Here is a 288,358-nt window from a genome sequence, read left to right on the forward strand (position 1 = left end):
TCAGGAATTACAGTTACAGTTTCAGCAGTTCATTCAATTTACATATATTTGTTGTCAAACAGATATAATCATTGTTCAACATTAACTCGCCAAAGTGTTAACACAAACTAGTAGAATGCAACACAAAGCTAAATCAATCTAAATATGGTTTCATTCCTTGTATGGAAAAAATGGGCGTTTCTGAAGGACAGATTTGAAAAGTTACAGAAAGTACTCGAGAGCAACAGCCGTAGATGACAGCTGGATTCTCAACCATTTTCCTGTCTTACCAGCAGGCAACACTGAAACCAGAAACACTGCGACCAGGTGTTTCATTCCCATGGCTGGGCAATAACCTTGACGTTAGTACCGAGTTTCCTAACCTTCTCATGAATTACCAATGAACTACATATACCACTACACTCTTGATTAGTATAACTGACAGCAAAATAAACCAATAGCTTGATTGAAAATTACATGCAAATAATGTGAAATAAAATTTTTTTGAAATTACTCAATAATTCCAGATTTTTTATTTAAGTGAAGTGAAGTCACATTTATTTTTACAGCGCTTTATACAATACAGACTGTATAAAAGCAACTTTAACAACAGTGTTAATGTTGCAAAATGGATAAATTATTAAACTAATTCAATTTCAGCTGTAAAGCAGCTCTACAGAAAACAATAGTGTGATTATATTAACTCAAGCCAATTTAGTGTTGATTCAGTTCAGTTCAAATGTTGCAAAGTTCATCAGTGGACCCTTGTCACATTTCAGGGGTTCTCAGAAGCAGAAGTCGTCATAGTTTGGTAAACTTAATAATGGTGAATGGAAAATACAATAAATATAATTTTCAAGTTCCCATTTGAAAAAAAAAAAGAGTAAAAAAAAATAAAGGTAAAGAAAGATGTCATATTTGCCCATTAGTCGTTGTATTAGAAACACTCACAGCAGTGAGGTAAAGGGTTATTTTACCCAAAATTGAAAATTCTGTCATTAATTACTCATGCTGATGTCGTTCCAAACCCAAAAGACTTTCATTCATCTTTGAAACCCAAATGAAGATCTTTTAGATAAAATCTGAGAGCTTTCTGTCCCTCCATAAACTACCACTTTGACATTTCAAAAACATGAGAATAAACCTCATTGGTTCTTGCAGACGCTCAACTGTGGTTCTTAACACAAGAATGAACCTCATTTGTTCTTGAGGAAGCTCAAACGTGCTGCGTAACACGAGAATTAACCTCATTTGTTTTTGATAAAGCTCAAACGTGCTGCGTAACACATTAGAATGAACCTCATTAGTTCTTGAAAAAAGCTCAAATGAGCTGAGTAACACACGACAATGAACCTCATTGGTTCTTGCGGAAGCTCAAATGTGCTGCGTAACACACACAAATTTACCTCATTGGTTCTTACTGAAGCTCAAACGTGCCGCGTAACACGAGAATGAACCATATTGGTTCTTGCGGAAGCTCAAATGTGCTGCATAACACATGAGAATGAACCTCATTGGTTCTTGCGGAAGCTCAAACGTGCTGCGTAACACATGAGAATAAACGTCATTGATTCTTGCAGAAGCTCAAATATGCTGTGTAACACACGAGAATGAACCTCATTGGCTCTTGCGGAAGCTCAAACATGCTGCGCAACACATGAGAATGAACCTCATTGGTTCTTGCGGAAGCTCAAATGTGCTGCGTAGCACAATAATGAACCTCATTGGTTTTTGCGGAAGCTCAAATGTGCTGTGTAAAACACGAGAATGAACCTCATTGATTCTTGCGGAAGATCAAATGAGCTGCGTAACACAAGAATGAACCTCATTGCTTCAAGTGGAGGCTCAAACGTGCCGTGTAACACGAGAATGAACCTCATTGTTTCTTGCTGAAGCTCAAACGTTTTGCGTAACAAGAGAATGAATCTCATTGGTTCGAGCTGAAAATCAAACGTCCTGTGTAATTCATGAGAATGAACCTCATTGGTTCTTGCTGAAGAACCAATGTGCTGCGTAACACGAGAATGAACCTCATTGGTTTTTGCTGAAGCTCAAACGTGCTGCATTACACGAGAATGAACCTCATTGTTTCTTGTCAGGGGGGGCAGTGGCTCAGTGGTTCATGTAGGTTGTCTACAAACAGAAAGGTTGGTGGTTCAATCCTCGGTTCCACCTGACCAAGTGTCCAGGTGCCCATGAGCAAGACACCTAACCCCAGCTGCTCCTGACGAGCTGGATGGCGCCTTGCATGGCTGACACCGCCATCGGTGTATGAATCAGTGTATGAATGGGTTTATGTGAGGCAATATGTAAAGCGCTTTGGATGAGTCTGTTGAAAGCACTATATAAATGCAGTACATTTACCATTTGTGAAAGTGCAAACGTGTTGCGCAATACGAGAATGAACCTCATTGGTTCTCGTGGAAGCTCAAACATGCGGGCATTACACATGAGAATGAACCTCATTGGTTCAAGTGGAAGCTCAAACGTGCTGCGTAACAAGAATGAACCTCATTGGTTCTCGTGGAAGCTCAAACATGCTGTGTAAAACAAGAATGAAACTCATTGGTTCTTGTGGAAGCTCAAACGTGCTGCTTAACACAAGAATGAACCTCATTGGTTCTCGTGGAAGCTCAAACATGCTGCGTAACACAAGAATGAAACTCATTGGTTCTTGCTGAAGCTCAAACGTGCTGCATAACATGAGAATGAACCTCATTGGTTCTCGTGGAAGCTCAAATATGCTGCATAACACATGAGAATGAACCTCATTGGTTCTTGTGGAAGCTCAAACGTGCTGCGTAACATGAGAATTAATCTCATTGGTTCAAGTTGAAGCTCAAACGTGCTGCGTAACACGAGAATGAACCTCATTGGTTCTTGTGGAAGCTCAAACGTGCTGCGTAACACGAGAATGAACCTCATTGGTTCTTGTGGAAGCTCAAACGTGCTGCGTAACACGAGAATGAACCTCATTGGTTCTTGTGGAAGCTCAAACGTGCTGCGTAACACGAGAATGAACCTCATTGGTTCTTGTGGAAGCTCAAACGTGCTGCTTAACACAAGAATGAACCTCATTGGTTCTCGTGGAAGCTCAAACATGCTGCATAATACAAGAATGAACCTCATTGGTTCTTGTGGAAGCTCACACGTGCTGCGTAACACAAGAATGAACCTCATTTGTTCTCGTGGAAGCTCAAACATGCTGCGTAACACAAGAATGAACCTCATTGGTTCTTGTGGAAGCTCAAACGTGCTGCGTAACACACAAGAATGAACCTCATTGGTTCTTGGGGAACCTCAAACGTGCTGCATAACACACGAGAATGAATCTCATTGGTTCAAGTGGAAGCCCAAACATTGGTCACATGAACATGCTTGAGCTTCCACAACTGCTGAGTGAGTTGATACATGTTTATATGTGAATTAAAGCCCAAATTCTGTTCATCATATACAACGATCTAGTCTAGTCAAGTTCTTGCTGAAGCTCAAACATGCTGCGTAACACAAGAATGAACCTCATTGGTTCTTGTGGAAGCTCAAACATGCTGCGTAACACACGAGAATGAATCTCATTGGTTCAAGTGGAAGCTCAAACATGCCGCGTAACACAAGAATGAACCTCATTGGATCTTTGCTGAAGCTCAAACGTGCTGTGTAGCATGAGAGCATGAGAACTTTACTAGATTTACAATATTAATAACTGTGGAAAATAAAGTGGAAGTGTTCATTATGAAACTAACTCAATTCAGCTATAAACATCTACAGAAGACAATAGTATCATTATTCAGCCCAATTCAGTTAAAACAAACTTTATATTATTATTCATAATTATAATTAGTCAACGTCTATCATTCCACCTATATATATATCATTCATTTAATGACTGAAGTGACAGGCTAAATATGTTAACCTCAGCTCTACATAATATTCTCCCACTTGAAACATTCAGTTGTTAAATTTTTAGAAGATAGTCCGTACAAGGTCTCTTTACACAAAAAGAAAACAAAGAGCCTTTAGACAAGAACGAAAACAAGACTGCATCTGTCAGGTGTTGCGCGCCAAACGCCAGCAACCTTGAAGGGAGTCGACCGGAATGCAGGGGCATTATCTCTCGCAGAAGAAGTAAAACTTAAAGCCAACTTTTCTTATTTTCTTCTCTCTTAGGGTGAGAGAATGGGTAGAGTAGAAATCAATATTCCAGAGTCCATCCATTTTTTTTCCTCTTCTTTTTTGTGGACATATGTGAAACTTGCAGAGTGACCCCTGACAGAAGTTAATGGCTAACTGTGTTATCTCTCTTTTCAGCCCGGGGTTGAACCCCAAATCAATAGATGATGCACAAATATTCCAGCGCTCAGCATTGTTCATGCTCTCACCACATTTTACACCGTAGAATTCTACTGTTTAAGAAATTCGACTATGATTATGCTGCAATAGAGTGGTGGGGATGACGTCAAAACCAAGGAGAATAATTGGGAGAGATTATGTGGTTTTATAAATAGGTTTTTCAATTTATGAGGAAAAGAAGGTCTGTGAAAAAACATGACTTGATTCGTAAACATTTTGTTCACAATGTAAATTACACACAATCACACAAACCCAAACATTAAAATACATATTAAAAAAATATCAGCTTAATAATTTGCACAAGTATCGTCATATTACTTTTACCACAGACCTTATTTTAGGGGCCGTTTACACAACAATGTTTTCAACTAAAAATAGAAAACTTGTATGCACTCTAAACCCTAACGCTCAAAATAATGAATTGGTTTGAGTAGTCAACTCAAATTAAACAAATGAGTTCAATCAAATGAACTTTTATGAGTATTTAGAACTTTCTCTTTCTTTTGAGTTCTCAAAACTGACACATTTAAAGTAATCTCAACTGTTTCATTGTTTTGAGTTTTATGAACTTGTTTCTTTTCATGAAACTGGGCTGGGGTTTCTATTCCTAGCATGCTTTGCCTGACACTCAAAAGGGACAGTAAATACCCAAATTAAATGTTATATTATGTTTTTTTGAGTGCAAGATTCATGTTAAAGGGTTAGCACTTTAGCACCATTTTGAGCACTATGTCAAGAAAGACCTAAAGCACAATCAATGTAGAATTCAATGTATACATATGAGAACGCCGGCTCTACATCATATTCTCGCGCATGCGTCGTGGTGTTTCGTGAGTTCACATCAGTCTACAAGAGTCCCAGGCAAAAACATAAAGGAAAACAAAGGAAAATCGTTTCCGTTTTTAGTACATTGTTGTTGTGTAAACGTGCCATTACTAATCCATTGCGAGAAAAAAAACAATTATAAAACCCCACAGGAAAATCTTGAGGGAACCAGTGGCGCATTAGACTTCTGTGTTTTGACGTCATCCCTGCAGCACTCAATTAACATTTCACTTTTACTAAATTTTTCACTAGATAAAATAAAATAGGGAAAATATGATGTCTACACAAATTAAATCTACCGTGGCCGAGGAGTACAAAACAAATCACAAGTATGAAAACAAAACAACAAATTCAAAAACAAAACAACAAATTATAAACACAATGCCAAGTCTACAAACAAAATAACGTCAGAAAACACAACGACAAGTCAGACAAAACAGAAAAGGCAGGTATATTTTGCGATTGGAATACTTACTGCTTATTGGACAAGACATCTGTCAATCAAGACATGAAGAAAGTACAGCAGGCTGTGGAAGTAGAAAGTCGAAAATGTAATTAACAATATTAACTTGTTTATTGAACTGTATAAAATCAATATCACATACACTCAAGCTGATATTCAGGAAAAAATCAGCACTCTTGCTTGTGTGCTTAACTATACACTATATTGCCAAAAGTTTTGGGACGCCTGCCTTTACATTCACATGAACTTTAATGACATCCCATTCTTAATCCGTTGGGTTTAAAATGGAGTTGGCCCATCCTGCAGCTATAACAGCTTTAACTCTTCTGGCAAGGCTTTACACAAGGTTTAGGAGTGTGTTTATGGGAATTTTTGACACAAATTTGAAACAAATTTGTGAGGTCAGGCACTGATGTTGGCTCGCAGTCTCTGCTCTAATTCATCCCAAAGGTGTTCTTTCGGGTTGAGGTCAGGCCAGTCAAGTTGCTCCATACCAAACTGGCTCATCCATGTCTTTATGGACCTTGCTTTGTGCACTGGTGCGCAGTCATGTTGAAACAGGATGGGGCCATCCCCAAACTGTTCCCACAAAATTGGGAGCATGAAATGTCTTGGTATGCTGAAGCATTAACCCCATTAAGCCCAACCTCTGAAAAATAACCCCCACACCATAACCCCCCCCCCCCCCTCCACCAAACTTTACACTTGGCACAATGCAGTCAGGAAAGTACCGTTCTCCTGCCAACCGCCAAACCCAGACTCGTCCATCGGATTTCCAGACAGAGAAGCGTGATTCATTACCCCAGAGAACACGTCTCCACTGCTCTAGAGTCCAGTGACGGTGTGCTTTACACCACTGCATCCGACTCTTTGCATGGCCATGGAAACCCATTCCATGAAGCTCTCTACACACTGTTCTTGAGCTAATCTGAAGACCACACAAAGTTTGGAGGTCTGTAGCTATTGACTCTGCAGAAAGCTGGTAACTTCTGCACACTGTGCGCCTCAGCATGCGCTGACCCTGCTCTGTGATTTTACGTGGCCTACCACTTCGTGGCTGAGTTGCTGTTGTTCCCAATTGTTTCCATTTTGTTATAATACCACTAACAGTTAACCGGAGAATATTTAGTAGCGAGGAAATTTCGAATGGACTTGAATTCACAGTACCACGCTTGAATTCACTGAGCTCCTGAGAGCGACCCATTCTTTCACAAATGTTTGTAGAAGCAGTCTGCATGCATAGGTGCTTGATTTTATACACCTGTGGCCATGGAAGTGATTGGAACACCTGAATTCAATGATTTGGAGGGGTGTCCCAATACTTTTGGCAATATAGTGTACCATATATTATAACTATAAGACAAAACATGGGCGATTTGCCCACATTTCTGTTATTTTAGGGGCATTATAACTGCATTCTAATAGGCTACATCATGTGTTTTAGTTTTTTTGCAAAGTGAGTGACGAACTCAACGTCAGCTCACACATCGTGAAGACAACAATTATTATCATAGACGATATAGCTGTAATATTTACACATGAACACGTGAAACAACTTTCTACTGCCGCAGCCTGCTGTACTTGATTGACCGATGTCTTGTCCAATCAGCAGCAAGTATCCTATTTGCAAAACATACCTACCTTTTCCGTTTTGTCTAACTTTTCGTTGTGTTTTTTGACTTACTATTTTTAGTTTTTAGACTTGCCATTGAGTTTATAATTTGTTGTTTTGTTTTTGGATTTGTTATTTGTTTTTTTTAATAATTGTGATTTGTTTTGTACTTCTCAACCACGATATAAATCCCTTAATAAAATCAAATAAATATGGAAAGGCCATCCCATCCCATCCCAACCTCAAATCCATAAATACCGAAGTCTGTGAGATGTGTTTAAGCATTTGCTAGTGCACAGAGCATGTGATTTACGCTAAATATATCTTATTGAGTCACTACTATCACAGCTTATCACTAACTAAAGTATCGTCTCATGATTACAGTATGTACATGGAGCCGAAAAATAGAGGAGAGTTGAGAGGAAGTTTTGATGAATCACATGCTTCACGGTGAACAAACAAGTATCGTCTTCAATCTTGAAATCAAAAGTACTTCCACCAGTTTACTACCCAGTCAAAGGTTGAGCTCAAGGAGGTTTTATAGAATTATTAAGTAAGCAATTATGATAACCCAGCGTTTTAAAGATAATAGAATGATAAGATTCTGCTAGAGGTGCATTATCGCTCACCCCCTCGCGTCAGAAGTCAATATGTTGTTCTTGTTTTGCTTTAGTTTTTCCTTTTTTCTTCCATCAAATCAGCGAATGTTATGTCTGCCGGGCAAATTTGTCTTTATTTGTGGCGAACATCAGAAGCTCATGGGGACCACAGAGGAACTGAGGAAGGGTTAGCATGACCCTGCTAAGCTAGTGGTATTTTTTTTATCAAAGCTCATAAACCTTGAATGACTATATATTGATAAAGACTGTTTAAAGTGTCACTGGAACGATAACATTTGCACTGTAAATGTAGCCCGGAGGCTCCAGCTCCAGTCGAGGCCTATTGATAAGCACACTGCTTGATTCCTCACGGAATCCCCGGCGACAACAACATCCAAACCTCTACCCGAGCTAATCTACAAAGTTCAATCTGTGATTCTGCCATTGCAGGGATGCTCATTTATACTGCCATATTGGCACCAATATTTTTTGTGGGTGAGAAATAGCGCTTTTAAAGTGTTTGAAAACATAATAAAATAAAATAAATTTTGTGTGCGTGCAGAGGCTATGGGTGTGGGGAGTGACTCATTTTTTGCAAACAAATACTTATGAGACAGAGGAAAAGTCATTTGAAAATGTTGTAAATAATTGAGTAGTGTTCATTTGTAAGCTTTCTGGCTTGCTTTCAGTCTTGTAATATTCCACAGAAACAAAGAACTATGCAACATACTCCCACAGACCTCAAAAGTAGGCAGAATTTGTGAATGTGCCGGATGAACGAACACTACTTCACCTTACCTCCCTCAACAACTCACAGCTATTGAACTGAATCTTCAGATGAAATAGGGACAACATTGGGGCCAATTTAAACTGATTCAGCTAGAGTAATACCAAATATTTTTAAATTCCCGATTTTACTTACTGAGGTAAAAGAAAGCATGCCTTATCAAAATACTTTTCTGAACAGGTTGATTCAAACTCTTAGAAAAACTTTGATGAGCTAAAACAGTCATTGTTCCATGTGGTCCCTATCTAAATAATTTTTAACCAAATTATTAATTTACAGATCTTGGAGAAAAAAAGATAAATATTGTTTCTAAAAAAACATATTTTTACAAGTGAAAAAGAAATTGCAGTTTGTCTACTTACCAGTAAAATATGCACAACAGTAAGATACTAAAATATTAACATTATGCTGACAATCCCTCCCATTAAAACCTAGTGAATTATTTGGGTCAAGCGAGCATTGCATCAAAATGCAAATGCAAAAAAAAAACTTTCAAAAAAACAACAACAACAACAAATACATTGGTCTTGTAGACATTTTTCACTTTGCCTTTTTACCTGAAAAAAAGATGCAAAACAGTAACATGCTTAAATATTACCATTGTTTACAAAAAAAAACACCAAGTAAATTATTTAGTTAAAGACAGCAAGCACTGCATAAAAAAAACATTCGCCTTAATGACATACTTCAGTTTGCCTTTTTACCTGAAAAAAAGTGCAAACAGTATGTACTAAAAAAGTACACTTTGAAAGGAATTTTGGACAAATTCAGGGTAGTCGTCCTTCCTGAAACTTTGGCACGAGCGCATCTGTTGAAGGTGTTTGTTGTGTATGTGGGTGAAAGCGAGGTGCTTGCGAAATCCTGTGATCAAACTGTGAATGGGGAACATAAACTGCTTAGACTAGTCTTACAAGTTAGTCTTCTAATTCTTTTCTTCAAGACTGGTCATAACTTTTTAAAATCAGTTGCATAAAAAGTAGATTGTCTATAGAATTCAAAAAGTTAGACTGATTAGCCAAAATTGCCATAATTAACTGCTTGTTGGTCAGACTAGTTCTCAAGACAGTCTTAAGTTAGCGGCGATATGCAACTTGGCCTAGGTCAGCAGTGCTGCGATACAGCTTGTTTATCTCTGACTGTTTAATCTTTTTCGGCAGCGTGTCTTGAGCAGAGGTGAGGCAGACACTTTTGTCCGACCTGCACCTAAACAACAAATGGCAGAATCAGAGACCTGAGATGGCGAAGGGAAGAGAAAACATGGCCTCTTTATGACTTAACAGTGAGGGGTTGGGTGGCGTCTGTAGGGTCCGAACTCCAGAGCCCTGTGGCCTACACGTTCTCAGCACTCCCAGAAGAGCTTGTCCAGACCTAACGGCCTTTGCCCGTGCCTGTCATTAACGCCAGGCCATAAATATCCCCTGCTGCCATGAGCGAGGTGACGTGTGAGGACCTTCAGACACAAGGATCAATGTCTTCCAACTCACAGGCACAAAATGCTGCCTGAAGCAGGTGTGGCATCTGAAACGTGTGCTTGATGTGTTCTCAGGTAGATGAGTTTATTGGCAGCTGATGTATTGGATTGTTCAGTCCAAATAAGGATCGTTTTATAAACTTTTGTTTCTCTATCAGGAATTCAACTTTTTTAAGTATCGACCTACATGCTATGGACCTATATTAGAAATTATTACAATTGCTATAATATTCTAATTTATATAATATATAGACACATAAAAATAAAGGGATGCCATAAAAGAGCCATTTGGTCTCCCAAAAGAAAGTTTTTTTCCACTATAAAGAACCTTTTGTCCAGAGGAAAGGCTGGATGTTAAAGGTTTCATCATGGAACGATTGATGCTGAAAAATAACCTTTATTTTTAAAAGTCTACATTACGTCCAAAAGTTTGGGGTCAGTACATTTTTATTCAAATAATCAAAAGTAACAGCGAAGACATTTTTAACGTTTCAAACAAATTCTTTCTATTCATCAAAGAATCCTGAAAAAGAGGCCATCAGTTTTCACAAAAATATTTAGCAGCACAACAGTTTTCAACATAGTAACAAATGTTTCTTGAGCACCAAATCATCATATTAGGTGGCTGAAATAAAGGTTTTCAACTTGAAGTTGAATCAAACTATGGATGCATCCGAAATCGCATACTTCACTACTACATAGTAGGTTAAAATGGTATGTGACAAATGAAGTATGTTTGAATTCACAGTACTCATAACAGAGTAGGCGAAAAGTACCCGGAAGACCTCCTTCCCGCAAGATTTTGAAGTGTGCATACAATCTTTACTATCCCATGAGGCCATGGGAAAGGATTTGTGAGTGGTGCAGGCATGACATCACTTTGTAGGCCAAAAAGCGGAAACGAGTTAGCATTTTAGCATTCCCAGTTCCATCTTCCCGAAGTCAATGGTTTTTTTTAATGGGATTTTGGTCAAATGGCTGAAATAAGGTCTGTGGTGAACACAAGCTCAAGACACTTTCATGTTTTATTCTACAAACTAAAATACATCAGTATTAGCCCACTCGTGATTTTTTGAAGCTGTTATGTGTCTTGAAACGACGGTTGCTAAGAAGTGGCTAAATGGAACTACACAGGCTGTTGAGGAGATTAAACGTCCGTTTCCGAGCAAGTAAGCTCAGTCCGCTTTTACAGCCTCGTTATGTTTATAATTGTGCTCTTATAAACTAGTCTAAATTTTTGAGATAAAAACTGAAAGAGTTGTCGGAAGCTTACTGGTGGTGACATTGAAGTTGTGGAACCGTGGTGTTGTTGTTTATAGCTAGTCTTGCGTAGACTTTATCGCAGCTTTCATTGGCCAAGGACTGCCCAAGAGGACTTTGGACTGACATGTAACGCAACCAATCACAGTTCTTTTTTTTCCCAGTTTATGTTTAGGGATGTGAAAATGTAAAGTCGATGTCTCTGCAATAACAGACCGGCGTGCATCTATAAATTATTCATTCAAGAATGTTGTGCAAGTTTACTGCAACAATGGAGCCGCGAACCTCACATACTTTTAAAAATACAGCGTTTATTTGAGCCTGGTAAGCGGTCATTGTCACAGTTGTAAAACACGATGGCGTTCTTCTTCCACAAGGGGGTTTGGCGTCACGGCATTTGTTTCCAGACGGACCGTTAAAGAACGCAACATACATGTCTCGCAAATATCCTGTAAAATTCAACCAATCAGATGACGACTTCAAACTGCTGAAGTGTTTCCAGAAAAGTGTGCCATATGCATCAGACGTTCAGCCATCGGTCCGTGGGCGTGATGTCTGAGACTAGTTTATAGCCTACCTTTTGCTTTTTACTTCTGTCAACTGCAGTTCTGAATAAAAATTCATAAAAGTTTTGTTCATCTGTGAACATTAGCGTTTAATTTATAAACGCTAAATTATCTAAACTGACAGCGTGTGTTGAAGATATTAAATACTGGATGACGTGTAATTTTCTGCTATTAAATTCAGATAAAACGGAGGTGTTACTTATTGGTCCAAAAAACTGCCCACAAAACCTCTCGCAATACAATTTTACCTTGGAAGGATGTCCTGTCACTTTATCCACTACAGTAAAAGACCTGGGTGTTATATTAGACCGCAACCTGACATTCGAAAATCATATTTCATATGTTACAAGAACGGCATTTTTCCATCTTAGAAACATTGCTAAGCTACGTAACATGTTATCTATTTCTGATGCAGAAAAGTTAGTTCATGCATCCATGACCTCGAGATTAGATTACTGTAATGCTTTATTGGCTGGTTGTCCTGCATCCTCAATAAACAAACTACAGTTAGTCCAAAACGCGGCTGCTAGAGTTCTTACTAGGTCAAGAAAATATGATCATATAACACCAATTTTATCATCTCTACACTGGTTACCTGTGAAGTTCCGTATCAATTACAAACTATTGCTACTAACCTATAAAGCCCTAAATGGTTTAGCTCCAGTGTATCTAACGGATCTTCTATCGCCCTACAATCCATCGCGCTCTTTAAGATCACTAAACTCGAGGCTTCTGGTCATTCCTAGGATATCTAAGTCCACTAAAGGAGGGAGGGCATTTTCACATTTAGCTCCTAAACTCTGGAATAGTCTTCCTGATATTGTTCGAGGTTCAGACTCGCTGTCCCAGTTTAAAACTAGATTAAAGACGCATCTCTTTAGCCAAGCATTCACATTATAATTATCTTTTTATACTACAGTTAAATCGGATCAAAAGCATTAATATAATATTCTGAACAGCAGCTACGCTAATCATTTCCCATCTGCTTTTCTGTTGTTATCTCGGGACACTAGTCCCGAGGTAAATAGTTCATCAGCTCCAGTTTGTATCCAGCCTCTCATGGAGACTTCGGATGCCCCGACACCTGTGATGAGACGACTCCACGCCTGTGAAGAGACGACTCAACGCCAGCGTTGTTATGGCCTAAATTAATACACGATTGATTAACTTTTTCGAACATTATTCTTTAACATTGTCTTTCTAACATTTTTACTGTACATCTATGAAATGCACTTTCTGTAAAGCTGCTTTGAAACAATGTGTATTGTGAAAAGCGCTATACAAATAAATTTGAATTGAATTGAATTGAATTGAACATTATCTTGATGGACAAAACGTGCAAGTTTATTAAACTTTTGTTGATCACAGAGCTTGTTTTTTTTTTACTATATACAAAAGGTGAATTGGGTTTTTGTTGAGGGAACCAGTGTGATGCTAACTGCCGATTGGCCTACAAAGTGACATCATACCTGCACCACTCTATGGAGGTGAACAGATGCTGGTAGGCCACATGATAATGACAACATGGCGAATCTAGTACGTCCGGATTACATTCAACATACTATTTTAGCGGTCGTGAAGTAATTACTTATTCACAATAATAACTATTCAAGAGAGTATTTCAGACGCAGCCCAAATGCTCTGATGTGTGTCAAGAGCAGGCACTGCCCTCTTGTGGAGGTTTCTGATACTTTTACTTTGAGATCACAATCAATCACACCAACACCTCTCTCTGTAATAGCTGTCTATTGCAGGCAGCCGAGCAGAGGTGTGATCTCTGCAAAGATAAAGCGAGGGGCTCGATTCCCCCCTGAAGCCGTTAGTCATCTATCTGGCTCTCGTACCCCACAGTCTGGTGTCAGTCACTCTCAGCGGGAGACTCTGTCTGTGTCTGATACCCGAGGAGAGAGTGACGGGTCCCAGTGTTCACTCCGTCTCCTTCAGTCACTCTTCCACAAACTGAAGGCCTGTAACTGCTGAGAAGATAATTGCTTCCATCTCCTAATCTACACTGTCTCTACTAACACACAACCCTGAAATGTAGGGACAATGTGTGCCGCCCACTTAATCTGAGGAAACTTTACATAATACCCATGTATTCAGAATGGGGGCATCACAAAAAGTGGTCTGTGATTGAGAGACGCACATGAGAAAATCGGGAAATATTGTTTTTTATCAAAGTCTACCAAACACATGTTGATGGATTGATGATGTACACTACCAGTTAAAAGTTTGGATAATGTTTTTGAAAGAAGTCTCTTTTACTCACCAATTATTTGATCAAAAATATAAAAGAGTAATATTGTGAAATATTAAAATAACTGTTTTCTTGTTGAATATATTTGTAATTAATTCCTTCATCATTACTCAGGACAGTCTTCACTGTCACATGATCCGTCAGAAATCATTCTAATATGACGATTTGCTGCTCAAGTAGCATTTCTTTTTATTAACAATGTTGAAAACAATTTCTGGTGCTTGATATTTTTGTGTAAATAGTGATGCACTACCATTCAAAAGTCTAAAATAATATCAATACTAATAATACTTTCATTTGGCAAAGATGCAATAAATTGATCAAAAGTTTACGATAAAAAAAAATCTATTTCAAGTAAATACTATTCATTGAACTGTCTATTTATCAAATAATCCAGATTTTTTTTTAAATCTTGGTTTACACAAAAATATTAAGTGTCAAAAACAATGATTTTAACACTGACAAGAACCATTATTATAAATTGAGCACCAACAATAAATGATTAATCCCAAATTATCATATTATAATGATTTCTGAAGGATCAAGTGACGCTTAAGACTGGAGTAATGATGCTGAAAATTCAGCTTTGCATCACAGAAATAAATAGCATTTTAAAATATATTCAAATAGAAAAGTTATTTTAAAATTGTAATAATATATCGCAATATTTCTGTTTTTACTGTATTTTCATCAAATAAATGCAGCCTTGGTGAGCATAAGAGGCTTCTTTTTAGAAACATTAAAGGTCCTGTTTTTCGTGTTTTTTTGAAGCTTTGATTGTGTTTACAGTGTGCAATATAACGTGTTCATGTTTCATGTGTAAAAAAACAGTATTTTTCACACAATTTACTTATCTGTATACTGCTGTTTTCACTGTCCTCAAAACAGCCTGAGAATTTCCTCGTTCTATGAAGTCCCTCCTTCAGAAATACGTAACGAGTTCTGATTGTGCCAGCGGTTCCCGTGTTGTGATTCGACAGCAGCTTACACACGTTGCCCGGAAAGATCACGCCTCTTACCATAACAGAGAGATGAACGCGCTCAAACTACAGCCCCTGAAGGCCAAACAAAGGTGATTTGACTCCGGGATGAAAATAACAGCGTCTGAACGACATGGCGACAAACGCAACCGAACCGAACCGAACGCAACACTTCCTCTTCTCCACGAGGGAGCAACAAGACCACGCCCCCTTTTTCCCGTATGCTTGTGGGTATAGATTAGTCAACAAACTGCTCTACTGACGTAATTAAAGCAAGGTGTACATGGATGTAGTCCAAACCGGCCGGTCGCTGTAGGCTTTGAAAGGGAACTTCTGTTAAATAAAATAGCTCGCTTGGCATTGAACTTTGAGCTTTATAATTTTACAGGTATTATTTATGCTCTAACAGCAACATTACACACTAACTAAAGTTTGAAAAATGGGATCACGAAGAACAGGACCTTTAAAGAATCTTTTTGTCCAAACTTTTGTACATTAGTGTTTGATCAGATTAAATACCGCCTCAATACAATTCCACATCCAACATATAACAGACACAACTCTGTGGTGCAGTGTTGCAGGCTTGGAGATTTAGTCAGGATGACAGATGGCCAACTAAATGTCAGCAGATCCCACCAAGGCCTGTTTCTCTAATCAGCCCCATTAAAGGGTTATTCACCCAAAAATGAAAATTCTGTCATTAATTATTCACCCTCTTGTCCTGTAAGACTCATTCATCTTCGGAACACAAATTAAGATATTTTTGATAAAATCTGAGAGATTTCTGTCCCTCCAACTACCGCTTTGACGCTTAAAAAAGTTCTTAAAGAGATCGCAAAACTAATCTTGAGTGGTTTAATCCAAATTTTCTGAAAATACACGATTGTTTTATTTAAGGAACAGATTTAATTTAGTTTTTTTTCCATATAAAAATTCATCAACACACATCAATTGTGGTAAATGAAAGCTCATGTATTTTCGCTTGATGTGTGAGAACCAATGAGGTTCATTCTCGTATTTTACGTAGCACGTTTGAGCTTCTGCAAGAACCAATGAGGTTCATTCTCATGTTTTACGCAGCACGTTTGAGCTTCTGCAAGAACCAATGAGGTTTATTAACTGCTTAATTCATTTTAATTAGTTTTACGATCTTTTACGACGTTTTTAAAGTGGCAGTTGCGTAGCTGTCAATGGAGGGGCATAAAGCTCTCAGATTCCATCAAAAAGGTGAACGAAAACAAAAGTCTTATGGGTTTGGAAGGACATGAGGGTGAGTAAATAATTACAGAATTTTCATTTTTGGGTGAACTAACCCTTTTACGATCTTTTCTCAGTCCAAAACACGATTTGTTCACTGATGCAGCTCAAAACATTTGTGCTTAGAGCTAAGAAGGAAATTTCAGATGTAATAAATCACCAATACTGAGCCAGAATCAAGGATCCACAGTTTTTTGGAAGAAAGATCAGAGCTAGCTGAGTGTCTTTAGGATGTTCCTCAGGCCGCTCTGTCATCAGAAGACAAGGTTATGAATGATTTGGTCGATATAGGCAGAATGTAAAAGCACTCAGTAATGACCATTTCAAGGCTCAAGAGATGTGTCATGCTGCCTTTTCCCATTTCATCTTTCTCCATGGATGAGTTAAGTTTAACCTTCTAAAGTTTTCAATCGTGACCATACCCGGCCTACATGGATCCTTTTGTCTAATTGGATTATTTCAAATGCACAAAACCCAAGTCAATCCATCCACACAACAGACTACCCGACATTTTTATATTGGTGAAGGATCGTCTCTGGGAATTGTAATAATATTTAATTAAGAAAATCCAACATTAAAAGGTACACCATGTAACTTTTGGTCCTCTAGCAGTTGAAAAAACAAAACTCCATGCATTTTGCGAAAACGTTGTTTTGGTTGTGCTTCGGCTCTGCGTGACTGCGGATGAATATGATTTCGCAGGAAATTGATGGGAATCCAAAAATTATGTCATCTGAGCATGTAAGTGCAATAATTTATGCTGTTGTTATGACTAATTGGAAACACTGTATTTTTAAATTAGTGATTAGTTTAATTAGTTTTAATTATCCTCCTGCTCATAAAACATTCACTACTGGGCTTAAGATATATAACCAGTTTAGATGGAAAGGATCTCAAGCTGAATGGCTGAAGACGTTACTGTTTTACCCAATAATAGACAGGGTAGGCTACTTCCTTGAAAATAAATTGCAGCACAGCGCGAAAACCATAATGAAATGACCCTTCACAATAGATACTTTATAAATTAAAGTGTTATTGCAAATCAAGTGTTATTTTATGTGTTTTTGAGTGAAGGGAAAGCCCTGTTAATGTTTAATGTTGAGTTATATTTAGTTCAGTTGTTTAATTTTTTATGGTTACAATTGTACCAAACCTTATGCACTCAAAATAAAATCTTGTCTAAACATAAGATTTATGTATTTTAATTGCATATCAATTTTCCATGCATTTGGATTACCTAATTTTAACATAAACAAATTAATACATTTAATGTGATTCTTATATGTAAGTCATACATAAATGTGACAGGTAAGATTTATGTAATTGTATTGATAAACTGAATGTGATTCATATATGCCAGTTTTACGTAAATGAAACAGCTAAGAATTATGTAAAAGTGCACAGAAAAACGCCCATGTTAAATTACCAACATCACTTGATAATATTTTCTCTTGGATTCCTTTGAAATAACAAATGTGCTTTATGAACACACAGTTAAAGGAGCCAGAGAAATGCTAAAGTTAAAGAGTTGAGGGTCAAGAGCCCAACTAAAGCAGGCACTGATCTCCAGCATGGTGACTTCCAACGAAACTACTATTTTCATTAAAAAAGAAATGACAAAAATAAAGTCAGTCTGGTTAGTAATGCGTGATGCTGGTAATGCGGTTTGTGGAGTTGTTTAATCCTCATCTGCTGAGATCTTCAGAGATTGAATGTCTTCTTTTATTTTCAGTTGATTTCATCTAAGGCTGTGGCTGAAGTCAGTTGTAGTTATGAGGTGTGTCCCAATATGGGAGCTGCATCCTTCAAAGGCCGCATTTGAAGGCCGATTGCGTCACCGCAGCGCGACGAAGGCTGTCCCAATTCGAAGGGGTCTTCAAATGCAGCCTGCCGTCCGTGTTGCCAAGTCCGCGTTTTTTCAGCCCAATTAGACTACTTTTAAGTTGTTGCAGCGGGTAAAAAAAATTTTCCGCGGGTTTGTTTCTACCCCATAAGTATAATTTCGCTGCTCCAACACCCCCAAACGTACAACTCCATTGGAGAATTCAGCCGCTCGATGGAGAAAATCGCATTGGGAGTTTTGGACTACTTTTGTTGCAGAGACCTGGCAACCCTACCCACCGTCCGTCTCCCCGGCCGCGAAGGATAGAACCAAGCCTGTAGTGCTTCAGTCAGAAATTGAAGCTTTCGCGCCTCGATCGCCCCCCGGTGGCCGGTCCCAGTATAGCTCCTAAACCCCGCCTCTCCATGTATTAGAATGGGCGCGAGACACACTAAACAATTTAATTACACTTCAAATAATTGTTTCCTAAAGATGGTTTCTGTCATTTTAGGCAGTTTTTATTACAATCATTTCATTTCAAGTGTTCGTTTTTTAAATAAGTTTAGTTTTAGTGAGTTATTTGATGCTATAAAAACGAGGGGTGTGACGTCATGATTGACAGCTGAGATTGACGGCTTCTCTGAATGAACTTGTCACTGAGGCACTAACGGACTTTTTTCTGGATTTTTGGGAGGAGATTGGAGCTTTAGCTTTAATTTCTACACTTCCATAACTGTTTATTTCACACCAACATAATGAAGTGTTCTGCATCTGCGAGAGTGTGGGCGGGCTTTTGATAATCGCGCCTCTACTTCCTGCTCTCTACTGCGCAACTCCGGTCCCGAGATCGCTACTGCGCAGACTCGGTCCCAAGATGTCAGCGCCGTGAGCGGGCCTATGAAAGCTTCAACTTTGGTCAGCGGAAGTCAATGAAGTCGCGTCGTCCATATTTTTTTACGGTCTATGGATAGAACCAACCAGAACAAGTGGATCCTTCGCAGTGTATTCCTCTGCCCATCCCGCGGCCGAGGAATACACTTATAAATCGAATTTACTCAAATAACCAACGAAACGTTTTAAAAGCCGGTGGTCTTTATTTCTGTGTTACCACTTGCACGGCGCACGGCTTTATTCGTTCGGTGATCTGATGTAATATTTCGTTTTGTTTTGTGGATCAAGTAAATTTTAGCAGCTTTATTAAAATGAGGGCAGCAAATGAGTATTTATTTACCGGGCCGAAAAAAATCGAGAATATAGAATTTGAGTATCTATAAATATGATTTCTGGAGTATTTTGTATGTTTGTAGGCTACTGATGCATCATATTTTTAAATTTTCTTAATATTGCACCCCTGCCTTGCAGGTAAAAAAAATAAACTTTTTACAACTTAAAAAAAAAAAAAAAGTATGCAAGTTCATAGACACATCTTTACTGAAATGTATTGTGCTGTTGTGTTTGTTGCAAACATGTTTATTATCTCTGCCTTAGGATTGAAAGTGTCCTGGGACAGGTGAGGGAGTGGGAAACTTGGCCATGGTTTGTCTTCATGAATGAGGTGTTGGTACAACCCCACTGTCCTCATTGCCTCCATCCCTGAGGACACACCAAGATGAGGAGCAACTCCAGCCAAGAGGAAACGAGACAGAGAGGATGAGCTGATGGAGATACTGAGGGAGGACATGAAGTTTCAGCGAGAGACAGAGGAGAGCAGGGAGAGAATGGACTGATTGTTTTCTCTTCTTGAGAGATTATTGAGAACGAAAGTTTTGTAAATTAAAACGTGTAAATGAAATATTACCGTTCTACACATTATTTTTGTTATGCAAGTTATAATTTGTAAATGAAATAAATAATTCTGTACATTTATTTTTGTCATGTCAATTAATTTGTAAATGAAACAATAAATTGTTCTATATTTTTATTTACAGTACTTTTTACAACTATTTACATAAGTTACGTTTAAGATTAGAAAAACAAAATAAATTTTAAAATTAACAGTACATAACAGATGGAAGAAAATGTTTTTATGTTGTCTTTTATTGAAGCCTCTGTCAACGGGACATCATCAAGGATCAGTGCATTTCCCACTGTCTACCAACAGGTTTGCAGTGCTGACTTATTCGACGGCTGCCATGTCGCTAAGATGTTTTCAGAAAGAGGGAAGAATAAATTAAATTAACTCACATCCTCAAATCAAGCCATAAAATATTTTAACATGCATAACTGTTCTATGAGCTGAACTCTGCAGGACAGTGGTCCTCCAAGACCAACGGTGCCTATCCCTAATCTATAAGACATATTTCTAGTGTATTTTATTTTTAGATTCTTTTTCAAATGATAACTAATATCAAAATGTACAACCCCAAATTAGAAAAAGTTGGGACAGTATGGAAAACGCAAAAAAAAAAAAAAAAGAAGTGATTTCTAAATTTACTTTGACTTGTATTTCATTGCAGACAATATGAACAAAAATATTTAATGTTTTGTCTGGTCAACTTCATGTAATTTGTAAATATGCATCCTTTCCTGTCATTCAGACCTGCAACACATTTCAAAAAAAGTTGGGACAGTAAAGCATTTACCACTTTGTAATGTTGCCATTCCTTTTCACAACACTTAAAAGACGTTTAGGGACTGAAGACACCAAGTGATGAAGTGTTTCAGGTGTAATTTTGTCCCATTCTTCCTGCAAACAAGTCTTAAGGTGGGCAACAGTACGGGGTCTTCGTTGTCGCATTTTGTGCTTCAAAATGCGCCACACATTCTCTATTGGAGACAGGTCGGGACTGCAGGCAGGCCAGTCAAGTACCCGTACCCTCTTCCTCCGCAGCCAGGACTTTGAAATGTGTGCAGAATGTGGTTTTGCATTGTCTTGTTGAAATATGCATGGACGTCCCTGGAAAAGATGTCTTCTTGAAGGCAGCATATTATGCTCCAAAATCTCTATGTACTTTTCAGCATTAATGGTGCCTTCACAGAAGTGCAAGTTACATTTGCCAAGGGCACTGACACAACCCCATACCATGACAGACCCTGGCTTTCGGACTTGTTGCTGGTAACAGTCTTGATGATCCTTTTCTTCTTAGGTCCGGAGCACACGGCGTCCATTCCTCCCAAAAAATACCTGAAATACTGATTCATCTGACCACAGAACACGTTTCCACTGTGTGATGGTCCATCCCAGATGCCTCCGAGCCCAGAGAAGTCGACGGCGCTTCTGGACACTGTTAACATAGGGCTTCCTTTTGGCACAGTATAGTTTTAACTGGCAAAAAGTAGTCCTGAGCCCATGTGGTGATATCGCTTATAGATGAATGACGATTCTTGATGCAGTGCCGCCTGAGGAATCGGAGATCACGGTTGTTCAGCTTAGGCTTGCGCCCTTGTCCTTTATGCACTGAAATTCCTCCAGATTCCTTGAATCTTTTAATTATGTTATGCACTGTTGAATGTGAAATAATCCAAATCTCTTCCTATCTTTCTTTGAGGAACATTGATTTTAAACATTTCAATAATTTTCTCACATATTTGTTGGCAAACTGGCGATCCTCTGCCCATCTTTGCTCCTAAAGGATTAGACCTTTCTTGGATGCTGCTTTTGTACCAAATCATAATTACAATCACCTGTTGACATCACCTGTTTCAAATCACATCATTATTTAACCATTTTACCTCATTACTAGCCCTAAATTGCTCCTGTCCCAACTTTTTTTGTAATGTGTTGCAGGTCTGAATGACAGGAAAGGATGCATATTTACAAATGACATGAAGTTGACCAGACAAAACATGAAATATTTTGTGTTCATATTGTCTGCAATGAAATACAAGTCAAAGTAAATTTAGAAATCACTTTTTTTTTCTTTTCTTTTTTGCGTTTTCCATACTGTCCCAACTTTTTCTGATTTGGGGTTGTAATATCCATGTGTAAAAAGTCAATATTTGCCTCTGAGATGAAGTTGAATAAAAATCTGAGGTACTTCACAATTATACTCAAATATAGAGTAAATGCATTTCGTTACATTATTTGTAATATTTAGCAACTGTTGACAGCTGCCATTGAAGAGAACTGAAAAGAACATTTATACTAGACTTTAAAGTTATATTCAACTGCCTAAAAACAAAACAACTAAAGATGTTTACCTCGGTCCATTTATGTAAAGAGTATAAACTATATAAAATCGTATGTTGGTAACATATTAGTCAACATTTTATTTTTATCAGTAAATACATTAGATTATTTGAGTAAATTGAAACCCAATACTTGCATTTAAAAGTGTAATCTGGCAATTTCTCTTCAAAAATCTGACGTCGCGGCACGCAATGAATTCTGGGTTAGGCAAGGCTGCGAAGCATCCATCCGAGTATCCTTCATTTCATGGGAAAAGAAGGATGCATTTGCAGGCCGTATTTTGAAGGAGCCTTCGAAGGACCTACGAATTGGGACAGCCTTCGTCTCGCCGCGGTGACGCAATCCGCTATACCTTCCATTGTAAACGAGTCTCGGTGCGTCCTTTGAAGGCTGCGTCGGCCGCGCACTTCAAAGGACACGGCCTTCAAAGGATGCAGCCCTTGAATTGGGACACAGCTCTTGTGTTTCTCTTTCCTTCAGTGATTCTGCTCATTATAATCAAGTGTTCATCATTAATGCTCAATCTTCACTCAATTATCTCATTAACTTTAACACTGCTTCAATGGTACTTTAACCCAGTAGTGATCACACACATGAACACTAGGAAGTGTTAATTTAACATGGGCGTTTTTCTGTGTGCTATTACATAAATCTTACCTGTTTCATTCACATATAACTGTCTTATATGAATGTTTATGTTAAAATTATGTAATCCAAATGCATGGAAAATTTATATGCAATTAAAATACATAAATCTTATGTTTAGACATTTTTAGATTTTAGAGTTTAGATTTTATTTTTGAGTGTGGGTAGGTTGTGGGTGGCTGCATGTATTTGAACAAAGATTATGGTATATGAGGCTGAGCAATAGCTGTGCTAAAGCCAGTGCAGTAAGTATCTTTGTACTTTGTGTCGTCTTTGGCTTGATTGGCTTACTCAGTTGGGGACACTAAATTTTCAACTAAATATCCAAATAAATTTAATTACTAAACTAAATACATCAACTAAATTACTGATCTGCCCACATTGTCACTGTATGATAAATTAAATGAGCTGATGACATCACCGTTTTCTCTAGAGCGGCTGTACAGCTGAATCAAATTCTGTTGCATTATTTTCCTGTTTAACACCGTGAAGCTGCTTTGAAACAATCTGCATTGTAAAAAGCGCTATTTAAATAAAGTTGACTTGACTTGACTACTTGTGTTGTGCTACAACATAACTGAATGTGAAATACAAACAGGTCTTTTCCATTTACTCAAAATCACAGACTTGAATATATTGGAATGTACTCAATATATGTGAACTTAAAATATTTTTATTTAAATTTAACTGAAAATATGTTTAAAATTAAGATAAATTAATTTAGTGTAAACACTTGCTTTAAAAAATTGAGTAAAATCAAAGCTGTTTTTTTTTTTGAGTAATAAAAATGCTGTTGCTTTTACGTTTCAAATCCTTTGGTTCACGCCATATCCAAAAAGCCAAGGCAATGTTGATTCTTGTTTTATTACGAGCTGTCGTGTTGTCTTTTCGCCAGCAGATTCTACTCTGTTGAGCTTTTTGTTTTTTTAAACGGGTTCGAGATTTAGCTGCTCCATGACAACCTTTCTCACTCATTGAGACAACTAATCTATGCCACTCCCACATCATACACGTGTCAAAATAGCAACTTTTGAGATGCATCGATCAGGAATAACATTATGCTTTGTGGCAGGGCGCATTATACTGAAAGAGGCCACAGCCACCAGGTAATACAGCTTCCATGAAAGGGTGTACATGGTCTGCAACAATGCTTAGTTAGGTGGCACATGTCAAAGTAACATCCACATGGATGGCAGCACCCAAGGTTTCCCAGCAGAACATTGCTCAAAGCATCACACTGTCCTCGCCGGCTTGCCTTCTTCCCATACTGCATCCTGGTGCCATGTGTTCCCCAGGTAAGCGATGCACACGCATCCATTGCTCCGTGGTCCAGTTCTGATGCTCACGTGCCCACTGTTGGCACTTACGGCGGTGGACAGGGGTCAGCATGGCCACCCTGACTGGTCTGTGGCTATGCAGCCCCAAACACAACAAACTGCGATGCACTGTGTATTCTGACACCTCTATCAGAACCAGCATTAACTTGAGCAATTTGTGCTACAGTAGACACGGGCCAGCCTTCGATCCCCACATGCATCAATGAGCCTTTGCCGCCCATGACCCTGTCAACGGTTTATCCCTGTTCCTTTCTTGGACCACTTTTGATAGATACTGTCCACTGCAGACCAGGAACACACCACATGAGCTGCAGTTTTGGAGAAGCTCTGAACCAATTGTCTAGCCGTCACAATTTGGCCCTTGTCAAAATTTGCTCAAATCCTTACGCTTGCCAATTTTTCCTGCTCTTAACACATCAACTTTGAGGGCAAAATGTTCACTTGCTGCCTAATATATCCCACCCACTAACAGGTGCTTTGAAGAAGAGATAATCAGCGTTATTAATTTCACCTCTCAGAGGTCATAATTTTATGCCTGATGCATGGGCGAGTGACACATGCATGCAATTTCCAGTGAAAACCATCCTGACAGTTCTAAAATATAAACGCTTGTAATAGGCTTACCATAATAAATCAGGGTAAGACGACAACGTTTTGGAAGAAGGCTTGATGAGGGTTTTAAGTTTTGAACAAAAAAATTTGTGTACCTTTAAATTGGTTTTGTTTTTTCCCATTATGATCATTTGATGGTGACATCTGAAGTGACTTTTAGAGTGGTGTGGAAGTCAAAATGAAAGATGAAAGCGCAATATGTTTGCGAAGTACTGTGCTCCATTTTGTTAGATCTTTATTCGGCAATGCATATTCAAAGCAAATTTCAATACAGGGCAAAAGGAATTTCTCCTATGATAAATGTTGTACATCATACATCAAACATTCATTCATTCATTCAAAACAAAAGTATCAACGTTTTTCTTAAACCAGGGCAGTTTTTTGTGTACTGAAAATAATGTACAAAACAGATTGTTTGAGTAACCATGACGATATAATTCTACCATTAAGGTATATTAGTGCATCTAGATTTTAATGTTAAAATGACACAAAAAAAAATGATCACAAAAGATGTTAAAACTCTTTAAAAGGTAAAGTATGAAACTACTTTTGCTTCCAGTAAAAATGTTGAGTCACACAAATGAAACATGCCATCAAACAACTGTAGAAGTAACTTTAGACCTCCTCCATGATGGGAACAGGCCACAGGGGGAAAAATACAGGTCAATGCATTTTGACAAGAAAAGAAAGATGCCAAATTGTTAATGAAAGAGTATTTTGATGAAGTCCTCAGCTACAAATTCTTTTTGGTCAGGCTTTCTTGTGGCCTAATTAAAGTAAGGCCCCATTTAACAAATATAGCTTACAGGTGTAGATATACATGTATATATATATATATATATCATCCAATATATAATCCAAGTCATTCAAATTCAGTTGAAAAAGGTAAAAATACATAAATTAACTAGTAAGGAAATTGTTAAACAGCATCTTATTCCCAAAAGGTAATGAAATGTTTTAATGTTTTTGGAACAATGGCACAAGACCAGCAGTTTTTCTATTCAAATCCTTTTTGTATTAAATATCTGGACAAGACAATATGGTGCATAAAGGAGGACTGCTGGAGAGCAATCCAATAATGATGTTTGTTGAGTAAATGAATATCCTTTTAAAGACAACAGGGATCAGTTGCATGGAGAGCATGCACTTTCCAGCATTGATCAGATGATGAGCCAATCACCACCATGGCTATGACAATAATACTCTGTGTATATACTGTAGTACAGCAGCAATTCAAGAGAGGAACATGCAATCTTATACTAACAGTACTGCTAAAAGGTGAATGTTTTTTATTTCACTGTTTGGACAGGACAAACTTTAGTCAGCCAGTAAATGCAGATGCTTTACATTTACACATTATTTGGAACTGAACGCTACGTCACACGAAATGAGATTTCAAAGTGAATTTCCAAAGCTTCAGTGGGACTCTTTTAGGAGTTCAGTCATGTCCTAAATTCACCATGCTGTATCATGACCTACACAGATACTGTAGATACAACATCAGGATATACAAGCATAATACACTGACATAATAAAATATGAAACATTAGCAGACTCTGAAAGTGTCAGTTCATGTCTTGTAGGTGGTGCTGAACTACTCGCGGCAGAAAAAAGTGGGCACCTGCATGAATAAAATGGCAAGATGGAGTAGTTAAGCAAGTTTCTTCCTCCTTGCGGTGAACATAATCCAAGCAAACAGAAAACTGAAGTTAAGCGGACAAATATTGAGCCTAGAAGATCAAATAAAGATGGATGGCGTAACACTGATGAGCATGAGACACGGAGAGCCTTGCGGATACAGGAAAGGTGCTTATGAGAGCAGCAGCACAGACTGTGGCTGAAAAACAGGGAGGTTGCGATGGCCTGGCGCTCTAGTAAAGCAGGATGCGACGTTCGATGGCCTTGCGGCAGATGGGGCACTCGCTCATTCGGTCTCCGCAGAGCTGACAAGTGCCGTGACCGCACATGAAGATCATGTTTTTTAGGCGATCCAGACACACGGGGCACATGGTCTGAGTGGAAGGCAAACATGTTAAATTAGTTATTTTTTTCTGGGAAAAAGTTTATCAGAAAATAAAACGTTGTAACTTTAGATGCCAGTGAAATTTTACAATTGACATTGAATCAAATGCAAAATAAAACCATGCATAGTCTTCACTGTATTAATTAAACTTACATTGATTATTAAAGCTACAATAGTTATTCAGTAAAGAGCAGTGATTCGGTTTTTCTGTTGTTGTTTGATTAACATTAAGAACATGGACAGTAGCAGGTACATTAGGCTGCTGTCACTTTAAGACCTAACACATGTTTACGCTCACTTAAGACATAACAGACTGTGTTAACGTGAAAACTTGTCAAGGCGGATTTTTGCCAATTCTGTGCGTATTAGAGCATGAACGACGCCAATGAGTCTCACTAATTTAATGTTCATATATTTTAAAACACTGAATGACACCCAATTGCGATTCATTAAATTTGTGCATTTTAAACAATTAAAAAATTGAATGTTTTACATCAAGAAAACAAGTGAATCGCAACAAAATGCCACGCTCACCTGCTCTTTGATATCCTGCAGTTGCTGCTGTAACTTCTGTACATCAGCATTGACATTAGTGTTGTCTTTGTCCCTCTGCAAGGCTGGGATATTTCCACTGGCTGAAAAGCAAAGCAGAGGCCATTGAGAAAAATTTCAGCGAGTCAACAGCCAATCATTCATTTTGTGAAAGTGGACCCTTTGGCCTCAGCATTTGCAGGCCGCAGAGTCTTCTAACTTGGTCAATTTTACAGAGGAATAACTTGATTCTAGAAGTTTTGTGCCTGTTCTGATACTTTACATGGCTTATATGGGGCACTTTGGTGCAAAATCAACCCATAGCACTGAATCGCAGTAGGCCGCAAGCAGGCTTATGGTACCACTTGACGGCCTCCTCTATTCGTAAAGTGTAGGCCAGAGAGTATGACGTATGCTGGGGTGGAGATAGGGAGTTTGAGCCCAAAGGAGCAGGAAGAAGTTGAGGCAGGAAGAACTTGGGGTGATGAATAGAATACTTACACCAACTTAGTGCCAGATTGTTGGGCTGGAGAAGATCCTGCGACCCCCCTGCCAATGAGTTAGAGCTCCCTGCTGAGAAGCAACCAGTCACATTGTTATGTAATGCACGTACCCCTGCTGTTGGCTCAGGGGCCAATTCAGTCTGGCCTGTGGTATACGCTGGTTATTCATTAGAGGGAGCAAAGGGAAGAGCAAGTTAACGCAAGTATTTGACACATGGGAGGCCTTATTATGGCTGCAGGACTATTCTCCACAGCAGTTCTGCAGTGACGAAAGTCACTATCATAAAAGAAAGGTTTTAAGTAGGGATGCACTGATATTAAAATTCTGACTGATATTGATTGAGTCCATAATTACATCCATGTTAAAAGGATACTCCACCAAACAAAATGTAATTCTCTTACTTACCCTCATGCTATCCCAGATGTATGACTTTCATTACACAAATGAATACAAATATTTTTTTTGAAAATAATCGGATAAAAGGGACAGTCAAAATGCTTAGAAAACAATATCGAATCCATACGACACTAGTGGATGAATCAGTGCTTTCAAAAATAAAACGATAGTGTAATAGACAATTCTAATAGTTTAAACTTTAAACCATCAGAGAACAGTTGGCCGGAAGCAATGGTTTATGCTTTAAAATATTAATATTAGTATTTTTCTCACGCCCACCTGTCGTTTTACTTCAGAAGACATTTATTCACCCACTGGGGTCCTATGGGTTACCATTGTGTTTTTGTTGTAGTTTTTAAAGTGTCAACATTGAGGGTCCTATCCACTTGCAACCAACCCTAAACCAACCCATAATCCTAAGTAGATGTAGTTAATTATTATTACACAGTACTTAAATGCATAATTACACTGTAACAAACACATTAATATAAAGTGTAACCAAATAAAGTGTAACCAAACTGTATTTAGGGAAGGATCAACATTGTAATTATAGATGTAATTGCAGAAATGAATTACAGATGTAATTGCATGGTTATTTTTTAAAATTTAAGTACAATGTAAAAACATGCATTTACACATTAAGTGCATTGGATCAAATTATTCATTTAAATGTTAGCACATTGTGAATAACAAATGTTAGTAGTTAAAGGCACTTAATAAAAAGTAGGATCAATCTTGTGTCGCATACACCTGGGACTGCAAGAGGGTGAGAGAATTTTCCTCAAGATCCAATAATAATCATTAAATGGAAAAATTCTACACCAGTGGTTCAGTCCTGGTCCTGGCGCTCTGCACATTTCGCATGTCTCCCTTATCTGACACACTCAGTTCAGTTCATGGAGCTCTCACCTAATGAGCTGATGATCTGAATCAGGTGTGTTAAATATTCATTTATAGATTTGCTGAAGATTAAGCTATTTTAAGCAAGATTATATGATGGCAAAGGTAATTTAAATGTAAAAATAGGGGAAATGAGCATGCACTTTTAAATGTCTAATATTGTCAGAGACAACAATATTGAACATTTCTAATAACAGCCAATAAGTAATATGGTATCGTGCATCCTTAATTTTATGGTTTTCATTCAGTGGAAAAAACATTTATAGCAAAGGTTTTAAAGACCATGGGTGTTGAGAGGCCTGAAAGGGACATTTTTATGATGGATTAGTGTGAAAGAAGACAGACTGGTTAATTTTGAGCCCGACAAGTTGGAAAAAATTAGATGGATATTCACTAAATGGGAAATTAATGGTGGCATATTGAGAAACATTTCTTGGCTTCAGGGGTCGGCTAACAACACTGGATCATTTCCATTGGGCTATTTCACAGTCCCCCACTCTTATTTTCCAAAAAATGATGTAGAATCTGTCTAACAGCATGATTAGTGGATGTTTCCTGTGTTCATATTCAAGTTCTCAGAACGTGATTGGCCACAGCCTTCAGATGCTGGTTTATCACGTCCTCTTTTAGAGCGAGGAGCCTCTTGTATGTGGGGTCTGAAGTGCTTTAGTCTTCAAAGTGACTGAAGCAGGAGAGAATCCCATCTATGGTGGCATTTCTCTCTCATTGCTTCGTCTACATGAAGAGGGGGGGCGGACTTTGTTAGGTCTATGAGATGCTGCTTCGGTTTTGTGTGTGGGGAAAAGTGGCGCCTTACAACAAACAGAGCTCAGGCACTAAAGACAGACCAAGATAAGAGCTAAAGGCTACATTCCTCTGTTGACTGGACTGTGTGCGAGTGTGTGCGTGTTTCTGTGGATCAGCATGTCTGAGGGTCAGCAGAGATGTCAGCGTGGATGGATGTGTTGGACATCTAAGCGAGGATAAAAAGAAACAGATCCTCCTCTCTATAAATAAACACTGTAAAAAAGTGAACTTACACCAGTATCCCTTTGAACTCAAACTAAACCAACATAAAAAAAAAAAAACATGGGCAGTGTCATGATTACATACAAAGGAATGATGTCGTAACAAATAGTAGTGAATCACAACTTAAAAAAAATGAGACTAAAATAAATCTTGCATAGCCCCTTTGGCGTGTCCAATTATAGAAATATTCAATGTTTTCTGTGAAAAATGAATTCGGGGGATGCTTTTTCAGCCTTCTGCTTGGAGTGGCTTCCTAAAAATCATTAAAACTTTATCGTGCATGTTACGAAGACATTCCAGAGCAGTTACAAAGCTCATTCCAGGGTGTTGATATTATGCATTAAGAGGAGGGGCTACACGTCTGATTTGAGTCATGAAAACACATTTGGGAAATAACAGATTAGTCATAACAATGGAGAGAGAAATGAGTGTGGGCAATAGAAACAAGAGAAGCAGCAACCAAAGCCAACGTAAATATCAAACATGAGAGACATGAGAACGAAGGAAGAGAGAGAGGAAAGAGAAATAAAAAACGGGAACGTGTGGAAGTTCACTCACTAAGGTCCTCATCATCAGTGGCATCCTCCATACCTTTCCCTCCACAGCACAGAGCGAAGGGAGTGCGGCGCTCCACCACGGCCCGACACTGTACACACTTTTTCATCAGGCTGGCACAGTCTGTGGGAACACACACAAATGCACAAACACACACAAAGTACGCTGCGTTATCTTCTTAATCCTATAAAGCCTACTGTATCATTGATAGTTGAGCTTTAAGCATGTAGTACGATTCTAAAATGTCCCCCTACAGGTCCTCGTACACGCGTCTTTCTGCTGTGAAATCTTTAAACATAAGAATAACTTTTATATTTTTAGTAATACTTCAAGATGGACACCTACTGGACTGAAGCAACTTTTTTTCCATCCTTGATTTTCCAAACAATATTTTTTAGCAAAATCAAGTAAAAATTGAGTATCAATTCATCATTTCTGCAGTACCGTGTCCGGGTATATTCACTGATAAATGCCGCTTTCAAACGCTCTTGTTCGTGTTTGAGCACTCTAAGCATCAAAGGTTTATATTTACAGCACGTTTTTACAAGTGCTTTACAAGAACTGCTTTATAGATGAAATTAACAAATTTAATAATTGATGATCTTTACAATGGAACTGAATCAACACTGAACTAACTTCAGCTGAACAATGACACTTTTCTTTTAGAGCTGCTGTTCAGCCGAAATGAACTGTTTGCAATAATTTTCCTGCTATCGCTGTAAAGCTGCTTTGAAACAATCCGCATAGTATAAAGCTCTATATAAAAGGTGACTTGACTTAAAGCCAATCAAATCTGTTGAGCGTGTGAACACAATGGCCTATCAGATGTGCTAGTCAGTTAGTCAGAATCCGCTAACCGCTAAAAATGCACTAGGTTTGGTTTTTTTCAAAGCTAGCTGCATGCTCGCAAATCCTTTCATTATAACCAAAGTGTAAACATAATGTAAATAAGAGATTTACAATCTCTAGGACACATTTCTCAATAGTTAGGTCACCTTTTCATAGTGAACACAACAGCAGTTTATGAGGGATAAACTGTGGATAATTTATCATTGCTTTGGCACAAAATGCTTTCAATGACTACTACTTTCAGTTTACATGAATACATTTCTCACAAACACTACCAAAATTCTATGTAGCTAAAAGCAGATTTTCACGTTTACATACCTTTACAAAACTGTTAAAGTTAAGTTCAAAACCTAACATAATACAAAACTGAATAAGAGAGCAATTTGCTATATTTCTACCGTAAGACCATATTGAAATATATTCTAAATATAAAAACTGAAAAACAATCAAAGCAATTAGATGTAGCAGAACACCTACACAAGTGTTTCAGTCTTTCAATTGCATTACCATCTATACAAAAGGGGAAACTTAGGAATTATGTTGCACTGTAATGTAATCATGGACCATGCAACATACTGCTGTGAATTATAAACAATAGAGAATTGTCATTCTTGTTTTGTAAAGAAACTTTACAAAAGAAAGCTGTGTTGTTAGTGTTTTATGAGTGAGAAAGTGTGCTGGGTGAAAACCTATGCTAGTGTTATAGAAGAACGACTTGATTTGAGACATTTATGAAGTGTTTCGATAGATTTAGTGCATTCTGAATGTGAAATGAGCTGCTGTGCCAAGTTGAAATTTGGTTAGGAGAACGGTGCAAAAATTTTGAAAATGTGACTTAAATATTGAGAAATGTGTCCTAGTGATTGTAAAACCTGTAAGTGTAGAATTCAGTTAGCTTGCGCTTAAAAGATTGACAGCTTTAATGATTATAAGGAAGGGATCTTTTCTTGCTTTCTGTTTAACACAAAGCAAGAGAATACAGAATCACAATCTGAATACAAGTTTAGTTTTTCACGCTGATAAGTACACTGCAAAGATTCTGGATTGACAAACGCATTTAAACGTACAATTTAATCAGAAACCGCTATCATTGACAGCGATGACCAACGGACAAGACAAATTTCATTTTGTTTTTCCTCTGTACCAAAATTAGTACAGAGAACAACTTTTTTTACTGGTATTACTATTGGTATCGACTACTGAAATGTTGGTACTGTGACAATCTATTGCATTATATGAAAACTAGATGAAAACTACACACTTTTTATCATAAAACTAATGATATGAGAACTGATATTTATATGCCTTTTATGAAAGTAGTCTGTTATATGCTTGTATATCATAGTAAGATGTAATCCTACTTTTTGGCAATAAAAATATTAGCAAATACACAATGTTGAATATTTTTGCTCAGTTTGGGACACTGACTAAAACATTTTTTTTTCTCCTCAAGGTCCATTTTAGTATATGAGCCATAAAAGCTTGATGTATCAAAAATTTAACTTGTCAATAAATAGGTTTCTGTCTATTATTTCATGTCAGGCTTTACAATATTAAGCTAGATTGTCAACCTTCAGAAAGTAAAGTAAATGCCCATAGAACAGAAGGCTGTAACTTTAGGTTAAGGAAGAAAAAGTGGCAAAAAAACCCAACAAAACCCTGAAATAAAAGTAATAAGTAAATAAACTTAAATAATTAAGTAATAAAACTGCATTGCAGTAATGATAATTTTGGGGGGTATTGTGTTTAAATGCCATAAAATATTGTCACATTTAATAAAATGGCCCAAAAATCCTGATTTTCATCAGATTTTGGAAAAATGACCAGGATAATTTCAAGAAAATGTTTGCGATATTCACCCATATCTTATGCTCATCCTGTGTGTGCACACCTAGATGCCTTTATCTGTATCATAGTCATGTTATGTGTGATGTTCTGACAAGTCAAATGACAGAATGAGCTTTTTTGGCTAGATGAGAGACAAACCACATGGGGTGATGAAAGAAGGGGTGTGGTGTGGGAGGAGAGAGAAAGCTGACTTACTCTCACAGGCGCACATGTGACCACAGGGCTGGAAGAGCACGGCTGCCTTTTTATCAGAGCAAACCACACACTCCTCAATCTGTGGGTGAAGAAAAGAACATCTTCACTATGGCACACAATAGCACATGCATGCACACGAGAAATTATATACTATACCTTGGTTCTGGACTGGACCTGTTCTTTGCAAATGAGACACTTCTTGACACGGGGCGAGCAGAGAGAGCAGGTGGCGATATGACCGCAGGGGCCAAAAAGCGTGTCCCTTTTCATATCCGAGCACACCATGCATTCCTCAAGAGTCTCATTATTACTGTTTAGAGATGGGCTACGGGAGCCAACCTGCCCACTGAGGGCAAGAGAGTAAGTGGGAGAGAGGACAAAAACATTGATTGAGATATACAGAGACATAAAGTGCAGATGGAGAAAAGCTGTTAATGCATAGCAGGGAACACATCATGGAGCCAAATTCAACAGTTCCCTTACTGGTTGGAAATAGACGTGCATACCTGGTCTTCTCTTTGTGGCATTTAGCTAGAGCCTTGCAGAGGCTGGGGTCAGGGCACAGGTCAAGAGGAGACTGGCCTTTCTTGTTACGGATGGTGAGGTCAGCTCCGTTAGCCGCCAAAAAGCAAGCAATAGAAGCCGCGCTCTTCTTCTCAGCCCCCTGAGTCCCCAGTCCCATGATTAACTGTGAAGATACACCACAGAGTCAAATGCTATAGATTAATATAGGTTATCTATTAAAGAAACTCATAATTAACAATGTTGAAGTTTAAATAATTACACTATGCTTTTAAAATGAGAACAGTGCAGAGAAACCATTTTCCTTTCATCACTTCCCTATATCATTTTAAGGAATAATATACTCAAAAATGAAAATTGTCAATTTACTCACCCTTATGTCGTTGCAAACCTATAAGACTTCAGTTAATCTTCCCTTAATTCTGAAAGAAACCTGAGAGATTTCTGTTCCTCCATTGAAAGCCCATGCAACCAAAACTTAGATGCTTCAAAAAGTTACTAAAGACACAGTAAGCATGTGATCTGTATGAATTGAGTGGTGTAATCCAAGTCTTCTGAAGAAGCACAATTGCTTTATATGATGAACAGATCTAATTTAGACTTTTATTCACATATAAACATTGATCAACGCACACCGAATATGGTAAACAGAAGCAAAACCACACTTCTCAACACTTCAGCAGCTCAGACAAGCTTGCGAAATACGAGGACAAACCTAATTGGTTCTTGTGTGTCAAGCAGGCATGTTTGAGCGTTCAAGCTCAAAAGCCATTCAGTCATTTTAGAAGACCTGTATTAAACAGCTCAATTCACACTTTATTAAGTTTTGGTTGTGTGGACTTTCAATGAAGGGACAGAAATCATTCAAGGTTCCATTAAAAATATCTTCATTTTTGTTTTGAACAAAAGTATCATGGATTTGAAACAAAATGAGGGTGATTAAATTGAAGACAATTTTCATTTTTGGGTAAGCTAACACTTCAAGGCAAACAAAGTTAGGTTTTATTCCTAATACCAGAGAAGAACATATCAGTAGACTCCCTCATTCTCCTTGATGATTTAGTGCATTTAGCACTTATATAAAAGTGCCAAATAGGAGTTAGTTATAGTTTTGATGAAATGTTATTTTGTGGGTGGGTTGGAGGGTGTAGCGACAGCAAACTTTTTTGGGCGTTTTTTTTCTTTTCTTAAAGGGTTAGTTCACCCAAAAATGAAAATAATGTCATTTATTACTCACCCTAATGGCGTTCCACACCCGTAAGACCTCCGTTCATCTTCGGAACACAAATTAAGATATTTTTGTTGAAATCCGACGGCTCAATGAGCCTGCATAGCCAGGAATGACATTTCCTCTCTCAAGACCCACAAACTGCTACAATCACGTGACTTTGGCGCTCCGAACCGCTGATTCGATACGCTCCGAAGCCTCATGAAGCAGTGTTTTGAAATCGGTTATCACTATACAAGTCGTTATTTCGGGGTTTTTTGGCGCACCAAAAATATTCTCGTCGCTTTATAATATTAATATTGAACCACTGTACTCACATGAACTGATTTAAATATGTTTTTTGTACATTAATGGATCTTGAGAGAGGAAATGTCATTGCTGGCTATGCAGGCGTCACTGAGCCATCGGATTTCAACAAAAATATCTTAATTTGTGTTCCGAAGAATAACGAAAGTCTTACGGGCGTGGAACGGCATCAGGGTGAGTAATAAATTATATTTTTTTCATTTTTGGGTGAACTAACCCTTTAAGAGATGTTGCTATACAATTGTTTGGAGTTGTTTCTTATTGGCTAGGTCAAGTGTCAACACCCAAGTTACTATATATGGCTCTTCAATGCAAGATTTTGTCCATTTTATCATTCAACAGGTGAAAAAAAAAATCACTTAAAGGAATAGTTCACCCAAAAAGGAAAACTACACCATGATGTACTCACCCTCAAGCCAACCTAGGTGTAGAAGATATTTTTCTTTCAGACGAATACAATCGGAGTTATATTAAAAAAATGTGCTTGCTAATCCAAGCATTATAATGGCATTGAATGGCAGCACAAAATTCGAAGCCCAAGAAAATGCATCCATCCATTATAAAAGTAATCCATACTGCTCCGGAAAGTTAATAAAGGCCTTCTGAAGCGAATCGATGGGTATTTGTAAGTAAAATATCCAACTTCCGTATTCAACCTCCGACGTCATCGCGCCAGTTACGCCTTTTTACACAATATCCGATGTCATCAACGCGCCAGTTACTCTTTTTCCGTGATGACGTCCGATATAGTGTTAAAAAGCGTAACTGGCGCGATGATGACATCGGATGAGAGGTGCTACACTTTCTTCGGGAGTTGAATATGGAAGGCGGTCTGCCGGAAGCTAAATATTTTACTTTAGAATTACGTTAAATATGGATATTTTTCAAAAACCCCATCAACTCAGAAGGCCTTTATAAACCCCTGGAGCCATGTGGAGTACTTTTATAATGGATGGATGCACTTTTTTTGGTCTTCAAATTTGGGGTTCCTATTCACTGCCATTATAAAGCTTGGAAGAGCCAGGACATTTTTTTTATATAACTCTTGATTGTATTTGTCTAAAAGAAGAATGTCATATACACCTAGGATGGCTTGAGGGTGAGTAAATTATGGGACAATTTAAATTTTTGGGTGAACTATCCCTTTAACTGACACCACTGTTAAGCAATATAAGCAACACTAACAGTGATGCTTGTCTTAAACACCATTAAAAGATCAGTAATTGACTTTTGCATAAAGAAACACAAGAGTCCCACTCATGTCCATGAAGTAATGTTGGTATAACAAATTCAACTGAAGTGATGAAATGAAATGCTAAGGACCATATTGAGATGAAAGTGGGCAGAGCTCTGCACACTGATGGCTTCAGTGGAGTGTTTTAAATGGATGGCTCGACTCTCCATCTGCTACATGTGGTAAGTGTGATGGTTTGATAGGGAGAGAGATTTGTCACTCTGTTTGTGTTAATAAATGGCAGATTGCTGGCCTGGAAGCAGCCTCCTGTCACACAACGCTTGATTTACGGCAGTCATGGAGAGGCGATGATGTGAACTGGCAGGGCTGGGGTCAGGCGTAAGAAGAGCTACAAAGGCTGTAACAGATAGGGTGCACGGGACCGGGATCGTCAGTCTGTCTGGTGTCAGACGTTATGGTGAGACTTTCTGACAGTTGATCCAGTGTGCATTGATATCATAATGTGTTAATGAAGATAAAGAAATGCTGCGGGATGGGAGGTCACCGATAAGTGCTGTGGGATGCCTAAGAAACAATGGCACTGATGGGAGAATTAAAGTCTAACAGCAGCAGCACTAGAGAGAAAAACATGTAGATCAGTTGTTGTGATGTGATCTATCAGCTATACCCTGTTTGCAGAGTTTACAAATATGTCCCATCCTCTTTTTAATGGTCTTTTGTTATGCATACAACCAAAATTTCTTCCTTAAAACACAAAAAGGGGATTTTGAATATAATCAGTTGTTGGTTGACAGTGTGACATCACGTCAAGACTAGCCCCATCATGGCTGTATGAAGTGCTCACTCTCTATTACTGTGTCACATTTAGGACCATTTACCTGAAAACACAGTATTCATTGCATTTTAAATCTGCTGAGATAGAGCTCCTAGGCTTGGTAATTTGATTGCCGTCATTGTGCCAATGCATTACGGAAAGTGAGCATATAGTATATGTTTTGATTAGGCTGCTGTCTGCCAAAGCGGTCTTCTTTCTGCTTTCTCTCCTCCCACTCAATTTCCCACAAATATATGCAATCCCACAGAAGGGGAAGGGATAATCAGGGGAGAATGTCTCACCTGAAGGATTGTGTAATGAACAGGATGTTGCACAGCAGTGGAACTGTGGCTCATTGGGCCAGTTACTCATGTGACAGCAGGGAAATGGCTCTTATAGCAGAGTACGATCTATCCTTGTTAACACAAGGAAAATCCTGAGAGCAGCCCTTACAGTTGCGGAGTATCTACACCGCCTCAGTGTTTAGTACTGATCTTAGGGCTCTTTTTAAGTCTTGATATAAGAGTTCAGTTCGTTTGCATGGAATGAAAGTAGGTTCCCACATTTGGAAATTGTGGTGCAAGGTAATTTTGGATATGGTAAATGCTCCTGCTATTATAAAGCTTTGAAGAGCCCGGACATTTTTAATTTAACTCTGTCTTTTATTCGTCTGAAAGAAGAATATCATATACACCTAGGATGACTTGAGGGTGAGCCAAAATCATGGTCTAATTTTCATTTTTGGGTGAACTAACCCTTTAATTTTGAACCACTGGAGTCACATGGACAATTTTAACGATGTCTTTCCTACCTTTCTGGGCCTTGAAAGTGTTAATTACATTGCTGTCTATGGAGGGGTCAGAGAGCGCTCGGATTTCATCGAAAAATTTGTGTTCCAAAGATGAACGAAGGTCTTGCGGGTTTGGAACGACATGAGGGAGTAATTAATGACAGAATTTTAATTTTTGGGTGAACTATCCCTTTAAAGTGTAAAAAATGCTACCAGTATTTAAATACGAAGTCTGTATGTTCGGTTTGACATGCTTTTTGATGACTAAAATCGAATTTAACCATTAAAACGGAAAATCCAGAAAATTTTGGAAAATATAAAACAGATTTTATAGGGCTCTATATCTGTAATCGTTAATCTATGCTTTTTTAATACAAATAATTCATTTAAAATTCCAATTATTTCTTGTAGATCAATTCAGAATGAAAAAAAAACTGAAAACGTGTACAACACGTTCTGTTAAACGAACGCTTTTATTGAGAACACCTGTACTGTTTATATACGTCTCTGTACATACTGTGTTTTTTGAGGGCTCCCAGGGTTCCACTTTGCTGACGTCCTGCATGTCCTGAAGTTGGCGCAGCTGGGACAGAGTGTGGTGACGCAGGGCCTCGTGCAGTGGCGTGTCTCCGTCCTTGTCTTGCACATCTAACTTTGCCTCGGCTCGCACCAAGAGCTGGACACAAACATGGGGACTGAATTTAACCAGTGTGTTCTCAGTAGTGTTAGATTTAATTATACTCATGTTCCTTGACGTAAACAAACAAGACAATAATGACATCTCAAGCACAGGTGTCAAATTTCATTATGTACATGATAATAAGGCATCAAATTGTTCATCAAAGTGTAATGCTTGAGGCAAAAAGCACATTTATGTTTGGTTATTAATTGAGAGTATTTCTCAACTGACCATGCCATTACAGACTTTTCGAAAAGAGAAGAGTTGTACTGCCTTAATATGACCACATGATGGCGCTTTGGATTCTATTGATTTCTCTTTTCCACCCCCGCTCCCTGTACCTCTCCTAGAGCAGTCCAGATTGCTCAGGACTAAATGAATTCAATTGAAGGGGATAAATCTGCAGCAGAACTCCCTGCATTTAAATCTTAAGCCGGGGCACTTAGCTACATTGCTTCATCAATGCGTTAGTGTTGAGTAGGAAGCCAGATCGCTGGGTGAGGGGTGCAGACATCAAACATTGAAGGGGAAATGAAGAGAACAGAACAGAAGACAGAGCTACTTACTCGCACAATCTGGGTGTGCTGACGCTCGACAGCAAGGTGCAATGCCGTCTGCTGGTTAACGTTCTGTATGTCCAAATTAGCATTTCCCTTTGGAGAGAGCAACACAGAGAAAGAACAAATCAATGTGTTGACCTCTGAGAAACATAAATGGTTTAAACTTTAACCATTATGATATATGCATTTATATAGATACAATTACATAAGACGCCTTACAAAAGGAAAACAAAGTGGTCGTAGGTATTTGTTCATTTACATTCCACAATTTTCCCCCCACTGATGTTCAGTAATAGTCCATATCACTTCTCAACTACTGAAGATAAATCGCTGCTCATGAGCATGCTTCGAGTCCCATAGGTTGTGTTAGGAAATGTGAGCTAATGGTGATTTGTATTCAGATATTCCCTGACTGAACCCCCATAGCAACATCTCTCTGCATTACTGCAGTGCAGCTCTACTGTGGTTCGTAGGCTGAGGCTTAAGTCACTGGTGTGAACCTTTTCTTTGTCTCTCCCTCTCTTCCGTCATGGCAGGTAGTTGACAAAGAGCTGCACTGAGCCAGCACAGCAGTCTCATAACACTGCCGGAATGTTGCAATAACGTTGTTCCTGTGTCGCGGCATAACGCTGAACCACGGTTTCAAGCTGTACTGTGGCGTGGGAGGTAAGGAGCTATGCCCGTTTGGCCAAAATCACACATGCAGAACAGGAGAATCCTGCATTTTTAAGACGCTGATGCAAGTTTAGGCACAGGTCAACTTGAGACCACTGTGTTCTTTAATTATAGTTTAAAAGCATTCGATTCTTTTCATTAATAACTTCAAAATCTACATCTGATGATTTAGCCTGCAAAGATTTTACAGGGTTTAAAGGGCAACCTGCCACATGAGATCAGCAATAGCAAATGGGCAACATTCCAATCAATTCCCGATGGACAAAATTAAGTGTTCGAGAAGCTGTTTCAACTCATATATATACACGTTACAATAAGGATGAAAAGTCTATCCCAACTATAACACTGGTCAACCAGCCATAAAATGGAACCGGACAGTTTTTGCTATAAACGCTCAATCAGCAACCAGTTTGTTTTTGTTTTGTTTTGGCAGATCTTCATTTTGGACTTCCACACAATCAGTTTTAAATCTTGAAATGAAACAATCTAATTCAAATCACGCCTGTAATAGAGAATATCATATCATATATCGGAACCTGTATCGGAATCGGCCCATTTGCTTGTGAAAAATTACATTAACTCAGGGCTCCAGACTAACTGGTTTTACTAGGAGCACTGTAGCCCCTAACTGAACATTTTTAGAAGCACAAGCAAAAAATGTAGGGGCACACCTTAAATCAACCTGCAATGCAGTGATTCACATTTTCCCACATTTTGACTGCATTACTGACAAATGCCTTGGTAATAAATAGATTTAACATACAGAAATTACAATGTGCAGTTTTATTCGTTAATTAGTTCATTTTAACTAACATTTGAGGGCAGCAGCACCAGAGTCACTAAGTTCTACAGAAAGTATTTGGTAGCACTGGGAGCCTGACAATAAAACACTGAGCTCGAGTTGAGGTGTAGATACAATTTTTAAATTGTATGAGTTAAAAATGATTTTTTAATAAGTGTGAGTTTTCCTACATCTTGAAACTTTTAGTTTTATAAATGGGGACAATCTTTGAAGGATGAACTAATAATGTTTTGGTCATCACGTTAAAAATAACATTTAAATATTATAATATTATAGTTTTGAAGTGCTGAGTACAGGGTCTCCAGGATGGGTACTTTCGTATAGTGCAATGTGTGAGTCTGTGTGTTAGAACTGCTGACCTGGTGGACTAGAAGCTCTGCCACCTCCACGTGGTTGTTGAGGGCAGCCAGGTGAAGAGCAGTGTAACCATCATCCTTTTTCTCATCCACTATCCATGGCCGTGGCAGTTTGGACAGCAGCACACGCATAGCACTGCAAAACAAAGATGAGAATACAAATTTATAGCACTTGAAAAGAACTAATAAACATGTAATTAGTGCGAAGACTTCTGTGGATGTGGTGAGACTGAAGGTCACAAAGAGCACTAAACTCAGAAACATAACCCAATCAGGGCCATAACAATAAAAACAAACCACAAATCAACAGGGAACAACAAACAGTTTTCTACCAGCTGCTCAGATCCACAGAGCAAAACAAGGGGCGAGATTTCAGATCAGCAATTAAGAGCACATCATATATCCATAACACAGAGGTGAAAACAGGAAGCTGTTCAAGAATAGATGCCGTACCAACAATAAAAAACTGTCAGAAAACAAGTGAACTAGAAAACGAGCAAAACCCTTGTTTTGCTCTATGGATCAGAAAACAAGTGAACTAGAAAAGAGAGAATTAGCGAAGAGAATCTATGACCACCATAGACTAGCTGAAATACAGGCAGAATGATGACAGCGTGTGAGAAAAGAGGAAGGGGCAGTAATTGGTTGCAGTAATAAACTACTAAATAAAGGTAATAAGGGGTAATGGCAACAATGGGTACATAGTGCAATGATTATTATGAGGAATAATATCATGATATTTGTATTTAGTGATACTTAAATATGTAAATAGTAGAAACAGACATAGGTACTTGGAAGTTACAGTAAAGATCCATCATGAAAACAACAGAGTGAGTGCCTTTTCAACTTAACATTTGATCGAGGCAAACTCTTTAAAAGTCTAAAAAATAAATGAAGTACATTGATCAATGTGCTACAATGTCTGATTTATCCGTCCAGTACTTGAATAGCTAAAATGACCAAAATGTACATCTCTAATAAATGTAAAATAAAGGGAATCAAATGTGTAAAACAGATAAAACAGCCATTATAGGGGTCATGCCAACCCATCCTACCCTATCAAACCTCTGGGAGACTGACATACAAGCAACCTCATCAGTTCATGACGAATGAAGGAAAGTGCAAATCACTTTATGCATTGCTCATCTGGTTATTCACTGTACTCAAGAAGAAATGCGGGGTTAGTTTTCTCAAATGTCTTTGAGCGTTAAGGGTGTTCTTAAGGTATCATTGGTGGGATGTCATGAGCAGAAATAAATGAAGAGGTGTCTAAAATAAGAGAAAAGGGAAGGAAAAAAAAGAAATTGATGAATGTAATTTCAGAGATGAGGTGGATTTGTGGAAGCCTCTGGAGTGCTGCTTTTTGCTGCAGGGTGGATTCTGGTAAACCCAAAGCCAGTATCTAGTTTCTTAGGTAGTGCGGAGAGAGAGAGCATCAGCTCTGTACACATTTGGAGCGCTGTGCAGCAAAGCAGCTGTACTGCAGTGTACACAGCATGCACATACGCACAGCCCAGTAACATCTTTACACATCTGCAATGCTCACGGAGGCTTGGAGTCTATGGACATACCCCCTTAAGCTACTGACTGCTGATCATCTAATGCATACGTTCAAGTAAATTTGATCGTCAACACAGTGAGGAAAGTCAGGAAAATGTTCACACAAAAGAAAACCAAGGTCTCTGTACATCCACAAACAGCCATGAACCTCTTTTGAGTGCGTTATGACGTACAACAATAGATGCAACCTGGGGCAAGATAAGAATTGGTGACGGACTACACCAGTAGAAGCAACGCTTTCAGGAAGGTAGTAGCCAGCACAGAAAATGGCCTGGCACTGGTGCACTCTTGTGGATTGGTGCCAGTAAGGTGCTGGCATTGTGAGTGGTGAGCAGATGCAGCATAGATTGACAGGCTGCCTGCCATGGTGGTGCAAATGGGCAGGCATTAATATTAATGCAGCTTGCTGGCACTACTGCATTGCAGTCAACTTTTTTTGTTGAGGAGTTCAAAGAACACTAAAAATATGCAGTCTATGGCACAAACCCCTTGTAATTCCTTCCTGGAGATGATTTGCTCTACTGTGAGCAAAGGAAAATGCAGATGATGAATAGATTGTTATTGGTGGTAAACCTTTATAGGATATTTTGATATCGACCTGAGGTAGGTAAACCGTTCCCATTTAAGAGGTAAAGATCAAGGCTCAGAGGACACAGTGGCAGTCTGAACACCAAAATGAACATGGGGGCATATGTAGAAGTGAAAGAAAGTGAAAAAGGCAGGAGAAGTAAGGTGAAGGAAAAGCACGATGGAACTGGGTCATCCTGTGAGATACGAAGATCCCTCAGGAGTACGCCAACGAGGCCTGTTGTCTCCAGTAGCCACATGGTAATTTGTCATAGACCTAGAGCTCACTGTTTCTAGGAAGGGAAACGGCTAACGCTACCCTACTGTAGTACAGTGGTTCTCAACCCTGATCCCCCCTCCCCAACTATATGAGAGGCCTGGATAAAATGAACCAGTTAACTCTGGTTACACAGGAATTTGCACCACTTTGTATGATCAAGACCTCAATTCTGTAAAGTTGTGATGGTTTGCTGGAACCATCTCTTGGCATACACTGTGAGTGAGAAATCTGACACTAAATTCATACAAATGAGCACTTTGCACACACAAAAATGGTGAGTGCTGTGCCAATGGAGTGGTACCTTTTTTTTTCTTCATCATGTTTTTGTAAGCCATGTGAAGCACCAGATCATAAATAACAGCCCAACACCTATATTAATGCTCAAAAGAATAAAGAGAAAGAACAATGACTAAAATTAGACAAATTGAAACAATTAAGAATAAATCAAGAGGGAAAGTGGATCTGCATCTCAGAATGTCTGCTGAGTTTGTTATTAAGTGCAGCTTGCATAATGCCTTCTTTAAAGTGACTTCCTTCTTTATTGGACATATGGCTGTGCACTTGTAATAAAACCCATTAGCTTAAAAAGTGTGGTCAATAACTGAATGTCTACACTGGTTGTTACTGAAGACTCTGATATAGTAAAACAGTTTGTGAAAATGTTTGAAGAAGGTATTGCACAGCATTACAAACCTTCATTCGCTTACTCTTACAGATATGTCTCTCTCGCACAAATTATCTGAGTCAACGAGGGACCCAACGGCACAGTAATATCCATGACCTAATTATCTATACTGTTTCTTGAGGCATACAAAAAAAAAAAACGACTTTCAATTCCGAAATATTGCAGCGCTCACATGGCAACAAATACCATGATTTGCATGCAACAATACGGAATATGGTATCTCAAAGTGAAATGTATATTTCACTTACACTATGCATATATGATATGCTACATAGGTGTTACACATCAAAAAACATTAAATTAGAAATACTTCTAAGTTCTCCAATGATCTTAAAAGCATAATAAATACAAATTAATGGATGCACGATTGATTTAAACACTTTTCCTAGATTGGAGGAAAGATTTTGAGATTTGACTGAGTTAACGCTGAGAATTATTTTCTTTGTGTAATGATTGAAAAGTCTTTGATTGGCGGCTGACTCGCTTAGGGGAGTGGTACACATCAGTGCTATAAATCTTAAGCTTAAAATCACTCCAACCCCAAACTGTTTATTATAGGTGGGAAAATTCAATCCACCAAAGAAGCTCAGCTGGTGTTCAAGCTCCTTAGATACAAGTAGCAAAGAAACACTATACTAACAAGCAAGCAGACAGACGTCTAATAAGTTTGTATTAAGGATACAGTTGGGTGTACTTGAAGTCAGATGCCCATTAACAGCAGTATGATGCATTGCTGGCAGGTTGATTTAATGATCCGCATTGGGGTTCTGTTTACAGCTTGCTCATGCATTACAGTCACAAAATGCATTTATAATACATGTTTTGGTCTTGCCAAGGAATATTATAAGCAACAAGTCGGCAGTATGACCAAAACCTTATCACACTATGAATGATTTTAGATTACCAGAACTGTATTTAGTCAGACCTGTATTTAGCAAATACAGTTTGCTAAATACAGTTACCATATATATATATATATATATATATATAATATTATATTATATTATATATGTTAGTTCACGGTGCATTAACTAATGTTAAGTATTAGTAAATGTTGAAATTAACATTAACAAAGATAAATAAATGCTTTATAAAGTCATCTTGAGTCAACTGAGTGGATGATGGAACATACCATGAATAGAAATTATTTCTTTTTGGACACAAAGTGCAGATGATGGCTGAATCATGAACTTCTCCATCATTCTCTTACATGTCAGTTTGAGTTAAGTATATACAGTGACCTCCAAGTGACCATATGGGTTTCTATGGCAACCATATATGAATAATTCAACACTTGAGCTTAGGTCAGTTATTAACATGGGTCAGTATGCAAACTGTAAATGTAAACGTTACAGATGTAGTTCAGGTTGGATCACAGTTTAGGTGAAGTCTTTTCAATTTGAGCTCCAATAAAATGTTAATTCATGAATGCAAGGAGTTTGAAGCTATTGAAAGTGCTATTGAAGCATCATAAAAAGATAAATCCTTGTTTAACAGGGCTATAAGCTACTTTAAGAAATACAATGGTTCTTGTTGCAATGACATGTGATAAGCACAACAAAGTCAAACTAATTTAAGTATTACTAATTATTCCAGTGCTTCACTTACTTTCTGTACCCACCTCCCTCACTGCAACTCATGATTTCATCCACAGTCATATCTCTTACCATTACGACACTTACTGCGACAACTATTGGCTCAGAATCACGACTTGGCCAACCCCCAGAACAAGAACAAGCACTTTGATTGGGCAAAAGGCAGTTTGGCTTGTGTCAGTTTGTCCTTGGATAGTCTGGTTTGATTGATTACAGTCCTTTACCCCAGTGGAGGTGGACATATGCATGTGGGGGAAAGGTTGAAATGTGCATTGTCCAAATAGTTTTCCGTTTTTGGTTGCAATGACACCAGCAGAACATCTTGTTGGTGATTTGTGGAAATGTGAAATATACGATTTAGACATTTTGAAACCCACCCAGACATTAAAGTTATCAATATGGGAAAGCAAGCTACCACTCTTGTTTTAATTACCAATGATGCAGTCATTGTTCCTGGTCTATATACCACTCCAAGCTTGTGATTGTTATGATGTACACAACTAAAAATTGACTGTTTGTGTTATTCAAAGTCTTCTAAAGTCACAGAACAGCTTTGCGTGAGAAACAGACATGTAGGTAGTTGTTCAACTTTCGCTATAATAGGTGGATTTTCAATTTGTTTATAGGTGTGACTTAACTACGCAAAATGAATGATGTGAAACTGACATTCCCTGCAAGATCCAACCCAACTGTTTAAATTACAGTGGTGGCCAAATTTTTTTAGAACACTTAGCATCCGGGAGTCGTCTTATTGGGCCTGGATTTATTTTCCAAGAGGACAATGGCCCGAAACATACTTCAAATTATTGCCAGAACTACCTGCGATGGAAGGAATCTGCTGGAACATTAAAAATTATGGACTGGCCCCCTCAAAGTCCGGACCTCAACCCTATTGAGCACATTTTGGGAGAGTTGGAAAATAAACTGGACAGATCTATTGTACATTCAAAGGATTCAGTTGCAGAAGGTATGGGATAACATTAGTGTTGAAGTTGTCAGAGGAAATATATAAACTATGCCAGAGAGATGCGCTGCTGTAATTACTGCAAAAGGTGGACATACCAAATATTAGTTAAAATAAAAGTTAAAAGTGAATAAAAACAGTACGACTCCCTTCATCTAATATTTGATGGTCAGACCAATTTCATGAACATTATGAAATTAAATCATGTTTTGGAGGCAAAAAAGGTCAACATTTTCAGATTTGTCAGGTGTTCTAATAATTTTGGCCACCACTGTATGAATACTTATTATTAGGTTTTTTGCCTTTTTGCCAGGACAGTCAGAAAATGGAGAGGAAGCAAAGTGGGAGAGGGGGGGGGGGGGGGGGGGGGGGCACGAACCAGGATTCGAACACTGTTCGCCCAGAGTGCGACCACACTACATGTGGAAGAAGTGCTATAAGGGTATCAGCTACGATAAATAGATTATTTTTCTACTAGATCAATTGATTCACCTAAAAAAATTAAATCTTGGTTTCGGACTGGTAACTATTCTCAGACCCAATGCTGCTCATGTTGTGCTGTGTTTCTACTGTTGGGTCTTACAGTGGAGCAGTGGTACAGCCGCAGTGGGGCTGAGTGGAACAATGGTGAGGAGCTGAGAGACCGGCTGCCACAGGCTTCCCCCGACAGCACTCAGGTCGGCCCTCCATAAATCACTTTTATGCCGTCTGCCGCTCAGCAGCTTTACCCGCTCCATGATGGAATGCTTAAAGGACTGAGGAATGAGGGAGAAAGAGAGAAAAAAAACAGGGTGGAGGATAGTGTTTTAAGTACACTGAATATGGAAGGCGTGTTTAGGCAGAAGCATAAGATGATACAGCGAGGTGAAGGTATCTTTGATCCTGAAAGAATAAAACCAAATGTCTTGACTCATCTGGCTACCTTTTAGTTGCTGTACAATGCCAAATACGAACTCAAGTTTTGCTCCCCAGACAGGTCTGTTGTTTGTAATCAGTTGAATCTAAACTTAAGAGCTGTGGCAAAATTAATCAGACAAATAACATTAAAAAAGTAATTTGTCTTTTTGTGCAGACCCCAAGGCCCATAGTAATTAAAACCCCTACTTAACTCAATACTTATCACCATTCAGCCAGTCAGGTACTAGTGTGATTGATGAGATCTCTTGTTACAGGGGTACCTGGACTCAGCACTTACGGGACAGCTTTCAAAACTACAGAGAATTACCCATGGGTGGTGCACCCAGTCAAAGCACTGATTGTCAGAGTGAGGCTGAGTCAAGATCGTGGCTGGAAATCTTAGCTGTGCAGCATTTGCAGTGAACTGTAGCAGATGTAAGCACGTCAAACATTGCAGTACGGCATTCAATTTTAATGGGTTTAACAAAAAGGTTCTCATTTCTCAAGGTTCTCAATTATAATTTATATAATTACATTTTTAGGAAATTTCAAAATGAATATAATTTTTAGACATACTTTACCTTAGTCTAAATTCACATCTAGCAATTAAAATGACAACTTATTTAGGCCACCTTTCCTAAATAAATAGGCTTAACTGGGTGAAAATATGAGCTTCACTCAATTAATATATCTACATTTTCATAGCTTCCACAACTAGAACTATAATCCAGACTGTTGAGCCAGGATCTCTACATTGGGTACAGGCACAGTAGTTTTTTTCCACCATTTGTCTTAAACTGCAGAATAGAAGTAGAATACAAGAAGTCATCAATTAGTGGCCCTACTTTCTCAAATCGACAACCTGTTCAACAAAATTTTCACAATTTATGACCGAAAGAAGGAAATTAGATGGCACACATTTGTACAGTATATGCATGCTTCCTCTATCCTAGAGTGAGTGGAATTTTACTCGAGAATATTGACTTGGAAAAAAGCTGACTAGACCAATAGATCACCTCACTGATGGAGGCATTAGGCCTAGGATGAATATCCTTATGCCTGTCACTGTCAACCTCTCACTATTGAAACTTAAAGGGATAGTTCACCCAAAAATTAAAATTAGCCCATGATTTACTCACCCTTAAGTCATCCTAGGAGTATATGACATTCTTCATTCTTCTTTCAGATGAATAAAATGAAGTTATATTACAAAAGTCCAGGCTTTTCCAAGCTTTATAATGGCAGTGACTGTTGCTCTGTTTTTGAAGTCCATAAAATTATGCATCCGTCCGTCCAATAACTTGCTCAACGCGGCTCTGGGGGGTTAATAAAGGCCTTCTGAAGTGAATCGATGCATTTGCGTAAGAAAAATATCCATATTTAAAACTTTATAAAGTAAAGTTCCAGCCGATCGCCTTCCGTGGAAAAGTGCCTTCTCACAATTCAAGATGCGTACGAGTCGTCTGACGAGCGTACCTGGTAACGTAAGCCTTTGATCGGCAGAGGCACTTTCAACACTTTTTCCATAAATTGAATACGGAAGGCGATCGGCCGAAAATTTACTTGATAAAGTTTTAAATATTGATATTTTTCTTATACAAACTTATCGATTCGCTTCAGAAGGCCTTTTTTAACCTCCCGGAGCCACGTGGAGCACGTTATTTGAAGGACAGATGCATTTTTTTATGGACTTCAAAAACAGAGCAACAATTACTGCTATTATAAAGCTTGGATTAGCCAGGACTTTTGTAATATAACTCCAATATTATTTTTCTGAAAGAAGAATGTCATGTACACCTAGGATGACTTGAGGGTGAGTAAATCATGGGCTAATTTTCATTTTTCACTATCCCTTTAAGCTAAATAAATTTTTTCTGATGGCATTTCAGTGAGGGGTGGCTTTCTCTGAATATTTATTTTCTGAGGTCCCATATTCTGGGTTATGCTTTTAAATTTTCTTGAATTAGTGGTTCCCTGACTGCTAGCAGTCTCATGAACTATAAATTGTCTTTTTCAATAGTGCTGTTTGGCTGAGGGTTGGGCCTCAAGCTGATGCATTACTCAGAGTGCATTACACCCGGCAAATAGTCAATTTCCGTAACACCCATAAATACAGACAGCATTTGAATGTCAATACGTTAGACTGAGAATTAATTGAATAGTACTTCACAATTAAAAAAAGACTTGATTAAGGAAAGGTTCTGCAAGCATTACACAATCTTGAGGATTGATTTTTTTTTTACTTTTTATCCAGAGATATGTTTTTAGTGATTTAATGAATGTTAGAAACTGTTATCCTCAAAGACTTGCCCAACACTGCTATAAGCTATGGAAGGTGGGAGAGGAGAAGCCCCAGGACAATTTCCGTCTTTAACAGCGACATTAAACTAAACATTATTTTGAGAGGTGGCTTTTGAAAATGAATAAAAATAAAACAATAAAAACTTAAACCCTTGGGGAAATCCTGACATGTCCCAGAACCAAGATAAATATGCTCACTACACGTTCGACAGCTGCAGATAAGCTAGTGTACTTTGAAACGCCGTAACAGGTTTCATCCAAATTACACTTTAGTTCTCTATAGACTTTTCATAAACCTTCTTCTCTCACACCTAACTGCGTATGTTACTAATTATAGTGTCGAGGAGAGGCAAAATCTACCATATGCAGCATGTTCCGGCACTATTTAAAAGAGAACCGAGAGTACGAAGGGGGTGTTTAGATGGAGAGAGTAAGGGGTGGAGAGGCTGGGTGTTAGAAAAGCAGGGGAGGGGAAAGGAGTGAGGGAAATAGAAGTGGAACCATGAGAGACCACTTTATTTGGTGCTACTAAAAATAACACAGCGAATAGCAGGCCAGCAAGCCAGTGCTGCGCTAACGCAGGCTAGCTACTCGCCTTGCTGTATGCACAATCGATAGGTGGAACGCTGGATGGGATACTTCCCAGAGCTTGTAGGGGGACAGCTGCCTTGGTGCAAGGGGGGGGGGTTATTTTTTGCACTGGTTGACTAAATATGGTCACAGGGAGATGAACAAGACACTAAAGAGGAGCTGGTTTTCAAATGCTACCCATGGTAAAAAGTGCTAATGATTTAGATCTTCAAGATGCAACAGCTAGCTCCTTTTGTGACTAGTGGCTCTTCGATCACCTTCAAGAACATCATGGAAAGTCTCTGAAAGCAAAATAATCACCTCTAGTCACCTTAGATAATATATGACAAGAAAAGGGTAAAAATGGTTTACAATTAAAAAAGGTATCTGTAAGCTTTAGAGAAGCAACAATCTGCATAATTGCTTGATTGTTGATATACATTTGTTTCCAAATTAGAACAGCTACTTTTCCACTTCATAAATTTGCTTATAAAAAGAAAAAGGCATTATAGAAGAAAGTGGGTTGAGTATAAAACTGCTGTTTTAAAATGTAGTGCGGAACTAAACTAGCCAAAACACTAAAGCGCTAGAGAGAGCTCCAACAGTCATGCACATCTTCACAGAATTCACTGAGAATGCACATGCTAGAGATGGGAGGGAGGAGGGGGTGAAAGTGCTGCAGTTTTTTTTTCTGCCCGTTTTTAGAGCAGCAGCGACAGCTCCTCGTGTCAGCATGATGTCTATCCCTGCCTAAATGTAAGCCGTGAGTATGCTTTCCTCACCCGGCTCCACCCCTCCCGCTTTACCACTCGTTTCTTCTCCACAACACACGTTCAGTATCCCCCCACCCCCCCGTCAGAGAAGCTGAATCAGCGAGTCAGGCATGCGATGGCTGCAGCAGCTGGAGAACTCCGGAGGTCATTATGGCTCTTCACACACAGAAGAGAAGAAAGAGGGAGGAGCAGAGAGCAGAGGAAACTGAGCTGACAGGTAATATATGCTCCCTGTGCCTTCCTCCCTCCGGACGGGTGTTCACCCCCCCATGCCGGCTGGTCCGCACTGACGTCTCTGTTTTTTCTTCTCGGTCTCGGATGCACTGGGGGTTAAGCGCATGGCCGGTCAGCCGCGGTGTGCAGCGTGGTCGGGAGAGGGAGTGGAATTTACAGCTCTGCAGCAGCATGAGGAAAAACTACTTCTCTGGGAACACCAAACACAGCAGGACATGTAAGTGCTACCCCTCTTCACAAGGAAAACTGCAGGGATGTGTGAAACAGCCCGACAGACAGGTGTAGGTGGAACGGGGGAAAGTTGCTGTCCTCTGCATGGATTTGCTTGCTTGCTCGCTTGCTTGAATACTGTCACTTGCTCACTCGTTCGCTCTCGTGCCCTACCTCACTCTCTCCGTGTCTCTTGCTTTTCCAGTACTGGTCAGGTAGCAGGCTGCTGCAGCACAACACTCTCTGGTTCATTACCTCCTCGTGGCTGCAGCACAGAAGACATCTAAAAGACGGACCCAGTAACTGAAACTCACTGCTCCTGAAACAAGCAACATTTATCTTGGATCTTTTCACTCTGAGGCACTTCCGTATGGAATACGACTCGGGATGGTTACACACTTTGCCAACACAAATTTTTCCACTGGTCAGCTCAAACTACTGGAACCATGTTTGGTGATTCAAGACAGTTTCTGTAACAACAGGGGGACAGGTGTACGCTAGCCATGAAGGGACATTGGTGTCACGGTGAGACGCGAGATTCAGGCCAGGTAGGGGGAGGGGGTCGGTGGGGTGAATCGGATTGATGGAAAAACAGATGTGCTGGCATATTAATTCTCCAGGGAGGGCTGCTGATATGTGTGTCAGTGAGTGAACCCACAACACCCAGGGTAGTAACCCAGTTTCTCTCTGCATGCTTTCCAATCATTAGGCAGGGGTAGGGCTGTAGTGCTGCAGTGCCATCTCCCCATCTCCCCCTCTCAACACACTCATCCCTAAATCTTTACTAACACTGTGGCGCCACAAGAGTCCAGCCATACCTCGCCATCATATCTAACCCCGTCAAGCACCAAACTCACCCAGGATTTCCATCCCTGCTCAGAATAGCCCGTCTAAGTGTTCTGTTATATTTCCACCCATGCGCCTCTCCTTTTGGCCTGGTATTGGATAGGCTCCTGAGAGGGGGGGATGAGACAGGGCGGTGTTGACTTGTGGAATGTGTGGAGCTGGAGCAAAGATTCATTAGAGAGCTACTGAACATTTCATGCTGCCATGCAAACAGTTATTGATCTCTAGCATTAGAGCTCTAGAGAAGCTTCTAGAATAAACAGACCCAGGTCAACTCAGGGGGAAAAAAGGTATGGGGGGGGGGGGCTCTTTTTAAGAAGAGGTTAAAAAGAGAAGAAAAATAAAAAAGGTAAGAGAAGAATCAGCACACTATTCCAAATCACTATTGCTGAGTGGGCATTAGCTCTTGCATGTGACCTCTGGCCTGGTCTGTGTGGCTAAAGCCCAAATCCTGCTCACAATAGCTTCCTGTTCCACTTGGATCAACCTCATTTTTGGACCTCAGCAACCAGTCTGACATACAACTGAGAATGTGGCTAAAGAACGGACAACCGGATGGAAAACATGCAGAAGGGAGATCCATAGTGTTCAGGACAGTGTTACATTAGAAATACGACTTTAAGGTGTCCTTTGAACTTTTAAGGACAACAAAAAATCCACGCCAAGGATGGAAGAGGACACGCTCTCTTATTTTAAGACAACAATTTTACAAATTACAGAACAGACTAAACTTTTTTTTCCCAACAAACCTATGGGACTGTTCTTTTCCAACTTCCCTACGGATACCCCACACTCTCAGCAAGGACAGCAAGGTCAACAAAAGACAATACTGTGTGAACCCCAATATGTGAAATGCATACTGGTAACACAGTGTTGGGATGAGGCAAAAGAAAGTGAAAGTGACCTTACGTATAATGCAAATCCACTGCATTCTACAGAATGGTCAGAGTACTGATCTACCGTCGGTGATTAAACATGCGTTTGGTTTATATAAGGGATACGGTAACCAAACACAGAAGGTAAGGAAACTCAGCTGTGTATGGGGCTGCCTACTTGGTGTACATACTTCTTTATGTGCCCATATGAACATATAACAGCTATGGAATGTAAAGAAGTATGTATTCTTGGTCAGGCACTGATCCTCAGTTTATAAACTTTGCCATGATTCTCTGCATCACTGAATTTTGGTACATGGAGACAGTGTGATGAATTTTGTAACTGGGGTGCAGAAACTTACTGCAGCAGTGGATTCTGAGAGAAGTCGCTGCTCTTTCAGTGACTTCACCAGCAATCCACACCGCCCCTCCCTAATACAGCAATTGACACACTAGATGTCATTCATTCTGGCATGCTGAAGGTAGATTAACATTAAAATAATGGTGTGTAGGGCCCACCTTCTTGGTGACAGAATGAGATCAGTCACTGCAACCTAAAAGATCCAATAATGGCCTGAGATATCGCCATAGGAACAGGAGCTCCTTTCATTATTGGAGTTTGCTGCATTCTAGGCTTTGAATTGTGGCCAGCTGCAACTAATATCCTGTTCCTGCAGAAGCGGCACACGCCAGAACCATTAATACCTTAATCTTTTCAAACATGTCTAGAGAGGGTAAGTTTGGGACAACTTCACTTTTTTGAATCTTGGAAATTGAATCTTGCTACAAGGAAGCTGCTGAGGTAACCGTTCCATAAAGGTGAGCAGCGCTCAGCTATTAAAAGGAAGCTTCTTTCACATTGCTGGATAGTACGGTGGTCTGTTTCACCCTGCCACCCGTTCCTGTCCCCATTGTTCATGTTTGCTAGGGTTGCCAAATGCTTTGCTGGACCAGAGTAGTCAGATTAGAGCATGGAAAAATGACAATGCAGGATCATAGGGGGTCTGCCTGTCAGCTGATTCCAATTGTCCTTTACAAAATGTTGACGGAGGCCTTCAGAAGAGGACATCTAAGCATGTTCTCTTTCAATTTTAGTCTATTGGTGTGCAGCAGGTTACACTAACAATCACAGAGTAGAACAAATGTATTACACAATGCTGAACTTTTAAGCTTATCAACCGGTGATGAAAACAGTTGTGTGAGGGGATAAGGTCATCAAGGACAGTTGTACTTAAGGGTTTGAATGCTTCAAGCCTACTCCAAGCATTTGCCAGTGCACAAGGTCATCTATTTGTTGGGGTAATATTTGATTTGTGCTGATGACTAAGGTCAGAGCGCACCTGCAACTTCTTGCACAGCATCCGAATAAAACTTCTGTTTTAAACCTCTCACTCAATCCACGTTACAGGACAAGAAAAATGTAATGGACGCATTGTGTGGAAGGGTTTTTGGTCATGACTGGAGCCTGGGAGAGCTTGTGGCCCATTTTTCTGAATGTCAGACACTCCCGTCTGTCCTCTGTAGGGCTGTGCTCTTTCCATTTTTGTGCACCGCTTGCTGTATGGTTCTCTCCTGTCAGTCGTATGGCTGTGTTCCCTCTTTCTCGCCCTCAACCCCAGCCTGAGTGACACTCACAGCAGACGCTGACATTATCAAATGTTCAGCTGCTATCCCTGGCTTTTGCCCTCTTATGGCCAGTGTATTTGGGGGCCGAACTTTGCCCAGAATGCCGCAAGCAAGTGTCTGTGTAATGAAGGGAGGGGGATCTGTGGAGTAAATAGCACTTTACTGACCCCTGTTTAATGAACGCCATATTTAGCAGCAATGACCCCTTGCTTACACTCTCAGCTGGCCACCTGCTAAGGAGCTAAAGAGCTACATTTTGGCCGCCTCAAAGCTGATGGACAGTCGACTGCGTGTTACGAAACAACGCTTTGGCTTGACCTCACCGAGGTGATGCGTCACCGAATTGTCTTGTGGAGCTACATCTGCCTCGGATTGTGACTGACATGTGGTACAAATATCTGTATTAGTCATTTCAACATTACCACACGGGCAGTCTCAGAAGCACTCCAACCACACTCCTTTATTGGATTAAGTAGACAAATTAGCCCTGCAATGTAGCAGATATGACTGAATCTTTTCAAATTTTAGAAAGTGACAGAAACTACAAAAACCAGCACATGCTGACATCTTGATCGCCCAAGCGACACTCTGCCCTCGGCAGGCTTAATCCATCAGCAGCTGTTATTGCTACAAGACTCGCGGACACTCGATTTGAGTGCACCATGATGGATTATTATCTTTTTCACTGAGCACATTTCTCTCTCTTTTTTTTAATAACGAGAAAGAAAACCTCTGGAGTGCAGTGAAATGTATTATTTGATAGGTGTAGAGAAACAGACTGAAATGAGCCCATGCGACATTGCTTGTCATGTTCCACAAAGTTTAACTGCTTAAGGTCATAAAACAGGGTCACATAAGCTGATTCTTATCAGTCTCATTAACATCAAACCACAATGCTTTGCTAAAGCTGGTAAAATGGAACCAAATCACCTCTTCAATGGATTTGGTCCCCTTCAACCAGCTGTAGCTATGCTTTGATGACAACATGAATTGTTTCTATCTTGCCCTTTTTGCTTCCGCAGGAAACAGAGACGATAGATTTCATGAATTAATTTCAGTTTGAAAAAGCTTATTTTAATAAATGTTAATACAATGTATTGTGACTGCCTTTTCTACAAGCTGAAAATTTCTCCACTGAAATGTTTTTAAAATAAATAAAAAATTTAAAGCATTGGGTTTTACAAGTTTGTGTTTTTAAAAAGTGGCTTAAAATATAAATGCATCAGTCACCATTAGAAAGCAGACAAGTTCTGAAAACAAGGTACTGTGACGCAAAGTTGGGCTAAGCAGAGGACTGCAAAAGAAAGTCAGGGGAAAGGGGAGGAGAGCAGTTGCAGCACATGCTCACTGCGACACATGCAGGAACGGTAGCCTGCGTGCCTCTCGGTAACCCTTCTCTGCCTGCAGACGGGAGTGGGGATGAAAGCCAGATGCTTCTAAGTGTGGGGGGTTGTACACACAAATCATACACAGAGAGAGTCCACCAATTATGGCCCCCTGGCACACTGACGCAGCACAGGCATGCGGTGTGAACCTCCCTCTCCTCTGCATCAGAGCAGCATCCTTCCCTCAGTCACATGGATGGCAACGCTGCATCATAATTTCACCCATAATTACGCTGATCTGCCACCATACCATGCTGAACCTGCTCTGCACCTCCATCCATATCCATTACATACAGAGGTAGTTAAGAAATAAAAAATTTTTTTATTATAGGTTAAAATGTATATGTAATGACATGTGTTTTAAGTGTTGTAGCTGGGCACAATTAATTTTAGGATTTTTAAAAATAAAATGTTTAGCTTTTATTCTTATATAAATCCTAAATCCTGAGTGAGACAAATGAAATGAGCTCATAAAAAATAAGTGGGCACAATGAAGAAAAGGTGAATTCAATCTTCTAAAAAAATCTAGTTTAAAACTATGTCAAGTTCATGTTGGTATCCTGTTTTTTTTTTTGGAAAAAAAAAACAATTCTACCAAGTCTACATTAAAAATGTGGTGCATCTAAACATTTTCCTTACACCTTGAATACATGTGTACACATTTTCAAAAAGGTTTTTAAATATATTTTTTTAAAGTGTGTAAGGGGTGGGAATCTTTAGGCAATCCGATCAGATTAGAAGAGTCACGATCCGATTCCAAAACTATTTTAAATCTACTTTATCTTATAAATTAATTAGTTAGGACTTGAAAATCTTAAAATCTTTTTTTTTTTATTAAATGACAAGTGTAATAAGCACTTTTTTAAAATAATTACAAATTAAGAAATTAAATTAAAACAATTGTATGAATAAAAAAAAAATTGTGTGAATGTCCTTGTAATTCGCTTCAACTTTTCCAAATTGTATGAAAGATTATTTTATGGTAGGTTTGAGTGGTTGGTGTGTGTGTGTGTGTGTGTGTGTGTGTGTGTGTGTGTGTGTGTGTGTGTGTGTGTGTGTGTGTGTGTGTGTGTGTGTGTGTGTGTGTGTGTGTGTGTGTGTGTGTGTGTGTGTGTGTGTGTGTGTAACTGGAAGCAAGCTGAATACGGGTGTTTCTAAAACACACTCAGAACCATCGCACATCTATGTTTAAAAACTAAGCTCAGAGTCGATTATGAAATTCTCATAATTGATGCAGAATCATTGGAGAATCACTGTGTATCAATGCATCAATTTTTTCTACCACTCCTAATATATATTTTAAAAAAATTACAAATATGAATGGATTAATTCACATCAATAAATGAGTCACATTACTGACATTGCTATGTCAGTTATGTCTGCAAGGCTCCCCTCTACTACTTCCTTTTTTAATGTCTGTCTTATGTTTTTTTTTTTTTCTGCATATGGTCACACCATATAACTTTGCTTTATCAGAATTTTTTCCAAATGTCAGTTAGTACAGTTTTGTCCCTAAAAACAAAAACAAAAACAAGATTTATTATCCGGCATGTGATCAGAAAAGGACAAAAATAGAAGGAAAACACAAACCTAATAGTAATAATATTATTAATAAAAATAATTCAAATGTATATTTTATTTTAGAGAACAACTGTAAAGTTACTAATAATTATGGCTGTCTTAATTTCTTTGTTTTTTAAACTGTAAAAGCACAGAGCTTTTACTGTTGGAAAACTGCAGGGTAAGGCTGCTTAACTATGGCAAAAATCACAATCAATTATTTTGGTCAATATTGTAATCGTGATTATTTAACACTAACTAGGGGTGGGCGAGTAATTTTATCGTAATTTTTTCACGATAGCGAGATCAGTCCGTAATCCAAAAAGAAAAACAGATGCATATGAGTCCACCATATTAAGTTTTTCATGTACAAATAAATCATTGTATATGGCATTTTAATGTATTTTTGAAGAAATAAAAAGCCCTGTCGCTTTCCAAAAAACTGCATGTATAATAAGTATTAGAGAAAATACTGTTATAATTAAATATTGCAGTCAGAAAAAAGAAAACAACTATGACCCAGGTCTCTATAAATAAATCCTGATTGACAGCAATGCACCTGACAATGTGACTACAGCAGAGGCACAAATAGCCTATAATAATCTATGCTGATCATTGGCTTTCATATTCCACATTTTCTCTAGGGACATATAAAACACCTCATTGACCAATAATTTTCATTAGTGCCAAACTCTGTTCCTATCATACCGGGTTCCACTGGCAGCATTAGAGGAGACTATTGGCTAAGGCTTGAACTAAGCAGCTGTAATAGAGCCAGTACAAGGCAGTGCGTTTGAGGGTGGGACTCCATGTAGCGGTTAACAAACAGGTTGGCCCATTTGTACAGTAGTAATGGGTGCTGTGCAGTGGCTGCCTCTGCATGGCCTGTTTGTGGACTGTGTTATGAGTCATGGGCTATTAATCATACTGTTTACAGTGCTGGAGGACAACTGCCTTCCAGCAGCCATCCAGAGAGCCACTGAGAGGAACCAGTCCAGCTCTTAGCCTGGGACTGTCATAAGCACATAAGGAGGAGGGGAAAAAAATGTATGAACACTTACGACAATCCACAGGGTGCAAAACTCACATTGTACAGATATAGAGAATATTTAATGAATATTCAATAAAAGTTTAAAAAAGTGCAACATAGAAAAAGCCACAGAGTTATGCAAAGTTGAGCTTCACAAAGTTATGATAATTGTCTAAGTCGTGCAGATTTGAGGAAAGCACAGGCATACCAAGACAGTGTGTTTTTGACAGTCCAACAGGCTTGTGTGATTTGTCTGGATGTTTAAAATTCCTGTTTGAAGGTTATAACTGTAGTTTCACCCAGCCATCATTAAAGCCCACCAAGGCTACAACAATTGAGAAAGCAGAGATTGATGTACATCAGTGTGTTAAAGGGATAGTTCGCCCAAAAATGAATATTCTGTCATTAATTACTCACCCTCATGTTGTTCCAAACTCTTCAGAGCACAAATTAATATTTTATTTTTGATGAAATCTAAAAACTTTCTGTCCCTCCATTGGCAGCTACGTAACTACCACTTTGATGCTTCAAAAAGTTCATAAAGAGATCGTAAAACTAATCCATATGAATTGAGCGGTTTAGTCCAAATCTTCTGAAGATACGAAGATATCGCTTGGTTTGATAAACAGACTGAATTTAGGAATCTCTCAGATTTCATTAAAAAGAATTGTGTTCCGAAGATGAACAAAAGTCTTATTTTTGCAACGACATTAGAGTGAGTAATTAATAACAGAAGAATTGTAATTTTTTGGGGGGTGAACAGCTGGTTAAAATGGTGCAAGAGGAGACAGGCTACTACCTACTGGTTTTAAATATTTACCGGGTTACTTAAAATATTAACAGAAATATTATGAAACAGTGGACAGTACTGAATTGCAGGAGAAAAAGACAGTCTCAGGTAAGAATCTTCTTTGAATTAATTTAAATGATGATTATTATTATTACTCCATGTACACATGTCTCCAATTAGACAAGACCTGAGAAATACATGTGGATTCAAAAGGAAATTAAATATTTAAAAAAAAATATTTAATAACTTTTACAATTTTATAAATAAATAAATGCAAGTCTTCAGACCTAGTAATCAGCTCTATGCTACATGATTGGACTAAAAGTAGCTTTGGCACAAGAAAGAGTGCTGGCTCAGAGAAGACCGCAGCGGTGGGAGCTCATGCAAGAAATACAAGTAAATGGTGAGCTGGAGGAGAGCTATATATCTCTAGGACTTTCTGATGGTGAAGGGACAGGTTCTGCTCCCAAGCAAGGCTCTACTGTACAAGCGACCCATAAATACTAACCCCAGGCAGTTCTTCATCCACACAGTCAATAAAAAAGGATCCCAATGTTGCCATGGGGAGATTGAAGCCAAGATTGATCATTTCACTGAGGGATTTGTAACTAAACTGTACAGCAATTTTGTATTGCACAAAGGTGCACCAAATCAATTCCCATTTTGTTTGAAATGAACACATAAAAGGCCATTTCACAGTTAACTAAATAATAATATATACTATAGAAGCCTTATTATATAGAGTAGATGCTTCACAACAATATTTTTAAGATGGTTATTTACATACTATTTATATAATTATATAGAGTACATAATTTCCTTTAGTGTAACCAATCCATTTGTAAATATTGTAATAATCCAGATTTTTATATCAGACAGAAAGTTTGGATCTGATCTCACCATCGAGTCTGGAATTACATGAAGAGACCGAAGCAACTGAGCTGTGTAAATTTATAGAAGAACTGTGGCAAATTCTGCAAGATGCTTGCAAATGTTAGAATATGTTGTAGCACATGTTCATGCAAAAATCTCACTGGATTAATACAATTAGGGCTGTCACTAATGATTATTGTGGTAATCAGTCGATTATTTTGATGATTAATCAATTGTGGTAATAAAAATAGGCCTTTTGTTGGTGAACAATAGCCTTTAAAATGACTTAAAATACATAGGTATAATAACAATGAGGCAATAATAATTGGGCCAGATAAAGTATCAAAAGCATGTAATATGGTTTTATTGAACAACACTGTTAAAATACATAATGTAATATACATAATATAAACAGTCAACTTATGTACATTACATATTATAACCAATGCCTGCAGAGGGTGCCAACAGCGGTGATTGTTGTTGTTACACTTTACAGCATATATCAAATCCTTGTTTAGTATTATCCAAACAACATTAATTAAAATTAATTAACTTAATTTTGAATATTTAGTCACTTCTTCACAATAGAAATGCTACAGCCATAATGCGGTTCATGGATTTTTTCATGGAAATTTTGCTGGTTAATTGACATGGGTAGATTTCAATCGAGGAGCGTTTTTCTCTTTTTTTTAAAATATAAATCAAGCACTCAAATTTCATTGAGGAATTGTGACAGCCCTAATTACAATATTTGCAAAAGGAATGTTTAAAAATCGAAATGTTTGGCACACTAAAGCAAAAGATAGAAATAACGTCTTTAAACAAATGTTTTTGTAAAGCCTCTAACGTGTTTTTTTTTCTCAAATCCAGAATGTTATATATTAAAAAAGCATAATTTGCAGCTCGGAGTTCAACAAGTTTGAAACACCACCTAGAAAGAATTGCTCAGCCATTCCATAAAAAAGCAAGAAAGAAAAGCGGAGAAGTTTGCAACTGATCCAGGAAATGACATGCATGAAAAGAGTTAATACAACATGAGGCATAATTTGACTGCTTGATCTGGACATTCAGGCTGCAATCAGAGAAATGTGTTGCGATGAGGATGATGACGGTAGTGTCCTAAATCCAACACATTCTGCACCAAATCATCTACAACTACTAGGAAAATTGAACATAAGGATGCAATCACAGTGCCTGCTGTAGTTTGTATGCGAGTGGGCATCACCACTTGTGAAGCTACAATGGTAAATGTGCTGCAGTAAAGATTAAATGATTTATTTTGTGTTCAGACACCTCAACTTTGTCCTGTACAGGCCCCAGATATGAGCTGAAATCATTTAATAAATTCAGAGCTACATAATTCTCATTGAACAGAAGCCTCATTTCAGCCCAAGTTATGACACATCTGAAGTCATACCTGGGGTTCCCTCGCAGAGCTGCGTGGTGAAGCGCATTGAATCCGTTATTGTTGGTAATTGTGACATCTGCACCTGCTTCCAGGAGCACAGAGAGCATGTCATCCCTCTTCTTGCTGATGGCATCATGCAACGGTGTGTCTCCCTCCGAGTCCTGCAGGAGGCAGCATCAAGTTACACACGCTTTAGTATATAAAATGAATGCTAATAGATGCCTAGCAGGTTCATTTAAGTTTCTTTACAGACAGACAGCGAATAAAAGAGGCTGATGTACGGTTACTACAGAACAGACAGAAATATGCTAACATGATCATAAATGCTGGCATTCCACTGCAATATTTAGTGACAGCATTTCCTTAGCTCTTGAAATGCAGCCAAACAAAACGGTGCTGAATCATGGTAAAACTGCAATATACTGTTTCACTGCAGACATGTTCTCCTCTATTCAGCAGAGTGTCAATCACCTGGGAAAGCACCATCTCTATCATCTATTTGTCTAATCTGCAGTATAAACAACATATTAATCAAACAACAGTTTCAAAATTGTGGCAATAGCTTATGAATAGCTTATGGGGGCAGTCGTGGCCTAATGGTAAGAAAGTCAGACTGGTAACACGAAGGTTGCGGGTTCAATTCTAAAATCTGCCAATGGCCTTTATCAAATATAAATCATCAAGAATATATTTTATGTTTTTGAAAGTAGTCTCTTATACTCACCAAGGATGCATTTATATGATCAAAATGCAGTCAACTGTTTTCAAAATGTAATTTATTAATAAAAGTGTAATTGAATTTTCAGCAGCCTTTACTCCAGTCATCAGTCACATGATCCCACAGAAATCATATGTACATTTTGGTGCTCTCAATTCTTATTATTATTATCCATGTTGAAGAAAGTTTTGATGTTTGCATGAAAACCATGACATACTACCATTTAAAAGTCTGGGGTAGGCAAGATTAAAAAAAAGAAAGTAAAAAAAATTATCCTCAGCAAGGACGCATTAAATTTATCATAAGTGACAGTAAAGACAATGTTACAAAAACACAAAATTGTAATTATTCCAAACTTTCGACCGATAGTGTACCAGCACTACAAGAAGCTCCTGACTAACTATCAGCTTTAGCTCAGATGGCGAGACTGAAACAGTCACAAAAAGACAAAGCAAGGAATAAAGTTGACTCTCTAAACGGAGCGGTACTGAGACATCAGGGGCTAAAAATACTAGCACAGATAGTTCACCTGCAGACTGGGGTGGCAGCCAAAGTCAAGCAAAGTCTTCACCACCTGTAGGTGGCCCTTGTTGACAGCGATGTGCAGGGGCGTCTGTCTGCGTTTGTTTCTGGCATTCAGGTCGGCCCCGCCTCGATGCAGCACCTCAATGACGGAACCCTCGTCTCCGAAGGCTGCGTGATGGACAGCTCGGTCTCCATCCTTATCCTGAAAGAGTCACACATCAATCACTGTCAGCATCCCCATTTAAACACGTCAGACTTTGATTCCAGCGTCTGACTCTAACGCTTGTATAACTTGAACTGGCCTAGAAAAGTAAAAACGCTGAGGAATGTTTATAGGGGAAAAACATCATTACTGAAGCAACTGCCTTACAATCATGCAAATCTTCTGGCTAGTTAATTTGAGGTTAAAAGTGATTTGCAGTCATAAATTAGACTTTGTCTAATAATCGATTCATTCCTCCAACTGACTGTAGCAAGAAGTCCAAACTGCTTTTTCTCCACTGGATCACAATATTAAAGTACTCCAATATGTGTAACTAACAGAAAATCAAACATCCTTTAAACCATATGACATCCTCAGGACTAGGATTTCTTTTTTTTTTTAAAAATCATTGTTTTTGAGAAGTAAAATTAAAAATATGAAAAATCCTTTAGAATATATATATGTGTATCATATATATATATAAAAAGAAGCACAAAACTACTAAAAATAATCAAATCTAATTAAAATATAATAAATCTTATAATAGTATAGAAATAACTAAAAAAAACAGGGAGAGAATGAGAGAACAACCCCAACGTTTAAGTGACAGTTATAACTGAACGACTTTGCAAATTTTTAACAGTGCCTCAATTGGCATGTTTCGTAATATAAAATTTGTATACTTTAAATTCTCACACTTTCATGACATTTTAAAAAATCTTTTTGCTGCCATTCACAATTCATAACAGACAACCAAACAAAACCAGTGAAATGGGGGGGGGGGGTGATTTGTGGAAGTTTGCAATCAAAGCTAACAACATTCACAACAGCATGTATGATCTTTTTCAAAGCAACAAGCTCTTTTCTGCCCCTGGACATCACCAGAAAATAAATATTCGGGCTTGATTGTGATCAGAGAACCCTTCACGTGGCTTGAATAACAATATAAGTGTTCCCAGTGTCCTGTTTTTTTTTTCACACCATGTACATAAACAAACAGTAGATGTGTTGACTGCATGCTAATGCTAACGCTAACTTGTCCTCATAATACGGGAATCAGGGGGTTCAGTAACTTCATCTTAGTATGCCTCTGAGTCTGAAGTACCTTGTCTATATAAATATAAATATACTTATTTCACTTCGTATTTCTATTATAAAAATAAAGTGAGCCTAAAACTTAATTTCATTAGTGCAAATTAATAAGATCACTCCATGGATTAAAACACTCCTCTCTGAATATCATCTCTCTCTCTGTGTGTGTGTTTGTGTTTGTGTGTGTGTGTGTGTGTGTGTGTGTGTGTGTGTGTGTGTGTGTGTGTGTGTGTGTGTGTGTGTGTGTGTGTGTGTGTGTAATAATAAAAATAATATACTTTTTTCCCCCTACAGAGCAAGGTTATCTGTAAAAGATAAGCTGTTACATAACTATATATACACACAGTAATATTACATTTTAAAAAACAACAAGAGATATGATAAGCTGTTGAACAGCAGAATTGATTTCTATTATGATGCATGTTTGCGATGCTTGCATACAATGCTAAAAATAGTACAGTTTTAATAGAGACCATGTCTACACTTTTTTTCGTGGAAATGCAAATGGCTGATGTATAGCAGTCTCTATATCAAACTGGAATATGAGAGTGTTTTAGCATTTAGTTTTGTGGCTATACTGTTGAAACAGTATTTAACATTTATCTTGGCGCATAAAAGAGACACACAAGGGAACATTTCACTCAATCCAACAAGTCACACTGCCAGAAGAAGTGGTATATGAAAAACTATATGCTGGTTAAAGGTGCAGTAAGCGATTTCTGAGAAACTTCATAGCGTTTATACAATACAGATTTAAAGCAGCTTTACAGTGATCAACAGAAGTTTCATTCGTTTCATTTTTTGAAGCGGTTACGTGTCTTGAAAAAGGCACATTTATTCGTATATCGCTTTTCACAATACATATAGTTTCAAAGCAGCTTAACAGAAAATGCATGCATCTACATTAAAATTTAAAGTGATTTGTTATCAGAGGAGACTGTGTCCAAGTTATGCATTTCAGAAATGTACATACACAAAGCACACAGTTAGCTAACAGCGTATTGTTAATAAATGTAAAAAAAAATAATTAAGGCATTAATTAAGTGAAATAAGAATACATGTTGTTAACAATGATCAGGGTATATAGAAAATTGAGCATGGTGAATTTTTTTTTAGAAAGTTGAGAAAGGCCTGTGCTATTCATTCACACAGACACACGCAGGATTCATTTTTAAATAGTCTTTTTACAGACACTAGTCTATATCACTATTGCGTTCTCAGGTACCGAAATTTGGCACCGATTGATTTAAATGTGAATCGGTACTTGGTAGTACCGACGTAATTCGGTCAGTGCCCTTAAAAGTAGTGATCGACCGATATTGACTTTTTATAACTGATACCGATTATTTGCTGTTCTATAGTTTCTGTTCCTGATAACTGATATAAATAGAACCGATATTTATTTATTGTTATTTCTGTTTTTCACAATTATTAGCAACTGCACTGAACAAACGGTTTTATTTAACACATTTTAAACACGGTAATATTTGCAATTTCACTTCTTACATATAAAACAAAACACTTCTACAGCAATAAAAAGAGTGAGAGTCTGAAAGAGACAAAAAAATACAGTGCAATGTCACTAAAGTGACTTTTTAACATTACTGCTGGTGTATCTTTTCATTTATAACAACAGCATATTAACAACAGGCAAAATAAATTTACAAAGTCTAAGGTTTTCAAATGGAGAACATAAATAAATGACAGGTGAGGTAAATATAAACCTTTTAAAAGTGTAGTTTAATTTAACTGTTGTTTAATTGACTAAGGAGTGAGAAAGGAACGCGCTGGAATATTCTCTGGAATGCGCAAGCATTGTCCGAAAAATAAACAAAACAGTGAATACATCATCGCTATTACAGAGACCATCTCATCTGGCACGATATCAGAATTATTAATCATGTTTTTGTCGGTCTAGATTATGAAATACTGATGACAGAGCGCTGTTTTCATCTATGCGTTTACACAGAACGTCTCTCGCGGAGATGGGCCTAATAATGATTCATTTCCACAGAGCTGTAATTATTTAAATGTTTATTATATAAATGTTATATAGCAGACGTTAATATAATTTAAGGAGTTTTAAACGAGTGGGTCTTTTTAAGTTACATACGGTGGCCATGCTGGAGCAACAGCAGTGAGTGAACGAACACAACATCACGAGATGAGCATAAACAGAGAGAGAAAAAAAACCAACGCTTTTATTCCCAACATGCTCTCATTCATGGCTGTTTTATTTAATTCATGTAAAGTTACGTCTTTATTGAGACATGACGGATTACATGACTCTGTGAGTTTGTCTCTATTTTTAGTGCCAAGTTTAAACTACATAACATGCACAAATAAGATATTTGTACATCTCATTTGTGGATTACTGACTAATACAATTTATTCATTAAGGGATGCAAGTTATTTGACCTTTGAACACCGTTGTTGACTCATCTCCCCTCAGACGCAGTGCTATAATGGCGGGCTTGCATGCAATTCTCAAAACATCCACAAGACGGCACCATTTATCGGTGAATCCGATATTACAAAACCGATACCTGATTATGGGAAAAAATTTAAATATTGGGTAAAAATATCAGGAAACCGATATATCGGTTGATCACTACTTCAAAGTACAGAGTTCGGTACCCAACCCTAATAGTACTGTGCATGACGCAATGGTGTAGAAATATGTATAAAATGGCGTATGACGGGCAGAACTAACTGTTCTTCCTGTTGAATAAAGTGTCAATAAAATGATAGTCCTGTCATTCTGAAATTCTCTTTCCACTCATCTTCTGTGAAGTGGAGCAGGACAACGTCACACCAGTCCGTGTTTTGGACTCTTATCCTCAGACGCATTGTTTTGGGCACGGGAATGCCGTTTTTACTGTTTGATAAATATAAACAGCATGGCATAACGGTTCATATGCTTGTCGCCGCCTAATTAGGACCCGAAATAGAAAAATATTAAGTCTGCTTTTTAAAACAAAGAAAAGGAGGATGGATGGTTAGTATGCAACAACAGCAGGAACCTCTGTATATTCATGCAGTGTGCACATGTCAAAACATTAAATCCGATCAGAAGCTTGTGACATAAACACGCAAATCAACCAGATCATTATATATAGTGTTCATGTAAACACTCCGTTCGGATTCATCAATTGGAATGAATTATTCAGATTGAAGCAAAAAATGTCAATGTAAACATAGTTTGTGTTTCTCAGAAATCACTTACTGCACCTTTAACTAGCTCCATGAGGTCTACTTTCAACAAGAACACCGCAGTTCAAACACCGCTAGCAGTTCTAAGTGGGTTAAGGTCACCAGTCAAATGACAGCGTATTATGGTTCGGCCTGTTCTAAACGCAATAATGTTTAGGGGAAAAAACGGCCAACAGTGAGCAGAGTTGGTTCAGGATGCCGTATACATAAAGAAGCAAGAACAAACCTCAGCCTCCAGGTCTACATTATGTTTCAGCAGCAGTTTGAGGACGTCCACATGGCCATTTTGGCTGGCTGCCTGCATGGCAGTGTGTCCTGCGCACTGCCCATTCACCTGGAACAAAAAGACACAGTTGATCAAATCATACTATGTGCATCTCTGATTACATGTTTGTCATTCTTTAAATGGTGTATGTGAGCTCATGTGTATGAGTGTTTACATGAGTCTAATTGTGATCTGCAGCGTTGCGGTAAGCTAAACCAGTGTGCAAAGGCATGAATATTAATACTGGAGCCCCTGGTGTATTTGCAGGACATGTCTTGTCCTGCCGAGCATATAATTTGGCAAGTCACCCAAGCCAATCTGACTTCTCTTCCCGTCCCTCCCTCTGCTCAAAGCAATTACTTGAGTTAGGGGCGGCAGAGCACAGAGACAGCACTGGCACCAGAATAAACCAAAAAGGTGTAAGAAAAGACTAAAGTATAAATACTTTCCCCACCATTGTGAGGGTATTAAAAATAAAAAAGGGGATTCTGCCCCTTAACAGAACAACAGGGTTGGTTTTAGGATTTCTCAGATAATGGTCTTCTAAAACATTCCACATTTCATATTCAAATAAAACATTCATATGCTAATCCAAATGTATCAAATATATTGAAATAATTTTAGCAGGCAAATAGACAAGCAAATCTATACATAGAAACTGGATAGATAGACATATATAATTCATGATAATTAGATTACACAAACAATTACTACAATTATATCAAATAAACATATAATGTGTGATCTAGAACCGATGATGCTTCTCCATACCACAAAAACTGTGTCCTCGTTGTTCTTTAGATGCATATTTATGTTAGGTTTTGTTGTTTTATTTTCTGGTATTAGAAGAGTGGGCATAACCTCTAGGGAAGTGCACACCTTGGTGTGACGGGAATGCTCATTTTAACTTATGTTTTTCTCTTCCCTGTAGATTGCATTTATTAATTGATTTTAAACTCCTGAACTCCGGTGAAAAATGAACCTAGGGGTAATTAACACATGGTTACCGAGTAGATCGTTCTCTGGGATGCGTTTTCATGAAAATCGAATGTTAAGAGTTTTATCTCTAAAAACAGATTAGCTTATAACGCTAGTATATGGGGCATAGAATAGGTAAAATTAAATTGCTAGTTAATACCACTAACAAGGCTCAAAATAGCCTCACACTAACACGGTAGCATAATGAGGGTCCCTACATGCAAACCGAAGCAATGAGAACTTTGTAAGTGTACAAACAGTTTAATAAGAAGATACTTTATAAAAGATAGTACATTACGCGTATACAGACAGGAGCCATCTTGGAAAACAGTCTCGCCTGTTATGATATGTTTGATGAAATCCGAGAGCTCTCTGACCCCTCCATAGACAGCTTTCAAGGCCCAGAAAGGAAGGAAAGACATCGATAAAATAGTCCATGTGACTCCAGTGGTTCAACCTCAATGTTATAAAGTGTTGAGAATACATTTTGTGTACAAAAAACAACCAAAAATAACTTTATTCAACAATTTCTTCACATCTGTGTCAGTGTCCTATGCTGTTACAACGCAAAGTGCGTAATTTACTGCGTACATTTTTGTGTTTTTTGTGCACAAAAATAATTATTGTCGCTTCATAAAATTAAGGTTGAACCACTGGAGTCACATGGACTATTTTAACAATGTTTTTCCTACCTTTCTGGGCCTTGAAAGTGTTAATTAAATAGCTATGGAGGGGTCAGAGAGCTCTCAGATTTCATCAAAAATATCTTAATTTGTGTTCTTAAGATGACCGAAGGTCTTACGGGTTTGTAATGACATGAGGGTGAGTAATAAATGACAGACATTTCATTTTTTTTTTATTCCCTGGCATTTCAGGTCTTCAAAGACCATGGGAATTCTGCTAATACCACACACTCACACAAAAAAAAGTTTCAAGGATCATTGCCCCATCACATGTTCTTTGTGGAATGTATTCGTGTCTAGTCTCACTATTCCAAACAAAACTCGAATTGACTTCCCCCTCATTTACTTGTAATAAACATGCTGTGCAATCTTTGGCACGATCATATTATTCTTGTGGTGATTAGAGTTCCCCATTATTATTGTGGTGAGACCAAGAGCTTTGAGACATTTCTAGAAAGTGGTCAATTGATTTTCATTTTGAAATTAACACAAGCACCGCCAGAATCTCTTCGAGACCAACCGACAGTCTTTCTCCATGGCCTCAACGAACTCCGCCCAGGCCCGATTTTTTTGCCTCCACGACTACCCGGGCTGCAGTCCGCTTGGCCTGCCGGTACCTGTCAGCTGCCTCCGGAGTCCCACAAGCCAGCCAGGCCCGATAGGACTCCTCCTTCAGCTTGACGGCATCCCTTACTTCCGGTGTCCACCACCGGGTTCGGGGATTGCCGCCTCGACCTTACGGCCACATCTCCGAGCGGCCGCATCGACAATGGAGGTGGAGAACATGGTCCACTCGGACTCAATATCTCCAGACTCCCTCGGGATCCAGTCGAAGCTCCGCCGGAGGTGGGAGTTGAAGATCTTTCTGACAGGGGGCTCTGCCAAACGTTCCGAACAGACCCTCACAGTACGTTTGGGTCTGCCGAGTCTGTTCAGCTTCCTCCCCCGCCATCGGATCCAACTCACCACCAGGTGGTGATCAGTTGACAGCTCCGCCCCTCTCTTCACCCGAGTGTCCAAGACATATGGCCGAAGGTCTGATGACACGACCACAAAGTCGATCATTGACCTCCGGTCTAGGGTGTCCTGGTGCCACGTGCTCTTATGAACACCTCTAAAGCTAGAACATGGTGTTCGTTATGGACAAACCGTAGCTAGCACAGAAATCCAATAACAGAACACCGATCGGGTTAAGATCAGGGGGGCCGTTCGTCCCAATCACGCCCCTCCAGGTGTCACTGCCCACGTGGGCGTTGAAGTCCCCCAGTAGAACGACGGAGTCTCCAGTCGGAGCACTTTCCAGCACCCCTCCCAGAGACTCCAAGAGGGCCGGGTACTCCGCACTGCCGTTCGGCCCGTAGGCACACACGACAGTGAGAGACCTATCCCTGAATCGAAGGCGCAGGGAAGCGACCCTCTCGTTCACCGGGGTGAACTCCAACACATGGTGGCTGAGTTGGGGGGCTATAAGCAAACCCACTCCAGCCCTCCGCCTCCCACCATGGGCAACTCCAGAGAGGTAGAGAGTCCAGCCTCTCTCAAGAAGTGTGGTTCCAGAGCCCAAGCTGTGTGTGGAGGTGAGGCCGACTATCTCTAGTCGGTTCCTCTCAACCTCCCGCACAAGCTCCGGCTCCTTCCCCGCCAACGAGGTGACATTCTACGTCCCTAAAGCCAGATTCCGTGTCCAGAGATCGGGCCGTCTGGGGCCTCGCCCTTGACTGTCGCCCGATCCACTATGCACTTGCCCCTTACGCTCCCTCCTGCAGGTGGTGAGCCCACAGGAGGGCGGCCCCATGTCACTCATTCGGGCTGCGCCATGCCGGGCGACGTCTCGGTCCTTGATGTCATTGTAGTCATAAAGGGTTTGTGAACTGTTCTTAGTCTGGAAGAGATTCTGGCAAACCGTTCAACGCCTCAGGAGGGGGAAGCAGTGCCCTACCAACACTGTTTACAGTGGAGATGGGCACCTGTTGACCTCAACTGGGGATATCGTCGGGCAGTGGAAGGAATACTTCGACCATCTCCTCAATCCCACCGACATGTCTTCCATTGATGAAGCAGTGGCTGAGGACTCGGAGGTAGACTCGCCCATCACCCGGGCTGAAGTCATCGAGGTGGTTAAAAAGCTCCTCGGTGGCAAGGCACCGGGGGTGGATGAGATCCGCCATGAGTACCTCAAGTCTCTGGATGTTGTGGGGCTGTCTTGGCTGACACGCCTCTGCAACATCGCATGGCGGTTGGGGACAGTACCTCTGGACTGGCAGACCGGGGTGGTGGTCCGTCTTTTCAAGAAGGGGGACCGGAGAGTGTGTTCCAACTATAGGTGGATCACACTTCTCAGCCTCCCCAGGAAAGTCTATGCCAGGGTACTGGGTACCAGGGTACTACGCCTCGGGGTTCCCCCTGAAGAGCTGGAGGAAGTGGCTAGGGAGAGGGAAGTCTGAGCGTCTCTGCTTAGTCTGTTGCCCCCACGGATGGATGGATGGATGGATGGATGGATGGATGGATGGATGGATGGATGGATGGATGGATGGATGGATGGATGGATGGATGGATGGATGGATGGATGGATGGATGGATGGATGGATGGATGGATGGATGGATGGATGGATGGATGGATGGATGGATGGATGGATGGATGGATGGATGGATGGATGGATGGATGGATGGATGGATGGATGGATGGATGGATGGATGGATGGATGGATGGATGGATGGATGGATGGATGGATGGATGGATGGATGGATGGATGGATGGATGGATGGATGGATGGATGGATGGATGGATGGATGGATGGATGGATGGATGGATGGATGGATGGATGGATGGATGGATGGATGGATGGATGGATGGATGGATGGATGGATGGATGGATGGATGGATGGATGGATGGATGGATGGATGGATGGATGGATGGATGGATGGATGGATGGATGGATGGATGGATGGATGGATGGATGGATGAGCAACGCTCTTCAACGGTTCACAAAACATGAAACCATGGTTTTAGGACTATGTACAGATGGCACAGGAGAAGGCACACTTCCTTTCCTTCCTGATTGTTTTGTTCAGTCTCATTTAAAGCAATTAAAGGTCCATAATAATAATAATAATAATAATTTGTTACATTTATACAGCGCTTTTCTAGACACAACCCTCTACGCACACCTTGGCACTAGAATCGCCATTGGCTAGTAAACTTTTTTGTTTAGTCGCCAGACTGATATACTTTATTATATTATACTTATACCTATACTTGTATACATACACCGGTATAATATAATATATAAATTCCACCAAATTTATCAATATCTTTGTAAAATGGCACAGCTTTTTAAATTTCTGAACGTACATGCTGAACATCAGTCAATCAAGCATTAGACTATGTTAGGATATTATGATAATCAAGCACCATTTAATGATAGAACTTTAGTAATTAGAACTAAAACTGTTGGTAACCATGTATGAATGCATATTTGTCATTTAACTGAACTTTGGACTGGTGGTGGTGGTGGTGCTTAATATATTGTTGGTGTTTCTGTAAAAAAATAGATAATAGTAATTATATTATTTTATTAAACGATAATAATAATAATAATAATAATTCTACTACTAATAACAATATAGAATGCACTAAGGATTGATGAACTGCTGGGTTCATGAATAATAGTCACATTGACATCATTAGCTGATTTGCTGAAATCGAAACAGGGACAGTAATAGATGAGTGCCAGCCAATGAGATTGCCGTTAGTGCATTAGTTCCGCCCACTACCGGGAAAAAACGGCATATCTTCTGCTTGTTCTTAAAAGCTGAATAATTCCAAATTAACTCCGTTATTTTGACAGGAAAATACAACAAAGAATATTGTTAACCTGTAGCGCGTCGATTGTGCGTGGTATGCAAGTCTCTCTCTCTCTCGCTTGTGCGCGCCCTTGCCCGTGTGTGTGTGTGTGTGTGTGAGAGAAATGCGCTCAAAGCGACGGAGTTCTTCACACACACTAGAGTTTACGGTACGTCAGATGGGCTGATCTGAAATCGTATAAGTTAGATCGCTTGATGAGAGAGAAACTCTCAAGCGCTCATTCAGAGCGTTCAGCGAGTAAAAATAAATATGCTAAACTTATTCTTAGCATCTAACACACACACACAGGTGAGTAAAATCTGAGAATTTATTAGCCAATGGCTATTGATAGATACTATTTAATCGCCCAGAGTGACGATTTACTCGCATATGCGAGTGTTTTACTCGCATTGTAGAGGGTTGAGACACTCAAAGCGCTTTACATGGAAGGGGGGAATCTCCTCAACCACCACCAATGTGTAGCATCCACCTGGATGATGCGACGGCAGCCATATTGCGCCAGAACGCCCACCACACATCAGCTGATTGGTGGAGAGGAGAGGACGCATGCGCGAGAATATGACGCAGATCCGGCGTTCGGACACATGACCCAGAAGCGATTTATATATTTATATATAATATATATATATATATATATATCCCCGGCGCTACGTCATTCTCGCGCATGCGTCGTGGAGGCACACACGGAAGACAAGAACAAGTTGGATAAAGGTGTTATTTTGATTTTTTTTTTTTCGCACAAAAACTATTGTCGTCACATCGTAAAATTATTGTAGAGCCACTGTGGTGAGATGGACTTTGTAACGACGTTTCAAGTGCCTTTTATGGGTCTTGGGAGTGTAAATGTACTGAATGCCAATGGAGGCCTATCTGAAGCCTTTCTCAGCCATCAGCTTTCAACAAAAATATCTTCATTTGTGTTCCGAATATGAACGGAGGTCTTACGGGTGTCAAATGACATGAGGGTGAGTAATTAATGACAGAATTTTCATTTTTGGGTGAACTAACCCTTTAATGACAGGCATCATCAGTGCTCCTGTCACTTTAAGAACAGCCGCGGATCTCATGCGCTGTCCTGCGCATCTCATTTCCTCACAACTCTTTAAGTTCATTTAAGACGTTATTTAACTAATTTAAGACTCCTAATATGAGAATACTCAAAATCCTCTGTGTTATTGTTTGTTCAAGAGCAAAAGAGAACTCGATGTGAGCAGGAAACTGACGCGAGTCTATCTATGCACACACACACACACACACACACACAGACAGACAGGACACTGGCATACAGCGCGCTCTCGTGTCTTGTCGCGCTTGGAAGCATTTACATGAATAGGAGCGTGGTGATCATGTAACGCTAAGCAAAAATGGATATAAAAACGGACGCTGCGTTATTTGCGTTAAATATTTTTAATGCGTTAAGCTGAAAATATAAATATATGAGGATGATTAGGAGGCCATGATGGACAGAGGCCAATGGGCAAATTTGGCCAGGATGCCAGGGTTACACCCCTACTCTTTTTTTGAAGGACATCCTGGGATTATTAATGACCACAGAGAGTCAGGACCTCGGTTTAAAGTCTCATCTGCAGGACGGTGCTTGTTACAGTATAGTGTCCCCATCACTATTCTGGGGCATTGGGACCCACACAGACCACAGGGTGAGCGCCCCCTGCTGGCCTCACTAACACCTCTACCAGCAGCTACCTAGTTTTCCCAGTTGGTCTCCCATCCAGGTACTGACCGGGCTCAGCCCTGCTTAGCTTCAGAGGGAAAACCAGTCTTGGGCTACAGGGTGATATGGCTGCTGGCATCATATGAAGACATGGTCCATGTCTTCATACGAACTACTGTTGAATACTTTCAGCACATTAGGAAGTCTTTTTTAGCTCCATGTTTCACAAACGAAGTTTCAGGCTCATAGGAGTTACAAAAAGAGCAAAGGAAATCTCATGCATATAAGAGCAGCCATCATTCTTTGATTGTGCATTTGATCTGATCTGAGAGATTTCAGTAAAAACTAAATGTGCAGCAGTTCTAAGAAAATGGTCACACTACAAATAAGAAGTATGCTGCTCACTCAAAAAACTACTTTCTGCGCAAGTTTCACACTAAGGATCACACTAAGGGCCCAATTTACTAAACAGGGCAAACTGGCGTGAGAGCAATTCCAAAAAAGGGCTGATCTGAGTGGAAAGTTCTGCGTATGATCTACAGACAATGTGAAGACAATGTAAAGACACAGACACTGCCGGATCATTTCCATAATGACCAACGCAATTAATCAGTTAGCATCTGGTTTAAGATGTGCTTTTTTTAGACGGTGAATAGCACAAACACCAGTAAATTGACAAGCGCAAACCTTAGTAAATGACCTTGCATGATTCATTTGAATACTCTCCTCCCATAAATTTTCCATCTGAAAACTCCTACAAATGCATAAGCAATAAGATCCGCCGTAAAAAATAACCCTGTTCACACTTTTTTGCACTAATTTTGTCACTGTGTGTCTTTAGTAAATCCTGACAGTAGTTTTTTTAAATGCCAAAAGAGGGTTTGTGCTGGAGCAAGCTGTTAGCAAATCTTTAACTCCTCTTGTAAATGAATTTGCAACGGTGTGTTAAATTGAGATGAGAATACCTCACTCATACTGACAGTTAAAAGCATTAACACCACCAAAAATATTAAACAAACATGCATGATTGCTTTTTGTGGGCGGGCAAATTTAGGCATTGTCATGACTAATTAGCAAATACAGTTAAGTAGGGTGACAAACGTCCTGTTTTCCCAGGACATGTCCTGTTTTCAAGTCCTGTCCTGGCCCTAATATAACAATTTTCTATTCATACAGAGGGGGCATACTTTACATGTATTGAAATGAATAAGGAATCTTTGAGTAATCTTCAAGTATCATTTGAGTATCTCATTGCAGGGCCGAGTGTCCTGGTTTTCGGTAATCAAAATATGGTCACCCTAAATTAAGAAGCCTGTGGAATATAAAGTCAACAAAAACAGAAAGAGCTAAAATGTCTGTGTGTATGTGTTAGTTATGGTAGAACTCTTACGTCTACATCAGGTCTCTTCAAGATGTCCTCTACTTTGGCGAGGTCGCCATTGGCCGCAGCCTTCACCAGCTCTTCATTAATGTCTCCAGACTCCTGAGTCTCAAAAAGCTTCTTGAGTAGCTGAGAGAGGCGCTCTGCGGGCATAGAAGGACTCTCTGTCAACAATGATATAGTGTCATACAAAGTACACGATGACAGATGGATTGATGCTTGCTTGTAGTTGACTGTGAACAACACTGAAATATAGGACGCTTTGGTCTCCTGGCAATTCAATTAATGTAACAATATATTGAAATTAGGGCTGCATGATATAGCAAAACTGTAATATGGCTAAGTGCAATTATCCACCAAAATAAAAGCTTGATTGTTTAACTTAAATAAAGAAATGGGTATAAGCATTGTGCAATAAAGCAAGTTTACGGTTGTACTATAAAAGTAAATTATTATTTTATAAAATGTTATCTTTATTTTACAGTACAATTACATTTCTTTGTTATTAGGTGCACCAAGATGAGTGACGGATCTGCATCCTGGACTCGAAAGCAGGCTTAAATTTACAGGCCGCCACGATCCTCACACTCTGCCGGCCCAACGCGCTTTATTTTTATGTTTTTGTCTTTGTTCAAGCACCCACATATTTAAATTTTAGGTGCACTTTATTTTATTTAAACCTCCTCACCTGTAAATTTTCAGTTAATCCCTATTGAGAATCTAGGTTTAAAGTTATGGAGCAACATGATTAAAGTTAATCTAAAATCTAAATTAAATTATGTTTTAAATCTAAAAAAATTTTTTCATCAAAAAAGTTTTGTGCAACAGAATTCAAGATTCAAGATTCAAGAGTTTTATTTGTCACATACACAGTTATATACACAATATACAACTGGCAGTGAAATGTAAACAGGTCCGCTCCATGGACAGTGCAAATAACAGTTACAAGAAATTAAAATAGAAATAGAATAAAATTAGAATAAAAAGTATTAACATAAGTAGAATTATAAATAAATCAAGTAAAAGATAAAAATAGGAAATAAGATAAAAATAAAAATATAAAAATTAAAATATAAAAATATAAAAAAATAAGTGGATATGATAAGTGAGATAAACTGTAGACTTAGAAATAAGTGGTTAACATAAATATATATATATGTATATATAAAGAAGTATAATGTGCAAGGTTTATTACAGGTTGTTACGCAGTAACAATAGGAAGGTAAAGTGCAGTGCAATGGCAGTATGTGGATGTTAATGTTTAAACTGGATGTTTATGTGTGTGCGGGGGTGAAGTGAAGTCACGTGACTGAGTTCAGGAGTCTGATGGCCTGGGGGAAGAAACTCCTCCTGAGTCTTTCAGTCTTTGCCATCAGGCTACGGAAGCGCTTACCAGATGGCAGCAGGGTGAAGTGAGAGTTTGCAGGGTGATTAATGTCTCTGATGATTTTAGTAGCTCTACCTCTGCAGCGTTTGGTGTAGATGTCCTGCAGAGACGGGAGAGCTGAGCCTGAGATGCGCTCGGATAAGCGCACCACTCTTTGCAGGGCTTTGGAATCGTGACTGGTGCTGTTCCCGTACCACGCTGTGATGCACTGAGTCAGGACACTTTCTATCGCCCCTCGATAGAAAGTTTTCAGGATGGCTGGTGAAACCCTGAATTTCCTCAGCTGGCGCAGGTGGTACAGTCTTTGCCAGGCTTTTTTCACCTGTGTCTGGATGTGTGTAGTCCAGGTCAGATCCTCGGAGATGTTCACACCCAGGTATTTGAAGCTGCTCACTCTCTCTACCGGTGTCCCGCTGATCATGAGAGGGGAGTATGACCGATGCTGTCTCTTCCTGAAGTCCACAATCAGTTCTTTGGTCTTGTTAACATTCAGAGAGAGACAGTTGTCCTGGCACCATGATGTCAGTTGCTCCACTTCGTCCAAGTATGCCGTCTCATTGTTGTTGGAGATGAGACCCAGGACAACAGTATCATCAGCAAACTTGATGATCGAGGTGGAGCTGTGTGTGGACAAACAGTCATGGGTGTAGAGAGAGTAGAGCAGGGGACTCAGCACACAGCCCTGTGGAGCTCCAACACTCAGGGTGATGGAGGTGGAGGTGAACTGGCCTACTCTCACCGCCTGGGGTCTGCCAGTGAGGAAATCTTCAATCCAGAGGCAGAGAGAAGAATTCAGGCCTAGATCCAGGAGTTTGTGTGTTAGCTTAATGGGAACTATGGTGTTAAAGGCTGAGCTATAGTCAATAAATAGCAGCCTGACATAGTTCCCACTTTTGCTGTCGATGTGAGTGAGGCAGGAGTGAAGGACGTGAGAGATGGCATCTTCAGTCGATCTATTGGGACGATAGGCAAACTGAAGAGGGTCCAAAGTGTCAGGAATGGAGGAGCAAATGTTGTTTTTAATGAGTCTCTCAAAGACCTTCATGACTAAAGATGTGAGAGCCACTGGACGATAGTCATTTAGGCAAGAGGGTTTACTGATCTTAGGTACAGGGATGATAGAGGATCGTTTGAAGGAGGTGGGGACAACAGATGTAGCAAGGGACTCGTTAAATATGGATGTAAAGAGCCCTGCGAGCTGATCAGCACAGGACCGCAGAACACGACCTGAAATACCATCCGGCCCAGCAGCTTTCCTGACATCCACACGTTTGAGTGCCCTCCGAACCTCGTCCTCCGAGACAGAGATCACGTGACCGTTGCTGCTCTGAGGGACTCTCTCTGACGCGTCACTCGCCGGAGTCGCGCTGCCGCGATTACCATCAAAGCGAGCGTAGAAAGAGTTTAGCTCGTTCACCAGCAACGGATCAGCTCTCACCTCTTTATTAGATATTAGATAAACTATTTTTTAATCTAGATTTAAGAATAATCTTCATTGGTGCAACCCATAACATTTGATAAAAGGTTTAATTTTCCAATAAAAAATTATGTATTTGACCAACGTATTTTTTAACATGATCTTGTCACGTTTTTCCAATATTGAGCAGCCCTAATTGAATTGTAATAATTTAAAAAGATGTGAAGTAAAACACCCATGTGCACTACCACTCTGTTTGGACACACCTACTCGTTCTACATTACAATTTTCCATTTTTTTCTCTCAATAATACTAGTTAAAGTAATTAAAAATGTGTACATGTGAATAAGTGAACAAAAAATTGTAAATTTATATTCCCATCTTATCCAGTACATTTATAAAAAAAATAGAAACAAAAGAAGACAAAAACAAGTGCGTGCAAACTTTTGACTGGTAGTGTGCGTGTGTGTGTGTGTGCGTGCGTGCGTTACCTCCAGAAGCATTAGTAACAGCAGATCCAGAAGGAGCCACTTTAGTGACAGCAGCTGGATTGTACGTCCAGGATGTCCCGCACACCTCGACTTTCAGGTCACTGTCAGAGTAAATCTGCTGCACTCTGCCCACCTTTCCAAGGGTCTGCTCAAAAAAAAAAAAAAAACATAGGCATTAGAGTGTGCGACTGTTCTAAACAAGATCAATTGCAAACACACTTTCTTTTCCCTCAAAGCTCAGAAATGGCTGGAATTCTAGACAAGTTTGTGTACAAGTAAGTACAAACACCCCTCTGAGAGCAACATCCTAAGTACTGTGGAGGGAAAGCGAGAGATGTGGTGGTCGGAGGAGGAAAATCAATAAGTGTAAGGTCTGGCTTTTAAAATTGAGATTGACTCATTTAAAAAGAGAATACCCACAGGCTCCTAAGCTTGCAGGACCATTTCTCATCTATATTGCTCATAACTGAAGCTATTGGAATTCCAAGCTTTGTCCATTGAGGACAACAAAAGTGAGGTGGTGTTCCAAGAAATATAAACCAAGCACAAAAGCCCAACGCCACTCATAGCATCTCATCAACTGCTTCAGGAGGCAGAGCTGCTTGAAACAGCCTGTAGATAAAATAAAACAACTGTGCTATCGTTAGTGGGTTGCCAGTGGCTGCAATTTAATGCTCAACAGCCTCTTAAACTCAGTCAGACTGGGTCTTTATGACAATGATGAGGTCTCATCATTGCCTGCTTTTACTGGTTGTATTATTTGTGGGCAAAATAGAGAAATTTAAGAAGTAGTAAACGTTTTTCTGGATTATGAATTTACCGTGAACAATTGACTACGCTGTTCATTAGTCTCAGATATTTTTGTGCAGACTTGGGTCAGATGTCTCAGAATGAAAAAGGTAATCAGGTTCATTAGATCCATTACTCAATACTATAAAAAAAAAAAATATATATAATATATATATATATATATATTTATTTTCCTTCCCCTGATCCACCCTCTTTTTTTGGCCCAGTTTACACCTGGTAAAACAAGGAAAAACATTCTTGTTTTTATCCTTCGCTTTTGACAACTTCTGTCCTGATTAAACGGGTAAACGTATGGGCTTTTTCAGGTCTTTAGATCTAATGGACAAAATAATCTTGCCCATCTTTAAAGGGTTAGTTCACCCATAAATGAAAATTCTGTCATTAATTACTCACCCTCATGTCGTTCGACACCCGTCAGACCTCCGTTCATATTCGGAACACAAATTAAGATTTGTTTGTTGAAAGCTGATGGCTTAGAAAGGCTTCAGATAGGCCTCCATTGGCATTCAGTACATTGACACTTCCAAGATCCATAAAAGGCACTTAAAACGTCATTACAAAGTCCATCTCACCACAGTGACTCTACAATAATTTACGATGCAACGACAAGAGTTTTTGTGCGCAAAAAAAAATCTAAATAACACCTTTATCCAACTTGTTATTGCCTTCCGTGTGTGCTTCCACGACGCATGCGCGAGAATATGACGTAGCACCGGCGTTCGGGAATCCATGAAATGCACACTTAAGCCCCATTTTGAGCACTACGCCGAGATCTAAAGCACGATCAATGTAGAATTCAACAGCTTAGATACGCGCGTCTTCCTCTCCTTGTAAACAAATCGCTTCTGGGTCATATGTCCGAACGCCGGATCTGCGTCATATTCTCGCGCATGCGTCGTGGAGGCACACACGGAAGGCAATAACAAGTTGGATAAAGGTGTTATTTTGATTTTTTTTGCGCACAAAAACTATTGTCGTTGCATCGTAAAATTATTGTAGAGCCACTGTGGTGAGATGGACTTTGTAACGACGTTTTAAGTGCCTTTCATGGATCTTGGAAGTGTCAATGTACTGAATGCCAATGGAGGCCTATCTGAAGCCTTTCTCAGCCATCAGCTTTCAACAAAAATATCTTAATTTGTGTTCCGAATATGAACGGAGGTCTGACGGGTGTCGAACGACATGAGGGTGAGTAATTAATGACAGAATTTTCATTTTTGGGTGAACTAACCCTTTAAATATGAACACGTCCAGAGATGAAAAAACAGCTTTCATTCAGCTCTGACATTCGCAAGATCACGCCGAACGCTGTGAGTGTGTGTTAGAAATCAGGAATGGTGAGAGAACATTGTGCTTGGTACATTTTTCATTTTCTGCAGAAGACAAAGTTTAAATCCTTCAGGCTAGCTTGTTGCCCATTTTACACCCCGTTTACACCTGTAACAGGGCCTTTCTCTCTTCATTTTTGGTCCTCTCTTTTGTTACTAAATAAAATGACTAAAAAAATAAAACAAATCAGCCAAAGAATAATATAATGCAACACATTCACAGAAACAATGTCATGTAATATTTCAAGGGTTAGTTCACCCAAAAATGAAAATGATGTAATTTTGGGCCCGTTTACACCTGGTCACTTCATGCGTTTTTACTGATCGGATAGCTGATTTATCAAAACGATTACATTTACACTTGGTCACATAAACGTGTCTCCGCAAAACGGATATAAATCCGATCTTTAATTCCTGTGCTATATGCCGATTTAATGGAGTTCATGTCACTGAAAGCAACAAATATGAACTGCATTTTATTGATCAACAGCTAATTTCAAAATCAAAAGACAGCAATAGGAGAGAGCACAGCAACAGCACTGGTAAAACCATTTAGTCTCATTACTTTTAATGAAGATGATTGTTTATTGAGTGTCTGCGACTTGCTTTCAGTTTAATTTGCAGCAGTTTGAGTGTTGGCTTGCTGAAGAGATACGAAGATGCTCATCCGCTGCGATGCATTGCAGCAGCGCTGTCATAACAGGCTATAAAATGTTATTTAGCCTATAAATAACATTATATAAATTACATTTAGAATATTTATTTTTTTACATTTTTTGGAAGAGCAAAATTTAAATATGTGGTTTCAACAACCAGATGCATTTAGACTTGTTCCATTTCGTCTGGAATGCGGCCCAGACCACCTCCTGAAGTGGTTTGAGCAATCTCAAATGTGTTTTGGAGGGCATTTACACCTAGTCTTTTCACGATCGGATAGCTATCCAATCAGAGAAAATGCATGAAGTGACCAGGTGTAAACAGGCCCATACACGCATGCTTTTCCAAACCTATATGACTTTCTTCTGCGGAACACAAAATTGACATTTTGAAAAACGTCGCTTACGACTGACTTCGATTGTATGGACAAAAAAATATAAAAATATATTTTGTGTTAAACAGAAGAAAGTAAGTCATACAGGCTTTGAATGACATGAGCATGAGTAAATAATAATAGAATTGTAATTTCCGGGTGAATTATCCCTTTATGGATGAGGTAGGAGATGCTCACTGGCAGCATAGCTTCAGCCCATTCTCCATGTCCTCTCTGGAGTAGTTTGATGCGGTCAATGTCATAGCAGATCTGGACCAAGTCTCCCACCATGAACTGAGAGCTGCCTCCCTCAGCACCAGCCGCCACCTCTCCACTACGTACGACGTTTGCCTTGGTGAGCACCGCTGGGTTAAACGTCCACCTAGAACACACACAAGGGTCTGTGTTCATTACAACTCAAAGGAGAAATTCATGGATTCTCAACAACAGTAGTTTTCCCCAAAGCAAGGCACCAATTAAATGGAAAAAATAATTTTGCAGCACTTGGGCATTAATCATAGAGATGTCCATTAAAGGTCCCATGGCATGGCATTTTTCTATTATTTTATAATGTTTCCTGAGGTGTACTTATATTGTTAGTATGATTTTTACATAAAAAAATGTCATAATTTAGAAATAAAAGGCATTTTTTCTATACAGATGTTTGCCCTGTGGCTAAATGCCCGGTTTCAAGGGGCGTGTCTGCTGTGAGACTTCAGTGAAAACGGCCACTGTTGTGATTGGCTGACATCTTTGCATTTGAAATGAGTGTTAGATTATGTTGCGGAGGGAGCGTGGTTTAGCGAGGCACTGCAGGCAGGAGAGAGAGAGAGACTGACTAGGCACTCGAGAGCTGGAGAAAGTTTTATTGTAACAGACTTCATTGTAATATATCTTATAATTTGTTTTTGTGTACATCTTTGACATTTCTGTTTGTTTAAATAGGTTTTAGGTCTGTATGATCGGTGTAAATAAGTAGGGACTTTTATTTTGACGGGTGTTGCAGTCTACGGAGCGATATGAAAAAGAGGGAGCACTCGTGAGAGCTCGCGGTTCATCATTCAGTGGGTTTAAGCAGATTTAAATTTTTCAGTTTGTTTAGCACCCCCCGAAAAGACAATAGGTGTGTATGTGCTTGTTTACTGTCATTTGTAATGAGTATGTTTGTGTATTTCGCTGTATTGTTTGTTATTGATAATGCTATGGAGAGAGAGTTTGTGAACGAGGTGTTTAAGCGCACTTCTTTGTTTTTTGTTCAGCTCTTATGGTGATTTTTGGAGATAAACGGTTTCAATAAACTCCTGAAACTTCAGTAAAATCTAGCCATCATTCGGACGGGGTCCGCTACATTTATTGTACTGAGTTGTTGAGAGCGATGTGCTGTTAGCGCGAGCTTATTTGTAGCTGAGAGTTCTGAATAAACAGTCCCAGTCACGTCGACTCTCTGTCTTCCACCTTTGTAACACATGTAATGAACCATTACAGCCGCCGAGATGAACGAATCGAGTGTAGATTATAGCATTATTTTATGATCTATTCCGATCACATGAAAGGCTGCAGTGATGAGCATTGAGTACACAGACAGTCTGTTGATCGCGTGAATGCAGTGATCTCCTCATTGCAATGCGCTTTCTCTCACAAAATGCTTTCACCACAACTAACAGCAAACACAACATCGACATGAATACAGTAAGAGCTTTGTGCAGCATAACAGCGTCATTCAATATAACAGCAGTTTGGGCAAGTGTGCAGATACACTCGCGACGTGTGATTGACAGCTCCGGACATTATAAAGTGTGTTCTTTGATCTTTGATGTTGTTTAATCACTTAAAAAAACGGATTTGATTCATGCTACTTACAGAAACGATCGTTTTAGTTACTGGCTTGATTCACTGATGCATTACGCTTAGGGCATCAAGACGGCGATCATTAAACGATCTAGAAAGAAAGTCTGTGTGAACTTGAATGATTAGCTACACATCAGAAATCACTGATCACAGATCAGGCATTAATGAACACTGTTACTCACTGTTTGTCGCAGTGCTGTCGAATCCATATTGTAAAGTCTGTTTGTAAAGCCTGTGCTGACATAAACTAATCCATTTTCTCCGAATGCTCTGGGCGGGCAAAGCAGAGGAAGGGGGATGTAACCTTTCCTGTTATGACGTCATAACAGGAAAATTCCAGATCAGCTCGTCTGAGCTCTCATTTTCTCAAAGGCAGAGAAAGACAGCCAGAACTCGGTTTAGACCCATCAAAATTTCTAGCCACTTAGGGACCATATACAGGCTAGGGGAACTCATATTAATGTTAAAAAACCACATAAAATTAAATTTTCATGCCATGAGACCTTTAAGCAATGCTATGACAATAGCGAATCAGATCAATTTATATTAGCTGAAATTCTAAAAGTTTCTCGAAACTATAAAAATAAAACTCAGTGAGAGAAACCTTCAGTGATTATCCTAGGATAAAAGTGTTTTAACCCTTTCACACGCAAGTTTTAAATATCCTAGCTGAGCCTAGCGTGAGTTTAAGGCACAGCCATAATAGCACTGTATGACAGATGTATCGCTTTTATTTCGTTTTTTCTCTTTTTATTCAAAATATTCACAAACTTGTTAGCTATGTCATCAAATACCTGATATTCTGATTCTCAAATATGTGCAAGTGAATGCGTTGTCATTTAAAAACTTTTATAATGATCATGTTAGTTAAAAACCATTTCTGAGAATCATTTTCACACATGAATTGGCACCTCTTAGTCCAGAATTTATATTCATTGCAAGTCTTTAAATGTTGTGATGTTATTTCCATCAATGTTTTGTCAAGATTTTGTATTGACAATGCAAGAGTCCAGCACTCTGTAAAGTCTCCTCTAGCACACCCCAAAGACATTCGATGAATTTAAGGTCTGGACTCAGAGGTGCCAATTCATGTGTGAAAATGATTCTTCATGCTCCCTCCCAACCATTCTTTCACAGTTTGAGCCTGATGAATCTTGAGATTGTCATCCTGGAATATGGCCATGATGTGTCTTCCTACATCGTTGTTTAAGAAATGACTGTTGCCAAACATATAACATGCTAGTAACATAATAATCACTGCAATAATGATCCAATCATGGACTTAAGCATTTGCCTATTTAAATCCAAACAGTGACTTTCTTTTGGCCGGGCAGTGTATAAATGTGTTTTTGCTAGCACTTATGTGTATTTAAATGTCTGAAACCTAAAATAAACATTATGTGGTTGAAAACACTGAACAGTTGTGATATGTGACAAGCGCTGAGCGCGTCCGACTCTGGCTCAGCTCCAGACAATGTGCGAAAGCACATTTGAATTTAGCAGTTGATCATGTGATGCACTGAACATTCTAATCACAATGGAGTAACCATACGTGTCACAGGCATAATTTTGTTACACTGCTTATTTTTTTGATGAAAAATCAGTTTCATGCTACTAAAATGCCTAATGTGAAGTGTCTCTTGTTATGTAATGTTATGTAAATTCAACAGCTTATTTTAGATGCGTAGAATGTGTGTACAAATGTAAAATTGTAATGTATATTCAATTAATCAACATTAATAATAATTAATATTCATTATGATTTATCATAAAAGTGAGGCTGGTGTCTGTCAAAATGAAACAGGCAAAAAAGAAAGCCCATGATGATTTATTTTCAGAGGTGCTGTGTGACTGACCTGTTTCCGCTAGGATATTGCACAACAATGTCATGGTCTTCATCAATGCCGCACACAGTGCCTGTGGTGGTGAGTGTTTCAAACATGCCATCAGTCCAGCCTCCATGACCGTGCTGCAGCGACTGAACGATCTCCAGGTCCAAATCAATGTTGACCAAGTCTCCGATCTGCAGGCCTCCAGGGTTCCTGTTTCCATTCTGTTCACCTAGAGGAGGTCATAGAGGAAAGAGTGAGATGATCAAGAGAGCAATATAACAACTAGGTACTTCTAATGGTCATTCTCATCTGAGACCAGTATTCATTATTCTATTGTGACTAACCATTTTTTAAATAAAATTAAAATTAAAATTCTGCAATGGCCTAGTCATGTTTAAGTACATCTACACTGCCATTCAAAAGTTTTAGATCGGTAAGATTAAACTTTTTTTTTTTTTAAAGAAGTCTCTTCTGCTCACCAATGGTGCATTTATTTGATCCAAAAAACAGAAAAAACTGTAATATTGTGAAATATTTTTACAATTTTTTTTAAGAAATCTAAGAATTAAATTACTAATACTTTTAATCAGCAAATATGTATTAAATTGAAAAAAAAGTGACAATAAAGACATTTATAAAGATACAAAACATTCTACAGTAACATCCTAAACTGTATCATGACGATCGTTAAAATCTACAATTTAAATGTACAGTTCTCAAGTTCTGACAAAACGCTTACAATTTAGGGTGACAAAAAAAAAAAGTTTTATAAAATTATAAACCTCACATTTCAGCCTAATAAATTATGTATGTGATTATATATATATATATAATTGATATGAGCAAAAATGGCATACAGGCGGAATAACTTTCCACTCCCCACATAAAAAAAAGTATTTGCAGAAATTTCCACTAAAAAGTTTCAATGTCAGCAGGGCAATTTTCTAGATTTTATTAAATGTATAATATTTTATATAAATACAAGTGGAAGCATAATATAAATGTGTAAATAAATATAAATTTACTTACAAGTATACCAAACATCATGAATTGGAACACAGCTTAAGACTTTGAGCTATGTGGGACTATGTCTTAAGGTTTCAAAAGTAATTAATTTGAGTTCAAGCATTCTTGTGTAGAACTTTATGTTATTGGCTTGGATAGAAAAGAGTCAATTATGGATTGGGGCCAAAAGAGCTTTTAAACTGGAATGTGTCTCTATAGTTATGTGTGTTTGAAGATCACAGCATCTAGTGCTGACACCTAGTGGAGGCATCTCATACAACACTCAACCACACTTTACTCCTATATATTCATCTTAAATATTATGTGCCTACTACTTTGATACATTTGTATAATAGTAGGCATTTTAAAGCTTACCCAACACTGGACAGTGGTCTCTGTAAAAAGTGCCTCCTTTGGCATCTTGCACACATTTCAAATCAGACTAAAAAAAAAGAAGACAACAATTATGAGAGATTTGTTCAAATTGTTTTGTGTGCCTAACAAAATCTAAACAGTCTCAATGATACAGTTGTCTGTGCTTCATCCTCTTCATCCAAATCTAATTAATAATTCCAGTGGCAGATGGCTGCGCACACCCTCCGGATATATTGCAATCACAGACAAAAGCCGTTGCCCAACTGCAAAGCGATAGGCTGAAATTCAGATGTCGCAGAATGTCTAACAGCCAATGAATGGGCAGCCTTCACTTCAATAACTGAGGCACGCTTTCGGCAGACCACTCCCATTGCTCTCTTTGCCTTTGGTCTTCATGTTGATTCTCACTCTCTTGTGAAGAGACAGAAAGGGGACAGATTTCTTTTATCATGCAGATAGCTCATCCAGCTGCCCCTCACAATGGCTGCCCTGCACATGGCTCTTATAAAGAAGCATAGCTTATGGGATGCCTGGTCTGTGTGTGGTGCATTGTGTGTGCGGGGGGGTGGGTAGCAACACAAAGGCCGGTTAACTGCAGTCTTTTGTGTATGTGTATATTGATGGGGGTGGCTCACCATGCCCTCGAATCCCACTCGGTAGAGGTTCTTGGCCCCGTTGTCCCAGAGGACGTAGGCTGCGCTGTGGGGGCTAGCAGCACTCCAGTCCTGGATCTCTGTTACCTGAAACAGAGGAGGATGGTAAATGCGAGCAAAGAAAAGGGGAAGTAATCCAGACAAGACAAGAAATTCTAAGAGTTACTGGATATTCCTCACTTCAGTCACATGACTAAAGCAGTCTACAGTTTGATTAATGCAACTAACAAACACAATATTCAAGGGCAAAAAGGCTGAAGGACCATGGACATCCCACTATAGACATTCTGTGAAACTATAAAACCGCTTTAATCTTAAATAAAGGTTAATTTCTTTCCACAAAAAAAAATTTCCCTGAATGGTAATTGTATGCGTATTTTAAGCAGCTTGTCTTTGACTTGACTTTAAAGTCGCCATGAAACAGAAATAGCAACAGATCTTCTGAATTGTGATGGGAATAGTATAGGGTGAGGTCATGGTTTTATGCATCAGTAGTTGATTGGATTTTGAGATGTGGCTGTTGCATGCAAAAGTGGAGGCAGATGAACGTGAGCTTGCACGGGCGGGGTTTAAGTAGACTAAATGATTGGAGAAATCCTGCAGGAATGGTGCGAGAACATTGTGCTTAGTACGTTTTTCATCTTTAAACCAAACTTAGGTCTTGAGCCGTCTGGCTAGCACGCTTACCAAAAGGTTTACGCATTAGGTCAGTAGGCGGAGAGTAGGCGTCTTTTGTGGCTGTTTGAACACATTCAACCACATGAACCTTTAAACTATGAAAGCAATTCCGGTTGTATGCGTTTTTTGACTACATCTGGAAGTGGTCGAAAGTGGGCAAGCTTAAAACGTTTTTGACCCTGTTTACACCTGTGTTTAGTGTCAACCACTATTAAATCCGATCGACCAAATGCATCTTAATACCAGGTGTAAACAGGGCCTAAGATCCATAACACACATTTAGAAAATAGACAGCAGTGAATTTTCATTTCAAGCTGTCAGCTTGAAACAACAGCAACCCCAACTTGCCTCAAATGTCAGTTGTGTTTAATGATCCAGTGTCAAACATACCAAGAGTTCCTCCACAATAATGTACCACTTGGAATTTCAGTCACAGAATTTAACAAATAAATACAGAAAACATCTCAGACTGACTAAAGGATCATTACAATAAACATGATTATCAATTTGTCTTATGCAATTTGCATGCCCCTCTTAACTTTACAAAACATTACAAAAGCTATGAGTTTGAAATATTCTGCAACGGTAAAAAAAGCAAAAAAATGATGCAGCAAGAGAGTAAATGTTTCCACCACCAGACATGCCATTCAACCTGCCAATCGGCGTGACAGAAATGCTGCTCTAATTACAAATGGTGGATTTAGCGGTCAAACTCCAAGTTGAAGTAGTGCAAGTAGGCCCTCGCTTTAAAGGAAGTGTTTTGAAAGCACTCTTTAAATACATTTAACTGGTGTGGCCTGAAATATCTGATCATTCAAAGACCAAATAAATAGTTGACTTGCACACTACTGTCTGGCATCACTCTTGGTGGAAAACATGCCATTACAAATATCCATGTTGAATTTACGGGAAAGATTACAGTGCAGCAAACGGCCTTAAGGTCTTAAAAAACCTACACAAAAATGTTTTCCTTCTGGGAGAATGTGTACAAATTAGGGCAGCCCCTTAATACTCAACTAAACGTTAGTTGAGAAGAGGCTTAGTCGACCAAATTTTAAATTAGTCAGTTTGTCACAGGAAAAAAAACTCCAGGAATTGGGGGAAGTCATGCAGTCTGGCGGACAGAAGGTTAACAGCTGGTCCATGTGGTAGTTATGTTGGGCAGGAAATCCAAACTTTCACCTTTCATTCACCGATATCAAACATGGCTTATTTGAAAAAATTTAAGTAGTAGCCTAATGTTAGCCTAATGCTAAATGGCTGCTTGCTCTAACATTAATGTTAACATAGATAAATGTGTGCTATTATGAGTGCTATTATGAGTATTAAATGAGTGCGGAAGCTAAATTATTACAGCGCTTACTGCATAACATGTTAAACTTAACATGCATTTCTCTCTATGGATGCGTCCACTATACTGCGGAGATGAAGAGTCAGTATCGTCAACGTCATCTTTGCTGCCGACATTAACTCAGAAAACTTTAGTTTTACTTTCTAGTTTAACTTTAGTAGACAGTCTCCTTTCTTCCAACACATTCATAATCATTACTGTTGCTGGTGCGTTGCAGCAAGCAAAATTTACATTTTAAAGGACCATTATTATGGTTTCGGATTTCTGTTAGGGATAGGCATTTTTGTCAATTTCTCATTTCGATCATCGATAGGTCTCAAAAACGAGTACTCGAGTACTCGGGGGCGGGGCATGTGCAGGGGGCGGGGCATGTCAGTCATTGAGATAATGAAAACTGTTATGAAAATGGTTGTTGACAAATACAAACGTGACATGAAAACAGGTATATGAAAACATGAACATGTAAAACAAAAAATAACTGCTAGATTATGATGCATAAATGTCTTTGAAAAAGAAACATCTTTATAAAATGACCGTCTCAAATAACCAAGTCAGTAATATCGAGCATTGCCTTTGAGCTGAAACTGTCAAATAACACCACCCTGCAGAGCTTGCTAGCTGGTTAATAAACTCAACCACGCACCCTATATCAATATTAGTATGAAGATTATTATGAACCTATTACGACATAAATCAACACAAAAGGACGTGAATGCGTACGTGAACTTCAGCGTGCTAGATTTTACAGGCTATGGTTTTTTGAATGCGCTTGTCCCTTAACAACGCTGATACACGGACAAAGAAAGCACACAGAAACAACATTTTATTAAAATCCTGTTCCCATTATAATGCTTTGACAGATTGACTCTGCACATCATGCACTTAATTGTATTATTCATGATCGAAGCGTTTAGACATCACTGCGCGTTTTCGAACTCATAACGAAAAACAACTTTAAATAAACTAGGTCTACTGTTAAAAAATACGAGAACAGTATAGCACTGCTGCATTACTAATATGATTCTGATAAAGAAATAGCCTATTTAAAAAGAATATGACTGTTTCTTAACCATCATGTCGAGCATGAAATATCCGTTTGAGCTGAAACTGAAGAGAATGAACAACAGCCGGTATAACGGCAGCGCTTTGCTAGCTTATTAAGCTCAACCAAACGCTTCTTATATTAGATTAATCAGATATACACAACATAAAAGTAATCTTACAACGTGCATCTGCAGAAAAGGACGCGAATGCGCACATGAACTTCACGCGCTAGTCTGAGTGTTCTCGCTAGTTTCTCTGTGGATTTCCTTTAACAGCTGATCCACGGGGAACTAAGCACAGATAATTTACAGCATTCTATTTCCATTGTGTTCTCATTATAATGCTATGTAGGCTATGACAGGTTGGCGCTGCACATCTTGCACTAACCATTCAATGATCACTGTGATTCCAGACATCACTGCAGTGCGCGTCTCAGTTTCAGTTTGGAGGCCTGGAGGCGTGCTGTATAACGCTAACCAATCAGACCTCAGGTACCACGCAAAATGACGCAATAACGCAATTTTTTCAGGGCGATCATCGTTCTCATGATCAATGATTGCTGTCACGTTCGAGTACTCGATTACTCGACCACTGTTGCCCATCCCTAATTTCTGTAGTGTAAACTGAAACCATTTCCCGATGAGGATTCTGATTATATCACGTGCGACTAATCGTGTTGACTAATAGCTTGAACAACTACTAGTCATCTAGAAAAATCTTTAGTCCAGGGGCAGCCCTAGTACAAATATATTTAAAAAATTGCTGTTCTCTAATTGGGCTTTGCAGCTTTGTGCCTAATATAACACTAGAATATACAATACAGAAAAATGTTACTGAATAGACTTAAAGGGGTCATGAATTGAGAAATCAAATTTTCCTTGATATTTTGGTATGTAAAAGTTCATTGTACTATAAATATATCCTATAAGTTTCAGAACTCTCAACTTAATTTTTAGTCAAAAAACGGCTTTTATTGGAGCCAAGCTCTGGAATAGACTCATTTAGGATTTTGTCACATTGATATGTAATAGTGGCAAGTGTGCGCTGATTGGCCGAACTCACTTTTTAAAAAAAAAAGCCATGAACACACAGTTTATAGCCTATATATTTACTCCGGAAACTTACTCTAAGATACGAAGATGGAAAACAGTGATAGATGGACCTCTCAACCTTTGCGTTAAAAAGAGAAAATCCGAGGAAACTTTGAGGGTTTCAAGCGAAACAATGATATATAACTGTTGTAACTCCAAGTACTTAGGCTTTATAAGTCTTGATTGTGGCAAATAAAGTTTATGCACGCATAAATGTTTCACATTGTTGGCAAATGTTTCAACTATGTAACAGGACATTTTTCAACATCTGACATTTTCAAAACAATTCCACATGTGTAATGGTGGGGACATTGAAAATTTATTAATATGCAAAACTGTTACCCCATCATAGCAGTGGGCGTTTACTTCCAAGTCTTGAATGTGACGCCCATCAAAATGGAGTGTTTGAAAGAGAGGATCAAAAACAGGATAGAAAATAGCTTAACTTCTAAATTAGGATTTTTTTTATATATAAAGTTGATAACATTAGAAGCGGACCTCAGAGAACATTTTAAAATGCAGTTCATGCCCCTTTTAACGGCATGTATCAAAGGTAGGGTAAACATTTTAAAATGCTTTAAAAGCACTTTTTAAACTGCATAAAGTGTGTCAACTAACTAGTTGAAATGAATTTCCATTGGTTTAAATGTCATATATAAAAGTGGCATTAACACACCCTGGGTTTAGTTAATCATGGAGAGGGATTTCAATAACTCTCCAATTCAACCCTATATTTGCACTTGCAATATGTTAAAGTAATGGCTAGTTACTTTTTTTTATTCTGCAATTTCACAGCACTCAAGCACTTCTCATTTAGGATTACTCTTATGTTGTATGCTGTAAGTTGCTTTGGATAATGACATCTGCTAAATAAATGTAGATTAATAATGCAACAGGCTTGTCTTGACACCATCTCATTTTGCTTCAGTGAACATGCAAGAGCATAACACACAATATACTTGATTGGGGGAATGTTTTTCATCTAATAATGATGAGAAAAGAAGGGTGAGCATAGCCAAACATGTTGAGGCATTACCTTCCCTCTTCTTCCATTCCCGCCATCCTGATCCTCCCACTGCCAATCCACTCCCCGCACCACACGTCCGCCTGCAAAGATGCCCCGGGCTGTGATCTTCTTCGACTTGCGACGAGATTCCAAAAGAACCCTGTACAAAACATACAAGTGTGTTACAAAGCAAATGGCAAAATTATAGAAGTTATGCTTTCGAACATTAGAGCCTAAGTTTTGCTCCCAGTTAGAGGTGGAGAAGTAACTTCCTGCAATGCTCTAGCTAACAAAGATGCCACTGTCAGCTTATATTGTTCAACTCGATTTACTTTTGAACCACTGATGTCTCCTGAAACCTGCAGTGCACCCAGAATGAAAAGGCCTGGATAATGTTTTACATCTCGTATTGTTTCGGTTTCTAGAAGAGAACTTGTCTGCCATCTGGAAACTGCCCCATACTGAACCACAGCAGACAGTCTCGGATTCTCCAGCTTTGCTGACCGGTTCATTTTTGTTCACAGTCACCCTAACTAACTGCAAAACATGACATTCCCAAATCATGTATCCTGTGCTTGATAGTGCACACTTCTGTAAAAAAAAAAAAAAAATTCTAAATCTCTTAAATACTAAAGATACTTAACGTAATAACTTGCGCATAAAATGCCAATATTAAAGTGATAGTTGACCCAAAAATGAAAAATGTCAATTTACTCACCCTCTATTTTCTAGAACTAATGGCGTTAAGTATACAGATTTTGGTGTGTTCGCACCACAGGAACTGGGAACGATTTTAGTACTAGGAACGTCTTTTGGGGGAATTAATTCAGTGCCTACTCCAGAGTAGGGTCTTAACCAGCACTATAGGAACTACCAGTGACGCAAGTATACTCTGACTGGCCGAATGCACGCAAAACACCAGCACCCGCCATTTTTTTAAAAAGCTGTGAAAACACACAGATTATAGTCGTATTTACTCAACGAACTAACTCTACAAACGTGGAAAACAGTGATAGATGGACCTCTCAAACTTTACGCTAAAGAGAAAATCCAATGCAACTTTGAGGGGACCAAGAGAAACATGATCATGTATTTCTGCTCAGCTAGCAACATCGGGCATCAACCACATGGCAAATGCTAATACTTTTTACTTTCTTTGTATAACAGTTCTATCTAATAACATATTAGACAGAACTGTTAAACGGATAATGAAGACAAAGAATGCGAGCGCTGTGTGCTCAGACTCTGGTGTTTTCAGCGCCGACAAAATAAAGGTGTGTCGTGCCGTCAAAATAAAAGTCACAACAACAAGTATGGCTTATGTCCCTTCAGAGTTCCTACTGGCAGTGCGACTGCAACCAGGAAAACGGCCCTAGAGGAACCTTTAGCTCTCGGTGAACCACGCTGGGGGCTAGTTCCTATAACAAAGTTCCTAGAACTTCGGTGGGAAAGCCCCTACTGGGACCCATCAACTTCCCATCAGTTTGATTACCAACATTATTTAAAATATCTTCTTTTGTGTTGAACAGAAGAAAAACTCATACAGGTTTGGAACAAAATGAGGGTGAGTAGGCTAAATGATGACAATATTTTAATTTTGGGGTGAACTATCCCTTTAAGATCGTATGCACCCTTAAAGCAGCTGGAAACCACAGCACGAGACAGCAGCTGCCAAGGGAAACACCCAGTAAAAAGGCCTGGCTTCACTATCGCCTTTGTGTGTTGTACTTCACTAACCATTCTCGCTAGGAGAATAGAGGCACACTTAGTTGAAAAGAGACCAGCTGTTGGGCTGACCTATTGTTTCTTTGAGCTCATGTTGAGGGCAGTTATGGATGGCTGCCACGAGAGACATCTAAACAACTGCTAGACTTCTTAATAGCCTTACCATATGGACACACTGAAAGAGACGTTACTCAAGACATTAAAAAGGAATAGATGGCAACTCAAGCAAAACAGCAGCTCAATTTTCTATATTCCATGATGCAAAAACAGTTTACAAGGCTTTTCTCATCTACTTGGGCTGGCAGACTGTAAATAAAGACCTGGGTATAACTCAGTCTTGTGCAGAGTTGTGTCCGCACAGCTTTTAAAAGTATACTCAACCGTGGATGAGTGGGTATGGACGAGTTCGACACTAGGGGTGATATGGCCTCAAAATTACATCACAGAATTTCAAGAATATTTGCGATAATGCCGTTTTCTGTACAGTATCTATCTAGTGCTTGCACGCTCGCCTTCAATCATGCAATGCATCGGAATAACATGTTTCTTTGTTTCATAACAAGATAAATGTTGGGAAAGTTAACTTAAAGATAAAGTATATGAATGCATCACAAAAAATCCCGTGCTCTATGGGCACTGCCATTAATAGAGGACAAAGCGAAAGTTGTTTTGCAATCCGTGATAAAGGCACATTTAAATATTTTGCGGGAAACATAAATCCGATCATTTATCCAGATGGCGACCACTTGATGTGAACAAATGCAAATTCGCCGTGTCCTGATTTACTTTGCCAAGTGTAAACGCAGCCAGAATAAGTTACCTCTAGAGAAGATTATTTCTGATAACAAGCAACATAAATAAGTAAATTACATTAGACATACAGTCTAAATTACATTAGACGCTGCTCTCGTATGACTGGATATTTATGAAACATTTAAGGCTTTTTGGTGAGTCGCACACACTGTTTTTGCTCCGGTGTCATATTCTCTCTGCTTGATCGCTAATATTTATATCATGTTATCCAAGAATAGTATGTCAAAAAAAGTGTTTCTACTGAGTAGTGCGCCATACAATCCCCTTGCCCGACCGATAAACAAACACAGACAGGAAGTTAACTTCGGGGCAGGCGCATAACCGTGGCAGGCAGCAGCATTTATTAGTGCAAACAAAATGAAGGGCATTTCTATCCTTTTCCAATGAGCTACTGTCATTGATGAAAGAATACTTCATTCGAAGTGTAAATCTATTATCATAAGGTGGCAGCAGCATTATATAGTCACACAGCATGTAGCCTTGGTACAAGTTGGGAGTGTTTTCACTTGAAATCTTAAAGGGGCTATATGCAACTTTTTCCCCAAAATAAACGTAACAATAACCTTTTTATTTTACCATTTATGACTCAAACATCTCCTGATGAGCATACTGACACCTTGTCCGCTCACAGTGGGTGCACCTATAAGCCTGTATCCTATTTTTCCTATTTTCTGGCGGGCGGATGTGACGTCACCACCGCTGCGAGAGCGAGCAGAAAATAAGAGCAGTTCTGTTTTTTGGCCACAGGTGTCAGTCGCGAGTTTAAATTTCAGAAAAACGCATATAGCCCCTTTAAGTAAAATAACTCCTTAACATTTTAGTTTAACAATAACTAAAGTAATTTATGCCACGGACTGTCTGAATATTCGATTCTGATTTGCAGGAAGGTGTACAATAATAAAATCGTTTAAATGCACAGGTAGTTCCAAGTCAGTTGAATCACTGCTTTCATTGAAGCGCACATTTTTGTTTTAGGTTGTTATATTGAAACTAAATATAACAGTAGAAAACCAGAAAACAGTGTTAATGTCAATATTTATATATTGACTGTCTGACTTCTTTACACTTGTTTAGATTCCCTCTTGTTGTATTTAAATCAAATATTCCCATTCCTAAAAATGTGCACCATACTGTATTCTACCGTTTTCTTCTACTGTATTCTACTACCACCTTGGTGCATAGAGATGTTTTTCTTTTGGTCATTCATTTAAAATTTGCAAGTTTAGTTGTTCATACGGTCAGGGTCTGAGTGAACGTTTTCCCCCCCGCTTTTTTTTTTTTTCAAGCTTACTGGTTGAATTCGGGAACGTACCGAACCAAACTGCATTCACAAGCCTCTTTGGATATCTAGTAGGGCTGTACAATTAATCGAAAAATAATCGAAACCGAGATTCAGAACCTCTAACCGACATATTTTTCCCATCTCGGTTATTTCGGTTTTAGCCAGGTCGCTTTCACTTTCGTCCTCAAAGTTTGTCAAGTAAATGCGTTTAAAGGCTTGAACATTTAAAGCGATTGTGCACTATTCAAAAACAACAATACGGAAAACGTATCCGTTCAGTTCTCAGCTTTTTTCTGTGACAAGGGGAGCCGAGCCGTGTCACGTCTCTGACAACGCACGCACCCTGAAGGCAGATCACGTTCACCTGTGTCCTCACAAAGCTTTGTCATTTGTATGTGTTTTGAGGCCTGCCAGTTTGAACATTGAAGTGATTTTAGTCTATCAGATGTGTATTATGTGGAACTAATGCCTGATATATTGTGACACACGAACACACAGACAGAAGCTCGCACATCACGTGAAGATCGCGCGCAGAGAGCAGTGCAGAAACGCAGTGTCAACGCTGTCCTGTGACTAAAGCAAAATCACTAAAGTAGGTTAGAAACTCAACCGTTATAGCATTTTAATACCTTTGAAGTAAGTACAAACCACAGCTTCATAATGAATAGAGACAGTATAAGTAATTCACACACACACACACACACACACACAAATCACCCTCTCATTAATGCATGCAAATAAATGTAATGTAGGCCTATTGGGCTAATTTATCTGTATCTGATAACAAACAGAAATCTGCCCCATAGACATTAACTGCTGAAAGTGAACCGTTTCCTTCAAGTAATTTAAAATCACAAAGAAATGCACTTTCATTAGAAAAAAAAATCCACCTTTAATAGTAGAAAATATTTACAGTAAAATCCTTTTCAGGAAATTACTCAAAAACCTAAAAACCTTATGAGGGCAAAAAATGGAAAGAAAAAAAAGAAGAAAAAAGCTAAATAATCGTTCATTAATCGTAATCGAGGTAAAATGTTCAATTAATCAACGTTTTTATTTTTGGTCAAATCGTTACAGCCCTAATATCTAGTATCCCAATTACACGCACCATAACAACAACTTTTTTACCATAAGGTATGTCACAGATTAACAAAATGATGGATAACAACAAGGCTTATCGGTGCAACGATTTATTTGGCTATTTGTCAGAAATGCATCTGTCATAAGGTCAGATGTGAATGAAATTGCTTTTAAACAACAGCTTACAAGTAATTCATATAAAGTAACTTGTGTATCACACAAAAACTGGCCAGTTAGTTCATATACGTCCAAGCAAAAGCATAACACGTTGTGTCACTGAAAATTTCTATTGGCTGGAGCAAGAGGAAACATAAATGACCAAACAAGCATGGGCTTGGTTCAAAAGAAGTTTGGCTATCGAATTGGATCAAATCTTGAAAAGGAGTCGTTTAAAAGAAAAAAAAATTTCAATTCTGAAATTGGATTTGACCACAAAATCTTGATCAAACCTGCAGTAGGTAGGTAGTAGAGATTTTAATGCGGTGTCAGCTGCAGCAGCTGACGCTATTTTCATGGCCAAACACTTCAGTATGTGTTGATAAAAACTTTTTGATAGGATAGAGATACCCTCCTGGATTCAGAATGGACTTTGGGAAACAAATGTAATACAATTCTATGAAGCCTTTCAGCACAGTAAAGAAAAAAAGGATTTTGTCCCCATAAATACTGCATACATTTGGATCAGGATGAGCCAATCTAATGTTGCTTTAAAAAAAATGCACAAAAGTAAGTTGGATTACCTGATCCTGGGATAGCCAAATTTGGGATTATTCTGCTCCAGAGACTTTTAATGCAACTAGGCCCAGGTAGACATGACAGTACAATGTCCCTTAAGTCAAAACCAACAAAATCAAGACCAGTGTGCCGGCTTTAACGTCATGCACTATGCAACTGAGACCTTGTAGAGCAGCTTGTATTTAGATTGAGCTTACACAAGTCTCCCAAAGTGACACACTCAGACCAATGATGCAAACTGGTCTGTACTATTAAAGGCTGGTACTCCCACTAAACTCCAGGCAGCGGAGGAGCACCTTCCTGTCGCTGCGCAACACAACCTATAACTGGGTCTGAAAGTGGCCAGAGAAGCTACCTCATCCACAGAGGGAATAAAGTCAAGGAGTGAAGACCACAGGGAGAAAAGCCACACTCACCTCTCACTACCAGGGGTGGTGATGCGGTAGAACCTGTGGCGCAGGTGGTGTTTGTCACCATGGTAACAGGTGGTGCAGAGGTCATAGTTGGTGCACTCAGCGCATTTCCATCGGATCCCTATGATGGGTTGCTGCCGACAGGTGTCACACATGGTGCCATCGTGCTTGATTCCTGTAACATTGTAATTACACGCAAATGACATGGGAGTTGACTTCCACCTGCAAATGTTATCTCGATTACATACTCAGATTACTTTATTGATCCAATGGTTACATATTCACACAATGGCAGTAAATTATTCATAGTTTATCGATTCTTAGATTTTGTTAATGGTCACTTAACATGCAGGTATACAAATAAAATATTTATAGCAAGTGTTGTAGTTTAATTTTTAGATTAAAAAAAAAATTATAATTATTAGCTTTTCATCACAAATACCCTGCAGTTCCTCCTAAAACTCATGATCAAAAAGACGACTTCTTTTAAGACACACATAATCAGAGTTATATTAAAAAATATCCTGTCTCTTCCAAGCTTTATAATGGGAGTGAACGGTACCTTAGATTTTGAAACGCAAAAAAGTGCATCTATCCATCATGAAAGTAATCCATACGACATACGAAGGTTAATAAGGGTTAATATAAAGGTCTTTTGAAGCAAAGCGTTTTGGTAAGAAAAATATCCATATTTATAACTTTATAAACTATAATCTCTGGCTTTTGGTAATAGCCGTACACGAGTCTAGTTCCAGTGGAAGAGTGACCTCTGACCTGACGCATGACATAGGATGTAGGCATAGCATAAGCTAAGGTGAGAGTAGGGCTGGGCAACAACCTCAAGCTCCTCCAACATTTCTCTTTTAAAAAATCTTGTTTTAGTCTTCTTATTTGTGACCTGTGTTTTGTTTTGCTCTATCCTCAGCGCTCGTCAATACATCATGCGTCGGGTCAGAGGTCAATCTTCCTCCGGAACTAGACTCGTGTTTGGCCGTTACGTTACCGGAAACCAGTGATTTTAGTTTATAAAGTTATAAATATGCACATTTTCTTACATAAACGCATCACTTCGCTTCAGAAGGCCTTTATTAACCCACTGGAGCCGTATGGATTACTTTTATGATGGATGGATGGGCTTTTTTGGGCTTCAAAGTTACCATTCACTTATTATAAATTATAAAGCTTGGAAGAGCCAGGATAATTATGGGACGATTTTATTTTTTTAGTAAACTCTTTAATGCACTTAATGTTGTTGATACAGAATGGAATGTATATTTTTTCTTTATATTTTTATATACCGTTTCTATTTTTATACAGAATACATTTTTTTATATCAATATGGCGCAAAATAATCCCATTAAAATCTGTGATAAACGAATTAGGTCAATATTAACATAAAATAATCAAAGTTACATGACTTGAACGATTTGTTAAGACATTAATCATTAGATAATGTTAATTAAAGCTATTTTAAATTATTACCAATGCACGTTTGCGTTAAACGTTCAAATCGATGCGGTTGTTTTTATATCAGGTGACACGTGCACTGGATTAGTAGTCTAGGTTAAGCAGTCTCACCTGTGGGCGCACTGTCTAAAATCCTCACATCATAGGCTCCAGAGCAGCGGTAATTGGCAGCGGTGCCGTTATCCCACACCACCACCACCTCCTCCGGACTCTCAAAACTCCTGACGGTGCCGACGTGCCCCTCTCCTCCGTCCTGTTTACCCCACTTCCAGTCAGGCCCACGGATGACTCGAGCACCCACTCCTTCCATCATGACTCTGTTATTCCTACCGGTAGTCATTTACTTGAATAAATTGCAAAAAATAGGTACTTTTGGCTAGCCGTTAAGCCAGTTAAAAAATATGAGGTTATACGTGAACTAATTCGTCCCGTCCTACATATGGGTCAATAACCAGTGAAGGAGGACAGTTTAGCAGTATGGACAGAAAAGGGATGTCCTGGTTTGTTTAATTCATAAAATTAATGTCTCTTGATAACCCGACGAAACATTTTTCAAGTGAACTAACGTTATTCAAAAATGTGTAACGTTACATTTAAATGTAACCCCCAAGTTGTTTTCGTGAAATGTCGTTTACGTAGTACGTTACCCCAAGCAATTTTACTGTGTAATTCTTAATTATACTGGAAGCAATGTTGTGGAAAATTTGGCAAAACGGTAAACGGCCCGTTTTCTTTTAGCAAAGGCCAGTTAGCTAGTCTGAGCTAACCAGCTATAGCTAACCTTCCTAAAGTTGTGAGCAGTTACTTGACATTAGCAAAAACGCAACAAAAACGTTCGGTTTAGAAAAAAATAACCGTTGTTTTATCGTGTAATGTAACGAATTGTTTTGCGAACTTTGCAAACGTTCAACAGATGGTCCAACTTCGCGTGACGCGATTCGGAAGGTCTGCGCGAGCCGCTGTCCGTGAAACGCGTCTGCAAACAGAAGCAGACCTTAAACCACTTTCACCAAAGCGTCCCGGTGTTTAATGGCAAACGAATTCCCAAATGAATGGCTGTAGGTGAAGCAATAGCAGTTCTTCATGCCCGAAACAAATGCACGCACGGGTCTGTAAACAGCAGCCACATCGCCACGGATGAAGAGACCTTTGTTAGTGCTTTCCCAAGAAACACACCAGCGGAACTCAAAATTTCCTGATCGAAAAGGATCCGGAGATCATTTCTGGAATATATCCTTAAAAGCGACCTTTAAGCCCGGGCTATGATAAAGAATTGGTGAAAATGCGCTCTTGAGAGATGTTTCATTGAGGTGCAACTCAAGACGATCGCGTCGCCATTATTGTCAATCAGAGCTCGAGCCAGTGGAGGTGGGACTGTTTTGGGATCCAAGCAGTTCCCGTGGCGTAAAATGACGTCACGTCAGGATTTAAAGTGAGCAGAGCCCAGCCACAAAAGAATTTGTGGGGTCTGTCCGGTCGTTTCACTCTCAACATTTGACATTATCAAGCATGGTTATATTATATTTATAGTAGATCATTCGTAAATAACAATCATGTATTTAAACAATTTGTCACATAATTATTTTTTGTGTTTGTGGTTGATATGAGATTTCCGAAAATGTCCACAGGAGAATAGCAAAAACATGTCCAAACTACAAAGCACAAAGGGTTCAAAAAGGTTACAAGGTTGAGTCCGTGTGTATGCACAAAAATGTAAGTGTGAATTCAAATACTGGTCCCTGTGGGTGTAAGGCACGGCCCTGGACTGCCATCACTGTGTCCCGCTGTGTCCCAGCTAAAGTAGGAGGGGCTTGTGAGGTCACAGCGGTAACCTGCCCACCGGAAAAAAACACATGTGCCGCGGCCAAGTTTCGCACAAAACATGTGTTGATGTCCATTCACAAAAATTGGCTGTTTTTGGGCAATGCATGTAGTATTATGGAAGCTTGTTTCCCCCACAAAATAAACATCAACATAAAGTGCTGCCAGAAGGACTTTTGCAACACCTTTGACTGATCTGAGCCATATATGAGCCTGATTCATAAAACATATTTTACTAAAATACGTTACACATGACTGCTTCTGATTTGTTACTTAAAAAATGTAAATCAATATTTCCTCATTGAATTTTGAGTTGTGTTACAAAGTCTCAAAATGGCAATGGTCGTTAAAATAAACTAAAATAAAAGCATTTTGGTGGTGTGATTTTTCTTGCTTTTTAATTCAGATACCATACAAAAATACATAATTCTCATTCACACAAAATTGTTTATTATATCAGTTTGCTTTGTTGTTGTTTTTTAACCTCTCCTCGCATTCTGTAACAAATCCTTCCCTCACGGGTCAAAATGAGCCCTAAAAATGTTTTTGTCAATTAGAAAGCTATTTTATTTTGGTGATATTTGTTGTTTTTAATGCATATACATTTTTACCATTAAATTACAAGAATTTTATCAATAAATAATATAGCACTAATTTAAGCACATTCTTTCAACTTAAATTCAAAGTAATTCTTCAAAACATGTAGGCTATAATAAACCAGCTAGAAATATCTCACATTGGGTAAATTTTTGTCTTTGCCGACCTCTTGTGAAAAAAAATATATACAACATGATATTTCATGACTCTTGCCACTAGATGGCCTTATAGCTCTATATGGAGCAAATGCACTCTTCCGCTGGGTCGTAAAGTCAGTTCTTGATTTATCACTTCAGTATGCGTTCAGATACACATGTAGACATTATAAAATCATTTTGGGTGAAGTTATAGCCGTTTTTATTTTTGTTTTTTATGTTAGCTGAAGCATTCCTTACATTCCATTCATTCCTAAGGGGGTCAAATTGACCCGTGAGGAAAGAACTTGTTACTTTTTAAAATTTCAACCACATAAACTCCTCGAATCCAGTCAATATTTAGGGCAAAAGTCCTAAGGTCTTGGACCACTCAATTTAAAATAGTTAATTATGTAATTTAGGAAGTGTATTTTGTAATGTGGCATCTGTATCCTGTGTACAGTAATTGTGTCAGCAATAAGGGTGATTTGAAATTGCATTGTTTGCTATCGAAGTACTATTGAAAGAAGAACATACAGTTGTGTTTCGGTCATTAAACCAAATGTTCTTCTCATTACATATCACACAGATATCTTGTCTTAAAAATTTACACATTACTTGTAAAAATGGATCGAATAAAAACACCCACACCATTCAATGTTTTTTTTTTTTTTTTTTGTGATTTGATGCAAAGGTAGTAAAGTATATAGTATTATAAATGCACATAGATCTCTTTTTTTAATGAAAATAAAAAAAAACCTGCAGGATTTACTTTTTACTTCTTTTTTTTTTTTATTAAACCCCTGTGTTTCCTGTCTTTGTCAGTTCTTGTCCTACATGGATGTTTGGTGCTACTCATTCTGTTATCTGCTCCCTGGTTCTCTGATCTCTGTGGTTTTGTTGTTTATTTTGCGTTTGGATCCAGCTCTCCCTTTATCTTGGAGTTCACTGTTACACCAGTCTAACACACTCTTTTGACTTTAGTATCTATAGACACTGATTCTCATGATTCAGGGGAAATTATTATAGAAATCATTTACAGCTGTAGGTCTAATTCTATGCAGGTATTTTAAAAATATAAGAACAACCTAAAAAGGTGTATTTACACAATAAGTGCATTGTGTCAAATAATTAATTTAAATGTTAATGCATAGTAGTTAAGACACAATATAAAGTGAAGTTTTTTGAGGAATTCATCGAATATCAAATAAATGTTTTGTTGATAAAATATTTTTTTTAAATCATGGCCTGTTGGGTCAATTTGACACCCTTGATTTTGTTCACCCTCTCTGTGACTGACAGGAAGTACATTTCCATTATGATTACAGGAGCTTGATGCAAAATCATTTCTGCAATGAAGAATGCACGTTCAAAAGTTTTAAGAGACTGTTGAGTCCAGATTATCCAGAATGCTCTGAAAGAGACAATTATGATAATGAGGGTCACATAAGAGGGGGGCTTCTGCAGAACACACGGCACATCCTGAGGAAGATGAACCAGACAGACCTCGCTAACACAGTACAGACCAGTAAGAGCTCTGGATCAAATATATTTTTTAATAATAATCTTCATAAAAATAAATATTTTTTACTAAAATATATCCATATTAAAATCCCTTTCTTTTGCTTGTCAGAACTGATGCCTGTGTATCAACAAAAACTCAAATCAAGATTGCACAATAAATTTTCATTTCAGATTCAGTGTTGACCAGGTCACAGAGGTACGAGGGTTCAACGGCCCTCAGAAGGAAGAATATTTCAGGATGAGAATAAATAATTCCTGAAGGAGTTTGCTGATAGAATCATCATCACACACATACGATCGTCAAGAAGCCTGTATACTGGCTGCGTCCGAAAACCTAGGCAGCTGTCTTGTTGCCTCGCTACCTTATCAGACAATGACTTGTAAGGCAGCGTTTGTGCATGAAGGCACCTCACGAAAGTGATTTCGGACAGACTTCTAAGGCAGTGTAACAGTTTAATGATCTACAGCAAAAGAGAGAGAGCTTTATTGAGAACTAAACAAATATTAATTTCTTGCTAGAAATTACATCAGAAGTGGAAAATGTTGGTCAAAAACATACATTTACACACAAACTGACCAGCAAACGCAACTTTCGGAAGCCATCTGTTTTTTTTTATAGCTCAACTGTCACAGAATGGAACACACAGGATTGTGGGATATCAAAGGCAGCGAAGGATACATATACAGTATGCTGCCTTCAAAACTCGATCAGATGAAGGTATAAGATGAAGAAAGGAAGTGAAATTATTAAATTCAGAAGTGTCTTGATGCCTTCCTGCCTTGAAATGTGTCCTCGAAGGCAGAGTTTTCCAGGTTTCGGAAGCAGCTAATGTGTCACATACCAGTCTTCTGTTGGATTGCAGCCACTGTTCTAGAGAGAATGATGGGTAAAGAGTGCAGCGATCCCCAAAACGATCTTTCAGACCAGCGCAAGAGTGGAAAGTACAATGGGAAATGTAAAATAGATTTGTATTAGGCTAGAAACACTATTCTATTCCCTTTCACACAGCAATAACGGTAAATTACCAGGATGACTTTACCAGTGTCAGTCATCGGTGTCAGGGTTCTGTCACTTCTGTCTAGTTTATTCATGGTTTTGTGACAGAGCCCTGACACTCCTGTATTGTTTGTCTTGTCTTGTGTGAGCGCGCAGCTTTGAGCATGCTCGAGCTGCATGCTCTTCTGTCCTTGTGTTTTGTGTGCGGGCGTGGTGTTCGGATCCCAGCGCTTCGGTCTAGTTTGGGTTTCAGTTTTGTGTTGGGATTCGGACATTCATGCTCTGCGTGTTTGTTTTGTCACTCTGTCTTGTCACGTGAGCGTGTGCTCTTCTGTCTGTGTAGCACACGGTTCATGTTTACATCAGCCATGTGCTTTCATGTTATGTTTTGTCTTATGTTGTGTAGCACGTGGTTGGTGTTTTTCACTGGCTACGTGCTTTTATGTTGTCATGTTTTGTGTGAACATGCAGCTGATGAGTTCTCATTAGCTGCATGTTCATGTCATGTTTGGTGTGAGCACATGTCTTGTTAAGTGTTTCTTTGTGCCATGTGCTCGTGTCTATTGTCTAACCCCGCCCACCTTGTTTCCTGATTATTGTTTCATTTGCCCCACCTGTCTTCCCTCGCTACCCTCTTTTGTTTGTTCCCTATTTAATCTCCTTGTGTTTGCAGTCCAGTGCGGAATTGTCGTCAAATGTACCTCATGTTTTCCAAGTCAAGTCAAGTCAAGTCAAGTCAAGTCAAGTCAAGTCAAGTCAAGTCAAGTCAAGTCAAGTCAAGTCAAGTCAAGTCAAGTCAGTCCCCCCCCCCCCTCATTAAAAAGCCCATTATTTCTGCATCTTTGAGTCCTCGCTCCTTTCCCTACAACAACCCTGACAATCGGATATTAAATTAAACCCTGTGCCATTGTCTTCATCCGCACTTTAGTTTCACTATCTGTTCAATTTGACATCTTTTTGACGTCTGAGTTACAGGCATAACGGATGATCAAACAGAACGAGTGTTTGCTCTTAAAAACACGACACTCACGTAATAGTATCCAACTGCACAGCCACAGCGCTGATGAATGAAACAGAAGGCTGGGTCTCAAGCACGACACATTGAAAAAGCTGCGAGACATGGCGCAACGGCCAAAGAAGATCATATAGCGCATATTTTTGAAAAACCATTGAAAAACCTTACTGTAAACAGCATTCACATCATCTTTGTAAGTCTTTACTGATTCCATATGTGTGATTTACCAGTATTTTTGAAAAGGTCCTGTTCTCACATGATCTGTTACCGGTAATTTACCAGTAAAGACTGTATGTGTGAAAGGGGCTTCTGTCTCTAAGAAGATTGGCTTATGAACAACAAAAAAGGGAACCTGATATTCTATGAGGAGGACCTGAAAGAGTGTGGCATTGATGTCAGCAGGCCCATCGCAAGGGGGGTGCGAACACGATGTGAGAGTAGGGGTCTAACAGGGGTCTACTGTTGCTATAGTGACAAACAATTTGTTGTTTACGTGGATATTTAAGAAAAAAATAATACATTTAGTTTAACAGCATTAGGTTCAGGTGTGTAACTGAACTAACACATTTTGACGCTTAAATCATGTTCTAGATTATGCGCGTTTGCAGAACAGCCTGAATCCACTTGAATGAGTTTGGACTGCTCTCTCACTGAATCATCAGCTGACTGACATGCATGCGCATGAATCTGTAACACGCACAGTCACATGCACAGATCAAATTTGGCTTTAATTATTGGCATGACATAATCAAGCCAGCCGTCACTTTTTTGCGTGAGGTCCTGGTGAGGCGCGAGGCCCTGTGTGGTCGCACACTTGGCACAGCCCTTGTGACGGTACTGGATGTCAGAGAAGTGTTCTCGGTGTGGAATTTGTTCAGGTCCCCATTTACATATTTACTATAGGAAGAAGTGGACAAGGCCCTACAGAGTGAGAATGGACACTGGGATCTTTTCCTCTGATTCCTTCTAGGTCTCACTAGAGTCTAATCAGACTCTCTTACAAGGCCCTCTGAGAAAGACTGTGAGCAGATCTCACAGCAAACAAGAAAAAGTTGCATACATTTAACAGAATATCAGGGAGAATCCCTCTACAGAGATATCCATCAACCTGTTCCACTGTCTGAATGAACGGAATGATTATTCTCTAGTGCAGGAAGTCCAAACATACCTGAAAAGAACAGGTGCCAGCCGTCTCTCTCAAACTATCTCCTGCTCAGTGGTCAGCTCTGGGGCCAGTTGCATAAACTAAGCCATTATGTTAAGACAGTGTCTTAAGATCTAGTATGAGCCACTAGCATTTAAGCAAGTGGCATTCAGTCTTACTTTTCGTATCAAATTAGGCCAGTCTATGTTTTTATGTAACTGATTAAAAAAAATTATGAACAGTCTTAAAGAAAAAAAATTATGTCTAACTTGTAAGACTAGTCTTAACGGTTTATGCAACCGGCCCCTGGTGTTTGTGCTGTTGAACTCAGAAGAAGAGCTAATTCAGCCCCTAGCCATCCGGACCAAGGCTTGGGAAGTCATCTCCGGCCTGTCAGAATGGGTTCTGAACGCAGTAAAAAGAGGTTACTCGCTTCAGTTCGCTTGCAGACCCCCTCGCTTTAGGGGCATGGTCAACACATCGGTAAGGAGCAATGTAGCAGTTGTCCTCCCCGCCGAAGTAATGAGCTTACTGGTGAAAGGAGCTGTAGAGACAATTCCGCCTTCCCACTGTGGATCAGGCTTCAACAGCCGCTACTTCCTCATTCCCAAAAAGGATGACAGCCCTTTCAAGATGCTAACTTTGAAACAAATCCTCTCACAAGTATGCCCAGGGGATTGTTTTTTCTCAGTGGATCTGAAAGATGCATACTTTCATACCAAAATATACCCCCATCACAAACCGTCTTTTGACATTCGCATTCGAGGGGGTGGCCTTCCAGTATACCCTGGCACCATGCACTTTCACAAAGTGCATGGATTCAGCACTCCTGAGAAAGAAGGGGATGCGTATCCTGAATTACTTCAAGGCCCAATTGAATATCCACAGATCCTTGCTCCTCAGCCATTAATGCCTGGGACTCAGGATCAACCCAAGAGCTCACTGTCTTCCAGCCAGCGAATCACTTTCCTGGGGGCCCCTCTCTGGCAGACCTAGCCTTGGTTTCCCGAGTTGATGCAGCTACTAGTAGCAGCCTCATGGCCAATTCCCCTGAGGAAGGACTCCTTTCCCAGGCAAACAGGACAATTTGGCACCCCCAACCCAAGTTGTGGGCCCTCCATATATGGCCCCTCAACAGGAACATACGGACCTCCAGCGAGAGTCCTGAATACTGTCTCTGAGGCTAGAGCCCCGTCCACAAGATGCCTCTATGCCCTTAAGCGGTTTGTTTTCTCTGACTGGTGCTCAGTTGACTGGTTCTTTTCTTCCTGCAAGAGCTGATGGACATTGGTCGCACCCCTTCTATGCTCAAGTTCTATGTGGAGGCCATAGTAGCATACCACGCTCCTGTGGCCGGCCAGTCTCTAGGCAGAAACAAAGGGGCCAGGAGGCTCAACCTGTTTCGTCCCCTTACCATATACCCTCATGGGAACTATGAACGAGCTGTGCAGTCGGCCGAATTATGGACACCTACCTTGAGCTTGAGCCTAACGACTCCAAAGTCGTCCTCAAACCAAGGCATGGCTAATCAGCTATATACTTAATGTGCTCTTTACTGCTTCGGAAGACGAGTGAGAGTTACTCTTACTCTGCCCTGTCCGGGCCTTAAGAGTATATACATAGCGCTGCCCAGTTTAGGTAGTCAGAGCAGCTCTGTGTGTGCTTCGGTGGCTGCACCAAAGGCTTCCAGTCACGAAGCAGAGATTTGGCTTACGCTTCAATGGGCCTTCAGTGCTTCAATGGGCCTTCAGTGCGATTATGATGACAAAAATCAGTTCATTGTTATATGAATGATCATAGGAATCCAGAGACATAGTCATGGATATTTGGCATCCCATAAATGTACAAAAACAAAGAAATACTAATTACTTGTAATGATATTAAAGCCATACTTCTACTTATTCATAATTGCAAACATTGCATTTTACCCAAATAAAAGACATATGAAATTTCAACAGAATTTGTTGACTGTGTTATTGTAAACTGTGAATTATTGATTCGTTGGTACAACGAAAATCATCAAGAGCAGGGAAAATCATCACAGACTCCACTCACCTCCTGGACTCCTGTTTGAACTGTTACCATCAGGACGGCGACTCCGATCACTGGCCACTAGAACCTGGTAAAATTACCCCCCCCCCCCCCCCCCCGAATATCTTCTAAACTCAGGAGATATTTATATTTATTCATACCACTCACATACTGTAAATATGTTTATAATCTGTAAATGTTTATTCTGACTAAACGTAAATGACCTAATATTTTGTAATGCTATTTTCATATTTTTATTCTTAGAATTTGTATTACTATGTTCTTGCTGTGTTTGTATTGTATATGTGCACTGGAAGCTTGAGCACCAAGAAAAATTCCTTGTGTGTGCAAGCATACTTGGCACTAAAGCTCTTTCTGATTCTGATACAATACATAATTCTTTTAAAATATATAATAGATATTATATATTAAGTTAAATTGATGTATCATTATTAAGAACAAAGAATGGACGTATATTATAAATCAACATTAAAGTTATCCCCGATATTAATTCTGCAGAAGAAGAAATTCATAAAGGTTTGAAGATGAGTAAATTATGATGACAAGGCATTATGATGAGACTTTTATTTTGTCATACTTCGTGCCGGATGTTGTAGAGTGTTTCGCAGATGAGTCTTCGCAGTTTCAGCGAGGCTAGTTGAACGGAAGAGGACACCGGTGGAGGACATTACATAACGCCAAATCAGTAAACTCCCGTTGACCAAAAGAGTTTGTCATCAGCTAATCGGAAATGTTTTCTCTTTCTACTTCCCTACAGCCACAGGTATCAAATCACATCTGTTTAGGACAGCTGGTTTCATAACTTTCCATGTAACGTTAACGTTACGCAAGCTAGCTGGTTAGCTAGCACATAATTTACAACATAACAGTCTGTATTTAATCTCAAGATTTGAGAGAATAGTTTCTCATCATTCTGAAAAGTCAGCGTCATGCTGTCTCATGTTATTAGTCCAGGTATTATTGCTGTAGCTGACTTGGTTAAGTACAGTGTTATTGATGGGTCTTGTTTTGCTACTGTTTGTAGACATTGGTTTTGCTTTGACAACTGTGTCTTTCTTGATGTAAAGACATACACATTTAATCCACCACAATTTAATTGTATATTATTTTGTTTGATAGATTCAGTTGTGGAAATTACGTTTTCAAATTTTAAATGTTTAATATTTTTAAAATAATATACTATTTACATATGTATTAATACTGCTTTATAGGAGAAGAAAATATTGTTCACAGTATCGTTTTTTCGCCACGCATGTTGAATATGTTATGTTTTAGATTAATTTCAATACCCTCAATTGTTGAAGCTGTTGCCTTGATAAACAAGTACACTACATTTGGATAACTTTAATTAGGGGCAAAACTGTAGGTAAAATTAGGGTTATTATTGTTAAATAAAACTATTAAAAACATTTATGTTAATCGAAATAAAGCTAAAATATAAATATTAGATGGAAAAACTAATTGAAAATGAGAAATGTTGCTTTGGCAATAAACTGAAATAAATTTAGTAAAAAGTATTACAATTATTAAATGGAAATGCATTACTAAAATTAAACGAAGCTACAGCAATATTTAAATAATAATAATATTAAAAACATAAGGAATTTACTATAAAATGAATGTAATTAAAATAAAAATATAAAAGCTATAAAAATATTAATAAAACTATAATAAAACATAAATAAAATAACATCAGAATAATATAATCATCAGAATAAAATCATCCGAATTTTGTATTTTGAGATTGAAACATTACCTTGGTCTGAGTTGATGATAAAATCTAAACATATAAATGGCATCTGAAATGTATAAAGAAAATATGTTGAAGGCCTGGTTAAAAAGCGTCCAGGACAGTTTGATGTTACCCCATATAAATAATGTTTTTAATAAAATATTTATTTTCCAAGACATTAAAGAAGTAATGATTTGGTTTTGTTGGGTTTTTGTCAGGTAACAGTCCAGCTGAGTCACCTCATCAACGCCCTGCACTCTCTGACGGGTTCAGTGAGCAGCAATACTTCAGTCCATCACAAACACAGAGAGAACACGCCAGAACAAGAGCTGAACAGCACAGAGGTAATTACATTTAGCTTTACTTTGATAGATATTGTACACATGTAGGCTGTTGGTGTTTTCCCTCTGTACCTTCCAATCAAGCTTTTTTGTGGAAATGTGCTCAAAAATGGTTCAGTTGAATGTTAGCAGCTTTTCATTGAAGTATGCTGTTCTGAAGCTTAACTGTGTTTTTCCTCTTTAAATTCTGCATGTGTGCTGTTGTGCTGGGAAGCCGTCACTGACACTCAGGGATTTAGGTCTGACAGATCTAGGAGTCGGTCAGCTAGATGAGCTGGTGGAGAAGCTTCTGCCCTGTGTTTCTCAGCAGGACTCGCCCTCACAACTGAGGACTGAGCCAAATATCTGGAGGACTTCCCATCTCTCCTCAGGTTCTTTCTTTCTCAACAAACATGGTGAGACACTTCACTTTCTTGAAACCTGAGCCAAAGACATAAATCACAGGATTTGTTTAATTTTGTAATTTTGAAATCAATTTCATATAGTAGAACATACTATAAATGTATATTGTATTTTGATTCCATAACATTATCATTTGATGAAGTTTCTTGCGAAGGTTGCCGTTTCTTCAGTGCTCTTCAGGATTTTCCTGTGCCAGTTTCCTGTTTACATAACAGGATTCACAATAGTTCATTGTTGGAGCTGTAATTGAAACCTTGAATGCTTATAGAGTGTATGCATGTGACATCACCGTCGTCTGGAGTGACTGCGGTTACGCCCACTGAGTGGGACAAAGACTGAGTGGCAGCATTGGTTTTCAGCATGAATGCCACAAAACGCATCTAAAATGGGAAAGAGCTTTGAGATTGACTGTATAGTACATAGATTTTTTTAGATTAAATAATTAGATTTATTTTCTTGTTCTAACACAAAATACACCACAATATACCACATACAATGAATTAACAGTTTAATTTCTTCTTCCTTATTCAGGGTTTTCCAGAATGGGTGGTGTTACTCCTGTCTTTTCTAGGCAAAACAAGTCACCTCTCCAAACACTATGTACAGATCTCCAATATTTACCATGTAATGTGAACAGTTTATTATTCAGTTGTCACACTGCAAACAGGCAGCATCATTTAAAAATTATGATCTGTGTTGGCTGCTAGTGTTTATCAAATTGTAATTGTGTTTTTCAGCGTTGGTCCCAAATCGAGGCTTTAAAACTCTGAAGTCCAAAACACGGCGTCTACAGGGAGGTATAAACAGTTCAGTGGAGCCTGAAGGATTCACGCCATCATTTATGAAGGTCACCCGTACAGTAATACAGTGCTTCCTTTTGAATGATATTAGCCTAATGTGTTTATTTCCATAAAGAGAGGCACTCCCTCTCTCCCTCATATCCTTCCAAAAATGTATGACTTTTTGATATGTGGAACTTCGAGGTATTTAAATTTAGGGCTGGGCGATGTGGCCAAAAAAATCTTAACTCTGTACTTTTTGGTTGAATGGCGAAATACAGTGTATATATCTCTGTATTTTCTGTTTTTCTATTTGGATAAAAATAAATCTAATTATTTTAAAAGATGCCCAATGATGTCCTACAATGTTGATATTGAAGGCTATGAAAACAAATATAGTGAATATAATGTAGGCTATGCTATATGTGCAAAAAAGCGGGTAAAATCACATTCTAACATTGCAACATTACAATTTAAAAACCATAATAATGCTTTTATTTTTAAATTCACATCCTGACCAATTTCTAAAAATGAAGACAAAAGCACAGACTAATTATATTTGCAAACATTTATTACCCAATTATAATAGTCACTTTCATAAAACTTACTTGTAGGTTTAAAATTCTACATAGGGCACATTTATTGTCCAACAAGAAGTATTTTAGCAATATGTATATTTTATGCTATTGCACTCCGTCTGTTTGGTGGTGGCGGCACTCAATAATGGAAATCTGTGAATTTTAGCTGAGGTTCACTTGCAGAAGGCTCATTCTCTCTGGATAGACAAAATGTAAATATTTGCATTACTTTTTCTAACATTTACAGATAGAGAATTTACCTGTGAAATGTAAGTCATGCACTGAGGAAAGCACCACATCTTAAATGTATTAAACAGCTCAAGTATCTGTCAGCACATGTATCGGTCAGAGCATCTGACGGGGTAAGCCGCTTTAAACTATGTATGTTAACTATATCTTTGAAATTAAAATCCCTTAATATAAAGCATATTAAGTCCTATTGTTTAGGACAAATTGGATTATGCACTTTCCCCGCAGCAGCTCACTCTGCGTTCTCCGCTATTTTTCAGGTGCGCTCATATCAAACCACTGTATATAGATATCATTTTTTTCTTATTGGGGATTTTTTTTTATTGGGGATTGCCTCATTCCATATCATTTATAAAAAGTATATCTATATCGTACAAACTCAATATAACGCCCAGCCCTATTTCAATTACATAACCACATGAGACAAATTCCCGACAGAAACATTTCTTAACTCCCTTAAAGAGTTAAAGAAAAACAACGTTCACATTTACATGTTTCGGAACTGTGCTTTTTGCACAAACCCTGGAATTAGCCGTTTTCTTAATTGCATGTGAATCATTTTTAAAATCCCTCCTTTTGATTTCAACAGAAGAAATTAAGGGCCCTGTTTTAAGGATCTGAGCACAGGGTCTAAAGCGTACAGCGCAAGTGCACTTAGGGCCAAATTCACTTTTGCTAGTTTAAAGATGGAAAAAATGGTCCAAAAGGGTTGTCACTATTCTCTTAATGAGTCATGGGTGTGTTTTGGGCGTAACATGCAATAAACCAATCAGAGGATGCATCCGAAATGCTTCTCCAGAGAGGAATCCTTTAATTTTTCATATTTAAAAATGTTTGTGTGCTGCCCTGTATGTGTAATGCATTGTGCACCCGCCTAGAGGCGCATATTACTAACGCGCTCTTTAAGTAACACAAAAAATACAGCGCTATTGACTTTAGACCAGGTTTTTGTTGGTCAATGGTGCAGTCGTTTTCAGTTGCCTCAAAACAGCAACGCTCCAATGAGCCTGAACAGACCTCGTTTTCAGACCAGCACGCCCATGGGCGCACAGATGGGCACGAGTGCATTTGCTATTTAATGATAACTGCGTTGGGCTGAAACTAGCAAAAAACACTTGCATCGCGCCTGACGCGGCATTTTGCCAGGTGTATGATAGGGCCCTAAGTCATACAGGTTTGTAACGGCATGAGGACAAGTAAATTATGAAAATTTTGATTGTAATTCCTTTAAAAATAATGCTTTGGTATGTTTTCACTACATTGTAAATGTCTTGTTAATATTAGTGGAGTTTATATTGGTGTTACAATGTTATTTGTATTTTTGTCCATTAGGGTTTCCTCACACGAGACAAAGGGCCAGATGTTGAAACTTTGGACAAGCTTCTTAAAAACAAAAATATTCCTGATGGTCAACATGATGCTTTTAAGACTGGTTTTGCTGAGGGCTTCCTTAAAGCGCAGGCCCTAACACAGAGAACCCAAGGCACGTCGTCTTAGATTAACAACAATTGATGAATTGTGAATGAATGATGGAAGGTTTTCAACTTGATATGGTTTCCTTTCTAGCTTTATCATTGCTAATATAAAACATGTCATCTTCAATAGAATCATTAAGGAGGATGCGACTGATACTATTGGTGCTTTTGCTGTTGGGCTTGTATGGACTCTCAAAAACACCTTTCTTATCAGGTAAATTTTCCAAAGAAACTTCTGCATGTCTGATTTGTCTCTAACTAAAGGCTGGAATACACACAACAGATTTTTGCCCTGATTTGCAGTCAGGGTGCATCAATTTTGGGCAGTCAGAGTTGACATATTTAGCAGAATATCAAATAGTATATGATAGCTCCAGTTTTTTTATAGCTATGATTCCATCCAGTTTTGAGGGTATCAATCATTTTATATACGTTTAGCCTATTTTGATCTCATTCATCTCCTAGCAACTAGATGCATGTTTGTGTGTATTTGTTGTGTTAGGAATGGCTTGAAAGACTTGTAGTGTGTGATTCTCAGTCGTTTAGTGTACAGTGCCCAGTTTTTCTCTGTAACCATTTGGCAAGTGTATGATGACTAGGCCCGGTTTCACAAACAGGGCTTAGACTTAGCCAGAATTAGGCCTTAGTTCAATTAGGGCATTTAAGTATATTTTATAATAACATTGCCATTGTTTTGTCTCAAGATACACACCAGTAGAGACATATTTTAAGATAACTCAAACATGCATTTTAGTCTAGGAATAGCTTGAGCCTTGTCTGTGAAACAGAGGGCTAGTGTTTTAAAATCTGTTCAGATCTTAAAGGGTTAGTTCACCCAAAAATGAAAATTCTGTCATTAATTACTTACCCTCATGTCGTTCGACACCCGTAAGACCTCTGTTCATCTTCGGAACAGAAATGAAGATATTTTAGTTGAAATCTGATGGCTCTGAAAGGCCTCCATTGGCACAATGGCACTTTACACTCTCAAGACCCTTAAAAGGTACTAAAGACGTCGTTACAAAGTCCATCTCACTACAGTGGTTCTAAAATAACTTTATGAATCGGCGAGAATAGTTTTTGTGCGCGCAAAACCCTAAATAACGACTTACATAGTGATGACGATTTCAAAACAAGGCATCATGAAGCTTCGAAGCGTTATGAATCAGTGAGCCGAATCATGATTCGGATCGCGTTTCAAACCACCAGACTGCTGAAATTTGGCAATTCAAACTGCTGATTCGACTCACTGATTCATAACGCTTCGAAGCTTCATGATGCCTTGTTTTGAAATCGTCATCACTATGTAAGTCGTTATTTAGGGTTTTTTTGCACACAAAAACTATTGTCGCCGATTCATAAAGTTATTTTAGAACCACTGTAGTGAGATGGACTTTGTAACGACGTCTTTAGTACCTTTTAAGGGTCTTGAGAGTGTAAAGTGCCATTGTGCCAATGGAGGCCTTTCAGAGCCATCAGATTTCAACTAAAATATCTTCATTTCTGTTCCGAAGATGAACGGAGGTCTTACAGGTGTCGAACGACATGAGGGTAAGTAATGACAGAATTTTCACTTTTGGGTGAACTAACCCTTTAAGTCATGTTGTGTATTCCAGCCCTGAAGTTGAGTATCCACATGTTAATTCTGACATAATTGTTTCTGGGTACAAACACTCTTAACAAATGCCAAACGCAAACAATATAGACTCACAGTGTGCTGTAATACTACCCAAAATCATAACCTTTATCTCCATATTGAAATCTCAGCTGTCCAGACAGTAATTCTTCTTTTATGAATCCTTAAATTATTGGTCTCTGGGACGCCATGAGCCCGGAGACTGTAGTGTGCACTGTGAGTTTATAAAACCTTTGTGGGATGTGTGCTATAAATAAATAGTGCTCATTAATGACTCTTGAGATAGTGCTCTATTGAAATGGAGTGAAGGCTTGGACCTGGAAAACATATTCGATATGTCATGACTTGGCGAGCAGTTTATGTCCTGTGTGTCAAGTTTGCAAGTTGTTTGAATATAAAATCCAAATAATTTGAGAGAGGTTTCAAGTAGAGCTGCACAATTAATTGTTAAATGGTCGCGATAACGCTTCAAATTCCCACGCAATCTAATTCCTAAACAGCCTGTCTATTAAACCTTTGACAAGTACAATCACTGCAAACATTAGCATTAGTGCTGCAATTGACCCAGAGAGAGCGGTTGTCATCTATAGATATGAAATGGCTTCATGGTCTTTTTAACCACACAGTATAATTTTTTCTGTTACAATAAATCATTATCACAGATGGACTGAGATAAAAGTTTATTGTTTGGATATAAAAACTGATGTCTATAGTAGCGATTAAAATAGAAAAAAAAAAACACCTTTTGAAATTAACTTGGTGCTTTAAATAAAAACTATCGGCTACATTGTTTCACCAGTAGTTAAAAAAAATGATTTGCCATTGAATCATTCATTCAAAAGATTTGTTCAAAAACTCAATTTAAAATTAAGTCTGTTCAGATTTGTGTGAGAATCGTGATCTCTGTTTGAAACAAGAAAATCGTGATTCTCAATTTATCCAGAATCGTGCAGCTCTAGTTTCGAGTTTTGGCTTGGATTGGAGCCGTTAATCATGCTTACTTGGCTGGCTTGCCCTAGTGCATTGTGTGTGTGTGTGTGTGTGTGTGTGTTTGGCGTGTCAACTATAATGTAATCATTCCGGACAGTGCGATTCCGAACCACATCAGGCTTGGACTCGGCAGTGGACCCTGTCCAGATGAAGAACGTCACCTTTGACCATGTGAAGGGTGCGGAGGAGGCCAAGAATGAGCTGCAGGAGGTGGTGGAGTTTCTCCGGAACCCTCAGAAGTTCACTGTTTTGGGAGGAAAGCTGCCTAAAGGTAAGAACTCAAATTTGCCAAAAGGCTCCAAGCCAGAAACATTTAATTAATAGTTATATTTAAACTCTACCATTGGCTGGCCTTCATGTCACCAAACCTGTATGACTTTATTCACTGGATTACATCTTTGAAGAATTTTTACACACTTCTTGTTTTCCATCTAGTAGTAGTTCATAGTGACCACATCTGCCTAGCTTCAAAAATGATTTGTGCACTAAGCTTAGCTATTTTTTTTATGTATTTTAAGTTATATTAATAATTAAAAAATGTTCACATTGCAAAGTCATTCTTAATTTTCAATATAGTTCCAACACTATTTTACATTAAAGGGTAACTAAACCCCAGCTCAGAGCTTAACTCCCCACTGGCAATTTTTGAAAAATGCTGGAAAAGTCCGCAGAGACAGAGGGGACGAACCGAGGGAGGGGCTGAGCGGAGGGTGTGCACCTGAGACCCGCAGTGACGGGTTGATTGACAGCTGTCTGACTCGCGAGTCGCAAAGATGGAGAATGACTGCAGTGACCCCAGCTTTGCAACAGAGCGGTCATTCTCCTACCTTCACCTGAAGTGGAGGAGGGTGAAAGGTCTGTAGACACAGACCCAGAGCCTTATCAATGCGAGCCGCTGGCTCAAACTGCGTTAACTCTCGATGCCAGTGAAGCAGCAGCGCAAGAGAACTGACCTAATCTATGAACAGTCAAATCCTTACACTGAATGCCACTAAAAATAGATCAGATATCTGATATACATACAATGTATTTTCACTCAAATTAACTGAATCCATAAGTTCAGACCTAAAAGCCTATTATAAACAGATTTCCTCAAATAAGTTAGACTATATACGCCAGCACGTAACGGTATTGTTGTTCGTTACCGAGGCAACCACTTGCGTGTCAGGGTTTGAAAGCGCATCTCATGTATGAAAATTATCTGTACACATGACGGGCGGCAATAATATCGCAAGAAAAGCCTGACGTATACTGACAACTGCATTATTTAACCGTATTTTCTTCATTACAATGTTACAGCAAGTGTCAAGTGAGTTTCATTCAAATGTTTCAACTTCATGTAACATGACAGTTCATACTGGAGTGAAGCCATTCTCATCATGTGATTGGGGGAAACATTTCTGAGGGCGTGGTGAGCTCGTGCCAGGGGCGCGGATAGTGAGCCGTTGGAAGTACCATCCCACGTCACGATGTACCACAACGTCCAACAGGAAAATTAAACTGCAGTAGCCACCGTTCAACCTTAAGAGGGCAGCACTTTGGCGTTTTTACACCATATTTTATAGAATTAAAACACTTAATACTCAAATGTCAAAACATTTACTCGAATCAATGAACAGCATTAATAAAGCCCCAGTATTACAGATCATTACATTTACATTTATGCATTTAGCAGACGCTTTTATCCAAAGCGACTTACAACTTGGGGGTACAATAAGCGATTGGTCGTGAAGAGTCGAGTGAGCGCAACAAGTGCCTGAAATACTTAGTCCGTGTACATTTCTCAGTGTAGCACAGGCTAGAGTAGGGAGGGAAAGAGGAAAGGAAAGTTTTATTTTTATTTTTATTTTTTATAAGAGGTTAAGTGCTCACGGAAGAGATGAGTTTTTAGTTGACTTTTGAATGTTGTCAATGAATCAGCATTTCGGATGGCGGTGGGCAGATCGTTCCACCAGCTGGGAACGTTGAAAGAAAATGTTCTGGAAAGGGATTTTTTGCCTCTCTGTGAAGGTACCACAAGCCTACGCTCCTTAGCTGAACGAAGGCTTCTGGCGGGGGTGTGGAGTCGTAGAATCGAGTCAAAGTATGCAGGAGCTGAGCGCGTGGTGGCTCTGTAGGCAAGCGTCAGCGCCTTAAACTTGATGCGAGCAGCGAGTGGTAGCCAGTGCAGAGAGATGAAGATTGGTGTGACGTGGGTCCTTTTGGGCTCGTTGAAGACCAGACGTGCCGCTGCATTCTGGATCATTCGAAGTGTTTGGATCGCACAAGAGGGGAGTCCAGCCAGAAGCGCGTTGCAGTAGTCAAGTCTAGAAATAACCAGGGCCTGGACAAGAAGCTGTGTTGCGTGTTCTGTTAGGAACGGTCTGATCTTTCTGATGTTGTAGAGCGCAAACCTGCATGAGCGAGCGGTCTTAGCAATGTGATCTCTGAAGGAAAACTGGTCATCCAATGTAACTCCAAGATTTCTGAGTGATTTTGAAGGGGAGATCAGGGATGTACCTAGCTGAATGGTGAAGCCATGTTGCATAGTGGGACTGGCGGGGATGATGATGAACTCAGTTTTTGCCAGGTTGAGCTGTAGGTGATTTTTACTCATCCATGCAGAGATGTCAGCCAGACAGCTGGAGATTTGTGCAGCTACTGTGGGGTCGTCTGGTTGGAATGAAAGGTAGAGCTGAGTGTCATCAGCATAGCAGTGATATGAGAAGCCATGTGCCTGTATTATGGGACCTAATGAAGTAGTATAAATGGAGAAAAGGAGAGGTCCAAGCACTGAGCCCTGAGGAACCCCCGTGGTCAGTTGATGCGCTTGGGATTCCTCTCCTCTCCAGGCAACCTTGAAGGACCTACCTGTGAGATGAGATTCAAACCAAAGGAGCGGAGTCCCTGTGATGCCCAGTGATGAGAGGGTGGACAGAAGATTTTGATGATTTACAGTGTCAAAGGCAGCAGATAGATCAAGGAGGACGAGGACTGATGATTTGGACTCAGCTTTAGCCATCCGCAGGGCTTTGGTGACCGACAGTAGTGCAGTCTCTGTGGAGTGGCCCCTTTTGAAACCGGATTGGTTAGAGTCCAGCTGGTTATTCTGTGAGAGGAAGGATGAAACCTGGTTGAAAACAACTCGTTCAAGAGTTTTTGCTATGAATGGCAGGAGAGAGTCAGGTCTGTAGTTATCTATGAGTGATGCGTCTAAAGTGGGTTTCTTAAGCAGTGGAGTCACCCGAGCCTGCTTGAAAGTGCCAGTGCAGAGCGATGTGTTGATGATGTGTGTGAGTGCAGGAAGGAGAGTAGGAGAGATGGCTTGAAGGAGGTGTGAGGGAATGGGATCGAGAGGACAGGTGGTAGGATGGCTGGAGAGGAGAAGTTTAGATACTTCGGCCTCAGTGAGTGTAGAAAATGAGGAGAGAGTATGTTCGGTCGTGGAAGTGGCTGATCTAAGATTCACAGTGTGTGGGGGTGAGAACTGATTGCTAATAGTTGTTGTTTTGTTTGTGAAGAATTGTGCAAAGTCGTCTGGAGATAGGGAGGTGGTGGAGGAGGACAGAGCAGAGAGTTGAATGTTCTGAATAGTGTGCGTAAGTTTGAGGTGCTGCTGATTTTGTTTTGGAAATAAGATTTAGCTTCGTGTACTTCATTCGAGAAGGATGAGAGCAAAGACTGATACTTAGCTAGATCAGATGGGTGATTTGATTTATGCCATTTCCTCTCTGCTGCCCTGAGTATCGTCCGGTGTTCACGAATAACATCAGATAACCAAGGGTTAGAGGGAGTAGCTCGTGCTGGCCTAAAAGAAAGAGGGCAGATATTGTCTAGACATGAAGTTAAAGTGGAGCATAGAGTGTCAGTTGCAGTGTTAACATCCATAGAAGAGAATTGTGTGGATGAGGGTAGGGAGGAAGAGACAGCAGAGGAAAGATGAGAAGGAGAGAGTGAGCGCAGGTTTCGTCTGAAAGTAACTGGTGGAGGAACTGGTGGTGCGTGAGTAGTAAGTTGAAGATTAAATGTGATGAAAAAGTGATCTGAGATGTGTAGAGGTTTGACCAAAATATTGTCTGTAGAGCAGTTGCGTGTGTAAATGAGGTCCAGCTGGTTACCAGATTTGTGGGTATGTGAAGTGATGAGGCGTTTGAGGTCGAATGAAGCTAGGAGGGTGTGGAAATCTGAAGCATATGATTTGTCCAGGTGAATGTTGAAGTCGCCGAGTACTATGAGTGGGCAGCCATCCTCTGGAAATGAGGACAGCAGAACATCTAGCTCATCAACAAAGGTGGTCAGTGGACCTGGGGGGCGGTAAATGACTACAATATGGATTTTAGTGGGAGTTGTAAGCGTTATAGCATGATATTCAAATGTGTTGTTTTTGCAAAGAGCTGTGTGAGATGAGTATTTCCAATTGTTAGAAATGAGAAGACCCGTGCCCCCACCCCTCCCAGTCTGGCGAGGGGTGTGGGAGAAAGAGAAGTTATTAGAGAGAGCAGCAGGTGTTGCTGAGTCTTCTGGACGGATCCAGGTCTCAGTCAAGGCCAGGATTTTGAGAGTGGATTGAGTGGCAAAGGCAGGAATGAAGTCAGCTTTATTGACAGCTGACTGACAATTCCATAGCCCCACAGAGAAAGAAAGAGACGGAGGGGCATTAGAGGAGGAGGGAACAGGAAGTAGATTAGCAGTGTTACGGTGCCGTCTACGTCTACGTGTAATAGTGGGGCTTCCGCGCCAGCTATGGAACGCTCGTTAAATAAAACCTATTCGTTGCTGAGTGAGATCAGCTGGCTCTGATAATTGCACTTCAACGCGCAGATGATAGGCCGTGAATGGCTTTAAATCAATACCAATTTATGCCTGGATCTAGGCAACTTAAGTGCAAAGCTCTCTCGGTAATAACAACGTCAGATTATCTTATTCAAATGCAATTTTGCAATTGGCTATGGCAGTAATACAAGGCTAAAAATCACACAGAACGAAATAAAATATTAGTAGGAGAATCAAGCTAGTACTTTGAGTCGTGCAACAGGACTAAAGGATATGTTCAAAACTTACATGTGTGCTCAGCCGACCTGCTTCAAAAGCCGTTCGCTTTCCCGAATGGCAAGACACCTGACTACTGTATATATAAACTATTTCGTTCGCTCAGCTGGCTCTGATAATTGCACTTCAACGCGCAGATGATAGGCCGTGAATGGCTTTAAATCAATACCAATTTATGCCTGGATCTAGGCAACTTAAGTGCAAAGCTCTCTCGGTAATAACAAAGTCAGATTATCTTATTCAAATGCAATTTTGCAATTGGCTATGGCAGTAATACAAGGCTAAAAATCACACTCATTAACTAAAAAAAGTTGGTTTAGGGTTTAGTTACCCTTTAAGTGGAAAGTTTGCATTCATATTATTGAAGTGTTAGCAATTTAATCAGTTATTGGAAAAGTGTCAATTGCGATTATTGGTTGAACACTAGTCACTATAAACCTTTTCATTGTCTTTTTATGTTTTACATTGAAAAATTAACAGTGTGCAGACTTTAGAACAGATGAGGATGGGTAAATAATAACAGAATAAAGTAAAATCAAGTGAATCATTCTGAAACCATATTCCACACTGATTCTATTTGGCAGTACAATACCTTTTTTTTTTTTTTTTCTCAGGAATCTTGTTGATTGGGCCTCCGGGTACAGGAAAGACCCTTTTGGCCCGTGCTGTGGCAGGCGAGGCAGATGTGCCGTTCTACTACGCGTCTGGCTCCGAGTTTGATGAGATGTTTGTTGGTGTTGGTGCCAGTCGAATCAGAAACCTTTTCAGTGAGTACCTAGCTTATATAGTGCCACTCCAAATCCCAATTTCATGATTGTTTATAGGTCCTATAAGTCATACAATAGCCGCTTTTCCATGGTCAGGCCAAAAGCGGGCTTGCTAGTGCGTGCCTGGGCCAGTCGTGTTTTCACTGTCACTTCCGAGGGCTTGATCGGGCTTCCACGGGGCCAACGGCCAGGGTTTTTTGGCCCGCCGAATACCTTGGTCCAAAGCGGGCCAGCTCGGTCTAGAGGAGTGGTTGCTAACAAAGGCATTGTTTATCTGAGACTGCAGCGCCGCCGCAGATTATTTCATATATTGGCATTAAAGACTTTTAAAATAATTTTAGCTCAACTGACTTTCAGACAGCCACAAGTGTTTGATATAATTTCTGTTTGTGATCCGATGTGGATTCGGATCACTGTATAAGGCAGAAATGGTGATGCAAAAGATTATTTGTGCTAACCATTACCATAGTAAACTTGGTAAATACAACCCCAAATCAGAAAAAGTTGGGACAGTATGGAAAACGCAAGTAAAAAAAAAAGAAGTGATTTCTAAATGTACTTTGACTTGTATTTCATTGCAGACAATATGAACACAAAATATTTCATGTTTTGTCTGGTCAACTTCATGTCATTTGTAAATATGTATCCTTTCCTGTCATTCAGACCTGCAACACATTTAAAAAAAAAGTTGGGACAGTAAAGCATTTACCACTTTGGAATGTTGCCATTCCTTTTCACAACACTTAAAAGACGTTTAGGGACTGAAGACACCAAGTGATGAAGTGTTTGAGGTGTAATTTTGTCCCAATCTTCCTGCAAACAAGTCTTAAGGTGGGCAACAGTACGGGGTCTTTGTTGTCGCATTTTGCGCTTCAAAATGCGCCACACATTCTCTATTGGAGACAGGTCGGGACTGCAGGCAGGCCAGTCAAGTACCCGTACCCTCTTCCTCCGCAGCCAGGACTTTGTAATGTGTGCAGAATGTGGTTTTGCATTGTCTTGTGGTGAAATATGCATGGACGTCCCTGGAAAAGATGTCTTCTTGAAGGCAGCATATTATGCTCCAAAATCTCTATGTACTTTTCAGCATTAATGGTGCCTTCACAGAAGTGCAAGTTACCTCGGCCCGACAGTGGAAACGGGGCTTATGTGTCTGATTCTGAGTTCTGTGATTGTGAAAGTAGCCAAAAGCACTCTTATGCCTAATTGGTGAATGAATGATTGTATGACTACTACTCATGTTGAAGCAATTCTCCTGGATTTATCCTCTAGGGGAAGCTAAAGCTAACGCTCCTTGTGTTATCTTCATTGATGAGCTGGATAGTGTTGGAGGAAAGAGGATTGAGTCTCCCATGCACCCCTATTCTAGACAGACAATCAACCAGCTTCTAGCAGAGATGGATGGGTGAGCCGTGCAACTTAAAGAACTTATGATTGCACTATGTTTGAGTGGAAAGTTTGTGATATGCCTTCACTAACGTTTGGTGTTTAACTTATGCAGGTTTAAGCCAAATGAAGGCGTCATCATAATTGGAGCAACAAACTTCCCTGAAGCTTTGGATAAGTGTGTAGTCTTCTTTTCAAACATCTATAGACTAAACGCTTATTTAAAAAAATATATTTTTCATATAATGTTGCTGATTTGTCCGAAGATCTGAATGCTGTCTTGTTCTCCAGTGCTCTGATCCGGCCAGGACGTTTTGATATGCAGGTCACCGTCCCCAGACCAGATGTGAAGGGCCGCACTGAAATCCTGAAGTGGTACCTTAAAAAAATTAAAGTAGACTCTGGTGAGCAGCACGTTAAACACTCAATTCTTTAAGACCCTCTGTGGTGAAATTCAAGTTTTTAATGTTTATATGAGGTGTTTTTTTTAATATGCTTTAAGACAAGCCATGTGCAAATTCATTGCTGAGTATTTTCTCCTTAAAACTGCTGTGAACCAAAGACAGTCTCAATAGCATGATTTGAAATTGCCCCTATTTTCTACATCACAAATTTAGTATTTAGGGCTTTAGTATATTATCATTACTATCCTGCGACGCAAGAGATGGTCAAGAGAAGCCAGGTTATCCCGGTGTATCCCAGTTTTTCTGTTGATATGAAAAACCGGGTACATTTTGCAATATAACCGGTGAATTATGTATATGATGAATATTATGATGAACTATCTGACTTTCTCCACTGATGTTCTAACTTCTTTAAAGCAAGTTGTTCAGCATGGTTTGTGTAACATGAGCAACACATTACCTGTTTGATAACGTCGTCGGGCAAAAGGTTATATTAATTCACGTTGTAAGACAACATTGTAGGACACGATACATAAAACGCATTACCATTCTGATACATCAACTGGTTGACAAGCCTTTATAATTCACTTAGTCTCTTCTTCTTCTGAATCAGTTTCTGGTTCAAACATATATGGCTGAATTAAACATTTTAATTGTTAAACAATTTAAAAAACATTTAAAGGAGTAGTTCGCTTTAAAATGAACATTAACCCTGTGATTTACTCACCCTTAAGCCAAGCCATCCTAGGTGTATATGACTTTTTTCTTTCTGATGAACGCAATCAGAGATATATTAATAAATATCCTGACACTCCCAAGCTTTATAATGGCAGTGACAGGGTCCATTGAGTTTGAAGCTCAAAAAGGTGCTTCCATCCAATCATAAACGTACTCCACACGGCTCCGGGGGGTTAATAAAGGCCTAAAGCGAATCTGTGTTTTGTAAGAAAAATATTCATATTTAAAACTTAATAAAGTAAAATATCTAGCTTCCGCTTTCCATATTCCTTATTGGCGTGATGATGATGCCTGACATAGTGTAAGCATTTTGAACTGCGAGAGGTGTTACACTTTCTTTGTAAGTTGAATGTGGAAGGCTAGTTTTAAATATTGATATTTTTCTTACAAAACCCCATCGATTTGCTTCAGAAGGCCTTTATTAACTCCCAAGAGCCGCGTGGAGTACGTTTATGATGAATGGATATACTTTTTTTTTTTTTTTGCTTTTAAACTCAATGGACCCTGTCACTGCCATTATGAAACTTGGATGCATCAGAATATTTATTAATTAGGGCTGGGCAAATTAACGCGTTAACGCGGGCGATTCATTTTTTCAGCTTAACGCATTAAAAATATTTAACGCAAATAACGCAGCGTCCATTTTTATATCCATTTTTGTCTAGCGTTACATGATCACACTCCTATTCATGTAAATGCTTCCAAGCGCGACAAGACACGAGAACGCGCTGTATGTCAATGTCCTGTGTGTGTGTGTGTGTAACAATAAAAACAACACAGATAATTTTGAGTATTCTCATATTAGGAGTCTTAAATTAGTTAAATAACGTCTTAAATGAACTTAAAGAGTTGTGAGGGAATGAGATGCGCGTGTCAGATCCGCGCCATGTTTGTCAGCGGCCGTTCTTAAAGTGACAGGAGCGCTGAGGACGCCTGTCATTAATGTTCATCAAAGAGCAACGGGAACAGAGAAAATTGTAGCTTTAATGATGATTAATCTATATTTAATTTATATTTTATGCAGTTATGCAGTTTCATAACTATTACATTTCTGTATATGTCTAACCGGGAAGGCCACAGGTAAAAATAACATTTATTATTTTGGGTTTATGTAAAGATTGTTTTAAGTTCACTTAAATTAAAAGTTGTTTTTTTAAAGCCTAATAAATGTTGAAATTGGGAGCTTTAAGTTATACTGTAATGTAACGTCATTAATGTTTCATAGAGACATTAGTATCAGTGATACTGGCCTTCATTCATAAAAAGATACCATTACAACACATATTTAAAATATGCTGTCTTTAAATTGTTTCTGCATTAATTTGGAGAGTAACTGAAATTATTACAATATCAAAATATTAAAAACTTGCAATTAATCGCGATTAAATACAGAAAAAAATGGTATTGGTTAGTTAATTTTTTTAAATCGATTCCCAGCACTATTATTAATATAATTTATTAATTAAGAAATAAGAAAGTCATATACATCTAGGATGGCTTGAGGGTAAGTAAATCATGGGGCAATTTTCATTTTAAAGTGAACTACTCCTTTAAATGTGTCATTTTGGTGATCAAAGATGATTTTTAAGGGATACAATTATTGACTACATGGGGACTTTACACACACAATTCTAAACTCGTTGTGAGGCAAAAGAGTAACAATACAGTGAGTAAAAATGTTCATAAGGATTATTGTCTTTTCTGGACATTAGCTGTGGAGGCAGAGGTCATTGCTAGAGGAACGGTGGGGTTCTCTGGTGCCGAGCTGGAGAATCTTGTTAATCAGGCTGCACTTAGGGCCGCTGTGGATGGTAAAGACATGGTGACCATGAAGGAGCTGGAGTTTGCTAAGGACAAAATACTGATGGGTAAGTGCCTCTAAATTATTTAGCATGATAAAGTAAACTTTACTGAAGATGAATGAATACCCTGAGTTTTCCATTCGCTTTCTCCCTCCGCAGGCCCAGAACGCAGGAGTGCGGAGATTGATCAGAGGAATAAAGAAATCACAGCGTACCACGAGTCAGGCCATGCTATTATTGCATACTATACTAAAGGCGCCATGCCCATAAATAAAGCCACCATTATGCCAAGAGGCCCTACTTTAGGTCATGTGAGTACACTTTAATTTATCATCAGGATCTAAAATTGAGAGGCCCTATGCGTTCACCAATGGGTTGAACTTTTCAGGGATCAACTTCTTAGATATGAGCTCTGAGCTCTCTCAGGTAAGCCTTCCTTGATTTAGGTCCCTCTTTTCCTCTTTGTAGGTGTCCATGCTTCCAGAGAGTGACCGCTGGAGTGAAACACGTGCTCAGCTTCTGGCTCAGATGGACGTCAGCATGGGAGGCAGAGTGGCTGAGGAGCTCATTTTTGGCAATGAAAATATCACTACTGGTAGGATGCAGCACTGTTTGCTCTGGTGTTGCTGTGTAATTCAATTATTGATTACATTTGCGTGACCTGGCTGTATGTTTATGGAATGTTTATTGTGCTTCATATAATGCAAATATGTAAGAGGGCACCGCATGAATAGTAAATGAGCCAAAATGATGTTTGCCACTCTTTTTTTTCTGTTTGATCTATCTGTGTAATGTTTTGTTGTTTTCACATAGGAGCATCAAGTGATTTTGACAGCGCTACAAAAATAGCAAAAATGATGGTGACCAGATTTGGAATGAGTGAAAAGGTTTGTCATATTTATCTGATCATCTCTGGGTACTGAAATATGGTTTCAGCCCTCAAGCCAGACTTTGCATGTATCGTAATAAACGATAAAAGTAGTATCATATGTAGATACTACAGTCCAGAATATTTCTCTTTAATACCTCTGTTCCAAAATCTTCTATACAGTAGTTTATGTTAGTGATAATGATGCTGCCTTTTTAAGATTAGTCCATTTGACAAAAAAATCCAAGACAGCATAACTTGTAGCCTTCATCATGGATAAGGCCGTTTCAATTTCCAGAATCCATCTAAAGGAAAATCAGAAAGCTGTTTACTGTATATTAGAGCTGCAAGATTAAAGATCACCCACGTGATCTTACTCCTACATTAGATTATGTCTATTAAATAGTGTTCCGTCTAAATAAATAGTGCTCATCAATGACTCTTGAGATAGTGCCCTATTGAAATGGAGTGAAGGCTTGGACCTGGAAAACTTGTTTTCTATATGTCATGACTTATCAAGCAGTTATGCAATCCAAATAATTTGAGAGAGGTTTCAAGTAGATCTGCACAATTAATTGTTAAAAGGTCGCGATCATGATTCAAACACCCACGCAATCTCATTCCTAAACAACCTGTCTATTAAACATGAACGAGTCTTCGAACCTGTGTGTATGCCTACTAGTGTTGTCTAAAATATCGATATTTTGATATGTATCGATACTGAAATATCTGAAACGATACGATACTCATTTTCTACAGTATCGATATCAGCTGCGCTCTCCTCTCCGATCAACAGCGAGTTGACACGCACCCGCCTCCTCTCATTCAGTCCGTTTAATCCTCTGAACATTGCGAATGGGTGTTCTGCAGGATTTTTCCTCATGACAGCGTGTTCGTATTGGTGTGACCGGTCTGAATTTCGCGCGGGGTTGCATATAACGTTAATTCTACTAATTCCCGCAGATTTCGCGGTCGCATCTGAAACGCACACACACATACCATAATATAAGCCGCCTCTGACATACAAGTGCAAAAATGAGCTCCTTTTTCCAGCTTATTAATGGTCAAATACACTCAAAAATGTCTCAATGTCCATCTTGGTGAGTTTTAACGTAAACACAGTCGTAACCAGCTCACAGGAACAGTGGGATCCATGCGTGCGTCAGGTCTTAAAGGGACAGAAGTTATTTATTATTCAAACTACAAAAAGACAAACAATCACTTACGAGCACACATATTCTGAATGCCTTCGGCAGAATTCAAATGAGCCATTTTAATCTAGATTAATTCCAAAATTACAGTGAGATTAATCTAGATTAAAAAAATGTATCTATGCCCACCACTAATATATATATTCTCAATTTATCCAGAATCATTACACACTACTGTATATTGTAAACTAGTATTTTTATATAATTCTGTAACTGTTGAAAGCACCATCAAAGTGTCTGTTGTAGCCATTTTTGTGAATTTCTTTTGTGCTTTTTAATTAAATTTATATAACTTGTCACTGTACTAAAACTAGTTAAAATAGTATATGTAATTGAATGTCTAACGTAGAGTAAAATAGTTGATTTAATCTCATGATTTCCCACCAGTCTTCATAAAGCAGAGTGAATTTTTATTTTATTTACATTCTTGTTTTTTTCCACTGACCCCTTAGTGACCAACCAACCCCTATTCTTAAAGGTGCACTGTGTAAATTTTAGTGGCATCTAGTAGTAAGGGTTGTGAATTGCAACCGCCCACTGCTCACCCCTCCCTTTCAAAGCACATAGAGAAGCTACGGTGGCTGACACAGGACAAAGATGTTGTTGTCTGAGAGAGCAGAGAGTAGCTAGTGCTCTGTAGAGCAGTTTGTCCGTTTAGGGCTACTGTAGAAACATGGCAGCGCAAAAAGGCAACTTCATTGTAAGGGGACCCGTGGTGTATGTTTATAGAAATGGTTCATTCTAAGATAATAAAAACATAACGGTTCATTATGTAAGGTCTTTATACGCCACTGAAAACATAGTTATGTATGTTACATTGCATTTCTGTTAATGGATCCTCATAAATATTACACACTGCACCTTTAACACTTTTGTGTTTTATTATTACATTAATAGCTTAGAAACATGTTAATGTAATGCTACATGTTAACGTACTACTCGTTGGACTTCTTCCCTTGTGTGATAGTTGGGTGTCATGACATATGCTGACCTCACCAAGCAGAGCCCAGAAACGCAGGCAGCCATCGAACATGAAGTCAGGATACTTCTGAGGGTAAACTGTGTTCTGATCTAACTCTATCCTCTCTAATGAAACATTGGATTCATACTGAATATCATTTTTTTTTCAGAGTTTTTAACTCTCGTGTTTGTTTGCTTGCTCCTAGGATTCCTACGAGCGTGCTAAAGTGCTCCTAAAGTCCCGTGCTAAAGAGCACAAATATCTGGCCGAGGCTTTACTACAGTATGAGACGTTGGATGCCAAAGAGATCCAGTTGGTCTTGGAGGGAAAGACATTAGAGGGTCACGGCAGATGAAGGTCACCAGGACCGTCAGACAGCAAGGAAAGGACAATGGAACCCTAAAAGACATAAATGTACAAATGCAACCAAGAGCTTGGTAGGCCGACTCTCCCCATTGCTAAAATTGTATTGTTCTTTTGTTTGTTTTTTTTGAGCCAGATCTCTGAAATTAGCTTCAATTTTACATGCTAATAAGAAAGGTGTAACACAAACTCCTCCTTGGGATTTTTGGGATTGGGAAGTGAGAATTCAACTAATTTAGTATCCATGTCAGTGTTTTCTGTACCATTAACTGTAGATTCTGCCTTATTTGTAGTGGAGCAGAAGCTGATTTTGAATAAATCCTTCAGCTGCAAGTGATAGTCCAGTTTACTATAAAGTCAGGAAACAAGTCACTGTTCAGGATTTTTGATCCAGTTGTCTGAGCCAGGCTAAGTATGTTTCATGGTGGCCTTCGAGAAATGTAAGGGAATGTATTTTCTCACTGAGGGGCTGTGGAATGTCTCAAAGCACTTTGGTACAGGAACTTTGTTTGTTTGTTTGTTTATGTTATACATATCATGTCTGCTTGTGAACTGCTGCATCAGAATACCTTTAGTCACAGTTTGTTTATACATCAGAACCCTAGTATTCTTTCTGACAAGATGTTTCCTAGTTCAGTGATCAGTGAACTCCTGTAGTTCATGCTGTTTCTGCACTTTCATGAGCTGCACAAGATTTGTATACCATCTGGAATATAACATGATTTATATTATAGGTTTAAATGCTTCCTGTCTTCCATCAATTTGATTATACATGCCAATCATAAGACAAAAGAAAGACCGAAATTCAATATTAATTCAGATTTGATGTTCGTTTCTCTGGTTCCAGTGGTTACATAGGGTTTATTCAGCTTTATTCTACATATTATTTATTCATGTACAGTAACTGTCTATGAGTTTACCTTGCCTCCATGTATGTTTGCCTTTTACCCAAGCTCATTTTAGTTGTGTACATACAGTATATATTTATAATCAATAAAACTGAAAACGAAATCATTGTATATAAGTGTATAAATTGATTTTAGTCTGATTTTGCCTGGTTTGTAATTAAAATTATTTTTCAGTTAATGCTATTGCACATTTAATAATGAACAGAGGCTGAACTGAATAAAGGAAACGTAATACAACTCGGCATAATTGTTATTTTTATGTACTGTGACAACCTCTGAGTCTGCATTGCAAGAACATTATCATTGTACACAACCAAACAAATGCAAATAAGATTTTTTAATTTTCTGAAGAACATGCGAGTGATGCAAAAGTTGGTGCCACAATAAAAAAAATATATATAATAATAATAATAATAATAATAATAAAAAAAAAAATAAAATAAAAAAAAATATATATATATATATATATATATATAGCTAGATATTGTTTTTAAATATGTTGTTTACTGGTTGCCTACTGACCCAAATTAAAAGAGCCTCTCTAGAATCCACATGATTTAAGGCAGTAGTTCTCAACCTTTTTACTCGCAAGGTCCCCAAATTTTCTGAGACTATATTTGAAGATTCCTTATGTAAGCCAATATATTTCTGGTACCTCTTCTGTAATAACAATCTGCTTTTGTTTTGTTCTATTTACATAAACTAGAAGGGAATGTATTAAAATAATTATAAATAAAATGAAAATTTCCATTCAGATTTCCATGATTTTTTAAAAAGATTTGACTAATTTACATAGATTTTCCAGTTCTAGAAATCACACTTTTAACGTTCACTATCTTAGCAGGTTGTCCCAAAATTTGGGAAACCTTTTGTTTTGTTTTTTTTTTATTAAAAAAATAATAATAATAAGAGAACAAATTAAAATAAGCAATATGATATCCGTTTGCATCCTAATTTTAGTTGTTTTAGCTTGTTTTGTTATATTTGAAATAGTTTCAAGCTGCTCCTTGGAAGTGTCCCTGGTTGATCATTCATATCTGTAAGAGACAAGTTATTTGACTAAGTACAAGTTACTTATTAAATTATTTCCTATTACAATCATATTACAGTTCCTGACTTTAAATTATAGTTACAATCATTTTTGCAATGTGCACATACTTCTAAAATAATATACACTGCCAAGCAAATGCTAAAGAGTATATGATTGGATCATTATTGCAGTGATTATTATGTTTCTAGCATGTTATATGTTTGGCAACAGTTCTTCTAACCCTAATTGATGGAGTGTGTAGCTTTTCATTCCTTAAACAACCATAGGAAGACACATTATGGCCATATTCCAGGATGACAATGTCAAGATTCATCAGGCTCATACTGTGAAAGAATGGTTGGGAGGGAGCTTGAAGAATCATTTTCACAAATGAATTGGCACCTCTGAGTCCAGACCTTAAATTAATTGGAAGTCTTTGGGATGTGCTAGGGGAGACTTTACAGAGTGCTGGACTCTTGCATTGTCAATACAAGACCTTGACCAAAAATTTATGGAAATAACATCAAAACATTTATTTCCATCAAGAGGTGCATCAGTTTTTGGTCAAGATCTTGTATTGAAAATGGAAGAGTCCAGCACTCTGTAAAGTCTCCTCCAGCACATCCCAAAGACTTTTAACGGAACATTATTCAAAATGAAATCTGCTTACTGTTTTTAACACAAACACTTATAGTTTGAACATGCTTCAAAAAAATCCCCTTTTTATTCAGAAAAATTTTCATTTTACAATTATACGGAAAAATAGAGAGGAGAAACATTTTGTTTAATATTAAAATGCAGTGCTGCTGTCACTTTTGGCAAAGTCCAGAGAAAGTTAGAAATACTGGAATAAAAGCAATACCATGAAGCAGCCCTGAAGTAATGACTAGCAACACGATGGTGAAGAGCGTTCTGAATATGTAGCTAGTGGAAGCTGAAAGTACCATCACACCCACAATTGTAGAAAGAGCCCCTTGAACTATGGGGTAGCCCAGGTGCGTCAGTGCCTCCACAACTCTCTCGTTCACATCGGGCTTAGTACTGGACACAAACGTGTAGGAGATATGAGCAGAGAAGTCCACGGAGAAGCCGATGCTAATGACCAAGTTTATCATGGAGATTGAATCAAGGCTGATGTTTAGCAGTGCCATGAAGCCGGTGACTCCCAAAATGACTGAAGCGATTGCAAATGCCACCCACAAGGCACAAAGAGGATTTGGAATCAGCACAAGAGAGATGGCCAGCATTACTGCAGTTGCCACCGTGATGGTCTGAAGAGTGACATGCCCTATTACAGTATACTGGTCGTGGTATATGAACGCTGGATGGTAGACCAACAACGAACACGGGCAGCTCTCTGCTGTCTTCCGTAGTGAGTTCAACATGTTCTTCTCTGTGGAGTTCTGAGCAATTGTCTGAAGAAACAGACGTGAAGCAGCTATGTCGTTATTGGTTATGTTGACATCCTGTTTGAGCATTGGATGGTGGTCCAGAAACTCATACAGATGTGTTTTAAATGTAGCTTCTGTGCTGATGTTACTACCGTGTTCCTCTGCATACTTTTCGAAGGAATGAAGCCAAGATGTCGACAAGTTCTTGACAGAATCCAGCTCCTGAAATTGCATAATACAAGACTCAAGTTGATTGCGCTCATTCTCCTCCCAATATGGAAATGTACTGTTGATGGCTAACATTACATTTGGACCATGATAATGAAAGTATGTGTTCTCAGCCTCATAGTATTGGACGATGTAGGACTTATCAAGTGCTAGGTTCTTTAAATCAATGCCTTCCTTAAGCTGCAGGCAGCCATAAACACTAACTGCAATGTATATTAAGTAGATAAAAACTACTATTGCTTTACTCCAAACTGTTGTCAAAAATGGTCCGTAGTATTTCCTGAAGAACAATGTCATTGGGTTCTCTTCCTCGATTCCTGTGTCATGGTTGTAGGATCCTCCGACACAGCATACAGTGTACGCTTTAGACCGTCCTGGTGGGATCTCCTCTGGGACCTTCATGCAAGTTAACCAGTGTCTGTTTGCCCCCTCCCTTCTGCCATTCAGAGCCAGACAAGCTCCAAAGAAAGTGATGTTATAGAAGTAGCAGAACAAGATGGCCGTGCCTGCATACAGACAGAAAGACTGAACGGAGCCAAAGGGGTTACCGTAGCTGAGGTAGAAGGCTAGCACGTCAGTCAGGGTGGTGATAGTAATGGAAATGGCTGCCTCTCTGTAGGTATCAGCCATGCGGTCTGGCACCGTGTCTTGAATGTTGGTTCGTTGCCAGCTGGAGATCATGATAAACATGTCATCGATACCGATTCCTAAAAAATAAAAAAGTTTCAGATCTTGAAATGAAAATGCGTCAATTGTGGCGAATTTGAAATGTGGTGCTACATTTGCATTTATGCCTTTTGACCCTTTTATACAATGTGACTTATAGTTAGTGGGGTAAGATGTGCCACCCAAAAATCTGTCATTAGTTAGTCACCCTCTTGTCGTTCCAAACCTGTAAGACTTTCGTTCATCTTCAGAACACAAATTAAGATCTTTATGATGAATTTTCATCTTTTTGATGAAAATTTCTCTCTCTCCATTGACAGCTACACAACTACCACTGTGATGCTTTAAGTTCATAAAGAGATTGCAACATGAATCCATTTGAATTGAGTGGTTTAGTCCAAATTTTCCGAAGAGACTTGATTGCTTTATATGATGAACAGATTGAATTTAGGCTTTTATTCACATATAAATATTCATCCACGCACACATCAGTTGTGGTAAACGGAAGCTCAAGCATGTTAGCTTGACGTACAAGAACCAATGAGATTCGTTCTTGTGTGGTCCTTTCACAGGACGCGATTTTGACGCACAAATAATTTGCGCAATGGTTTTATTTTTTGATCAGCTGTTTGTGTAATGAGAGCTTCCACATCGAACGCGAAAGTGCTACGGCGAAAAAACAACATTTATTTTTTTCCTTTCGATGTCGATTTTTTTTAACACTCGCAGCGATAGAAAAGGCTTAAACCAATCACATACAAGGAAACAAAGGTGACGAAATGTCCAGTTGATGTCACTAGCCATTCAATCAACATTAACCTTTGCCAGGTATCACATTTCTCACGAGATTACAGCTATAGTTGTTTACAGCTGTACAGATGCAGCTGTGTTTGCCCACTATAGGCTACAGATTACGATATTATAATCAATACGTTGATTTTTTTTCTAACCTAATTGTGTCCGCGACTATAGAAAGTGAATGTGTTTCCGTCAGTACGACTGTGGCACTTAAATGTTTACATTGTGACTCAACTGGAAACATAGCTGGAAACAGAGCTGCTCTGGATTGATTGGTTCCTGAAGTGTGTGTGTGTGTGTGTTTGTCTCGTCAGATGCGGTGCTACTGGCTCTGGAGGAGCTCCTCAAATTGTCCCACGGACATTTGAAAGTAAGTACGGAACCGGCCATGATAAAGTTTTAGCTCCTATACAAGATTAGCATACTCCCCTTCAGACTTCAGACTCTCTGTTCTTTAAGACTGGGTACACGCAAAACCTCCTTTTCGGTCTTTTAAAGAAAATGAAAAGCTTTTTTCGTTACGCGTCCAATGTGAAAGGACCTTTACGCAGCACGTTTGAGCTCCCACAAGAACCAATGAGGTTCATTCTCGTGTTACGCAGCACGTTTGAGCTTCCGCAAGAACCAATGAGGTTCATTCTCGTGTTACGCAGCACGTTTAAGCTTCTGTAAGAACCAATGAGGTTCATTCTTGTGTTACGCAGCACGTTTGAGCTTCCGCAAGAAGCAATGAGATTCGTTCTTTTGAGTTATGCACCACGTTTGAGCTTCAGCAAGAACCAATGAGGTTCATTCTTGTGTTACGCAGCACGTTTCAGCTTCGTTCTCAGATTCGTTCTTGTGTGTTACACAGCACTTTTCAGCTTTAGCAAGAACCAATGAGGTTCATTCTCGTGTTACGCATCATGTTTGAGCTTCCGCAAGAACCAATGAGATTCGTTCATATGTGTTACGCAGCACTTTTCAGCTTTAGCAAGAACCAATGAGGTGAGATTCGTTCATGTGTTAATACGCAGCACTTTTCAGCTTTAGCAAGAACAATGAGGTTCATTCTTGTGTTACGCAGCACGTTTGAGCTCCCACAAGAACCAATGAGGTTCATTCTTGTGTTACGTCGCAAGTTTGAGCTTCCACAAGAACCACTGAGATTCATTATTGTATTTGCAGCACGTTTTTTAGCTCCCGAGAAAAAAAAACCCCCACTGAGGTTTGATCTCACGCAACAAGCAGGTTCGGTTGAGTTTATGTTTATGTTCGCTGATCAATGTTTATATGTGAATAAAAGCCTAAATTCAATCTGTTCATTCATCAAATGATCTGTGAAGTGTCTTCAGAAAATTTGGTCCAATTGCCCCCAATTGCTCAACTTCCCCAATTGACAAGATCCAGCTTACCTCTAACATGGGCAAGTCATATTTCCATGGCCCTATTTTATAGATGCTTGCACAGTGGTACAATTTATCCCACTTAAACAGTAAAGATAAACATTTCAGAGTGGATACAGTATATCTTACCAAGAATCAGGAATGGAGAAGATGCCACAGTAATAACAAATGGCACATTCATGAGTAACAGCAGCCCGAAGCTGGACAGCACTGCTTGTGCAGTGGAAAAAACGCCAAGAGACGCCACCCACGCTTTATTCCTCACATTGTCAAACCTGTTGAGTGAAATGAAACAATGTATAGCTTTTTGCAATCAACATAAGACTTGCAATATATGAAATATATTTCAGTTCATGAAATAAAATACACCAGGTATTACACAAACCTTAGGCAAGATATTATTGAAAATAAAATGGCAAGAAAGTAAGTAATTGCAAAAAGCTCAGTGACAGATAGGGTACTCTTCTCAAACTCCTGTTGTCTTGACATGGAGGTGAAGTAGGATACCTGAGAAGAAAAAAATATCATTAAAACCTTTCATTTAAGTCAAGTTATCTTTATTTATATAACACTTTATACAATACAGATTGTTTCAAAGCAGCATTGCAGTGATAACAGGAAAATTATGCATTTGTGTTGATTCAGTTCCGTTGTAAAGATCATTAGTTAATTTAATCTATAAAGCAGTTCTGCAAAAAATTATGCCATATATCCAGCTCAGTTCAGTTCTCATACAACAGCATCAGTACAGTCAGATCAATAATATTGTTGAATATTAAGTGTCACACTGAAGAATCATTGATTATACTAAGAATCACAGTATACTGTGAACCCCACAAAATACAAAATCAATGTGTGAATGCCCTAACCAATTGGCATTTGTTATAAAGGTCCACCACAAAAACATTTCACAAAAAGGTTGCAGATGCCATTTGATTTTATATGATGTTGATGCAGTGCAATTCATGAGTGATAAGTGTCTCCTTTTTGGTGCTACTACATAGGGTTAAGCACTTAGGCAATTAGTTAAGCACTTGTGCGATTAGGCAAAAACATTTGGTAACTTTATTTTGATTTACTTAATTTATTATTACATACTATACTATAGTAATTACAGTAAATTAAGTATAAATACAAGTAACTAAACCTAACCTTAACTCTAAGTAGGCTACATTACTTGTAGTTTTAATATTACTCAGTAGGCTTCTTAAGTAGCCTATATATGTCGCCTTAATATAAAGTGTAATCAAATGTGTTCCATAATTTATAACATTGTTAGTGTAAAATCTTTCTTTTAGACAAGACTGTCATTTTAGATTGTACCCAATTAATCTCTCAAAAAGCCAAGTTTTGTTTTTATTTAATGTGTAGGTTTTAATTGAATTAATTGGAAAATTCAAAACTGGCAAACATAAATGACACATTGGTCACAGACTCAGGGACTACAAAAACACTTAACACGGCCTACTTACTTCTGTAACAGAGGTTGTTGCATTCGAGAGCAAGTCTATAACCTCCTGAAGCCAGACATCTCCCAGTGTATTATTGCTCTCTTTGAGATAATAGAAAAGTCTCATTGCTTTGGCACTTCGAACAACTCCATTGTGATCCACCTCCACCTCACTGATGAGAATTCCCATGTGGAGACATTTGAATTCGGACGGACAGTACTCAGGATACGTTATGTTGACAAAATGAATGTTGCTGGCATTATAGTGAAGAACGTCAAGAATTACGTTAGAGTTGCATGTTCCGTTCACAGTTGCGCAAATATCCGAGAACACAAATTGCTGTGCGTCGTATGCTGCGTTGATTCCTCTAACTTGTCCATCGATGCGGATGACCTCCTCTAGTGCGGCAACACTGAGTATGTTGGTCTGACATGAGAATATCAAAGATGCAAAAACCCCGTCAGTGTTTAATCGTATAATTGAAAACTGTGAGTCAATCTGTGGAAAAGTTTCTTGAAAGAAACGCCTCTCCACTTTAGCGCGGCCGTTTTTCGGAGTAAACTGTTCCACTATGTCGTTGGATTTCAGGTCGTTCAGAAAGTAAAATCCTCCTCCGAGACCTGCGGACACCGCCAGCGGTAAAGTGACAAACCACCACGGGTGAAGCCCTACGAACTTACCGAGACTTTCAAAACACACCCGGATGGGCTTTTCGATGCAGTCTGTGATGTAGGGCACCATGGCTACTGAAGAGCTGTGCACTCATCTGCGGTGAGGAGATGTGCTCTGGAACATATAGGCATGATATCAAAAGAGCAGGTCATATTTCTCCAAGGCTCTTATACAGGACACAGAAGTTCAGTGTGGACACAAAGGATCTCTTCAGGCTTTGTCTTTTGTTATCTTCCCACTGGAATTACCCCACAAACCTATAATCAATAGTCTGAGTTTCTTCTGAAAGGGAACAATTTTCTGAAGCAGTGGTCCAGGTAGCCTACCTCCTGTATATGTGGAGCAATTAGCTCCTTGTGAAACAATCGACCTCTGAAGTAGCAGACAATGAAAATAAAGATTCTGAGATCTTCTAAGATGTCTAGTACAATTATGTGGTTTTGTTTCATTAATACAGTGAAACATTAATACATTAATTCAGGAAATGAAATGTGACAACATGACCAAATGACAGCTTAAAATGTTACCTGATTGATATAATAATAAAAAATATCCAAGACAAACTAAAATATTTTGTCAATAAAATACAATTATTATTATTTTTTAAATAAAATAATGGCATTTATTAATTATTAAAAATATATAGATTTTTTTTTAGTTTGACAACTAACACATCAATAACAGTACAGCTATTAGGCCTAGAGTTAAAAACATAATTAATAATTAATCATTTCTGAACATCAACTCACTCATTCACCTTTTTCTCATGGTTTCTCAATAGAATTCATAAAAGTATAATATAATAGCGTAGTTCTAATAGCGGCTCATTGTAACGCAGTGTTACAACATGTCCCACAGGTGCACAACTGGGATTTAACCCCAGCTCGTGTCTTCTGCTGCATGGTTAGATCAGCATTAAAGAACCATCTCAACTGTTAAATAACAGATATAAGATTAAAATAATATCAGATTTGTCTTATTTAAAAAATAAACACAAAAAACAGATGAAAAATAAACTTAAGTAAGAAATTTACTTTTGCTATGGTTAAATAAATGTTCAGTAATATCTTCCAAAGATTTTTTTCACAATATTGTTGATATGGCAACTAGTAAATACACTAAGTTTCGTCATGCTGGCATGTGTGTGAAAGTTTTAAACCATGTGTGTTACAACTAACCCCGCATTAGGTTGTGCCCCGCTCTCCCCTACTACAAACCTCACATGTGCATCTTTTAGGACGTACACTCTTAAAAATAAAGGCTCCAAGGAATTTTTGCAGCAAAGGCCTTGTTTACACCTAGAATTAAAATGCGTTTTTTTTTTATCGGATCACAAGTGGATGACACTAAATACAGGTGTAAATGGTTTTGAGCATGTCCACTTTCTACCACTTTTAGAGGTAGTGGAAAACGCATTCGATCAGATAGCTTTCGTAGTGTAAATGCTTATGTGGTCAAATGCGTTCGAACAACCGCTAAAGACTGCCTACTCTCCGCCTACTGACCAAATGAGTAAACATTATGGAAAGTGCGCTAGCCAGATGGGATTTAAACTTTGTCGACTGAAGACCCAAGTTTGCTTTAAAGATGAAAAACGTTCCAAGCACAATGTTCTCTCGCCATTCCTGATTTCTAACAGACACAGAGTTTGGCGTGGGCTGTCAGAGCAGAAACGAAAGCTGATGCTCTCTGTATGTTTTTCCGTTGTCTCTGTGCGCATTCATATGTAAATTGCGTGAGCTTATTTTATGTGACCATTAGATCGAAATATCTGAAAAAAAACGTACATTTATACGCCAATAGACCCTGCCCTTGAAGAAATCAGGACAGAAGTGGTGGAAAGTGGACAAAAGAGACTTAACACCAGGTGTAAACGGAAATGTGTTGCTGCCTTGTCTACTTGTGATCCGATCGACCAAAACACATCTTAATACCAGGTGTAAAAAGGGCCAAAGCAACAGCACCATCATTTTGGGTTATAACCTTTCAGTAAACAGTTCTTACAAGAACCCTTTTTTCTTAGTGTAAAGAACATTTTAATAATCTGAAGAAGCCTTTTCCACTATAAAAAATCTTTAGTGATGTGGAAAGTTGTAAAGGTTCAACCATGTCAACAAAGAACCTTTATTTTTAAGAGTGTATAAGGAAGCATGCGTTTTTAATCAAAGATGTGACCAAAAAGTTTACGAAGTCTTAAATAAATTCAACTGTGTTTAATAATAGTTTAATAAAAAGTGTTCAAATAATAGTTTGGGCATGCAAAGGTACACATCACACACACACATTTTTTTTTTTATTTATTATTTTTCTTTTGTCTTTTTGTTTGTAGATCTATGGTTTGTAGATGCCTTTAAAATGATAGATTTCTCTGATGAAGGTGAAGCAACATTCCCTTGCTGATATGGCCGTGTTACAGTAACATCATAGGGTGCTCATGCATCCTCACAGTTACATTATAAAGATTTATAAAGTATTATGTTTAGAAATGTACAGAATCTACATATAATCTTTTGACTAATGACACTAATGTTCAGATGTCCATAGTCCAGCCATGCCATCAGAGAGAGAGAAAGATGAAGTTTGCTCACTATGATCTGAGCTCTGCAGTGGATAGCTACATTTCCTTGCCTTGTGAAAAAGTACACTTTAGGATGCTTTTTAAAAAAAAGTACTTATCACGGAAACAGTATACACTAAAATAATATTAAGGGTGAACTAAATGCAATGTTTTTGGACTGTTATTATAGTTGATGTAGGTGCACTAACATTTAACACTAAACATGTATGGTAAACTAAAATTGTAATGTAATTTCTATTGAAACTTCTATATATATTTTATTAAACATTTGTAATGATGAAGTTGCAATTTAGTACATTTACAATATAGTTACATTTAATGTATTATTAAATAACACACTGCAATTATTTAAATCTAATAATCTAATCATTATAATTTAATAATTATGATCAAGTGCTTTACTAACACATCACAATTTGTGTACTTTAAACATGACATTATTAAAACAATGGTTTGAATTTACTTTAAAGCTTTTAATTTGACATTATTTCAAAGTGCACTTTTTGCAAAGTGTCCTTAAGTGTGTTAAGACAGTCATGAAAGTGTCTACTCTATTTAAGTACACTTAAGTGGCCTTTTATTTCATTATTATCTGCAAAGAACAGTTTTTAAAAATATATATACTTGAGATTGGAAGCACACTTCTTTTTCACAAGGATTTCTATATTACAAACTATACCCCTAAACCTACTCATCACACAAACCTTTCTGAATTTTTTTGTCATTTTCAAACAACAACAACAACAACAACAACAACAACAACAACAACAACAACAACAACAACAACATAATTCTGTATGATTTATGAGCTGTTTTCCTCATGGGGACCACAAAATGTCTCCATATGGACAAGGATCTTGGATATTTTGCCATCTTTGTGAGGACATTTCCCCCCATAACATAGGGTTTACCAGAACAACAAATTATCTTCTCCATTCACAAAACATTTAGAAGGTATTATTAGTATATAGGCTATTTATTCCTCATGACTAGTTCCATTTCCTATCTCATATAAGCACATTATTTCTCACATCAGGACTATAGTGCATTTTGGATTTAAAAAAAACAAAACAAAAACTTTAAACAGGGCACACCATAGTCTATTTTAATAGGCATTTATGTCACCTTGAATGTTGTTCAATACATTTTGGTAAGCGTGCATATCAGTCAATGTAATCAAATACTTGATAATGTTATAGAGGTCAAATTCCTCAGCAAATTTCTCATGATTAGTTATTCCACTCCATGAACTCAAATTAGCCCAGCCCCTGTGTCCTCGGTCAAATTTTATTTCAACAGTTTTGCTTGGACTTCTTACGCAACATCTAACTTGATCCCCGTGACGTCACGCCCCAGTCGGAAGTTCCAGCGCAGCAGCAGAAGCAGCGAACGCGAGTTTAACCAGTTTTAGTGTAAACAGAAGTCAGAACATGGACGACGACGTGTTAACGACTCTAAAGATTTTAATTATCGGAGAGAGTGGTGTCGGTAAATCAAGGTGAGGTCTGAATGTGCTGTGTTTTGTTTTGCTTATTCTCGTCCGTACAGTAGGAAGAGTTGTTAAATAGCATTAGCCTCGTCTGTACGAGCAACAAGCTCCGCTAAACTAACGCCGACTCTCTGTTTACCGTCTCCAGACTTTGCCAATTCAATTAAGCCATTCAACTTTACCTGTAAATGTTGTTTTTAGCTTAAGAACAGAAGGGAAAGTGGCACAGTGTCCCCCTCGTGGTATTGTAATATGTGATGCTGATTTCATTCTTAGCTAAATTGCTAGCATTACGTTAGTAAATCATAGGGATGTGTTATTTTGACTTTTTAAAATACGCTGGTAATGAATACTTTGTATAGTGTTACTGTTGTCGCATCCCTTTTTAATATTTAATAGGAGCAGAGACGCAGTGCTAGCTGGCAGCTGTTCCTGTAGCAGTCATGCTATATATCTCCTCTAGAAATACATACAGGCCTTAGATTGAGTTTATAGAGGCAACGAATACTTACTATATGAACAGATAGCACTTCAAACATGCCTATTTATGATGACAAAGTGATTTAGCTAAATTGTTGTCCAAAGTAAATGTCAGCTTCATTATTGATTTTGTCACGTTTCTAAGAAAATAAAATATAGTTGTATAACTTAAGTAAACAATAATATGAGAAACCTAATACTTTATTAAAACAATTCAAATTTTAATGCTAACTTGTCCATTCTGTCCACAGTTTGCTCCTGCGCTTCACAGATGACACCTTCGACCCAGAATTAGCTGCAACTATTGGTGAGTCACATACGTATGAGTGCTTGTGAATATTACAGATAATAACCACACATTGTTAACATGCCTGTAATCAGTTAATGCTCAAAACTAATGAGCTTATAAACTAAATCTCTTCGAGCAATGAATTCTTGTCGTTAGAATATTTAGTAATTTAATCCTTGTGGAAATAGAGCATGCTTTAAAATACACATTTGACATTTTTTCATTGATTTGATTTAGGTGTGGACTTTAAAGTGAAAACTATTGCAATAGATGGCAACAGAGCAAAGCTGGCCATATGGGTAAGTGATGTATGTCTTAGAGGAATTTTATAAATGCATAGGCGTATGTGGGTGGGACGGGTGGACATGTCCCCACCACTTTTTGCCAGGGTCGATATTGTCACCACCCCTTTTTGAAACGTCTCACGGTACAAAGATGTGTCTAATACAAATTAAACATCTCTAGTTGACCAGCAGAGTTAAATGAAAGGCGATCTGGTGCTGGAATGTGTGGTTTGTGCACAGACGAACGCTTCAACCTATCGCTAACCATTGCGGAGACTCTTTTTTTCGTTCCGTTGAAATCGCAAAACAAAATGCACACAAACATGTCCCTGCTCTTGATATACAATCACTGACGAACATCTATGGTTTTAATGAGAAAAAATAAACTATTCAAGGACGCATTAGAACCTTCGGCACGCTTAACAAAAGCCAGACCATTAGAACTCGAGCACTAATAGCGGATCTATGTATTTATACACTAACGTGAAGAATCTCGGAACTAACACCATATTGTAAAATAGTAGATGAAAGGATGAATCTATTACATTAAACATGAGTTCTATGTCGATAAATTCAACTCAATATACTATTGAAATGGATTTCTGGACATTGTAATGTTGTTTTTACACACACACACACACACACACACACACACACACACACACACACACACACACACACACACACACACTCCTGTCCCAAAACTAAAATTAGGCCAATGTGTAAATGCTTTACATTTGGTAAACACTCAATAAAGGGATGTGGTTGTTCAAATGTGTGTAATATTTTAATATTGTTTGTCATGTCCACTGCTGTTACAACTGTCTATTCCACTAGATGTCACTATCACACTTTGTTGAATTAAAGGGATAGTTCACCCAAAAATGAAAATTCTGTCATCATTTACTCACCCTCAAGTTGTTCCAAACTGGTAAGAGTTTCTTTCTTCTTTTGAACACGAAAGAATATATTGGTAACCAAACAGTCGATGCATTGATTTCTATAGTAGGAAAAAAATACTACGAAAGTCAATGGTTACCATCAACTGTCTGGTTCTAAACGTTGTTTTTTTAAAAGGTCTTCTTTTGTGTTCAACAGAAGAGTTTCTCTCTTCTGTTGAACACAAAAGAAGACCTTTTAAAAAAACAACATGATTTGGAGCAACATGATGGGTAAATGATGACAGAATTTTCATTTTTGGGTGAACTATCCCTTTAAGTGTCACAGATCACTTTTTAGAAAGCTGCTGAAATCCTCATGAACTTTTGTTTTAGGACACGGCGGGTCAGGAGAGGTTCAGAACTCTAACACCAAGCTACTACAGAGGAGCCCAGGGTGTCATTTTGGGTTCGTGTTTTTGTATAATTGATTTTATGATTTAGTACACACAGCTCTGGAATATTTGACTCTTATTGGTCAGTCAAGAGTTCTGCAGAAAGAAATTTTGTATAATGACAGATTTCCTACATAGCTGTGCTAGTTTCATATCTCCTTTTTGCATGATAAAATAATTTCTACATAATTCAATTTTCTTGTCTATTTATTTATTTGGTAAGTATCCATGTAAGAAGTAGAATAATGTACAGTTAGGGGTGGTCATTATTGCAAAACCGTATTATCCTTTAGATATTAACACTCAACCTCAAAAATTGCTGAATGTGAAATTTACACTGTTATGATTTTCTCTTCTCTTAGTGTATGATGTTACAAGGCGGGACACGTTCACAAAGCTTGAGAACTGGCTCAACGAGCTGGAGACGTATTGTACGCGCAATGACCTGGTTAAAATGCTAGTGGGGAACAAAATTGACAAGGTTTGTTTGATTTAAAATTGTGAATGTAAACTTGCTTAATACAATGTTTTGATGTACAACTGTAAAGGTTGTTATCAGTGTCTTGAAGGGATAAAACATACTCATGAATGACTTTCTTTTGTGAAAGACAAAAAATTCCCCCAGTTTCATAGACAAGTAGTATATAGTCCCAGACTAAAATGCATGTTTGAACTGTTTAAACAGAAAGTGTCCTAATCGAACTAAAGCCTAATTCTGGCTTAATCTAAGCCCTGTCTGTGAAACTGAGGCCAGAAACTTTCACCGTATGGGCAAAAACATCTGAAACAGTCTTGATGACTCTTTAAAGGTTCAGTGTGCAAATAATAGCACCATCTAGTGGTGAGGTTGCTCACCCCTCCCTTTTGAAGCACATAGAAAAGCTACTGTGGCCGACACAGGACAAAGATGTCGTCTGAGACCGCAGAGAGTAGCTAGCACTGTGTAGAGCTGTTTGTCCATTTAGGGCTGCTGTAGAAACATGGTGGAGCAAAATGGCGACTTCATTGTAAGGGTAGATAGAAAGATAGAAATGGCTCATTCTAAGATAATCAAAGCATAACGGTTCATTATGTAAGTCTTTATTCACCACTGAAAACATAGTTATGTATGTTATATTGCATTTGTGTCAATATATATCATCTTAAAGATTACACACTGCACCTTTAAAGGGATAGTTCAAGTCATAATTTACTCAGCCTGGTGTTGTTCTGATGCAGTATGCAGACATTTCAAAAAGTGTCCAGCTCATGTTCGTCCATATAATGGAAGTGAACAGCGACCAGCATCAAGTTTTTGAAAAGATACAAAAGTATCACAGAATGTTCCCATGCAACAAGTTGTCAATCCCAAGTGTTCTGGGGATAAACAAATAAGGTTTGGTGAAAAACAATACGTAATTTAATGTACAAAAAAAACCTTGAGGGCCCGGCCCCCTGGTTGAAATCTGAAATTTAAACATTAGCTGTACTGCTGACAGAAGTAAATTTTACATTCAAAACTTGACATGTTGCAAAGTTAGGAGGTGTAATTACATTTGAAGGGGAAAAAAGGGCAGATTTGTTGCAAAATGGCTAATGTTCAGTTTAGAATGTTAAGTCAAGTTTCAGTGTCAGAACTGGAGTCTTGAGGTAATGATGGAAGGGTTTCCGTTTTCTGTTCCGACTTTAATCAAGTTGAAGGGTTAGTTCACCCAAAAATGAAAATTCTGTCATTAATTTCTCACCCTCATGTCGTTCGACACCCGTAAGACCTCCGGTCATCTTCGGAACACAAATGAAGATATTTTTGTTGAAAGCTGATGGCTGAGAAAGGCTTCAGATAGACCTCCATTGGCATTCAGTACATTTACTCTCCCAAGATCCATAAAAGGCACTTAAAACGTCGTTACAAAGTCCATCTCACCACAGTGACTCTACAATAATTTTACGATGCTACGACAATATTAAAAAAATCTAAATAACACCTTTATCCAACTTGTTCTTGTCTTCCGTGTGTGCCTCCACGACGCATGCGCGAGAATATGACGCAGATCCGGCGTTCGGACACATGACCCAGAAGCGATTTGTTTACAAGCAGGGGAAGACGCGCGTATCTAAGCTGTTGAATTCTACATTGATCGTGCTTTAGGTCTCGGCGTAGTTCTCAAAATGGGGTTAAAGTATGCATTTCATGGATTCCCGAACCCCGGCGCTACGTCATATTCTCGCGCATGCGTCGTGGAGGCACACACGGAAGACAAGAAGAGGTTGAATAAAGTCGTTATTTTGATTTTTTTTGCGCACAAAAACTATTGTCGTCGCATCGTAAAATTATTGTAGAGTCACTGTGGTGAGATGGACTTTGTAACAACGTTTTAAGTGCCTTTTATGGGTCTTGGGAGTGTAAATGTACTGAATGCCAATGGAGGCCTATCTGAAGCCTTTCTAAGCCATCAGCTTTCAACAAAAATATCTTAATTTGTGTTCCGAATATGAACGGAGGTCTTACGGGTGTCGAACGACATGAGGGTGAGTAATTAATGACATAATTTTCATTTTTGGGTGAACTAACCCTTTAAGTGTTCAGTTTGGCTTTGAAGTTTGATTAACATATTATTAATAATTATAGTATGTAAACAAACCCTTGATACTAATTTGTCAGCGATTCCAACTGTGATAAAATATGTAATATTGTATGCCAGGGCCTATTTTCTGGCAAAGAGCTGGCACTTAATGAGTTTGCTTAAATAAGAGCAATTAAACACTCAATTGTGAACCTGGACTACAAAACTCAACAAGGAGATGTATACATCACTAATAAATAAGCTTTCCATTGATGTATGGTTTGTTAGGATAGGACAATATGTGGCTGAGAAAAGGCTGATTTATACTTCTGCGTCGGACCTACGCCGTATCCTCTACGCAGCTAGTTACGCGTTGGTTTTCATTTATACTTCTGCGTTTTTGTCCACGTCAATGTGCAATTACACATGCAGACCGCTAGGAGTAAGTGTCCACAGGCATGTTGATGGTAACCCACAGTATCAATGCAAAAGTTGAAGAAGAAGCGTCTTGTTTACATTGTCATTGCATGCGTCTCAATCAGCTCCCTGGTTCAGGACATAAGTCAATGAGCTGACTCCCTGATCAGTGCCCTGACTACTGAACTAGGGAGCTGATTGAGACGCACCCGAAGTATCAGCAGCAGTGATGGCGGCAGATAGCGGCTTTTATTGCGGCTTGAGTTGTTGTATGTATTACAAATTAAGCATCTCTAGTTGATTAGTAGAGTTACATAAGAGGCGATCTGTCGCTGGAGTGCATTTGTGAAATCATGCAGAGAGCTCGTGGCCGCTGTTTTCAGTATCGGTATCTCGTGCACAGGCTATAGCGCTTTAATCGATTGCTGTTGCGGAGACTTAAATCGTTCCGTTGAAATCACAAAAAGAAATGCACCTATTGGGATTTGTCCCTGTTCTTGATATACAATCACTGATTAACATCTTTGGTTTTAATGAGGAAATAAATAAACTATACACAGCGGATCTATGTATTTATTCACTAACATAAAGAATCTCTGCACTACAAAATATTGTGTGTTATAGCAGATATAAGGATGAAACTATCCTCCCATTTCTGGACACACTCCTATCGCAGATTTTTTTATTTATTTATTGACCTGAGGGAGGGGTTCTGGCAGACCAATCACAGCGCTTGCGGTCCGCGTAGAATTGACGCGTTGTTACATTTTTGGAGAGGTGCGCGTCAGGGTACGGCGTAGGGTACGCGCGCATTCACACAGCCTACGGTGTAGCTACGGTGCACTCGACGCAGAAGTATAAATTGGGCTATACAACTATTTGAAAATCTGCAATGTGATGGTGCAATAAAATCAAAATATCAAAAAATATCTTAATATTTAAAAATCTAAAAACAAAGTCCTTAGCAAGGCATATTACTACTAATAATATTTTTTTTCTATATTTACGGTAGGAAATTTACAAAATATCTTCTTGGAACATGATCTTTACTTAATATCCTAATGATATTTGGCATAAAAGAAAAATGGATAATTTTGACCAATACAATGTATGGTTGGCTATTGCCACAAATATACCCGTGCGACTTATGACTGGTTTTGTGGTCCAGGGTCACAATTTACAATAAAAAAAATAAATCTTTTTTTTGTTTTTTGTTGTTGAAATAATCAGTAAATTAAAATATTGTAGATATTGTACAAAATATACAGAAGAAAATAAGATGCATTAATCATTTAAACGTTTTTCTCTGGGTTTTTGAAAAAGATTAAAACCATATGACTCAGTTATCTCCCAGCAACATGTGAACTCTATTTTTGTAGTTGTGGAATGTGACCCTGAAGACAAGTGTTAAAGTTGCATGTGCTGACATTGGGAGTTTCCTCTACCTTTCTTTTTTAGTTGCTTTGTCTTAGTGATTCAGAACTATAATTAGAAAGCCCTCTCTGTTTCAGGACAACCGTGAAGTAGACCGGAACGAAGGCTTGAAGTTTGCACGGAAACACTCAATGCTCTTTATCGGTATGTTTCCTCTTTATCATCATTCATTTAGTTTGCAGTTCTATTGAATGTTTTGGACTAGTCTCTTTGGATATTAAGCTAATTTGCTTGTTTGGCACCACAGTCCCCTTGTTAGCCATCAGAGGATGTGGATGACCATTATGGTCTGTCTTTGTCCAACCAATAATGTCTTGCCAGGATTTTCTTTATAATTTCCAAGCCCTTTGAAATGAATTACAGACATCAATATGGCTTTCAGTTAGAAAAGTTAATTTGTTAAAAGTTCAATTGAACAGGTCTTTGAAATAGCCATTGACTCTTTGTTCCTGGAGAGATCATGGAACATATAAAGTATTTTCTTCCTTACTACTTTGTTCTGCAGAGTGGGATGGCTGGGTACTATATCCCACAATGCAATGTGCTTGACTTGTCCTTCCATTTCCCTCAAAGTGAATGAACCGGAAGTAACATCAGCCATATATGTGTATAGTTTAATTAGACTCATTGGCTGCATCTGAAAGCGCATACTTCCCTACAAGTAGGTGAAAAAGTATCTGGCAAACGAAGTATGTCTGAATTCACAGTACTCAAAAAAGAGTAGGCAAAAAGACCTACTACATCCGGCGAGATTCTGAAGTGAGCGTACGATGGACACTTACTGTCCCTTGAGGCCATAGGAGAGGATTTGTGAATGGCAGTGATGCGACGCAACTGGCGCTGGTAGGGCAACATGGTGAATGTAGTACATCCAGATTACATTCAAACTACATATATTCACATTTCTATGGAAGCTTGTTTTCCATCAAAATAAAAATCTCATCTCACAATTCATACTTTTTTTTTTCACATTGCGTCAGATATAAACTCGTAATTCTGAGAAAAAAGGCAGTCTTTCTTTCCTTAGAATTGGACTTCCAACTCACAATTACGAGTTTATATCTCACAATTCTGACTTCTAATGTCAGAATGGCAAGATATACACTCGCAATTCTGAGAAAAAAGGCATGCTTTCCTCACAGTTGGACTTTTAACTCACAATTACGAGTTTATATCTCACAATTGACTTCTTTTCTCAGAATTCCACAATTAAAGTCCAATTGTAAAACACTTTTTTTTTCTCCGAATTGTGAGTGTATATCGTGCAATTCTGACTTTATAACTTGCAATGGTGAATTTTTAATCATCATAAACTCGCAATTGCAAGGAAAAAGACATACATTTCACATTATATAGAACATATTTTTTTTAGCGGCCGTTAAGTAACTACTTATTCAAAATAAGTACCTACTCGAGAGTATGCGATTTCGGATACAGCCAGTATTTGATTTTGAGTGCCAAAAGCTCACATTCTTCACACAAACGTATTGCAAATTTTCTTTTTTGAGCTAAATGGATGCCACTTTTCAGCATGCTGCGGTTGCAGAGGACAGCAATACTATTTCACATATGATTTAAAAAATTTTTTTATAGTATACTGTATTTCTTTCTGAATAGCATATGTCAGATTTGTATAATCAGATTTTGGGGTATAATGGATTTTCCTGTTTATCAGTCAGTGACCTCTGATGTCATTCTACTTTTACAATCTGATGTCATCATTTCACCTTTATACTCTTAAACTGTGACAGCATCACATAATTCTTCACCTCACCACTTCTCTTAATCTCTCCTGTCCATCTCAACACGTGTGATGCCGCTATCAGAGGCTAGCGCAAAGACGCGGGACGGAGTTCAGTGTGCCTTTGAAGAACTAGTGGAGAAGATATTGCAGACGCCGGGGCTCTGGGAGAGCAGCGTCCAGAACCATGGTGTCGTGCTGTCCGATCACGAACAGCAGCGTCAGGGTGCCTGTGGGGGCTACTGCTCTCTGGTTTAACATCGCACGTCCAGCCAGAACCACAAACTGAGATGGAAAGCACCGTTTTCTTTCTTCTGAATGAGAGCTTCCTCTGAGGGGGAACGGTCTGCTCCCTTAGGGCTGGTCAAAGGGACCTTTGCAGTTTGCACACTCTCTGTCTCTCAGTTGTTGTTGAGTCCCAGTATTCTGTCATGTTATTTTCAATTAATGTATCGCAGAGCTACATTACCTGTAGCCTATGTAAACCGTTTATGTCAAAGAAGTCCTGTTGAAGGTTACAACCTGAGCATGTTGAAATAGGCCAGATATTATGCCCTCCAGCAAGAGGACCGAGCTGACATGCTTCCCCCTCAATGGGAGCAGCACCTTTGACCTGATGTGTGTAGGCCAATGGGATTACAGGAGGGGAGGGGCCGAGAAACGGCAGGATCTGATCAGTGTGGTGAACTCACTCAACGTGCTAGTCAAATGTCCTTTGTACCTGTACTACATTTCATGTGCTTATTGCTTCACATATTCTCTGCTGCTCTCCTTTTAATCCCTTCCTTTTTATTTTAAATTCGTATTCTTTACCCCATGTTATTATTTTGTTTTATAATATTTGGCCTTAGAAATATTGCTTAACATGATTCTACCTTTTTGAAATATTCTTTTGTAAATAATACATCTTTAGTAGCTGTTCTGAAGCGTAATTCACACAATTGTCTATGAAATGCTTTTTAGCTGCAGCTCTCATGAGTTGAGATACATTAAGTAAATTTAAATAATGTAATCAATGAAGACTTTTTTTCTGAATAACACACGGGATGATCCATTTTACATCACTGTGTTTTAATCTTTGACTCATTTCTTTTCTGGTTTAATGTGAATGGATACCAAAAAGAACAGTGTTCATGTTTGTTTTTAATCACAAAGCCTTCCTGTGACTTGTTCTTGTTTCTATTCACATATCGTCTCGACACGGGGAAGATTTGATTATGCCTTAATATTTATTCGATCTGCATGTTTAACATGATCTCCACTACTGGCTTTCACTATGATTCTGTAGAGTGAGTGTTATTGTAGCCAGTCAAAATGGCCAATGGTACATCGGTCATTTAATTTAATTATAAACATATCTTGGTCAAAAGGTTTAATATGTTTGACTTTATTTCACCTCTAATAGAGGTGTTTGTTCTGCTGCAGAGAGATTTATTCATTCATGCTAAGAATTGCTTATGACTTCCTGTAGCCACAAAACCAAACACAAACCAGCACCCTAATTAGATCTCAATTCATGGGTATTAAATTCACATACAGCAGTTCTGTGTTCATAAATTCTTTATATAATATATATTTTTTGCATAGTTTTATTTCTAGTCCGTATTCCATTTTCCGTTATGTAGTGGATATTAGGAGTGATTATATGTCCTACAATGTTTTTTGCATTAAAGGGATAGTTCACCCCAAAATGAAAATGTTGTCATCATTTACTCGCCCTCAAGTTGTTTCTTTCTTTTGCTGAACACAAAAGAAGATATTTTGAACACTGTTGGTAAACATGATGGTAGCCATTGACTTGCATAGTATTTTTTTCTCCTACTATAGAAGTCAATGGCGACCGTCAACTGTCTGGATACCAACATTCTTCAAAATATCTTACCCATACAGGTTTGGAACAACTTGAGGGTGAGTAAATGACAACATTTTCTTTTTTGGGTGAACTATCCCTTTAAAATTTCTAACTTGTAGAAGTGTTTATACCTTGTTTTGCCACAGCATAGTGCCTTTTTAAAGTCTCTGGGTCTGTTCAGAATGATATCCTCATAGTTATGTAGTTATCCTAGTAAATGAACTCCAGATGAGCATATACTGTATGTCTGTGGCAATCACATAGAGGCAGGAAATTGATACCTACAGCTCCATATTAGTTTAACAGGCCATATATGAAAGGTTTATATGCTGTGCACTACATACACAAACTCTGAAATCTACAAAGAACATGTTAATCACAACAAATGTCAAAAGTTTTCTCTCTGATGTGTGGCAGTTCAGGTCACTCGTCAGTATCATGGTCATCATTCTCCTCATTAAACTGATCACACAGAGCCCTGTTTGTCAGGGGAAAAAAAAAATAAACTTATCTGTAATTATGCACCCCCAAGGCTGAGGAATTATACATATTCAAATATATGAATGTAGTTCCAAATTTTTGTTTGTAAAAGGGTAATTGTCTTTAAACAGTCCTAAACCTTGAAGCAATATCGAATGCTTTTGCTCCAAGTATGATCTTCAGATCAGCTTGAATGCGAGTGTGATGTTTTCTTTTTTACAACAGTTTAATAAAGAAGTTAATACTGAGTGACATTTTAGACACTATATTGCCAGTTGCCTAATGTAATTTTGCTCTCCTGATTATAGTAGTGGTGTTCACTTTTTTTTTTTTTACAAATTGGTTGAGTGTATGATTCAATGACTTATTGATATATTTACATGTATTATTGTACCAATCCGATTTCTGATTGTAAACGTTTTTATGTAATCCCATTCACATATTCATTCACATGCATTAGATATATTCCGAACAACTTTTATTTAGTATATACTTGTGTATATATACACTTCAGTCAATAAAAAATAATATAATATAATATATATATATATATATATATATATATATATATATATATATATATATATATATATATATATATATATATATATATATAATTTTATTATACTACACAACCCCTTCCAATCTGATCGAAATTTTACTCTTCTGGGAAGGCTTTCCAAAAAGTTTAGGACCGTGTTAATGTGAATTTTTGACCATTCTTCTAGAAGCACATTTGTGAGGTGAGGCACTGATGTTGGACGAGAAAGCCTGGCTCGCAGTCTCCGCTCTAATTAATCCCAAAGGTTGAGGTCAGGACATGTCAAGTTCCTCCACACCAAATTGCCTCATCCATGTCTTTATGGACCTTGCTTTGTGCACTGGTGCGCAGTCATGTTGGAACAGGAAGGGGCCAACCCCAAACTGTTCCCACAAAGTTTGGAGCATGAAATTGTCCAAAATGTCTTGGTATACTGAAGCATTGAGTTCCTTTCACTCTGGAACTCACGGCCATTTCACACCGCAAGCGTGAGTAGCACGTATTTATTTTGGCGCCCTTGTTAATCAATGAGTGCATTCACACCGGGAGCTGAAGCAGCGCGTGAACAGAGCCTATTTTTGTTGTGCTGCTGATGCTCAATTAAAGGGTCATGAAACCCCAAAACACTTTTTTTGAGATGTAAACAGATATGTATAGGCTGCACATCATTGAAAACACTAAAGGTACTCATTAATGTTATTCATATGTGAAATTTTTTTATTTTTGCATTTTTCAGCGCGATTTCTGTCTTCCGGTATGAAAAGCTAAGTCGGAGCAACGTCACGTCAGCGTAGGCCCAAGTATGGGGCTGCTCGAACATGCTGACGTGGACCGTTTCGAGCGATCCTCGACATATGTTCATGACCTGAAGCTCATTCAATCCAATCACTGCGCTGTAGTATGCATAAAATATAATTTAGTTATTATGCATGAGACAGTCACTTTCTGTCAGGTTCGTCTTCCATCATTATTGTTGAGACATGGTGGGGAAGTTTTGGAAGAAGCGTGCGGAAAAGTCAAGGAGGAAAGTGAGGTGTTGTTTTTAGCGTGTCGTGAAGGTGCTCCCTGGATTACTTTCGTGTGGGTTAAGACCGATAATCTACGGTGGAACAGCCGATCGCGGATGGTCGCGCTGATACGAAGTAAGGGCGCTGAGCGAGCTGTAACCGGGACGCCGTCTGTGGAAGCCATTGCTAAAGGTACGGTAAAGTAAAATAAACTTGAGGAATCGCACGGCGAACCTGCAAGCGTTGACATTAATTTCTTAATTTATGTCAGGAGTGCAAAATAACCGATCTGTAATGAACAATACTTAATGAAATATCAACAAGAATCAAAAGCCACGTCTTCTCCGTTTTATTTGTTGTCACAGACATGCACTAATCCGCATGTGTTCGGGCTCTTAGTGAAACAGTGTGCATATTTGGACAAATATAGATTTATTCTAGCAGCCAGACAGCGCTGGTTGTCAGTCACTGCGTCCCTTCGCTTATACCCCGATCTAGTTTCTTTTCTGGTGCAAATCTTTTCTGGAGATTTATTATCACATGTGGGCCCCCACTCCTCAATCGCATCGCAAGCATGTAGAGACTGTGTTCGTCAACATTATCCGTCTGCAATAGCGGAGGCTGCACTTTCAGGACCGCATTTCTAGGACCCTATTTTTTTGTGACAGCGCCACCTACCGAATCGGAGAACCGCAATCCCAGGAACGCATTTCCAGGACCCTAGTTTGGAGATCTGAAACAAGTGCCACCAAGGCAGTATTTTAACCCATTTTTTTTTAGGTTTTTAAAGGTTTATTGCACCCAAATACTGCTTTCTTTATTGCAATTAAATCTGGTTTCTATGAATGTTGAGTAATTATTGGGTCCAAGTTGCATAATTTAATAACTCATCAAGTAAAATAAACAAGGAATGGTATCGCCTTTTCAGTCAATCACATTTTCAAGTACAGAGGGAATACACAAGGATGACTCTGGGGGTAGATTTAAGATTGTGTATATTTTATAAAATATAGTGCAACAGTTGAATTTGAACACACACAAAAAGAAATTTGTTCATGACGTGAACCACATAGGAAGAACTTCATGGACAACGTCTTCGCTGACTCCTAAGAGAGAGAAAGTTAGAGAAGTTAATGAAATAAGGAACATTGAGTTGAACTTGTTCAACTCTCTAATTTTAATTATTTTAATTTTCAAATCTTAGTCACCACAGAGCACACACATTATATACAATACAAAATTACATTGATCTTCATACCAAATAATGTTTATATTACTGTTATTGCATACTGTTCAAAGATTTGGGTGAACAGGTTCTTGAAACATTCATGTCAATAAAGTGTATCTGAACCAAGAAAAAAAAAGAGAGATAGATGCAAGAAATCTGAATAGAAATAACATGTTATTTCTACAATAATATGACTTTCCTGTACACTCTTTAAATATTTAAAACACACATTGCAGCAGCACTACCTACCAACTGGATGCTGTCCCCTCTTTTCAACAAGTTCATTTTATATAAATAAATAGACATAAAATAGGGCTAAGTCTAGGACTTAGAAATATTTTTAGAAGATTTACCACTTGTTTTAATTATTCAGTTTGGGTGAAAGTATGGTTATAAAAAATAAAGTAAGCTAGCCAGAAAATATGCTAAACTTTCTTTTAGTTTATTATGTAATACAGGTATATAGGCTCTTTTATTTGTCCGCAAAGTTTGCTGTCTTGTAAACGTTATAAATGACCAACTTCTAAAAACAAATATAGGCTAGCTGTCTTTATAAAGAAATACTCACTTATATGATATAAGTGAGCATTATATGTAGCATTGGAGCTGCTGCTGTGGCGCTGTACAAACGCTTCCAGTGTGAATTCTCTCGCGCAGCTGCAGTGACGGTGTAGTTACACTGACGTGAAGCTCATCCACTGCTCACGCTTGCAGTATGAAACGGCTGTTATTGGCCAAGTCCAACCCCTGAAAAACAAACCCAAACCATAATCGCCCCTCCACCAAACTTTACACTTGGCACAATGCAGTCAGGCAAGTACAGTTCTCCTGGCAACCGCCAAACCCAGACTCGTCCATCGGATTGCCAGACAGAGAAGCGTGATTCGTCACTCCAGAGAACACGTCTCCACTGCTCTAGAGTCCAGTGGCGGCTTGCTTTACGCCACTGCATCCAACACTTTACATTGCACTTGGTGATATAAGGCTTGGATGCAGCTGCAATTTTGAAGGCTGCCTGGCCAGTCATATTCATGGCACATAATTAACTGTTTAGTAAGAAAACAACTTGTTCTGTTTTGCCTAGAACAACTTTCTAAAAGGTGGGAATCACAAGAAAATATAATTGGTTGTAAATAAGCACTCTTACCATATTAAAAAGCGGAATCTGATTGGTTGCAGAGCTCCTTTGCCAGTGCATTGTACAGTTGCCTTCAAAGTGAATTTCAAATCCACAAAATTACATTTCAGAAAATGCCTTCAAGGCAGCCTTATCACCACACCACAATCTGTAAGCTTTTTCAAATATGGACAAATCCCCATTATACAAAAGAAATAGCCTTAAATGATTTTGTAGATGTACAGTAAGTCATTCCTAATTGTGATTTTAATTTCATGTGTCTGATAGGATCTGTCCAAAGTTCACTTTCCAGGCAACTGTACAATGAAAGAAACAATCAGATTCCACTATTTCTCTGAATTAATCTTTTATATCTCTATGGCCCTCATAATGCCTGGAATTGAAACTACATCAAAATCAACAGATTTCCACCAATGTTAAATTTCTTTTCTGCTCCCTCTCCATTTCAGTTAGAGGTGTTTTACTATTTGTATTGGCCTCTTTGTATTGATTCAGCAGGTGCAATTGACCACTGAATGATTCTAGATGAGGGTAAGCCAGAAGAATGGTGAATATTATGTTTTAGTCTTCCTTGAAGCATGGGTGGGGAGCAAGAAGACTAGCGAGCCAAACACAGAGAATGTGGTCAGGACTGTAAGAAGATGCAGTATAACAGGGCAGACTCAGACTGTATATTAAATTCCACATTATTACTGCTGGCTGAACCGTTTAAATGCGCCCAGCAATACTCAAACATAACGGACTGTTCAAACAGCCTATCTAGAAGAGCTATCAGGTACATAACTGAAATGCAAATGCTTATCCAATATGGCCTATACAAGCAGAAAAAGGGTAACTGTTAAAAATTGTGATTTTCACGGTAAAAGATTGTAAAAATGCTACGGTTAAAAAACAGTTAACTGGTTAACAGAAAGTTTCCGTACTATATACAGTGAATAAATGTAATAGATCTTACCTTACATTTAATGTTATTTTACTGTAAAATACCTTTAAATTTACCGTTTTTGGAAGTGAAAAAGATCAAGTCGTTGTATAAGTTAGTGAAAAACTGTAAATTGATATTTCCAGAATTTCCTACGTGACACTTCACATTTTATGTACTTTCATTGAAATAACGGGTTCTTCTTATTTTTTTCTAATCAGTTATGTATTAGGGTTTTATGTTACATTTAATGTTGTTAAATTAATGTTTATTGCATTTTTAAAATTTCATGTTACCATGATGGTGTTTGTGTGAATGACACTGTGCACCTTCTATATATTAGTATGTCCCCCCCCCCAAATCACAAATGTTATGTTTTATCACAAAAATGATAAAAACACATAACAAAATCAAATGTAAACTAAATTTAAAATTAAAAGGTGAAAAAATGTATCTCTTTCAATTGTGAATTTATATATTTTATATTCTTTTACCTGTGACATATTTCACAGTTGTGTATTTCTTGCCATTTCTTATATTTGCGAATTTATATCTTGACATTGCAGGTTTAATTCTCATAACTGTAACTATAATATGGTGTGATAATTTATCCCACAATGTGACTGTATGCCTTATTTAAAATTTTATCTCACGATTTTTGAAATTTTTTACTGCAAGGAACTGGGCTTCCATAGAAAACAAAGGTGAGGAGCAAATTTTATCAAAGCGCAACTGTATTTTATTGAGAAACTTTTATTTGCTCTCAACTGACTCTGTTTTGCATGATAAACTTCACAGGCAATGACACACATGAAATGAAAAGCTATCCAAGAAAAAAAGTTGCTTCACTCGTACAGAATATTAGAAAAAAAAATTAACTTCTTCTATATATGCCATACCTGCCAAAACAAAACACAAGAATCCACATTTATATGCCATTGCCATAGGATGACAATAATCCTGTGTCAATTAAAATGAAAATGAACATAACTTAGGAAAATGAATACATAAATGATGAATATATTACATTTTAGCCACTGACAAAATTGCATTTCAGAAATGATGACAGTATAAATCAGAAATGGTCAGATTTTTGTGCTTCTGTGTTTAGTGGTAGTGACCGTCTACACATCAAACTCCCTTCTCTGCGTCATTTATCATCAGACTGTGATAAAAAAAAAAAAAAACATACAAAAAAAAATAGAGGCACGCTGGTCAATCAACATGTATTTTTCCTCTCAGAAAAGGCTGTTGTGGATCATTTTCAACTAAATTATTGCATGTAGTACATAGTCAAGTGTTCAGGTAGTCTTTTAGCAATTATGGCCAATACAGACCGCTGTCCAGTCTGTTAGCCACTAATGTCGGGGTTGTATGGGCACTTTGACAGTCTTAATCTCTGCTATATGGGAAGACTTCTGGATGATACAGCTGGTGGTGCCCGGCGCTGCGCTCTCCTTCCCTTGGGCCAGGTTGGTCAGGGCCATGGCGGCGTGGAGCTCTTTCCAGTAAGTCTCATTATTTCCTCCTCCGCCACCTTTATGAGCACCGCTGTTGCCAAATTGAGAGGAAATGGTTAATGAGGAGTTTTAGCAGTACCTAAAAACCTTATGATTCATTAGGCAACAGCATTCTTACCTATCGCTCTGGCGCGTGCCACAGTCCAGCGTCACTGAAAATACAGTTTGGTGAAATGAGTTATAAACTGGACTTAAAAAAAAAGCCACAAAAGCTACTTGGCTTAAAGTTGGCACATCATTTATGCAGCTCATGAAACGTCCCTGAGCTACTCTCTCCCCATATCGATGGAATCAATGTGTAAACGTGTTTTCACGTGTGCTTGTACATGGGTGAATAAGAGGGTGTTTGCAGAGCTCAGGGAGATTTAAGTGGAGGCTGTGCCTACAGCCACATTCATGCACTCCAGCCAAAACAAATGCAATTATGCTTCCCATGCGCTCTCGAGATGGAAAAAGGATATCTGCTCTGTGTCAGAAACAGACACGTTGTTCCACCGCTCTCCAACTAATTTGCATTTTTTTTAAATTATTACACCTTTTCCTTTAGCTAATGACTATTTAAATGGCTGTAAAGTTGCGTTAAAGTGCCCTTATTAAGCTTCTTTTTTTATTTTATATCACCTTTCATGCAGTGTGTAATATAGCTGCTTGTGAATGTAAAAGGTCTGCACCTTTTGCAAAAGTGCACGAAAAACTGTCTCCTAAAAGAAAGACTCGATTCTGAACTGCTTGTTACAATGTAATTATACATTTAAGTACTGAGAATCGTTATCGATTATTTTAATTATCGATTATTATCGATTTTATCGACTAGTTGTTGCAGCCCTAATTAGTTGCAGTAATTATGCATAATATTAATTACTATAGAAACTACATGTAATGTGTAACCAGGACTGTAGAATAAAGTGTTACCCAAATTTGCATAATGCCAGCCTATGTTCTTCATTGGCTGCCCGCCCGTGAACAATGTCTATTTTGACCCGCCCTCAAACACTATATTTGTAGCTGAGACTGGAAGAGTTTGTTTTGTGTTGTCATGAAGATGCTGTTTTCAATGTTGCGAATACATGTTGCATGCACTTCAAAAGGACGAGGACTCGCGCTCTGATTGATACATTAAATTTGACGCTATCATCATTAGTGTGTGTATCACTGTGTATCAAGGGCTGAGGAAGAACTGAAATTCACATATGGTAGGCGTTTCGTTGCCGACACACTGTAGACCAATCACAACAGACTAGGCCATCTAACCAATCAGAGCAGAGTAGACCAATCACAATAGATTGTGCCATCTGACAATCAGAGCAGAGTAGACCAATCACAACAGACTGGGCCGTCTGACCAATCAGAACAGAGTTGGCTCGCAGAAAGGAGGGATTTAAAGAGACTGAATCTTTGAACAAACGTTTTCAGACTCTTTGAGAAATTGGAATTTTACATAAAACATTTGCGAATAAAGTCGAAGCAAAAGTCGAAGCAAACACCTGATAAACTGGCGCTAAATATCACTAAGAAAAATGGAAGTTTCTGCAATAGGAGAAGCTACTTTATATAGTATGTTTTTGTATAGCCTATAATAGGAAATACAATATAATAGGAAACGCAATAAACCGGGTCATCATGTTATCTTGCTTTCGGTGGTGGATGTCTGCTGTTTGGGAACGCATTTGTAAAAGAGATTCTGGGAGGTAATTATACCAAACCACTTTGATGACAGACTTTGCTCAGGCATTTCAGAACCACCAAAACATTTTTGATGCGCATTGAGGAATTTATACTGTAAATGTGTTTCCATCGTAGATTATGCACATATATTTTATCGAAAAAACTAAATTGAGCACATATATTTTTATGTGCAATTTTAGAATGTATGCGAATCTTGCAGTTTCTATCAAGTGTTTTGTTATGCAATATCCCAAAATGTGCATAAAAATAGGTGGAAGGAAACATAGCTACTATCCGTCTCAAACAATTAATAGGCACAGAATGAACACCTATAGTTAAGAATTGGTTATATCAGGGAATATCAGCCTGAGCCAAACATAATATTTCAATCTTGTTGAGATATTATGTTCAGCCATTTATAGACTTAGAACTAAGAGTCTTATATACTTGGAAAGTTGATCAAACTTGATGATTATACCTAAAGCCAGAAGAGTGGAATTTTGGAAGAATATGTTGGATTGCTAGTACTTTCAACTAGGAAAATAATTTAAAACATAAAATGGTAAAACATAAAAAAGTATTTGCAAGTTTTGCTTTCATGTCGTTCTACTCAAGTGTGACTTTCTTCGGTGGAACACAAAAGGAGACATTTTTCTATGCAATTGCAATTTTCTTCAAAAAGCTTCAGAAAGAAAGCAAAAACACCATAAAAGTAGCCTACTTCATAAAACTTTTGCTAAATATTTTATGTCTTCTGAAGCCAAATCTGTTCTTTAGATAAAGCTTCAAAATACTTGGAATATAGGGCATGATGGTAGACTACTTTGCTCACACTTTAATGGTTCTGTACCACCAACGGTTCTTACCACCAAAATGGTTTAATGGTTTAATGGTTCTGTACCACCAAATACCACCAACATGTTAGCATCAACACGCGAGGGAACCGTGTTTTAGACCACTGCTACTCCCCCTTCAAGGAGGGTTACAAGTCCCTCCCTCGCCCACCATTCGGCAAATCAGATCACGCGTCCATTCTACTTTTGCCCGCTTACAGGCAGAGACTGAAACAGGAAGCACCCGCCCTCAGAACCATCCAGTGCTGGTCAGACCAATCGGACTCTATGCTACAGGACTGTTTTGATCACGCGGACTGGGAGATGTTCCGGTCGGCCTCTGATGACGACATCGAGGTCTACGCTGATAGCGTAACGTGTTTCATCAGGAAGTGCGTAGATGACGTTGTTCCGACCAAAACAATTCGGCTGTACCCAAACCAGAAGCCGTGGATAAATGGGGATGTTCGCGCGGCACTCAATGCGCGGACCTTCACTTTTAACTCTGGTAATGCGGAGGAGCATAAACAAGCAAGTTATGCCCTCCGGAAAACAATCAAAGCAGCAAAACGCCAGTACAGGGACAAGATTGAAGGACAGTTCAACACCACCGACTCCAGAAGCATGTGGAGGGGAATTAACACCATCACAGACTATAAAGGGAACACAAACTCCACCGTGAACACCGCTGCCTCTCTCCCGGACGAGCTCAACACCTTTTATGCTCGCTTTGAGGGAAATAACACCGCCCTCACGGAGAGAGAGCTCGCGGCTGAAGATACAGAGGTTAGTGCACTCTCCGTATCTGAAGCGGATGTTACCCGATCCTTCCGGCGGGTGAACGTCCGAAAAGCTGCGGGTCCAGACGGGATTCCCGGCCGCGTCATCAGAGCGTGCGCGCGCCAACTGGCTGGAGTTTTCACGGACATTTTTAACCTGTCCCTCTCCCTGTCTGTGGTCCCCACATGCTTCAAAACGTCCACCATTGTTCCTGTACCTAAGCAGTCAAAAACACTCTGCTTAAACGACTGGCGTCCTGTTGCTCTGACCCCCATCATCAGCAAATGCTTTGAGAGACTAGTCAGAAACCACATCTGCTCTGTTCTCCCCCCCTCACTGGACCCACTGCAGTTTGCATACCGCAAAAACCGCTCCACTGATGATGCCATTTCATCAACAATTCACACTGCTCTCTCCCACCTGGAAAAGAGGAACACATATGTGAGAATGCTGTTTGTAGACTACAGCTCAGCATTCAACACCATTGTGCCCTCCATACTTGACATTAAACTCCGGGCTCTCGGCTTAAACAGCTTGTTATGCAGCTGGATCCTGGACTTCCTGTCAAACAGACGCCAGGTGGTCAGAATGGGCAGTAACATCTCCTCACCACTGACTCTCAACACTGGAGCCCCTCAGGGCTGTGTTCTCAGCCCACTCCTGTACTCTTTGTACACACACGACTGTGTGGCAACCCACAGCTCCAACACCATCATCAAGTTTGCTGACGATACGACGGTGGTAGGTCTCATCACTGACAATGATGAAACGGCCTACAGAGAGGAGGTGCACACTCTGACACGATGGTGTCAGGAGCACAACCTCTCCCTCAACGTCAGCAAGACCAAGGAGCTGGTGGTCGACTTCAGGAGGAATGAGAGAGAACACCGCCCCATCACCATCGATGGAGCACCGGTGGAGAGAGTCAGCAGCTTCAAGTTCCTCGGTGTCCACATCACAGAGGAACTCTCATGGTCCGTCCACTCCGAGGCCGTTGTGAAGAAGGCTCATCAGCGCCTTTCTTCCTGCGACGGCTGAGGAGGTTTGGAATGAGCCGCCACATCCTCACACGGTTCTACACCTGCACCATAGAGAGCCTGCTGACTGGCTGCATCACCACCTGGTATGGCAACAGTACCGCCCGCAGCCGCAAAGCCCTGCAAAGGGTAGTGCGCACGGCCAGCTGCATCATCGGAGGTGAGCTTCCCTCCCTCCAGGACATTTACGCCAGGCGGTGTGTGAAGAGAGCTCAGAGGATCATCAGAGACTCTAGCCACCCGAACCATGGGCTGCTCTCACTGATGCCATCAGGCAGACGGTACCGCAGCATCAGAACACGCACCAGCCGACTCCAGAACAGCTTCTTCCCACAAACAATCAGACTCCTTAACTCTTGACCCATCAGGATCATAACACACACTGGACAGAATATCACTCAGCACAACCCACTGTAGATAAACACACATTATATACACATTTATTTATCATACAGCATCTATTGCACTTTGGATTTCAATTTTTCAATCTGTGAATAATATTTTATACTGTACATTGTATATTATTATTACTATTATAGCGTAATGTATATTGTTTAGTGTATGTTTAGTGTATATTGTTTAAAGTATATGTATATTGTAAGTATGTGTATATTGTTTAAAGCTGTGAGAACTACACTCACATTGTGTAAATTATTTATTGTTTATTGTAGAGTTTACTGTGCTGTGAGTAATTGTGGGCGCATCAGTGTAATCTGATGCTGCTTTAAATGTTGTACATGTCATGTCATGACTACCATGTTGCTCGGAACTGCACCTAAGAATTTCACCTACTGTTGCACTTGTGCATATGTAGAGTGACAAATAAAGTGATTTGATTTGATTTGATTCTTTTGGGTCTTATTTGAAGCTTGAAAAAACTCCATTCTCCTTCTTTGCAATTGCATGAAAAGTAAAAATTTTAATTTAAAATTTCTTCTTTTGTGAAATATGGAGGAAATAAATATGGGTTTGGAACAACATGAGGTGATTAAATGAGGACAGAATTTTCATTTTGGATTTAACCTTTAACGTTAACTTTTAACTAAACTGAAAAATATTGAATTCAACTTTTGTGAGATTTTCGTTGCAGCTAAACTACATCACTATTCACAAGCTAAACACTTTCAGATATTTTCAGATATTCAGATATGGCCGTCAATGCAAAATGAATGACAGGAAAGATAAAATTTGGTTTACGAGGGAGGACACCTCAAACAAATTGAGATCCATCCATTAAACATTCATGGACATCATATACTTATTTTCACAGTCATCCTTTGGAATCAGTTAAAATTAATATCGCTCCTTTGTTCTACATAAATCAGGTTGTAATAGTGTAGCTGTCTCTCTTTTCTGCTGAAAAATCTTTCTTATGGGAGCTATGAGAGGGAAAATTGGACGACAGGCACGAGCACACAAAATGCTATTTTCAATTTTCTTTGCCTAAAACATCTCCAATTCAGATTTCTCAAACAGTATTGGTGCCAAGAACTACTCTAAACCATTAATAAATCATTTGGCTCTAGTTCCTGTGTGCTACTGAATGTCTGTCATCTTTTTAACTTCACTTCTATTGTCCACAGATGCTTTGGATTGACTTAACCTAAGGAAAAACACCAATTCCTCTGTTTAAAGACAGGAGGGCTCTATTAACCAAAATTAAATTAGCTATAAACTGAGATCACACAATATAAAACAAACACAGAAAAAGGTTGATAAAACCGTGCTATGTTTTCTTAACAAATCTGTCTCTTAATTGAATTTTAACTGGAAAAAATCTATCTCCTTAAATTCCAAAATATTTAAGATGTGGCAAGGAAATCTATCCAGCTAGCATGTGCCACATGGTGGTTTTATTCTGGAAAATTCAACAAACTGGAAAATTCAACAAACTCACATTTAATGACATGAATAGCTGTTTGCAACCCATTTCACTTCTGTAATGTTATATAATCTCAAGTAGAACAGGATATTCGAAGAGGAAAAAAGATTCATCAGGAATTGATTGGATTGAATGCAAAAGCCTGAATGAATGTGGAAACAGTGCCTGAGTAGATTGTTTGCACTTGGTTAAAATGATCCAATAGCCAAAGTGATGTCTGCTGTTGTTTCAGAAGAAAAGTTTCATGTTATTACATTTTGATTAAATATTACGAAAACACAAACACCAATGAACCGTCCATAATAAGACAAGCAACATACATTAAAGGGATAGTCCACCCAAATATGAAAATTTGGTCATCACTTAAACTTAAGTTGTTCCAAACCTGTATGAGTTTCTTTCTTCTGTTTGCAACCAGACAGTTTACGGTAGCCATTGACTTCCATAGTTGAAAAAAAAATTAAAATACTGGCTACTGTCAACTGTCTGGTTACCAACATTCTTCAAAATATCTTCTTTTGTGTTCAACAGAAGAAAGAAACTCATACAGGTTTGGAACAACATGAGGGCGAGTAAATGATGTCGTCATTTTTGGGTGAACTTTCCCTTTAAAGGGTTAGTTCACCCAAAAATGAAAATTCTGTCATTAATGACTTACCCTCATGTCGTTCGACACCCGTAAGACATCCGTTCATCTTCGGAACAGAAATGAAGATATTTTAGTTGAAATCTGATGGCTCTGAAAGGCCTCCATTGGCCCAATGGCACGGTTCACTCTCAAGACCCTTAAAAGGTACTAAAGACGTTGTTACAAAGTCCATCTCACTACAGTGGTTCTAAAATAACTTTATGAATTGGCGACAATAGTTTTTGTGCGCAAAAAAACCCTAAATAACGACTTACATAGTGATGACGATTTCAAAACAAGGCATCATGAAGCTTTGAAGCGTTATGAATCACCGAGTCGAATCAGCAGTTTGAATCGCCAAATTTCAGCAGTTTGGCGGTTTGACACGCGATCCGAATCATCATTCTGCTCACTGATTCATAAAGCTTCGAAGCTTCATGATGCCTTGTTTTGAAATCGTCATCACCATGTAAGTCGTTATTTACGTTTTTTTTGCGCACAAAAACTATTGTCGCCGATTTATAAAGTTATTTTAGAACCACTGTAGTGAGATGGACTTTGTAACGACGTCTTTAGTACCTTTTAAGGGTCTTGAGAGTGAACCGTGCCATTGGGCCAATGGAGGCCTTTCAGAGCCATCAGATTTCAACTAAAATATCTTCATTTCTGTTCCGAAGATGAACAGAGGTCTTACGGGTGTCGAACGACATGAGGGTAAGTCATTAATGACAGAATTTTCATTTTTGGGTGAACTAACCCTTTAAGAAAGTTAATTGGGTCAGTTCTCATTTCAATTTGAGTTTAACAATTGAAAAAAAAAATAACTCTGATCATTCACTGCAACTCCAACTAATTTGTCCAAGACAAAAACAAGCAAAAACAGTTTTTATGTCTATGCCTCTGTGTGATTTATAACGGCCAAACGACTTGTAAATATTCCCTTGTCCCCTTTAAAATTCTACCGCAAGCTTATGAGCAACATTCTCACAGCTATCGGTAGCTGAGCATACGTTTCGTTCCGAACAGAGTTATGATCTAAAAATATGGACCTTTTTGCTTTCCAGTATTTGGTCCCACTTTATATTAGGTGGCCTTAACTAATATGTACTTACATCAAAATATAAGTACAATGTACTTATTGTGTTCATATTGTATTGCAAAACAATTTTGCTGATATTGAGGTGGGATCTGGGTAAATTAGGGACAGGTGTGGGCTAGGTGTAATTACAGTGTAATTATAAATGTAACTACAGATGTAATTACATGCAGGTCATTTTTTTATGTAAGTACAATGTAAAAACATGTATGTACACAATAAGTGCATTGTATCAAATGATTAATTAAAATATGAGCACATAGTAGACCACCTAATACAAAGTGGGTCCTAATATTTATGTGGAAAACCACTTGTTTTCCATCTAAGGGAACTGTGACGTGTGTCTCAAACAACGACATTTCAGCACAGACTGATTTGTGATCACAACATGTTCAAAAATATTTACAGCCAATCAAGCAAAAGTTTTAATATCAACGATGGCATCACAATGGTACAAGTCTACAAACTACAGAAACTGAACTGCTGATTTCTTGGAATGTAGGAAACATTCCTGAAGCCTCTCGTTTTACAGTGGCTTTGAGTGAGAAGTTTTGTTGTTACTTTATACATTTATTATGGCAGGTTAGGAGCACACTTAGTTGGAATATCAAAATAACTGCCAAGAAATTACTAAACTGTCATTTATATATTTTTTGTCCATTTAGGACACATAAGGAAATGTCAGACAGGACTGTCACACTGTAAAAAACACAACTTGAAAAAAGTTGAAATTACTGATTTTGTTGTATTGGTTCAGTAAAAATTCACACTGTAAAAAACACAAATTGAAAAAAGTTGAAAAGACTGTAAAAATCTTAGTACCAATTTCCCCTAGCTTTTCTTGTTGACTCAACTTTTGTAAATAACAGTTATACGAACTGAAAATACGTTTTTTTTTGTAGTTGAGCCCATTCAACATTTTGTGTCTATTGGAAACAGAAGTTCTTATTAACCCATTTGTGCCCAAATTTTTCTGAATGGTTTCATGCATATAGTCATGTTAATAGTGTCCTATGTGAACATGTTCTGCATTTACTTTCCCCAGGTTTTAGTTTTTTTTCTTGAAAATCGCAAAATTGAATATGAAAATACAACAAACAACAAATACATTTGTCTTAAAGTGGTGGAACAGAACAAAGTGCAGCCATTAAGTTGTCCTAACAGGGCATTGTGTATCAAAAAGTTAAATGAAAATAAATTAATATAATGATGAAAAAATTACATTTACATAACAAAAATAAATAAATAGTCCCATATTATTCAATAGCTGGCTGTATAGGTGATTTCATATCTTAATGTAAATATAAACCCATTACTTGTCTGAATTTCCACATTATAATGGAATCGTAAGCTTAGTCATAAAAATAATTAGGGTCCTCGACCGATTAGAATGAAACGCATCCATTCCAAACTGGATGAAGGGTCCTCAATATTTTGGCCCTTACAAGACATAATTTCATAAAATATTATATTTTTCCCTATCGAAGTAAGGTCTACTGTACAGTAGAGATGTCAGTTAAAGAGTTAAGTTATGTTTTAGGTGGGATATTATGAAAGCAAAAAGCACTAAAGACCAAAGAACTTGATTTATTAACCTGTTGACACAGTATACCCCATTTCCACATTATATGTACTAACAAGTCATTTGCCCAACGGTAACTATAGTTGCCACTTGGACTTTTGACTAAGTGTACAAAAAACTATAGATCTCTTCTAAGAATTGTTTTGTTTGGATGATTCTAGAGACCTTCACTATTATGTAGATATATATATATATATATGTCAACAAAAAATACTTATTAGTAACATGAAAATAACCTTTGTTTGGGAGGGTTTGCCTTCATTATGCTTCCTGGAAGTAGGGGTAGGAAGTTGGCAGTCTCATGTGACAAGAAGGAAGTTAATACCTTTTTTTTCTCTTGAAAGACTTTATTTGGTTGTTTTCTTGCGTGTCATTGAGATTAAAAACATGGATACTATCTAGAAAAATACTTACAAAAGGAAAATGACAACTATACACTGCGGCAACTATAGTTTCCGGTGGGCTTAAATGGGTTAAGAATTAACAGGTTCAGATGTAGATTTTTTTATTGAAAATGTTTGGTCACCATTTTGGTGATGAGCGTTTCCTTTAGTTGGGCAGTTTGACTCTTGGTGTTTTATGTGAGTTTGTGGTTTTGGTAACAGTGTTTAACAAAACACATAATTTGTTGCAAAGAAAGCCGTAACCAATGATCAGGTGATCTAGATAACGTCTCGGTTACGGATGTAACCCTCGTTCCCTGAGGAGGGAACGGAGACGTAACGTTAGTGACTAACGAATGGGGGTTTCGCTTAGAAGCCTATCATCTTCGAGCTTAGAGAAAACGCCCAATGGCGTGCCAATGCCATGGGGCATGCGGAATTTGCATACGTAACTCCGCCTCACCGCGTGAGTATATAAGGAAGTACGTGGCAATATCGCATTATGTTACCTGCTTGAGGAGCCAAGACTGAACTCCTGCGTTCCAGGTAGCACAGCTGAAGTGGCAACGGGACGTTACGTCTCCGTTCCCTCCTCAGGGAACGAGGGTTACATCCGTAACCGAGACGTTCCCTTTCGTTCAGTCACTACGACGTAACGTTAGTGACTAACGAATGGGGGTCCCAATATAATCCCGCCACTCAGCTGTCTTCCAGTGCCCTGCGTAAGTGTGAGTACCCTGTCGTAAGACTAGTACGGACGAAGGACTCCCAGTTATCACAGGATTACCAAGGTACACTGGGAAGCATATCCCAGTGAGGGAATGCCAAGGATGCCTACCCGTGGGGAGGACTTAAGAGACATATATGAGCCGGCTACGGGCTGCATATGGAGATCTCTAGGGTACCAGCCGAAGGTGGATTTTTAACCCTAGGGTTGGCGGGGACACGCCAAGGGAAGAAACCCGCTCACTGCGGAGACTTACGGTGAAATACACATGTGGGGGTCGCCGGAGGGGAACCATGCACATGGGGCACCTGGCCGGACATGAGGGTCTGGGCTCGAAAGGGCAGACTGAACTGATGTCGGCGTCGACAGTGCTGGAGGAGCTCAGGGCTCTCGGGGAGCTCACCTGAGGAAAGAATCGCACGTATCCAGTCCGTGGAGTGGAATGGCGAGCAAGCGAAGACACCTGGGCCTGGTCCATTACCGGCCCCTCGGGGGGGCGAGTACATAGTCGGACACTGGGTCCACTCGGAGATTGTAGAATCTGGCGAATGTGTTGGGTGTCGCCCAGCCTGCAGCTCTGCAGATGTCTGCTAGCGAGGCGCCATGCGCTAAAGCCCAAGAGGAGGCCACACTCCTAGTGGAGTGTGCCCTCACACCAAGGGGACATGGGCGACCTTGCTGCTGGTGAGCCAAAACAATGGTGTCCACTATCCAGTGAGACAGCCTTTGCTTTGAGAGAGCACTTCCCTTCCGCTCTCCACCATAACAGACAAAGAGCTGGTCTGAGGTCCTGAAACACTGCGTCATGTCTACGTAGGCGCGGAGGGCGCGTACTGGACAGAGCAATGCCAAGGCTGGGTCTGCCTCCTCCAAAGGCAGCGCTTGCAGGTTCACCACCTGGTCCTTAAACGGAGTGGTGGGAACCTTGGGCACATATCCAGGCCGGGGTCTCAGGATCACGTGAGAGTTGGCCGGCCCGAACTCCAGGCACGCTTCGTCAACCGAAAATGCCTGCAGGTCCCCGACCCTCTTGACGGAGGCCAATGCGGTCAGCAGAGCCGTCTTCATAGACAGGAACTTAATATCAACCGACCGCAAAGGCTCAAAGGGAGGTCTCTGCAGAGCACTTAACACTACTGCGAGGTCCCAAGAGGGTACGAGAGGAGAGCGAGGAGGATTCAGTCTCCTTGCTCCCCTCAGGAACCTGATGACCAGGTCGTGCTGACTTACCTTCTTGTTCTCCAAGAGATCGTGGTGGGCAGATATTGCGGCCACATATACCTTGAGGGTGGAGGGAGACAGCCTTCGCTCCAGCCCCTCTTGGAGAAATTCAAGCACGGACCCGATCGGGCATTTCCAGGGGTCTTCTTGGCGGGAAGAGCACCAGGTGACGAAGAGGTTCCACTTCAACGCATAGGCATGCCGAGTGGACTCTGCTCTAGCGGAAGTGATGGTGTCGACCACCGTAGGTGGTAGGCCACTCAAACCTGCCGCGTCCCGTCTAGGAGCCACACGTGGAGGCTCCAGAGGTCGGGACGCGGGTGCCATAGGGTGCCCCGTCTCTGAGTAAGGAGGTCCAGTCTCAGAGGAATAGGCCAGGGAGGGGCTGTCGCAAGGAGTATGAGTTCGGGGAACCAGGTCCGGCCGTGCCAGTACGGGGCGACCAAAAGGACCTGCTCCTTGTCCTCCCTGATCTTGCACAGGAGCTGTGCGAGTAGGCTCACTGGGGGGAACGCATATTTTCGTAGGCCCCGCGGCCAGCTGTACGCCAGTGCATCCGTGCCGAGCGTGCCCTCGGTCAGGGAATAGTACAGGCTGCAGTGGGAAGAATCGTGGGAGGCAAACAGATCTACCTGTGCGTCGCCGAACTGTTCCCAAATCAGCTGAACCGTCTGGGGATGGAGTCTCCATTCTCCCGGGAGAGGCTGAAACCGCGAGAGCTCGTCGGCTGCGTGGTTCAGGACTCCCGGAATATGGACAGCACGAAGGGACCTCAGGCGCTTCTGACTCCATAGGATGAGATGGCGGGCGAGTTGAGACATACGGCGGGAGCGTAGACCGCCCTGGTGGTTGATGTACGCTACTACGGCCGTGTTGTCTGACCGGACAAGCACATGTTGACCCTTCAGCAGCGCTCGGAAGCGGTGCAGGGCGAACCTTACTGCCAGCAACTCGAGGCAATTGACATGCAGGAGGCGCTGGGGTCCTGTCCAGGAGCCCGCGGCTGCTTGTCCATTGCACATGGCACCCCAACCCGTGGCAGAGGCATCCGTCGATACGACAACATGCCTGGAAACTCGTTCTAAGGGCACACCGGCCGGTGAAGGGATCGGTTCAAGATGCGAAGGTCCAGGATTGGTCGTAACCCACCGGTTTTCTTGGGTACAATGAAGTAGGGGCTGTAGAACCCCGACTTCATCTCGGCCGGAGGGACAGGCTCGATCGCACCCTTCGCCAGTAGAGTGGCAATCTCCGCACGCATGACGGGGGCATGGGCCCCGGTCAAGGTATAGCGGACTCCCCTGTAACCGGGAGGAGCCTGCGCGAACTGAATCGCGTAGCCGAGCCTGACGGTCCGCGCAACCCAGCGGGACAGCCCTGGAAGCTGTAGCCATGCTTCCAGAGACTGCACCAACGGGGTCATGCGGACGGCAGACGTACCCCGGGTGGGGCAGCGAGGCAGCGTTACCGGCCCGGACAGGGGAGGCTGTTGGGCATCCCGGGGTCGGGGCACGGTTAACGGCTGCGCCCTGACAGAGGAGACCAGGGAAGGACTCGCGTTCCACTGGGGTCTGCTCTGCCAGGGGGCTGGCGACAGAGAGGGACGAGAGTGGCGAGACCCGAGAGTGGCGAGACCCGAGGGTGGCGCGCACTACCGTCACCGATCTCTGGGGGCTCAGGGATGGGGTTGTCAGTTCTTTCTTTAACCACATTAGGGTGCTGCTGACCCGGGGGCCAGCAGCTGAACAAAAGATTCTCCCCCGGCCCTCCACCGGGGGAAGGAGCGGCCCTGCCGCCGTCTCCTGGAAAGAACTGCCCATCCCTGAGCCGTCCGCATCAGGAGCGCCGCTTAGCCTGGCGTTTCTTCGCGGGCTGCGGGACTGGAGCGGACTGGGACGCCTTCCTGCGGCTGCCTCTGCGCGGCCCGGGTGGAGGCTGCTGCTTGGGTGACGCAGAGGTAGAGGGAGCCGCGGGAGGGCGCCCTCAGCGGCGAGCAGGCTGAGGCACCTGCGCGGGCGGTGGGGTGGAGGCAGCAGCTGACCGCCGGGCAGGATATATTTTATAGCCTCAGTCTGCTTCTGAGCGGCCGAGAACTGTTGGGCGAAGCTCTCGACCGCTCCGCCGAATAGCCCATCCTGGGATATGGGGGCGTTGAGGAAACGGGTTCGCTCAGCGTCGCGCATATCGGCCAGGGTGAGCCATAGGTGTCGCTCCTGGACCACATTTGTGGACATCACCTGACCCAGGGAGCGTGCGGTCACCTTCGTCGCCCGGAGAGCGAGGTCGGTGGCGGCACGCAACTCATTGCTGAGTCCTGGGTCAGCCCCCCCCTCGTGCATATCACACAGCAACTTGGCTTGGTAAGCCTGAAGAGTTGCCATGGTATGCAAAGAAGCGGCGGCCTGCCCCGCAGCTCTATAGGATTTCGCCACCAGGGATGACGAAAACCTACAGGCTTTGGAGGGGTGCTTAGGGTCACCACGCCAGGACGAAGCGCTCTGAGGACACAGTTGCATCGCAACAGAACGTTCGACTGGGGGGACCCCAGTGTACCCTTGAGCCGCGGCTCCATCGAGGGAGGTGAAGGCGGAAGAGTTCGCCAAAAGTTCACGGGAAGACAACGGGGACTTCCAGGAACGCGCGATCTCTTCATGCACCTCGGGAAAGAAAGGATTTGGAGGAGCGGTCGGACGGGTGTTCGAGCGCGCCGCCCCCAAAAACCAATCGTCCAACCGCGAACGCTCAGGCTGAGGCGGAGGGTTCCACTCCAGTCCAAGCGCTGCGGCTGCCCGAGACAGCATGGCTGTCAATTCTGGGTCCGACTCGGGCAATGCTGGCGCACCCGAGGGTGGCAGCACAGCCGAATCATCATCCTCAGATGACTCCAGCCCACCTTGTGATGCGGCGATAGACATCTCCTCATCCTCCGCCGTGCCAAACGCCACAGTCGGGACAGCAGGAGCCGGCCCCGATGTAGACGCTTGAGCACGGGCCGGGTCAGGTGTATGAGAGGGGGGTGTGGGCCGAGGAACTAGCGTCGGAGCTTTGTTCCACACCGTCACCCTCAGATCACCCTGGTTACCAGCCAAAGTGCCGCCTCCAGAGGAGACCGCAGATTGGGGGGTGACGGAGGGGACTCTCGTTCCGGCATCAGCACGGAATTCACGGAGTCTTGACCGCAACACCGAGATGGCCAGGTTCCCGCAGAGGGAACATGAGTCATCCACGAGCGCTGCCTGAGCGTGCTGAAAGCCCAAACACGTCACACAGCGCTCGTGCCCGTCGAAAGAAAAAAGAGATCTACCGCACCCAGAAGTGCACGGACGAAACATCCTGAAAAGGACGTGTCACGTGCAAGCTCTTTTGTGAGAGGAAACTTTGCAGTCGATGCCGAAGTGCCCAGGGAAACACACACCAGCTGTCAGGCGGACCACTGCACAGATCAGCAGGCAGGAAGTATGCGATCACTGGAACGCGCCGTCACACCAACACCGACTGGAAAGCTGCTCGTCTCGAAGAAGCTGACAGAGTCTCAGAAGGCTGTAGGAGTGAAGAGGTAGGTACTCTTGGCTCCGAAAGCAGAAACATAATGCGATATTGCCACGTACTTCCTTATATACTCACGCGGTGAGGCGGAGTTACGTATGCAAATTCCGCATGCCCCATGGCATTGGCACGCCATTGGGCGTTTTCTCTAAGCTCGAAGATGATAGGCTTCTAAGCGAAACCCCCATTCGTTAGTCACTAACGTTACGTCGTAGTGACTGAACGAAAGGGAACAGGATTGTAAAGGGGAGTAGTTTATTACTTACTCCTGATTGAAAGTGATTATTTATGAATAATCTGTTATATTTACCAACAAAAGTTTGTGAAAAAAAATGTGTTTTGATAAACACTGTTACAAAGGCCACAAACTCACACACAGAGGCTAACTGCCCAACCAAAAGGAAACACTCATCACCAAAATGGTGATGACCAAATGATTTTCAATTTAAAAAAAAATCAACATCTAAACCTGTTAATTCTTAAGAACTTCTGTTTCGAATGGACAACATTTCTTGAATTGGCTCAACTACAAAAGATTTGTTACAGAATAGTTGCATATATAAAACAAATAATGTCAAGTTGACACAACTAAAAAATGTAAAAACTAAAAACTTATTTTCAGTTCGTATAACTGTTATTAACAAAAGTTGAGTCAGCAAAAAAAAAAAGCTAGGGGAAATTGGTACTAAGATTTTTTTTGTTGTACAACCTTAAATTTTTTTTACAGTTTGTCACACTTGACGTGAAAAAATACGTACACAAATGAAAGTGAGTAGTGACCAGGGGCTGTCAGAAGAATCAGAATAATAGTTCATACAAATGCAATGTTCTCAAACCTCGCATTACGTGCTAATTTAAATCAGTTTATGATTGGTTATGAGACACACAAGAATCAGTGATGTTTGGCATGAATATTGTTGACAAATTTGTGCCATGCGGGGGAAGATTTTCAGTGAACAATGACACATATTCATCTGTTCCTCACACAAAACTATCATGAAAGAAGTCTTATGAATACTATTATGATTCGTATTCTTATTTTTTTGAAGTTGACAACCCCTGGTTACTATTCATTTCATTGTATGGAAAAGCGCAGCTTGGACATTCTCCAGAATATCTCTTTTTTATGTTCCATGGAAGGTTATTGAATTTAGATTTTGAAATGAACTACTTCTTTAACATGGGATTTTGTGGTCTATTCATTAAGCAGATTTACAATGACAGTCTTTAAATGAGATGTTGCTCTTTGTACTGTCACTTTTAATGTCCTTAATAATGTTTGGCAAAAATCAAGACAAAGAAACATTACAGAAAAGCTTTTTTGTTTTTGTTCTGAACAGGACACATTGATCAAAAGTAAATTGAACTAAACGTTTTTGACACTTCCAACACTGTACTGAGCATAATTTCCTGAACACATGCCTATTTGATCTAAAATGAGAATTTAAAACTACTCATTGTCATAAAACATGCTGTGCTCTGTGGTAGCCCATAACATAATCTAATGTTATGCATTGCATTGTTAGAATGCTTATGTGTATCACAAACACCTGCATGTTTTTATGCACTCGTGCAGTACTTCATCATAAATAAAAAAAAGCAGAGCATTCCTTAATTTTCCCAAAACGAGACCATTCCAAAAGGGCACGGAGGCAAAATAAACAGAGAAGTAGAACATTTTGAAATGTTGAGGTGGAATTATGTTAATGATGAATTAGACCCAACTCCTTTGGCAACACTAAAGCATTTGCTTTCATGAGGCATCAGCAGGTGTTCCTATAAGCTACGAGAGAACAGAGTCCAGGAACGTTCCTCTCACCAATCAAACTATACGAAACCGCAGCTTCTAAAACATTCTAATTGGATTTAAACAATCTTTCAATGCATTTGTCTTCATTTTAGTTGTTTAGTTGCTTAAATTTTGTCCATCTTAACGCATAAAGCTGAGACACAGTAGCTTGACATTTCAGCAAGTTAGTCAGAGCAAACTGTTATTCAAAACCTGTGTGGTTTACTTGTTTTTGTAAAAAAAAAAAAAAAAAAGAAGCTTAGAAGAGTGTTGTTGCTGCACTTTTTCATACAATGGAATTTAATGGTGACCAGGGCTTCTCAACATCCAAAAAACAAAACATATACGTACTGTAAAAGTTGTCTATATATCACTGTAGTTTATTCAGTAACCTGAAATAGCATTGTCAGTGAAACAGCCCTATACATTTTGATTTCAGTCATAAAACTCTAGATGGCATCAGCTGATGGGTCCTATACATACAATCTGCAAGCAATCACCGCATGGCACAAGCTGATTGGCCTCTGCTTATCCTGTAGTGAATGAGATTGCTTGCTCAACATTTAAATAGTCTGGTTCCTTGTTTGCTGTAGGCTAGTTCCTCTGAACCCTCCACCTCACCCAGCTCCACCTGCTTAGATCTGCAATGGGATTTATGTATGTCTATTCATGCAGCAGCAGCAGCAGCAGCAGCAGATCTTACATAGTCACAGCAGCCTGTCTGTGTATCTATAAGTACACTGCTTCTCAAACCTCAATCCCATAATGCACAGCAATAACGAGGACAAGTTTGAGAAACTCTGTTTTAGAAATAGCAAGTTCATATACTTGCTCTGCAGCAGCAGTGTAGCAGATCTTCTCCGCCAAGACATATTCAATAACATGCTAAAACTATTCAGAGTGTCATGATTGAAATAAACAGAGCATGAGTTGTGACAACTACTTTTATGGTGCTCTTTGCTTTAAAGGCCCACTGAAGTGCCTTGAAATGCACAGCATTATTCAATGTGTTGACGTAATTTCCACTGAAACAGGAAGACAAGGCCTTTGAACATTTCAAATAGCCAATAGTGTTTCATTTATATCACAGCTCGGCCAGAGCCGTTGAGCTCGGGAAAGCCACAATTTCCTCCTAATCTCCTCCATACCGCTTTAAAATAAAGGATTCTGTGGAGAATTTAAATGGGTCCAATACATTTTCTGGTATGCACCGGCTCACGCATATGATCCGCTCTGTGCTATCGTGTCTCTGTGTGCACTGCGGTCGGTTCGCATAACACTAATGTGAAACCAGACTTCATTCGCCCCAATGGAAAGCATATTTACATATATATAATATATATTACATATCTGAATCATTCCCTATCCCCTATAGTGCACTATGTGCCATTCACCATGTAGAAAATAGTAAATGTGTGAACAAGTGACCGATTTTAGCCGCAGCTTCAGTGTCTGTTTGGGGGCGGGACCCTGTAGATTCTAGAGAGCTTTGATTGGACAGAAAATCTGATGAGAAGCTGAAGTCCAGCGTGATGTAATCAAAATCGTTGAAGTGAGAGACTGTAAGTTTTGAACGCTTATATCTTCTAAATGCAAATTTTGTCTTTTTTTTTGAGCACACTAGCTTATAGATAACAGTAAGGCTAACATAATTCGTACTAAAAGCCCAAAAACTTATTTTAAACTTTTGAAAGTCATACAAATTTGTAAATGATATTTTACATGTTTTTAGAGAACTATTCCTTTAGCTATGTACATACTACAAAAAAGTAACAACAGCACAGTTTTAAAAAATGTTTGTAAAATGTACAGCATACTTGCATCAAAATGTTTTTTTTTTTTGACAACCTATATCCTTTTTAAATTCTAACAATTTTGAAGCTTGAAAGTCAGTGGCAGCTTACCTGTACGGTAGGTGAAGTTTGCCTCAGCTTCTGATGAGGGTGAGAGCAAATCATCCTCATACTCGTTGGAGCTAAACGATCCAGAATGGTTCCTCTTCCGAGAGTCCATAACCTTTTCGGAGGCCATTACATGACGAAGGGAATCATTTAGATAGCGGTTTAGCAAGCTGTTCTTGTATTTTGGTGGAGACACGTAATCATCACAAACCAAGGGGTCTGTGCTTCGCCCCATTCCTTTGCCTCTGCTGTCCTGAATAACGCTCTTGTGCGTGGGTCTGTTATAGTCTGATTCACTGGCCTGCATCTGTAAAGGATTCTCCCCATCTGTGGAACAATAACATATCAAACTTAAACTTAACATATCAAAAAGTTGAATTTACAATATTGCTGGGGTGAAGACAAAATGCAGTAACTACACCTTTTGTCAAAACTGAGATCAACTATGCTTAAATGGATATAAAATCAATAAAAATCTTGTTCACAGTTTTAGGCCCTGTTTACACCTGGTATTATGATGCGTTTAGGTCGATCGTATCACAAGTTACTTAGACGAAGGAGACACTCCCAAGTGCAGAGCTGTGTCCAAATTCGCCCTTTACCCTTAAATAGGGCACTATTTGAGGGATACAGCCATTTGTAGTGTTGTCCGAAACCATAGTGGACGTTGAGTGCACTCGTTCAATCCCACAATGCACCGCGATAACGAGTGTACAACTGATGTATGCTCAACGGCTAGAGAATACCCATAATGCACTATGAGAGTCGCGTGCTGAATGAATTCCCGGGTCTCGCCAGGAGATGGCGCCCACAGCTGAATCATCCATCCATCAATTTTCCAAACTACACTGATCCAGCGTAATATCATACAAGTATAAATTCCTTTTTCATTGATTATTAAATTGTTTAATTACAGTTTATACATGCTAGTTTTAGGCAGAGTTCAAGATAAATCTTTTCATCACTAATGGAGCTGCCAGTTTGCTATGTTTCAAATAATTATTAAATAGTTAATAACAACAAGCACAAACTATGCAAAAGTGCCCTTCCGGTGCACTCAGTGTCTGATTTCACTCAATCGTTTTCATTGACTCCTTCAAGTGGACAATATTAGTGGAGTAATTTAGGGAATAGTAAATTAAGGTGTAGGGGCGATTTTGGATGCAGCACTGGTGTTTTAATCCATTTCTTTTGTCCATTTTCGACCTACTTCTGTCCTGATTTCACAGAGGGGAGGGTCTATGGGAGGGTAAATGTTTGCTTTCCAGATCTTTCGATCTAATGGATGAAATAAGCTCACGCAAATTACATATGAACGCGAGTAGAGACAACGAAAAGACATACGGAGAGCAGCAGCTTTCATTTCTGCTCTGACAGCCACAAGATATCGCCAAACGCGGCAAGTGTGTGTTAGAAATCAGGAATGATGAGAGAACATTGTGCTTATTACGTTTTTCAAACCAAACATGAATCTCCAGCCAACTAAGTTTAAATCCTGTCTGGCTAGTGCGCGTCCCATAATGTTTACGCATTAGGTCAGTAGGCGGAGAATTGGCATCTTTTGCGGCTATTTTTGTACACTACGAAAGTAATTGTTTTTCGACTCAAAACCTTTTAGACCCCGTTTACACCTGTATTTAGCATCGTCCTCTTGTGATCCGATCAACCAAAACGCACAGTTCCTGCATTTTGTCAGAATACATCAAAATATGTCTGTAGAATAGGTAAATCTCATACATCCACCCGTACCGTCTGATGTTGTGTCATCACTGCTAATGCTTAATCTCTCAGCGTTGCCTTGTACATATTTGTTGTACAGTTTTATACGTAGAGCCCAGCTCAAGTCAGGCTGTCGAACTGTGTTCTTGAGCCTACGCCTCGCATTCGCAAACCAATTTGAAACCTGAAAAATACAAATGCATAATTGTTAAATCAGGAACACCTTTTGGTTTATCTTGCTTGCAATGTCATGTGCAATGTTCCAATTAATGGTTAAACAATTATGCAATACTCACCCTAGTGAAAAAAACCTATAACAAAATGAATTTAAAATGCATTTATTTCATATTAAGTATACTACAAATCCATGAACATATTTACTGACAACGCTTGAGACTTACTCATATAAATATTATAATTAAAGGGGCTATATGCAACTTTTTCCCCAAAATAAACGTAACAATAGCCTTTTTATTTTACCATTTATGACTCAAACATCTCCTGATGAGCATACTGACACCTTGTCCGCTCACAGTGGGTGCACCTATAAGCCTGTATCCTATTTTTCCTATTTTCTGGCGGGTCGTCTTTTCCCGCGCTGTCTGCGGATGTGACGTCACCACCGCTGCGAGAGCGAGCAGAAAATGAGAGCAGTTCTGTTTTTTGGCCACAGGTGTCAGTCGCGAGTTTAAATTTCAGAAAAACGCATATAGCCCCTTTAAACTTTCTTTGACATACTTTATTACACAATGCACATTTCTTAATATTAAACTTAAAATGTGTTTTAATATCACTATTAGTAAGGATAGTATGATCTCTGTATAATATCAGTATCAGTTAAATGCAAGATATTTAAAATGTACCTAAAGTATACTAAAATTGAGATGTATACATCATCTGAAAGCTGAATAAATAAGGTTTCCATTGATGTGTGGCTTGATGGGACATTATTTATGGCCGAGATACAACTATTTGAAAATCTGGAATCTGAGGGTGCTAAAAGATCGAAATATTGAGAAAATTGCTTTAGCAAGGCATATTACTACTAATAATACATTTTTTATATATTTACTGTAGGAAATTTACGATATTTACTTAATATCCTAATGATTTTTGGCATAAAAGAAAATGGATAATTTGGCCCCATACAATGTATTGTTGGCTATTGCCACAAATATAGCCGACTTATGACTAGTTTATGACTAGGGGTCACGAGCACACTGATGCAAATTTAAAATAGTGTTTCAGCAGCAGAAAAAAGGTTGCGGGCAATATGTATAAAGCAGCTAGGTATTATCTGCATAACTATTATTCAAGCAACCCATCTGGCCTGCCTAAGTTGTAGAAATGTATTGCATCTAGTTACTCTGTAAATACAATGTGTGTAGTAATGGTGACATTGTCAGGAATTTTTTTTTCTATGGTAAAAAGTTACCATAGATGCAATTGCAATTGCAAATACTGTATCTTGGACTATAAAATTATTTATTGTGCTGTTTGTCACACAAACCTGCCCTCCCTGAGCTGCTTTACTGTGCCATAAGTATATTGGACCAATAGTTTAAACATTTAAGATCATCAATGAAAAACGTATGTGACCCTGAAGGATACAAGAGTCAGGTATTTAGATTAGACTGATCTGCTCTGCAGTATCAAAACCCCCGCTCTTCACGAGAGGATTCTGTTTATGTGTAATATAACTCAATCAAAAGAGATTTCTGTAGACCTCGGAAAGAGACCTGTTGAAGTTCATAAGACTGGAAGGGTTACATAAGAATTTCCAGACTTGGCCCTCCATCCATACATAATCAGAAGATGGTTTACAAATGGAAGAAATTCAGCATGATTGTTACTCCTATGAGTGAGCTAAAGCAGACTACTAGTGCACTTGATAATGTGTGTGAATTTACCACTAGAGAAACACTAAAGACGAGAGGAAACCACTAATGTGCCTGTTTCACAACTGTTCAAGAACATTCCACAGCACTACTGGAACAATGGTTCATGAACAGATATAGATAAAGTTTTTAAAAATGGTTAGTTTTACAGAGCCGGGGCATGCCAACATCAAAACTTCATCCCAGTTGTGAAAAATTATGGTGGGAATATAACGTTGTGGGGGCTGTTTGATGCCTCTGGGCTTGGACGGTTTACAATCAGGACTAATGAATTCCAAGTTGTACCAAGAAATCCTGCAGCAGAATATCAACACATCTGTCTGTTATCTAAAACTTGAAAGAGGATGGTTCCTGCAACACAACACTGACCCAAAACACAGAAGCGAACAACAATAGAGAAAGAATTTAGAATTTATAGCAGCCAAGTCAGAGTCATTGAAATTCTGGAGCGAATCAACAGATCCTTCAAGTAAGAGATTATTAAAATACAAAATATAAATCAAAATAATACATTTGGGCAAGGGGTTGATATGGCCATGCCTGCAAGATATTTAATATAGGGTTTATGTACTTTTTCCATTCATGCTACTGTTTAGACCAGCTGTTTTTGCCTAGATTTGATATTAAACATTGAGTGATAATCATATAAAATTAAGCAAAATCTGTTCATACATTTTTCTTAAATAACCAAGAATTGCACATGCCCTACTATCTGCACAATTGTTAGAATTACATATTCTCTGTTTAATAAATTAGGTCTAAGCACTGTTTAATAAATTACAGTTATTGTAAATTAAAGTTAGTTATTTTCAAAATAACAGCAGATGAGCAATAATATTTGTATTAGTATATTTAATTAGTAGTATTATTAGTTAATACTTCTATTAGTATTAAAAAGTGGTAGATGAATTTGCACAAAAGAACTGTCGTAGAGTTTGATTGGCTGTGTGGCATTTAAAGTCACCATAAATTCAAAATCAACCATTCTTTTTTTGGAAAATTGCAGTATTTATTATAAATTATAAATGATTTATCCATGCATGTCATTACTTTTTTTTTTTAATTCATGTGTCCTAATAAATTTTAATCAAAATCCCGCTTTTCTTTTCTCTGATGCGTGAGGGCGGGGCAACCTATCACTCACATGAGATCGACCAATACAAAACCACAACCATCCAATGATCCAATCCATTCCCCATGGACAAAATCAAGTCCCGCCCTACATTTTTTTGTAGTTCGAGAAGCCGTGTCTCTCAGATATTCGTCCCAAAATGGAAGAAAATGCTTTTGCAACTTCTGCTTCATGTCGAATACAAAAGAAATACAAAAGATATAGGAAGTGTTTTCTCATCCCATTGTATTTTTTAATTCTAACTATGCACTTTATGCTTATTATATTATACAGGCAGGTGCAAGTTATTTTTTGCATTAACATTTTATTTCAGAACAGATCTGCTACCCATTTTTTGGTTGTAATCCTCCAGTGGCTTTAAATCAATACCATTGTACATTGTTGTGTATGTTGTTTGTTAAAAATGTATTGATAGGACTAATAAGATCAGACCATTTTTCACATCTGTACTTCTACATTCTGTATATCCCTGCTTTATATCATATTATACAGGGTTTGACATTAACTTTTTTGTTCACCAGCCACTATAGCTAGTGGTTTTCCAAAGTTACTAGCCACTCAGCATTTTCACTGAGCACAATTTAGACATTGATACCATTGGGAAAAACTGCCATACAGATATTTTGTTAACACTTTACAATAAGGTTCGTTAGTTAATATTAGTTAACTACATTAGTTAACACAAACTAATAATGAACTGCACTTATAAAGCATTTGTTTATCTTTGTCAACGTTAATTTCGACATTTACTAATGCATCATTACAATCTTGTTAACATTAGTAAATGCACTGTGAACTAACATGAACAAACCATGAACAGCTGTATGTTTATTAACTAACGTTATCAAAGATTAGCTAATGCTGAACAGAGGTGTTGTTCATAGTTCATATTAACTAATGTTAACTAATATAACCTTAATGTAAAGCGTTACCAATATTTTTTATATTATCTCATAATTTGGCATAATTGCTGTCACATTAAGACCTGAAGCACGGATCCATTATACACTATACTGTTACAAATGCGTTTTCTTTCTCAATCGCTTACGTTCACTTAAAACATAACTGACTGTGTTCATCTGAATACTTGCAGAAAGCAGCATTTTGACATTATTTTGTGTGTATGTGACAGTTTAAGCACAATAAGCAGCGAAAAAGAATTCAATTTAGTACTGAGAGGCAGATTCATGTGCAGGAATGAGTAAAATTATGTACAATACATGCAATCCCACATCAAAATTCAAGCCTTGTAACAGCAACAATATTCATCTGGAGCAAATTAAACGAGTAAGTGAGGGGATGCGGGTTAATGTGTCAACTCACTGGTGGAGAGATGAGAGAGCGAGAAAGAGCAGCTGGTATTATGTATCTATTCTGTGAAAAAAAAATAGTACTAGAAGCGTTTCGGTAACACTTTACAATACGGGTGCACGAATATGCATTAATTCATGCTTAACTAATGCACAGATAATCATGAGTTAATGTATGACTGATGAAGAACTAAACTATTTATTAATGATTATTGCATCTTCAGCAACTAATTAAGATTCTACACGATTAATAAATCATTCAATTGTTATTAGTTAAATGTTTCATATTGTATTAATTCCCTAATAACATATTATATGAACTAATAGTATACATTCATATGTTAATTACCACAATGGTTGAAGCAATGCATTTCAACTTCCAGTTGTCTGATTTAATTAATCATTAGCTAACGATTTGCAAAGTTATCATTATGTTATGACTTTACTTGTTGAGGCACATGACTATTAACTAATTCAAAATGAATTCAAAAGCCATAACCACAATGACATATTACTTAACAATTAGTTAATAGTCATGTGCCTCAACAAGTAAAGTCATAGCATAATGAAACCTTTGCAAATCATTAGCTAATGATTAATTAAAGTAGACAACTGGAAGTTGAAATGCATGGCTTTGACCCATTGTGGTAATTAATGCATTAATTTACATTATTAGTTAATATAATATGTTATTAGGGAATTAATACATGATGTCATATTTAATTAATATAAATTAATATATTACTTAATCTATTATTAATCATATAGAATGTTCATTAGTTGCTGATGCAGTAATCATTAGTAAAGGGTTTAGTTCTTCATAAGTCATACATTAACTCATGATTATCTGTGCATTAGTTAAGCATGAATTAATGCATATTAGTGCACCCGTATTGTAAAGTGTTACCAGCATTTCAGATATTTCAGTATCGATATTGAAAAATCTCTATTCTGGACAAGACTACATTGCACTTAGTTTATTATTTCTATATATTCGGATATCGGATATAAATAAACCTGATCAAGTATCAGTCTTATTCAGAGTGCTTGTTTTGACCTCACCTGGACCAGAGTCATGTGGGAGCCAAGAGCCAGCAGTATCTTCTCAGTTTTGGTGGGGTAAGGATTGTCCCTGTGCTTATAGAGCCACTGCTTCAGCGGTCGAGCCATATCCTGCAGGGCCTGACGTTTGTGCCGCACCTTCCCTCCACTGCTCAAGAAAAACAACACAGAAAGGCAAAGATGCTGTTTTATATTCCAGATTGGCAAAGAGCTCAAAAGTAAAAGTTTAAGGCAAAGTCAATGGAGCATACAATTAATAATATTACACATATATGTTAATTTCTTAGAAGCCAATATTGTTATCTGTAACCATCTGTTCTGCTATTTCACAGCAGATTCAGGGTATATACATCATTAGTCATCTTTACCGCAAATCTCTTAAAAAGATCCGAGCTGTTTGTTTAACTCAACAAATAATTTATCGCTTAACAAATCATTTTTCCCCTCAATTACTTTGCTGATTTTATAATGATTCTTTGTAATCTTACAAAAATTACTTTTAATTGGAGATACAGTTGCTTTTTGAGCCTTTAGTTTTGACAAACCGTCAACAAAGCATCCATACCACTCACCACACTATGTTAACACAAATTATTGCGCTGTCAGTGCAACAGTACGTTTTACATGACTGCCAATAGACACCAATGATAATGTAAACAAAGTGCAGAGCATTGCAGATTAAAGTAATGAACCATTTGAAAGAAAATAGTTGATGTTCAATTAGATGATGTAGATATCCAGAACGGGGACAATCAGCAGATGTCACTGTGGAGTGAACCAAGTAACATCCCTATCTCTACCTAATATAGCCTGACTGGTCATAATACTATGTAAAAGACAGTATGTACTGTATGAGTTTGAGGAGCACATCTCTGTTATTTTTCCTTGTGATAAATATCAGTTACACTTTATTTTAAGGTCTCATTGTTACAGTGTAATTATACATTTAAGTACCGTGTAATATTAATTAACTACATGTACTTAGGGTTAGGGTAGGATTAGGGTTTGGTGGATGATTCGTTGCAAGTAATTAAGCATAATTTAAGCTACTGTTATTATGGCAAGTACATGTAACATATGTAACAAGGACACTGTAAAATAAAGTGTTAGGCTACTGAAATATCTCACTTCCAGTGAGTGTGTGTAGGCTATATTGTACTGCTTCCTACGTGAAGGAAAACATGCTATAGCTATTCAAACTACCACCTATAGTACAAATATTCAATAATCGTCATAATAATCGCCAGTTGAACAAAACTGGTTTGTTACACTTGCAATAACAATGAAGTTTTTCCACAGTTTTTTTTTTATTTTTATATGAAAAGTATAAATAAACATGAACTGTTCACGAATATTTAGCCTACTTATGCATAGCCTAGGTGGTGGAAATGAAAAAGAAGCGTCAAAGTAGCTACGCTACAGTGAATCACATTCAGTCACATTTAGGCTGTTTATTTCATGCATTTTAATTAAATGGAGCACATACATACCCATTTCTTCTGTGTTTGAGAGCTTCGGTGCCATCCATCACTTTGTGGCTTGTCAATAAATCTGAATGTTGTCCATCAATCACCTCTAAATAGCTCCTACTGGTTCTCTCCACATTCTGCTTGGTCTCCTCAAAACGCAGCCGATCAAACTTACTGAAGACTGCCGTGTTCATCGCTGCTCGCGCTGCATTCATGAAGTGCCATGTGCCAAGTGACAATGTAGCTCCAAAGACTTTCCAGGAAATGTTCCTTATACCGTTATAATGCCGCTGAAATGTTTATCCTGATTAAAAAAACAAACAAACAAACAAACAAACAAACAAACATATATTTAGGTTGTAGGATGATTACGTTTTAATTGTGCACATTCAATATAATTAACTTAATCAATAATATGCTACAATAGGTAAATAAATCAATTTAGATCAAATTATTTTAAGTGTAAAAAGTAACTTGGACCGCTCACTTAGCCTAAATATTATATGAACACATTAGCAACTGTAACTGCTTAAAATGTTAAAAGCACTCACAAGTTATCCTGTTAGTCGCTAAACTCCAGCGACACTATAATTTCAGTGTCTTCCATCCCATCTGCTGATATTCAACTGCACTGTGCTCAGCAGCAACTGCAGCTCTCCACTATATCAGCCCAACACTAGAGGGTTTCATTCACACCACGGAACATGAATATAGCGCGAATATCATCTTTCTCAAAGAGTCAGGGGATTCGATCGCGTCCGAGCAGCTACTGTGTGTCTGGCTGTAAGCGGGACTGGATGGACCGACCCAGCCTCTTTATTCTACGGATAACATTTTATAGGTGCGTTGGCGAGGCTTAGCTCAGCACCCTTCTCTTAGGACCTTTATTTGGTCTAAAGCGAAAACAGGCAAACAGGCGCTTTTTATCTAAATGTTTCATGTGATGAAAAGTAAACAGGTTGCTAACAAACACATCTATGAAACCCACTCATATCCTAGTATAAACAATTACATTGAATGGGTGTAACCTAGCCATTATCACAAATTAAATAGAGTTATCGTTATCTTATTTTGGTTCATTATAGCTGATATTGCTAGATATTTTAGCTGAATAGTAGGCTATGGCAAGCCATTTTGTCTATTATTCAGGATATGAATTCTTGATAACAACAATTAGATTTCTACTAGTAAAAATGTTAATTCTTGATATCAACAATGACATCACTTGCAGAAACATATCAAGAATTGATATCTAGAATTTGAACTTTTAAACACTATAATTCGATATCTGTAATTGTATTTTCACGAGGCAAATGTGAAAATTCATATTTTTACTAGTAAAAACGTTATTATTGATATAAAATAATTTTTACTAGTAAGAATTGTATTTCTGATATGTGAAATTGGAATTAACTAGTAAGAAATCAATTCTTAATATCAACAAGTGAATTTAAATGGCAGCCTATGGTGACATATAACTAGTGAAAATACAATTAAAGGTGTCATGAACTGGCTTTTTTAATTTTGTTATAGGTTACTGTTGTCTGAGGTCAACTTATGACGTTTGCGTGGTTTTTACATTCAGAAATATCATAATGAATAAGTAATAGGCTATTTTCTGTCTTGGTTTTGAGGCTTTCTAAAAAAAAGCTGAAAAAACCCCTCAATGATTCATCTCTTATCCGCTCGCGATTGATTGGAATGTTATTTTTGTATTGGCCGGCCCGATGTGAATATAACCGCGAACCGTACACACACACACGTTTGGTTGGCCTGATCAGTGAATAACCGCACCCAGTACACACGCACGCGCGCAAGAAAGGAATGTTATTTTTGTATTACTTGGTCGGCCCGATGTGAATATAACCGCAAATCGTACACACATACACACGCTTGGTCTGCCCGATCAGTGAATATAACGTCTCGGGTTATGACTATAACCCTTGTTCCCCGAGAAGGGAACGAGACACTGCGTCATCGTGATGACACTTTGGGGGAACGCCCCTCGCGTTAAGCGTCTGAAGAAACAGTAGAATCAGCCTAATCCGATTGGTGTTGCGTGATGACGTAGTATGTGACGGCATATCCGGAAGATACAAAGAGACGTCTGAACGCAACAGAGATAGTGTTCTTTGCGCTGAAGCGAGCGCTCTGATGATTGGGTGGACACGAGACGCAGTGTCTCGTTCCCTTCTCGGGGAACAAGGGTTATAGTCATTACCCGAGACGTTCCCCTTCGAGGGAACTCGAACTGCGTCATCGTGATGACACTTTGGGGAACGAGTACCAACTATCCTGCACCAATCATACCCACCCCAGTGTGAAGCTGGAAACCAGGCACAACTAGGGGGCGAGCACTCTCGCGCCAGGCGTCTCAGGGAGATGCAGACTATAATAACGAATGAAGGTGTGAGGGGTGGCCTCCCAGCCGCCTCGCAGATCTTTTGCATAGAGGCTCCAGAAAGGAGGGCCACCGAGGAGGACATGCTCCTGGCAGAATGGGCCCTCACGGCTAAAGGTGAAGGCAAGTTGCGCACCCGATAAGCCATGGCTATAGCCTGGACAATCCAGTTACTGATCGTCTGCTTTGACGCAGGCAGCCCTTTCTTGGGTGAACCAAAACACACCAACAGCTGGTCTGACTTTCTCCACTGAGCAGACTTCTCCAAGTAAATCCTCAATGCCCGCACGGGGCAGAGGAGGTGAAGTCTGCTCTCTTCCGCCGTCACGTGAGGTGGAGGATGAAAAGCCTGGAGAACCACTGACCGTGCCACAATAGATGGCACCTTGGGCACGTAGCCCTGACTGGGATGCAAGATGGCCTTTACCATGCCAGGGGCAAACTCCAGGCAAGTCGGCGTGATAGCCAAGATGGCAAGGAAAAAAGCCACCTTGAAGGTCAGTATTCTCGCCTCAGCCGACTCCGGAGGCTCAAAGGGGGCCTCAGCCAAACCCTCGAGCACCACCGCCAGGTCCCAGGTTGGGACCCTGGAATGAGCCGCAGGCCTCATCCTCCGAGCCCCACGGAGGAATCGTACAACCAGATAGTGCCTTCCCAACGGCCCATCACTTAGAGGTGCGTGGAAAGCCCAAATGGCAGCCACATACGCCTTAAGTGTGGACGGGGAAAGACCGGCGGAGAAGCGGTCTTGACGGAACTCCAGCACTGAAGCCACCGGGCAGATAACTGGGTTCACCTCCCGCTCTCTACGCCAAGTGGAAAACATTCCACTTCAGGCTGTACAACCTCCTGCTGGAAGGAGCTCTGGAGCTGAGTAGGGTCTCTACGACACCCGCCGACAGGCCCTCTACTAGGTACTGGGCCCCCTCAAGGGCCAGACCCAGAGACCCCACACCTCTGGCCGGGGGTACGCTTAAATCGTGCCCTCGGCCTGAGATAGCAGGTCCCTCCTCAGAGAGACCTGCCATGGGGGACCGTCCCGCAGGTAGATGATGTCGGAGAACCATACTAAAGTGGGCCACCGGGGTGCTACTAAGAGAAGGCTGATGCCCTCCCGGCGGACACGCTCCAGTACTCCCGGGAGCAGAGTGATCGGGGGAAAAGCGTACAGACGTAGCCTCGGCCACATCTGTGCCATGGCATCCAGCCCCAGCAGGGCCGGATGAGTGAGGGAGAACCACAGCGGCCAGTGGGACGTCTCTTGAGACGCGAATAGATCCACTTCCACCGGGCCCAACCGCTCGCACATAGCCTCCACCACCTCGGGGTGGAGTCGCCATTCCCCGGGCCTCAGCCCCTGCCTCGACAGGATGTCTGCTCCCTAGTTTTGGTCCCCGGGGATGTACATCGCCCTGAGGGATGACAACCTCCCCTGGGACCACAGGAGAACCTGATGCGCCAGTCTGCAAAGAGGGCGCGACCTCAGGCCCCCCTGGTGGTTTAGATACGATACTGCCGACATATTGTCGGATCGTATCAGGACATGGTGGCCGCGGAGGTCCGGGAGAAAGCTCCTCAGAGCTTTGTAGATCACCAGCATTTCCAGGCAGTTGATGTGCCAGGAAAAATGCCGGGTCTCCCACAGACCTCTGGAAAAGCGGCCTTCCATGACCGTGTCCCAACCAGTGAGGGATGCGTCTGTTGAAACGGTTTCCCGACAACATGAGGCTCCCAGCACTGGCCCCCGGGACAGGAACCAAGGTCTCCTCCATATGACAAGGGAACGAAAGCATCTGCGCGTTACCCTGATCATACAGAATGAATTTCCCTTCAAGGAAAGCCCCCTGGTTCACTTACGCATCAGGACATGGTGGCCGCGGAGGTCCGGGAGGAAGCTCCTCAGAGCTTAGTAGACCGCCAGCATTCCCAGGCAGTTGATGTGCCAGGAAGAATGCCGGGTCTCCCACAGACCTCTGAAAAAGCGGCCTTCCATGACGTGTCCCAACCAGTGAGGGATGCGTCTGTTGAAACGGTTTCCCGGCAACATGATGCTCCCAGCACTGGCCCCCGGGACAGGAACCCAGGTCTCTTCCATATGACGAGGGAACGAAGGCATCTGCGCGTTACCCTGATCATACAGAATGAATTTTCCCTCAAGGAAAGCCCCCTGGTTCACTTCCGCATCAGGACATGGTGGCCGCGGAGGTCCGGGAGGAAGCTCCTCAGAGCTTCGTAGACCGCCAGCATTTCCAGGCAGTAGATGTGCCAGGAAGAATGCCGGGTCTCCCACAGACCTCTGAAAAAGCGGCCTTCCATGACCGTGTCCCGACCAGTGAGGGATGCGTCTGTTGAAACGGTTTCCCGGCAACATGATGCTCCCAGCACTGGCCCCCGGGACAGGAACCAAGGTCTCTTCCATATGACGTGGGAACGAAGGCATCTGCGCGTTACCCTGATCATACAGAATGGTCTTCCCCTCAAGGAAAACCTCCCTGGTTCCCAGCCACCACTGTAGGGGTCTCGTGCAGCAGGCCAAGAGAAATTCTGTTGGACGCAGCTGCCGCAAGTCCCAGCAGTCCTAAACTGCTGTACTGTGATGCCCGAATGGAGGAACCTGATAATGATACGCTTCGCCCCCGAAAGCGAACCTCAGGAATCCCCCGTGACACAGAAGGATGGAACATGGAAGTATGTGTCCTCTTTAGATCCACCGTGACAGACCAGTCCTCAGACTGGATCTGAACCACGACACTCAAGCATCTTGAATCTGAATCTCCTCGGAGAACGATCCAAGTACCTCCGATCTAAAGTTGGACGCAACTGGCCATCCTTCTTTGGAACTATGAAGTACCGGCTGTAGGACCCGGACTCCCTGACTGGCGGAGGAATACGTTCAAAGCCTCCTTAACCGACAGGGAGTGTACTTCCTGTTCCATTACCCGCACCTGCTCTGGGCCGACCACAATCCAGACCACCCCGTTAGACTTCGGGGGAGGGAACTGAACTGCGGCCTGTAACCCCGTTCTACAGTACGCAGGGCCCATGCAGATATATTCGGAGGCATAACCATGCGCCGAGATAATCTGCTAAGGGAACCAGCCTCTCGAGGCCGGCCTCGGGTGTCAACCGAGCCTCCTCCCCGACCCCCTGAAGCGGCTAACCGGCAGGGCGAAATCGAGGAAGATTTTCGGTGTGCGTATGCGTTTACTGGACCGCCGCAGGTCTTGCTAGAGGCGGCTGGTGCAGCGCGCGTGCGCTGAGAAACGATGTGGCCCGAAACGTACTAGACGGCGGGAGCACAACATCGATTCCCAAAAGCTCCACAGAGGAGGCGACCTCGATCGCTCCTACCCGGGAGAGGGGGCCGGCCAGCAGGGGCCTCATCTAAGGGAGCAGCTCGACAGGGCCGCAACCTCCAATCTTAGATGGATATCCAAGTCAAACACGCTTGGGCGACAGACTGATTAAGTATCTAACTTAACAAAGTCAGATAACATGACACTCAATTCCTCAGAATTAAATGTCATCATAATCACCCAAACCATGCAACCTGGTCTGAATGATAGGCTGAGTAAAAAATACATCTAACTCCTCATAGTCAGATAATATTTTAATTGAATTCCTCGGAATTAAATACAGCCATAGTAAGGTGAAAGCGAATACTGTTCGATTATATTATATACGGCTCGAAACTCACACGTTGCCTCAGCAACGCGGCTCAAGCAGTTATAATACAATTGGCCTTCCTCCCTCGAGAAGAAAGCCAAACAGTATCACATTTCACAAATACGGTGAACATGGTCTGAATAATAGGCTGAATATCTAACTCCTCAAAGTCAGATCATATTTCATTTAATTCCTCAGAATAAAACGCAGCCACAATTATCAGACAATACTGCTTAATTGTATTATATACGGCTCGTAAACCACACGTTGCCTCAGCAACGCGGTTCAAGCCGTTATAATACAACTGGCTTTCATCCCTCGAGAAAAAAGCCAAACGGGCGTGAGGCTGAAACACCCGAAGGCGCACGGCAGTACGCGTCGAGATATTTCTGAATGAAAACAGCCCGCCCCCTCAGGAGCTGACTGCATGCCTCGCACCCACAGTATCCCTTCTCACCGTGTCATGTTGTATCACTCTAATAACAGACCCAAACCTGCGCGCCGCCTCGGCAACTCGAGGTTGAATCTGCATTAGGAAAGGCGAGCCTCGATACGGAGCCCATCTAATTCCTCAGAATCAGACAGCTCACGCATCGGGTCCTCCACCCCGGGGGAAGAAGCCGCAGCGCGGGCTTCCACGCGGGGAAGGAGAACAATGGAGCTGTCACCGGGAAGGAGAAGATGCATAAGCACTCTCAAGTTCCCCTGACAGACCCATCTGTGAGTCCATGATAGATCAACCGTGCTGCCTCAACAGAACGGGACCGGCCATGGAATTCGCGAGCCCTGTATGCTTGTGAAAACAACGTTGGTAGATAACAACACCAAATACTCTCAGACTGGTAACACAGAGCGCTAACGCTGAAGAGCAAAAAAGCTATCTCTGTTGCGTTCAGACGTCTCTTTGTATCTTCCGGGTATGCCGTCACATACTACGTCATCACGCAACACCAATCGGATTGGGCTGATTCTACTGTTTCTTCAGACGCTTAACGCGAGGGGCGTTCCCCCAAAGTGTCATCACGATGACACAGTTCGAGTTCCCTCGAAGGGGAACTGCAAAACGGACACACACACACATTTTGCGAGCACTGGCGTTACAATTCCGAGTCTGATCACGAATGAAGCAATAACAACTTCTCCAGCCTGGGACCGCGTGCTAAGGTATGTAATCAATAGATATCAAACGATCTGTAACAATGCAATACTATCACATATAAAAACATGTTTTACTCACAGTTAGTGTGTTGTACCGTTCCTGTCGGATCCAATATAGAAGGCACAGCATTGTGTTTTAATCTCACTCCTTCTGCAAATCCATTCTCGACCTGTATCTTGTTTACAATCGATTCCGCAGTGAAATGAAGCGAACAAACGCAATGTCTTTACCACGTGAGCTGGAACTTCATTAAAAATAAAGTTCAACCACTCATTCCTAACAGTAGAATCAGAAGGAAGCTTATGCAGGGACTGTGTTCTTCCACAACCAGGCACAGCGCAATATATTACTCTCTTCGCCTTGATTATAGCTTGGTAGCATGATCCGTCCGTTTAGCTCGGTGGGCGGGGCTACAGAATCAGACGTACATATTTATCTGTTGAGGCGTCCTGTGATGTCAGTGGTCGACATATTTCTGAGAGCTCTCGTTTTCTGGGCCTGGTGTCAATAAAAGCTTTTCTTTGACTAACAAGAAAGTTTTCAGCTCTGAAACTTACAGGATATTCTTATATCACGATGAACTTTTATATATCAAAGGCTCAAGGGAAAGTTAATTTCTCAGTTCATCACCCCTTTAAAGAGATCATGAATTAACATTTTAACTAGTGAAAATTTAATTGTTGATATCAAGAATAAAGGTAAAAATGGCTTGCCAAAGTATGGGCTTTATCCTCAACGTCACATGAACAAACATGAAAACAGCTCTCATCGCATCCTCTTGTCAACAGCAGTACGAACTGATGGCGATATCTATGGCTGAATCTGATATCGCCCCCTATACCCTCAAATAGGGCATTATTTGAGGGGACAGCCATTTGTAATAGTGTCCGAAACCAAAGTGAACGTTATCGAGTGCACTCATTCAATCGAATGTACAGCCGATTTACACTAAATGGCTGTCCGAATTCGCTCACTCGTTTTCATTCACTTCTTCAAATGAACTGTATTAGTGGATTAATTTAGGCAATAGTGATTGATGGTTTAGGGTGCGATTTCGGATTCAGCCTTTGTTTTAGCGGAGTCCTGGGGCATGCGCCTTCGTGAGGGTTATTTATTTGTTTATTTTTTTTATTATTATTATTTTTTGCAAAATGGTCTTTTGTGGTATCATATGCAAAGTTGGTTGATAACATAACTACAATAAAGTAATAGCCTAGTTAACAATCACTTGTTTACATAGGATATGCCTATGATGTATTTTATATTATTTAAGCAAAAGACCATGGGAAGTCAAACTAACTGCAGTCTGTAAGTTTTGCCTCTTTGTCACCATCTCTGTTTGAAACCTGCAATTGCATTTATTTGTGGAATTATCATCTTTACGTGGGTTGTGCATCGGCACGGCTCCTCAGCACAGATGAATCTAATGTTTTGAGGAGTATGTACGGCTGTCAGTCATCGCACTGGTGTGGATACTGTACTGCAGAATCACAGATACTACGTCTTGGAAGTATGAGCAAAATAATAATTAATCTGTAATCTGAACAAGTAAGTAACCTGTCTGCCACTTTTGTTATGACCAACTGAGAAAAAAAGCATTCAAATAAATCGCTCTACCAACGGTGATTAAATATAACGATCGCTTAGCTCATATCACATCAAATTATTATACGTGCAAATTATTATTATTATGCTTTGTTCTCAAATTGTTAATGTTAACAACATCAGCATTGAGTGACTACGTGTATTAGCGTTACCTGTAGATTTTAATTTCTGTACAGTCTAATCTTTTGCGTTTGACATGGGGTGAATCTCCAGTTGTCACTTATGATTGCTGTTTGGACCTTTCTGGATTACAATCCGCCATCAAAATGAACGTTTAATTATTCCAGCTGCTATGAGAAAAAGCTATACATAATCCGCCACCTGCCGCATCCTCACATGATGCGATACTAATACAAGCCGGACTCCTTTATGTATTATTTATGTATACAAACGTGACGTAATGATGCAAAGGCATGCTCGTATTTCCAGCGGAAATCCACCAGTACCACTCAAATTATAACACATTATTACAAATTTACCGTTGGGAATTGGGCTAAGGTAACACTGAACACTGGTAACACTGGGCTAACATTGGGCTAAGGTAACACTGAACACTGGCTGGTTACGTACTTGCTCAAAAATAGATTTTGGATAATTTTTAACCAAAAAACGTTACGCACTGCAGCTTTAAAATTTAAAATAAAATTGTTTATTTCCTACTCCTTAACAGATCACCAGACTCTTAACGATTTCGGCTATGTCATCTCTTGGAATGTCTGAAGGCCAGGTTTTTCCTATCAGTCATCATTAGAACACATTTTACTCGTGGGGAAAAACTGATTTCTTGGTCAATAATTCAAGAAGGTCCAGCTCCAGACTATAAAGCTCTTGATTATAACTTGTACTTGCACTTATGAAAATGTACCATTCTTGTAACTGTTTAACTATAACATGTGTTACATGTTAGCTTTTAACATTGATAGCTCCTCATTACATGCTTATATAGGCTATTTTTTTATTATTATTATTATTATTATGAAAAGTAGCAAACTACACATTTAGAAACTATAGCTACAGCATGCCACAGTTGTAATATAAATCTATAGTGAAAAGTCCATTGCATTAAGAGATTATAATTTTTAAATTAATCAAAATTTACCACAATAAATAGGTCTACAAGTGCAAGATTTCCCCCTCTTTTCATCAGTCTTTTTAGTTTATGTGGCTGTTTTAGATCATGTTTGGCTTTCTCCATAGCATTTTAAAGTGGTACATTCTCAGTAGGATTCAAACAGGCCAGCATCGTGCAAATCTGCAAATCTTATCACACTTTTTGAGCTTTTACAGCCTTTACTCAGGACTCCATTGATCAAATTTCAATTATGATGATTTGCAGCTACATTTAACATTAGCCTTTATTGCCACCTCAAAATGAGCTCAGAATAAAAAAATAAAAAAAAACTTTTTATGACCAAATATATATTTTTAAAGTTCATATAATTATGGTTATGGAGAAATCTTTGCTCCCACTCAGACCTGAGCACAGATGTTCTCACATAGGGGTGTTTTAGTTCAAGCTTTTGTAATCACAAAGAGCATCCCCACATGACACCTTAAAGCAGACAGCACATTCCTCTCCAGTAGCCCAGGCATATAACACGGCAACACACGCCATAAATTCCTTTCCCTCAGAGATAGCCTCGCTACCACATTTGTTGATACTAGCTACACGCAGCCCCTTTTTCACCTAGGAAAACACAAAAAAGAAGGGACATGTTAAGGTCGAGTTGTTCACTTAAGTTGCACAACACTGAAAATGTAAAAAACTTCCCACATGAAAGGCTCAGGTTAAATTCCCACTGGTTTATCCGCTCTTTTTCGCATGAAGGAAGTATGAGCTTATTTTTAAAGATGTTTTAGACCTTATTTTTTTATGGAATTATTCACTAATAGTTGAAACATGAAGCTATAGGATGTACTGTTATATATTTCCTGATTCATTTGCTCTAGTAAGTGTATTTGTTGACATAATATTGAGTAATGCTGCATATGGTTATGAAGCTGTAAAATTCATTGCAAAAACAGCTGCAGTTTCTTCACAGGCCCCAATGAAAAAGCATTGGGCAACTTGAGATTACTGCAATATAGTACCAATTAGAGCAAATCTGAAACCACAAACACCACAGCCACAAATGCTCTGCAACACACAATAAAATGAGCACGGCCCACGGTATGTCTGTAAATGACAAAATCGCTTTTATATTCTCATGGAGTGATCTGAATAGAAACAGTGTCAGTGAATGTATCCTTTTGAGTCTTTGATCTGTTGTTTTGATTCCTGGATTTTGGTCACAGATACAGCATTGCATGTACTGGAAAAAATATGACTGTGGTACATGGCACTGTCCCATGAAATGTGTGTGTAGTTACTGTTAAAGGCCCGAGTTTATAATCCTAGAAGGAAAAATCTCTGAAAGTGACATGAAAAAACAGCTATTATGTTTCTGGTTTGATAGCAGTTGTTTTATTAATTGCGGCTAATTTTGATGAGCTCACTACTATAATGTACTCGATAGGACATACTGTTCCCGTGTGATTTGTGTTTGGCTCTTTTATAGCTTCTCTAGATTTAATTGGCTAGACGTTGCTTTAGCAATCACATCTATTTCTTTGATTGGACAGCTGTTGTTCTAAGGCAGCAACTGTGGATCTGAAAGGTCACGGTTTCAACGTGCGGCGACTCTCAGACAGAGCCGGCTATCACTGATGGTCTGTAGAGAAGAGCATTACTGCCGTCTCAGACTCTATAACCAACTCCACATGTCTTATCTAAATAAGCACTGGGCCAAGACAGATCACATTTCCTTCTGGTGCAAGCCAGACGTACGGATTACCTTGTCACTGGCTTCGACATAAAAATCGGAATTAAATTGATACTGGCACATGAAGTTGTGGTACCAGTCATGTCAAAGAAATACTGTACTTCGACATATTAAGTGATTCTTCACCCCTTTTACCATATAGTTATAGTGCATTACTTTTTGCCATACAGGAAGTCTCATCATGGGTACATTTACCGCACACGAAATTGTGTAGTTCAGTAAGTAATTGATATCCCTACAATATTAGACCTTTGCCATTCCACTAATATAAATCCTTTGAAGAATTGCCCCACGACACGGCCAAATGAAATGTTAATTCATACCACAATCATATAGTGAGTACAGTTAGTCAGACAAAAAGCAGCCCGAATGCCAAGGTGCAGTCTGGAAAAATTGAACAGAAGGCAGAATGTGGAACGTACTGTACGATCATATTAGTAACAGGATTAATTTTGGTGGGTAAAGAAAGAGATCGTAGCTGTTGGTCACTATAAAGTACTGGGTTTACAGTGAATCAACACGGAATCATAACGCTATTTACTAGTCTTAATTGTGCATGTTATTTCAAGGGAAAACATTTATTGTGTTTGTAATCTTTTAACAAAATGTAATAATAATAAAAAATTTAATAAAAAAATGCCTATAACAACTTTTCTTTTTCTTCTCTTTAACCACTGATTTAAAGTCATTCAGAAAGAAGTTTGTCAATGGAAGATCAGGTAAGTTTGTGTTTTACAGATAGGCCTACTTTACTTTGTGATTTTAAACGTTCAGCAGTGCAATGTAGTCCTACTGAGGCACAGTTTCCCAAACGGGTTTGTGAGTTGATGAAAAGCTTATAATTAATTATAGTGAATGTAAAAATTTAAAATAAATAAATGAAACTTTGTGATAATCACGATATAGCTAAGCGCGATTATCAAATCAAAGGCTGCAATTCAGTAAATAACTTCTTAGTTTGATGAACTACGTTTCAGTGAAGCGTTGCACACATGAGCAGCCTGTGATCCGGGGTTTTCAGTGCCACAGTCATTAATATTATGACTGTTATTATTATTATTATTATTATTATTAATTTTATTAGGTTCCAGTGTGAATGTAATGTGGACACTATCATGAATAAAAAGAGGTTTGAGTCCACTTAGTCCAGTTACAGAGTTAAAATAAAACATTTAAGCCACTAAAAAGATTAAACATTTTATCTATTTACTTGCCAACATTAATTAACCAACATTAGGGAACCGTGAACAGGCAAATGTGTTATATTATATTATTGTCACAGTTTGAGTTTGTGTTGTTGTTCTCCTAGTGTTTCATTGTGTTTTGGTTAGTTTTCCTGTGACCTAGTTTTCCCCAGTGTGTGTGTGTAATTGGTAATCATTTCCCTCACCCCTGTCTTGCTAATTATCTTGTTAAGGTTCTTTGTTTGTCTCATGTATATATATCCTGTGTTCTCCCGCAGTTTCTGTCGGTTCTCGTTTTGTGTAATGTGGTTTTCTCCTGCGGTTTTCCTGGTTCTTATGTGTTGGATGATTAAAGTCTGCCTTCTAGAATAATTCCTAGAATTATACCACATTATGAAACTATTATATTATATTATATTATATTATATTATATTATATTATATTATATTATATTATATTATATTATATTATATTATATTATATTTATTATATTATATTAAATTATATTATATTATATTTTATTATATTATATTATATTATATTATATTATATTATATTAATTATATTATATTATATTATATTATATTATATTATATTATATTATATTATATTATTATATTATATTATATTATATTATTATATTATATTATATTATATTATATTATATTATATTATATTATATTAATTATATTATATTATATTATATTATATTATATTAATTATATTTTATTTTATTTTATTTTATTTTATAGAAATATTTACTTAAAATCTCAAAGGGTACTTAAAGCTGCTGTCCGTAACTTTTTACAAAAATTATATAATGAAATGTACAACATGAATCCATTTTCCAAACCGTGTTTTTGTCTTACCCTGAATCATTATGGTAAACTTATAATAAGTGTTTATATTGGGACTATTTCAGACCGGACTGGTAGGAACCGTTGCGGAGGAGCACAGTCCCGTGACTTGCCATAGACATGAATAGAGAGAAGTAGCTCCGGTTGTAATGTCAGAACCACAGTGCTAAGGTAATAAATCTTGGTTAATAGTAATTAATTTAACCCATTTCATTGCTTAAAAGGTGATGATACACTGGGCAACTTTTTTGAGCAACAATGTGCAACAAATTTCTATCTGGGTACTTTAGATCGGTTGTGGGGGACCCTGTGTCTCACCTTTGCCCAACAACATTGTTCAAAAAGTTGCAAAGTGTATCACCTTTAAAGTAAAATGGGTTGCATTTGCCATTTCATGTTGACTTTAAGAAACAGAACTAAGTCATTTCCAAGTTGTGTAAAATATGTATTAAAGGGACTGTTCACCCATAAATAAACATTATGTCATAATTTACTCACTTAAAGGAGCTGTATGTAGGACTGTGGCCAAAACTGGTACTGCAATCACTTTCAAATTACTGTTGAGCGGTGTATCCCCTCTCCCCCTCCCCCTGACTCGAGGCTGCCAGATAGGCTGCAGGATCCAGCAGGAACGTAGGCTGCTACAAGGAGCTTTCAATGGCAAGTGACGAGTCGTACACAGTAAGTTTTTTTTCTTTATGTTAATTATGTTTATGCTTCAAGAGCGATGTTTTGTGAAGTAATTATGAATCGCAAAAATTTACTAATGGCGATTAGCCAAATATAATCGTAAATATGAACGCTCGTATGTGACAGTACATTCCCACATGAAAATAAAGTTGAAGTTGAAGTATATTATAGTAAAATTACAGCAAAGCTAAATAACATTAGCAATGGTCATACAGGTCAACTTGCAGAATGTTTTGTCCACTATATATGCGAAGAACGAATGAGGAATAATTCTGTCTCAAATACGTTTTCACATTGCAATAATAAGCATGCTAATGTTGTTTTCCTCAGCGTCCCAGCATAATGACAGATAAACGGGCTCTGATAATGCATTACTAATGTTAGCAATGACAACTCGCCGTTTTTATTTACCAAACAATTCCTTAACGTTACCTTTTCAATTCAATGACCCACCTCCTCCATCTGCGCTAACCTAACGTTACTTTGCACGAACATGCATAACTTTGTTCGACTGTCATAAATATTTGAAATGTCCATTTACATTAAGTACAAGTTAGCCAAACATAGATGAACCTTACATTACCTGTCCAGGAGAAAATTAGCAACGTTGGCATCAGTCTTCAAATTATTCTCAGTTTTCAACCGTCTCCATCTTTCAAAGGCATCTCCTATACAAATCCTTGTTTTATTTCGGACACTGTCACAACGTTTTTCTGATTCATAACGAGGTCGTTTAGGTTTCGTAAAGTTAGACATTGTTTATCCAAAAAGTTTGTAGCTGCAGCTGTGGTTCTAGAGCAGAGCTGGCAACCCGAATGCCGAAACACTACTGACTTCGTGATTGGTAGACAGGTGGAGGGTGGCGCTTCAGGCCAAAACACAACATGTCAACATCAACATCAGTCGAGGGCTGCAACTTCACTTTTAAAATGACAATATCTTGGCCGGACAACCGTTGTCAGTGATATAAGTATTTGAAATTAACACGATTTCTTAATGTCTAGTGACATATCAGGGCCATTTTATGATTAATTGAAATACATTTCTTACATACAGTTCCTTTAAGTTGTTCTAAACCTGTATGAGTTTCTTTTTTCTGTTGAACACAAACTAATGTTTTGAAGAATGTGGGTAATCAAACAGTTTCTGGTCCCCATTAACTTCCATGGTATTTGTTGCTTCATACTATGAAAGTCAGTGGGGACCAGAAACGGTTTGGTTTAGAACAACTTGAGGGTGAGTCAATAATGACAGAATTTTCATTTTGGGTGAACTATCCTTTTAATAGCGTGCTGCACTAAAAGCTTTAATACCATTTTATAGAATCCAGACTGTAAAAAATGCATTGTTTTTCGCAAGCTGCCTGATGTAATTTCATTTCCATATGCGTCCAGCCACCTTAACATTGTCCGCTCATAATTCCTTAAACATTCTCTAATCAACATATCTCCATGTCTAACAAAATGTTAAATCTCAGTAGAGGCTATTTGCGTCATGTGTTTTTCTTTGCTAATAAATCTACCAAGGTTGAATTATATCCACAGAGTACAGTATATTGAGTATGATGACAAACCAATGTTAGCGTCTTCTCATAATTGCTATTCTGCCCATAGCTAGCTGGGGAATGGTCCAATAGAGGGATGTACCTGGAAGTATACAGTTTTTCTCAATTGATTTGACACATTTCTCCAAATGAATGTAGTTGCTCTCAAAACATTTAACCATTTCATGCATGGTGTCCACTACAGTGGACATATATTTGGAAGCCATTTTGAACCATTTAAGTTTTAGTACCATGTCCCAAACACTAAGTGGTGAACCCCCAAAACATTGTTTACAATTCCATTTAATTATTGTATTTATATCTCTTTGTTGTTTTGAGATATTGAATCATACATTCAAAATGACGCAGGAAAGAGAAGATGCACCAAGTACCTTAGGAATAAGTGTTAAATCCTTTTATTCTTAGATAACCAGACAGGAACAAAAACAAAATTTCAGCTAAATAAGATACAAATACTTTATCCAGATTTTAATAGATTTTAAGATTTTTTTTTTTCTGTGACAGAAAATACATCTGTCCACTCCATGCGCCAAAGGGCATATTGTGCCTATTGGGACTATATTTAGATTCCACCTTATTTTGTATGTTTTAGTTAAAATTATGATATAATTTACACTTGAATAGTTTTATTAAACATCAATATAAAATAGTCTTCATATTTTATCATTTATTTCAATGCTTACAGACAGTCTAGTTATTAGGTCATAGAAAAGTGTAGGCATATACTTATTTTATATATTTCATAATTATTTTATTAATAGTTTTAATTAAGTAAATCAAATGACACTAAGCATGATACTGGTTTTAATTGTTTTAAATAAAAGTTGGCGATTTTTATAAATAAAATGTTCAAATAAAATGAGTTCGCATTCAGTCAGTCATGTTCAACGTTACGTCAGGTTACGACGTTTCGAGACCTAGAATATGTTTTTCAAATGTCCTCTCTATTGTTGTTATTTAATATTCGTATGTGTATTCATACAATTTGCCCTTAGTAAAAAATAATAATAATTCAGACCAAACAGAGTTCTTTTCTTTTGAACAGATATGTAACTCCCTCAAAATAAAATATAATGAAAAAAAATAAATAAATAATAATAATAATATATATATATATATATATATATATATATACTGGCATGATTTTTCACTTGTTTAAAAGTAAAAAGAAGCATTAAAAGTATGTTTATTTGTATACCCAATAAATGAATGAATGAATAGATAAATAAATAATCTACTGAAATCATTGAATCAATGAACTTTATAGATCTTACCTCTCAATTACATCTGGCCAAAGAATTTCATCAACATCATGTTGTCATGTCATGCATGTCATGCATCATGGGAAAAAAAACAGTGAAGGCTGGATCCATCCTTGTGCCTCAACTTCTCCACAGGCCTCTTCCATCACTTGAAGTAGACTTACTTGGTTGTAAGGGTTGTGATCATATACTTTTCATCTCCAAGAGGAGAATATGCCGGAAGGAACACCATCCTGAAATGTGACTGATGCTCAAACCACTCTCGTACCAGTGCTGAATAGTGAAATTGGACATTGTCCCACTCAACTATACAAAATTTTGATCAATTTGCTCCTGATCACCCTACGGAAAGTGGATTTCATTAGTGAGTTTAAAAAATGTAATTGCCTTTCTGTGTTGTGTGACCCCAAGACAGCGTTGTGTGCCACAACACCAGTGGACTGCAGCACTTGTTGTCCAGGGACATTGACTGTGGCACAATGTTTATATTGGGCTGAACTCTCTGTCACGCTTCTCTCAAGTAAAGACCATCATTTATGACATGGTGAATTTGGGTGGCTCTGATTTCATTTGAAACCTGTCTGTACCCTATCCTTTCTCTCCTCCCTCCTCTTACATTTTGCTCTCCCCTTGCTTCCCCTACATCCTCAGCTCTTTTTGTTCCATCACCTCTACCTACCATCTATTCATTTCCTCTCATCTCTTTCTACCTCTTTCACTGTCCCTCTCCATCTCAATATTACCCTTCCTCTATCCTCTCCAAAACCTCTCACTCTTACTCTTATGCTGCGTTCCAGGCAGGTTTTTGAGCCCCTAAATTACAACTTCAAACCACGACTCACGACTTTGTAGTGTTCCAGGCAAAGTGACGTCAAACTGCCTGAGTGCAAGGAATTGTGTGGTAGTTAGATGTAAACAAAGCATGGCGGACCGTACGGGGTGTATGCTCATTTACAATCATTTCTATCGCCAAAGGTGCTGATTTGAGGGAAACGGAGGAGAAAAACAGCGCAGACGGCAAGAAAAGCTGTTATACCTTTTATTTTACATTATTTGTATATTTGTTTCATAAACACTACATCCGAAGGGGGCTGCCATTGTTGCTTTGCGGGCTATGTGACGTCAAAACTCGTAACTGGGAGTACATCGATCTAGTACGAGTTCACTTTTATAGTCTTTTTTGATAGAGATAGCTGTGTTAACAATTAGGAAATGTGCATTTCCTGTGTTGTGTGTATTACTAACTCAGCAGATATGTATTTGGGGCTAATTGATAACATTACAAATAATACAGTTTTGTTTGTTTTGTTTGGAAAAATGGCGCACAAATGAGTGTGATTTTTGTAAAACCAATACAAATAGTTGCAATAGTTTTTTCCTGATACATAAAAAATTTGGTTGGCAGTGTGAACTGTTCTGAACACATTTGAGAATTTTGAACACAATAGAACATTATGCAAATGATTTACAATTTGTATGAATGAAAACGTCTCGGTTAAGTATGTGTTACATATCTGGGTTTCTGTCATGTTGTTTGCTTTGGTCACATGTTCCTTTGTCTATGTTTCCCGCCACTTTCTCTGTCTCCTTGGTTACCCTCGTTAGTCTAGTTCTGTTCAGCTGTGTTTAGTTATCCTCATCTGTATCACCTGTGCCCCCTCGTTAGTCAGTCATCTGTGTCTGTATTTAAGTTCCTCCTTGTGCATTCGTTCCTTGTCTGGTCTCAGTTATACTACCCGTTGTACTTACACGTTATGTTAGTGCTGTTTGGTGTCCTGCCCTATGCTTATTTGAATAAATACCCGAATAAAGTCCCGAATCTCCTCTTCTCTGCAGCACTAGACACCCGTAACAGTATGTAACCCTCATTCCCTGAAGGAGGGAACAGAGACGTTACGTCGACGTCACCGACATATTGGCCGACTGAAAGGGAACTTACAATCTGTTTAGGAAAATTACAAAATGTTCAGATCACTGTGTTAATTGTTTTGAGAAAGTGACCTGAGTTTGGCTGTAATACTCCACAAGTTGATAAACTTCAAAATCAAATTTCTTTACATGTAGGAGGAGAGTATAAATTATTTATCTGAAATCTATTTGTGGTTTTTATAGCCAGCAGTCTTAATTTCATGCATCATGTTGAAGCTAAACAGTGTATAACTGTGGATCTTCAAGATTCAAATGGCTTTGAGGTGATGAATTAAGGGGAACAGTGCCTTTCCATCATTTGTATCCAAAGCTCCACAGGGTGCGTCCTCTTGCACAGAAGTTATGTCGGAAATTGTTCTTTTAACCCATTTGAGAGCACCTAAATGTATTGAGGGCAAGGACAATAACTGGGACAGGTATAATTCTGTCTGCTCTTCTGCAGGTGGCTCTCTTTAAGGGCTCACCCTATTTTAGCACCTTACATGACCACTAAGGTTTTGGACACTGTGCTTAGAAAAAGAAAAGACTGTAACTCACACAGGAGCTACAAAACATGTTTCCTTTTTAAAACAATGCACTGTGTGAACTGTTACAATTAAGAACACTTTTTTCACAAGACAAATTATTGTAATATTACAAAAAAAAACAACATGTTTCCAAAATTTTGCAGAGTAGATGTAATTAAAATTGTAGGGTCAACGCTCCTTTTACAGTATTGTCCGAAAATTGTTTGCATAAATGTTGGATTAATTTGTAAAAAAATCGATAAGAAATTAAGTGAATGCACTACTTGGCTCCATTTGTTAGATGTTGTTTGTCATTTTAATTTCTACATTTAAACTCATTTTGATATTTGGGTATATAAGTAAAAAAAAAAAAAAACTTTTCTTTTCCAAATCAAAGTCGTGTTGAATATGCTAAAACAGGCAAAAAAAACACAAAGAAAGCAATATCATAGACAGGACCTCATGACTATGTGTCAATACGTCTCTTAAAATATCAGACCATTTGACCTTTTTATGAAAAGGCAAGTTTAGTTTAGGTTGTAAAATTTGGTGTATTGCATGTATTACATGCACTTTTCAAGTCAAGTCACCTTCATTTATTTAGTGCTATTTACAATACAGATTGTTTCAAAGCAGCTTTACAGTGATAATAGGAAAGTAAGTTTCTGAATGATTAATTTCCGTTGAAAAAATTAGTTATCAACTTGGGGCCTCTTTCACAACACCGTTTTCAAAACCTTTTGAAAAGAGAGAAAACAGAGTTTTGAAACCAATACCGTAATCATCTCTGTGTAAACTTAAAAAACATGAATCTTTGAAAACGGTGGAGGCATGCACATGCATATTAAGTGTTTAGTCTATAGGCTTGCGCGTTTGAATGTGTATGTACACGTAGTCTTTTACTTGTCTGGTATGCATAATACAGAGATTTAGTTGTTTCCGCGGATCCATGTGAACGGGAATCATTTTGATAATGTTGTCATCTGTACAGAGGAAAAAAAATTTGATCATGAATTTTTTTTTTTAATGAGGCCTTCGCAGAGGATACTTGACACAATCTCTGTTGACACTTCAGGGCTGCGTTGTGGTCGTGTCTAGGTGCAGGTCCTCCATCTGATCTGGATACGGCATACCACTGTAAACCTCGGGATAAACAGAGAGACTAATATCAGCAAAGATGCTATTCTTCTTATGATGTAAACGAGTACATTGGGTGTTATGGGAAGTGTTCCCAGTTTCGACTGACCTAGTTTATGCAGCCTAAAAATAATTTTACATGATTTGATTTATAGAAATTGAAAATGTGTTATGTGTATGCCATAGAGATGTGTTTTTAGTCTAGATTTAAACTGACAGAGTGTGTCTGCTTTACGAACAACACTATGAAGACTGTTCCGGTGCTACTTGCTGTAGTAATAACTGTAAATTATGCATAATTACATGTAACTAATCTTAAAGTGCCCCAATTATGCTATTTTAAAGTTTCCTAATTTTGTTTTGGAGGTCTCCAACAACAGGTTTACATGTATCAAAGGTCAAAGAACAGTTTAATTTTCTCCTAATATACATTGCACATCACCACAATGTTCAATGATTCTCAAACGACTCAACGGATGAATCAGTCTCTCTAAATCCCTACTTTTTGCGAGCCTGCTCTGCTCTGATAGGTCAGATGGCTCAGTCTGTTGTGATTGGTCTACCGTGTACAGCGCGTATTTCGGAAACAAACACCCATTACCTTAACTGATCTTCAGCTCTGTCAGGAGGCTTTCTATTCCTAAAGCTCAGTGATTGCATACACTGTATATACAGTAATGATGACGCCGATTTTACACCAAAGCCCAGCATGAGTCGGAATCGATGACAAAAACTGATTATTCAACCCGAACCTTGAGCAGGGTGTTTCTCAGTGATGCTACTCAGTTTGAGGTACATTATGAGGTGTTTCAACTGTAATTCCTCACTATCAGCATTAACAAGTGTGTGTGTGTCTAATGTATTGTGGTGCACATGTGGGAACTGTATCAATAACAGTGCATTGGTTTTACGTTAACATTAACGCTTGCAAAACAAATCTTGCTCCATCCTTAAATCTTTACTCAAAGTAGTAAGAATGACAGACAATCTGCATTAATAGACACAGTTTTAGGTAATACTGCAGCCCACAGCTGATTTACAGTAGTATTTCAGTAAGACAGTAGTAACGTGAGTTAAGCTTGGTACATACTCCGCAAGAACAAAGAAATTTGTTCGTTTTCTCGAGGTGGCAAGAACAAGAACAAAGTTCGTAATGGCCAGGGCATTCCATACTTCACGAGAAAAGCAGGTGCCGAACTTCTATGGAGTCCTCAGAGGCCCCGCCCACTGCAGCACACGTTTACATTTCTGACCAATCACACAATAGTTCTCAGACACCCACAAGAAAAAAGTTCTGCTCAGATGATGTGTCGAAAAATGAGCTGCGAGAACTCCCAAACCAGGGCTGCGAGAACAAAATGACGTAATTTTGTTCTCGCAGCCCTGGGAGCGAGAACTTTTTTCTCTGTTCTTGCAGAGTATGTAGTGGCCTTTAGCCGGTTAGCCAGATACTTACACAATATGAAACACAATGTAGAGCACAGCGTCTTCTCGACATGATGCTATCCAGTATTCTCTGCAGTGTTCAAGTTTATCCTGGTGTCTGCGCGCACAATAAGTGGACGGGCAATATGCTAATGTTTCGTCTTGACATCACAACGAAACGTTAATATTATTCAGAACTTAAATGTATAATTACAGTGTAACAAGGACACCTTGAAATAAAGGGTTACACTACGTCTTTGTTACAGTGTAATTATACATGTAATTACTGAGTAATGAAATATGTGTACTTACTATAGGGTTAGGCTAGGATAAGGGTTAGGTCAATGTAATTATACATATAGCAACTACATGTAACAAAAGATACTTGTTTGTCATTGACCCATTATCCATTGTATTTTCAGTGTTATAGTAGTTTATTTTATTTTATTTTATTTTATTGTATTTTTAGATAATTGTTGCAGTGGGTGTTGCAACTCTTTCGTCATTTACTGTTTTCTGAAACAAGAGAGAGTAAATGAGAATACAGGTTTTTATTGCTTTTAGTGCAGTACAAACATAGCACATCAAGTTTTGCTAATCACTACTGTTCAGTTTGCTTCTATCAAGCAATTACACATCCAGTTCTTCATCCTGCTTTAGTAAAGAGGCAATGCCCAGCATGCCTTTCACTTGATGAATCGCTTTGTGAATATGTTGGTCTGTGCCACGTACACTCCCAGAAGTCCCTGGGTGTTTGAACACTGTAGTTACTATATCATATAATTATGACTTTGCCATCAATCACATTTTCATACTAATGCATCATTAACCCAACAAATAGCTCCCATATGTTCATCCGAACCCAGTCCTCTGGTCCAAATACTGTGTGCCTGCCACATGATTTTCCACAGAGTGGTGTGTATACAGTACCATGCGCCACATGGTTCCTTCAACTCATGGGCTACATCTTGTTTCACATCCCTAATGAGTCGGGTCATGAGTGCTAGTTAAGCAGTCATTGATAATTCAGTACAAATGTGTTCTTTCCAGAGCCATGAGGATGTGTCAAGACTTCCCTCTGTTCCTGGGCTTTTCAAACTTACCGCATTGCTTTTTCAAACAAAGCTTCATACGTCTCTGTTACCGGGGTCTGCAATCTACTCTGACAGTCGCCGACTCGCTAACCCCTTTCCAGCCATTTCTTGGACGCTGACTATTTTGTTTTTTTGCTAGCTTGTAACTCCAGATCTCAGCTTCGAGATGAAATCCCCTTGTAGCACATTAACCTCTTCTTACTTGGCATCACGCTGGTTTCCGTCGACAAGCAATGGGCAATTTTATGCCTTTCACAGCCAATTGACTATATGATCCAGGGGAGAGGTGAGCCTCCAAAAACTTTTGTTATTTCACGTTTCTCATTAGACTCATCATGGGTCAGTGTTGAACATGGAGCTTTGCTAATGACATGGAGGAAACTGCACCTGCAATTACTGCTCTCATTATTGTAATCATCGTTATTTATGACTCCCTGTTTAGAGTATGGTTGAGCCCAAATTGAGCATAATGAGGTGTTGGGATGATAATGAGTTCGTCGTGAAGATGATGAAGATGATGACGGCATAATTCTCCAGCTCTATAGTGACTTATGGTGGCAAACTGCTTTTGGCCCATGTGTGAGGCAGTTGGCACCTCATAGTATGGTAGAGGGCCATGTGGTAAACATCATCCTACAGATGGCAAATGAAGAGTGTATGAACAGTCATTTGCTTTGCTTTTTTGTTGGCTAAATTATTGAAATATTAGTGAGATATTAGAGCTTGTTCAGTTATATTAACTCTTTCCCCACCATTGACGAAAATGTCCATCATTTATGAGACAACCCTTCCCCGCCATTGACAGAAATTTCCAGAAGGGGGCACTATTACGCATCTTCTGAAAGAGTACTGAATCTCCTGATCAAAACACAAGCAAAAAAAAGAAGCAGAAACAAGCGATAGCATATGTAAGCAGATGCATATGTCAAATAATACGATCATCAACATTAAACAGCCTATAAATAAAAACTGCCTAATGTTATTGAATGAAATGTCGACCCAGGATGAGCTATAGGACTGTAAAGCTTTGGGGGTGTTGATGACTCGATCTACTCCATATATGTTTTGATCATCATTCTGAATACACTTTGGATGTAGTCATTGACAAAAGCACGATTTTCTCAGAAAAATGTTTCTCAGAATGTTGCTTTTTTTATGAAACTTGAAATCAGGTTTTTGAACGAATCAAGTGTTGATAAAAAAATGTATGCATTAAGCTAGAATTAAAACAGGTTTTTTTTGTTTAAAAGCAGAGGCGCTGTTCTGAAAACTTTGTGAAAAGACGCTGGCGGGAAAGGAGTTAACCCATTAATTTACTAATAACCCATTAAAGACAATTACCCATTAATTCCCATATTTCCCCCCAAAAACAATCTTTTAGCAAGCTGTGTATTTTTCAAATATTTCCAATGGAAAGCTCTTTCTGAAGTTGGTCTATTTGTATGCCACGTGTCTTTAAAACATCTATAGCCACGCAAAAAAAAAAAAATCTCTACAAACTGTAAAAAGTCTGGTAGAGTCTTCAGCCACTTTAATGGCCCATGGGTTTAAATGGGTTAAATATCATCTTCATTTTTCAGGTTTAGAAAGACTTAAGAACACTCCCGATATTCTAAAATGAACCAAGACAAACAACCCAAGGCATAATCCTCCAAAAAGGCCATCCAAAAAGAAAGACCAGACACACAAATTAGGATATTTTGCAATGGAAAACGAATCTCCCATCACTGTGGAATAACATAAAATTTGGCTGCATGCATAGGAATTTTGTAAGTTATTTTTCTAGTTGAAAGGACTAGCAATCCAACATATTCTTCCAAAATGCCACTCTTCCGGCTTTAGGTATATAATGGTCAAGTTTGATCAACTTTCCAATTATATAACAGACTCTTAATTCTGAGTCTATAAATGACTGAGCCAATAACAAGATTAAATGGAGATATTATGTTTGATTTTTGCTCAGGCTGATATTCCCTGAAATAATCAATTCTTAACCATAGTTGTTCATTCTGTGCCTATTAATAGTTTGAGATGGATAGTGTGAAATCTTCTTGAGACACAGAGAATTTCTGAAAGCATCTGTAAAGAAGACGTACAAGGTGTAAAAAAGTAAGACGCATATACATTCACCTCCGCGTAAGTCTTCATTGGACAGATGACTTTGCCTCTCAGCCAGAACACTGGAACATGCATGGCTAAGCCTCTTTTCTGGCTTCTGATGCATGACTTAAAGCCATACATTTCGTTAACAGGGCAGATTGAATTAATACCCATCCGAGGACCACTCCAGATGGCTGCTGCTTCTCTCACAGCCTCTCATTGTGTAGGAAAATAAACATCCGTAAATCACCATGATGGGAGTTCCTACAATCAGCGGCGCTGAAGTCATGGTCCGAATCACGCCTCCTCAGAGGACCTGCTGATTTTGTGTGGAATACTGTGCGTTGTAAAAAGTAATCGCCTGACACAACATAACGTAGCTGTTTGAGACGGATGTGGTCTCATGTTCTTTTCTGAACTGATGTTTTTGGCTTAAAACATTCGATTCTGCCAAGGCCATAAAGTAGCAACACCTCTACTCGCATACCTGCCTACAATGTCTATTTGTATCTTCAGGAACTATTACAGGCATGTTCTAACACTCCAGAGAGGAAGCGTCCTGCTTTTGGAGTCTTGTCTCGCTTGGCCACTGTATTGCAGCAGCCACATAAAGGAGTGTTTTTATTGGAAAATAGGTGCTGCCCGATGCTTCTTTATGCCAAACTAAATTCATATGAATATGAGCTAAAGTAGAGGCTGGTTACGATTGCAGTAAATAGAGCTCTTTGTGGATATTTTACAAAAACATTCATTACATTCATGTTTCTGCCATGTCAAATATGGAGAAGTGACTCATCATTGTTAATGGACAATTTTGTCTCAGCAATTCATCTATGGAAATTAATGAGGAATACGTCCAGTGGACAATGAAACCACCAAAATTTAAAGCACAGCAGAAATCTCCAGTTCTCATTTGTTTGGTATGATTTGGATCTTCTTTTTTTTCTAATTTCTCATCTTCTCAATTTCTCACAAAGTTTAGGAGTGTGTTTATAGGAATTTTTAACCAATGTTCTAGAAGCGCATTTGTGAGGTCAGGCACTGATGTTGAACGAGAAGGCCTGGCTCGCAGTCTCCGCTCTAATTCATCCCAAAGGTGTTCTATCGGGTTGAGGTCAGGCCAGTCAAGTTCCTCCACAAAAAACTTGCTCATCCATGTGTTTATGGACCTTGATTTGTGCACTGGTGCGCAGTCATATTGGAACAGGAAGGGGCCATCCCCAAACTGTTCCCACATAGTTGGGAGCAGGAAATTGTCCAAAATGTCTTGGTATGCATTAAGAGTTCCTTTCACTGGAACTAAGGGGCCAAGCCCAACCCATGAAAAACAACCCCACACCGTAATCCCCCCTCCACCAAACTTTACACTTAGCACAATCCAGTCAGGCGAGTACCGTTCTCCTGGCAACTACCAAACCCAGACTAGTCCATCAGATTGCCAGACAGAGAAGCGTGATTCGTCACTCCAGAGAACACGTCTCCACTGCTCTAGGGTCCAGTGACTTATTGCATAGGTGGCAACCTCTCACGGAACCATGCTTGAATTCACTGAGCTCCTGAGCTCCATTCTTTCACAAATGTTTATAGAAGCAGTCTGCATACCTAGGTGCTTCATTTTATACACTTTTGGCCATGGAAGTGATTGGAACACCTGAATTCAATGATTTGGAGGGGTGTCCCAATACTTTTGGCAATATAGTGTGCCTCGATACATACAAATAACTATATCAGCTTTTGGGTAGTCACACCAAATGATATTTTCAACCTGAAACAACCTTTCCTTTCAATAAAAAGGTCAAATAATTGTGTATTTTTAGAGACTTGTTGACCTTGACACACAGTCATGAGGGTCTGCAGGGTCCTTGATATAATTTACTGTTTTATGTTTTTGTCTTTCACATGTTGGTTGCACCAGCTGACTTAGAATTTGTGAACAGTTTTTCCAATTATATTTATTATCACTGAAGCATTTTTAAATAAATATTAAGCCAATCTACTTAATTAGGTTTTCTTAATTATTTTAATGAGGCTTCTTTTTTTCTCCATTGTGATATTAGCATATCAGCTCATTCTTTCTTTTATTTCACCCCCCACACACACACATTACAGCCCCAAAGTCTCATAAACAGACAAAACATATTCAACATTGAAGAAGACAATCCTACATATTTTCTAATAAAGCAAATAATAAAAGAATAGGATGTCAGAGGCATAAAATTACATTCTGAACACAAATCTGCCATAAAAAACTGCCATTATGCAGCATTCCAATGGACATTCATAAACATGCATTCAGTACACAATACAGGAGAAAAATGTTATGAAATTGCATTTTTGTAATCCCAGATCCAACTTGAATGTCCAAGTGAATGATTTGGTTAGAGGTAAACAGGGGGTTTCTTTGGCTCTTTATGTGTTCTCTGTTCATAGTCCATGAAGCCCACAGGCCCTCGGCTCTGATCACATGCTACCCAAAGGTTTTACACTAACAAGAAGTGATCAGGCATCGCTGTAAATCACCTCTTATGGAAAAAAAGCTCAGTTTTTCATATATTGGAGGAAAAGGAGTTTCAGTATTCTATCATTAAATAAAAGGAGGGTCAAGAGTTAAGTCATCCGCACAGTATGTAATAAACATGTGTTCCAATGTGTACAAAGTCTGAATACTAAGTATTCCTGATACAATAAGAGATGCAGATGACTGTATCTGATGGAAATTGTAAGGCAGCGGCTATTTGCACTAAGTGCAATAGAAGCTATTTACACCAAGTGCAAATAGCGATAGATGCTATTTACACCAAGTGTTAATAGCAACTAGATTCTATTTACACTCAGTGAAAATAACATATTTTCTTAGTGATTGATGATATTTACACTAAGTGCAAATAGCTGTAGATATGGATATATAGATATGTTCTATTTACACCATATAAAAGTAGCAGTTCTTTGCAATATGTGTAAATAGTAATTACATGTAATTTATACTTTATTTTGACAGATACATACTATTTGCACCTCAGTATTGTTGTACATTAACAGGATGCAATAATAACATAGAGTGTAAAGATTATATTTATTAAAATTATTAAATGAATGCCGCCTTAATGGGACAATAAAAGCCCTCCCTACCTACCCCTAACCCTAACCAATAAATGCATTTATAATTTTTATTGAAAGTAAATGCATTTCTGGTGTGATTTGTGATGAGAAAAGAGATAAGAACAAACTCTACAAAAGGCGGATTCGAACCCAGTCAATTGTGTCAAAATCAAGATCCATTAGTCATACACTTTACTGATTGCACCACTGAAGACATTAAAATTCAATATTTTTTTAAATATTGTTTGGCGGAGCTAGTGCGAATAGCACTTGCCAACAAGGCACGCTATTTGCACTTGGTGTGAATAGACACTCCGAAATTGCAAACCCAGGGGACACTTTGCTATTTCATGAAGTCATAGGAGATGAGAAGACATCAAATTTTAAAAAGGTTTCTGTCACTTTGGTCAGTTTATTCTTGAATTGGTGACAGGATTGTCTTATCATGATGAGTGTGTGGTTCAGAGTACGCTTGGGCCATACACTCTTCTGTCTTCTGAGTTGTTTTGTGTGCAGAGCGTGGTGTTCAGATCCCGGCACTCAAGTCTAGTTTGGTTTTGGTTCCGTGTTGGGGTTCGGACATTCATGCGCTGTTTGTTTGTCTTCTGTTGTGAGCGCATGGGACGAGCATATGCTCTGTCTTGTTGGTTTCGAGTTCACTTGGGCTGTACGCTCTTCTGTCCACGTGTGTTGTTATGTTCTGTGTAGGGTTCATTCTTGTTGTGTTGTGTTGCACACAGCTTGTGTCACAGCTGACTGAGTGGCAGAAGAGCTGCTACATAATTGATGGATTTAATTCAAACTGCTTCACGCTGAAAACATATGCTGTTTTTTTGCCACTCAGGACGACGGTGACGTCACGCACATACCATCTATTTATTCTACTTGGCTGTGTCCAAAATCGCCCCCTATACCCTCAAATAGGACACTATTTGAGGGGGCAGCCATTTGTAGTGGTGTCCAAAACCATATTGGTTGTTATCAAGTGCACTCATTCTATCCCACATTGCACTGCAATAACAAGTGTACAACCGATGTAAACTCAGTGGCTGTCCAAATTCAATCACTCGTTTTCATTCAATCCTTCAAGTGAACTGTTTTAGTGGACTAATGTAGGGAATAGTGATTGAGGGTTAAGGGGAAGATTTCGGATTCAGTCCTTGGGCCCTATCTTGCACCCAGCGCAATTGACTTTGTACACCGACGCATGTGTCATTCCTATTTTGCACCCGCGCAAAGCGCGCTTTTCCCTCCACAGAAGTACGTCGCTAAACTAGTGAATGAACTTGCGCTACCTGGGCGGTTCAGCGCAAAAAAGGAGGCGTGTTCTGGCGCAAACAATCCCTGGTGCTATTTTGCTGTTCCATTAAACAATTGCGCCACTGACCAGAAAAAACCTAGTCTAAAGTCAGTGGCGCGTTGCGCGTTGTTCATTATGCTATTTTAAGGGCGCATGCTTGACCATAATGTATAGCGTGCACAACGCGCATACACTTTGCTCATGTAATCTACACAGATGCAACAGTTATTTTTGCAAATCATAAATTGTTACACTAAAAAATATTAACACATGAGATGACGGAAATCATTGTGGTGTGCCACGAAGATGTGAAAAAATAGGCATAAATCTAGCTTACAAATTATTCAGGCTAATTGTAGTCTAATAATTAAGGAGACCTGTTTGCCCAATAGTGGCAACTTCTGGCAAGACATATATGTATATAAGGACATCTAACAAATTGGTTTGTCCGTCAAGAACCAGGAAAAAAAATCGGTGAGGGTGGACGCAGCGATGTCCTCTGCTGGCGTCAGGTCCTGAGTAGAGGCAGATCCACCTCCCGTTACACGGCGTGCCTGATTGATGCTGGCAAGCTTGGACTTTCCCCGTCTTCTGATGTCATTGTAGCGCTTGCGGCACTGGTGCGACGTCCTGGGGATGCCAGCTGATGAAACAATTGTGGCTATTTCCTCCCACGCCTGTTTAACCGACGCTATTTTGGGTGGGTTTCTCCCATCCCCATACAACACAACTTCTCTGTCTTTCACTGCTCTTACAAGCACATCAGTCTCTTTGGCTGTGAACCGCTCCTGGCGTGCGCCTGGTAAATACGCCATAATAATAGCAATCCATAATGGAACTTGCGCACCTGCTTTTACAGGGAATGTTGGATGACGCTCTGATTGGTTTATTCACGTTACGCCCAAACCACACCTATGAATAATGAAGCTACTTCAGACCAACCCATTTTAGATTTGCGCCGGGCGCAAGAGCCATTTATCCCGCCGGGAAAATAGCAACAGCGCCGAGACCCGCCCACAAAGTTACTTGCGCTTCGACACTTGCGTTTCAGATCGTTAAAATAGGGCCCCTTGTGTTTTCAGTCCTGTGCAAGTTTGTCGTCTTATGTACTGTTTGTGTCCTGCCCTGCCTGATCCTGTTACAGTGTCCAGCCCTGCCTTGTCCAGATGCCAGTCTTGTCCCCCTTCCCCCCCTCCTGGTAGTTTTTGTTTTAATTTATTTTTAGTCCTCACCTCATCCCTTCACCTACAAATGAATACCTAGATATCATACTTTGTGACCTTTTGGTCAGTGCAAGTGCTACAGTACCCACATCATGGATAGGCCTACAACTTAGGTGTTTTGAAGCAGATCCAGATTGTCTTCTCAACTGTCTGCAAAGCTGAGTAATTACATAAAGTGAAGACCCAAGGTGCATTTCAATGCTTTTATTCAGTCTCAAGTTTTGTTGAAGGTAAAGGTAGATGTTACTGGCAATTGCACGTTTGTCTCTGGAAGATTTTACATGGAATATATGAGAGCTGTCAGTTAGACAGACAACCTTCCCAGCGGGGATCTTGCTGGTTTCAGGGTCGTGTGCTCACGGAGGTGGAGCCCAACAATACAACCGCATGCTCTTTCATTTACTAGCAGGGGGCAAAATACCAAAAGGAGCTTTTGTGTTTTTAAATGAATGGACACAATTAATCACACAGAATGGTGGTTTGACGGTTATGATCGTGACCCAAGCACTGTTTGGTGATTCAAGTTTAAGTGAAGTTCTCGTAAAATTGAAGCATTTATGGCATATTTCCATCCCAAACATATTTCGTTCTAAGAGGTGGTCTGTTTTATCCATCTTGATCCATATTGATCACAGAATTGCTTACCGTCTGATGGTGAGGTCAGATTCAGCCAGTGTATAGTGGTTCATTAACTAATCAATCTCATGTGCTCCAGTCAGCTGTAAGAATGGCCCGTTCTGCTTGAATCTGTTGTGATTGGCTCTCAATATGTTTAGAATCCCTCTGCTTCTCCAGTGTGTGTCTTGTGTTCCTCAAGTCTCCATAAATAACGCTTAATTGAAACTGTCCAGCTGTCAGAATGATTACACGCTTTAGTTCGCCATTTGGCGGCAAGAGACAGAAGTCTATGCGTGCTTGGTTATACAGAACAAGTTTGTGGGGAATTCTTCACTTTCTTAGCCAACATAATCATGCCACTGGAAAAAAGGGTGAGCAACTTACTGACAACCTAGACGTACACCTGTGTATAGTGCACTAGAGTGATGAGTGCAGATGTCTTATCAGCTTCGATAAACAAATACTGAAACATTTCTAAGGTCAGGGAGGAGTGGTGGTTTTTAACTAATCCATACTTGGAAAGAACGAAACGGCTAGCTAAAGGACTGCTAGCTCTTGCATGCAAAATCACAAAGCTGTTTTTGCATTGAGCCAAAACAGATGCGGTATAGTGGGTCAACTTTATGAAAGACTAAATAAAACATTTTGCTGGTACAAAAGCATCCTATTCCTGGAGCCTTTATTTGGAATTTGATCTGTGGATTGTGGAACCAAACAATTCCGCTTTCTATGGTATTAGTTTATTGGTACTATGAAAACATTCAAATTGTGGTCATTTTGTCACAGAACAAGAGAACTTGCTGAACTGAAAATATTTCTTTTAAATGTATTTTCTTCTTCAATCCCAAAGCAGTTTCAATTTCAGTGAATGCTATTTAGATGTAAATTAAGAATTATCTTTATATATATATATATATATATATATATATATATATATATATATATATATATATATATATATATATATATATATATATATATATATATATATATATATATATATATATATATATATATATATATACACCGATCAGGCATAACATTATGACTTAACTGGGTTGGTCCCCCTTTTGCTGCCAAAAGAGCCTTGACCCATCGAGGCATGGCCTCCACTAGACCCTTGAAGGTTTGCTGTGGTATCTGGCACCAAGATGTTAGCAGCAGATCCTTTAAGTCCTGCAAGTTGTGAGGTGGGGCCTCAATGGATCGGACTTGTTTGTTCAGCACACAGTTATTTATTAGTCATCCCACAGATGCTCGATTGGATTGAGATCTGGGGAATTTGGAGGCCAAGTCAACACCTCAAACTCAAACCATTCCTGAACCATTTTTGCTTTGTGGCAGGGCACATTATCCTGCTGAAAGAGGCCACAGCCACCAGGGAAAACCATTTCCATGAAAGGGTGTATTGTCTGCAACAATGCTTAGGTAGGTGGTACATGTCAAAGTAACATCATGGATGGCAGGACCCAAGGTTTCCCCGCAGAAATTTGCCCAAAGCATCACACTGCCTCTGCCGGCTTGCCTTCTTCCCATAGTGCATCCTGGAGCCATGTGTTACCCAGGTAAGCAATGCACACGCATCCTGCCTTCTTCCTTTGCTCCGTGGTCCAGTTCTGATGCTCACAGCGTTTTTTGGCGGTGGACAGGGGTCAGCATGGGCACCCTGACTGGTCTGCGGGTATACAGCCCCACACGCAGCAAACGGCGATGCACTGTGCATTCTGACACCTTTCTATCAGAACCAGCATTAATGTTTTGAGCAATTTGAGCAACAGTAGCTCGTCTGTTTGATCAGACCACACTGGCCAGCCTTCGCACCCCACGTGCATCAATGGTTCACCACTGTTACTTCCTTGGACCACTTTTGATATATATTGACCACTGCAGAACGGGAACACCCCACAAGAACTACAGTTTTGGAGATGCTCTGACCCAGTCATTTAGCCATCACAATTTGGCCCTTATCAAACTCTCTCAAATCTTTACGCTTGCCCATTTTTCCTGCTTCTAACACATCAATTTTGAGGACAAAATGTTCACTTGCTGCCTATATCCCACCCACTAACAGGTGCTGTGATGAAGAGATAATTGGTGTTATTCACTTCACCTTGGTATTAATGTTATGCCTGATCAGTGTATATATACATCTGTGAAAATAAATCTGCATTGCTTTTGAGCTTTCATTAAAAAAATTCACAAAATTCTAACCTGTCATTGAAGTAAAACAATTGAAAGTGTGTTGGTGGTGGGGTCTCATTATGAAATAAATGTTTTTCTCTAGTTCACGTTGGCCACAATTATTGGCACCCAATTATTGCAACGTCCTTTCCCCAAGATAACAGCAAAAAGAGTCTTTTTCTGACAAGAGATCAAGAGATCTGAGACCATTCCTTCATACAGAATCTCTCCAGATCCTTCAGATTCCTAGTTCCATGTTGGTACTTGTTCTCTTCAGTTCACCCCACTCATTTTCTTTAGGGTTCAGGTCAGGGTACTGGGATTGCCATAGCCATGGCAGAAGCTTCATTTTGTGCTCAGTGACAGATTCTTGTGTTGATTTTAATGTTTTTTTTTGGATTATTGTCCTGATGGAAGATCCAACCACGGCCCATTATAATATTTCTAGCAGAGGCCGTCAGGTCAGGTTTTGATTTTTTAACTTTTGGTATTTGCTAGAATCCATTTTACCATGTATCTGAACAAGATGTGCAGGACCTCCAGCTAAAAATAGGCCCATAAAATTAAAGATCCAGTAGTATACTTTATTTAACTGTGGGCATGCACCAAACCCATCTGACCACAGAGCCAGGTCCCTTTTGAAGTTCCAGTCGTGTCTGACAACTGTATATGCTGGAGTTTGTTTTTGGATGAGCGAGGAGGATTTTTCTTAAAACCCTCCCAAACAACTTGTGGTGATGTAGGTGCTGTTTGATCATTCCTTTTTTTGTATATTTGTTTTACTTCAATAAAAGGTTTGAATTTTGTGAATTTTTTTAATGAAACCTCAAAAGGATAAACAATTCAGATTTATTTTCACAGCTGAACTTTACTCATATTTACCAAGGGTGCCAATATTAGTGGAGGGCACTGTATATATATATTATTAGAGCTAGCTTAAAAAGAGAGATACATTTACCAAATAAGTTTCATAAACTTTCATATTTCATTTTTGTTTGTTTTTCATTTTGCAGAATTTTCATTGTTATCCTTGTTGTGTTACATGTAAGAGTGGAGTGTATTGCTCTGGATATGTTACATTTAGATGAATTAATGTCAACATAAAGGCATATGAACTGGTGCATTTTTAGGAGAACTATTCCTTGAAATTTCATGAATAACAAAAGTTTTTTTTTTTTAAAGTTTGATACATTATTCAAACAAGCAAGATAGATAATAGAAGCCTAATTCTATACATTTTAAATGATTTGTGTTGTACAATTTAAGATCTTAAGGTTTACATGAAACAGGATTCTAGTAACTGTGGCTATAAGCTTCTGAGGTTTGGCAGTGAGGTGTGCTGTTCAGAGGAAGGTGTGACCCTCCAGAGACTGTTTAGGACTGGTTCACACAGAACAAGATTTTGGTGTTAAAAACACAAGTCACAGGTCAGTGGAATGAAAAAAGCCCAAGTCCTAGTGACGTGTTTTTTTTTTAATTTAACTTCTTTTAACTTGAGCGCCGTGTTTTTAGAATGCATGCGTGAAGGCCGCAAAAGACGCGAGACGTGAGCGCAATGGTTAAAGATGTCCGTATAGTGTGTTTACACTGAAAAACATGGAAGCACAGTAGAATGGAAAAATGCAACGGCCCCTTAGTGTTTTTTAAAAAATATGTTAGAAACAGCCCCATATCAAAAACTTCATCCCTGCGTGATTAGATTCTGTAAACATGGAATAGTTGTCTTGATTTCACTGCAGACCACAAATGGTTGTTCTGTTGCAGAGAGGAAGGTCTGAATTTAATGATGGCCAAAGCCTGGCTATAATTTGGGAAGCGTTTTGACATTGGCGATAAATTGTGCTTTGTTTTATCTAGTTACATTAACATTGTTCTTACATTGCTTCTGATGCTGTATTTTGTGATAATCATGAAAGCATGTTCAATGTGAATTATGGTAGCATATTTAACTCAATCAGTTATTTTAAACCCTTATCCGCAGCTCTATTGGGCGTGCCATATTTTTGTTGGCATTTTCTTTGTATGCATGTGCACGCATGAGGTATCCTGGTCTTTTTAACGCACTCGGGCCTCGCTGTTCAGATAGCCCTTTAATAGCGATGACGTGAGCCTGTGAAGGAACATGAACTCTCGTAAAGCCACAAAGCCTGGGCTATCTACCCATCCGGCTCCTTCACACAAAACCAGACAAATACAGTATCCATCTCTCCATACTGCCTCTTTCTTGTCATTATACATCAGTTAGAGAGAGAAATAATTTTTTTTTTTTACATTTACCCGAGCCATGACTGACTAATAAACTAATTTCTCATTCACCAGAGATACATGGAAACTTTGAGAGTAAAACTTATGAAATTAAATATTATTTAAAATATGTAATTTCATTACTTAGAAAGAGGTTTATGAATTTGATAGCTCAGCAGGTGGTGTCAGGTATTACTGTTGTAGAGAGCACTCGACAAAGGTGATATAAACATAATAGTTTTTATTCTAATTCACAAACTAAAATACAGGAGATCGCTGGAGAATAACATGAAACAACCACTTTCATATCGATGTAGACATAAACAATACTGGACAAATGAACCAACTTGGGAAACTTAGGGCTTGTAAAACAGGAAAGAGCTTTGGGATTGACTGTACAAATAGATTTGACAAGAAATCTGAGGTATATTTTTACAGACTTCCAAAAGCTACAGAAAAGAGAAGCAAATGGATCGCTGCAAATTCATAGAAACAACTGGACTCCAGGCAGCGAAATGTGAATTTGGAGTTATCATTTTGTGTCAATATGTTGAATTTTGGGGTAAAATCATACCCTATATATTGTATTGTTATATATTGTATTGACAACTCATCAGTTAAATATTTACCATTGTATATTCTGCATAATTGGATGTTTTTTTTTTTTAAAACACTGACAAAAACTATACAAGTTTTAGGGCTGGACAATATAACGATATATATAACATTGATATAAGTGATCACCCGGATTTAGAGCTACCTATATTGTACTTTTATAAAGCGTTCAGAGGGAAATTTGCTTTGTATTTCCCCGCGTTGAAATCAGGCTCATATAAATGTCAGGAAACACGATTCCTGGCTGCATTTCAATATCCATGGATCACTGGATGTTGGGTAAGTTGTAAGGAATACTATACGGAGTCCAAACTTTAGTTTAAACTGATAATTGTTTGTTTTACTCATGTTTTTTTTGCAGTTTTACCCATTAAATCCATTCATGCAGCAGCTCTTCTGCCACTCAGTCCAGCTGAGGGGGAGTATTCTGGTGGGAATATTGTAGTTTATATGAAGACAGTAAAGGCATCGTTTTCAAAACCTTGCACTTTGAAACCTGTTTTCAGGACCCAAAAATGCTTTTGTCGTGCAAGTGAACGGCTAAAATGCATAAAAAGTTTACGTAAACTTACCCTACTAGAAACTAAGGAAAACGGGAACACAGAAACTAAACAGAAACATACCATACATGTGATGTGGATTGCTATTGTTTTTTAAAGTAAATATTTTTGTTTAAAAGGGTTCCTTGATTATGATTTCACATTTGCAACATCTGTAAAGTTATGACGCTCAAAGTTCAATGCAAAGGGAGATATTTTCTTTTATAGAAATCACTTCTTAAAGGGGTCATGAACTGGCTTTTTTAATTTTTTTATACTGTTGTCTGAAGTCAACTTATGGCGTTTATGTGGTTTTTACATTCAAAAACATCATAATGAATAAGTAATAGGCTATTTTCTGCCTTGGTTTTGAGGCTCTCTGAGAAACACTCAGATTTGATGGGCGTGCCGAACTGAAGACTTGGAAGTAAACGCCCACGGCTAGGATTGGATAATATTTGCATATTTATTGAGCTTCAGCTACCGTCTGTCCCAGGAATTGTCTGGGGGAAATGCTCAGAGAACTCGCAAAATACCAAACAACATTAAATCTCACACACACACACACACGCGCGCGCGGACACACACACACACACACACACACACACACACACACACACACACACACACACACACACTCGCGCGGACACACACTCGCGCGGACACACACACGCGGACTCACACACTAGCGCGGACACACACACACACACACACTCGCGCAGACACACACACACACACTCGCGCGGACACACACACACACTCACTCGCGCGGACACACACACACACTCACTCGCGCGGAGACACACACACACACACACACACACACACACACACACACACACACACACACACACACACACACACACGCACACACGCGGACACACACACACGCACCCACACACACGCGCACACACACACGCGGACACTCAGGGACACACACATAACTCACACAACACACAACACACACAACTCACACAACTCATGCGGACACACACATAACGTTACAACAAGTCTCTCGTGTGACTGGATAGATACGTAGAACATCTATAGAACATCTGTAGAACATCTATACATCAATACACAATCGTACACATATCAAATGATCTGTAACAATGCAATACTATCACGTATAAAAAAAACATGTTTTACTCACATAAGTGTGCTGCACTATTCCTGTCGAGTCCAATATGGAACAGCATTGTGTTTCAATCTCAATATGTCTGCAAATCCCCACGTGAGCTGGAACTTCATTAAAAATAAAGTTCAACCACATATTCCTAATATTAGGATCCGAAGGAAGCTTATGCAGCGACTGTGTTCTTCCAAAACCAGGAATAGCAATATCGTGATATCCTCTGCATGTTTATTGCTGCTGGCTAGCGCAATCCGACCAGCTCCATGAGTCGGTGGGCGGGGCTACTGAATTACACATGCTTATTATTCTGTAGAGGATAACGTGCTTATTATTCTGTTTCGTCGCGCGATGGCATGAGGATGAAGCACAAGATCGTTTTCTGGGTCTGGTGTCTATAAAAGCTTTTCTTTGACTAACAAGAAAGTTTTCAGCTATGAAATTTACAGGATATTCTTATATTACCATGACCTCTTATATATCAAAAGCTCAAGGGAAAGTTGATTTCTCAATTCATCACCCCTTTAAGGACTACCGCAAACTGGTAGGGGCTACAACAAGCTTCTTCTTGGCATCACAAACCCTGAAATTTACATAATCCCTGCCCCCAGTAACAAAGGGGGTGAGGCCATGTTGAGAAGAGGAAAAGTTGTTGTAGTAGAGCACATTTGGGAGTCTGCTCAAGCTGTCGCATCCGTCTTTTCACATTTATTGCAATACAGTACGTAACACAAATGCAATAGCATGTCATAAAAGCAATATAAGTTATAACCGTAATTAAACTAAACTATACCTGTTCTATCTTAATGCAGCATATATTCTCTGGCTCTGAAGTCATCTTACAACAGTTCCCACACAAGCGATTTATAGATTATCACGACAGAACATGCTAATCGATGACTTGAAGATAGTTAACAACACATTAGCTACATCATTCATCACACATTCATCAACTAACCATTCAGAAATGTCCTGTTGCATACATGTTGTTACTTCTTCTTGAGTCTCTCCATCATTGTCCGACTCCAGTTTGAACATAAAAGGCCATGCTATAAAAATGATCTGTGAGGTATTTTGAGCTAAAACGTCTCGGTTACGTATGGTAACCCTCGTTCCCTGAAGGAGGGAACGGAGACGTACGTCGGTTATAACCGACGAATTGGGATCACTTCAGAGAGCCCCTATCAGCTTCGAGAACTTAAGAACAGGCCAATGAACAATTGGCGTGCAAGATTTGCATCTCGCGCTCCGCCCCGCGCCGCGGGTATAAACAGGAAGCGAGAGCATCGCACTGACGTTTTTCACTGAGGAGCCGAACCAGAGACCGGCCAGGCAGTGATGGAAGGAACTGTGGCGACGGGACGTACGTCTCCGTTCCCTCCTTCAGGGAACGAGGGTTACCATACGTAACCGAGACGTTCCCTTTCAGTCGGTCACTACGACGTACGTCGGTAATAACCGACGAATTGGGATCCCTATGGAAAACGCCACAGTTACTACCACTTCCAGCACCCAGCGAGAGCCCCTCAGACCCCGTTCTGAAGCGGGTGGGAAGATTCACGCCAGAAGAGTCATACTGCTGTTCCGCAAGACCCATTCAGCAGACTTGATTGGATAACGCTGGGAAAGCGTGCCCGAAGGACGCTGCGGGAGCCACATCATGCCCAGAGGGAGTTACCATGTGGAAGAATACGTATGGGCTGGCCGTGGGCAGCTCGACATACGAAGTCCCAGGGGAGGCCCCGGCCTAATGCAGGCGGGGGATGACACCGTACTGAGACGGCAGAGGAATTCTGCCAAGGGAAAGACGCGAGCTCGCCGTAGGGAGCTGTACCGTGGAGAATACACGTATGGGACCGCCATAGGAGTCACGACATACGGAACCCAGCCTGACACAAGTTCCACCAATGCATACGAGTGCCAGACCTGGCGTCGGACGCTCCGCAACATCCGACTGCCGAGGGGTGCGGAGGACTCAACAGGGTTCGCCAATCCTGGGGAACTCGACTGGAGAAATAAGCGCACGTATCCGTTCCAGGGGAAGGGAATGGCGCAGCAAGCCGACACTAGAACGGGCACTTCAGTGAAGCTGACTATGGGAAGCGAGCACACGAGAAGCCACGGGCTCTACACGCAGGCTATAAAACCTAGCGAACGTGTTGGGTGTCGCCCAGCCCGCAGCTCTACAAATGTCTGTCAGCGAGGCGCCACGAGCCAGCGCCCAGGAAGAAGCTACACCCCTGGTGGAGTGAGCTCTAACCCCGAGCGGGCAGGGCACGTCTTGGGATTCATACGCCAAGACGATGGCATCCACTATCCAGTGGGCCATCCTCTGCTTGGAGACAGCCTTTCCCTTCTGCTGTCCTCCGTAACAGACGAAGAGCTGCTCTGAGGTCCTGAAGCTTTGCGTTCTATCCACGTAAGTCCGGAGAGCACGGACGGGACAGAGCAAAGCTAGGGCTGGGTCTGCCTCCTCCGAAGGCAGCGCTTGCAGGCTCACCACTTGGTCCCGGAAGGGAGTAGTGGGAACCTTGGGCACATATCCAGGCCGGGGTCTCAGGGTCACCTGAGAATCACCCGGCCCGAATTCCAGGCACGATTCGTCGACCGAAAATGCCTGCAGGTCCCCTACCCTCTTAACTGAGGCCAATGCAATCAGGAGTATTGTCTTTAGAGACAAGATCTTAAGCTCTACTGACTTTAAAGGCTCGAAGGGCGCCCTCTGCAGTGCGGTCAGCACCAGAGTCAAGTCCCAAGAGGGTATAGAAGAAGGGCGAGGAGGATTTAGTCTCCTCGCTCCCCTTAGGAACCTGACGATCAGATCATGCTTGCCTAAGGACTCACCATTAATGAGGTCATGGCTTGCGGCGATGGCGGCAACATATACCTTGAGGGTGGAGGGAGACAGTTATTTTATTGTTTATGTTGAACTGCCAAAGGACTGCGGGTGAAAATTAGCTTTGAGCTAAATCCGGTACAATACATGAAATGGAAACATTTATGTTAAAAATTGTACATGGTCCTTTTATAAAATAAAGTAAATTAAAGCCTTCGCTCCAACCTGTCTTGAAGAAAAGATAGCACAGATCCGATCGAACACTTCCGGGGGTCTTCTCGGCGAGAAGAGCACCAGTCGACGAACAGGTTCCACTTCAACGCATAAAGCCGTCTCGTAGAGGGGGCTCTGGCGGAAGCGATGGTGTCGACTACCGCTTGCGGTAGGTCACCTAGAACCTCCACGTCCCGTCCAGGGACCAGACATGGAGTTTCCAGAGGTCTGGACGCGGGTACCATAGGGTGCCCCGTCTCTGAGACAGAAGGTCCTGCCTCAGAGGAATGGGCCAAGGAGGTGCTGTCGCGAGGAGCACTAGTTCCGGGAACCACGTCCTGTTGGGCCAGTACGGAGCTACCAAGAGGAGTTGCTCCTCGTCCTCCCTGACCTTGCACAGAGTCTGTGCAAGAAGGCTCACTGGGGGAAACGCATATTTGCGCAGAGCCCGGGGCCAGCTGTGTGCCAGTGCATCCGTGCCGAGGGTCCCCTCGGACAGGGAATAGAACAACTGGCAGTGGGTCGTGTCGTGGGCGGCAAACAGATCGATCTGTGCGGCCCCAAAGCGACTCCAAATCAGCTGGACCACCTGGGGGTGGAGTCGCCACTCTCCGGGAAGCACTGGCAACCGCGACAGCTCGTCGGCCGCACGGTTGAGCAGGCCCGGAATGTGAATAGCACGAAGGGACCTCAGATGCTTCTGACTCCACAGGAGGAGATGGCGGGCGAGTTGGGACAAACGGCGGGAGCGTAGACCACCTTGTTTGTTGATGTACACAACGGCCGTCGTGCTGTCCGTCCGGACCAGAACGTGCTTGTCTTTGAGCGACCCTTTGAGGCGGCTGAGAGCAAGACGAACTGCCAGCAACTCTAGGCAATTGATATGCCATTGCAGTTGGGGCCCCGTCCACAGACCCGATACTGCAAGCCCGTTGTACGTGGCACCCCAACCCGTGGGTGAGGCATCCATGGAGACAACATGATGCCTGGACACTTGTTCTAGAGGCACTCCTGCCCGTAGAAATGAAGGGTCCGACCACGGGGTGAGGGTTTGGCGGCATCTCGGCGTCACTTGGACACGGAGGGACCCGCTGTGCCACGCCCATCTCGGGACTCGGTCGTGTAGCCAGTGCTGAAGCGGTCTCATATGGAGCAGCTCTAGCGGCGTTACTGCGGCTGCCATATGCCCCAGGAGCCTCTGAAAATGTTTCAGTAGAACCGCTGTACTGCATTTGAGCGTACTCAAGCAGCTCAGCACCGACTGGACGCGCTCCTCTGTGAGGCGCGCAGTCATGGCGACCGAGTCGATCTCCATCCCGAGAAAAGAGATCCTCTGTACGGGACAGAGTTTGCTCTTCTCCCAGTTGACCCGAAGACCCAACTGGCTGAGGTGCCGGAGCACCACGTCCCTGTGTTCGCACAACTGCTCCCGCGACTGGGCAAGAATCAGCCAGTCGTCGAGATAGTTGAGGATGCGAACACCACGCTCTCTCATGGGAGCAATGGCCGCCTCCGCGACTTTCGTGAAGACACGGGGCGACAGGGACAACCCGAAGGGTAGGACTTTGTACTGGTATGCCCGTCCGTCGAAAGCAAAGCGTAGAAACGGTCTGTGTCGAGGGAGAATCGAGACATGAAAGTACGCGTCCTTCAGGTCGATCGCTGCAAACCAATCCTGGGGACGGATGCACCTGAAGATGCGTTTCTGGGTTAACATTCGGAACGGCATCCTGTGAAGGGAGCGGTTCAAGTAACGCAGGTCCAGGATCGGTCGTAACCCGCCACCTTTCTTGGGTACAATGAAGTACGGGCTGTAGAACCCGGACTTCATATCGGCTGGAGGGACCGGCTCTATCGCATCCTTCGCCAATAGGACAGCGATCTCCGCCCGAAGCACCGGGGCGCCCTCCTTCGGAATAGATGTGAAGTGGACACCCCTGAACTTCGGGGGACGCGGGGCGAACTGAATCGCATAGCCGAGTCTGATGGTGCGGATGATCCAGCGAGACGGGCTGGGGAGCGCTAGCCAGGCCCCCAGAGACCGAGCAAGCGGGATCATCGGCACCACGGACGTATCCGGAGCGGGGCAGCGCAGTGGAACGCAGGGGCCCCAGGACGACATGGGAGTGGTCCGTGCAGGGGTCTGGGTCTGACACACGACCTGCATCCGCTGAGGGGACGGGCGAGCGTGGGGAGGCACTTTGTGTGCGTCCGCACAACCGACGCCCCCTGTTGGCGAGGAGAGAGGTGTCTGAGGGGTACGAGGCATGGTAGCGTCGCATACCGCCAGACGCGCTCTCTTGGCACCCAGAGATGTTAGAAACTGCTCTTTTATTGAAAATTTGGGTGCCACTGGCACTGGGGCCAGTGGCGGAACAGAAAAATAAATGGGGTTCCCCCGGCCCTCCACCGGGGGAAGAAGTGGTGCTGCAGCCATCTCCCGAAGAGCAGTTTCCTCCATCTCTGGGCGGCCCGTCTCAGGGTCTCTTCCGACGGCGCTTGCCACCTGGCTTGGCAGCGGCCTGAGCGGGCTGGACGTTCTTCCCGCGACCGGCTCCACGCCCACGGCCGGTGGAAGGCTGCTGCTGCTGGGCTGGGGCGGGAGCGGGGGCGGCCGCAGGAGGACGTCCTCGGCGACGGGCAGGCGGAGGTGCTGCAGCCGGCGGCTGGGTGGAGGCAGCAGCGGGCCGCCGGTGCAGGATGTGTTTGATGGCCTCCGTCTGCTTCTGGGCGGCCGAGAATTGCTGGGCGAAATTCTCGACCGCGTCGCCGAACAACCCGGCCGACGATATGGGGGAGTCCAGGAACCGGTTCTTGTCAGTCTCCCTCATGTCGGCCAGGTTGAGCCAGAGATGCCGTTCCTGGACCACTAAGGTGGACATCGCCTGACCCACGGAACGGGCGGTAACTTTCGTCGCCCGGAGGGCGAGATCCGTCGCCGCCCGGAGCTCCCGGAGGAGCTCTGGGTCAGACCTACCCTCGTGCATGTCCATGAGTGCCTGGGCCTGGTGCACCTGGAGCAACGCCATGGCATGCAAGGCGGACGCGGCCTGTCCGCAGGACCTGTAGGCCTTCGCAGTCAGACTGGACGAAAGCCTACAAGCTTTGGACGGGAGACGAGGATCACCACACCACTCGGAGGCGGTCGCCGGACGCAGCTGCATCGCGACGGCGCGTTCGACTGGCGGGATCCTCTCGTAACCCTTGGCCTGTCCACCGTCAAGGGTAGTGAGGAGGGAGGAGCCTCCAGGTCTGTTTCTGGCACTGAAGGGTGTCGTCCACGACCTGGAAAGCTCCTCATGCACCTCCGGGAAGAATGGCACTGGGGCGGGACGCTGAGAACCAGCGCGACCCCCCCCCAGGAACCAATCATCCAACCTAGAAGGTTCGGGACGTGGTGGAGGGTTCCACACAAGCCCGACCTTTTCGGCGGCCCGGGAAAGCATAGCCGTCAACTCAGGGTCCGACTCAGCCGTTGCCACTCTCCCAGAGGGAGGCAGTACAGCTGAATCCTCATCCTCCGAGGACTGGAACTCCCCCTCCGATGCTGCGATAGACATCTGCTCGTCCGCGGGCGCTCCGAAAGAGATGACTGGGCGCCTGTGGGCGGGACCAGCGATCTCTTCCGGTGGCGCCACCAGCAGCGGTGCTTGCGAGGGTTCAGGGACCTGCGTAGGGACACTAGGCGGGTTTGTCCTGAACGTAATCCTCAGATCACCCCGGTCATCCGTCGAAGTAGGTCTATCCTGGTTAGGGATAGCTCTAGATTGAGGTATGGGGAGGGGGACTCCGCCTTCCCGGAGGTAGGTGAGTCTTGACCTAAGCACCGCAATAGTCATGTTCCCGCAGTGAGAACACGAGCTATTCACAAACGCTGCCTCAGCGTGCTGTAAGCCCAGGCACGTGATGCAGTGAGTGTGGCCGTCAGCGGGCGAGAGGGAACGACCGCATCCAGAAACGCACGGGTGGAATGACATCTTGAAAAAGACGCAGTGTCACACCCGTGTTGCTCTTTTTGTGAGGAAACGCTCTTTTAAGAGAGTGCTGAAGCACCCAGGGAAACCGCGGCAACACACAGGGGATAGTGCAGCCTGTGTTTGCACTCAGAAGGAACGCCCACCGATACCAACAAGCTCTCTTGCTGTGATAACAGCAGTTGTTCCTCGCAGCTTTGAGTTCGCGGTCCCGCTGGAAAGCGCCGTCACACCAACACACGATCCTCTTCTCTCTGTTCTTTGTAGAATTTCTCTTCGCTGAATAGACAGGAAGCAGTCTGTAAACTTCAAACGCCGGTTCGGCTCCGAAGTGAATGACGTCAGTGCGATGCTCTCGCTTCCTGTTTATACCCGCGGCGCGGGGCGGAGCGCGAGATGCAAATCTCGCACGCCAATTGTTCATTGGCCTGTTCTTAAGTTCTCGAAGCTGATAGGGGCTCTCTGAAGTGATCCCAATTCGTCGGTTATTACCGACGTACGTCGTAGTGACCGACTGAAAGGGAACTTCACATACACACTCTAGGAACATCAGATACTTATTTTACTTCTTGTAAAAGGGGGCATAATAGGACCCCTTTAAACTTTGAAGAGCAGTCTCTGGTGGACTCTGGTGATAATGCACAACATATAGCCTTGCAGTGTCCTTCAAATGATCCAAATCAGCCAGGATGTCTTTCATATTACTGTCTAAAGTTATATTGTGCACTTTTGCCAACCAATTGAAAGAGGTATAGGCAACAAACAGAGATGATGAATATTTTAAACTACTGTACACCACTTAACACACATTTGCCTGATGATATTATTCATGGTTAATATATGAGTAATGTTAACCATCTCTACAATCTTTTAAAGTGGTTTTAATTTTTTTTTTTATTACATTTCTTTTTATATAGTATATCTTTTTATTGTCTGTTTGGTTAATGTGTGGTTAATGTGTACCATATGAACTGAACCAAAATCGGTTTCACATATAAAAGTAGGAGTGAAAGGCTCAAAGCAGCTGAATCCCTGAAATGCTGAATAGTTTAGCATAAAGACGCAACACTAAATCCTGATGTTTACTATCATATAATCTGTTAATTAATAAAAAATAAAAAAAAGATTCTGACATACCATATAGCCTTCACTGGAAGGTGTGTGGAGTTCTGTCCCTCATGCTGACCAGGCAGCCATCCAAGATAACCCCAGGAACTCTCCGGTTACTCTTTAATTCCACTTTAATATACTCAGTGGTGGTGAAAATAAACCTCTTCTGGCTTCCACAGGAACAACTAAGGTCACCTTGAGCAAATGTATTCCTCTTAACTTCCATGTCAACTCACTGTTCCAAATGCAATGTCGGGGAAGAATTGCTAGGCTCTTAAAAATCAGTTGTGGTGCTTCTGATTGATCCTTTTAAGAGGTTGACTCATGGATAACCTCGTATACCTGCAAACATTAATGTTCTTCAACAACAGTAAGGCATTTAAATCACTGTAAAGCCCTAAGTTCAATGTCAAGAACAAATCTAAATTTGGATTGGAACTGTTTATTACAAGAGCTACCTGGATGTGTTTCAGAGGTCTAATCCAGAGTTCAATCTTGTAGTCACAATTTACAGAGAAAAAAAAGAAAGAAAAGAAACTGCAGTCTTATTCCACATCACTTAAACCAAATTAAGAACACATCTTTTTAATGGAAAATACACGTCTGTAAATGATTAATGTCAAAGCATGAGCCACAACAGTCCACAAAGCAATATGTGTATATGAATCATTTAGTAATATAGCATAATGTATATAATTATGTAGGAATTAGGGGGAGATAAAAATTCTTTACAATTACTTGTTTCTCAACATAAACAAAACTGTTTCAATTTTAGTGCAGTGTCATAAGTTTGGCGGTTATGAATGGAATTGATTCATGATGGGCCAGCACACACTGCTTATAAGCGTATAATTACAATAATATGGTGTGCCTTTTTTTATATGCAGAAAATCTCCAAAACATAGTCAAAAGTTATCATGCGTCTAAGTGGTTCAGTGAACATGAATTGCTTTCTCAGACATGAGCCCATGTATTTGGGATCCAGTGAGTCTCTGTTTCTATCTTTGTGAGTTTGTCTCTCAGCTCAGTGAATGCCATGGCCAGATCGTCATTGATTATCACTTTCTCAAACAAGTGGCCGTATTTATTCTCCATGGCTTGGGCACTGGTAATCATGTCTTGAAAGTCCTCTTCCTGCGAAAAAAAAATGAATGAAAAGGCCATAATTATGAGATGACAAGTCAGCGCTCTACAAGGTTGTGAACGCTTTTACAAGTCAGAATCTCCTAATTATAGTAATTCCAAAATGGCTTGAACACACTATTAGTATTACAACACTTGGATTTTTTACTGTTTGCGTCATTCAGATTGTCTGATGCCCTGTTTACTCCTGGTATTAAGATGCGTTTTGGTCGTTTTGATCACAAGTAGACAAGTAGACACATACCTGTTTACACCTGGTATTTTAATCCGTCCCTTTTGTCCACTTTAAACTACTTCTGTAATGATTTATTTGAGGGGAGGGTCTATGGGCAGGTAAATGTTAGAGCCCGACCGATATATCGGCGGGCCGATATTATCGGCCGATATTAGGCTTTTTCCAAACTATCGGTATCGGCATTTATGATGGCCGATAAATGAATATTTTTTAAAAAAATAAAAAAAAACGGACGAAACACCGCTCAAACACATTGAGTGTTGGCGTTTCATAGTTTGTCCACCAGAGGGCACCCTACAACGTGCCGGCTGGCAACACCACCAGCTGATCCAGCAGAGTCATGCTGAGCTTCAGCGCTGTGAGCGTTGCATTCACAACACAGATCATCCTTGAAGTGCATGTAAGTTGGCAACGAGCCATACATTGCTTGAATTGAATAACAATTAAAAGAACATCCCCATCAGTTCTCTTAACTCAAATAACATGACAATTTGTAACTGCCAAGTCCAGTTTTGCTGTTACATGTAAGCCAAGAGAGCTGGTAATTACGCTAGGTTACAGTTGACTGACTAAGTTTAACTCGGACAATGTGACTGAATAAGATGTATTTCTTTAATAGTCTGACAGTTTGACAGCATGAGACGTATCATCTCTCCCCTGCCCGTTATTTTGAAAAAGTATACATATTTCTAAATTATAACTTATCATAGACGCTAACCACAAAGCTAGCTAATGCCATGGCTATCAGTGGGAGACCGCTAACATTAATGCGCCTTGGAAATCACAACAAACTTATTCTGCCTAAATAAAGTAATGATTACTGTATTTATAACTAGTATATTTGTAGTTCCAGTCCCTGCATTGTAAATCATAAGTTAGGCTCGTGAAGAGTGAACGAAAGTGCGTGACTTCGTTCAGACGTAGCATTAACAAGTCAAATAATGGATTTACTGCATCATCATAAGTAGTAGATTTTAGAAGGCAGGCAGCAAATGATGATTGAAAATGGTTTGTTGTAGCTTGATGGATAGAATTAAAAGAGTGCATGTAAAGGGATAAGCAAGTTGACATTGTAATTATAAGGTGGCTCATATTTATACTGTATATAGTTTATATTTTGCTGTTGTTGTTATTTATCAGAACTTCTAGAACTTAACTGAATATTTTTTTTCCAGTCTTGCTCAAAGTTATATTTATAAAGCTTACCACATCTATTAATACTGGTAACTTTTTTGTTTTTGTTATTGTGTTTTCGTCCAAACGACTTTAAGTTTCATATCTTAAGTTTGTATTTTTATACATTTTATTTATCAGAACTTTAATATATTTTTATGTTCCTCTGTTCTGTTGTGACAATAAAACAAGTTTATTTTTAAACTGCATTATCATGTTATTTTAGAGAGGCTGAGGGATCATGAATAACTACTTATAACTAATGTATAAGGGAAATCTGTTTAAGTGTTTTTTACGCGTTTCTGTTATTTTATTTATTTATTTTTAATATATATCGGCTGATATATCGGAATATTGGATTTTTAAGTGACCAAATATTTGTATCGGTATCGGCCTTAAAAATCCTTTATCGGTCGGGCTCTAGTAAATGTATAGGGTTTTTCAGATCATCCAATCTAATGGTCAAAATAAGCTGTCATAAACTTTCATTTCTGCTCTGACAGTTGCATGATCATGCCAAACGCTGTGAGTGTGTGTTAGAAATCAAGAATGGAGAGAGAACATTATGCTTGGTACATTTTTTGTCTTCAAACCAAATTTGAGACTTCAGCTGACAAAGTTTAAATTGGGACAGTGGACAGAGAGTAGGCATCTTTTGTGCATCATATGAACATCTACACTATGAAAGCAGTCCGGTCAAGCATGTTTTAGACTACCTCTGGAAGTGGTCTAAAGTGGACAAGCTCAAAATGTTTAGACCCAATTTAAACCTGTATTTAGCATTGTCCATTTGTTATCCGAAGGAATTCCACATAGCAGCACCAATACCATCGTCTCTCTTTAGTTTTACCATGTTTGAAATTTGTTGGTCAACATCACAAATGGATGGATCCTGTTGTGGAGGACCGGAAAAAAAACGAAACATGCTAGTCTTTCTGTCGGGATGCTTTAGAGATGCAGTGGTTGTCTATATGAGATAAAACGATTGATTCTTGCATCCCGACGCCCATTGTCATTTATGAATCACCACGATACCCTATGGCAAATGAGGAGTGCCAAAATTGGGCTGATATCGTGTGTAGTCTGAAACTGTAATTTCATGTAATTTTACAATAAAATACTGTTAGATTGAACAACAGAAGTGAACAACAACATATCATATGATTTACAGTTAAAAACAGTAAATTGACATTCCCAAAACGTGTAACACCTTACTTTTCATGGTTTTTTATTGAAATAACACTTTCATCTTTCTTTTCAGTTATAAGGGTTTTATGTAACATCTTATATAGTCGTCTTTAGTAATTTAGTATATTAACATTATTTCAGTTAATGAAATATATGGTTTACTGTAAATTTAAGGTCAGTCTGTAAAATTTTGAATGTTGCTACCATAATTTTATGGTAAAGATCTAGCAACCATGACTTCTTTATTTACTGTAAATTTCAAAGATTATTTTTTAATATTTTAACCCAGTATTCAGCGTGATCTGAATTAGTAGAAAGCAGAGGCTGTTCCCTATTTGTACAAACATCATCTGATGTGGGTTAAATACTGGATCAACAAGGCAAAATAATACAAATATAATGCTAATGCAGACTGTATGCAAGAAGGGTTAGATTCCACAGCATACAGATGGTACATTTAGGAGAGATAACATGCTTTGGAGTGTTTTCCTTGTTGTGGTCAGCCTAGTGAAAGGAATTCTTTAAGTTAAACTTTAATTTATGTTCTCTTACGTATATAGTCATCTTGAAGCGTTTAGAAAAATAGCCATGGCAGTGAAGGTACTCATACAGTTCAGTGTATTTAAGTGTTCCTGTTAAATTCATTCAGGTCAACGGTCAGTGTGAGAAATGTTCTTCCTCAGCTATGATATTGTCCACTATTTTTAACAGTGAAAAGACATTTTTACACATCCACCAAATCTGCAGATGGTCCGAAAGAACACTTCTTGCCTATAAATGTCTTTCCGTACCTCAAAAGGTATTTCACTTTGCGGTTTATGAATTATAAAAATTATGTGACATTATACGTCAGACTGAACTGGCTTGGATTGGAGTAAGAAAAGTAAAGAAGACAGTGATGACGAGTTATTCCACTAAATCATAAAAACAAGCGATGTCCAAATGTGTCTTGTTAAGGTCAGTGCTCGGTGCAGTCATATAGGACACGTGTGTCCTTGGTTAATATGGAAAGATGAGCAACACATTTGCACCCAGGAGCTTGGTAAAGTTTGTAAAACAACATCCAGGTGTGAGAGAGATGACCCAAGTCTTTTATAAGACCCCAGGGTAGACTTAGGTGCTCATGCTCATAGCATGACCCAGATGGGTCTCAGTGGGGTTACCAGCAAACCTTCTGTCCCAAACCTGAAAAACCCTCAGACAGTTGGGAGCGTAAGAAGACAAACCTGCGTGTGCTCATTGGGCACACCTGCAGCCCACCCTGGAGAGATTTTTAAAAGGGACCCTTGCCAAAGAAGTGCATTAAATGCCAGAGAAGCTGAAGTATGGTCAAGACGAGGGGTCAGGTCATACCTTGTACATCTCTGATGTGCTGAACTGCTGTAGGAAGGTCATGCATTGAGAATTCTCCCATTTGATCCCACATTATATTAAGTGTCTTTAACCTCTATGTATTTGAAAAAAATAAGACCTTTAATACACTGCACTTATTGTATAAATATTGATCTGCAAAACTCTAACAAAAGATCCATTTGCTACTATTGAGATTTATGGTTAGGCATTAGATCTAGAGAGATTATAATACAGGTACACTTAAAAGTAGGAATTACATGTAGGTAAATGTACAAAGTTACAATGTAAATAGTCTTTTTGCACAATATGCGCATTGTATCAAATGTGGGTTTTTTTTAACCCTGTGAAGCCTGACATATAAAATAATAATCAGAAACTGAACAGTTTTTTTTTTTTTTTTAAATCGACAAATTCTACAAAATTAATTGTTTGGTAACACCTGACTTTAGTATGGAGAGCACAAATTCACTATTAACTACATCTTTTACCTCAATACACTCCTAATTTACTGCTTATTAATAGTTAGTAAGGTAAGCATTTAAGTTTACGTATTGGGTTGGATTAAGGGATGTAGAATAAGGCATTAATATATGCTTTATAAGTACTAATAAACAGCCAATATCCTAGTAATATGCATGCTAATAAGCAACCTGTTAATAGCGAGAATTGAACCCTAAAATAAAATATCATATTTGATTCATCAGGCTTGTATGGCTCATATAGTATGATATTGGAGAATATGGAGCTCGTACTTGAGGAGGGAAAAAACACACCTTTTGTTCTAAACTGTGCTAAAATATTCAATTTGGTGCAGTTGCTGATATTTATATGGCCAAAAAGTAAAAACAAAACAAAAAAACATGTAAATCGAGATCTTTACCGACATAGACTTTCATATTTGCATATACATATCAGTTGTCACTCTGTATCTCCCAATAATATGTATTAGTAAGATTATATTTAAATGCTTATTTTTATGATCAAAGCTATGTCATTTTTATAGTGGGGGCAAAACATATAATGCAATGCAATAAATAAACATTCCTCAAAAGCCTGATGTATAATATTTGATATGACATATTTGACATGATTTGTCTAAAACATGATGGATAATCAAGTAAACCTAAGTTGCTTCAGTCCAGCAAGTTGGCACAAAATCATTGGCTCCTTCGTTTAGAAGTAGGGGCTTGTTCGCCATATTGGGCGAATATATATAGCTTTTGTTAATATTCAGCTATTCATGTAATCTCAACATGGCAGCCACCATGAGGAGGGGCCTGCTGTATGAAGAATAAAATAGCTTTTCGTAATAGACTAATATAACTTAAGTCATCATGTTATGTGAGTGGAAACATTTAAAATGATGTCAAAATATATATTCAAGTAACTGTATATATATTTCTTAGATGCAAAAGGTTTGTAATGAGGATAAACATAATCAGACACTGCATAACAACCATAATAACACATGATGACAAGAAACTACAATCATTATATCTCTTACCGTAAAGATTTTTGTGGCTGTTTGCTCATTCTGACTTGCCAGAACTTTTGCTTTTCTTCGGCTCAGTCTTAAGCGCTCTATTGATGGAGGCTTCGCGAATACAACATAGGGTTTAAACTCAGAGGAATATAAGGTTGCTATGGTCTGTGAAAAAAAAAAAGAGTGAATAAAATGACAGTGAGCTAAATGGCAACATATGAGACCTATTTTTCAAAATAATACAGATCGTTGCCTGGTATGAATGTGTCCATGCTATATTGGTAACTGTTTAATTTCAAACCATTTTCTATGGTATGGAACACTAGACACATTTCCAAAACCCTGTACAAGTCCTTCAGCATCACACATGCATACATTCAAAAATGTGCCCACATAGTAGGTTCGTTAATACAGTGAGAATGTTTCTATAAATGTTACAAGCTGATGAAAAATAATCAGACCAGAGGAAATGTACCAACTGGAGTGGAGCTGACAGAAGCGCCCCGTCCAGAATGACATAATTCCTGCTCTTGAGTCTGTATTCCAAAGTCAACAAATATGACATGTAATATAGGACTCCCTGGCTCTAGCTCACTCTGTTTATCCCTGTTTCTATCCTTTCCTCCTTCGCTTATGCTTCTGGAGAGAGAGACATAAATTGTGGTATTTGTATCATATACTGCATGTGTGGTTCTTTAATATGAAATAAAATCATTAAAATATGTCCTGAAAGGGGTTGCTGTTGATGACCCTTGTGTTCAGATGCCTGATCCAGTTCTTCTCGGCACTCACACACACAGCCATTCATGAATGATCTTTTACTCACGTGTGGTTCCACATCCAACAGGCACACCTTGCTCTCCGCTATGACCCTGCGCACTGAATCCAGACTCATACCATAGTAGTTTCCTTTATGTTCACCATACTCCAAAAATCTAGGTGAAACATTTCAGAGAGCATGAAATATGGGGAATATAGACGTTTTTTTTAAATAATTCAAAGCCCTAATAATTTAAACTCCTTTACATGCCTGTTTAAAATAAAAAGTTATGAATATATCTGATAAATAATATGATGACCATAAATCATTTGAAAATAAATGACAATTTGGAGCATTCAAACATAAATCTCCAGGTGATGTGTTCCATTTTGCTGTTATACACTTGGCATGTTTCTTATTTTCAAAAAGTCTTCGCCAACACATTCACAGTGCAGTATCATCCATTTGCTGCACGTACAGTATATGTGCTGTTTGAAAGCGGTAAACACTTGGTTACCATTAAATATGTTTTTAGTAAAAGGGTGGATTAATGGTACATATCCCAAACTGTCATATGGCTGACATGTCTTGATTTAGTATTAAAGAAAATAATGCTATATAAAATGTTTTGGCTCTTGTCACAGGAACATCATCACACTCATTCAGAGTAAATTGTCACATATTTCTGCAGACCATCCTTCCAGATTTTCTGCCACAGTATGTTTTATGCATGTTACACAAATAACAGCCACCTGATCAAACATTTGAGGAATGGTCTTCAAAGAATGATCCAAAATGAAAATACAATGCTTTCCATAAGTGTGTCATATTTGCATTGAAAAATAAAACAATAAATCATTTTGTGCTTCCTTTGTCATGTTTCTTTCCGAAAGTCAGCTGTACTTCTAATCCTATAAAGTGAGAATTAGAGAGTAGAATTCACTAAGAATTAATTATGATGACCATTGATAGCGCCATAATTTTTTTACATGTTGCTAGTTGTTTAACTCCTGAATCATTAAAGGAATTATGCAAATCAGGTAAAAACACAAATTCCCCATTTTGCAGGCCATAGTGCTCAGTTGTAGGGGACGTAGTTGGAGAGACTATCACAACCTAGCATACTTTACTTCATAAAATTCCATTTACTTCATAAAAATTAATTTACCATCTACTTTGTGGTAATATGCAATGTTAATTGCGCCAAGCCAATACAGTACTTTTGTGGAAAATCTATAATGAAACTATTGAAACAAAATAAAAAAGGCTTGTTTATAGGATTTGATTTTTAAAACACATGCAACATAGCAACAATTTTTGGTGAGTTCAACCCAGAACTTTTCTGAATTTTTTAATAATTTGGCAGAAAACTTTAGAATACTGTTTCGTCATTAATGAATAACTACACAGGAACAAATAAGTAACACAATATTAACATTCTAGGAACTACTATTAACTAACAATAAACTCTAATTATCAAATTAGTAAGTAATAGCACTCATTAGTAACTAATAATGACTCAAGTATTATCAAAACCTTCAAAAGGAATTACTAATTAAATTGGAACAGTATTATGAAGTGAACAGCATGATAACTCCATACTAATACCTGAAGTTATTATAGTTCTGAGCTGTTTGTAAGGTATTTGGATAGTAATTACTCCTGATGGATTTGGTAACACTTGAGTCATTACTAGTGGGTTACTATGATCTTCACTTTAGACATACTACATAGAACCATATTTCCACGAGGTATGTTAAATAAATAAATCACTGTATAGGTTAAAATTTTTCAGGGCATTTGAGGTATGGCTGATGACTCAAAATGTTCCAGTAGTCTTCATGACTCTCTAGGATTCAATGAGAATTGTGGACTTTAGCTGACTTCTCTTTAAGTAGTAAAAATAATGAGAAAAAAAGAAAACAACTAGTGTGATGTTCAGAGGAATGATGGAAAATTAGTCATAAGAGTAAGGTCAGGAAAACTGTATTTAAAAACATATTTGAACTCTTTCTCCTCCAATGTTTGCTAAAAAATTTGCCAGTAAGCACCAGCATTTCTGATCATATTCACAAAACTTTTATGGGCCCCACAATATTTTTCTGTATGAATATGTAAACATTCAGTAGTCAACATTCAATTTCTTTATATCAAAAGAAATAAAAGAGCCTCTGACTTAAAAAACAACAAAAAAAACAACAACAACAACAACAACAACATGGTTCATTCATTCTTATTGTTATTGTATACTTCTGAGCAGTTTGTAAGGTAAAAGTTGACCAAAACATAGGTCGAGTCCATCAACACCCTTAAAACTTGCACAATCATATACTGTACATATACACTACAGTCCCTGACAAAAGTCTTGTCGCTTGTGTACAAATTGACCTGAAGTGCCGCTGAAATATATTTCTAATCAAGATTTTTTTTTACAAGAAATGGCTCATTTTAATCCCAACAGCTTTTGTTATAATGTTTCAGTGCAAAACAAAACTGTCAAAAAGTATTCTAATATTCACAGCTTGGTAAAGCCCATTGAGTCCATTTTTGCAAAGGCATAAGTGTTGTCGCCTTGTCATATGAGCTTGACCTGTGACTAATAATGGATTAATTAGGTCTCAGGTGTGTATAAAAAGAACCCCAGTACACTAGACCTTCACATCAACTGCAACTAGACCTCTGCAAACATGGCTAAGATTCACCCTGAGACTAAAGTTTTAATTATCAAGAGGCTGAAAACCAGATCCACTGCTGATGTGGCAGACACCTTCAATGTGTCTCAGTGTCAAGTATAGAGGATAAAAAAAAAGATTTGAAGAGACTGGAGACGTTTTTGACAAGCCCAGGTCAGGCAGACCCCGCAAGACAACTGCTTGAGAGGACCGTTTGTTGGCTCGAAAATCCAAGGCCAGCCCATTTTACACTGCAGATGAGCTCCACGAGACCTGGTCACCTGAAGTCCCTGTGTCAACCAGAACAGTTTGTCGGATTCTGTCTCGAAATGGCCTCCATGGTCGAATCAATGCCCAGAAGCCAGCACTAGACAAAAGACAATTGAAAAACCGTGTGGCATTTGCCCACAGCCTGCTAAAAGGATGGACGCTGGGAAAGTGGCAGAAGGTGGATTTGTCAGATGAATATTCTGTTGAATTACACCACAGTCGCCGCAAATATTGCAGGAGACCTACTGGAGCCCGCATGGATCCGAGATTCACCCAGAAAACAGTGAAGTTTGGTGGCGGAAAAATCATGGCCTGGGGTTACATCCAGTATGGGGGTGTGCGAGAGATCTGCAGAGTGGAAGTTAACATTAATAGTCTAAAATACCAAGAAATCTTAGCTACCTCTTATATTCCCAACCATAAAAGAGGCCAAATTCTGCAGCAGGATGGTGCTCCATCGCATACTTCCATCTCCACATCAAAGTTCCTCAAGGCAAAGAAGATTAAGATGCTCCAGGATTGGCCAGCCCAGTCACCAGACATGAACATCATTGAGCATATGTGGGGTAGGATGAAAGAGGAAGCATGGAAGACGAAACCAAAGAATATTGATTAACTCTGGGAGGCATGCAAGACTGCTTTCTTTGCTATTCCTGATGACTTCAAGGAATGGCTCACAGTCTCTGCTCTAATTCATCCCAAAGGTGTTCTATCGGGTTGAGGTCAGGCCAGTCAAGTGCCTCCACACGAAACTGGCTCATCCATGTCTTTATGGACCTTGCTTTGTGCACTGGAGCACAGTCATGTTGGAAAAGTAAGGGGCCATCCCCAAACTGTTCCCACAAAGTTGGGAGCATGAAATTGTCCCAAATGTCTTGGTATGCTGAAGCATTAAGTGTTGCTTTCACTGGAACTAAGGGGCCAAGCCCAACCCTGACCATAATCCCCCTATACCAAACTTTACACTTGGCACAATGTAGTCAGGCAAGTACTGTTCTCCTGGAAACTGCCAAACCCAGATTCATCCATCGGACTGCCAGACAGAGAAGCATGATTGGTCACTCCAGAGGACACATCTCCACTGCTCTAGAGTCCAGCGTGCTTTACACCACTGCATCTGACGCTTTGCATTGCACTTGGTGATTCAAGACTTGGATGCAGCTGCTCAGCCATGGAAACCCATTCCATGAAGCTCTCTCCGCATGGTTCTTGAGCTAATCTGAAGGCCACACGAAGTTTGGAGGTCTGTAGCTATTGACTCTGCAGAAAGTTGCCGACATCTGCGCACCCTGCGCCTTGACATGTGCAGACCCCGTTCTGTGATTTTATGTGGCCTACCACTTTGTGGCTGAGTTGCTGTTGTTCCCAATTGCTTCCACTTTGTTATAATACCACTAACAGTTGACCATGGAATATGTAGTAGTAAGGAAATTTCACAAATGGACTGAACAACACAACCCAAAACTAGCCTCTAGTCTAGAATAAACTATGGGCTGGGTATTCATGAGTGTTTAACTTACTTGTGGTTGAGGATATCTATTTCAAAAGTGTGTTTGGAGACAAAATGCACACATGGCAACCTATCACGGTACCACGCTTGAATTCACTGGGCTCCTGAAAGTGACCCATCCTTTCACAAATGTTTGTAGAAGCAGTCTGCATGCCTAGGTGCTTGATTATATACACCTTTGGTCATAGAAGTGATTGGAACACCACTGATTCTAACAAACTTCTCCAAAACACACTTCTTCGGCGATCATCTGTTATAAAACACTCACAGACAGTACATTTATTTTGACAACTACGTGAATATATTGAACTGCGTTCATGCAGAAATACGATGTTATAGCGATCAGTGAGCCGAATAATAACGTACTCGCGCATGCCTAATGTATGACTCCTGCACGCAACTGTAATCGTCTTTACGTTCATTACAATTGTCATCCAAACAAAACTTTATTCAGTGAGCCGAGAGTGCACATATACGGTTTGCACATCAATTATAACGGACATGCACGCGTGCCTAGTATTTCACTGCAATCGTCTTTACCTTCATTATAACTGTCATCCATCAAAACTTTTTAGCAACACTGGTTTACTTTATCCATCTGAAATGTGCAGTTTCCGTATCCTGTGTTCATGAAGCGGTTGTGTGTTTTGAGCCGCCGTTCAGTCTGTATTTCACACAGCGTTATTAGAAATGTCTTGGGCTGCTCCGAATCCAAAACAATCACAGAATAGGTACGAGAGAGGTGATTCTTTGTTGTAGTCTAATTTATATTTTTTAAATTATGGCCACGGCCCACAGGTTGGGAACCACTGCCCTACCGTATAACAGTGAAAACATGAATTGTCAGAAAAACTTGTCAATAGTGAGGAAGCATTGTGTTATAAATGATGGAAAATCTTGTCAATGGCTGGGAAAGAGTTCAAATTATTCATCGTTAGTAAATAGTTCTGTAAAATGACTGATAAAATATACTATTTATTAAGTGTCCCCTGCTTGTCTGCTATTACCAATTGTTGAAAGTGGTGAAATGTTAAATGGGGTCCCACTCGATTGTAACCGTGTGAACTACATTTTTTCAACCGAGTGCTATTACTTACTAATTCTAATCAGAATTAATCAGAATCAGAACACTTACTAATCAGATTTTCTTGTTAATTAGTGGTTACTAGAATGTTAATATTGCATTCCTCATTTGTTTTTTTTTGTACACTCTAAAAAATAGTGTTGACTCAACAACAACAAATATTTTACGCAACAGTTTGCATAATTTTATTGAGTTGTGACAACTTTGAGTGAATTTACGTTCAACCAACAAACTGCATTAAGTTAGAGGAACGTTTTAAGTTCCTCCAACTACCAGAGTTGTAGCCCTGGAACCAACTAATCTTGTCACTGGCAGCAGCACAATCATTGCTTATTGAGTCAATGTAGTGTTTACCTTCATGTATCTACTCTTCAGCACAATGGTAACCACAAAAACTTCAACAAGAAACTCTTTTAAATTTTACTACAATAAAAAATCCAATTAACGCAGAAATTTGAGTTTAAATTACAGACAAAATTAAGTTAATGTAATGATGTAACAGGTCCCCTGAATTACTTTTAAGAGTGTAATTATTCATCAATGAACAGTATTCTAAAGTGTTACCCACTTGCCTAGTAGGTTTCTACTGAAGTAGAGGTTCCAATTGCTGAGTTCTGGTAGTAACTTTGGGCTTTAGCCTTTAGCTTCAAGGCATTTGTATGGTAATCAAAGATGATGGTAATTCTGTTGAGTGATACAAAAAGCAGTCCGCTTTTCCTCTCTCTAGCGCGCCTCTCTGGAAAGTTGGGCTGTCTGCTCTCCGTCATTCCTGTCTCACTTGCTTCTTTCCCTATGTCCAACTAACAAGACAAAAAGTCATTTCAAACCACAGAGGGCTCTTAAAATATCCCCCTACTTTAATATAATGTGACACTGTTCATGGACACATGCTTTTGAGATTTCCTCTCATTTTGAGTGAAAATTGGAGAAAGAGAGTATTTCCTGTCAATGGTTGTGATCTGCATTTCAAGCATTAACAAGGATTAAATGTGTGATTTAGATTCCAGGAGCATCTTTAAAGACAGGAATAATGCAGTTGACTTCTTATAAAGTCATGATTTTAAATAATTTTTAGGTAAAAACAACCAGGTAAAGTGGTAGATTACTTGAAGTGTTATTTGATTTTAAAATCTTTTATTTCTGACTATAATCTTTCATAATTGCCCAGTAGACAAAAGAGGTTTAGCAATGCAAAACAACACAACCCAAAATGATAGCCTCTAGAATAAACTACAACATGGGCTGGGTATTCATGAGTGTTTAACTTACTTGTGGTTGAGGATATCTTTTTCAAAAGTGTGTTTGGAGATAAAATGGTACTCCACCCCTTCTCTCTCTTGCTTTTTCCGCTCCCGAGTGGTATCTGTTGAAATGTAAAAAGTCTGGAAATAATCTTAATGCAATTCAAATCAAATTAACCTCAAGGAGTCTGAGCTGTTTTGGGGCCCTTTAGAAGAGGATAAAGTAACCAACCAGCTGATAAACAGGAACTTAAGACTCATTTTATATTTTGCGGATCCCAGAGACCCTGATATGCATGTACAAATAATAGTAATGTTGAAATTAACATGTTATTTTTCCTTCAAAATCTTTTGGTAGCTTTCTCTGACTTCAAACCTTACTAGTCAGATATCAGTATTGGTTTATCCATCTGGTTTACCACAAAGTAAAACAAATGTAAATGTTATCCATTCGTAACATTTCTGTTCAGGGTTCCATTTCTGTTCATTTCTGTTGATTCCATAAAAGAAGTGGGAAATGCAATAAAAGACATAGCATCATAGCATGTGTAGTTCATTGCATTTATGGTGTGCCTGAGACCCCAAACATAAGTAATATATTTTTCATAATGGACGATTGAAGCATCTTATCAAGTAAATCTCATAAAATTAGGAAAAGACATTGTCATGCTGATACTTCAACGTCAAATAAATTGTTGAGCTATTACAATTACTTTGGAGTCTCTGAGACCCCAAACAGAAGATGAGTGTTAAAAAGAGTTTACATGTACACTTGAGGATCATTTGAGAGATAATTGACTTTATAAAGTCAATGTTGAGGAGCTAGATGGACTGCTGTCCTCATTCCCAGAGGATGGCAGCCCACTTGTAGTCCTCTGCGACTTCAACATTCACTTGCACAAATCTTATGCTTCAGATTTCCACTCCTAGCATCATTTGATCTCAAACGCCTCATCACTTCACATACCCACAAATCTGGTAACCATCTGGACCTCATTTACACACGCAACTGCTCTACAGACAACATTTTGGTCAAACCTCTATACATCTCAGATCATTTCTTCATCACATTTAATCTTCAACTTACTACTCATGCACCACCAGTTCCTCTACCAGTTACTTTCAGGCGAAACCTGCGCACACTTTCTCCTTCTCATCTCTCCTCTGCTGTGTCATCCTCCCTTCCCTCATCCACACAATTCTCCTCTATGGATGTTAACACTGCAACTGACACTCTATGCTCCACTTTAACTTCTTGTCTAGACATTATCTGCCCTCTTTCTGTTAGGCCAGCATGAGCTACTCCCTCTAACCCTTGGTTATCTGATGTTATTTGTGACACCGGACGATACTCGGCGTAAATCAAACCACCCATCTGATCTAGGTAAGTATCAGTCTCTACTCTCATCCTTCTCGGATGAAGTACATGCAGCTAAATCTTCTTATTTCCAAAACAAGATCAACATCACCTCAAACTCACACACACTTTTCAGAACATTCAACTCTCTCCTCTGTCCTCCTCCACCACCTCCCTATCTGCAGACTATATATATGTTGCCCAATTCTTCACAAACAAAACAACAACTATCAGCAATCAGTTCTCACCCCCACGCACTGTGGATTTTAGATCAACCACATCCACAACCGAACATCCTCTCTCCTCTTTTTCTACACTCACTGAGGCAGAAGTATCTAAACTTCTCCTCTCCAGCCATCCTACCACCTATCCTCTCGATCCCATTCCCTCTCACCTCCTTCAAGCCATCTCTCCTGCACTCCTACCAGCACTCACACACATCATCAACACATCTCTCAGCACTGGCATTTTCCCAACCACATTCAAGCAGGCTCGGGTGACTCCACTGCTTAAGAAACCCACATTAAACTCATCACTCATAGATAATTACAGACCTATTTCTCTCCTACCATTCATAGCGAAAACACTTGAACGAGTTGTTTTCAACAAGATTTCCTCCTTCCTCTCACAGACCAATCAACTGGACATCAACCAATCAGGTTTCAAAAGGGGCCACTCCACAGTAGGCATGTGCCGGTATCAAATTTTCATGTTGCGATTAATTGCTGAAGCTTTTATCACGGTATACGGTATTATCACGATATTGAAATAAGTTGCAAAAAAAAGTGTTGTCATACTATAACAGGTTAAATCGCTTTCTTATAACAAAAGAACCAAACATTTAAATACAATAAAGCAATACACAAAAATGGATAAAGTAAACAAATATTTAAAACAGATTAAAGTGTAAAAGAATTATAAAGAACAATAGGTATGCTGAAATGTACATTTAACTAAGATTAATACATGCTTTAGAAGTATTTTTCATTGTCAGTTTGTTAATGAAGAAACTAATGTTAAATACTGGAGCCTTGTAAAGTGTGTGATTGAACAACAGTCAGAACATATTCAAACAATATCTAGGGCATGTAATTTAGTCCAGATTAAAATATAAAATGCAAGTTTGAAAATGAATAGCCTTAAGTCTTTAAGTATTATGTATTAGGTTATGTGATTACTGGAGAAACGGCTGCATTTCTGCTGTTCCGTCAGAGCCCTCTGCTGTCGAAGAATGAATGTGCACTTCAGCGTGTCTCCTCATTCCGCCATGTGCTCGGCTCATGCACGGTCTATTTACATCAGTGCGCGTTCCTCTTTGACGTGTTGTTCATTTTAAACGGTTGATGGGTAAAGTATTCTTAAAATTAATTCTAAAAATCTGAATAATTCGTAATAAATAATTATTCACAGTATTTTGAAGTGCCCACGATAACAATATTGTGCATGTTCATTATTGCGGTATATCGTATTACCGTTTACTGGCACATGTCTACTCCACAGAGACCGCATTACTGTCACTCACTGAAACCCTGCGGATAGCTAAAGCTGATTCCAAATCATCAGTCCTTGTCCTCCATGATCTATCTGCTGCCTTTGACACGGTCAATCATCAGATTCTTCTGTCCACCCTCTCATCACTGGGCATCACAGGGACTCCGCTCCATTGGTTTGAGTCTTATCTCACAGGTAGGTCTTTCAAGGTTGCCTGGAGAGGAATCCGAAGCACATCAACTGACCACAGGGGTTCCTCAGGGCTCAGTGCTTGGACCTCTCCTCTTCTCCATCTACACTACTTCACTGGGACCCATCATTCAGGCACACGGCTTCTCATACCACTGCTATGCTGATGACACACAGCTCTACCTCTCATTCCAACCAGATGATCCCACAGTAGCTGCACCAATCTCAAGCTGTTTGGCGGACATATCTGCATGGATGAGAAAACATCACCTGTCATCAGTTATTTAAGTTTAAGAAACAGTGAGGAATGTGTGCTCTTTTTAAGTCCACTTAAGTGGCCTTTTATTTCATTAATATTATATTATCAGCAAATACAGTTTTTAGAAATAAAACATATACACTTTTAAGTTTCACTGCAAGTGCACATTCAGTACAATTAAACACTTAATTTTCACAAGGGAGGCAGAACTGTCTCTGGTAGCATGTGTCCAAAACCGAGCAGGGGTTAGGTAGTAAGACCCTTATTAAACTAGACTGAGTCACACAGAAAATATGCTCAGAGGTGATCTTAACAAGGCCTGAGAAGCGCGCCACACACCCTAACTCTAATTGTCCACACGTTCTCTGCATAATAAAAAAATTATCAATAAAACATTTACTGCCACTGTGGGGGCAAGAAGTTGAGCGATGTGATTTGTGTATGTGTGTCAAACAAAAACTTTTTCTTTATGAAGCCCATCGACAAAACACTGTTCACAGTCATGGAAAAACAAATACAAACACATTTCAGTGAGTCAGCTTTGAAGTGCACACTTCATATGGACATTTAGAGCCAGCAGAAGTCTGTTACAAACCTTTATTCCACTGAACTAGAAATCAAAATGCGATCACAGCTGTTGTGGTTGTCATTAGCTGTGACAGTCATGTACGGCTAAAAGATGATGTTAAATCACCTCCACCATCTTAGCAATCGATTTTAGCACTCTACTCAAACACCATAAATCAAATAAATGTATATGTCAGACAAAGTTAGACCCTAACCCTGTTTTGCTACAGTTCGGAAGCTTGGAGCACAGTCAGAAATATGGAAAGCTGCGAGTTTGAGCTTCGAGCGGGGAGAAACAGGCATGACATGCGCCAAACTAAGGCAGAAAGATGGCCTTTTTCCAGAATAAGGAGAAAAAGTCACACCGCTCCCTCCATCACTGCATCGACAGTCTAGCTGTTAGTGGCGGTGATTATCCTGTTCTTTCATCGCTCTATCGCCCCCTGTCCACATCGCTCTTGGACACCCAGAGTGGCAGTGAAAAGCTGGTTCTGTTCTCTTCTCCACTCTGGCAGTCTAACACAGCATTAGGCCGCAGAGTGGAACATTTTGATGGTCTGCCTACAGATTATTCATGAACATTTACAAGAGTGTGGACTCAAGGCAATAGTTTTGCTTTTAAGAAATATGGCTGTTCTTGATTTTCGTTTGTCTGTTTGCTTGCTGAGTTGGAGAGTAGGCTAACTAACTAAAACTGTTGTATGTACTATTCAGTGGTTCACATGTACTGTACCTCTAGGCACTCAAATGCATTTTCTTGTAAATAAATGATTTACCTCAGAAAAGGTACAAAATCTGTCACTGGGACGGTACTATTCCAAAAGGTTCTAATATGTACCATTTAGGTAATAATATATGTACACTTTTAGTACCAATATGTACCTTTGAGGTACTAATATGCACTTAGGTACAAATATGTACCTTTTGAAAGGGTACTGCCCCAGAGACAGCGTTTGTACCTTTTTTTTCTGAGTGTGTAAATCCAAGTCAGTTCACTTGGGGGCCATCTGAATGGACAGGTATGTAGACAAGTGGGGGTGCTTGCACAGTCCTTTTGGACAGCAAAATAAATGATCAACAAAACGGTGAACTGGTTTGAGTGCTGATACTGGGAGAATTTTGCACGTCTTGAAAAGGTCAATCACATTCAAGAACCAGAAAGATCTGGGACAGTTTTTACTTTGCACATTTTTCCATGACTCCATGCTCTATTTCGAATTAAACTGATAGTGTAAAAGACCCCTAAAAAGGTGGTCTTTTGTACGGTTTATGTGCTAAATCACGGAAGTAAAACTTTGATGACTTATGATTGTAAACAAACCAAATTTTCTAAATCCAAAGTACAAAACTGAGGGGAGCAACAGTGGCCCTGTTCCAAATGACACACTTCATATGCATTGTGGACTTTTGTGAAGTCCAGGAGACCGCAGGGTTTCCCATTTGTCATTTAAGGTTTCAGGTCAATATGTGCTCCCGATGCACACTTTTGCTGAACCCACTGGTGCAAGCTCCACAGTCAGAGTGGTGTTACGTCTCAGAAGGGTGGACTCATAGGAAGACTGCAAGTGTTAAGGATTCCAATTGGGGCAAGGCCAGTATCTATTTTGCAGGCTTTCTACAGTCACCACTTAAAGACACTGACCTCAAATCTAATATATTTCCTATCAGCATTAAAATCTAACAACACTGATGCCAAAAATGTGCTTCTTTATCACAAATTAAGCTAAAAATGGATCAGGCTGGTCCAGCTGACACACAAGCATGTTAAGAGTAAACAAACAGATGATGCCTTTATCAAAAAGGCGAATGGTTTTCATGTAGCCATATTTTTATCCCCACTATATTATTCTCATTCATTTTTATACGAGTGGTCCATCTCATCCTCTTAATAATGTATTTGCTGTTGTTTAAGTACTTTAAATGTTGAGTAGCTTGTAGTTTCTTTCATGAAAAAGAAGTATACTTCAAGTTCAATTTATGAAGTATACTTAAGTCAAGTTCAAGTATATTTTTAAGTATACTTTATGCAATAAGTAAACTAAGATCAGTGTACTAGTAGTAAACTTGTAAATGTACTATTTCAATACTTCTTAGGACTAAATTTGCCTACATTTTAGTACATAAAAGTATATGTATAAGTGTACTATACAAGGGCGTAGTTTATCCATCATAAACGTACTCCACACGGCTCCGGAGGGAAGGCCTTCTGAAAAGCGAATCGATCGAGTTTTGTAAGAAAAATATCCATATTTAAAACTTTTTAAAGTAAAATATCTAGCTTCTGCCAGACCGCCTTCTGTATTTAACTTACGCAGAAAGTGTGACGCCTCTCACAGTTCAAGGCACTTACGCTACGTCCAACGTCATACATGTTGCACCAGTTACGCTTTTTTCGTAAGTTGAATACAGAAGGCAGTCTGGAGGAAGCTAGATATTTTACCTTGTAAAGTTTTAAATATGGATATTTTTCTTACACAAATGCATCGCTTTGCTTCAGAAGGCCTTTATTATCTCCCCGGAGCCGTGTGGAGTACGTTTATTATGGATGGATGGATGCACTTTTATTGAGCTTCAAACTCAATGGACCCCGTCACTGCCATTATAAAGCTGTGAGTGTACTTTACACTCTCAAGACCCCTAAAAGGTACTATAGACGTCGTTACAAGTCCATCTCACTACAGTGGTTCTACAATAATTTTATGAATCGACAAGAATAGTTTTTGTGCGCAAAAAAACCTAAATAACTACTTATATAGAGATGACCGATTTCAAAACACTGCATCATGAAGCTTAGAAGCGTTATGAATCAGTGAGTTGATTCAGCGGTTTGGATCGCCAAAGTCACGTGATTTCAGCAGTTTGGCGGTTTGACACGCGATCCGAATCATGATTTGACTCGCTGATTCATAACGCTTCGAAGCTCCATTATGCAGTGTTTTGAAATCGGTGAACTACACTTCAAGCAGCTCTAAAGAGAATTACACACACATGTCTTATTGGTTGTTTGAAACAGATTAATACTATCAGGTTGATTTATTGCACAAATGTTATATGAACTCACATGGCACAGTTACACTGAAGTGTTCTGGGTCAGAGAGTAGAAGTCTTCTCTTCAACTCGGTCACACCAACCCCTCTAGGCCCTGTACAACACACATACACACCAGCAGTTTATCACTAATCAATTAATCAACACTGAAAAAGCAATAAAGTAGCAGTCAGCATTCACTGAATAATTCATTCAATATAAATACAAGCTTATCTAAATCACCAGTATACATTTTCATCGCACTTGTGATCCCCGTTCAAATATTTTCTCTTTTATCTTGCGGCCAATATAAAAGACTGCAGACTTGGCTGGTTGAGTGGTACATGAACAGCTTCAGTGAAGTCCTTGTTTGTAGGCGGACATGTACTGTATTTAAAGTCTTCATGGACTGTCTGGGCCATGAAGTGGCCCATTATTCCGGCAGGCATCTGCTGTTTCCATCACTGGGACGTAAGTATGAGGATGATGGGGTAATGCTGTATTGATTTCAGGCTGTGGCTCCCACCACTGGCACCCTTTCCAAAACACAGATCCAGTCTCTGCTCTGGCCTGAGCATCCCCAGAAGGTAAAGTCATATTACTGTGTTGAAAATGAAGAATCTGTCTGGTGCCCATTCAAGAGAGACTAAAAGCCAATGTCTGCCAGCTGCAAACAGACAGGATGGTCCCTGCGGGTGCATCTCAAGAAATCAAAGTATGTATGCAATCGCTACACTGGCTGCAATTAGCCTTCTTGATGTTATTCTGGAGTGAAATTCCTGCCATTCTGATAATGCATGAAATGCCTTTGGCAAATTCACTTCACGTTTGGCCCAGTACAGCAAACGAGTTTCACAGAGTAAGAACAGAATCGCATTGAAGTTGAATATGAAAATATTAAATCATCTTGTTTCACCTCACGTGAGCTTTCTGCCTGTCCTTGTAATCATCATTCACCAGTGCTCATCTTGCAAACAAACCTGTGGGTTGATGGTCTTCGAAATATTTGCAAACTATGTCTGTGGTCAGTTGAACAAACACATTAAGGAAGATACAGTATATTTTTATTCCGGGATGCCTTTTAAGTTATAGTTCTATATGGCATTCTTAGGCAAGAAGCGATCATAGAGTTAGTCAAATTAGACGTTAAGGTTCTGTATCCATGGCCAACATAAACTCATGAGAATGACATACATTACAAGTGAAACTAGTAATTTGTTCAACAACCTGCTCATTAGAGATGAGCGAACTGCTTTGGTGGGCTCAAACTATTGTGGACTTCTTGTTTGTCTCTTATGCAAAATAACAAATGACATATTCCAAAATCCGTGTTAAAGAACTGCACAAGTAGTTTAAAGTTTTTTTAATAAAATATATACACTCACCTAAAGGATTATTAGGAACACCATACTAATACTGTGTTTGACCCCCTTTCGCCTTCAGAACTGCCTTAATTCAACGTGGTATCAATTCAACAAGGTGCTGAAAGCATTCTTTAGAAATGTTGGCCCATATTGATAGGATAGCATCTTGCAGTTGATGGAGATTTGTGGGATGCACATCCAGGGCACGAAGCTCCCGTTCCACCACATCCCAAAGATGCTCTATTGGGTTGAGATCTGGTGACTGTGGGAGCCATTTTAGTACAGTGAACTTATTGTCATGTTCAAGAAACCAATTTGAAATGATTCGAGCTTCGAGACATGGTGCATTATCCTGCTGGAAGTAGCCATCAGAGGATGGGTACATGGTGGTCAGAAACAATGCTCAGGTAGGCCGTGGCATTTAAACAATGCCCAATTGGCACTAAGGGGCCCGAAAGTGTGCCAAGAAAACATCTCCCACACCATTACACCACCACCACCACCAGCCTGCACAGTGGTAACAAGGCATGATGGATCCATGTTCTCATTCTGTTTACGCCAAATTCTGACTCTACTATCTGAATGTCTCAACAGAAATCGAGACTCATCAGACCAGGCAACATTTTTTTCAGTCTTCAACAGTCCAATTTTGGTGAGCTTGTGCAAATTGTATGCTCTTTTTCCTATTTGTAGTGGAGATGAGTGGTACCCGGTGGGGTCTTCTGCTGTTGTAGCCCATCCGCCTCAAGGTTGTGCGTGTTGTGGCTTCACAAATGCTTTGCTGCATACCTCGGTTGTAACGAGTGGTTTTTTCAGTCAAAGTTGCTCTTCTATCAGCTTGAATCAGTCGGCCCATTCTCCTCTGACCTCTAGCATCAACAAGGCATTTTCGCCCACAGGACTGCCGCATACTGGATGTTTTTCCCTTTTCACACCATTCTTTGTAAACCCTAGAAATGGTTGTGTGTGAAAATCCCAGTAAATGAGCAGATTGTTAAATACTCAGACCGGCCCGTCTGGCACCAACAACCATGCCACGCTCAAAATAGCTTAAATCACCTTTCTTTCCCATTCTGACGTTCAGTTTGGAGTTCAGGAGATTGTCTTGACCAGGACCACACCCCTAATTGCATTGAAGCAACTGCCATGTGATTGGTTGATTAGATAATTGCATTAATGAGAAATTGAACAGGTGTTCCTAATAATCCTTTAGGTGAGTGTATATTTTTTCTTTATTATGATATCAGGATAGTTACATTACCTTGACATTTTATGCCCGAAAAAACTATATCAAAATGCATATTAAAAAATAAATGAAAAACATGCTCACTATTAAAGAGATATGCAATTGTATGTACTTATCAATTACAAATGTATTATTATGACTGTATGAATTAAATTTGAATGCATTTTCAATAAATAAATATATAGAAGAAAAACGTCTCGGTTACGTATGTAACCCTCGTTCCCTGAAGGAACGGGGTGACGGAGGAGCTTGAAAGGGTTAGCCGTTTCCAGGGAACACAACTGGAGACAATAGACGCACGTATCCGGCCCAGAGGGCGGGAGTGGCGTTGCAAGCCAACACTTAGAACTGGCACTTAGCACTACTGGCCCCTGGGGGCGAGGATGCGGGAAGATACCGGCTCTACACGGAGGCTATAGAATCTAGCGAACGTGTTAGATGTTGCCCAGCCCGCAGCTCTACATATATCTGTCAGCGAGGCGCCTTGAGCCAGCGCCACGGAGGAAGCAACACTCTTTGTTGAGTGTGCTTGCAACCCGAACAGGCAAGGCACGTCTTGGGACTGGTAAGCCAAGACGATAGCATCCACTATCCAGTGGGCTAACCTCTGCTTGGAGACAGCCTTTCCCTTCTGCTGGCCTCCGTAACAGACGAAGAGTTGCTCTGAGGTCCGAAAGCTCTGAGTCCGGTCAACGTAAGCGTGAAGAGCGCGGACGGGACATAACAAAGACAGGGCTGGGTCTGCCTCCTCCGAAGGCAGCGCTTGCAGGTTCACTACCTGGTCCCGGAAGGGAGTGGTAGGAACCTTGGGCACGTATCCAGGCCGGGGTCTCAGGTTGAGTTGTCCGGTCCGATTCTAGGCACGATCCGTTGGCCAAAAGTGCATGCAGGTCCCCTACCCTCTTGATGGAGGCCAACGCCGTCAGAAGCACTGTCTTCATTGACAGGATTTTAAGCTCCACAGACTGCAAAGGCTCAAATGGAGGGCTCTGAAGTGCTCTGAGCACTAGAGCCAAGTCCCAAGAGGGTAACGAGTTTGGATGAGGAGGATTTAGCCTCCTCGCACCTCTGAGGAACCTGACGATTAGTTCATGCTTCCCCAAGGACTTACCTTCGACTGCGTCGTGATACGCCGCTATTGCTGCAACGTACACTTTGAGGGTGGAGGGTGACAGCCTTCGCTCCAGCCCATCTGGCAGGAAAGAAAGCACGACACTAACCAAACATCTTCGGGGATCTTCCCGGTGGGAAGAGCACCATTCAATGAACAGGTTCCACTTCAAAGCGTAGAGGCGCCTCGTAGAGGGGGCTCTAGCAGAAGAGATGGTGTCTACCACTGCCTGTGGTAGCCCACCTAGAACCTCTGCGTCCCATCCAGGGACTAGACATGGATTTTCCAGAGGTCTGGACGCGGGTGCCATAGAGTGCCCCGTCCCTGAGAAAGAAGGTCCCTCCTCAGGGGAATCGGCCAAGGAGGGGCTGTCGCGAGGAGAGTTAGTTCTGGGAACCAGGTCGGGTTGGGCCAGTAGGGCGCAACTAACAAGACCTGCTCCTCGTCCTCCCTGACCTTGCACAGGGTCTGTGCAAGAAGGATCACTGGGGGAAAAGCATATTTGCGCAGGTCCCGGGGTCAGCTGTGCACCAGTGCATCCGTGCCGAAGGTGCCCCCGGTGAGGGATTAGTCCCCCCGCTTGCCCTTGCGCTTGCCTGCCGACTTAGCGGGGCCCTGAGCGGGCCACCCTTACGTCCGGCACCCTGCTTCCCCAAAGGAGGCTGCTGCTTGGGTTTTGCAGGGGCGGAGGCGGATGCAGGAGGACGCCCTCTGCGACAAGCAGGTGGAGGTGCTGCCGGCGACGACTGGGTGGAGGCAGCAGCGGGTCGTCGGGGCAGGATATTCTTGATGACCTCCGTCTGCTTCTGGGCCACCGAGAACTGCTGGGCGAAGCTCTCGATGGTGTCGCCGAAGAGGCCGGCCAGACAGACAGGGGCGTTGAGAAACCGGACCTTGTCTGAATCACGCATGTCTGCCAGGTTCAGCCACAGGTGGCGTTCCTGGACCACTAAGGTGGACATCGCCCGACCCAGGGAGCATGGGGGGGGGGGTGGGGGGTGGGGGGGGGGTGCCCAAGGAGCCGTTTGACCCGTCGGGATGCCCTCACCGTCACCCTCAGGTCGCCACCAAAGTCATCAGCCAAAGTAGCAGCCCTCTGCTTTGCAGCGGGAGGGCCACTAGATCGGGGGATGTGCAATGGCACTCCACCTCTTTCGAGGTATTGGAGTCTGGGCCGTAAAACTGCGATGGTCATGTTCCCGCAGTGGGTGCTTCAGCGTGCTGAACGGCCAAACACGTGAGACAACGAACGTGACCGTCAACTGGGGACAGAAATTGACCGCATCCAGAAACACACGGTTTGAATGACATCTTGAAAAAGACGCAGGGTCAAACCGTGTTGCCCTTTTAGAAAGGAAAACTGCACATTTTATGTGCTCAAGCACTCAGGGAGATGACCGCGGCACCACACAGTACAAAGGTGCAAGCCTTTGTGTGCACTCAAAAACGGAAACGCCCAGCGAACCAACTCTTTGATCTCCGTTGAAGCAGCCACCCGCTGAGACACGCCGTCACACCCGCACTGGAAGCTGCAGTCGTTCCTCTCACGAGATTCGTCGTTTACACTCTTCGTAGAAACAGGAAACATTCACTGTTTGGCTCCGAAGTAGAAAAGCAATGATCAAGCATTCCACTTCCTTGTTTATAACCGGACCGTGGGGCGGAGCGTGGAATGCGTGGATCGCATGCCAATCTCCATTGGCTCATTTTTAACACACTCGAAGTAGATTGGTCTCTGAGATCAGATCCCAATTCGTTGGTCAGTTCCAACGTACGTCGAACGTGACCAACTGAAAGGGAACTACTAATAAAAAGAAAAAAAAAAATAATATAAACTAGATAAAAAAGTTTGTCGAGACAGAAGCCGGACCAGAAAGTTTGAAAAAGTTTTTTAAAAAGCTTAAAGTTTGAAGATTTTCAGTATAAAGTAGTTTAAAGTTTGACATATTTGAAGTCAATAGTCTATCAGAAGATAGATAGATAGATAGATAGATAGATAGATAGATAGATAGATAGATAGATAGATAGATAGATAGATAGATAGATAGATAGATAGATAGATAGATAGATAGATAGAGACAAACCCAACTTTTGGGCTAAAAAATGTAATTTCAAAATTTAAACCAACGGTTGGATTTGTCCATATTTGACCCAACCATGGGTTGAAGTAACCCAGCATTTTTTAGAGTGTATGTATAAAGAGACATTGTTGTGACAGAAACAAAAGGATGGACGAATCAAAAAATCTATTGTGAGGATGAAAAAAAAAGTACAACACTGTCTAGTGCCACATTTTTGTTCATTTTTCCTCATATATCAATGGTAGACAACCCAGGTTCTGACCTTGCTGAGATGATTTACCGTCTTTGAAATAAATCCATGCAGTCCTTGAACATATTGGCTCTTTGGCCAGACTTGTCAAGGCTCACTTGAAGTCCTTCAGTACTGGGAGAGAGTTCACAGTGCTCCTGAACATTTTCTGTTGTTTGTTTAGGAAAGAAGTCTTGCATTCACCTACACCTTGCCAACAGCTGTTCTCACCTCTGATATATATAAGAATTAATGCTCTAAATTTACCATAGGGACACATTTTTGATTCAGCAGTGGATAAAAAAGTGAAAAGTCTGAATGATCTCACACGCCTCATCGAATTTCTAAGTAGAATATCATGCATTCGTAATTATGCAAACACCAGAGCAATGATGACGTTTTAGGCATATGGTTACTACTTTTATGACTAAAGAAATTCTACCTGCCAAGATGCCATTCAATTCAGCATACTTACATCTAGATCCTCAGCAATAGAGAAGCTGAACTCCCATTTCATTAAACTCCTGAACAGATAGCTCTGGATTTCATGCTTAATGGAATGTCAACTTTTAAAAAAAAAAAAAAAAATTTTTTTTTTTTTTATTCAAGCTTTTGACATTGACAGGGTTTAAACACAGATGGCACCTCTGAGCTAATACAAAATGCCCAGGTGGCTATACATTTTAATTCTCTACAAAGTACACATTCAAGTACATTAAATAAATAAATACAATAAAATATAAATAAATAAAAAGAAAAAAGAAAATATGCAATATAAAATAAGCATACCAATATATTACATCACCATTGGGTAGTTATTCAGTCTTTCCATGCCAGATTCTGTATTCCCAGCTCTAGCAGATGTGTCTCTCCCGCCCCAAGATAATTGAAGAAGGGGTCCCATATTTTATAAAATTTTAAAGGTTTATTTTTAATGCTGTTGAAAAAGCTTCAAATGGAATAAGGCCTTTGGCCGTGTTAATCCACTGTGCTATTGATGGGGCTTGGTCTGTTATCCAACAGACAAGTATGCATTTGCGGGCAAAGTGGAGTAGAATTTGAAGAAGGTGGGCCCCCTGGAATTTGGATGGGAGTTCTTGGTTCATACCAAGCAAACATGTCTTTGGTCCTAATTGTAATGGGCAGCGGAATATACTTTCAAGTTCCCTTAGGACGCCCATCCAGAATTGTTGTATTGTCGAACAGCTCCGGAAACAGTGGAGGAGGGTTCCTTCTAGTCCTTTACATTTATTGCAAAGGTTGGAGAATTTTGGGTTTACTTTGTGTCTTCGGGCTGGAGTCACGTGCAAGCGATGAACAATTTTAAATTGCATTTCCCATGCTGAGTTGTTGGCAAGATAGGAGGGCATCTCACATACGGCTTCCCAATCAGCTGTCTGAATTTTTTCCCCAAAGTCCTTTTCCCATAACACCCTGGTTTTATCTGAGTTGTCTGTGTTTGCCCTTATCAAAATAGAATAGAACATTTTGGATGCAGATCGAGATAAGTTTAGTTGTAAGTTTATTTAATTGTTCCTCAATTGGGGATACGCAGAAACCATTTGAATAGACTCTGAAATGTTTTGTTATGAAGCTGCGTATTTGGTGGTAGACCAAAAAGAGGTTCTTATTGAGAACATATTTTGCAGTGAATTGTTCAAAGGTCATAAGCTGTTTATTATCCATCAGATCTCCTATGACATGTATTCCTTTGTCTTTCAAATGTATTAGGCCATCATTCATCCCCGGGGGGAAATCTGGGTTGTTATGCAAGGGTGTGAGTAGTGAAAGGTGGGAATCGAACCCTTCTGTTTTGTGTACTAATCTCCATATTTTAATCATATTTTTAAGAATGAAATTATCTTTAGTAAGAGTTCTCTGTTTTTTGAGCAACAAATATAGTAAATTCCGTAGAGGGATTGGCCCAAGATTTGTGGATTCTGCGCTGATCCAAGTTGAGTTTGGATAATTCAGCTGCCACTCCAGTATAAAACGAAGTTGAGCAGCAAGCTGGTATAGCTTAATGTCCGGAGCCGCTAGACCTCCACATCTACTCAAAAGTGTTAAGAAGCTGTATCTTAGTCTAGGTCTTTTTTTCCACCAAATAAAGGAAATAATGGAGCCACGCAACTGTTTAAGTGCTTTGTTAGGAATGAGAACTAGTGACATTTGAAATGGGTATAGAAGGCGGGGTAAAATATTCATTTTGACCAGATGGACACAACCTAATAGGGATAAAGGAAGATTACACCATCTATCTAGATCTTATCTGATTTTAGTTAAAATAGGGACAAAATTGCTTTTATATAGACATTCCAGCCTCTGTGTAACCTTTATGCCCAAATACACAAAGCCTGCAGGAGACCACTTAAATGGGTGAGAGACTATATGGTTGTGGGAGTGTGATTTACTTAACGGCATTGCTTCTGACTTTGAAATATTTATTTACCCAGAGAAGGAGCCAAAATTAGAAATTGTATCAATAAGATGTGGAATTGATTGTTGTGGAGAGGCGAGGTAAATTAAGATGTCATCCGCGTACAGCGAGATTTTATAAGTTTTCTCTTCCAATCTAAGTCCTTCAATGGATGGGTTGTCTCTAATGGCTAAAGGGATTGAAAATAATCAAAGATATTTGATATTTGAAATCCAACAAAGAAATTTGCTTTACTGTTGTCAACACATTTGCTTATCAGAAGGACCATCTGAAAGACAACAGAGAGGCCTGTAGGCTGCATGGGGTGCCACACCTATCCTATACAGTGGGGGAAGTTTGGGCTGATTGGTCAGTTTGAATGTTATGTGTGAGTTTGGTCTGATTGGTCAGTTTAAAAGAATACATTTGGTTTCAGTCACATGGTCAAGGAATAGATAAAAGAGGATTGGAACTGTGGCTCTCGCTCTTTTCCTCTGGCTCTTGAAGTCATCTGGGCTTCTTGTCTTTGCTCTCTTCTCTCTCTCCCCCCCCTCCCCCCCTCTCTCTCTCTCTCTCTCAGGTAACATTGTATTCATGCTGTGTACGATTAATGGTATAAGTTTATCATCTCATTCATCCATTTTGAAACTATTTTAAGTGTAACCATAACCAGATTTTGTCATTAAATCCTTTCTATTACGAATGCTGTGCTAACTAGTTTTGATTTAGTATTGACTTTGACGTGCTCCCTATTGCAATACAATATAGTTATATTATAGCAACGCTCTCCCACATATTTTGCTATTGTAACTGCGCTTATCTCCGTCGTTGGTATAAGTTGCAGTGGGTGGAAATAGACAAGAAATGTACAGTTTTCTTCCATCTTTCTGATAACGTTTCTTTAGTCTACTGGCAACCCTGTAGATAGAACCATCTACAGGAGTCCACTCTTACAGATGGTGCTGAAACCCGGGATCCCTTGCAGTGAATTTTCTGAAATTTACTTTGATCTGTGTAAGAATGAGGACATTTTTTCACAGTTGATCTTATGAATGGATTAAAGCTGACCTTCTTTGGGTAAGTCTGTTTTCATTGTTTAATGGTTGAAGGAATTGCATGAAACAGAACTTAGAAGGTTTTAAATAGCTTCAATAGTCCCATTACTGTACAATCCGTGAATATTAAGATAATCTCCTCGGGATGAAAGGGAAAATTTCTAGTGACATATTGTTTGCTTTATGGAGTGAAAAAGTTGAGCCTACCTTGTCCGAACTCAAGAAAGAGTATATTGGAATTAAAAGTTCAGATGATGAAATGTTCAGATATTGGGAATTAAATGGCCAACATCAAAAGAAATCAAAACATGGTGAAATAATTGAGGCTTTAAACTTCATAAGTTGTAAAAGGCTACGTGATGTGACAACAGATTCATTTTCAAGTATAGATGTGAAATGTAAAGAAATGAATTCTAAAAATGAAGAAGCAGAAAAGTCTGAGGCAAAGATTCAAGATCTTCAAACGCAGCTAGATAACTTACTAGCTGAGCAGTTAGCCCTGACTGAAAAGTGTAAAAAGCACAAAGAAACCATTGCAGATCTCAAGGCTAAGCTAAATGCTAAAAAGCGCATGCCTCCCATAATGCTTAACAGCGATGGGATTAAAAAGCATGTTCACTTCATAGATGAGGTGACTTGCTCTAATGAATCTGAAATGTTTAGTTCAGAAAATGCACAAGAAAGTGTGCCTATTTCAGTTCTTAAGCGGGTGCAGCAACGGAATAGCGCAGAGTCGTGTACCAGTACGCATGGTTTGCAAGCATTAGAAGGTCATAATCCTCAAATTCCAGGAGAACATAGCAGACAACCCCATGACAAAGAGAACAGGTTTTGCAGATCCTGTCAGAAAATAGGTCATGCCGAGTTAAAATGCTGGTCGCTGGGTCGAGGTCGACCTCCGCCCGTACTTTCAGAGAAATAGGAAATTACTTTCTAAGGGAAAAGATCAGCGTTCATTTGCAGGTAAGACTCTCAGTGAGCTAACTGCAGTGTTCATGCAAGGCCTTCAGCTATTAACTTCACTTGCGAGCGGGCTAGCAGCCTCTTAGCAAGGAGTTTAATAGTAAAACATTCAGATTGCAATGATCCTGTTTGTATTTTCAAATTTGTAATTGTATAACACATTGTGTGCATTGATTACACGTTATAGTTGTTTGTGCTACAAGATACACATAGACTAGTCAAGTTTATTCTTTAAAACTCATGATTGCTTTACTGTAAGTGATGAAACACTTAGGATAAAGGCTGTAAATGCTATGCATTCTAGGCCATGTATCTTGTGTAAATTGGAATAACTTTAATATTGCTATTGTAACTGCGCTTATCTCCGTCGTTGGTATAAGTTGCAGTGGGTGGAAATAGACAAGAAATGTACAGTTTTCTTCCATCTTTCTGATAACGTTTCTTTAGTCTACTGGCAACCCTGTAGATAGAACCATCTACAGGAGTCCACTCTTACATGGCCGCAGCCAGCGGTTCAATAGCCAGTGCGAACAGCAGTGGCGACATTGGGCATCCTTGCCTGGTACCACGTGCTAAAGTAAACTTAGGGCATTTAAGACCATTAGTAATGACTCTCGCTGTGGGGGAAGAGTACAGAATCCTAACCCATTTAATAAATGCATCACCCAAGTTAAATTTAGAGAGTACAGAAAATAAAAATGCCCATTCGACCCTATCGAATGCCTTCTCAGCATCTAATGAGATGACTAATCCAGAATTGGCATACTGATTTGAATGTTGAATTATGTTAAAAAGCCTTCTGATATTATGAGCTGAGGATCTGCCTTTGACAAAACCTGTCTGGTCAGGATTAATTATTTTGGGAAGAATTGATTCAAGCCGAGTGGCTAATATCTTCGTCACAATTTTTGTGTCCACATTAAGCAGAGAAATAGGGCGATAAGAACCGCACTCCTCGGGGCATTTACCTTTTTTAGAAAAACACATATGTTGGCTTCTGTCATGGAGTCAGGAAGCCTATCAGAATCAAATGAATACTGTATCATTTTGTGTATTAGGCTCCCTAGCTCCATTTTAAATTTCTGAAAAAATTCCACTGTAAACCCGTCGGGCCCTGGTGCCTTTCCTTTGGGAAGGCTATTCATACAATTCAAAATTTCACTAAGTTCAATTGGTTTGTTTAGCATCTGTCTTTGCTCCTCAGTTGATTCACGCAAATTTAGATTTGCAAGGAATTTATTCATATTATCACCAGAAAAGAGGCCTGATTGGGATGAGTAAAGCCTCTTATAAAATGGCCTAAAGATTTTGTTAATTATTTTGTTATCGTGATGACACTTGCCTTCTTTATCTTTGAAATTTGATATGACCTGGGGCCTCATTTATAAACGTTGCGTACGCACAAAAGAAGGCGTACGCCGCTCTCTACGCAATAATTGGTATTTATAAAAAGCAAACTTGACGGGAAAATGTGCGGTCCTTCACGCAAGCTCTGACCCAGGCGTACGCACAAAAACGGATGAAATGAGAAATGGCGACACCGTCGGCAGATGGAAGAAACACGTGAAAGTGTGTGAAACTGTAGACCGTTGTGTAAAAGAAATGGCAATAGGCTATGCCTCTCATAAATAACTTGAAGACTTCACAAAACAAGTAGGCCTATTACAATTAACAGCCTACACGAACACCCGTTTGATCGATCTGCAGTGTAAAACAAACAAAATCAAACGAAAATTACAACAGAAATGCAAAAAAAAAAAAAGTGAAATATGTTCTGCAAAAATATTGACATGTTATGCAATTCATCCTCATATATAATATGGTAAACAGAACGAAATAATGTACAAAACTGATATTCTCGTCAATGTGTCCGTCTGGCGGAGCAGATATAGATGCAATTAGATAGACAGATAGATAGATAATTAGGGAGATAGATAAATAGATAAATAGATAGATAGATGTATTAATGGTCCACTGGGGAAAGTTGTTTTCATAGTAAAAATTTCTTCATCAGCTACGGAATCATGGTATTCATGCAAATGCCTTTAGTTTGTTTTATTTTCGATAAAATAACTGACGTATGTCTCAACCATTCAGAAAGCTGCAAAAAATTACATTTGCACTGAACTATTTCCCATTTCCACGTAGATAATAGGGATAGGGATTAATAGGGATTCCCCAATAATTGCCGCCAGTCTCTCATCAAGAGGGGTCCGCTCCGGTGTCCCCTCTCCCCCACCCGTGGCAGACACACTCTGGCGATGCAGCGCTAGACGCTTTATTGCCTCGACTTTGATGTCCGACCATTTCTTTTTTTTTCGGCCACGGTCCGAGGTTGTGAGGCTACAGCATTTACGGCGTCTGCAACCTTTTGCACTTCAAGTGCCTTTTTGGCTTTAGTAATGGCCACACTGTGCCCTCCAAAAAATATTTTTCTCCTCTTTTCCACCTCGCCAACGATAATTTCTACTTCACATTGAGTGAAGTTACGTTTTTTTGATTTCCTCTCTGTATTTGCCATGATTTCGCAATCGATGAATATTAATTTGTGGGCGTTTCACGGACTATTTATGGGCAACTATGGGCGTGACATGAAGCCGCAAAAGCTGCGCTACATTTAGAATTGATTGTGATTTATTAAGGGAAAACTGCGTAGGATGTGCGTGCGCACGGTTTTATAAATCCGAATATTTCTGTGCGTACGCACGTCCTATGTTTCATCCGTACGCCACTTCTGACGCAAATCCTACGCAAAGTTTTATAAATGAGGCCCCTGGGCTTGAGATCGGCTCCGCAATAAATTGGCTAGATATTTGTTAGGTTTATTGGCAAATTCATACATCCGCTGTCTAGCAAAGAACACAGATTTTTCAGCTTTATTTGTAAGAATTGCTTCAAGAGAGGTTTTAATGGTTTCTATCTCGGCCAGGAGCACATCTGACGGGCAAGTATTATATTTTGTTTTTAAATCATGGAGCATAATTTCTAATTTTCTCTGATCTGCCAGCTGCTTTTTTTCTGGTTGGATACATAGGAGATAATCAATCCCCTAATATATGCCTTAGCAGTGTCCCAGAGCAAATTGGGAGACACCTCTGGAGTTCTATTGTCCATAATAAATAGTTTAACTTGCTCTTTAAGGTAGGATTCAAAATGTGGGTCACGAACGAGCCATGGTTTGAATTTCCAGGAAGACGGGTAGTATATTTGGTTGGATAGGCCTAACCTAAGAAAAACAGGAGCATGATCCGAGATAACAATGTTACCAATATTACAGTCTATTACATTTTGGAGTGAAGTTTTTGGAGAGAAAAAGTAGTCTATTCTGCTTGCAGTTTTATGGACACCAGAAAAGAATGTGTATTCTCTATCTCTGGGATGCAGAGCTCGCCAAACATCTACCAGGCCAATTTCTTCTCAATCTCATTCAGAGCTTGTGCTCTGTTTGAAGGCTTATCATTAGATGGTAACGTTTTGTCAAGTTTTGGTAGTAGTGTGCAATTAAAATCACCAGCAATTACACTATGTTCACATTGCCATTCAGCAAACTTGGAAAAAACCTGTGTAATTAATTTGTTGGATTGAATAGGGGGGATATAGACATTCATAAGGGTAATGGGTTGTCCAGCTAGTGTAGCTTTAAGCAGGATAAACCGTCCTGATTTATCGGAATATGTATTAATATCTGATAGTGGTATATATTTATTTACAAGAATGACAACTCCCCTACTTTTACTGGTGAATGACGAACCATAGACTTGTCCTACCCAGTCTCTCTTCAATTTGACATGCTCACTGTCTGTTAGGTGTGTCTCCTGCAAAAATGCAATCTGAATTTGTTCTTTTTTTAGATAATTTAGAATCTTTTTTCTTTTTACTGGATTTTTAACACCCTTTACATTCCAACTACATATGTTTAATATTGTTTTATTCATTGACATATCCAAGGGTTAGTTAAATATTCCAGCTACACCAATATGTGAGATGCCCTGCCATGTTTTGAAGTGTATGTAGTCTGCTCCATACTGAGACACAGGGAAGGTATATCCATAAAGTTGAATAGACGGTGGTAGTATGTATGATATTGCGAAGAAGAGAGAGAAAAAAAAGAAGAAAAAAAAAAGTAAAAAAAAAGATAAATAAAAAGTTGTGTTGCCCTGCATGTCGAACATAAAACATAGAACTATTTACATTTACCAACTTACAGACATTTTTGAGAAAAGACAAGGGAAGTCTGACGCTGGTCAGTTTCACATTTGAGAGCAATCGTGATCGCCACTCTGTCTCCTTGGAAACATTACATGACCGAAGCTTAGATAGAACAAACAAAAAATGCACGCTATTCAGAAGGAACACCGCAAGATGAAAGAGCTTTGATATAATGATCGTCAATCCGCTGAGACAGCAAGCCTTCTATATACTTATTGGTTCAATATTGAAATCATACTGTCGTTATATTTTCCTTTTATTTTTCCTTTAAACGTCTGCCCCCCTCAAACTCTGAACAAAAAGTTATTATGAGTAGGCAGCTCTGTTAAGTCCCAATTATTAAGTCCAGTTGCACTCCTTAGAATATAAAAGAAGGGAGAAAAAAGAAGAGAAAAAAAAAACTGCAGAAGTGACCTTAAGTCATGGAGAACATGAGCAAACTAATACCGTATTATTCAGCCTCTCCGGGGCGATTTGGGCCTGAAATAGTTGTGGTTGATGGTTCGGGCAGACCATCCAGGAAAGACTCAACATCTGTCGGCTGTTTGAAGAACTTTTCGCGGCCGTTGTGCTGTAATCGAAGAGTCGCTGGATATATCATAGCGAAGCGAAATCCTCGGTCACAAAGTCGTTTCTTCATATTTCCAAAGGCTTGTCTTTTTTTCACTATGGCCACAGAAAAGTCTTCAAAGATGGAGATGTTATGGCATTTGTAGATCAGCTGATTCTCGGCTCTCGCTGCTTGCAGAATGCGTACCTTGTCTTGAAAATTATGCAGTTTTAGCAACAATGCCCTCAGTCTTTCTCCTGATGTGGGAGGACGCGAAGGGACACGATGCGCCCGCTCTATCTTTACCTGGTGGTCCCCGAATTCGGCGTTGAGCAGATGAGGCAGCCAGGTCCTGAGGAACGAGTCCGGGTTCGTCCCTTCTTCCCCTTTGGGTAGGCCAATAATTCGTAAATTGCATCGCCTGCTCCTATTTTCCAGGTTATCTATCTTTTCCAGGGCCGCGTCGAGCTTTTTTTTCATTTCGTTCAAGTCCGCGCTATCTCTTGAGACCGTGTCTTCCACCACCGATATACGCGTTTCAGCTTCAGTGACTCGATTTTCCATCTGCTCGACATGTGTCACTACCGCAGACAATTTCTCTAGCACTGGATCAATCTTGTTATCCAGAGCCTTATCGACGCCCGCCAGGACTTCTGCTGTTATTTTCTTCACAAGTGCGTCCATGTCGCTTGGATTCATTGGAGCATCCGCCATTTTCGGAGAGGAGCGCGTGATAAAGTTCGTTAATTCTCTGTTACGAAGTCTATGACTGGAATTAAGTTGTTTCTTTGGCATGTCTTGTCACTTCTACATTTCATTTCAGTCCCCTCAAAGATGATATTGAGTTTAAGGAGGGAGATTTTCGAAGGCTTTGCCGGAGCTCATCGTCAACACGGCTACTCCATTGAATGCGTCACGTGACCCCCCCGAATGTCAACTTTTGATTATGGTCATTTTCTACACTCTTGCTACTGATGGACTGTGACAACAAGGAACTTAAATGACATACAAAAATAGTGAGTGGCTCCAGCTGTATGGAGGGCTTTCATGTTTAGATAATAAGCACATATTCTGGCTCATTTGGAGCCTTTGGAAATTACTTTGAGGTGAAAATTTTGCAGACCCAGGTCTACGTCCAGGCAGTACAATGAAAACAGATACATAGTCTGTAGCTCCATGTGTTAATTTATCCTTAAAGACTTTTTTTCCTACAGTATCTTTATATTTAACCAGTAAAATAGGAAAGAATATTCTTAACCCTTAAATGCATGAATGTTTTGCCAATCATTATTACATATTTGGGTCTTTAGCGACCAGGATCTATATCTAACACGGATGGATCTCTACCTGTCACGATAATGTAAAAGTCTCCTGATATTAGTAACAATTACAGAAGAATAAAATAAAGCATATTTTATGACCTTTTGGTGCTTGGAAAGGTTCAGTTTTATACCATCATCACTGTCCTTGTCATTCATCACTCATTTCCCAGTACATTCAGCATCTGGCTCAAATTTGCCATCTCAAACATATTCTCAAAATGTAATTTTCAACAACTTCAAAATCAATATTTTTATCGCTGACAGCTTCTTCACCAGATCCACCATCAAGTGACAGTGACACTAATATTTGATGGCGTTCAGTACTTGCTATGTGGTAAATCGCTGAGCCATTTCAAGTTTTGCTGATGATACTTCCTATCCTTTTGTTTTCTGCCTGCAGTAACTGAGTGAAACGTCACCTCATCATTGTGTATCAGACATCGCCACCTTTTGAAATAAAGATTAATTGCACTAATTCAGTCATCAAATATTAAAATATTGTTGTGCAGAAAAAATATACAGAAAATAAAACTACACTGTTACACACCTTGGGTCGTTAGTGTACCCTATACAATTTTTACAAAAAGTGAATGGGAAACAGGCTTTTTTAAATAATTTTTTTCTTGTTATATTGTTTATAATGAATTGACAAGCCCTCCTTCATTAACGTTCATGAGAGATGTAGCAACTAACAATTTGTGAACGATTACTAAGTCTGATCATATTTTTTTTTAATTAACTGATTGATCCATGTTACAAAGATAATTAGAATGATTTAATCACAAATCAGAATGTTCTGGTTCACAGCTCACTGGTGGGAAAGATAATCAATGATGAACGATGCTAATTTTGGCCTGGAATAAATATAGACCTCAAATATACAGTAGTACATAAATTTTTTGGATATTTTTTATTTTGAACTATTACTTTGAGCAATAATGTTTCTTACCAGTTAGAAGCACAAGGCGGTATGGCTCTTCAGGCTTTCTCCGGTGAGGCAGAACCTCCTGATATATTGGTACATGGATACCGGCATGTCCTTGACCCATCTTCTGTCTCATCTGATGACTCGTGTTTTCTTTCCGGCTCAGCCGGAAACTTCTCCTTAAACCAGCTGGAATTGGAGAAAACTAAATCGATTAACTTCTCTAAAAATTCTCTAAAATCAACACTTGGACTCTTCGTAGCACTTTTTCTATTGATTTGAATTTACATAGGTATGCCATAATATGTCAGGCTTGATTTGATTAGTTTTCTCTTAAATTTAGTAATATGTTTAGAAATTACTGCATAATTTGCTCAGAGTTCCTACCAAGTAAAGATGCCAAAAATATTTGGACAGTTATACTTACATCTGTTTCTTATTAAACAAATGTGTTTGTCTGGATCATTAGTGTATGTTTTAGATAGCTGTCAATGTCTAGTTTTGCTTTGGAATTGGTTCTTGGAACCTGAAGTCAGACATGAGGACTAAAATAGGGTCAACAAAACTGAGAAATCAGAAGACATAAATCCAAGAGGTTGTCAAAACAATAGTCCAAGCTAGACCAGCTGTTTGGTAAATCTCTGAGAAATGCAAGCATTCAGTGACCAAAGAGAATCAGCAATGTGGTAGTAAGAGGATAACTTTAACTATGAAGAAACCCCTTCAAGCAACAATCCAACACAAGTATTCATCAGGGTGCAAGAGATTTCTCAAAGACTATCCGTGTGATGGAAGATTAAGTAGCAAAAATCGAGGACAGTGGTTCTCAACCCTGTTCCTGGAAGACTAGTTGTATACTTTTTGGATGTCTCTCTTATCTGACACACCCATTTAAAGTCTTGGAGTCTCTACAAACGAGATGATGAGTTGAATCAGGTGTGTTTGATTAGGGAGACATCCAAAACGTGTAAAGTTGGGAAACATTGCTCTGGGATGTCAAGCAGAACTGATTATTGTAGACCATGATTAAGTGCAGAACAGGATGGACACAATGACTCGTACAAACCTTACTTGGAGAGGCTAACTTACAAGAACACAGGATTCACTATAGAGGTAAGGTGGAGTAGTACACATCTTTGTTCTAAATGCTTTGTCATGTTAATGTTTTGTGAACTGCAGATGAGTTATCATGGCCAACTCTGTGATTGGAGTATTGAAGTCCCTTAAGAACATCATATAAAAGTTTTAAAACTCTTGGAAGTGCTGAATCCCCTTTACCGAAATGGGTTAGGGCCAATTCTTAACAATTTAAGTCTTGCTCGGATCTATTTCCATGCAATCAAGATATGAGAATTCTCAAAGACATTGTGGAAATGTGAAGCACATTGTTCAAACCTTGGACAAAGCTCCCTTTCTATAACTTTGTGGACAAAGTACTTAGAAAAGATAACCATATTGTCAAGGTGTTCTGTTAAGCATGTCCTTGATGAAAGTCTGGAAGACTGTAGTAACCTGAAAGAATGGGAGACTGACCAAATCAATTCACATTCATTCACCAGTTAATGAAGGTCTTCTGGATTACTAGAAGGTGTGGCAGGAGCAGAACTGGGCATCCTTGATGCAGAGCCTGCAAAGATCCAGCTTTGTGAAAAAGGTGGAAACTGTAGGAAACGCAAAAGCTGTAGCTATCAACCTAAGAGAGTAATTATTGTGTTTTTTTATTTTGTATAACCTAATGTAGTTAACACGTGGGTAGATTCTTCATTCCAACAAGGAAAAACGTGCATATGCAGGAGATGGATAAAACAAAAACCAGTATCAAGGTCCTCTCCTAATGTGCCTCTCTTTCTCAACCAAGATAGGTCACCAAGTCATAGATCTATTGCAGGGATGGACAACTCCAGTTCTGGAAGGTCATGGTCCTGCTGTGGTTACCCTGCTGAAAAATCCTGCATTAACCAGCATGAATTCCATGCTGATCCAGGTTGGATTATGCTGGTTAGTACTAGTCTAGCTGGTGGATCAGCATAGTCATGCTGTTCTCAAGAGAAATGGAACTGGTGAAACTGGTTCACCAGCATGGTCTTGCAGGGTTGAGTGTGGGTAGGCCAGTTGTCTGTATGCAAGCAGTGTTTTGGGGACAAGCATTGTTTTTGCCTGTACCTTTCTATATTTAACAAATTCATTATTTAAATAAAAAAGATTAAAACATGATTTATTGTGAGGGCCAGTCAATGGTATCAATGCCTTCTAAAAGCTGGCTACAAACTTTAGCCACATGAGGCCGAGCATTATCATACACCAGGAGGAATGGCAGACTTGAATTCTTGTGTTCTCTGGCAAATGCCAACCGAGCTGCACTGTGCTGAGCTAAGCACAGGTCCCACTAGAGGACGTCAGGCCCTCATGCCTGTCATGAAGTATATTTCTGACAGTTTGGACTGAAACATGCACACCAGTAGCCTGCTGGAGGTCATTTAGAAATCTGGCAGTGCTCCCCATGTTCCTCCTCTCACAAAGGAGTAGATTCCGGTCCTGCTGGGTTCTTGCCCTTCCATGTTCCTGTCCAGCTCTTGTGTAATGGCCTGTCTCCCAGTATCTTTTCCATGCTCTTGAAACTGTGCAGGGAGAAACACCAAACCTTCTTGCGACGACACATATGGATGTGCCATCCTGGAGGAGCAGGACTGCCTTTGCAACCTGATTGGGTCGCAGGTATTGCCTCATGTTACAGACAGTGAAAAGGACCCTAACAAAACACACAACTAAAGACAAATCAATAATGAGATAACAATTGTCTATGCCTATGGCCACCACCTGCAAAATCATTCCCTTTTTGTGGGTTTTCTTGCTGTTGTCTCTCTAATGCACCTGTTGTCACTTTCATTTGCACCAAAACAGGTGAAACTGATTCACAATCACGTATGCTTCCTAATTGGACAGATTGAAATCCCTGAAGTTTAATTTACTTGGTGTTAAACTGTGATGATTAAGTGTTCCCTTAATGTATTTGATCAGTGCATAATAATAACATTGTAAATTCCGTTGCTCCCTCTTTTGAAAGTAGAACTTAATTATGATTATATTATTAATTACTGTCATCTTCAGTTTTGATTAACAGCAAATCAGCTAATGAGAGCTTGTAAAAAAAAACATGTTTTAGAGATATGAAAACAAAGAAGAATGCCAAATAAAACCATAATCATTGGCAGTTTGTTCAATAACTGAGGTAATGAGCAGAGCTCTTTCAATAGTACAGTTAACTTGATAGTTATAGTTTTTTTTTAAACTTTTTATGCTCAAATTAATTGGAAAATTGTCTTAAGAATTGTCTTGGAAAAGTTTATTTAACTATGAGCACACTTTAAGAAATATAATAGAGTTTTTTTTTTCTCTTGATGGGTGATACCAGCATTCAAAAGACAACATATGCTGGTCCACCAGCACAATAGCATCCAAAATGGCCTGAGCATGCAAAACATATTGTATGCTTGTCCACCTGTGCAACCAGCATCCCATGCTGGGATCCAGTGAATCAGCAACCAGTATCCCATGCTGGTCACAGTGTGCAAAACTAGGTTCATGCCTAATAAAAAACATATGAAACATCTAACCTATATGCCTTTAGGATTGCTTTGAAACTGCAGGCTGGTGTATTTGAGTAGGGATGGAGCTAAACTCTGCAGGACAGTTTCCCTTCAGGACTGAAGTTGCCCATCTCTGATGTTTTGCATGGCCAGAAGGTCAATGAGGGGAAGGATTCATGGAGACGTAACAATTTTCAAGTGAGCAGACCTGAAGTGTTAAAGCAAGTCAAGTCAAGCAACACCATTTTGTATGTGCTCAAGGTGATGAATGGTATCATGATGCTGGTATCAACAATGTCATGGTACTTCGATGCAATTTTTTTTGCTGCTTTTGCACTGTGATAAATATTTCTTTTTAATCTAAAAAGTTACCTGTACAAAATGCAAACACTGAAACCCGATCTTTTGTGCTTATTCTGCCATAGTAATGTTATATAATGCTTACATTTCAATGTTCATAACATATTTAATATCAGGGGAAAAGTGTTTCTTTTCTGTATATACAATAGCATGATAAGGAACCCAGCCACCCCTATCAACACTTTTAGCAGGTATACAGCATATTGAATCCCAAAAGCTCATATCTCATAAACTATCCAACTCAGCAGCACAAACAAAACATAAAGACATCACACACTTTAATTAAGTTTTGTGCAATAAACAAACAAAATATCTGAGTTTGTAGGATTTTTGTGAAAAAGGTACATATATCAAACTCAATTTTCAAGTAACATTCAACAAAGTTACACAATTTATAAACAGATTTGTAAAAATGTTGGGTAATCACTGTCAAAAACATTCGTCATGCCAATAAATTGAAACATACAACAATTGTCCAATTCATGTGATAGCTACCCATTATAAGATTCATAAACACATTAGAGGGCACTAAATATCTGTTGATGTTCATCTACACCTCTGGGAATTATGTAGAGGAGGGCCTGAACATAGGAACATAACTGTCTTGTTGAACAGATGTAAAGCATATCTCACAATGTCTGCTGCAGTACTCCTGTACAAATACTTGTTTGATTGGTCCCACCAATATTAATCTTGCTGAATCCCTTAAATACTTCCAGACATTTAGTGTCCCAAATAGAGAGCAAAATCCAGCCTGAAGGCCAATCTGCTTCTGGATAAATAAATCAAAAAGAAGCTAGAAAGGTTTGACAGAGATAATCAACCCAAGGCCTCAAGATTAATTTTATCTGAGTGGCCCACTGGACTCCCACTTGATAAGAATCTCTAGACAGTATTTTACCATTCTTAGATTCTTTAAAAACGTTCTTATTTATGGCTCAGCTCAGCATAATCAAGTAGACTTAAAAAAATAACACTACAATACAAAAATTAGTTACACTTTATTTTATGATGTCCTTGTTACAGTGCAACCACAAATTTCTTAATATTCATTAACAAAATGTATTTACTATAGGGTTAGGATGAAGGTTTGGTTTAGGGTGAGGTATGTAATTATTATATAGTAAGTACATGTAACATGTTGTCACACTTTATTTTGATGGTCCACTTTAGACACTCCACTAACTATAAGTAACTCATTAGAGTATTAGTAGACTCCAGTGGACTGTTAAGCCCCGTTTCCACTGAAATTACCCAGAACAATTTGTACCAGGAACTTTTTTTACTGGAACTTTTTTTCCCCCAGACCTGCTACTGTCTGCGTTTCAACTGCGGTCTAAATTACCGTGAAGATTAGGCAAATTAGTCAAGAGACGTGGGACTGTGCGCAACTGTTCCTCCCAGTCAGCGATGGACAGTAATCATTTTTGTGCGACACTGTCTGCAACAATAACAAGTATGGAGGAGATGTAAGCAGCGCTGCTTTTGCTAGTTATGTATTGGTTTACTAAAGAGGTAATTAAAAAAACAGCGGAAAAGAGACAAGCACTGATACTAAAGCGTATTCTGAAAGCTTGTTAAGCTAGATTTAAAATAAGACAACGTATGTTATTATCAGCTATTACTGACATTGACCGTGCAATTGCTGAGACAACGAGCGCTATTGGACAGAAAGAGCAAGACTGATATCTACTGAACGCAGAACGAACCTCACAAAAGACTTTTAAAAAATCCTGCGTGGAGTCAACCAATCGGCATGTTCAGTGCCCAAGTCCCACTCCCGAAAGTTCCTGAACTTTGAAAAAGTACTATCTCGGGAGCAGGGCTGTTCGGAGGGGGGAAATATTTACCCGGAACTTCATGTTCAGCGCCCAAGTACCACCCCAAAGTTCCTAGTTCCTGGGGGAAGTTCCTGCGGTGGAAACGCGGCTATAGTAGACTGTTAGATTATGGTTAGGTGTTAGGGTTAGTATAATAAGTTGACGTAATTGCAAAGGTACTTATAGTCAGTAGAATGTCTTTTAGGGGACCATACAAATAAAGTGTTAGCAAATATTAAGCAGACAGTCTACAACCCCAAATCAGAAAAAATTGTGACAGTATGGAAAACGCAAAAAAAAAAAAAGAAGTGATTTCTAAATTTACTTTGACTTGTATTTCATTGCAGACAATATGAACACAAAATATTTCATGTTTTGTCTGGTCAACTTCATGTAATTTGTAAATATGCATCCTTTCCTGTCATTCAGACCTGCAACACATTTCAAAAAAAGTTGGGACAGGAGCAATTTAGGGCTAGTAATGAGGTAAAATGGTTAAATAATGATGTGATTTGAAACAGGTGATGTCAACAGGTTATTGTAATTATGATTTGGTACAAAAGCAGCATCCAAGAAAGGTCTAATCCTTTAGGAGCAAAGATGGGCCGAGGATCGCCAGTTTGCCAACAAATACGTGAGAAAATTATTGAAATGTTTAAAAACAATGTTCCTCAAAGAAAGATAGGAAGAGATTTGGATATTTCACATTCAACAGTGCATAACATAATTAAAAGATTCAAGGAATCTGGAGGAATTTCAGTGCGTAAAGGACAAGGATAAGCTGAACAACCGTGATCTCCGATCCCTCAGGCGGCACTGCATCAAGAATCATCATTCATCTATAAGCGATATCACCACATGGGCTCAGGACTACTTTGGCAAACCTTTGTCAAGTACCACAATACGTAGTTACATCCACAAATGCCAGTTAAAACTGTACTGTGCCAAAAGGAAGCCCTATGTTAACAGTGTCCAGAAGCGCCGTCAACTTCTCTGGGCTCGGAGGCATCTGGGATGGACCATCACACAGTGGAAACGTGTACTGTGGTCAGATGAATCAGTATTTCAGGTATTTTTTGGGAGGAATGGACGCCGTGTGCTCCGGACCTAAGAAGAAAAGGATCATCCAGACTGTTACCAGCAACAAGTCCAAAAGCCAGGGTCTGTCATGGTATGGGGTTGTGTCAGTGCCCTTGGCAAAGGTAACTTGCACTTCTGTGAAGGCACCATTAATGCTGAAAAGTACATAGAGATTTTGGAGCATAATATGCTGCCTTCAAGAAGACATCTTTTCCAGGGACATCCATGCATATTTCAACAAGACAATGCAAAACCACATTCTGCACACATTACAAAGTCCTGGCTGCGGAGGAAGAGGGTACGGGTACTTGACTGGCCTGCCTGCAGTCCCGACCTGTCTCCAATAGAGAATGTGTGGCGCATTTTGAAGCGCAAAATGCAACAACGAAGACCCCGTACTGTTGCCCACCTTAAGACTTGTTTGCAGGAACAATGGGACAAAATTACACCTGAAACACTTCATCACTTGGTGTCTTCAGTCCCTAAACGTCTTTTAAGTGTTGTGAAAAGGAATGGCAACATTACAAAGTGGTAAATGCTTTACTGTCCCAACTTTTTTTGAAATGTGTTGCAGGTCTGAATGACAGGAAAGGATGCATATTTACAAATGACATGAAGTTGACCAGACAAAACATGAAATATTTTGTGTTCATATTGTCTGCAATGAAATACAAGTCAAAGTAAATTTAGAAATCACTTCTTTTATTTTTTTATTTGCGTTTTCCATACTGTCCCAACTTTTTCTGATTTGGGGTTGTACTAATAATCTAATGAGAGTTAGTTGACATAGTTGCAAAGTTACTTATGTTGTTACTTATGAATGTCTAAAGTGGACAATCTAAATAAAGTGTTACCAACTAACTAAATAAATAAACTAAAACTGGCACACAACATGCAAAACGTCACACATCTCTTGCAAAAGCAAAACCTTCATTCAAAACTATTTTAACTCTTCTAAAAAAAATTGTCTTTTTGCATAGTAACACACAAACCATCAAATGATTTGCCATATACACGCCAATCTACATGGGGATGTGAAAAATGTAAATCACTATCTTGTGTCAATTCTTGTTCAATGCGCAGTGGAGTGTACAGAAGTTTGTCATAGCACTCATATGTACATGTATGTGCACAAATACACTGTATATACAGTATGTATGCACAAATGTTGCACAATTGATTAATTTTACAGTTATTCAACTGAACTGAATCAACACTGAACTGACATGAGCTGAATAATGATTATTGGCTTGTTAGAAATGCTTTTTAGGAGAATATGAATTTGTTACTATTGTGAAGCCGCTTTGAAACAATCTGTTTCCCAAATTAAACACAAGACCTGTTAGTTTTGAGTAATGTGTCCAATGTAAGGAACTATGTTTAGCATTTTGCAAAGGTTTGTTTTAAAATTGCAAACTAAATGTAAAGCAGATAATGTGCTTGCAGTTTTGCAGATGTAACCCCTCCTTTTTAAACCGCCCCACTCCAAGCAGGACTCGAACCTGGGTCTGCTGGCATGAGAGTCGAATGCTCTAACAAAGAGGCTAAATGCTGCAATCTCTAGTGTTAGTCTCTTGAGATCTGCAAACGGAAATGTGAACTCGGACACTTTCTGCTTCCCGCAGTGACGCTTGCGCTGTGTTTGCATACTTTATCAGTTGAAGTGCAATAAATCCAATATTTGGCAATACACAGATGTTTCAGAGACATTATTTTCATATAATACTTTATGTACTGCTTAATACAGCCTACACTATTAATAAGGTCTACTTTTTTAATCAGTTTTATTTTGATAAACATGACAATATAACATCGCGACCACATGAAAGGAGGTTTTACCCGAAACACACGTGATCGATGTCATGCGGTGAATCTGGCCAATCGTGGAACAGCTGTGTCGTCATCAGAGTATGTGCAGCTCTTGAATCGCTCTCACGGTACTTTGTTGACATACGTCACTGTCATGTGGTCTCGGCGCTGCCTCAAGTCGGACAAAATTTCTAACCGGCATGCATTGCTTCAAGTCAGCCGCCGATCGGTCTGCGCATCGCTGGGTGAAGTCGAACAAGCCTAATGGTTTATTTAGTCATGTAGGTTATCAGTTCAGTTCTGTCATTGGTTCATTGTCTTGATTGTTCACAGGTGTGTCTTGTTTAGTCATTTAGTCCTTGTGTATTTAAGTCCTCATGTTTGCCATGCGTCTTTGTCTAGTATTATTCCCTGTACTGCTGTTGGTTGAGTTCTGTGTCCAAGTCAAGTCCAGTCCAGTCCAGTCCAGTTGAGTCCAGTCCACTTTTTGTTTTGTAAATAAACTGCACTTGGGTTCTTAAAGCTGGCCTCCAGTGGATCCTTACCGTGACAGGAATATACACTATATTGCCGAAAGTATTGCCTGAATGAGGAGTTCAAGGTGGGCCGTGCCAGGGAGGTGCTGCAATAGAGAGAGTCACAAGACCCGAAGGTCTCCCAGGCTGGGATTGAGGTGAGGACAGGACGGAAGTGGAGGGCAGCAGAGGCGGTGGATGTGGCTAAGTCAAGACTACGGCACAGGGCACTGATAGGAGCAGTGACTCAGGGAAGAGCTGGCCTGGGTAGCGGCACAACATCTCACTACAACAAGGCACAGGGGAAGGACAGGAGATCACTGGTGCAGCAAGAGGTGCGGGTAGCAGTAGAGGAGGAGCGGGCTAGTAGGATGGTTGGAATGCGGCAGCAGGGAGCCTGGACAAGATGGGAGCATGCAGTGGACCATAGAGTCTCATGGGCAGAGCTGTGGAAAGCAGACCCCTACCGCATACGGTTCCTGATCCAGGCTGCCAGTCAACGATGTACTACCGAGCCCATCCAACCTGTTCAGCTGGGGATTGGTGGAGTCACCAGCTTGCAGCCTCTGCCTAAAGAGGGGGGACCCTGGAGCACATCCTCAGCTGCTGTCCGAAAGCACTGGGCGAGGGGCGCTCCCGTTGGCGCCATGACCAAGTTCTGAAGGCCATAGCAAATACCATCAGCTGTGGAATTGGCCACTGTAAGCGCCTCCGCCCAGTGAAGAACACCATTGCTTTCGTCCGGGCTGGAGAGAAGCCAACATTAGCAGCCAGGGCCACCTCATCTGGCCTGCTAGCAACAGCACGAGACTGGGAGTTGAAAGTTGACTTGGGGAAGCAACTGAAATTCCCAGAAGCTGTCGCCACCTCAACACTGCGGCCTGACATGCTACTCATCTGAGAGACCTCCAAGCAGATCGTTCTCCTGGAACTCACCGTACCCTGGGAGGACCGTATCGAAAAGGCCAATGAGAGGAAGAGGGCAAAATACGCTGAGCTAGTGGAGGAGTGCCAGAACAATGGGTGGCGAGCACGGTGTGAGCCCATTGAGGTGGGATGCAGAGGGTTTGCTGGCCAGTCTCTCTGCAGGGCCTACAAAATCCTGGGCACCATAGGGGCCAGTAAGCGAAGGGCCATCAAGAAAGGCCACGGAGGCAGCAGAAGTTGCCTCAATGTGGCTGTGGATAAGGAGAGGAGAACCATGGGTGGGGTAGGGCTACCTGGACACAAGCTGGGGCCTGATCAACCCCAGCTGGGTCGCCTGGGTGAGAGTGTATAATGCTTGAAAGACCCGAAACACTCCGTGACCCGAGGTAACATCAAACATCACTGATGATGTGTCCAGGCTGCATCGAGTTGATGTATGTTACAAGTTGGGACACCCCTCCAATTCATTTAATTCCGGTGTTCCAATCACTTGGCCAAAGGTGTATAAAATCAAGTACCTAGGCATGCAGACTGCTTCTCCAAACATTTCTGAAAGAATGGGTTGTTCTCAGTGAATTCAAGCATGGTACCGTGATAGGTTGCCACCTGTGCAATAAGTCCATTTGTGAAATTTCCTCACTACTAAATATTCCATGGTCAACTGTTATGTGGTATTATAACAAAGTGGAAGCAATTGGGAACAACAGCAACTCAGCCACGAAGTGGTAGGCCACGTAAAATGCAGAGTCAAAAGCTACAGACCTCAAAGTTGTGTGGCCTTCAGATTAGCTCAAGAACATTGCATAGAGAGCTTCATGGAATGGGTTTCCATGGCCGAAGAGCTACATCCAAGCCTTACATCACCAAGTGCAATGCAAAGCATCGGATGCATTGGTGTAAAGCACTGGACTCTAGAGCAGTGGAGACGTGTCCTCTGGAGTGATGAATCATGCCTCTCTGTCTGGAAATCCGATGGACGAGTCTGGGTCTGGCGGTTGCCAGGAGAACGGTACTTGCCTGACTACTTTGTGCCAGGTGTAAAGTTTGGTATAGAGGGGATTATGGTGTGGGGTTGTTTTTCAGGGGTTGGGCCCTTAGTTCCAGTGAAAGGAACGATTAATGCTTCAGCATACCAAGACATTTTGGACAATTGCATGCTCCCAACTTTGTGGGAACAGTTTGGGGATCGCCCCTTCCTGTTCCAACATGACTGCGCACCAGTGCACAAAGCAAGGTCCTTAAAGACATGGATGAGCGATTTTGGTGTGGAGGAACTTGACTGGCCTGCACAGAGTCCTGACCTCAACCCGATAAAACACTTTTGGGATAAATTAGAGCGGAGACTGCGAGCCAGGCCTTCTCGTCCATCATCAGTGCCTGACCTAACTAATGTGCTTCTAGAAGAATGGTTAAAAATTAAACCTTGTGGAAATTTTTTGCCGGAACAGTTGAAGCTGTTATAGCTGCAAAGGGTAGGCCAACTCCAACCTAAGGATTTAGAATGGGATGTCATTAAAGTTCATGTGCATGTAAAGGCAGGCGTCCCAAAACATTTGGCAATATAGTGTACTTTTAAGGTGAAAATCGTTTTCCTCAGTTTTCTGTCTTTGAAAGATACAATAAGGTAAAAACAAGTCACCAGTTCTTCATATTCTTATGATTATAATATCTAGCAGACATAAAAAAATTAACAATTCATAATACATAAGCTATTATGAGGTTATAGGAAAAATGTTTTAATGAGCACAACAATGCTGCTAAAGATATACCAAAGACAATCTCCTAGTCTATGACACTATAATTCCATCAGCATGCATGCTCATCACAGTACACAGATGACCTTGATTACAACTAATGAATATTACTACTTGTTTCCATCCTGTTCAAGGAAAGCTGAGTGGCTGGCAGTAAATAACCTGGATCAGGCCTGATCCTTAATGCAACTGATGACTGATGATCATAACATGATGGTGGTGCTGACAGAGACTGACTTTATCTAGAGATTAGAATTCTGGAACCTGCAACATTTTTCGTGTCGGAAAAATGACAGAAACATGTCCTCATGACCAGTTTCAGAAAATAACACCAGGCAGGAGTTACCACTCCAGAAGGTTAATGTTCCTTAATTCATGGGCTACACATAAGGAGGGCTTTCATTACATGCATGCGGTCTCACAGAAGCCATGTTGTGGGCACAGCGAGGCCCTGACTTACTGAAATGATATGGGCATCTCCTAGCTCTGACATCTGTGAAATTACACTCAGTGGGTAGAACAGCCTCTGTCTTATTATAAGTCACAGAGATGTTTGAGTTTTTGGAAGCCATTTTGTTAGGATTGACTCGGGATCATGGTAATCCTGGTGGTCATGTTGTTTTCCAGAGCCTGTAACATGGAATATTACTGCAGACAGGGAGCAATAGACCTCATTGCCATTTCATGCAGACTGCCCAACAGGGGAAAAAAAAACAGGATACATAACGTCTTGGTTACTGATGTAACTCTTGTTCCCTGATGGAGGGAATGGAGCCGTTGTGTCAAAAACTGACAAATGGGGTCCCAGCCATTCAGTAGGATGGTTCAGGATTGTGGCAGAAGGGACATTATGGGCCCTATCTTACACCTGGTGCAATGCGACGCAAGTGTTTTTT

At 39.7% G+C, this 288,358-nt stretch overlaps 5 protein-coding genes and 1 long non-coding RNA gene across 8 annotated transcripts; 3 read left to right on the top strand and 3 right to left on the bottom strand.

The window, feature by feature from the left end:
• Positions 1 to 25,147: 25,147 nt before the first annotated feature.
• Positions 25,148 to 103,554, bottom strand: mib1 (MIB E3 ubiquitin protein ligase 1). Of its 3 annotated transcripts, none has more exons than XM_079820202.1 (22): positions 102,305 to 103,554; positions 100,730 to 100,901; positions 94,709 to 94,838; positions 89,491 to 89,595; positions 88,856 to 88,922; positions 87,500 to 87,704; positions 83,994 to 84,177; positions 80,628 to 80,772; positions 77,342 to 77,475; positions 68,714 to 68,821; positions 63,985 to 64,182; positions 62,747 to 62,898; positions 41,712 to 41,844; positions 39,882 to 39,968; positions 39,154 to 39,312; positions 34,288 to 34,469; positions 33,938 to 34,127; positions 33,782 to 33,860; positions 30,893 to 31,012; positions 28,007 to 28,165; positions 27,509 to 27,609; positions 25,148 to 26,963 (listed from the first exon to the last, which is right to left on the bottom strand). In XM_079820202.1, the coding sequence occupies exons 1-22, from the start codon at positions 102,531 to 102,533 to the stop codon at positions 26,823 to 26,825; spliced, it is 3,180 nt and encodes a 1,059-aa protein (XP_079676328.1). In that variant the 5' UTR covers positions 102,534 to 103,554; the 3' UTR covers positions 25,148 to 26,822. The 3 variants fall into 3 exon arrangements, with proteins under 3 accessions (XP_079676328.1, XP_079676330.1, XP_079676329.1); XM_079820204.1 differs by having other exon boundaries at positions 25,150 to 26,963; positions 28,007 to 28,075; XM_079820203.1 differs by having other exon boundaries at positions 25,156 to 26,963; positions 28,007 to 28,078.
• On the top strand, positions 51,735 to 56,838 carry LOC307127645. Its single transcript, XR_013816669.1, has 3 exons — positions 51,735 to 52,117; positions 52,236 to 52,351; positions 52,550 to 56,838. It is a non-coding gene; the product is annotated as an uncharacterized lncRNA (long non-coding RNA).
• An 8,479-nt stretch (positions 103,555 to 112,033) lies between the features above and the next one.
• Positions 112,034 to 134,337, top strand: yme1l1b (YME1-like 1b). Its single transcript, XM_079819884.1, has 18 exons — positions 112,034 to 112,240; positions 113,428 to 113,553; positions 113,765 to 113,945; positions 114,484 to 114,576; positions 114,690 to 114,799; positions 116,891 to 117,041; positions 117,164 to 117,247; positions 119,757 to 119,930; positions 125,302 to 125,454; positions 126,727 to 126,859; positions 126,956 to 127,018; positions 127,132 to 127,244; positions 129,695 to 129,850; positions 129,944 to 130,095; positions 130,253 to 130,379; positions 130,598 to 130,671; positions 132,831 to 132,917; positions 133,030 to 134,337. Exons 1-18 carry the CDS (start codon positions 112,208 to 112,210, stop codon positions 133,177 to 133,179), a joined length of 2,160 nt encoding a protein of 719 aa, XP_079676010.1. The 5' UTR covers positions 112,034 to 112,207; the 3' UTR covers positions 133,180 to 134,337.
• Positions 134,338 to 135,934: 1,597 nt separating this feature from the next.
• ptchd3b (patched domain containing 3b) lies at positions 135,935 to 141,785 on the bottom strand (the record flags this gene model as incomplete). The annotated part of the gene is made up of 4 exons (XM_079820442.1): positions 135,935 to 137,451; positions 139,723 to 139,868; positions 139,979 to 140,100; positions 141,066 to 141,785. 4 exons carry the CDS (start codon positions 141,783 to 141,785, stop codon positions 135,935 to 135,937), a joined length of 2,505 nt encoding a protein of 834 aa, XP_079676568.1.
• A 3,825-nt stretch (positions 141,786 to 145,610) lies between these two features.
• On the top strand, positions 145,611 to 156,901 carry rab18b (RAB18B, member RAS oncogene family). The gene is made up of 7 exons (XM_079819178.1): positions 145,611 to 145,792; positions 146,515 to 146,570; positions 146,790 to 146,851; positions 148,111 to 148,183; positions 148,532 to 148,650; positions 152,641 to 152,707; positions 154,390 to 156,901. The coding sequence occupies exons 1-7, from the start codon at positions 145,725 to 145,727 to the stop codon at positions 154,560 to 154,562; spliced, it is 618 nt and encodes a 205-aa protein (XP_079675304.1). The 5' UTR covers positions 145,611 to 145,724; the 3' UTR covers positions 154,563 to 156,901.
• A 5,292-nt stretch (positions 156,902 to 162,193) lies between these two features.
• Positions 162,194 to 191,287, bottom strand: mkxb (mohawk homeobox b). Its single transcript, XM_079818442.1, has 7 exons — positions 191,204 to 191,287; positions 190,674 to 190,956; positions 189,184 to 189,331; positions 183,812 to 183,965; positions 182,066 to 182,389; positions 163,111 to 163,144; positions 162,194 to 163,023 (listed from the first exon to the last, which is right to left on the bottom strand). Exons 2-7 carry the CDS (start codon positions 190,865 to 190,867, stop codon positions 162,831 to 162,833), a joined length of 1,047 nt encoding a protein of 348 aa, XP_079674568.1. The 5' UTR covers positions 190,868 to 190,956; positions 191,204 to 191,287; the 3' UTR covers positions 162,194 to 162,830.
• Positions 191,288 to 288,358: the final 97,071 nt, after the last annotated feature.

This window comes from Gobio gobio, assembly GCF_949357685.1.
Source record: "Gobio gobio genome assembly, chromosome: 6".
NCBI lineage: Eukaryota > Metazoa > Chordata > Actinopteri > Cypriniformes > Gobionidae > Gobio > Gobio gobio.

Coding starts and splice junctions, on each gene's coding strand:
- mkxb (XM_079818442.1), bottom strand. CDS start 190,867: ATGAATGCAGCGCGAGCAGCGATGAACACGGCAGTCTTCAGTAAGTTT. Junction 189,332..190,673: donor CTCAAACACAGAAGAAATGG/GTATGTATGTGC, acceptor TTTCTTGAGCAG/TGGAGGGAAGGTGCGGCACA. Junction 182,390..183,811: donor TGATGACACAACATCAGACG/GTACGGGTGGAT, acceptor ATTGTTCCACAG/ATGGGGAGAATCCTTTACAG.
- yme1l1b (XM_079819884.1), top strand. CDS start 112,208: ATGTTTTCTCTTTCTACTTCCCTACAGCCACAG. Junction 113,554..113,764: donor AAGAGCTGAACAGCACAGAG/GTAATTACATTT, acceptor TGTGCTGGGAAG/CCGTCACTGACACTCAGGGA. Junction 117,248..119,756: donor AAAAACACCTTTCTTATCAG/GTAAATTTTCCA, acceptor CATTCCGGACAG/TGCGATTCCGAACCACATCA.
- rab18b (XM_079819178.1), top strand. CDS start 145,725: ATGGACGACGACGTGTTAACGACTCTAAAGATTTTAATTATCGGAGAG. Junction 145,793..146,514: donor AGTGGTGTCGGTAAATCAAG/GTGAGGTCTGAA, acceptor TTCTGTCCACAG/TTTGCTCCTGCGCTTCACAG. Junction 146,571..146,789: donor AGAATTAGCTGCAACTATTG/GTGAGTCACATA, acceptor GATTTGATTTAG/GTGTGGACTTTAAAGTGAAA.
- mib1 (XM_079820202.1), bottom strand. CDS start 102,533: ATGACTACCGGTAGGAATAACAGAGTCATGATGGAAGGAGTGGGTGCT. Junction 80,773..83,993: donor GGGCTGAAGCTATGCTGCCA/GTGAGCATCTCC, acceptor TTTTTTGAGCAG/ACCCTTGGAAAGGTGGGCAG. Junction 27,610..28,006: donor CAATCTGGCACTAAGTTGGT/GTAAGTATTCTA, acceptor TTTGCTTTTCAG/CCAGTGGAAATATCCCAGCC.